Raw genomic sequence first — 225,475 nt, 5'->3', positions numbered from 1 at the left:
CTTTCCCCACCTTCTCTCCCTCTGTCTCCTTCTTTCCCCACCTTCTCTCCCTCTGTCTCCTTCTTTCCCCACCTTCTCTCCCTCTGTCTCCTTCTTTCCCCATCCTTCTCTCCCTCTGTCTCCTTCTTTCCCCATCCTTCTCTCCCTCTCTGTCTCCTTCTTTCCCCATCCTTCTCTCCCTCTCTGTCTCCTTCTTTCCCCACCTTCTCTCCCTCTGTCTCCTTCTTTCCCCACCTTCTCTCCCTCTGTCTCCTTCTTTCCCCATCCTTCTCTCCCTCTCTGTCTCCTTCTTTCCCCACCTTCTCTCCCTCTCTGTCTCCTTCTTTCCCCACCTTCTCTCCCTCTCTGTCTCCTTCTTTCCCCATCCTTCTCTCCCTCTCTGTCTCCTTCTTTCCCCACCTTCTCTCCCTCTCTGTCTCCTTCTTTCCCCACCTTCTCTCCCTCTCTGTCTCCTTCTTTCCCCACCTTCTCTCCCTCTCTGTCTCCTTCTTTCCCCACCCTTCTCTCCCTCTGTCTCCTTCTTTCCCCATCCTTCTCTCCCTCTCTGTCTCCTTCTTTCCCCATCCTTCTCTCCCTCTCTGTCTCCTTCTTTCCCCACCTTCTCTCCCTCTGTCTCCTTCTTTCCCCACCTTCTCTCCCTCTGTCTCCTTCTTTCCCCATCCTTCTCTCCCTCTCTGTCTCCTTCTTTCCCCACCTTCTCTCCCTCTCTGTCTCCTTCTTTCCCCACCTTCTCTCCCTCTCTGTCTCCTTCTTTCCCCATCCTTCTCTCCCTCTCTGTCTCCTTCTTTCCCCATCCTTCTCTCCCTCTCTGTCTCCTTCTTTCCCCACCTCTCCCTCTCTGTCTCCTTCTTTCCCCATCCTTCTCTCCCTCTCTGTCTCCTTCTTTCCCCACCTTCTCTCCCTCTCTGTCTCCTTCTTTCCCCACCTTCTCTCCCTCTCTGTCTCCTTCTTTCCCCATCCTTCTCTCCCTCTGTCTCCTTCTTTCCCCACCTTCTCTCCCTCTCTGTCTCCTTCTTTCCCCATCCTTCTCTCCCTCTCTGTCTCCTTCTTTCCCCATCCTTCTCTCCCTCTCTGTCTCCTTCTTTCCCCATCCTTCTCTCCCTCTCTGTCTCCTTCTTTCCCCACCTCTCCCTCCCTGTGTTAGCTCCAGGGTGTTGCTTTAAGTGGTAGTGAAAGCTGCTTTGCTTTTAAAAACTGTTTGTCTTAATGAGACCGGGGGGGGGCTGCAGAGGGGAGGAGGATCACAGCTGAACCCTATTGCGGTCCTTTCCTGTCTGAGGTGCTTCAGGCTGGGGTCACGCCCAGGGTCACGCTGGCCCGTCACTCTGACTGGGTCCTGGTGCCGGTTCTCATCTGCTGCAGGGTGTGTGTGTGGAGGGGGGAATGTGTGTGTGTGTGTGTGTGTGTGTGTGTGTGTGTGTGTGTGTGTGTGTGTGTGTGTGTGTGTGTGTGTGTGTGTGTGTGTGTGTGTGTGTGTGTTGTCGTCAAAGGGGTGTGTATGTTTGTAGAGATCAGGGCAGGAGGCACATCTGTTTCTGATATCCCAGAAAACCTTGCTCTCGGGGCCTGGAGGTGCTGGTGTGCCTTTGGAGGAGGAGGAGAGAACGAGGGAGGTGGAGGGAGTGAGAGAGAGAGAGAGGTGGAGGGAGAGAGAGAGGGAGCGAGAGGGTGGGAGGTGGAGGGAGCGAGAGAGAGAGAAAGAGCGAGGGAGGTGGAAGGAGAGAGGTGGAGGGAGAGAGAGAGAGGTAGGGAGGTGGAGAGAGAGAGAGAGAGAGAGAGAGAGAGAGAGAGAGAGAGAGAGAGAGAGAGGGAGGACGAAGGAGGCATAGAGGGCAAGTGAATGCTCACACACTGTGCCAGGTAGAAGATGGTGTGATGTGGCATTGGTTTCAGTAGGCTGTGGTGTTCTCTCCTGGTCACCATTCCTCCTTCTTCTCCTCCTCTTCTCTCCTGGTCACCATTCCTCCTTCTTCTCCTCCTCTTCTCTCCTGGTCACCATTCCTCCTTCTTCTCCTCCTCTTCTCTCCTGGTCACCATTCCTCCTTCTTCTCCTCCTCTTCTCTCCTGGTCACCATTCCTCCTTCTTCTCCTCCTCTTCTCTCCTGGTCACCATTCCTCCTTCTTCTTCTCCTCTTCTCTCCTGGTCACCATTCCTCCTTCTTCTCCTCCTCTTCAGCAGCTACTCTTCCTGGGGTCCATTAATTCCTGCCAAGGCAGCAGCTACTCTTCCTGGGGTCCATTAGTTCCTGCCAAGGCAGCAGCCACTCTTCCTGGGGTCCATTAGTTCCTGCCAAGGCAGCAGCTACTCTTCTTGGGTCCATTAGTTCCTGCCAAGACAGCAGCTACTCTTCCTGGGGTCTATTAGTTCCTGCCAAGGCAGCAGCTACTCTTCCTGGGGTCCATTAGTTCCTGCCAAGGCAGCAGATACTCTTCCTGGGGTCCATTAGTTCCTGCCAAGGCAGCAGCTACACTTCCTGAGATCCATTAGTTCCTGCCAAGGCATTAGCTACTCTTCCTGGGGTCCATTAGTTCCTGCCAAGGCAGCAGCTACTCTTCCTGGGGTCCATTAATTCCTGCCAAGGCAGCAGCTACTCTTCCTGGGGTCCATTAGTTCCTGCCAAGACAGCAGCTACTCTTCCTGGGGTCTATTAGTTCCTGCCAAGGCAGCAGCTACTCTTCCTGGTGTCCATTAGTTCCTGCCAAGGCTGCAGCTACTCTTCCTGGGGTCCATTAGTTCCTGCCAAGGCAGCAGCTACTCTTCCTGGGGTCCATTAGTTCCTGCCAAGACAGCAGTTACTCTTCCTGGGGTCCATTAGTTCCTGCCAAGGCAGCACCTACTCTTCCTGGGGTCCATTAGTTCCTGCCAAGACAGCAGTTACTCTTCCTGTGGTCCATTAGTTCCTGCAAAGGCATTAGCTACTCTTCCTGGGGTCCATTAGTTCCTGCCAAGGCAGCAGCTACTCTTCCTGGGGTCCATTAGTTCCTGCCAAGACAGCAGTTACTCTTCCTAGGGTCCATTAGTTCCTGCCAAGGCAGCAGCTACTCTTCCTGGGGTCCATTAGTTCCTGCAAAGGCATTAGCTACTCTTCCTGGGGTCCATTAGTTCCTGCCAAGACAGCAGCTACTCTTCCTGGGGTCCATTAGTTCCTGCCAAGACAGCAGTTACTCTTCCTGGGGTCCATTAGTTCCTGCCAAGGCAGCAGCTACTCTTCCTGGGGTCCATTAGTTCCTGCCAAGGCAGCAGCTACCCTTCCTGGGGTCCATTAGTTCCTGCCAAGGCTGCAGCTACTCTTCCTGGGGTCCATTAGTTCCTGCCAAGGCAGCAGCTACTCTTCCTGGGGTCCATTAGTTCCTGCCAAGGCAGCAGCTACTCTTCCTGGGGTCCATTAATTCCTGCCAAGGCTGCAGCTACTCTTCCTGGGGTCCATTAGTTCCTGCCAAGGCAGCAGCTACTCTTCCTGGGGTCCATTAGTTCCTGCCAAGGCAGCAGCTACTCTTCCTGGGGTCCATTAGTTCCTGCCAAGGCTGCAGCCACTCTTCCTGGGGTCCATTAGTTCCTGCCAAGGCAGCAGCTACTCTTCCTGGGGTCCATTAGTTCCTGCCAAAGCTGCAGCCACTCTTCCTGGGGTCCATTAGTTCCTGCCAAGGCAGCAGCTACTCTTCCTGGGGTCCATTAATTCCTGCCAAGGCTGCAGCCACTCTTCCTGGGGTCCATTAGTTCCTGCCAAGGCAGCAGCCACTCTTCCTGGGGTCCATTAGTTCCTGCCAAGGCTGCAGCTACTCTTCCTGGGGTCCATTAGTTCCTGCCAAGACAGCAGCTACTCTTCCTGGGGTCCATTAGTTCCTGCCAAGGCAGCAGCTACTCTTCCTGGGGTCCAATAGTTCCTGCCAAGACAGCAGCTACTCTTCCTGGGGTCCATTAGTTCCTGCCAAGGCTGCAGCTACTCTTCCTGGGGTCCATTAGTTCCTGCCAAGGCTGCAGCTACTCTTCCTGGGGTCCATTAGTTCCTGCCAAGGCTGCAGCCACTCTTCCTGGGGTCCATTAGTTCCTGCCAAGGCTGCAGCCACTCTTCCTTGGGTCCATTAGTTCCTGCTAAGGCTGCAGCCACTCTTCCTGGGGTCCATTAGTTCCTGCCAAGGCTGCAGCTACTCTTCCTGGGGTCCATTAGTTCCTGCCAAGGCTGCAGCTACTCTTCCTGGGGTCCATTAGTTCCTGCCAAGGCTGCAGCTACTCTTCCTGGGGTCCATTAGTTCCTGCCAAGGCAGCAGCTACTCTTCCTGGGGTCCATTAGTTCCTGCCAAGACAGCAGTTACTCTTCCTGGGGTCCATTAGTTCCTGCCAAGGCTGCAGCCACTCTTCCTGGGGTCCATTAGTTCCTGCCAAGGCTGCAGCTACTCTTCCTGGGGTCCATTAGTTCCTGCCAAGGCTGCAGCCACTCTTCCTGGGGTCCATTAGTTCCTGCCAAGGCTGCAGCTACTCTTCCTGGGGTCCATTAGTTCCTGCCAAGGCTGCAGTTACTCTTCCTGGGGTCCATTAGTTCCTGCCAAGGCTGCAGCCACTCTTCCTGGGGTCCATTAGTTCCTGCCAAGGCTGCAGCTACTCTTCCTGGGGTCCATTAGTTCCTGCCAAGGCTGCAGCCACTCTTCCTGGGGTCCATTAGTTCCTGCCAAGGCTGCAGCTACTCTTCCTGGGGTCCATTAGTTCCTGCCAAGGCTGCAGCTACTCTTCCTTGGGTCCATTAGTTCCTGCCAAGGCTGCAGCCACTCTTCCTGGGGTCCATTAGTTCCTGCCAAGGCTGCAGCTACTCTTCCTGGGGTCCAATAGTTCCTGCCAAGGCTGCAGCTACTCTTCCTGGGGTCCATTAGTTCCTGCCAAGACAGCAGTTACTCTTCCTGGGGTCCATTAGTTCCTGCCAAGGCTGCAGCTACTCTTCTTGGGGTCCATTAGTTCCTGCCAAGGCTGCAGCCACTCTTCCTGGGGTCCATTAGTTCCTGCCAAGACAGCAGCTACGCTTCCTTCTTCTTTCTTTTTTCTTCTCTCCTCTTCTGTCTCCTCTTCTGTCTCCTCTTCTCTTGTCTCCTCTTGTCTCCTCTTCTTTCCTCCTCTTCTCTTCTCTCCTCCTCTCCTCCACCTCCTGCTCTTCCTCCTCCACTTCCTCCTCCAACTCCTCCTCTCCTCCAGTCAGTCAGTAGTGTAGAAAGTGATCTAGCTAGATGAAATGCCATGGCAGTCTTTGAACAGGGCCTGTAAAGCAGACACATATTAACGAGCATGACTAACTAACAAGCTGCAGGACCCACAGATCAGTAACACTCACTACACACACACATGCCTGCAAAGACACACACACATGCTCTTAAACACTCATACATGCACACACACACGTGTGCATACACACAAATGTGCACGTGCACACACTCTTACATGCTCATACACATTCATACACGCACACATGCACACACAAAGGTGCACACACACACTCTGACACTCATACACGTGCAAACAAGGATATATACACTAAATACACACAATCACCTTCCTGTAGAAACAACATTTTATTCTCCAACACAACGTTCCTAAACTGATTCATGCCATCTTTTTACCATAAACACACAAATACATACCTGTTAGTGCAGTACCCCCCACTCCCTCTCAGTCTGTGTCCCACTTTATGATTCCATAGCCAGACGCTCCATACACCTGAGCCAATAAAGCTGCGTGCTCACGCCAGGAAAAGTCATCCCCCCCGTTTCAGTCCCCCAGGCCCTAAAATCTGCCCTGCACTTACGTCCTCTCCTCCCCCCTTCTCCTCTCCCCCTCCTTCTATCCGCCTCCCCAAGGCCCTAAGCTGCCCAGCACTTACCTCCCTTCCTCCTCCCTCACCTCCCCCCTTTCTCCCCCCTCTCCCCCAGTCTACTCCAGAGAGGTTCTTTACAGCCCTGTCACCCCTGCCAGAGCAGTAAAACCACATCTGGAATCACACTCTCCTTTAACCTCGCTCACACACACACACACACACACACACACCCAGACACACCCAGACACACCCAGAGCCATGCCGCACAAAAACACTCCCATAGCGAGCTACAAACACTGAAATAACACAGTTACCCTAAGTGAGATGTTCCTAATGAGCGGCCAGAGTGGGGCTGGAGAGTGAGTGACAGGCAGGCAGATGCACTCACAGGAGTGTTGAAACGGTGGAGCATTGATTAGCCATTTTGGATCCAACTATACTTTTAATGTTATCCACTCATGCAAACTGAAGCCATGTTGGCTCATGGACTCAATATCTCAGTCTATTGGAGGGATGTGACACCATTCTTACATAAGAAACATCATTTAAACCCCACATGCTCCTTTGAGTCCCCTCTTTCAAAGTCACTGAGATCTCTTCTTCTAGCCATGGTAGCCTAAACAAAGGGCAACTGAGCATTTTATACATGACCCTAAGCATGATGGGATGTTAATTGCTTAATTAACTCAGGAACCACACCTGTTTTCAACATACATACCTTATCACTCAAGTGTTTCCTTTATTTTGGTGGTTACCTGTAGTTTCCTTCACAGGATATTATAGAGAGAGAACCCCCCTGTTTTTCAATGAAGTCTGAGAAATGAGAGGAATAACTCCATGAGAGATTGGGTTTCATCTGGAGCCCAAGTTCTCTTAACCAGGACCATGTGCTGCTTCTGGGCTAACTGTGTGTGTGCATGCATGCCTGTGAATGCAGAGTGTTCCTGTCTGTGTGTGATTGTGCCTAGGTACATTTGTTTCTCTCTGTGGGGGGGTCAGAGCTGCATGCGGTAAGTTAATAAGGCTCTGACCCAGTCAGTGGAACTCTCTCTCTGTCTCTTTTTGAAATTTATTTTACCTTTGTTTAACTTGGCAAGTCAGTTAAGAACAAATTCTTATTTTCAATGACGGCCTAGGAACAGTGGGTTAACTGCCTTGTTCAGGGGCAGAACGACAGATCTGTACCTTGTCAGCTCGGGGATTCGAACTTGCAACCTTTTGGTTACTGGTCCAATGCTCTAACCACTCGGCTACCCTCTCTCTGACAGCAGAGGTAATGGGGAGACAAGAGAAGGAACAGGGAGGCAAGGGAGGGAACTGGAAGTGTGGGGGGTATCAGGGAGACGAGGGAGGAAAGGGGGGAGAGAAGGGGGAGAGGGAGAACTAACTATTAACGAGCTCCATCGTTTTTCTAATTAGTGCTTTGGGGAATAGTTTCTTAAGGACTGTCGACCCTCCCTGTAGAGCAGGGAGAGTGTATGTTTGTTAGTGAGTGAGAGAGTGAGAGAATGAGAGAGTGAGAGAGTGAGAGAGCATGCATAATATTTCAGTGCCTGAATGACATATCAATGAACACAGATGTCTATATAGTAAGCAGGCCCAGGTAGGTAGCGTTAGCTGTCAGGTATGCTATGAGGCTTGGATAAAGCACTGGGCCTGGAAATGACACCATGTGAGAAAGGCACCATCACTGTTGCATGTAATTATACCATGTAAAATATGCACTATCTGCACAATAAGGACTGAAATGTGAGACAATGGCATCAGATGGAAAAGCCCCCATGTAGCCTTAGCAGGTCATGCTAACGAATGATCAGTCGAGTAAGCAAAGGTATATAAATGAGTACAAACACCAATCCCTGCATACAGACGTTACTATCAACACTTAAGTAGGGCTTCTTACACACACACACACACACACCACAGAAACAAGTTATTTGTTGCTTGGTCTGCTCCCATGTATCGATTTCCTCTCTTTATCGGATAAGCCACGCCCAGTAGGCGAGCACCAGCAAGGTAATTAGAGGGCACATGGGAGCAGTGATTGGCTCGCTGGCAGGTCAATCGGGGTCTGTAAGGGCTTTTGTATCGGTGTTAAAAACTCCTTAAAAGACCAGTGGCTTTGTTTACTCATTCCATGCAGAGCTTAGTGTCTGCTGGTTTTAGTTTCCTCCTTTCAATGAAGACCTAGACAACCAGGTGAGGAGAGTTCCTTACCAATTATTGACCTTAATTCATCAATCAAATACAAGGGAGGAGCGAAAACCCATAGACACTCAGCCCTGTGACACGTTCTCTACACAGAGTCACGTTAGGAAAGAAAAACATCTCTTTCAGCTTTCTGTTCATCACACACACATATACTGTACATACCAGGGTTTCTGGACATTTGACCAGCATCATTTTAATTTCCATCAATGAATAGGCTAAAAAGCTTTATTTCACAATGAGATTTTTTATTATTTTCCCAATTTTATTTATCGGCTTTTCAATGTTTTTATAGTCCAAAAGCCAGCTATTACCGGCTAACGGAAACCCTGCTACATACATACTGTATACACACACAAAGACACACAAAGTTGTAAATGAAACTCTACACACATACACACTTGTGGCAGTGCCAGTTCATTAAAACGAGGGGGATCAGATCCTCTCTCCTTCCTGTATTCTCAGAGCTCCAGAGAAAAGACTCTCTCCTTCCTGTATTCTCAGAGCTCCAGAGAAAAGACTCTCTCCTTCCTGTAATTCTCAGAGCTCCAGAGAAAAGACTCTCTCCTTCCTGTATTCTCAGAGCTCCAGAGAAAAGACTCTCTCCTTCCTGTATTCTCAGAGCTCCAGAGAAAAGACTCTCTCATTTCTGTATTCTCAGAGCTCCAGAGAAAAGACTCTCTCCTTCCTGTAATTCTCAGAGCTCCAGAGAAAAGACTCTCTCCTTCCTGTATTCTCAGAGCTCCAGAGAAAAGACTCTCTCCTTCCTGTATTCTCAGAGCTCCAGAGAAAAGACTCTCTCCTTCCTGTATTCTCAGAGCTCCAGAGAAAAGACTCTCTCCTTCCTGTATTCTCAGAGCTCCAGAGAAAAGACTCTCTCCTTCCTGTATTCTCAGAGCTCCAGAGAAAAGACTCTCTCCTTCCTGTATTCTCAGAGCTCCAGAGAAAAGACTCTCTCCTTCCTGTATTCTCAGAGCTCCAGAGAAAAGACTCTCTCCTTCCTGTAATTCTCAGAGCTCCGGAGAAAAGACTCTCTCATTTCTGTATTCTCAGAGCTCCAGAGAAAAGACTCTCTCCTTCCTGTATTCTCAGAGCTCCAGAGAAAAGACTCTCTCCTTCCTGTATTCTCAGAGCTCCAGAGGACATTTTCTTTTCTCTTTTCTTTCTTCTTCTGCTGTTTCTTTTCAGCGAGTCCACTGCTGTCGTGGTGGCTTTGATCCCTCCCTCCCTTTCTCTCCCCTCCTCCCTCCCTCTCCCCCTCGTCCCCCTCCCTCCCTTTCTCTCCCCTCCTCCCTCCCTCTCCCCCTCGTCCTCCTCCCTCCCTTTCTCTCCCCTCCTCCCTCCCTCTCCCCCTCGTCCTCCTCCCTCCCTTTCTCTCCCCTCCTCCCTCCCACTCCCCCTCGTCCCCTCCCTCCCTTACTCTCCCCTCCTCCCTCCCTCTCCCCCTCGTCCTCCTCCCTCCCTTTCTCTCCCCTCCTCCCTCCCTCTCCCCTCGTCCCCCTCCCTCCCTTTCTCTCCCCTCCTCCCTCCCACTCCCCCTCGTCCCCCTCCCTCCCTTTCTCTCCCCTCCTCCCTCCCTCTCCCCCTCGTCCTCCTCCCTCCCTTTCTCTCCCCTCCTCCCTCCCAGTCCCCCTCGTCCTCCTCCCTCCCTTACTCTCCCCTCCTCCCTCCCTCTCCCCTCGTCCTCCTCCCTCCCTTTCTCTCCCCTCCTCCCTCCCAGTCCCCCTCGTCCCCCTCCCTCCCTTTCTCTCCCCTCCTCCCTCCCTCTCCCCTCGTCCCCCTCCCTCCCTTTCTCTCCCCTCCTCCCTCCCACTCCCCCTCGTCCCCTCCCTCACTTTCTCTCCCATCCTCCCGACCTCTCCCCCTCGTCCCCCTCCCTCCCTCGTCCTCCTCCCTTCCTCCCTCTCTCTCCCCTCCTCCCTCCCTTCCTCCCTCGCTCTCCCCTCCTCCCTCCCTCCCTCCCTCCCTCCCTCCCTCCCTCCCTCCCTCCCTCCCTCCCTCTCTGGGACTCTAGCCAGCTCACTGGAGCGGTTTCCTGAGTCTGCCCAGATTAATGAATGTGTGTGTGTGTGTGTGTGTGTGTGTGTGTGTGTGTGTGTGTGTGTGTGTGTGTGTGTGTGTGTGTGTGTGTGTGTGTGTGTGTGTGTGTGTGACATATAAAGAGAAAAACGCTACCACAGATTGTGCGTTTTATCTTTGGTCTGCAAACCAAACTTTATTTAGTGGATTTTTTAACCATCGAAGTAAGTGATTCCACAGAACGTTGGCATTTGTGTTTCATATCAGGCATTTTAAAGTCCTAATCACAGGCCGTCTGGCTTCGGATAGGATTGAAATCTAGCGATGGGAGTCTGGAAAACCAGGAATGACCCAACGTTCTCTGGTCTCGCCCCGTGACGCTGTGTGGGAGTCACGTTGGGGAGAGACAGGTGTGTGTATACTTGGCCAGTTCAGGAAAGCGTCACCCTGCTCCGTAGATGCCTTCTGTTTCTAAACAAGTCTATCAGAGCAGAGCAAACACAATGCTAAAAATAACCCTCTTATTGGAGCCATGTGTGGAACTGGGGTGTTTGGAGTGAGGGGGAAGGGTGTGGTGGGGTGCGTTTGGAGGAAGGGAGGGGAAATGAATCAAATCAGAGAGAAAAGTCAGTTGGTATTTTCTCTGAGCTCCGATAATAACGCCATGTGACTCCCTGCGGCACAGAGTTTATTTACTCTCACAACTCTCTGTGTACACACTGTCATACACACACACACACTCAGATGACACACACACAAACACTCACACACATGCACTTCCTCTCACACACTCACTTACATACTGACATAAACACTCACACACATTTGCACTCCGCCACACATGGTTGCGCTCCGATACGCACTCTGTGTCCATCTCTCTCTTCTTTCTTCCTCTGTGTCCATCTCTCTCTTCTTTCTTCCTCTCTGTGTCCATCTCTCTCTTCTTTCTTCCTCTCTGTGTCCATCTCTCTCTTCTTTCTTCCTCTGTGTCCATCTCTCTCTTCTTTCTTCCTCTCTGTGTCCATCTCTCTCTTCTTTCTTCCTCTCTGTGTCCATCTCTCTCTTCTTTCTTCCTCTGTGTCCATCTCTCTCTTCTTTCTTCCTCTCTGTGTCCATCTCTCTCTTCTTTCTTCCTCTCTGTGTCCATCTCTCTCTTCTTTCTTCCTCTGTGTCCATCTCTCTCTTCTTTCTTCCTCTCTGTGTCCATCTCTCTCTTCTTTCTTCCTCTCTGTGTCCATCTCTCTCTTCTTTCTTCCTCTGTGTCCATCTCTCTCTTCTTTCTTCCTCTCTGTGTCCATCTCTCTCTTCTTTCTTCCTCTCTGTGTCCATCTCTCTCTTCTTTCTTCCTCTGTGTCCATCTCTCTCTTCTTTCTTCCTCTCTGTGTCCATCTCTCTCTTCTTTCTTCCTCTGTGTCCATCTCTCTCTTCTTTCTTCCTCTGTGTCCATCTCTCTCTTCTTTCTTCCTCTCTGTGTCCATCTCTCTCTTCTTTCTTCCTCTCTGTGTCCATCTCTCTCTTCTTTCTTCCTCTGTGTCCATCTCTCTCTTCTTTCTTCCTCTGTGTCCATCTCTCTCTTCTTTCTTCCTCTCTGTCCATCTCTCTTCTTTCTTCCTCTGTGTCCATCTCTCTCTTCTTTCTTCCTCTCTGTGTCCATCTCTCTCTTCTTTCTTCCTCTCTGTGTCCATCTCTCTCTTCTTTCTTCCTCTCTGTGTCCATCTCTCTCTTCTTTCTCCCTCTCTTTCACTCTCTCTTCTTTCTTCCTCTCTGTGTCCATCTCTCTCTTCTTTCTTCCTCTCTGTGTCCATCTCTCTCTTCTTTCTTCCTCTCTGTGTCCATCTCTCTCTTCTTTCTTCCTCTCTGTGTCCATCTCTCTCTTCTTTCTTCCTCTGTGTCCATCTCTCTCTTCTTTCTTCCTCTCTGTGTCCATCTCTCTCTTCTTTCTTCCTCTCTGTGTCCATCTCTCTCTTCTTTCTTCCTCTGTGTCCATCTCTCTCTTCTTTCTTCCTCTGTGTCCATCTCTCTCTTCTTTCTTCCTCTCTGTGTCCATCTCTCTCTTCTTTCTTCCTCTGTGTCCATCTCTCTCTTCTTTCTTCCTCTGTGTCCATCTCTCTCTTCTTTCTTCCTCTCTGTGTCCATCTCTCTCTTCTTTCTTCCTCTCTCTGTCCATCTCTCTCTTCTTTCTTCCTCTGTGTCCATCTCTCTCTTCTTTCTTCCTCTCTGTGTCCATCTCTCTCTTCTTTCTTCCTCTGTGTCCATCTCTCTCTTCTTTCTTCCTCTCTGTGTCCATCTCTCTCTTCTTTCTTCCTCTCTGTCCATCTCTCTCTTCTTTCTTCCTCTCTGTGTCCATCTCTCTCTTCTTTCTTCCTCTGTGTCCATCTCTCTCTTCTTTCTTCCTCTGTGTCCATCTCTCTCTTCTTTCTTCCTCTCTGTGTCCATCTCTCTCTTCTTTCTTCCTCTCTGTGTCCATCTCTCTCTTCTTTCTTCCTCTCTGTGTCCATCTCTCTCTTCTTTCTTCCTCTCTGTCCATCTCTCTCTTCTTTCTTCCTCTCTGTGTCCATCTCTCTCTTCTTTCTTCCTCTGTGTCCATCTCTCTCTTCTTTCTTCCTCTGTGTCCATCTCTCTCTTCTTTCTTCCTCTCTGTGTCCATCTCTCTCTTCTTTCTTCCTCTCTGTCCATCTCTCTCTTCTTTCTTCCTCAATTTCACTCTCTCTTCTTTCTTCCTCTCTGTGTCCATCTCTCTCTTCTTTCTTCCTCTGTGTCCATCTCTCTCTTCTTTCTTCCTCTCTGTGTCCATCTCTCTCTTCTTTCTTCCTCTGTGTCCATCTCTCTCTTCTTTCTTCCTCTCTGTGTCCATCTCTCTCTTCTTTCTTCCTCTGTGTCCATCTCTCTCTTCTTTCTTCCTCTCTGTGTCCATCTCTCTCTTCTTTCTTCCTGTGTCCATCTCTCTCTTCTTTCTTCCTCTCTGTGTCCATCTCTCTCTTCTTTCTTCCTCTCTGTGTCCATCTCTCTCTTCTTTCTTCCTCTGTGTCCATCTCTCTCTTCTTTCTTCCTCTCTGTGTCCATCTCTCTCTTCTTTCTCCCTCTCTTTCACTCTCTCTTCTTTCTTCCTCTGTGTCCATCTCTCTCTTCTTTCTTCCTCTGTGTCCATCTCTCTCTTCTTTCTTCCTCTGTGTCCATCTCTCTCTTCTTTCTTCCTCTCTGTCCATCTCTCTCTTCTTTCTTCCTCTGTGTCCATCTCTCTCTTCTTTCTTCCTCTGTGTCCATCTCTCTCTTCTTTCTTCCTCTGTGTCCATCTCTCTCTTCTTTCTTCCTCTGTGTCCATCTCTCTCTTCTTTCTTCCTCTCTGTGTCCATCTCTCTCTTCTTTCTTCCTCTCTGTGTCCATCTCTCTCTTCTTTCTTCCTCTGTGTCCATCTCTCTCTTCTTTCTTCCTCAATTTCACTCTCTCTTCTTTCTTCCTCTCTGTCCATCTCTCTTCTTTCTTCCTCTCTGTGTCCATCTCTCTCTTCTTTCTTCCTCTGTGTCCATCTCTCTCTTCTTTCTTCCTCTGTGTCCATCTCTCTCTTCTTTCTTCCTCTCTGTGTCCATCTCTCTCTTCTTTCTTCCTCTCTGTGTCCATCTCTCTCTTCTTTCTTCCTCTCTGTGTCCATCTCTCTCTTCTTTCTTCCTCTGTGTCCATCTCTCTCTTCTTTCTTCCTCTCTGTGTCCATCTCTCTTCTTTCTTCCTCTCTGTGTCCATCTCTCTCTTCTTTCTTCCTCTGTGTCCATCTCTCTCTTCTTTCTTCCTCTGTGTCCATCTCTCTCTTCTTTCTTCCTCTCTGTGTCCATCTCTCTCTTCTTTCTTCCTCTCTGTGTCCATCTCTCTCTTCTTTCTTCCTCTGTGTCCATCTCTCTCTTCTTTCTTCCTCTCTGTGTCCATCTCTCTCTTCTTTCTTCCTCTGTGTCCATCTCTCTCTTCTTTCTTCCTCTGTGTCCATCTCTCTCTTCTTTCTTCCTCTCTGTGTCCATCTCTCTCTTCTTTCTTCCTCTCTGTGTCCATCTCTCTCTTCTTTCTTCCTCTGTGTCCATCTCTCTCTTCTTTCTTCCTCTGTGTCCATCTCTCTCTTCTTTCTTCCTCTCTGTGTCCATCTCTCTCTTCTTTCTTCCTCTGTGTCCATCTCTCTCTTCTTTCTTCCTCTCTGTGTCCATCTCTCTCTTCTTTCTTCCTCTGTGTCCATCTCTCTCTTCTTTCTTCCTCTCTGTGTCCATCTCTCTCTTCTTTCTTCCTCTCTCTGTCCATCTCTCTCTTCTTTCTTCCTCTGTGTCCATCTCTCTCTTCTTTCTTCCTCTGTGTCCATCTCTCTCTTCTTTCTTCCTCTCTGTGTCCATCTCTCTCTTCTTTCTTCCTCTGTGTCCATCTCTCTCTTCTTTCTTCCTCTCTGTGTCCATCTCTCTCTTCTTTCTTCCTCTCTGTGTCCATCTCTCTCTTCTTTCTTCCTCTGTGTCCATCTCTCTCTTCTTTCTTCCTCTGTGTCCATCTCTCTCTTCTTTCTTCCTCTGTGTCCATCTCTCTCTTCTTTCTTCCTCTGTGTCCATCTCTCTCTTCTTTCTTCCTCTGTGTCCATCTCTCTCTTCTTTCTTCCTCTCTGTGTCCATCTCTCTCTTCTTTCTTCCTCTGTGTCCATCTCTCTCTTCTTTCTTCCTCTCTGTGTCCATCTCTCTCTTCTTTCTTCCTCTGTGTCCATCTCTCTCTTCTTTCTTCCTCTCTGTGTCCATCTCTCTCTTCTTTCTTCCTCTCTCTGTCCATCTCTCTCTTCTTTCTTCCTCTGTGTCCATCTCTCTCTTCTTTCTTCCTCTCTGTGTCCATCTCTCTCTTCTTTCTTCCTCTCTGTGTCCATCTCTCTCTTCTTTCTTCCTCTCTGTGTCCATCTCTCTCTTCTTTCTTCCTCTCTCTTTCACTCTCTCTCTTCTTTCTTCTCTCTGTCTCGCTTTCACCACACACACACACACACACACACTACACACACGCACACACTACACACACACGCACACACTACACACACGTACACGCACACACTACATACACACACACACACACAACACACACACACACACACACACACACACACACACACAGCATGGAAGGGTCTCCAGGGGTGATGGGGGTGCTGGGAGGGATGGGGCTCTTAATGTCCAGGTGTTTTTGATTAGGGCCTGTACCTGGAAGGGAGAGGGCAAGAGAAAGGAGGGAAGGAGAGAAAGAGATAAATGGGGGCGCAAGAAACGTGGAGAGGGAGAGTGTGAAAAGAGGGGGAGGGACAAAGAGAAGACAGTTAAAAAGAAAGAGTCAAACAGAGATTGATCCTCTCCTTTGAAGAATCTGTCAAGTTCCTAATTTACTGAGTTTACAAACAATCACAACTCAGCTTCCAGTCCTTTCAACTAGGCCATGTACCACAGTTCCCAGTCCTACAGTACTAACGTACCACAGTTCCCAGTCCTACAGTACTAACGTACCACAGTTCCCAGTCCTACAGTACTAACGTACCACAGCTCCCAGTCCTACAGTACTAACGTACCACAGCTCCCAGTCCTACAGTACTAACGTACCACAGCTCCCAGTCCTACAGTACTAACATACCACAGCTCCCAGTCCTACAGTACTAACGTACCACAGCTCCCAGTCCTACAGTACTAACGTACCACAGTTCCCAGTCCTACAGTACTAACATACCACAGCTCCCAGTCCTACAGTACTAACATACCACAGCTCCCAGTCCTACAGTACTAACATACCACAGCTCCCAGTCCTACAGTACTAACATACCACAGCTCCTAGTCCTACAGTACTAACGTACCACAGCTACCAGTCCTACAGTACTAACGTACCACAGCTACCAGTCCTACAGTACTAACGTACCACAGCTCCCAGTCCTACAGTACTAACGTACCACAGCTCCCAGTCCTACAGTACTAACGTACCACTGCTCCCAGTCCTACAGTACTAACGTACCACAGCTCCCAGTCCTACAGTACTAACATACCACAGCTCCCAGTCCTACAGTACTAACGTACCACAGCTCCCAGTCCTACAGTACTAACATACCACAGCTACCAGTCCTACAGTACTAACATACCACAGCTCCCAGTCCTACAGTACTAACATACCACAGCTCCCAGTCCTACAGTACTAACATACCACAGCTACCAGTCCTACAGTACTAACATACCACAGCTACCAGTCCTACAGTACTAACGTACCACAGCTACCAGTCCTACAGTACTAACGTACCACAGCTACCAGTCCTACAGTACTAACATACCACAGCTACCAGTCCTACAGTACTAACGTACCACAGCTCCCAGTCCTACAGTACTAACATACCACAGCTCCCAGTCCTACAGTACTAACATACCACAGCTCCCAGTCCTACAGTACTAACATACCACAGCTCCCAGTCCTACAGTACTAACATACCACAGCTCCCAGTCCTACAGTACTAACGTACCACAGCTCCCAGTCCTACAGTACTAACATACCACAGCTACCAGTCCTACAGTACTAACATACCACAGCTACCAGTCCTACAGTACTAACATACCACAGCTCCCAGTCCTACAGTACTAACATACCACAGCTCCCAGTCCTACAGTACTAACATACCACAGCTACCAGTCCTACAGTACTAACATACCACAGCTCCCAGTCCTACAGTACTAACATACCACAGCTCCCAGTCCTACAGTACTAACGTACCACAGCTCCCAGTCCTACAGTACTAACGTACCACAGCTCCCAGTCCTACAGTACTAACGTACCACAGCTCCCAGTCCTACAGTACTAACATACCACAGCTACCAGTCCTACAGTACTAACATACCACAGCTCCCAGTCCTACAGTACTAACATACCACAGCTCCCAGTCCTACAGTACTAACATACCACAGCTCCCAGTCCTACAGTACTAACATACCACAGCTCCCAGTCCTACAGTACTAACATACCACAGCTACCAGTCCTACAGTACTAACATACCACAGCTCCCAGTCCTACAGTACTAACATACCACAGCTACCAGTCCTACAGTACTAACATACCACAGCTACCAGTCCTACAGTACTAACATACCACAGCTCCCAGTCCTACAGTACTAACATACCACAGCTCCCAGTCCTACAGTACTAACATACCACAGCTACAGGTCCTACAGTACTAACATACCACAGCTCCCAGTCCTACAGTACTAACATACCACAGCTACCAGTCCTACAGTACTAACATACCACAGCTCCTAGTCCTACAGTACTAACGTACCACAGCTCCCAGTCCTACAGTACTAACATACCACAGCTCCCAGTCCTACAGTACTAACATACCACAGCTCCCAGTCCTACAGTACTAACATACCACAGCTACCAGTCCTACAGTACTAACATACCACAGCTCCCAGTCCTACAGTACTAACATACCACAGCTCCCAGTCCTACAGTACTAACATACCACAGCTACCAGTCCTACAGTACTAACATACCACAGCTCCCAGTCCTACAGTACTAACATACCACAGCTACCAGTCCTACAGTACTAACATACCACAGCTACCAGTCCTACAGTACTAACATACCACAGCTCCCAGTCCTACAGTACTAACATACCACAGCTCCCAGTCCTACAGTACTAACATACCACAGCTCCCAGTCCTACAGTACTAACATACCACAGCTCCCAGTCCTACAGTACTAACATACCACAGCTCCCAGTCCTACAGTACTAACATACCACAGCTCCTAGTCCTACAGTACTAACATACCACAGCTCCCAGTCCTACAGTACTAACATACCACAGCTACCAGTCCTACAGTACTAACATACCACAGCTCCCAGTCCTACAGTACTAACATACCACAGCTCCCAGTCCTACAGTACTAACATACCACAGCTCCCAGTCCTACAGTACTAACATACCACAGCTACCAGTCCTACAGTACTAACATACCACAGCTACCAGTCCTACAGTACTAACATACCACAGCTCCCAGTCCTACAGTACTAACATACCACAGCTCCCAGTCCTACAGTACTAACATACCACAGCTCCCAGTCCTACAGTACTAACATACCACAGCTCCCAGTCCTACAGTACTAACATACCACAGCTCCCAGTCCTACAGTACTAACATACCACAGCTCCCAGTCCTACAGTACTAACATACCACAGCTCCCAGTCCTACAGTACTAACATACCACAGCTCCTAGTCCTACAGTACTAACATACCACAGCTCCCAGTCCTACAGTACTAACATACCACAGCTACCAGTCCTACAGTACTTACATACCACAGCTACCAGTCCGACAGTACTAACATACCACAGCTCCCAGTCCTACAGTACTAACATACCACAGCTCCCAGTCCTACAGTACTAACATACCACAGCTCCCAGTCCTACAGTACTAACGTACCACAGCTACCAGTCCTACAGTACTAACGTACCACAGCTCCCAGTCCTACAGTACTAACGTACCACAGCTACCAGTCCTACAGTACTAACGTACCACAGCTCCCAGTCCTACAGTACTAACATACCACAGCTCCTAGTCCTACAGTACTAACGTACCACAGCTACCAGTCCTACAGTACTAACATACCACAGCTCCCAGTCCTACAGTACTAACATACCACAGCTCCCAGTCCTACAGTACTAACATACCACAGCTCCTAGTCCTACAGTACTAACATACCACAGCTCCCAGTCCTACAGTACTAACATACCACAGCTACCAGTCCTACAGTACTAACATACCACAGCTCCCAGTCCTACAGTACTAACATACCACAGCTCCTAGTCCTACAGTACTAACATACCACAGCTCCCAGTCCTACAGTACTAACATACCACAGCTCCCAGTCCTACAGTACTAACATACCACAGCTACCAGTCCTACAGTACTAACATACCACAGCTCCCAGTCCTACAGTACTAACATACCACAGCTCCCAGTCCTACAGTACTAACATACCACAGCTCCCAGTCCTACAGTACTAACATACCACAGCTCCCAGTCCTACAGTACTAACATACCACAGCTACCAGTCCTACAGTACTAACATACCACAGCTCCCAGTCCTACAGTACTAACATACCACAGCTCCTAGTCCTACAGTACTAACATACCACAGCTCCCAGTCCTACAGTACTAACATACCACAGCTCCTAGTCCTACAGTACTAACATACCACAGCTCCCAGTCCTACAGTACTAACATACCACAGCTACCAGTCCTACAGTACTTACATACCACAGCTACCAGTCCGACAGTACTAACATACCACAGCTCCCAGTCCTACAGTACTAACATACCACAGCTCCCAGTCCTACAGTACTAACATACCACAGCTCCTAGTCCTACAGTACTAACGTACCACAGCTACCAGTCCTACAGTACTAACGTACCACAGCTCCCAGTCCTACAGTACTAACGTACCACAGCTACCAGTCCTACAGTACTAACATACCACAGCTCCCAGTCCTACAGTACTAACATACCACAGCTACTAGTCCTACAGTACTAACGTACCACAGCTACCAGTCCTACAGTACTAACGTACCACAGCTCCCAGTCCTACAGTACTAACGTACCACAGCTACCAGTCCTACAGTACTAACGTACCACAGCTACCAGTCCTACAGTACTAACATACCACAGCTCCCAGTCCTACAGTACTAACATACCACAGCTCCCAGTCCTACAGTACTAACATACCACAGCTCCCAGTCCTACAGTACTAACATACCACAGCTCCCAGTCCTACAGTACTAACATACCACAGCTACCAGTCCTACAGTACTAACGTACCACAGCTCCCAGTCCTACAGTACTAACGTACCACAGCTCCCAGTCCTACAGTACTAACATACCACAGCTCCCAGTCCTACAGTACTAACATACCACAGCTCCCAGTCCTACAGTACTAACATACCACAGCTCCCAGTCCTACAGTACTAACATACCACAGCTCCCAGTCCTACAGTACTAACGTACCACAGCTCCCAGTCCTACAGTACTAACATACCACAGCTACCAGTCCTACAGTACTAACATACCACAGCTCCCAGTCCTACAGTACTAACATACCACAGCTCCTAGTCCTACAGTACTAACATACCACAGCTACCAGTCCTACAGTACTAACATACCACAGCTACCAGTCCTACAGTACTAACGTACCACAGCTACCAGTCCTACAGTACTAACATACCACAGCTCCCAGTCCTACAGTACTAACATACCACAGCTCCCAGTCCTACAGTACTAACATACCACAGCTCCCAGTCCTACAGTACTAACATACCACAGCTCCCAGTCCTACAGTACTAACATACCACAGCTCCCAGTCCTACAGTACTAACATACCACAGCTCCCAGTCCTACAGTACTAACGTACCACAGCTCCCAGTCCTACAGTACTAACGTACCACAGCTACCAGTCCTACAGTACTAACATACCACAGCTCCCAGTCTCTAACCCTATCCTCTAACCCTAACCCCTAGAATCTAGTACAGTGCATTTTGTGACTTTGTGAAAGATAGTGGTTGTGATTTGACTCTGTGAAGTCTGTCAGTGTAGCTCAAAGACGATCCTATTAATGTATATGTGCTGATTTGACTGGCTATGAAGGCTGTCAGTCTGTGTGAGTGACAGGATGCTGAGTTTGGTGACAGCATGGTTGGGAGGGAGGTTGGGAGCGTGTGGTTGGACAGTGGGCCGGAGGCAGGACATCCTTTGGGAGCGTGTGGTTGGACAGTGGGCCGGAGGCAGGACATCCTTTGGGAGCGTGTGGTTGGACAGTGGGCCGGAGGCAGGACATCCTTTGGGAGCGTGTGGTTGGACAGTGGGCCGGAGGCAGGACATCCTTTGGGAGCGTGTGGTTGGACAGTGGGCCAGAGGCAGTGTCTGCTTATTTGATAAGAACTCGTCTGTCTGGAAGGAAAATAAACACAAGAGCGTGCTGCTTCTGGAGATGTTACTGGAGCACAACACAATATTTACACCACAGTTATACACACACACACACACACACATTTATACACACACATACACAGTTATACACACACATACACAGTTATACACACACATACACATTTATACACACACATACACATTTATACACACACATACACATTTATACACACACATACACAGTTATACACACACATACACAGTTATACACACACATACACATTTATACACACACACATACACATTTATACACACACACATACACAGTTATACACACACATACACAGTTATACACACACATACACATTTATACACACACATACACATTTATACACACACATACACAGTTATACACACACATACACATTTATACACACACACATACACAGTTATACACACACACATACACATTTATACACACACATACACAGTTATACACACACATACACATTTATACACACACATACACATTTATACACACACATACACATTTATACACACACACATACACAGTTATACACACACATACACAGTTATACACACACATACACATTTATACACACACACATACACAGTTATACACACACATACACAGTTATACACACACATACACATTTATACACACACATACACATTTATACACACACATATACACACACACATACACATTTATACACACACACATACACATTTATACACACACACATACACATTTTTACACACACACATAAACATTTATACACACACACATACACATTTATACACACACACATACACATTTATACACACACACATACACATTTATACACACACACATACACATTTATACACACACACATACACATTTATACACACACACATACACATTTATACACACACATACACACACACACACACACAATTTTAATTTCGCTCACACATTTTCCTGAATGTGATTTTGCTATCTTTTTTTTCTCTCTCTCTCTTGCTCTCTCTCTCTATATTTTTTCTCCCTCTCCTTTTCTCCCTTTCTCTCTCTCTTTCACTCTCTCTTTCCCTCTGCCTTTCTCTCTCTCTCTCTTTCTTTCTTTCTCTCTCTTTCTCTCTCTCTCTCTCTCTCTGACACACACATGTTTATTTACTGGTGGATGTGTTGAGGTTGCAGTGGGACTGTGAAAGCTTGTGCCCTGGCCTTGGCCCCACCCCTGGCTGTGATTGACAGATAGGAACAGCTCTGCTCCTTATCATAGTTGTGGAATGGAATGGTCTGTGTGTTGTCAGCCCTCTCTCGCTCTGTGTTCTGGTTCTGCCTCCCAACAGAAAGGGAAGTCATTATGATTGCATGGTAAACAGTGCCAAGGCAAGAGGGCACAGCAACATACAGCACACAGTTAGCTAACAAACACAGAATGTTCAGTGGCACACAGCATTCGACCAACATGCATGCACGCACACACACACACACACACACAACACATATTGGACACACTAAACAAACACGTAATGGATACAGACACTCTTAATTAAACACATAAGCTACACTACAATGTACATTAAAAGAGACACGTAAACAAGCATGTCAAATATACAATAGATCAGTCAGATCTACTCTAATCCACTCTCAGAATGAATGACTAATTCACAGAGGGGTGCTGCCAGTTGACCTCTTGTTGTGTGTGTGTGTGTGTGTGTGTGTGTGTGTGTGTGTGTGTGTGTGTGTGTGTGCTCTGTAAGTCATTTAGTGTGTTTTTTGGAGAGGGTGAGATCATCAGTGCTGACACTGAGCATAAAGAAACATTGAGAGGAATGGGAGCATAGTCCAAGTCTGGAGGTACAGGGAAACAGAGACCTGCGTTTAGGTACACACACACACACGCACACACACACACACACACACACACACACACACAGGGCAGTGTGTGTAGTGGGCTCCAGAGGGCCAGGGGGACTATCGTTTCCCCCGTTAATTATGACCGTCTGGCAGGGCAGAGAGCAGGAAGTGTGAGAGAGGGGAGGAATGGAGGGGGAGAGAGAGGGGAAGGGAGATGGATGAAGGGAGGAAAAGGAGAGGGGGGAGGGAGAGGAGGAATGAGAGAGAGCAAAGGAGGGAGGTAGAGAGATGGATGAGGGGAGGAGAATAACAGGGGGACTGAGAGAGAGAGAAGAGGGAGTAAGAGAGGTCCAAATAGAGACATATGTAGGGAGGGTAACATGATAAAACCAGGTGCTTGATAAAAGGAGAATGTCAAAATTTTTCGTCAGATTTGTTCTACCATTTCAAGGCTTTCTAAACCCTCTACTCCCTCTCATACCTTTAAAGTTCACTCCCAAAACTCTCTGATACACTGTCCACCCACTCACTTATCTCAACTGTTCTATATGTTCTCATAACTCGTACCATCCACCATTTTGCACCACCCTATCCTCACGTCGCCCACTCATAGTAGAAGTTGCCTGCAGGCACAGATCTCGGATCAATTTACCTTTCCCTAATCCCATTTGGTGTAATAACACAAAACTGACCGTAGTTCACTGTCTAAGGCAATCATAGTCCTCTAGCACTTCAGTCTTCCGTCTTAGTGCCATCAGTCTCCCTTCCATATGAAAGAATGTATACATGCTTAACTCAAACTTTTGGGTCAAAACATGTTGATGTATTTGGGGGATTTGTTCAAAAAATACAAGTTACGTGAGTGTGGATCTCAAGTTACAACAGCCCACGGAGTTTAACCCAGGCTATCCTAGGCCATTACAGGCCAATCCAGTCCTGCCCTGGACTGAAATGCTATCTGGGCTGAGCTGAGTGGTTCTGGGATTTGAGCGGCGCCAGGTCCAATTACGAGGGTCTGCAGCATCTGGACCCATAGAGCTGGAGTCACAACTTACACTGTCTACACCCCAGGCCCATACTACTATAGTCTATAGCTGGAGTCACAACTTACACTGTCTACACCCCAGGCCCATACTACTATAGTCTATAGCTGGAGTCACAACTTACACTGTCTACACCCCAGGCCCATACTACTATAGTCTATAGCTGGAGTCACAACTTACACAGTCTACACCCCAGGCCCATACTACTATAGTCTATAGCTGGAGTCACAACTTACACTGTCTACACCCCAGGCCCATACTACTATAGTCTATAGCTGGAGTCACAACATACACTGTCTAAAATGCAGCGGGGATGTGAATGCTCATTTTCTTCTTTATTAAATAAAAGAACACTGAATAAAAAGAAGGACGAAAACAGTCCTGTCAGGCACACAGCTAAACAAGAAACAACTACCCACAAAACCCATAGAAAAACACCCCTACTAAATAGGACCTTCAATTAGAGGCAACGAGGAACAGCTGCCTGTAATTGAAGGTCAAAACATTAAACTAAACATAGAAATAGAATAACTAGAAAATAGAACATAGAAATACAAAACATAGAACACTACCCGAAAACCCCGACAACACAAAACAAACACACCCCTGCCACGTCCTGACCAAACTACAATAACAAATAACCCCTTATACTGGTCAGGACGTGACACCTATAGGCTATTTGTATGAACATTTTAATTAATAAATAACAAAACACAGCGGTTTTCTAGGCCTCTCTTATTTAATTTAGTTAGGCCTAATAAATAGCAAAACATGACTGTCTACGAACACCATGGCCGGCCGGTCATGGCTAGACGGGATCCAGCTTTTGTCAAATTAATGTCAGATTGGACTTTTCGCAGCAGGTTAGGAGAATTAACATAGCAGGTTAGGAGAATTAGGTTACGGTTAGGAAAAGGGTTAGAGTTTGCTAAAATGCTAAATAAATCGACTTCATTTAACAAACTTGCTTTAGAATGTAAACATTTCTCTACGCCCCATGGCAAAATGTGCAGAATTGCAGGAAATTCTATATATATATTTTTAAATACTAAAATAATCTTTGCCGTCACGAGGGGGGCCGCTAAAATGCTTCGCTTGCAAAGTTGATCTTGCCTTGCTTGTGTTTGCAGCGGACCTGAGCCGCTGCTGTTGGGAAGTCAAAACTGTCCAATTCCTTGGAGCAGCTTGATGCACATCAGCCTCGTTACTTTGTCCTCTGTTTTGGAGAAAGAATCCCCTCTCTGCGGGCACGCTGAAAACGGGGATAATCAACTCAATCTTCGCCAATTTTGTCCAGTCAGGGTACATTTAGCTGAAGCCCTTTATGAGGACCTCACGTCTTTTGCTTGAGTAAAAATAGAAACACAAATACCCAACACAAATTTCCAAGCAGTTTCAGTATTTATTAGCCTATGAAGTATATTTGCCTTTGAAGTTGGAACACATCAACTGGTATTTCCATCAATTTGGCCAGCAACAATTTTATTTATTGGCTCTTAATTTTTTTGGGGGCCAAAAGCCAGCATTTACCGGCTAATGGAAAACCTGGTCTAGATGTAACGGTTGTCGTCGGGGATAGAGGACCAAAACGCAGCAGGAATGTGGATGCTCATCTTGATATTTATTTTAAATAAAGCAAACACCAAAAAACAACAAAATGAAGAACGCACGAACAACAAAACCGTCTTGTCAGGCACACTCAGCAAAACAAGAAACAATCTCCCACAAACACTAAACCAAACACATACCCATATATAGGACTCCCAATCAGAGGCAACGAGAAAACACCTGCCTCCAATTGAGAGTCCAACCCCAATAAACCAGACATAGAAATACAAAAGACCAGAGACCACATAGAAATACAAACATAGAACATTACCCCAAAACCCGGAAATAATAAATCAAACGCCCTACTAAATAAACCACCACCCCGAACCACATAAAACAAATACCCTCTGCCACGTCCTGACCAAACTACAATAACAAATAACTCTTATACTGGTCAGGACGTGACACTAAAGCTAGACTCACAACTTATCATTCACCAAATTAGAGCTGGAGTAGGGTTGCAAAACTACCGATAATTTACCAAAGTTACCAGAATGTTCTGAAATGTTGGTAATTAGCAGATGATCGATGGCAATCTATGGTAACTTTGGTAATTTATACTTTAATAACTTTTAGAAAGTGTTTATATATATAGTATACATTTTTTATATCCGTGTCCATATTATCCATTAGTTCCTAGTAGATAGACCTTGTGGTTAAAGAGAAAATAGCCTAATTAATGAAAAAAAGCATCTAATCAACAATGGCATTAGTTTCAATTAACTCTACAACTCTTCCAACTATTGACTTTTCCCCCCACAAATGCCACAATTTTGGGACCAAAACATTTACAACAAACACATATTAAGATAAATAAAATTGTGTAAAAAATATTTAGGATATTTCATGCTGAAAGCCTCGTATTAAACAGCAATGCTATTCACTACGTTGATGGGTTAAATTTAGGATTATGTTTTACAGCTTTGTCATTCCATTTTTGTATTTTTTTTTCATCTGATATTATTATTTTATATATTTTAAATGTGTAGATAGTTACAGACACCTGTAATAATCTGAAGTACCCAAAAAGGCCAATATAATTCTTGAAAGTTACTAAAATGCTGGTAGATCACTGGTAAACTTTGAAAGTTACCAGTAATATCCCCTCCTTTTGGAACCCTAAGCTGGGGTCAAAACATACTCTACACCCGAGGCCCACACTACTACAACTAGTCACAATTTATCATTCAACTCACTAAAGTTAGAAACAACAATTAGGCTACAGTGCACCCCACACTACACTGCCCCACACTACACTGCCCACACTACACTGCCCCACACTACACTGCCCCACACTACACTGCCCCACACTACACTGCCCACACTACACTGCCCCACACTACACTGCCCCACACTACACTGCCCACACTACACTGCCCCACACTACACTGCCCCACACTACACTGCCCACACTACACTGCCCACACTACACTGCCCACACTACACTGCCCACACTACACTGTCCACACTACACTGCCCACACTACACTGTCCACACTACACTGCCCACACTACACTGTCCACACTACACTGTCCACACTACACTGTCCACACTACACCGCCCCAAACTACACTGACCCACACAACACTTCCCCACACTACACCCCACTAAGAATAGTAGTCACTACAACTACAGCCCACTTGAGTTAAAGCTGCTGTCAAAACTTACATTACAGCCCTCTAGGAATAGAGTTCCAACTCATTCTGCACCCAGGAATACAGTTACAACTACACTAGAGTCACAACTCACCCTTCTACACCCCTCTCGGAATACAATTACAACTACACTAGAGTCACAACTCACCCTCCTACACCCCTCTAGGAATACAGTTACAACTACACTAGAGTCACAACTCACCCTTCTACACCCCTCTAGGAATACAGTTACAACTACACTAGATTCACAACTCACCCTTCTACACCCCTCTAGGAATACAGTTACAACTACACTAGAGTCACAACTCACCCTTCTACACCCCTCTAGGAATACAGTTACAACTACACTTGAGTCACAACTCACCCTTCTACACCCCTCTAGGAATACAGTTACAACTACACTTGAGTCACAACTCACCCTTCTACACCCCTCTAGGAATACAGTTACAACTACACTAGAGTCACAACTCACCCTTCTACACCCCTCTAGGAATGGAGTTGTAACACAAACTACAGCCAATAGGAATAGAGTTAATGTCAGTCACAACTTTTTCCACTAGCGTTGGACATCTTACACAGACCACAGCATTATAGTTAGCGGTGGAGGGTCCAACTATATAAATCCCTCCGTGATACAGTTATTCTTAAACAAATGAGTCCTTACAAAATAATGATGATAAGAGAACACATTACACACTCCACCCAAACATCAGAATAGAAAACATTCATACTCCTCACACGGACATTAGAGAAACACACATCTCCCAACAGGCAAACAAGGCCAGATCGTAACAGAGAGACATTGTGGTGTATAACACACTGTAACTGATCTCGAGCCCACCTGATCCTTTGCTCCACCGGCTACAGGCTTGATAACACAGGAATGGGAACCAATAACAGCACATTACACACCATATCCCTGGCTCAGACCCGCACAGACACACAAAATAATAAATACACACTAGTACACACACAGAAACACACACACACATACATGTAAATGGGTGCATATACATACATACACACTCAGGAAATCACACTCAAAGAAACACGCAAATACATGCACACACACACACCCACATACACGTAGTGAGCCCCAGCACAGTGAGAGAGAGAAAGACCTATAAAAGCCCAGGAAATGAACAGTCCCTGAGGCAGAGAGGGGCAGGGTAGTCCTGACATGCCGTGTGTGTGTGTGTGTGTGTGTGTGTGTGTGTGTGTGTGTGTGTGTGTGTGTGTGTGTGTGTGTGTGTGTGTGTGTGTGTGTGTGTGTGTGTGTGTGTGTGTGTGTGTGTGTGTGTGTGCGTTACATTTTTTGCAATTTGCAACTTGGGTATTCTGAGTCCTGAAGGGTAGACATGCTAAATTTCATTTTCAGATAGTTTGTTATCTTTACGTCGTTCCGAACATGTGTCATATGTTCTCAGTTCTAAAGAGTTTGTGTCATCGTGTGCAAGCGTGCATTAGCAAGAGTGTGATTCGTACAGTGAAGAAATGACACAGCTGCTAAGGTCAGTAGGAGACACCGAGTGAGGGGGTCGTTGTCATGGCGCCCACAGGAATAATAGAGTAGGGTGCTCAACAATGTTCCCTCTAAACTGTGTGTGGGCAGCTCGTAGTAGACCTGAGACTACTGTGCAGCTCCCCCCAGGACTGCAGCTCAGAAGAAATATCAGCCCACAGTGAGAAGCCCGAGATTGAACTTCACTCAACTTTCTAGAGCAGTGGTCACCAAACGGTCGATGGACTTGTCGATATCCAAGGCGTTTCTAGTCGATCGCCAAACATTTCTGTAAAAAACCCAACGATAAAGCCTTGCGTTCCTATTTTTTTATTACTCTCGGGCTGCCCTGCCCGCCGGGTAGGAAAACTGTTGCCATTTTGTCTTCCCGGTGGGCCCGGAGAGGAAATCAAGTGCACTATAAGCCTACCACTGGCCAATCAGATGGCTCAGATGACCGAGTCTGCAGTAACGTAGCAGGGATAAAGAAAGCTACGGCAAAATTGATACTGTGAGATTTCAGAACGTTTAAAACCATGACTAGAGAGACAATGTCAGCGAATACAGCAAAGAACTGCTGTTTTTACGAGTGAGTTCATGTTTAAGTTCTTACTCAGCACTGTCAACACTTTGTATTCAACACTTTTATAAACCATAAAATGCACGTTCTTCCTATTTCCACTCAGCGCTACAACAAGCACTGCAGCAGTAATGAATGAGGAGGAAAGTGTATCTATAGGCTTGCATTGATGTTATTATTAGCAGCTTGGGTCTTTTTTAATATCGAGGAATATTTCACTTTCTCTGTTTATAGGAGTAACAACATGAATTTGAGCATGAAGCAGAAATAATGCGGTGTGACTCGAGTTTCACCATCAGCTGGAAGACGGTGTCCCTTTTTGGTCGGTGGAGGAAAGGGAGAACGGAGGGAGACGGACCCTCAGTCTGCTGCTCTCTCCCTCCGCTGAGACGGACCCTCAGTCTGCTGCTCTCTCCCTCCACTGAGACTGACCCTCAGTCTGCTGCTCTCTCCCTCCACTGAGACTGACCCTCAGTCTGCTGCTCTCTCCCTCCGCTGAGACTAACCCTCAGTCTGCTGCTCTCTCCCTCCGCTGAGACGGACCCTCAGTCTGCTGCTCTCTCCCTCCGCTGAGACGGACCCTCAGTCTGCTGCTCTCTCCCTCCGCTGAGACGGACCCTCAGTCTGCTGCTCTCTCCCTCCGCTGAGACGGACCCTCAGTCTGCTGCTCTCTCCCTCCGCTGAGACGGACCCTCAGTCTGCTGCTCTCTCCCTCCGCTGAGACTGACCATCAGATGCAGGCACCATCAGCCCGGTAAAATAAAAAGCAAATGTATGCTCACTCAGCTGTGCCTCACAAGTAATACAGCAATGGCTCTATTACCGGTGTGATCATATAGCCTACCTCAAATGTTTAAATATCATTTTTTTAAATGTCCCGAACAAGAATGCATTGGCAGGTAAATTCAAGCAAAGCCAGTATGCGGTGATAATGTTTTGGGCCTAGAGCCTCACTGATACAAACCTCACTGATACAGTACTGTTTTTAATTGGTTAATGTTGCATAGTCAGAGCGGTAGATCTCGGCTTGCATTTTGACTCAGAAAGTGATCTTGACTCATGAAAGGTTGGTGACCTCTGTTCTAGAGTTTTCCCTGTTAAAACTATCAATGTCTCCCTTTACTGTGGCAATTGTGTCGAATCAATTCAATATTAGCCACTTTCAATGCAACATAACGAAACAAAACTAACTGTGCAAGAGATTTTGTTGTATTTTGTTTAGCTTGAATAAGCTAAATAGCCAATAGGCAGAGGGTAGCATCATGTGTCTAATTCTCTGTAATAATGGTATGGGAATAATAATGTATTTTATTTTGTAAAGTGGTTTCTTACAATACAACAACAATTTTTGTCACCTCCTTGTCTGAAGGACAAGTGGATAAACAGGTTAATGTCAAACCCTGCATGTTTTTTCCAGAAGTCTCATGGAATGTAGGCCTACATTGAACACCACACATTGGCTACTACTGTAGGCTGAATGATAGAGCAGCTATTTCCATGTTTAAATGTTATGGGATGCATTTTCTCCATTGTTTTTGATGGTAAGCCACTCTGGCAGGTCTACATTATGATCAAATAGCCACAGTAGCATACATGGCCACAGTAAAACTGTAACTTAAAGCGGGTACAGCCTCAGTGTTCACAGTAAAACTGTAACTTAAAGCGGGTACAGCCTCTGTGTTCACAGTAAAACTGTAACTTAAAATGGGTACAGCCTCTGTGTTCACAGTAAAACTGTAACTTAAAGCTGGTACAGCCTCTGTGTTCACAGTAAAACTGTAACTTAAAGCTGGTACAGCCTCAGTGTTCACAGTAAAACTGTAACTTAAAGTGGGTACAGCCTCAGTGTTCACAGTAAAACTGTAACTTAAAGCGGGTACAGCCTCTGTGTTCACAGTAAAACTGTAACTTAAAATGGGTACAGCCTCTGTGTTCACAGTAAAACTGTAACTTAAAGCTGGTACAGCCTCTGTGTTCACAGTAAAACTGTAACTTAAAGCTGGTACAGACTCAGTGCTTACAGTAAAACTGTAACTTAAAGCGGGTACAGCCTCAGTGTTCACAGTAAAACTGTAACTTAAAGTGGGTACAGCCTCAGTGTTCACAGTAAAACTGTAACTTAAAGCGGGTACAGCCTCTGTGTTCACAGTAAAACTGTAACTTAAAATGGGTACAGCCTCTGTGTTCACAGTAAAACTGTAACTTAAAGCTGGTACAGCCTCTGTGTTCACAGTAAAACTGTAACTTAAAGCTGGTACAGCCTCAGTGTTCACAGTAAAACTGTAACTTAAAGTGGGTACAGCCTCAGTGTTCACAGTAAAACTGTAACTTAAAGCGGGTACAGCCTCTGTGTTCACAGTAAAACTGTAACTTAAAGCGGGTACAGCCTCTGTGTTCACAGTAAAACTGTAACTTAAAGCTGGTACAGCCTCTGTGTTCACAGTAAAACTGTAACTTAAAGCGGGTACAGCCTCTGTGTTCACAGTAAAACTGTAACTTAAAGCTGGTACAGCCTCTGTGTTCACAGTAAAACTGTAACTTAAAGCTGGTACAGCCTCTGTGTTCACAGTAAAACTGTAACTTAAAGCGGTACAGCCTCAGTGTTCACAGTAAAACTGTAACTTAAAGTGGGTACAACCTCTGTGTTCACAGTAAAACTGTAACTTAAAGTGGGTACAACCTCTGTGTTCACAGTAAACGCACGATGGAAGTTGCACAGAATTTAAACAACGTTCAAGTTTGCGCTCAGCAGACCTGAAATTTTGCTCAGCTCCGACATTTTTGGAGGGAAGATTGGTGCTCACTGAAGACTGAAGAGACTGTGGGCAGGGTTAGCAGCAACTCACACTCAACATCACACTCAACACTGATGCATACAGTACCCAAAACACACCTGCAGACACAGGACTCACATTCAACATCACACTCAACACTGATGCATACAGTACCCAAAACACACCTGCAGACACAGGACTTGACTCACACTCAACATCACACTCAACACTGATGCATACAGTACCCAAAACACACCTGCAGACACAGGACTTGACTCACACTCAACATCACACTCAACACTGATGCATACAGTACCCAAAACACACCTGCAGACACAGGACTTGACTCACACTCAACATCACACTCAACACTGATGCATACAGTACCCAAAACACACCTGCAGACACAGGACTTGACTCACGTTCAACGCTCACACAAACCCATTTTCATTCTGTATTTCATTCATTTATAGTGTTTATTTGATAGGATCAATGCACAATGATTAACATTGATATAATGAGACGTAGTAGTGCTGTAGTTAGCTAATCTTTTTAATTCATAGTTAATGAGTACCTTCCACCTATAGACCTTAGGTTATACACTCTGTATGCATACACACGGAACATTCAAAACACAGACTCATCTCAATACAAACAGTCCACTTTCCCACTATTTTCCCAAACTTCTCCTTCCCTCTCTATCACTCTAATAACAGCATTCATAACAATCTACATGACAATCTGTGTCTTGGTCTTTCATAGGGCGGCTGTGGACGGGGGTGAGGCTAGTAGGATTCATGCTATCCGGGATCCTTGGGACCTGCATACCCCCATTGCAGTTGACATTTAAAATGGTAAGGGTTAAGGTTAGGGTTAGGTAAGGTTTATGGTTAAAGTTAGGGAATGGGTAAGGGTTAAAGTTAGGGTTAGGGTTAGGTAAGGTTAAAGTTAGGGTAGGGTAGGGGTTAAGGTTAAGGTTAGGTTTAGGTAAGGTTAAGGGTAGGGTAGGGGTTAAGGTTAGGGTTAGGTAAGGTTTATGGTTAAAGTTAGGGAATGGGTAAGGGTTAAGGTTAGGGTTAGCTAAGGTTTATGGTTAAAGTTAGGGTAGGGGTTAAGGTTAGGTTTAGGTAAGGTTAAAGTTAGGGTAGGGTAGGGGTTAAGGTTAGGGTTAGGTAAGGTTTATGGTTAAAGTTAGGTTATGGGTAAGGGTTAAGGTTAGGGTTAGGTAAGGTTTATGGTTAAAGTTAGGTTATGGGTAAGGGTTAAGGTTAAGGTTAGGGTTAGGTAAGGTTTATGGTTAAAGTTAGGGAATGGGTAAGGGTTAAGGTTAGGGTTAGGGTTAGGTAAGGTTAAAGTTAGGGTAGGGTAGGGGTTAAGGTTAAGGTTAGGTTTAGGTAAGGTTAAGGGTAGGGTAGGGGTTAAGGTTAGGGTTAGGTAAGGTTTATGGTTAAAGTTAGGGAATGGGTAAGGGTTAAGGTTAGGGTTAGCTAAGGTTTATGGTTAAAGTTAGGTTATGGGTAAGGGTTAAGGTTAAGGTTAGGGTTAGGTAAGGTTTATGGTTAAAGTTAGGGAATGGGTAGGGGTTAAGGTTAGGGTTAGCTAAGGTTTATGGTTAAAGTTAGGTTATGGGTAAGGGTTAAGGTTAGGGTTAGGTAAGGTTTATGGTTAAAGTTAGGGAATGGGTAAGGGTTAAGGTTAGGGTTAGCTAAGGTTTATGGTTAAAGTTAGGTTATGGGTAAGGGTTAAGGTTAAGGTTAGGGTTAGGTAAGGTAAGGTTTATGGTTAAAGTTAGGTTATGGGTAAGGGTTAAGGTTAGGGTTAGGTAAGGTTTATGGTTAAAGTTAGGGTATGGGTAAGGGTTAAGGTTAAGGTTAGGGTTAGGTAAGGTTTATGGTTAAAGTTAGGGAATGGGTAGGGGTTAAGGTTAGGGTTAGCTAAGGTTTATGGTTAAAGTTAGGTTATGGGTAGGGGTTAAGGTTAGGGTTAGGTAAGGTTTATGGTTAAAGTTAGGTTATGGGTAGGGGTTAAGGTTAGGGTTAGGTAAGGTTTATGGTTAAAGTTAGGGAATGGGTAGGGGTTAAGGTTAGGGTTAGGTAAGGTTTATGGTTAAAGTTAGGGTATGGGTAGGGGTTAAGGTTAGGGTTAGGTAAGGTTTATGGTTAAAGTTAGGTTATGGGTAGGGGTTAAGGTTAGGGTTAGGTAAGGTTTATGGTTAAAGTTAGGTTATGGGTAGGGGTTAAGGTTAGGGTTAGGTAAGGTTTATGGTTAAAGTTAGGGAATGGGTAGGGGTTAAGGTTAGGGTTAGGTAAGGTTTATGGTTAAAGTTAGGGAATGGGTAGGGGTTAAGGTTAGGGTTAGGTAAGGTTTATGGTTAAAGTTAGGGAATGGGTAGGGGTTAAGGTTAGGGTTAGGTAAGGTTTATGGTTAAAGTTAGGGAATGGGTAGGGGTTAAGGTTAGGGTTAGGTAAGGTTTATGGTTAAAGTTAGGGTATGGGTAGGGGTTAAGGTTAGGGTTAGGTAAGGTTTATGGTTAAAGTTAGGGTATGGGTAGGGGTTAAGGTTAGGGTTAGGTAAGGTTTATGGTTAAAGTTAGGGTATGGGTAGGGGTTAAGGTTAGGGTTAGGTAAGGTTTATGGTTAAAGTTAGGGTATGGGTAGGGGTTAAGGTTAGGGTTAGGTAAGGTTTATGGTTAAAGTTAGGGTATGGGTAGGGGTTAAGGTTAGGGTTAGGTAAGGTTTATGGTTAAAGTTAGGGTATGGGTAGGGGTTAAGGTTAGGGTTAGGTAAGGTTTATGGTTAAAGTTAGGGTATGGGTAGGGGTTAAGGTGTGGTTTAGGGGTTTAGGGTAGGGACGTCCCAAGGACCCTGAATAGCGACAGCCTAGCTGAAGGGAAGCGTTGCATGCTGGGACCGCAGCCTGCTGAGAGAGGGGCATTCTGGGAGGTGGTCTCCTGCAGGCAGGGCCTCTGGGAGCTGCAGCATGGTTAATGGGCCTTTCATGGCCGGGCTACAAAGCCTTTTGTCCAGGTCTAATTCAGCCTGCCCAGCACAGAGAGAAGAGCACAGGAGAGCAGAGGAGAGGGGGAGGGGGCAGTATGGAGGGGTTGGTTGAGAGTTTGTTTGGGACCCTCTCCCTCTTTCTCTTTCTGTGCTCCTGGTGGTCACTGAGGAGTCCAGAGCAGAAACAGAAGTAGCAGTAACAACAACAAGACTAAAATACTAGCCAAGCACACAGAATTCTGGCCAACCACGCCACAGCATTGGAAAACACCCTCAAATAGTGTTTATGACTCTCAAAAACATGTACAACGGTGGTTTTGTGTGTGTGTGTGTGTGTGTGTGTGTGTGTGTGTGTGTGTGTGTGTGTGTGTGTGTGTGTACAGTACATCCATGCGTGTTGGGGGTGTATCCTTACTTTATGAGTGAGCATGTCTAACTATGGGCACTGTTTAGTGTATTAGTTGAATGAACAGTGAGTGTGATCATTTCGCCTATAATATCATCAGTCCCATGCATACCAATAGCATTTGGATATTAACTAGCAGGGGGTGCATAAAGGATAGGCTGGACCAACCGCACACTGGCACTAACACACACACACACACACACACACACACACACACACACACACACACACACACACACACACACACACACACACACACACCAAACACACACTTCACACACTTCACACACTTTCACCTGAACAAGAGCAACAGGTGTCACAAACCAGCACGGCTTTGTATGCCAATGACACCCCTGCTGTGTTGCAATAACCTCTCAGGTACATGGTGGGAGTTCCTCCATTCAGCCAGGGGATAAGGTTGCCAGATTCCCACCAACCCCCCACCCCCCTCCACCACCACCACCAACTGGCCCGTATCAAACCCCTGTGATCTTAGTCAGAATATTCAGTTACTAATGAACTGGACAGGAATGGCTCCGTTTGGCCCCCTCATTTCAAAGTGTGCTGATTGAAGTGAAGTAGAGAATTCCAGAGGCGAGCTCGCGGGGGTTCTTTGCTGTGATCACTGTGGTATGAGACAGAGTGTGTGAGAGAGTAGTGAGATGCCTCTGACTGCGTCTGCCTCCTGCACACAACACGCCACAGCTGCGCAAGAGAGAGAGAGGCTTGCGGGCTTCAATGGACAGGGGTCGATAAAAACTCTTTGGGAACAACGCATACCAAATCAGGGGAACACACCCGTCTAGGGGAGGGGGGGCGTCTTTTTCTCCCCACACCACATTTCACTTTTGGGAACTTGTTTTTCTTTAGCTCATGTACTTATCTTATTAAACTCCTTTACGCACAGGTACATACATGAGTTGAAACAACACTTTATCATCGCGCACGGCGGTAAGATCTACGGTGCGGTGAAACTAGAGTGTTTTTGGGGGGAAACTAGACGGCTTTACCAAACGTTGGGATTTGGGAGCGAGTCCCTATTGTTCAAATCCCTCCCCCTTCTTGGGAAGAGGGAGGACCCGAAAAGGCGTTGCAAAAGAGAGAATTGTTTGCAAGCTCAGTCATCCAAAAACGGCCTTTCAATGTGAGAACTTGGGGAGCCGAAGAAAATGTCGGTGGCATCGCAGTAAATTACTAAAGCAGTTGCTTTAGAGGGAAAAGAAAAAGTGAAAAGTGTTTTTTCCCGAAAATTTACTGAAGTAAAAAGCGGAGAAGGAGATCAAGTGGTGTCGGGAGGAGTGAATTCCAAATAAAGCACGTTTTGGTAAGTTTTTATCTCTGCTAATGATCCATGTTTTGCACTACTACACGAAGTAATAACACATGCGTTACAAGTTAACAATATACTTGTATTCGTGGAATAACGGCTGCTATCGAGGTATCATATTTTACGCACGTATGTGTGGTAACATAATTGGTGTACGTTTAGTGTTTCCCATGTTCTTATGTGGATGCGGGTACCTTACTAACTTTGTGAGCAACAATTGTTTTGTTTCCACGTCTTTATTTAATTGAATTACCTTTCAGTCCAACTCAATAGAAACAAAGACTGCGCGTAATATTTGGGATATGGAACGAAACGGTCATGAAAAATACGAATTTTGAAATGTTATTTTAGAAAGGTTGTAAAAGACAGTTTTGGGACACATTGAGTGAATGTGGTAGCTTTCGGCTGCGCTATCATTTCTGCCTTCAGTATTCGGGATTTGCGTCCTTTTTTGCAAAAGTCGTTTCTCTAACTTTTCATCTTGGTGTGTGAATACGTTTTTTATTATGTTCGTGATATAAATATATATGATTTGTGATTCAAAGTTCTCATTTTAAGACCAATAGTGTGTCGATTTTTGCAGGCCTTAGCCTGTAGTCGTTCCCATAGAGAGTAACAGAAAACAGACACCGCAAGCACTGCCAAATTCCATCCCCATATTATTGGTTCCATGCCTACATCTTATTTATTAGTCTGATTCACCATAAAATGGCCTGAACAGATTTTGTTTCTCATGACGCAAAGCTTTAACATCACTAATTGCGTGCTTTTAATAACCCACTCCTCTCATCATTAAACCAAACTTCCACTGTGCAAGAATAACCTTATTACAATAAATTGACAGCTGGTCAACTCTTCTGAACCATCAATGTGGTGGAATGCCTAAATGTATTTTAGCTGCAAGCTGTCAAGGGCGTCTCATCCCACTGGGAACAGATGTCAGTTCAAAGTCTATTTTTGATTAACATTTGGTTGAGTTTTCAACAACTGTGAATTCAACGTGAAATCAAAATAAAATATCATCATGACATTGAATTTAGGTTAAAAGTTGGATGAAAAAAATTGGTGTAAACTACTTAAGTAAAAATATTTTAAAGTACTACTTCAGTAGTTTTTTGGGGTATCTGTACTTTACTATTTATATTTTGGACAACTTTTACTTTTACTTCGCTACATTCCTAAGGAAAATAATGTACTTTTTACTCCACACATTTTCCCTGACACCCAAAAGTACTCGTTACATTTTGACTGCTTAGCAGGACAGGAAAATGGTCCAGTTCGCACACTGATCAAGAGAACATCATCAAGTGAACACCTAGTGCCTCTGATCTGGCGGACTCACTAAACACAAATGCATATTTTATAAATGGTGCTGTCTGCTTTGCTTAATATAAGGAATTTGAAATTATTTATACTTTTACTTTTGATACTTAAGTATATTTAGAATCAAATACTTTTAGACTTTTACTCAAGTACTGTTTTACCGGGTGACGTTTACTTGAGTAACTTTCTATTAAGGTTTCTATACATTTACTCAAGAATGACAATTGGGTACTTCTTCCACCACTTGAAAAAAATAGGAACTTCCCTTACATTGATGATTTTTTTGCAAATCCAATACGTTTCTCCGTTGATTCAAAGTCATCACATTAGAATTATTTTGTTGAAATGACATGGAAACAACGTTGATTCAACCAGTTTTTGCCAAGTGGGATATCATCCCTTTACTGAGGAATGATTTAATGAGAAAATGCTTTTTCTAATCCAGTGGCGCTAATGAGCTCTTGGCGAGTCTTCGCATGGGTGTCATTCTCACACTGGGGGGGGGCTCGGGTTTCGTACCTCCAGGTGTCGTTTTGTTATTTGGATTACATTTAGCCTGACTCACTCGCATAGAAAAAACACCACAATTAAACTGACAAGACACCATGTCAGTTTGAGAGAAGAGATTCTTTCAGCTCAATCCATGATGTTAGTCAGATTAAAGGTCGAGAAGAATTATCTCTTCAATTAAACTGAATAAGTGAATTGGTTTACCAAGAGGCTATGTATGTTTGGCGTTGGTTGCTGTGCCTCTGTCTAAATATAAGGAACCTCTTGTTTGGTAGCTATGGTGCGGTAGAGTTTGTTGTTGATCATCGGCGGACGGGTGGATCAAAGCTATTCTCTAATTGATTCCAGTCTGCCTGGGTTTCTTTCCTTTCCCAGTCTTCTGACCTTATTTGGTGGCGCAGTTATGAGCAGCCATTAGCTATGCACTGATGAACGCACACATTTTACCATTCCATTTCCATGCCAGCCCAACATTAACCACTCGTTGGTAACAACAGGGTTAAAGACAAGGGTTGGTCCATATGCCTATTTTGGAAAGATAACATCAGGCCTTGAAGTACTGTGAGTTGTTAAAAACACATGGCAGGTCCTTATTTTTGTTGCCTTAATAGGTGTGTGTTTGACATTGTTTTGGTCCACTCTCAGTAGGTATGTCTTCATCTGTCCATTGGAAACTTGGCTAGGATAATCTATCCCTGCCTGGGTATGTCTTCTTGGATAGTTCTTGGATAGTTCTGGTTCTGGCTATAATAACTTTGGGTAGGATAGCTCTTTTACTGGCTATGTTCTGGCTATGAGTCCATGGTTAGTGGTTACACTGAGTAGGTTCTGGTTGCTGTGTCTTGTTCTGCTTCTGACGCCATGGATATAGATTGGATATAGTCCATGGATATAGATTGGATATAGTCCATGGATATAGATTGGATATAGTCCATGGATATAGATTGGATATAGTCCATGGATATAGCTTGGATATAGTCCATGGATATAGCTTGGATATAGTCCATGGATATAGATTGGATATAGTCCATGGATATAGATTGGATATAGTCCATGGATATAGATTGGATATAGTCCATGGATATAGATTGGATATAGTCCATGGATATAGATTGGATATAGTCCATGGATATAGCTTGGATATAGTCCATGGATATAGATTGGATATAGTCCATGGATATAGATTGGATATAGTCCATGGATATAGATTGGATATAGTCCATGGATATAGATTGGATATAGTCCATGGATATAGATTGGATATAGTCCATGGATATAGATTGGATATAGTCCATGGATAGTTTTTGTTCTGGCTATGACTCTGGGTGGATAGTTATTATTCTGCATGTGGGACTTTTGAAGTTCTGACTGTGGAAAGGTTTATTGTTTTCTTAGAGGGTGTAGCATTTCTGTTAATTGACAAGAGGAGACAACCTCCTGAGGGTAGGCTTTCATCTGTGCTACAGCGGGTACAATCATGCAGTCATAGCAGCCTGCAGGCAGCTATCTGCGGGCCTGTGTGTGTGTGTGTGTGTGTGTGTGTGTGTGTGTGTGTGTGTGTGTGTGTGTGTGTGTGTGTGTGTGTGTGTGTGTGTGTGTGTGCCTGACTCTGTGTGTGTGTGTGTGTGCCTGACTCTGTGTGTGTGTGTGTGTGTGCCTGACTGTGTGTGTGTGTGTGTGTGTGCCTGACTGTGTGTGTGTGTGCCTGACTCTGTGTGTGTGTGTGTGCCTGACTCTGTGTGTGTGTGTGCGGCCTGACTCTGTGTGTGTGTGTGTGTGTGTGCGTGATGGTTCTCCAATCAGGATTATGTCTTTACACAGGAATGTGCAGCTTGTCACTCTCGTGTTGAACATTTCCCTCTCAGGATGACCTGCATGTTCCAGTGAAGTCAGATCACAGTGTATGATAGGATGTGTATTTCTCGTAGCGTGCACTGTGGAGTGTGTGTGTGAAAGAGAGATACTTTAGGCCAGGGATGGGCCACGTTGATGGGGGTAGGGGCCACAAAAAAATCTGAATTCATCATGAGGGGCAGCAGTGGCTTGTGGGTCTGCATACTCACATCCATACCCACAAATGCAGTCAGAGCCGGCCCTAGCTTTTTAGGGGCCCTAAGTGAAATTTTGTTGGGGGGTTCCCCCCAATTGTGAGCAAAACATTTTAGCGGCCCCCTTCTTGACAGCGGAGATAACCAAATTGAAGTTTTAGAGTTCATTTCATGCAATTCTACACGTTGCCATAGGGTGGAAAGACATTTTTGCAGTTTTTAATATGGTGAGACGGACAAACAAAATCAATGGGGGGGCCCCACGGTCGGATATTCAACCATGATTTCTACAAGTTTAGATATCTGTCCGCTAGACTCATTTACCAATCTACATTTCTTTGACTGTCAGTGACTGACATAACAAGATAAAAACGGCTGATGCACAACCACATTTAGACATTTCACCTCGTGTGTTCTACTATTCTATCTCTCAACAGTAAGACTCCTACTGAGTTCCCAAAAATATAGATCTAAAAAAAAAAGATTTGGTGGTAGGATTGATTAGTGGGTCAGCTAGTTGCACATCCCTGCTTTAGGCTGTAGTAGGGTGTGTGTATCTGTCATTACATGGAGTCTATCCATATTAGCTGGTTCTACTAGTGTTGTAGTATAATAGAGTGATTATACACACACACACATAGCCAACAATGAAGGCTTGCTGTGGCTTGGTTGAACATTCTCCCAGAGCTCATACCTATTCCTCTGTAGTTTTCCATACAGGGCGTTCTGGCTGTGTAGTTGACATATTGTGCTTTAGGGTTATAGGGCTTGTAGGGTCAGCTTGCTCTTGTCCTGAAGGTTTCAGGTGTCCAGACTGGAGCGGCAGGTGGCCAGGGTGCAGTACCCTCCCCTGGGGCTCCGAGCCGCCCTGCCTCCGCGGCCAGACCTTGCATACCTCACTAGCCTTCCACAGCCTCTCCCACACAGGACAAAAGGGGAGAGGTGATGGGGAGAGAGGAGAGAGAGAGGGAGGGGTGGGGGAGGGTTGGAGAAAAGGAGGTGGAGGAGAGAGGAATGGACGAGGAAGGGATGGAGAAAATAGTTGTGGAGGAGAGACGGGTGGAAGGGTGAAAGAGAAAGGGAGGGTGGCAGGTAGCCTAGTGGTTAGAGCGTTGGGCCAGTAACCAAAAGGTTGCTGGATCAAATCCCCGAGCTGACAAGGTAAAAATCTGTCGTTCTGCCCCTGAACAAGGCAGTTAACCCACTGTTCCCCGGTAGGCCGTCATTGTAAATAAGAATTAGTTCTTAACTGACTTGCCTAGTTAAATAAAGGTTAAAAAAATAAAAAGGGGAGGACAGATGTAAAGGAGAGCGGTAGCCATGGAGGAGTGAAAAGTCAGCATAGTTTGAGAGGTAGACGGTGTTTTGGCCTTTTAGAGGTGTTGTATGTCTCTTTCTGAGACCTGTCACAGTGATAATACAGTACCACACTGAGACACCCGTATGTTTGAATAAACACATGTGTGATCTCCAGCATCAGTCACCTCTAGTTGAGTTGACGCTGCTGTTTGTGAGAGACTGGCATAGTGTTGTCAGATCATTGATAAACTCCAGAGACTAGTGTGTACTAAGTAGATATTTGTTCACCCTCTCAAAGGCCATTCTCCATGAGCACCACCTAGGACGGCAGCACTCCGACTGAAACCTCTCAGTACAGTAGTACCCTCTCTCTGTTTCTGTCTTGTTTCTCTCCCCCCCCTTTCGCTCTTTCTCTCACTCACTCTCTCTCCTCTCTTTCTCCCCTTGCCCTTTCTCTCTCTCTCTCTCTTTCCCCCTTCGCTCTTTCTCTCACTCACTCTCTCTCCTCACTCTCTCTCTCTTTCCCCCTTCGCTCTTTCTCTCACTCACTCTCTCTCCTCACTCTCTCTCTCTTTCCCCCTTCGCTCTTTCTCTCACTCACTCTCTCTCCTCACTCTCTCTCTCTTTCTCACCTTGCTCTTTCTCTATCTCTCTCTCACTCTCTCTCTCACACACACACACACACACACACACACACACACACACACACACACACACACACACACACACACACACACTGTTGAACAGTTTGTGAGAACAGAACCCCTCGGAGCCATTAACTTATTTTGGTTCCCAATGATTTATTCTCCCTCCATTCTTGCACACCATCTTGTGCCAATGTGTTGTGAATGAGTTATAACTCTCTGGGACAGTTGTTGGAATGTTACTGTTGTTTATGACAGACAGTCTGCTCTAGGGACGGATCAACCAATGTCTTACTCTTCACTTACACTCAAAGTGGTTTTTCATTGGTTATTGTTTGCATATCTGGTTGTTTCTGTGGCTAGGAGTCACTTTTCTCTGTCCAGTAGTCGAAAAGGGAGTAACTGATTATAAAAAAACTAACTGTTATCAGTTACGTTACCAGCAAAAATGTAATCCGATTACAGATACTTTTGAAAAACTAGATGATTACTTCTTGGATTACATAAAAATTTAGAAAGGATGCTTGTGAAAAAATACATTATGACATTTTTCTGTTTTCTCAATGACATTTAATCAGCATTCAAAAAAGGCGCAAGTTTAAGTTTGTTCCACCTGAGCGAGTCTGACCACCAATCAGAGACCACTGTGATGACACACCAAATGATGACCACCAATCAGAGACCACTGTGATGACACACCAAATGATGACCACCAATCAGAGACCACTGTGATGACACACCAAATGATGACCACCAATCAGAGACCACTGTGATGACACACCAAATGATGACCACCAATCAGAGACCACTGTGATGACACACCAAATGATGACCACCAATCAGAGACCACTGTGATGACACACCAAATGATGACCACCAATCAGAGACCACTGTGATGACACACCAAATGATGACCACCAATCAGAGACCACTGTGATGACACACCAAATGATGACCACCAATCAGAGACCACTGTGATGACACACCAAATGATGACCACCAATCAGAGACCACTGTGATGACACACCAAATGATGACCACCAATCAGAGACCACTGTGATGACACACCAAATGATGACCACCAATCAGAGACCACTGTGATGACACACCAAATGATGACCACCAATCAGAGACCACTGTGTTGACACACCAAATGATGACCACCAATCAGAGACCACTATGATGACACACCAAATGTGTTTGATGGATCCTTTTTGTCTTCTAATGCCTCTTAGGGGGAAAGTAATCAGATTACATTCATGAGTTTAGATAATCCAAAAGTTACGTGACTAATTACAATTTTGGACAGGTAAATAGTAACTGTAACAGATTACATTTAGAAACTAACCTACCAAACCTGCAGTAGTATTTCAGGGTCCGGGGTTGTTGAGTTTGTTCTCTGATTCAAAAGACGTGCACTTTTTCAGTTAGTATCAGGAAGAAAGACGATGGTGATTTGATTTCAGTTAGTATCAGGAAGAAAGGCGATGGTGATTTGATTTCAGTTAGTATCAGGAAGAAAGACGATGGTGATTTGATTTCAGTTAGTATCAGGAAGAAAGGCGATGGTGATTTGATTTCAGTTAGTATCAGGAAGAAAGACGATGGTGATTTGATTTCAGTTAGTATCAGGAAGAAAGGCGATGGTGATTTGATTTCAGTTAGTATCAGGAAGAAAGACGATGGTGATTTGATTTCAGTTAGTATCAGGAAGAAAGACGATGGTGATTTGATTTCAGTTAGTATCAGGAAGAAAGGCGATGGTGATTTGATTTCAGTTAGTATCAGGAAGAAAGACGATGGTGATTTGATTTCAGTTAGTATCAGGAAGAAAGGCGATGGTGATTTGATTTCAGTTAGTATCAGGAAGAAAGACGATGGTGATTTGATTTCAGTTAGTATCAGGAAGAAAGACGATGGTGATTTGATTTCAGTTAGTATCAGGAAGAAAGGCGATGGTGATTTGATTTCAGTTAGTATCAGGAAGAAAGGCGATGGTGATTTGATTTCAGTTAGTATCAGGAAGAAAGGCGATGGTGATTTGATTTCAGTTAGTATCAGGAAGAAAGGCGATGGTGATTTGATTTCAGTTAGTATCAGGAAGAAAGGCGATGGTGATTTGATTTCAGTTAGTATCAGGAAGAAAGGCGATGGTGATTTGATTTCAGTTAGTATCAGGAAGAAAGGCGATGGTGATTTGATATGGGTCCTACTACCATCATAGGCAAAGGTGATCAAACTAATGTATTTCTCAGGACTGCATGTCATCATTATTCCCAGACATGTGGAAACCTGTCTCTTAACTGGATGGATGGAGTATGGCGTCTTTCCCTGGCCTGGGATAATACCACGAGTCTATTTCTGTTGCCTCACTCATAAATCAAAAGAACTGGTCTGAGAACAGCAGCACAGTAGTTTGTGATGCTATCTTGTCCTGGTGTGACAGCGAGCTGCACAGGTCTTGCTGTGCAGATTATCCTAGTTTCTGCCTGTGTTCGTTTGTCTATTGCTATTGGCACAGGTCTGTGTATTGTCAGTCTGCACATGTGCAGTCCTGTGTTTTGGCCTGCTTCTCTTTTAGTCCGGAATGACATCAATATCGTTTGAGTGACGGGACACATGGAACTCCTCTGGCCGTGCTATAACGTCTGTCAGAGAGTCTCACTCTCACACACTCTCACACACACACACACTCACACACACACACTCTCTCACACACACACACACACACACACACACACACACACACACACACACACACACACACACACACACACACACACACACACACACACACACACACCTGAACTTTATTACTATGTAATAAGCATTCTATTAGTTCTCTATAGCATTTGACCCCTATCTCTTAGCTATCTCTCTCCTTTCTCTATGCCATAGCCCTATATTTTCTCTATGCCATTGCCCTATATTTTCTCTATGCCATTGCCCTATATTTTCTCTATGCCATTGCCCTATATTTTCTCTATGCCATAGCCCTATATTTTCTCTATGCCATAGCCCTATATTTTCTCTATGCCATAGCCCTATATTTTCTCTATGCCATTGCCCTATATTTTCTCTATGCCATAGCCCTATATTTTCTCTATGCCATAGCCCTATATTTTCTCTATGCCATTGCCCTATATTTTCTCTATGCCATAGCCCTATATTTTCTCTATGCCATTGCCCTATATTTTCTCTATGCCATTGCCCTATATTTTCTCTATGCCATAGCCCTATATTTTCTCTATGCCATTGCCCTATATTTTCTCTATGCCATAGCCCTATATTTTCTCTATGCCATTGCCCTATATTTTCTCTATGCCATAGCCCTATATTTTCTCTATGCCATTGCCCTATATTTTCTCTATGCCATTGCCCTATATTTTCTCTATGCCATTGCCCTATATTTTCTCTATGCCATAGCCCTATATTTTCTCTATGCCATAGCCCTATATTTTCTCTATGCCATAGCCCTATATTTTCTCTATGCCATTGCCCTATATTTTCTCTATGCCATAGCCCTATATTTTCTCTATGCCATTGCCCTATATTTTCTCTATGCCATTGCCCTATATTTTCTCTATGCCATAGCCCTATATTTTCTCTATGCCATTGCCCTATATTTTCTCTATGCCATAGCCCTATATTTTCTCTATGCCATTGCCCTATATTTTCTCTATGCCATAGCCCTATATTTTCTCTATGCCATAGCCCTATATTTTCTCTATGCCATTGCCCTATATTTTCTCTATGCCATTGCCCTATATTTTCTCTATGCCATTGCCCTATATTTTCTCTATGCCATTGCCCTATATTTTCTCTATGCCATTGCCCTATATTTTCTCTATGCCATTGCCCTATATTTTCTCTATGCCATAGCCCTATATTTTCTCTATGCCATAGCCCTATATTTTCTCTATGCCATAGCCCTATATTTTCTCTATGCCATAGCCCTATATTTTCTCTATGCCATTGCCCTATATTTTCTCTATGCCATTGCCCTATATTTTCTCTATGCCATAGCCCTATATTTTCTCTATGCCATTGCCCTATATTTTCTCTATGCCATAGCCCTATATTTTCTCTATGCCATTGCCCTATATTTTCTCTATGCCATTGCCCTCCCTCATTTTCTCTTATTTTTTCCCAAGGCTGTTTCTTATATCTCTGTTCTATCACCTCTGTGCTAGATGCCCCCTTGTTGTCCCCCATGATGAAACCAGGGAAGGGACTGTGGATCTGTCTCCGTCCGTTATTATGTTCGTTCGTTCATTGGTCAAACGCGATATCTCAGACAGCACTTGCCCGTTTTTGACGAACCTTGGTTGAATGATGCAGCTAAATTTGGTATGCATGTTGCAAACACCGTCAAGACTTAACATATGTAAGAACATTCATATCGACCTCACGGTGGCGCTATAACTTGATCTGTTTGACTCAGTGATGAAATTTGGCACACATGCTCAGGGATATGAGTCTAGCTAACCTAGACTATATCTCAAACACCACTGGCCCGATTTTGATGAGACTTGGGTGAATGATGGGTCTTGCCATAGAGATGCGTCATTTACAAAATTACACTGATCGGCCCAAGAGGGGCACTGGATCGTTTGAGGGGGACGCAATGTTTAATTTTGCCTTGTTCTATATGTATCTTTCTCTCTCTCAATTTCTCTCTTTCTCTGTCCTCTCTCCCTGCCTCCTTAGAGAGAGCAGTATAGGAGGAGGCAGGATGGGCTGGGCTGGCTGGGCTGGGCTCTCCTGGTTCCTACTGAATAATAGGGAGACATTTCTCTTGATTTATAATTGGTTCTATTCACTCTGATGTATGAGCTGCCAAACGAGCTAGGGGCCCCTTCCATTCCCCTCCTTCCTCTCTCTGTCCCCTCCCCCTGCCCTCCCTCCCTCCACTGCAGCCTTGGAAGAACTCACAGGGAGTAGGTTGTATGTATGTGCACATGTGTTTTATCACTCTTTTGTTGCTGCCAATTCCCCTGCACAGCAGGGAATGCAAACCTGTAGTGTATTTCAGTTTTATAACATTTTCTAAAGTTTGTCATTTCCACTTTGAACTTTCAGACTTGACTTGCCCTAATGAAAATATATCAACCCCTACAAAAATGTTTATTAATTATAATCCACGTAATAATTCAAATTTCCTGTGGATGCAGGATAATTTTTTTCCCTGTTGTATCAAACTGGCTCAAATTAAGATCCTACATCTGTAAGAATGACAACCTTTCGGAAGTGCCAAGATGGCGGACTGAACGTAGCTAAAGTTGAAGTCGGAAGTTTACATACACTTAGGTTGGAGTCATTAAAACTCATTTTTCAACCACTCCACACATATCTTGTTAACAAACTATAGTTTTGGCAAGTCGGTTAGGACATCTACTTTGTGCATGACACAAGTCATTTTTCCAACAATTGTTTACAGACAGATTATTTCACTTATAATTCACTGTATCACAATTCCAGTGGGTCAGAAGTTTACATACACTAAGTTGACTGTGCCTTTAAACAGCTTGGAAAATTCCAGAAAATGATGTCATGGCTTTAGAAGCTTCTGACAGACTAATTTACATAATTTGAGTCAATTGGAGGTGTACCTGTGGATGTATTTTAAGGCCTACCTTCAAACTCAGTGCCTCTTTGCTTGACATCATGGGAAAATCAAAAGAAATAAGCCAAGACCTCAACAACATTTTTGTAGACCTCCACAAGTCTGGTTCATCATTGGGAGCAATTTCCAAATGCCTGAACGTACCACGTTCATCTGTACAAGCAATAGTACGCAAGTATAAACACCATGGGACCACGTAGCCGTCATACCGCTCAGGAAGGAGACGCGTTCTGTTTCCTAGAGATGAACGTACTTTGCTGCGAAAAGTGCAAATCAATCCCAGAACAACAGCAAAGGACCTTGTGAAGATGCTGGAGGAAACAGGTACAAAAGTATCTATATCCACAGTAAAACGAGTCCTATATCACCAGAACCTGAAAGGCCACTCAGCAAGGAAGAAGCCACTGCTCTAAAACCACCATTAAAAAAGCCAGACTACAGTTTGCAACTGCACATGGGGATAAATATCATACTTTTTGGAGAAATGTCCTCTGGTCTGATGAAACAAAAATAGAACTGTTTGGCCATAATGACCATCGTTATGTTTTGAGGGAAAAGGGGGAGGCTTGCAAGCCGAAGAACACCATCTCAACCGTGAAGCACGGGGGTGGCAGCATCATGTTGTGGGGGTGCTTTGCTGCAGGACTGGTGCCCTTCACGAAATAGATGGCATCATGAAGAGGGAAAATGATGTGGATATATTGAAGCAACATCTCAAGACATCAGTCAGGAAGTTAAAGCTTGGTCGCAAGTGAGTCTTCCAAATGGACAATGACCCCAAGCATACTTCCAAAGTTGTGGCAAAATGGCTTAAGGACTACAAAGTCAAGGTATTGGAGTGGCCATCACTAAGCTCTGACCTCAATCCTATAGAACATTTGTGGGAAGAACTTAAAAAGCATGTGCGAGCAAGGAGGCCTACAAACCTGACTCAGTTACACCAGCTCTGTCAGGATGAATGGGCCAAAATTCACCCAACCTATTGTGGGAAGCTTGTGGAAGGCTACCTGAAACGTTTAACCAAAGTTAAAATAAAGTGTTGATCCTAACTGACCTAAGACAGGGAATTTGTACTAGGATTACATGTCATGAATTGTGAAAAACGGAGTTTAAATGTATTTGGCTAAGGTGTATGTAAACTTCTGACTTCAACTGTATGTAGACCACCTCAAGATAAAAACATAATATTGAATATCGGTAAGTTAGACTAAATATTAGCACTACACGATCCGGTGGGTGATCGCCTTCAATCTGGATAACAACACAAAACAAATCTTCAGATGAGAGACATTTATCGACAAATATTCTGAAACCAAGCAACACCCAAACATGATGGAGAGTAAGACGGGGAAACCTATTTCAAAACAAAAACGTGACTTTTATACAGACACAGATGATTTCATATTTTCACCAGTGGGAAGGGTAAAGGTCGAAACCGATCTGTTAAAAAAATCAATAAATGACAAACTGGGTATCCTTGAACTAGTCAGTAAGGATATAAAGAGTTGAAGGCCTTGAGATGAGTGATGAAAAAGCTGCGACACTGGAGAAAGACACAAACAGGCTAAAAGGGACAGTCGATAAGATGAAATCTGAAGTTAATGAATTTAAAAAGGAGAATACCGTTCTGAGAGAAGCCTTACTTGACATACAGACTAGATCCATGAGAGAGAATCTGGTACTTACAGGTATCCAAGAGAAAGAAGTTCCTGAATCTGTAGTTAGAGTTCCTCCTTACAGCGCTTCAGATCCCACGCCAAGCTATCGACAAAATCCAACTTGAACGTGTACACCGCTTCGGACAGAGAGGGCAGAGGTATGAACGCCCAATCGTTGCCAAATTTGCTTTCTTTAAAGATAAAATAATGGTTAAAAGACTTGCTGGCAAGAAAATTGTCATGAATGTCCAGTTCCCAAAGGAAATTGCAGAATGTTCTGTATCCAATTTTCAAGGAAAATAGATAGAAAGGTAAACGAGTAGCTCTCGTCGTCGATAAACTATATATTGATAACCAGTTGTTCAGAGACACGAAGACTACTCCATGGCTATTTAAAAAATGACTAAGTTCTCATAGAGGAGGCAAGTTATGAAACACACAATTCTAGTCCGGTTATGAATTGTAATAATACAACAAAAATCTATCTTCAAATATAACTAACTGGAACACAAAAGCACTAATTCAACATGGTGAAAATAAAAACTCAGTAAACAGAAGGCACAGTATGTGTGGATGGTGTGGTATGGGTTGAGTGAGAAAGGAAATGGTTGCATATCCCAGAAGTATTGCTGTGAGCAGGGGTTGTGAGAGAGCTTTCAATGTTGTTCAGATGAGGGATATACATATTTATTTATTTATTGTCCTATCATGGTGGAACTACATTTTTTAAATGAATTCTACATCTAATTCTACATGTATTTATTTATGATCCTATGTTGATGGAACGGTTCACAACCCTATACCCTAGACACACACCTGAACGACCCAGATACTAAGGAAAAGTCCCTAGCTGTTATATGGACCTGCTGTAAGCGGTCTGCATGCAGCCAAAATGCGGTCAGAGACCTAGAGCAGCACTGCCCCCTCAAGATTCTGATCCTACTTGGCAGGGTTGGTCCTGCAAAGCCAAGGTCCCCAAAGGGAGAGCATAATATACAAGGAAATTCTCAAAGTTGCTAATGAGAACCTTGAAGACCTTCTACCTAGCCGGTGGGGATTCCGGTGGGGTGCCCCCACCCAGGCAGTGGCAGTGCTGGCAACACTAGCTGCAGTAACCCATGGGGACGGGGTCACACTCGGACATTCAGAGAGGGGCTATATTATTGTGACCCTGGTGGCACAAAATCAAAGGTCTGACTGCATGGAGATACTTGGGTATATGGTCAATATGGGGGACCATGTGTGGGTGTTTCAGTGGGTATATCTGACCTCCATCATCTAGGACGTGACAATGGTTAATAAAATCTCCCCATTTTTGCCCATTTTATTTGCACAGTTTTGCAGGCCTTCTCATACAGCTGCAACTGTATATGCATTTGTAAATCAAGACCTTTCTTGAGTTGGGCTCTGGGATGGTGCAACTGTTGAGAATGTGAGTCTATGGTTGTTGTGGGGGAAAGGGGTTGAGAGTGTATGAGTGTGTATGGGTGTGTGTGTGTGTGTGTGTGTGTGTGTGTGTGTGTGTGTGTGTGTGTGTGTGTGTGTGTGTGTGTGTGTGTGTGTGTGTGTGTGTGTATCCCACAACTGTTGCAAAGGAGTAAAAGATGTTAGGGACAATATAGGATGATTCACAATAATTGTTTGCTAATATAATAATTGCTTGCAATAATGTAATTTTGGTAATGGCGAGACTGGTGAGAGGTAAAATCCTTTGCATAAATTGCCTACATTACTACAAATATTAATAGCTAATTATGGAAAATAAGAAACAGGATTTTTAATATATGCTATATATAATACAAATTGAGGTGAGGGTGATGTAAATGCATTTGGCGGTTGATCTACTTCTGATCTGTAAATGGCACTGTGTGCTCTTTTCCAAGGATGGATCCCAGTCGGGGGTGATCTGCCGGGCATTGGGATGACAACCCAACTCAGGATGAGGAGGGCTTTTAGCGGGTGGAATAGTGGGGACCAATTGGAGGTTTACTTAGTAGCAATGCAAATATCATGGTACAGCTGTATAGACACTCAATCATCATGTTACTTTATAATGGTACGTTTACAAACATAGATTTTGATAAATAGAATTGAAAGTTGTGTCTCATTATGGTAAGTGGTGAAATAAGTATAGCCAGTTACAATTGTAATGGCCTAGCAGATAATAAGAAAAGACGATCAGTATTTACCTGGCTTAAAGAGAAGGAATATCATATCTATTGTTTACAGGAAACTCATTCAACAATTCTAGATAAAGTTTTGTGGAAAAAGGACTGTGGGGGGCGAAATATATTTTTCCCATGGGCAAAGAAATTCAAAAGGGGTGACGATATTAATTAATGATCCAAGGTAGATGGATTATTTGAAATATGTTATTGGACAATAAACAGATATGGCTTATTAACCTATACGGTCCAAATAATGATGATCCAAGCTTCTTTGAAAATAAATATAAGAATTTATCAACTCTACAAGCAACACTAGACTCTATTGTTATGGTGGGAGATTTTAATACGGTCTTAAATACCTCTATGGACTGGAAAGGAAATCACACTACAAACTATCACCCTCGGGCACTTAAGGAAATCATGAATGTCATGGATATATTGGAATTAGTGGATATATGGAGACTTAAATACCCTGACCTAGTGAGATATACATGGCGAAGGATTAAACAAGCTGGTCGTCTTGACTACTTTCTTATGCCATTCTCTCTGGCACCAAAAGTTAAAAACGTGTTGATAGGGGACAGAATGCGGTCGGATCATCACATAATTTACATATATATTACTCTTACAGAATTTCCACGTGGGCGAGGATATTGGAAATTTAATCAAAGCCTACTAGATGATAAATTGTTTATCTAGGACAAAATAATTTCTAACTGACTTTTTCAGACATAACATAGGTACAGCAGATCTCCTTATTGTATGGGACACTTTTAAATGTGCCTTTAGAGGCCGTGCAATTCAGTACTCATCTATAAAACAAAAGCAATTTAGATCAAAAGAGTGCATATTAACAAAGGAAATTAAAGGACTAACAGCACAGTTATATAGCAATAAAACTGTACCATAGAGGCACAGAATAAGTTAGAGGAAAAACAAAAAGAAATGGAGGAACTTATTCAAGAAAGATCCAGTGTAATATATTATAAAAATAAAGCGAACTGGATGGAATATTGGTAAAAATGCACCAAATTCTTTGTCAATCTTCAACATAGAAATGCTACCAAAAGAAATTATTGAAACTTGTTACAAATGATGGAGTCACGCATGATTCACCGAATGATATTTTGAAAGTGGAAGTAAAGTACTTTAAGAATATGTTTTGATTTCAGTCTCCTCCATCTCCACTAACTGAAACTAATTGTATGGATTTTTTCCCTAATAATAATGTAAAATTAACATCTGTACAGAAAGACTCATGTGAAGGCCAAATTACAGAGGAGGAATTTCTTGATGCAATTAAAGCCTTTAAGGCTGGGAAAACTCCAGGGCTGGATGGCATACCAGTGGAAGTATACAAAACATATTTTTGATATACTCAGAGGACCATTATTAGCATGTTTTAACCACTCCTATATAAATGGTATATTCTGATTTGATTATTACTGAAACAGGATCCAAGTGGTGTATATAAAGATCCAGTCCATGAAAAAAATTGGAGGCCTCTTACATTTCAGTGTTGTGATGCAAAAAGTTTAGCTAAATGCTTGGCGCATAGAATTAAAAAGGTTTTGTCAGATATTATTCATCCTAATCAGACGGGTTTTTTACATGGACGATACATTGGAGATGATAGAAGACAAGTACTGGAAACAATAGAATACTATGAAATATCGGGGACACCAGGCCTTGTTTTCATAGCTGATTTTGAAAAGGCTTTTGATAAAGTACGACTGGAGTTTATACACTGCTCAAAAAAATAAAGGGAACACTTAAACAACACAATGTAACTCCAAGTCAATCACACTTCTGTGAAATCAAACTGTCCACTTAGGAAGCAACACTGATTGACAATACATTTCACATGCTGTTGTGCAAATGGAATAGACAACAGGTGGACATTATAGGCAATTAGCAAGACACCCCCAATAAAGGAGTGGTTCTGCAGGTGGTGACCACAGACCACTTCTCAGTTCCTATGCTTCCTGGCTGATGTTTTGGTCACTTTTGAATGCTGGCGGTGCTTTCACTCTAGTGGTAGCATGAGACGGAGTCTACAACCCACACAAGTGGCTCGGGTAGTGCAGCTCATCCAGGATGGCACATCAATGCGAGCTGTGGCAAGAAGGTTTGCTGTGTCTGTCAGCGTAGTGTCCAGAGCATGGAGGCGCTACCAGGAGACACGCCAGTACATCAGGAGACGTGGAGGAGGCCGTAGGAGGTCAACAACCCAGCAGCAGGACCGCTACCTCCGCCTTTGTGCAAGGAGGAGCAGGAGGAGCACTGCCAGAGCCCTGCAAAATGACCTCCAGCAGGCCACAAATGTGCATGTGTCTGCTCAAACGGTCAGAAACAGACTCCATGAGGGTGGTATGAGGGCCCGACATCCACAGGTGGGGGTTGTGCTTACAGCCCAACACCGTGCAGGACGTTTGACATTTGCCAGAGAACACCAAGATTGGCAAATTCGCCACTGGCGCCCTGTGCTCTTCACAGATGAAAGCAGGTTCACACTGAGCACGTGACAGACGTGACAGAGTCTGGAGACGCCGTGGAGAACGTTCTGCTGCCTGCAACATCCTCCAGCATGACCGGTTTGGCGGTGGGTCAGTCATGGTGTGGGGTGGCATTTCTTTGGGGGGCCGCACAGCCCTCCATGTGCTCGCCAGAGGTAGCCTGACTGCCATTAGGTACCGAGATGAGATCCTCAGACCCCTTGTGAGACCATATGCTGGTGCGGTTGGCCCTGGGTTCCTCCTAATGCAAGACAATGCTAGACCTCATGTGGCTGGAGTGTGTCAGCAGTTCCTGCAAGAGGAAGGCATTGATGCTATGGACTGCCCCTCCCGTTCCCCAGACCTGAATCCAATTGAGCACATCTGGGACATCATGTCTCGCTCCATCCACCAACGCCACGTTGCACCACAGACTGTCCAGGAGTTGGCGGATGCTTTAGTCCAGGCCTGGGAGGAGATCCCTCAGGAGACCATCCGCCACCTCATCAGGAGCATGCCCAGGCGTTGTAGGGAGGTCATACAGGCACGTGGAGGCCACACACACTACTGAGCCTCATTTTGACTTGTTTTAAGGACATTACATCAAAGTTGGATCAGCCTGTAGTGTGGTTTTCCACTTTAATTTTGAGTGTGACTCCAAATCCAGACCTCCATGGGTTGCTAAATTGGATTTCCCTTGATTCTTTTTGTGTGATTTTGTTGTCAGCACATTCAACTATGTAAAGAAAAAAGTATTTAATAAGAATATTTCATTCATTCAGATCTAGGATGTGTTATTTTAGTGTTCCCTTTATTTTTTTGAGCAGTGTATATAAATGCCTAGAATATTTGAATTTTGGAGAATCTCTTATAAAATGGGTTAAAGTTATGTATAGTAAGCCTAGGTGTAAAATGGTAAATAATGGCTACATCTCAGAAAGTTTTAAACTGTCAAGGGGAGTAAAACAAGGTTGTCCACTATCGGCATATCTATTTATTATTGCCATTGAAATGTTAGCTGTTAAAATTAGATCCAACAATAATATTAAGGGATTTGAAATCCTTGGCTTAAAAACAAAGGTGTCATTGTACACTGATGATTCATGTTTTCTTTTAATACCACAATTAGAATCCCTCCACAGCCTCATAGAGGATCCAGATAATTTTGCTAACCTCTCTGGATTAAAACCAAATTATGATAAGTGTACTATATTATGTATTGGATCACTAAAAAATACAACTTTTACATTAACGTGTAGTTTACCAATAAAATGGTCTGACGGGGATGTGGATATACTCGGTATACAAATCCCGAAAGAAAGAAATGATCTCACTCCAATAAATGTTTATAGAAAGTTAGCAAAAATAGATCAGATCTTGCTACCATGGAAAGAAAAATACCTGTCTATTTGTGGAAAAATCACCCTGATAAACTGTGATATGACTAAAGAGTTAATCTGTTTGCTTATGGTTTTTCCTACACCTAGTGCACCTGCTTTTTAAATTATATGAACAAAAAATATTAAATTATATTTGGAATGGCAAGCCAGACAAAATTAAAAGGGCCTATTTATATAACGAATATGAATTTGGAGGGCAGAAATGATTAAATATTAAAGCATTAGACCTCTCACTAAAGGCATCAGTCATACAAAAGTTATACTAAAATCCAAACTGGTTCTCTAGTAAATTGGTAGGAATGTCTCATCCTATGTTCAAGAAGGGCCTTTTTCCCTTTATTCAGATTACAACTGCACACTTTCGGTTGTTTGAAAACAAAATAATCTCCAAAATATCATTACTTTTTTAAACAAACCTTAGAAAGTTGGTTGCAATTTCAGTTTAATCAACCTGAAAAGACAGAACAAATAATACATCAAATATTGTGGTTAAACTCAAATATACTAATTTATATATTTTTCAATAAAATGTTTAAGAAATGTCAAATTTTTGTAAATGATATCATAAATAGGACTGGTGGAGTTATGTCACACATGCAGCTAACACAGATATATGGAAATGTCTGCTCTACCCAAAATTACAACCAACTAATTGCAGCATATCCACAAAAATGGAAGAGGCAAGTAGAATGGGGAAAAAGTAAGGAACTTGTCTGTCCACCCTGCATTAAAGACCATAAATAGTTAAAGAAAATTGTGATAAATAAAAACATATACCAATTTCATTTAAGGACCAAAAAATGGACAGCTGTGCCATATAAATTGCAAAATAGTTGGGAAGAGATTTTCAATGTACCCATTCCATGGCACATGGTTTATGAACTGACACGCAAAACTTTGAATTTTTCAGTTTAAATTATTATACAAAATTCTTGCAACTAATAGAATGTTATATATATGGGGGATATAACCTTCCCAGCTCTGCAGATTTTTCTGTGAGGAGGCAGAATCATTAGATCATTTGTTTTGGTACTGTCCATATGTAGCTTGTTTTTGGTCACAGCTTCATGAAGGGCTGAAGAATTACAACATTTACCTGGAGTTAACTCTGCAGATAGCACTTCTGGGTGATCTGAAAGTCATAGTCAATCGATCAATAATATAATAATTATTTAACAAACATTTTTATCTTTAATTTACAATCTGTAGAAGCTATGAGAATCAAAAGGTTCAGTACTTTTGTGAAGCATCACAGCACAGTTGAAAAATATATGGCAAATAGAAATCCAAAATGGATGGTGTTAAGAGATAGATGGGAGGGGTTGAATGGAGCTGAAGGGTTGGACTAATAACAACATAACCAATGTAAAACATACAGGGTCTGTAAAATGTATATAGGTTCAGACATTTTGTGATATAGCACAGTTACAAATAAAAATCAAACTGGATGGGCATGAGAAATAGAGGAAGGACTAAAAACAAACAAAATATAACTATTGTAAAATAGATTGTGTCTGTAAAATGTGTATAAGATGTATAAACTGAAGGTAGAAGCCTAAGTGTTATTGTTTATTAGTTTACTCCAGTTGGGGGAAGGGTGGTAGGGTTTGCGGGGAATAATAGGTATTTTCCCCAAAAAAGTATCTATGTATGAATGTTTATGTAAGCATATGTATATATATGGGTATGTACGTGTATGTATATGGATATATATTTACCCCAAAAATATATGGGGGATTGGAAATGATGCAGACAATTACATTGATGGAAGCTACAATCTTTCCGCAATATTAAGCTGATCCACCCCTTAAAAAATAAATAAATTAAAGATCTTACATCTGTATGTATAATTCATTTGTAATGGGAAAAAATCAATACATTTACATGTCGGGATATTTTTTTAAATAATCTATTGTATCGTTTTGACTATTGCAATATTATGGTGAGCAATATGTTTGAAACAACATCAAATCACAATAAAATCACAGTATCGAATCGCAATACATATAGAATCGCAATACATATCGTATTGGCACCTAAGTATGTTGATAATATGGTATCGTGAGGTCCCTGGCAATTCCCAGCCCTATTATACATGGCTGTACATATGTAGGATCTTTATTTGATCCAATTTCCTACAGCAGGAAAATAATCCTACAGGAACAGGAAATGTGAATTATTACTATTATTGTTATTATTAGTATTAGTGTTACTATTAGTATTATGTGGATTATAATTAATGGACATTTTTTGTAGGGTTTGATACATTTTTCTTTAGGGTGAATCAAGTTGGACATTTTAAAGTGGAAATTGCAAACTTTAGACGCCTTTTTAAACCTTGAATACACTATAAGCTTGCATTTCCTGCTGTGCATGAAAATTCTCAGCAACAAAAGAGTGATCAAATTAAGATCCTACATTTGTATGTTTGTAAGGTGAGTTTTTGGAGGATTGGAGTGGTCTTGTTTTTTTACAGTCTATATGGAAACATTTCTGGAGTTAGCTTCAAGGGTTTGAATTATTTGATGCCTCTGTGAGTATACTTTTTCTATGTGGCGACACCACTCTGGGGGTGTGTGTGTGCACTGTAAAACGTACAATTGTAAGGCCACGAGCTGCCATAGCATTGTGTGCTTGTGAATTGACATGTTTTATTTTCTTACATTTTACATTACATTTACGTCATTTAGCAGACGCTCTTATCCAGAGCGACTTACAAATTGGTGCATTCACCTTATGATATCCAGTGGAACAACCACTTTACAATAGTACATCTATATCTTTTTTGGGGGGGTAGAAGGATTACTTTATCCTATCCTAGGTATTCCTTAAAGACGTGGGGTTTCAGGTGTCTCCGGAAGGTGGTGATTGACTCCGCTGTCCTGGCGTCGTGAGGGAGCTTGTTCCACCATTGGGTCATTGGGGTGCCAGAGCAGCGAACAGTTTTGACTGAGCTGAGCGGGAACTGTGCTTCCTCAGAGGTAGGGGGGCCAGCAGGCCAGAGGTGGATGAACGCAGTGCCCTTGTTTGGGTGTAGGGCCTGATCAGAGCCTGAAGGTACGGAGGTGCCGTTCCCCTCACAGCTCCGTAGGCAAGCACCATGGTTTTACAGTGTAGTGTGTGTGCTTGTGTGACCGATAATGGGCATTAGCTTGGTGTCTTCTCTCACACACATATTAAAGGTTCTTACATTTTTAAATGTTATCTTTGTTTAACTAGTCAAGTTGGTTAAGAACAAATATATATTGACAGTGACGGCCTACACCGGACAAAGCCAAACCCGGACGGCGCTGGGCCAATTGCACCGCCCTATGGGACTCCAAATCACGGCCGGTTGTGATCCAGCCTGGATTCGAACCAGGGTGTCTGTTGTGACGCCTCAAGCACTGAGATGCAGTGCCTTAGACCGCTGCGCCAGTCGGTAGACCCAAATACATCAGAAAATGTAATAGTAAACAAACATTGTATAACCTCAAAACATGGTAAAATGTATAATTTTGATAACATGGAAGGTCGCTCCTTACATCCATAGCTGTGTCTATGATTTGAGAGTGGTTACATTTCTCCTGCTCCTTCCCTCACCTTTTTACCAAAACAGTGGCAGGGTCGTTGTTGTTTGAACTGCAGATTGCCCCTTTAACATATCGGCCTAGTACAGTCTTTATGAAACATCCATCCTCTCATCCCAACCGGTTGCCTGCTTATAAACTGTGTTTGACTGTAGAGGAAGTAATGCCCAGGGGGGTAGTGGGTAGGGTTCAGTCAGGTGGTGCTAGTTCCCATGGCCCGGGAGGACACACAGGAAGACATCCATCCAGTGTCCGTCAGGACCAGGAAGAAATGTGGACGTGACGGTATGTGTTAGTTAGCCATGGCATTGTGAATGCTGCAGTAGGCCCATAATTAGCGTTGGCTGGTTAATTCTGCCTTGTTATATAAAATATGCAAATGCATGGTGCCTAATTGATTAGAGCCCCCTCTGGGCCTGGCTTGATCTCACTCGTTAATCCCCGAGACGGCCTGGTGCTCGTTAGCATGGATGGAATGATGGGGTGGATGGGCTGTGGCGGGGGGTTGCTCACTAATACTTTGTGAAGGGTGTGGGGGGGGTCCCAACCTCGTTAGATGATGCTTTTGATGTGTAATTTTTGGGGCATAGGAGCGGTTGTTGTCTAGAGATGTTGAGAGGGGGATTGTGGGTGCTCAGCTCAGAGAGAGGGGTATGAATGGGGCGTGGCCGGCTGGGTTCCACCTGCTGGAGTGGGATGGTCTGCCAACCTCAGACCTTGCCGGGGACCTTGCCGGGGGGCATGTTCAGGAAGGCAGAACGTTCTGATGGAAATGCCTCGTAAAGTGTAGCTAACATAATCTACATGATGTAGACTTGTGTGTGTCCTATGTACCTAATGCATTTCTATCTGAACGTTTTCTAACATTGGTTATACCACATGGAACAGGACCCAGAACTCTCCAGAATGCTGGGGCCTAGCCATAGCATGGGGACCTGGGAGTAACTGTTTCCTGTTGACTGGAGCGATGGTTGTTTAGGTAAAGTGTATGCTTTTAAAGCTACAGTCTGGGATGAAAATTTAAAACAAAACGGAAGCCCTGCCACTTGTTTTGGTAAACAGCTGAGGGAACGGGCTGAGTAATTCACCTCAAATTCTTTACTACTATAGATCCATTTTCCACTTGAGAGCAGAGCTGTAGCGTTGTTTTTGTCTTGTCTTCTCCACTCAGCCCCAGCCTGACCAGAGGGCCAGCAACCAGATTGACTGAGTGAGGGGAAAATATGTTGGACACATTCAAACAACGCTCTCACACGCGCTTACACACTCACACACCCTCTCATTGACAAGACCCTGTGTCCTCCTGCTCGCCTGCCAGTTGACATCCCCGCTATTCATTTAGACCCCTTCACCCCCCAACCCTCACCCATCTCAGACTGAACCACACCACCACCCCACTCACCTCTCCACACTACTATCAACCCCCCCATCCCCCTCACACACACACTTCTCCTCTCCTCCGTTGAGCGGCCCCCATCATCAGCTCTTCCTGGGGCCCTTCAGAGTAGCATCTCCCCTTTCTCTCTGGGGGTCTGCGGGGTCTTTGTCTGCCCACCGGCCCACTGCTTCACAATGACTCTCCACTCTATTAAGGTGCGTTCTGCCTGTTAGCGTCGCCAGGGGCAACCGGCCTCCCGCATGGCAGCTATGCAACGCGGCATTGTGGGCCGGCGGGCCCGAGCAGAGCAGTTGAACCCAGTACTCCTCACACTTGACACCGCATGTGTTTATCTAAAGGGGGGCCATTGTGATGTTTGGATGGGGGGGTAGTGAAGGACGAAAAATGGTGGGTAGAAAGAGAGAGATGGATGAGGAGGGGGGGTGATAAATATTCAACAGTTCAGCTCCTCAGGAGTTTCCTTCCCAACAACCCTAGCCCCCTCTCTTCACTCCCCCACCCTACTGTGTCCTCTCTCTCCTCTCTCTCCCACCCCTCCTGTGTCCTCTCTCTCCCACCCCTCCTGTGTCCTCTCTCTCCCACCCCTCCTGTGTCCTCTCTCTCCCACCCCTCCTGTGTCCTCTCTCTCCTCTCTCCCACCCCTCCTGTGTCCTCTCTCTCCTCTCTCCCACCCCTCCTGTGTCCTCTCTCTCCTCTCTCCCACCCCTCCTGTGTCCTCCTGTGTCCTCTCTCTCCCACCCCTCCTGTGTCCTCTCTCTCCCACCCCTCCTGTGTCCTCTCTCTCCTCTCTCTCCCACCCCTCCTGTGTCCTCTCTCTCCCACCCCTCCTGTGTCCTCTCTCTCCTCTCTCTCCCACCCCTCCTGTGTCCTCTCTCTCCTCTCTCTCCCACCCCTCCTGTGTCCTCTCTCTCCCACCCCTCCTGTGTCCTCTCTCTCCCACCCCTCCTGTGTCCTCTCTCTCCCACCCCTCCTGTGTCCTCTCTCTCCTCTCTCCCACCCCTCCTGTGTCCTCTCTCTCCTCTCTCCCACCCCTCCTGTGTCCTCTCTCTCCTCTCTCCCACCCCTCTTGTGTCCTCTCTCTCCTCTCTCCCACCCCTCCTGTGTCCTCTCTCTCCCACCCCTCCTGTGTCCTCTCTCTCCCACCCCTCCTGTGTCCTCTCTCTCCCACCCCTCCTGTGTCCTCTCTCTCCCACCCCTCCTGTGTCCTCTCTCTCCCACCCCTCCTGTGTCCTCTCTCTCCTCTCTCTCCCACCCCTCCTGTGTCCTCTCTCTCCTCTCTCTCCCACCCCTCCTGTGTCCTCTCTCTCCCACCCCTCCTGTGTCCTCTCTCTCCCACCCCTCCTGTGTCCTCTCTCTCCTCTCTCTCCCACCCCTCCTGTGTCCTCTCTCTCCCACCCCTCCTGTGTCCTCTCTCTCCTCTCTCTCCCACCCCTCCTGTGTCCTCTCTCTCCCACCCCTCCTGTGTCCTCTCTCTCCCACCCCTCCTGTGTCCTCTCTCTCCTCTCTCTCCCACCCCTCCTGTGTCCTCTCTCTCCCACCCCTCCTGTGTCCTCTCTCTCCTCTCTCTCCCACCCCTCCTGTGTCCTCTCTCTCCCACCCCTCCTGTGTCCTCTCTCTCCCACCCCTCCTGTGTCCTCTCTCTCCCACCCCTCCTGTGTCCTCTCTCTCCCACCCCTCCTGTGTCCTCTCTCTCCCACCCCTCCTGTGTCCTCTCTCTCCCACCCCTCCTGTGTCCTCTCTCTCTCCTCTCTCCCACCCCTCCTGTGTCCTCTCTCTCTCCTCTCTCCCACCCCTCCTGTGTCCTCTCTCTCTCCTCTCTCCCACCCCTCCTGTGTCCTCTCTCTCTCCTCTCTCCCACCCCTCCTGTGTCCTCTCTCTCTCCTCTCTCCCACCCCTCTTGTGTCCTCTCTCTCCTCTCTCCCACCCCTCCTGTGTCCTCTCTCTCCCACCCCTCCTGTGTCCTCTCTCTCCCACCCCTCCTGTGTCCTCTCTCTCCCACCCCTCCTGTGTCCTCTCTCTCCTCTCTCTCCCACCCCTCCTGTGTCCTCTCTCTCCCACCCCTCCTGTGTCCTCTCTCTCCTCTCTCTCCCACCCCTCCTGTGTCCTCTCTCTCCTCTCTCTCCCACCCCTCCTGTGTCCTCTCTCTCCCACCCCTCCTGTGTCCTCCTGTGTCCTCTCTCTCCTCTCTCCCACCCTCCTGTGTCCTCTCTCCCACCCCTCCTGTGTCCTCTCTCCTCTCTCTCCTCTCTCCCACCCCTCCTGTGTCCTCTCTCCCACCCCTCCTGTGTCCTCTCTCCTCTCTCCCACCCCTCCTGTGTCCTCTCTCCCACCCCTCCTGTGTCCTCTCTCTCCTCTCTCTCCTCTCTCCCACCCCTCCTGTGTCCTCTCTCTCCATGCCAGAAAGCAGATGGAATGTGAGAGCTCAGGGAGGAGGCTCCAGCCTAGTTTTATCCAATTAGCAGGCTTGTCATATGAATTTATCCTGGGAGGCAGGGGGACAATAGGGAACCCAGGAACCCTGCCTGCACCAGCACCACAAAGAGACTTTATCAACATACTCCCTAATACCTTCCACCATGTCATACTACTGAACCCCATAGTGATGAACGTATGCCCATAGTACTAATGCAACATCCAAGACTCATACATACTGTTTGCAATCTCCCCATCTCATACAAGAGCAAACAACATACTCAGTCATACACATGCAACCAACACACATACATACCGATACACACATATATATTATAGGCCAGCCCGACCAATACACACATACCCACAAGTCATGCGTATAGACACACACAAACTACTGCAACAGCCGCGGGAAGTAGGAGGGCTGAGGGTGCTGCAGCACCCCCTGATAAATAGTTTTATTATACTTTTTTATAAATAAAACATTAATTCTACAAAATGTGTGATCTAGGCCTTTAGTACTCCTGTATGAGCAGTCTGTATGAGCAGTCTCTGTGTCTCTGTTCTAAATAGAGGAGCTGTCTCCGTGTCTCTGTCCTAAATCAGAGGAGCTGTCTCCGTGTCTCTGTCCTAAATCAGAGGAGCTGTCTCTGTGTCTCTCTGTGTCTCTGTCCTAAATCAGAGGAGCTGTCTCCGTGTCTCTGTCCTATATCAGAGGAGCTGTCTCTGTGTCTCTGTGTCTCTGTTCTAATTCAGAGGAGCTGTCTCTGTGTCTCTCTGTGTCTCTGTTCTAATTCAGAGGAGCTGTCTCTGTGTCTCTCTGTGTCTCTGTCCTAAATCAGAGGAGCTGTCTCTGTGTCTCTCTGTGTCTCTGTCCTAATTCAGAGGAGCTGTCTCTGTGTCTCTCTGTGTCTCTGTCCTAAATCAGAGGAGCTGTCTCCGTGTCTCTGTCCTAAATCAGAGGAGCTGTCTCTGTGTCTCTGTTCTAATTCAGAGGAGCTGTCTCTGTGTCTCTGTGTCTCTGTGTCTCTGTGTCTCTGGTCTAATTCAGAGGAGCTGTCTCTGTGTCTCTGTGTCTCTGTGTCTCTGTGTCTCTGGTCTAATTCAGAGGAGCTGTCTCTGTGTCTCTGTGTCTCTGTGTCTCTGTGTCTCTGTGTCTCTGGTCTAATTCAGAGGAGCTGTCTCTGTGTCTCTGTGTCTCTGTGTCTCTGTGTCTCTGGTCTAATTCAGAGGAGCTGTCTCTGTGTCTCTGTGTCTCTGTGTCTCTGTTCTAATTCAGAGGAGCTGTCTCTGTGTCTCTGTGTCTCTGTGTCTCTGTGTCTCTGTGTCTCTGTGTCTCTGTGTCTCTGTTCTAATTCAGAGGAGCTGTCTCTGTGTCTCTGTGTCTCTGTGTCTCTGTGTCTCTGTGTCTCTGTGTCTCTGTGTCTCTGTTCTAATTCAGAGGAGCTGTCTCTGTGTCTCTGTGTCTCTGTGTCTCTGTGTCTCTGTGTCTCTGTGTCTCTGTGTCTCTGTGTCTCTGTTCTAATTCAGAGGAGCTGTCTCTGTGTCTCTGTGTCTCTGTGTCTCTGTGTCTCTGTGTCTCTGTGTCTCTGTGTCTCTGTTCTAATTCAGAGGAGCTGTCTCTGTGTCTCTGTGTCTCTGTGTCTCTGTGTCTCTGTTCTAAATCAACCGCCATCTGCTCTATGATGTGATGGAGAGAGAGAGAGAGAAAGGGAGAGAGAGAGGGAGAGGGAGGGGAGGAAAGAATAGAAGGATGGATTAGTATCTCTCTCCCCCTTTCTCTCTCTCTCTCCGTCTCTTTCTGTCTCTGCTGGAATGGAGTGATGGAAAAAGTTGTGTTGAGGCCAGCTTGTCATCATGAGGCAGGGCATCTGTTCAGCAAATCCAGTCTGATGAATGGATCTAGAAGAGACAGAGCCAGAGATGAGGCTGCGTTTAGGGAGGCTTGACGTGGGAGAGGTTCTCATGAAATAACAAGAGTGTTTGTAAAGCCATGATAAAGCATGTGAAACACGTGTGTGTGTGTGTGTGTGTGTGTGTGTGTGTGTGTGTGTGTGTGTGTGTGTGTGTGTGTGTGTGTGTGTGTGTAGAAGTTTGTTAGTAACAAGTGTTAGTTTCGTTAGTCTGTTGTGGACATGTTGCTGTGTGTGTGTGTGTCTTTCTACTTCCTATTTTGCCTGTGTGTTGTTGAGGATTCGTATCTCTCCCATTGGGACCACAGGTGGTTGGTTCACTAGATGAGACAGGGGTGTCTCTCTTTCCTTCCCGTGTGTGTGTGTACGCGTGTGTGTGTATACGCGTGTGTGTGTATGCGTGTGCGTGTGTGTATGCGTGTGTGTGTATGCGTGTGCATGTGTGTACGCGTGTGTGTGTGCGTATGCGTGTATGCGTGTGTGTGTGTGTGCGGCAGCTGCACTTCTCTCCTGAAGTCCACAGTCTTAGCCGTGTGGTGGCCCTTCTAGGTTAGTGGTAACAGTGGTTAGTAGTAACAGTGATTAGTGGTAACAGTGGTTAGTTCTAGGTTAGTGATAACAGTGGTTAGTTCTAGGTTAGTGGTAACAGTGGTTAGTTCTAGGTTAGTGATAACAGTGGTTAGTTCTAGGTTAGTAGTAACAGTGGTTAGTTCTAGGTTAGTAGTAACAGTGGTTAGTGGTAACAGTGGTTAGTTCTAGGTTAGTGGTAACAGTGGTTAGTTCTAGGTTAGTGGTAACAGTGGTTAGTTCTAGGTTAGTAGTAACAGTGGTTAGTTCTAGGTTAGTAGTAACAGTGGTTAGTGGTAACAGTGGTTAGTTCTAGGTTAGTGGTAACAGTGGTTAGTTCTAGGTTAGTAGAAACAGTGGTTAGTTCTAGGTTAGTAGTAACAGTGGTTAGTTCTAGGTTAGTAGTAACAGTGGTTAGTAGTAACAGTGGTTAGTAGTAACAGTGATTAGTGGTAACAGTGGTTAGTTCTAGGTTAGTGATAACAGTGGTTAGTTCTAGGTTAGTGGTAACAGTGGTTAGTTCTAGGTTAGTGATAACAGTGGTTAGTTCTAGGTTAGTAGTAACAGTGGTTAGTTCTAGGTTAGTAGTAACAGTGGTTAGTTCTAGGTTAGTGATAACAGTGGTTAGTTCTAGGTTAGTGGTAACAGTGGTTAGTTCTAGGTTAGTGGTAACAGTGGTTAGTTCTAGGTTAGTGGTAACAGTGGTTAGTTCTAGGTTAGTAGTAACAGTGGTTAGTTCTAGGTTAGTAGTAACAGTGGTTAGTTCTAGGTTAGTGGTAACAGTGGTTAGTTCTAGGTTAGTAGTAACAGTGGTTAGTGGTAACAGTGGTTAGTTCTAGGTTAGTGGTAACAGTGGTTAGTTCTAGGTTAGTGATAACAGTGGTTAGTTCTAGGTTAGTGGTAACAGTGGTTAGTTCTAGGTTAGTAGAAACAGTGGTTAGTTCTAGGTTAGTAGTAACAGTGGTTAGTTCTAGGTTAGTAGTAACAGTGGTTAGTAGTAACAGTGGTTAGTAGTAACAGTGGTTAGTGGTAACAGTGGTTAGTTCTAGGTTAGTAGTAACAGTGGTTAGTTCTAGGTTAGTGGTAACAGTGGTTAGTTCTAGGTTAGTGGTAACAGTGGTTTGTTCTAGGTTAGTGGTAAAAGTGGTTTGTTCTAGGTTAGTAGTAACAGTGGTTAGTTCTAGGTTAGTAGTAACAGTGGTTAGTGGTAACAGTGGTTAGTTCTAGGTTAGTGGTAACAGTGGTTAGTTCTAGGTTAGTGATAACAGTGGTTAGTTCTAGGTTAGTGGTAACAGTGGTTAGTTCTAGGTTAGTAGTAACAGTGGTTAGTTCTAGGTTAGTAGTAACAGTGGTTAGTTCTAGGTTAGTGGTAACAGTGGTTAGTTCTAGGTTAGTGGTAACAGTGGTTAGTTCTAGGTTAGTAGTAACAGTGGTTAGTGGTAACAGTGGTTAGTTCTAGGTTAGTGGTAACAGTGGTTAGTTCTAGGTTAGTGATAACAGTGGTTAGTTCTAGGTTAGTGGTAACAGTGGTTAGTTCTAGGTTAGTAGAAACAGTGGTTAGTTCTAGGTTAGTAGTAACAGTGGTTAGTTCTAGGTTAGTAGTAACAGTGGTTAGTAGTAACAGTGGTTAGTGGTAACAGTGGTTAGTTCTAGGTTAGTAGTAACAGTGGTAAGTTCTAGGTTAGTGGTAACAGTGGTTAGTTCTAGGTTAGTGGTAACAGTGGTTAGTTCTAGGTTAGTGGTAACAGTGGTTTGTTCTAGGTTAGTAGTAACAGTGGTTAGTTCTAGGTTAGTGGTAACAGTGGTTAGTTCTAGGTTAGTGGTAACAGTGGTTAGTTCTAGGTTAGTAGTAACAGTGGTTAGTTCTAGGTTAGTGGTAACAGTGGTTAGTTCTAGGTTAGTGGTAACAGTGGTTAGTTCTAGGTTAGTAGTAACAGTGGTTAGTTCTAGGTTAGTGGTAACAGTGGTTAGTTCTAGGTTAGTGGTAACAGTGGTTAGTTCTAGGTTAGTGGTAACAGTGGTTAGTTCTAGGTTAGTGGTAACAGTGGTTAGTTCTAGGTTAGTGGTAACAGTGGTTAGTTCTAGGTTAGTGGTAACAGTATTTGGTTCTAGGTTAGTGGTAACAGTGGTTAGTTCTAGGTTAGTGGTAACAGTGGTTAGTTCTAGGTTAGTAGTAACAGTGGTTAGTAGTAACAGTGGTTAGTAGTAACAGTGATTAGTGGTAACAGTGGTTAGTTCTAGGTTAGTGGTAACAGTGGTTAGTTCTAGGTTAGTGGTAACAGTGGTTAGTTCTAGGTTAGTGGTAACAGTGGTTAGTTCTAGGTTAGTGGTAACAGTGGTTAGTTCTAGGTTAGTAGTAACAGTGGTTAGTTCTAGGTTAGTAGTAACAGTGGTTAGTAGTAACAGTGGTTAGTTCTAGGTTAGTGGTAACAGTGGTTAGTTCTAGGTTAGTAGTAACAGTGGTTAGTTCTAGGTTAGTAGTAACAGTGGTTAGTTCTAGGTTAGTAGTAACAGTGGTTAGTTCTAGGTTAGTAGTAAAGGTGGTTAGTGGTACCTAGAACCACTACTATTTTATCCCACTTTAATATTTTATCCCACTTTACTATTTATTCCACTATACTATTTTATCCCACTATTCTATTTATCCCACTTTACTATTTTATCCCACTTTACTATTTTATCCCACTTTACTATTTATCCCACTTTACTATTTTATCCCACTTTACTATTTTATCCCACTATTCTATTTATCCCACTTTACTATTTATCCCACTTTACTATTTTATCCCACTTTACTATTTCATCCCACTTTACTATTTTATCCCACTTTACTATTTCATCCCACTATTCTATTTATCCCACTTTACTATTTTATCCGACTTTACTATTTTATCCCACTATTCTATTTATCCCACTTTACTATTTTATCCCACTTTACTATTTTATCCAACTTTACTATTTTATCCCACTTTACTATTTTATCCCACTATTCTATTTATCCAACTTTACTATTTTATCCAACTTTACTATTTTATCTCACTATTCTATTTATCCCACTTTACTATTTTATCCCACTTTACTATTTTATCCCACTATTCTATTTATCCCACTTTACTATTTTATCCCACTTTAATATTTTATCCCACTATTCTATTTATCCCACTTTACTATTTTATCCAACTTTACTATTTTATCCCACTTTAATATTTTATCCCACTATTCTATTTATCCCACTTTACTATTTTATCCCACTTTACTATTTTATCCAACTTTACTATTTTATCCCACTTTAATATTTTATCCCACTTTACTATTTTATCCCACTTTACTATTTTATCCCACTATTCTATTTATCCCACTTTACTATTTTATCCCACTTTAATATTTTATCCCACTATTCTATTTATCCCACTTTACTATTTTATCCCACTTTACTATTTTATCCAACTTTACTATTTTATCCCACTTTAATATTTTATCCCACTATTCTATTTATCCCACTTTACTCTTTTATCCAACTTTACTATTTTATCCCACTATTCTATTTTATCCAACTATTCTATTTATCCCACTTTACTATTTTATCCCACTTTACTATTTTATCCCACTTTACTATTTATCCCACTTTACTATTTTATCCCACTATTCTATTTTATCCAACTATTCTATTTATCCCACTTTACTATTTTATCCCACTTTACTATTTTATCCCACTTTACTATTTTATCCCACTTTACTATTTCATCCCACTTTAATATTTTATCAGTTACTGTGCATCAGTCCATCAGTTACTGTGTAACCTAGCTATGTCCATCAGTTACTGTGTAGCCTAACTATGTCCATCAGTTACTGTGTAGCCTAACTATGTCCATCAGTTACTGTGTAACCTAACTATGTCCATCAGTTACTGTGTAACCTAACTATGTCCATCAGTTACTGTGTAACCTAACTATGTCCATCAGTTACTGTGTAACCTAGCTATGTCCATCAGTTACTGTGTAGCCTAGCTATGTCCATCAGTTACTGTGTAGCCTAACTATGTCCATCAGTTACTGTGTAACCTAACTATGTCCATCAGTTACTGTGTAACTTAACTATGTCCATCAGTTACTGTGTAGCCTAGCTATGTCCATCAATTACTGTGTAGCCTAACTATGTCCACCAGTTACTGTGTAACCTAGCTATGTCCATCAGTTACTGTGTAGCCTAGCTATGTCCATCAGTTACTGTGTAACCTAGCTATGTCCATCAGTTACTGTGTAACCTAACTATGTCCATCAGTTACTGTGTAACCTAGCTATGTCCATCAGTTACTGTGTAACCTAACTATGTCCATCAGTTACTGTGTAACCTAGCTATGTCCATCAGTTACTGTGTAACCTAACTATGTCCATCAGTTACTGTGTAGCCTAGCTATGTCCATCAGTTACTGTGTAACCTAGCTATGTCCATCAGTTACTGTGTAACCTAACTATGTCCATCAGTTACTGTGTAACCTAGCTATGTCCATCAGTTACTGTGTAACCTAACTATGTCCATCAGTTACTGTGTAACCTAGCTATGTCCATCAGTTACTGTGTAACCTAACTATGTCCATCAGTTACTGTGTAACCTAGCTATGTCCATCAGTTACTGTGTAGCCTAGCTATGTCCATCAATTACTGTGTAGCCTAACTATGTCCACCAGTTACTGTGTAACCTAACTATGTCCATCAGTTACTGTGTAACCTAGCTATGTCCATCAGTTACTGTGTAGCCTAACTATGTCCATCAGTTACTGTGTAACCTAACTATGTCCATCAGTTACTGTGTAACCTAACTATGTCCATCAGTTACTGTGTAACCTAACTATGTCCATCAGTTACTGTGTAACCTAACTATGTCCACCAGTTACTGTGTAACCTAACTATGTCCATCAGTTACTGTGTAACCTAACTATGTCCATCAGTTACTGTGTAACCTAACTATGTCCATCAGTTACTGTGTAGCCTAGCTATGTCCATCAGTTACTGTGTAACCTAACTATGTCCATCAGTTACTGTGTAACCTAACTATGTCCATCAGTTACTGTGTAACCTAACTATGTCCATCAGTTACTGTGTAACCTAGCTATGTCCATCAGTTACTGTGTAACCTAACTATGTCCACCAGTTACTGTGTAACCTAGCTATGTCCATCAGTTACTGTGTAATCTAGCTATGTCCATCAGTTACTGTGTAACCTAGCTATGTCCATCAGTTACTGTGTAACCTAACTATGTCCACCAGTTACTGTGTAACCTAGCTATGTCCATCAGTTACTGTGTAACCTAGCTATGTCCATGTGGTTATGGTATTAGTCTTAGTTAGCCACATCCAGTTTTAGTTGTCTAGCCCCTGGGTGTGCGTGCATGTGCTTTGTGTGTGTTTGGTAGGAAGCTCTTGATGTGTCCAGACTCAGTGTTAAAGTACATCTTCCAATATGTTCTAGACAGAGCTCATGTGATCCAGCCAGCCCATTTAGATCAAAGAGAGGAGAGAAATAAGTCCAGGGGGGTTCTGGGTGGAGAGAGAAGGGTAAGAGATAGGGAAAGAAGGCCAGGGGGGTTCTGGGTGGAGAGAGAAGGGTAAGAGATAGGGAAAGAAGTCCAGGGGGGTTCTGGGTGGAGAGAGAAGGGTAAGAGATAGGGAAAGAAGTCCAGGGGGGTTCTGGGTGGAGAGAGAAGGGTAAGAGATAGGGAAAGAAGTCCAGGGGGTTCTGGGTGGAGAGAGAAGGGTAAGAGATAGGGAAAGAAGTCCAGGGGGGTTCTGGGTGGAGAGAGAAGGGTAAGAGATAGGGAAAGAAGTCCAGGGGGGTTCTGGGTGGAGAGAGAAGGGTAAGAGATAGAGAAAGAAGTCCAGGGGGGTTCTGGGTGGAGAGAGAAGGGTAAGAGATAGGGAAAGAAGTCCAGGGGGTTCTGGGTGGAGAGAGAAGGGTAAGAGATAGGGAAAGAAGTCCAGGGGGGTTCTGGGTGGAGAGAGAAGGGTAAGAGATAGGGAAAGAAGTCCAGGGGGGTTCTGGGTGGAGAGAGAAGGGTAAGAGATAGGGAAAGAAGTCCAGGGGGGTTCTGGGTGGAGAGAGAAGGGTAAGAGATAGGGAAAGAAGTCCAGGGGGGTTCTGGGTGGAGAGAGAAGGGTAAGAGATAGGGAAAGAAGTCCAGGGGGGTTCTGGGTGGAGAGAGATGGGTAGGAGATAGGGAAAGAAGTCCAGGGGGGTTCTGGGTGGAGAGAGAAGGGTAAGAGATAGGGAAAGAAGGCCAGGGGGGTTCTGGGTGGAGAGAGATGGGTAAGAGATAGGGAAAGAAGGCCAGGGGGGTTCTGGGTGGAGAGAGAAGGGTAAGAGATAGGGAAAGAAGGCCAGGGGGGTTCTGGGTGGAGAGAGATGGGTAAGAGATAGGGAAAGAAGTCCAGGGGGGTTCTGGGTGGAGAGAGAAGGGTAAGAGATAGGGAAAGAAGGCCAGGGGGGTTCTGGGTGGAGAGAGAAGGGTAAGAGATAGGGAAAGAAGGCCAGGGGGTTCTGGGTGGAGAGAGAAGGGTAAGAGATAGGGAAAGAAGTCCAGGGGGGTTCTGGGTGGAGAGAGAAGGGTAAGAGATAGGGAAAGAAGGCCAGGGGGTTCTGGGTGGAGAGAGATGGGTAAGAGATAGGGAAAGAAGTCCAGGGGGGTTCTGGGTGGAGAGAGAAGGGTAAGAGATAGGGAAAGAAGGCCAGGGGGTTCTGGGTGGAGAGAGAAGGGTAAGAGATAGGGAAAGAAGTCCAGGGGGGTTCTGGGTGGAGAGAGAAGGGTAAGAGATAGGGAAAGAAGGCCAGGGGGGTTCTGGGTGGAGAGAGAAGGGTAAGAGATAGGGAAAGAAGTCCAGGGGGGTTCTGGGTGGAGAGAGATGGGTAGGAGATGTATTGACAATCAAAGAGTTGGTTTGTATATGAGAAAGGTTCCAACATTTAGTAATAGTGAACAACTATAGCAGATTTTTTGCTTAGAACCCTGTTTCCAACAACCACTCTCTCCTCTGTCCAGTGCATGTGTGTTTGCTACTCTTGTCTTTTTGGACGTTAGGATCTGTCACTAAAGCCTGAAGCTTCATCTCTCATTCCCCTGCAACGATAGAATCAGGGCTGTCGTGTGTGTGTTTGTGCGTGTCTGTGAGAGAGAGAGAGGGGAGGGGGAGAGAGAGATTTCCAGTCTGGGAGCTGTGTGGACCACCCTTCTCATCCTGACGGGAAGTTGTTAGTTTAACCTGACAGGGAAGAATTTGGGAAACTTGGCAGAGAGCCACGAGGGAGAGAGAAAAGCTCCCCGCTAGGCATTAACTGTTAATAGACTGACCATTACCGGACCCCCTCTCTCTTTTTCTCTTTTTCTCTTTTTCTCTCTCTCTCTCTCTCTCTCTCTCTCTCTCTCTCTCTCTCTCTCTCTCTCTCTCTCTCTCTCTCTCTCTCTCTCTCTCTCTCTCTCTCTCTCTCTCTCTCCCCTGCTCTCTTGCCTTATTTCTCCCTCTCTCATACACACAATCTACACAGGAATATTCATATGAGCTCATGTGCACGCACCCACCCACTGCTGCACTACTAGAATTTCCCCCTGCCCCCCCCCTCTCCTCCTTGTAGTCAGTTGTTCTTTGTACTGAGTGGTGAATACAGGCTCTGTGAATCCCCCTCCTCTCTCCTGACCTCTACCTGTATCTGTTTCACCTGAATGGGGGGAGAGTCGCAGAAGGATGAAGGGAGAGTCTGATGGTGCGGGAGGAAAGGGGGATGAAGATGGGGGCTGACGGAAAGAAAGGTTTTGTTTGTGTCTTGGCTGGAGTTGTGTTTCTGAGGGCGGGCCCCTGCTGTGACTGGGACCCTCACCTGGTCTCTACCTTTCAGTGCGGTGTTTGTATGTGTCTAAGTGTTTGTCCGCTGTGTGTGGAGGTTTGTTTATGACGTTGCCATGGGATTTGTCAGTGGTATGGTAGTTAGAGTGGTTGTTGGTTTAGTGACAGAATGTTTGTGGGAATGGGGGGATTCATATTGTTTGTTATGAGTGTTGTAAATCTGTGTATGACATTTGACCCTCACTCTCTCTCTCTCCATCAGGGGGTAGTGTATGGAAGATGTCTGGAACAGACTGGACTCCGTGGATGAAAAAGCGAAGGGCGAGAGTGCTGTGTGCTCTGGGTGCTATGCTACTGTGCTGCCTACAGGGCGGCGCCACTGTCACTGGTGAGTAGAGCGCTGGTCATGTCACTGGTGAGTAGAGCGCTGGTCATGTCACTGGTGAGTAGAGCGCTGGTCATGTCACTGGTGAGTAGAGCGCTGGTCATGTCACTGGTGAGTAGAGCGCTGGTCATGTCACTGGTGAGTAGAGCGCTGGTCATGTCACTGGTGAGTAGAGCGCTGGTCATGTCACTGGTGAGTAGAGCGCTGGTCATGTCACTGGTGAGTAGAGCGCTGGTCATGTCACTGGTGAGTAGAGCGCTGGTCATGTCACTGGTGAGTAGAGCGCTGGTCATGTCACTGGTGAGTAGAGCGCTGGTCATGTCACTGGTGAGTAGAGCGCTGGTCATGTCACTGGTGAGTAGAGCGCTGGTCATGTCACTGGTGAGTAGAGCGCTGGTCATGTCACTGGTGAGTAGAGCGCTGGTCATGTCACTGGTGAGTAGAGCGCTGGTCATGTCACTGCATCCCAACAGGGAACCAGGGATAGTCATAGAGGTACTAACATGTCTGAGACAACAGGGAACCAGGGATAGTCATAGAGGTACTAACATGTCTGAGACAACAGGGAACCAGGGATAGTCATAGAGATACTAACATGTCTGACAGGGAACCAGGGATAGTCATAGAGGTACTAACATGTCTGAGACAACAGGGAACCAGGGATAGTCATAGAGATACTAACATGTCTGAGACAACAGGGAACCAGGGATAGTCATAGAGATACTAACATGTCTGAGACAACAGGGAACCAGGGATAGTCATAGAGATACTAACATGTCTGAGACAACAGGGAACCAGGGATAGTCATAGAGATACTAACATGTCTGACAGGGAACCAGGGATAGTCATAGAGATACTAACATGTCTGAGACAACAGGGAACCAGGGATAGTCATAGAGGTACTAACATGTCTGACAGGGAACCAGGGATAGTCATAGAGATACTAACATGTCTGACAGTGAACCAGGGATAGTCATAGAGATACTAACATGTCTGAGACAACAGGGAACCAGGGATAGTCATAGAGATACTAACATGTCTGAGACAACAGGGAACCAGGGATAGTCATAGAGATACTAACATGTCTGACAGTGAACCAGGGATAGTCATAGAGATACTAACATGTCTGAGACAACAGGGAACCAGGGATAGTCATAGAGATACTAACATGTCTGAGACAACAGGGAACCAGGGATAGTCATAGAGATACTAACATGTCTGACAGTGAACCAGGGATAGTCATAGAGATACTAACATGTCTGAGACAACAGGGAACCAGGGATAGTCATAGAGATACTAACATGTCTGAGACAACAGGGAACCAGGGATAGTCATAGAGATAGTAACATGTCTGACAGTGAACCAGGCATAGTCATAGAGATACTAACATGTCTGAGACAACAGGGAACCAGGGATAGTCATAGAGATACTAACATGTCTGAGACAACAGGGAACCAGGGATAGTCATAGAGGTACTAACATGTCTGACAGGGAACCAGGGATAGTCATAGAGATACTAACATGTCTGAGACAACAGGGAACCAGGGATAGTCATAGAGATACTAACATGTCTGACAGGGAACCAGGGATAGTCATAGAGGTACTAACATGTCTGACAGGGAACCAGGGATAGTCATAGAGATACTAACATGTCTGAGACAACAGGGAACCAGGGATAGTCATAGAGATACTAACATGTCTGACAGGGAACCAGGGATAGTGATAGAGATACTAACATGTCTGAGACAACAGGGAACCAGGGATAGTCATAGAGATACTAACATGTCTGACAGGGAACCAGGGATAGTCATAGAGATGCTAACATGTCTGACAGGGAACCAGGGATAGTCATAGAGATACTAACATGTCTGACAGGGAACCAGGGATAGTCATAGAGGTACTAACATGTCTGAGACAACAGTGAACCAGGGATAGTCATAGAGATACTAACATGTCTGAGACAACAGGGAACCAGGGATAGTCATAGAGGTACTAACATGTCTGAGACAACAGGGAACCAGGGATAGTCATAGAGATACTAACATGTCTGAGACAACAGGGAACCAGGGATAGTCATAGAGATACTAACATGTCTGACAGGGAACCAGGGATAGTCATAGAGATACTAACATGTCTGAGACAACAGGGAACCAGGGATAGTCATAGAGATACTAACATGTCTGACAGGGAACCAGGGATAGTCATAGAGATACTAACATGTCTGAGACAACAGGGAACCAGGGATAGTCATAGAGATACTAACATGTCTGACAGGGAACCAGGGATAGTCATAGAGATACTAACATGTCTGACAGGGAACCAGGGATAGTCATAGAGGTACTAACATGTCTGACAGGGAACCAGGGATAGTCATAGAGATACTAACATGTCTGAGACAACAGGGAACCAGGGATAGTCATAGAGATACTAACATGTCTGAGACAACAGGGAACCAGGGATAGTCATAGAGGTACTAACATGTCTGAGACAACAGGGAACCAGGGATAGTCATAGAGATACTAACATGTCTGAGACAACAGGGAACCAGGGATAGTCATAGAGATACTAACATGTCTGACAGGGAACCAGGGATAGTCATAGAGATACTAACATGTCTGAGACAACAGGGAACCAGGGATAGTCATAGAGATACTAACATGTCTGAGACAACAGGGAACCAGGGATAGTCATAGAGGTACTAACAATTCTGAGACAACAGGGAACCAGGGATAGTCATAGAGATACTAACATGTCTGACAGGGAACCAGGGATAGTCATAGAGGTACTAACATGTCTGACAGGGAACCAGGGATAGTCATAGAGATACTAACATGTCTGAGACAACAGGGAACCAGGGATAGTCATAGAGATACTAACATGTCTGACAGGGAACCAGGGATAGTCATAGAGGTACTAACATGTCTGAGACAACAGGGAACCAGGGATAGTCATAGAGATACTAACATGTCTGAGACAACAGGGAACCAGGGATAGTCATAGAGATACTAACATGTCTGAGACAACAGGGAACCAGGGATAGTCATAGAGATACTAACATGTCTGAGACAACAGGGAACCAGGGATAGTCATAGAGATACTAACATGTCTGACAGGGAACCAGGGATAGTCATAGAGATACTAACATGTCTGAGACAACAGGGAACCAGGGATAGTCATAGAGGTACTAACATGTCTGACAGGGAACCAGGGATAGTCATAGAGATACTAACATGTCTGACAGTGAACCAGGGATAGTCATAGAGATACTAACATGTCTGAGACAACAGGGAACCAGGGATAGTCATAGAGATACTAACATGTCTGAGACAACAGGGAACCAGGGATAGTCATAGAGATACTAACATGTCTGAGACAACAGGGAACCAGGGATAGTCATAGAGATAGTAACATGTCTGACAGTGAACCAGGGATAGTCATAGAGATACTAACATGTCTGAGACAACAGGGAACCAGGGATAGTCATAGAGATACTAACATGTCTGAGACAACAGGGAACCAGGGATAGTCATAGAGGTACTAACATGTCTGACAGGGAACCAGGGATAGTCATAGAGATACTAACATGTCTGAGACAACAGGGAACCAGGGATAGTCATAGAGATACTAACATGTCTGACAGGGAACCAGGGATAGTCATAGAGGTACTAACATGTCTGACAGGGAACCAGGGATAGTCATAGAGATACTAACATGTCTGAGACAACAGGGAACCAGGGATAGTCATAGAGATACTAACATGTCTGACAGGGAACCAGGGATAGTGATAGAGATACTAACATGTCTGAGACAACAGGGAACCAGGGATAGTCATAGAGATACTAACATGTCTGACAGGGAACCAGGGATAGTCATAGAGATGCTAACATGTCTGACAGGGAACCAGGGATAGTCATAGAGATACTAACATGTCTGACAGGGAACCAGGGATAGTCATAGAGGTACTAACATGTCTGAGACAACAGGGAACCAGGGATAGTCATAGAGATACTAACATGTCTGAGACAACAGGGAACCAGGGATAGTCATAGAGGTACTAACATGTCTGAGACAACAGGGAACCAGGGATAGTCATAGAGATACTAACATGTCTGAGACAACAGGGAACCAGGGATAGTCATAGAGATACTAACATGTCTGACAGGGAACCAGGGATAGTCATAGAGATACTAACATGTCTGAGACAACAGGGAACCAGGGATAGTCATAGAGGTACTAACATGTCTGACAGTGAACCAGGGATAGTCATAGAGATACTAACATGTCTGAGACAACAGGGAACCAGGGATAGTCATAGAGATACTAACATGTCTGACAGGGAACCAGGGATAGTCATAGAGATACTAACATGTCTGAGACAACAGGGAACCAGGGATAGTCATAGAGATACTAACATGTCTGACAGGGAACCAGGGATAGTCATAGAGATACTAACATGTCTGAGACAACAGGGAACCAGGGATAGTCATAGAGATACTAACATGTCTGAGACAACAGGGAACCAGGGATAGTCATAGAGGTACTAACAATTCTGAGACAACAGGGAACCAGGGATAGTCATAGAGATACTAACATGTCTGACAGGGAACCAGGGATAGTCATAGAGGTACTAACATGTCTGACAGGGAACCAGGGATAGTCATAGAGATACTAACATGTCTGAGACAACAGGGAACCAGGGATAGTCATAGAGATACTAACATGTCTGACAGGGAACCAGGGATAGTCATAGAGGTACTAACATGTCTGAGACAACAGGGAACCAGGGATAGTCATAGAGATACTAACATGTCTGAGACAACAGGGAACCAGGGATAGTCATAGAGATACTAACATGTCTGACAGGGAACCAGGGATAGTCATAGAGGTACTAACATGTCTGAGACAACAGGGAACCAGGGATAGTCATAGAGATACTAACATGTCTGAGACAACAGGGAACCAGGGATAGTCATAGAGATACTAACATGTCTGAGACAACAGGGAACCAGGGATAGTCATAGAGATACTAACATGTCTGAGACAACAGGGAACCAGGGATAGTCATAGAGATACTAACATGTCTGACAGGGAACCAGGGATAGTCATAGAGATACTAACATGTCTGAGACAACAGGGAACCAGGGATAGTCATAGAGATACTAACATGTCTGAGACAACAGGGAACCAGGGATAGTCATAGAGATACTAACATGTCTGAGACAACAGGGAACCAGGGATAGTCATAGAGATAGTAACATGTCTGACAGTGAACCAGGGATAGTCATAGAGATACTAACATGTCTGAGACAACAGGGAACCAGGGATAGTCATAGAGATACTAACATGTCTGAGACAACAGGGAACCAGGGATAGTCATAGAGGTACTAACATGTCTGACAGGGAACCAGGGATAGTCATAGAGATACTAACATGTCTGAGACAACAGGGAACCAGGGATAGTCATAGAGATACTAACATGTCTGACAGGGAACCAGGGATAGTCATAGAGGTACTAACATGTCTGACAGGGAACCAGGGATAGTCATAGAGATACTAACATGTCTGAGACAACAGGGAACCAGGGATAGTCATAGAGATACTAACATGTCTGACAGGGAACCAGGGATAGTGATAGAGATACTAACATGTCTGAGACAACAGGGAACCAGGGATAGTCATAGAGATACTAACATGTCTGACAGGGAACCAGGGATAGTCATAGAGATGCTAACATGTCTGACAGGGAACCAGGGATAGTCATAGAGATACTAACATGTCTGACAGGGAACCAGGGATAGTCATAGAGGTACTAACATGTCTGAGACAACAGTGAACCAGGGATAGTCATAGAGATACTAACATGTCTGAGACAACAGGGAACCAGGGATAGTCATAGAGGTACTAACATGTCTGAGACAACAGGGAACCAGGGATAGTCATAGAGATACTAACATGTCTGAGACAACAGGGAACCAGGGATAGTCATAGAGATACTAACATGTCTGACAGGGAACCAGGGATAGTCATAGAGATACTAACATGTCTGAGACAACAGGGAACCAGGGATAGTCATAGAGGTACTAACATGTCTGACAGTGAACCAGGGATAGTCATAGAGATACTAACATGTCTGAGACAACAGGGAACCAGGGATAGTCATAGAGATACTAACATGTCTGGACAGGGAACCAGGGATAGTCATAGAGATACTAACATGTCTGAGACAACAGGGAACCAGGGATAGTCATAGAGATACTAACATGTCTGACAGGGAACCAGGGATAGTCATAGAGATACTAACATGTCTGAGACAACAGGGAACCAGGGATAGTCATAGAGATACTAACATGTCTGAGACAACAGGGAACCAGGGATAGTCATAGAGGTACTAACAATTCTGAGACAACAGGGAACCAGGGATAGTCATAGAGATACTAACATGTCTGACAGGGAACCAGGGATAGTCATAGAGGTACTAACATGTCTGAGACAACAGGGAACCAGGGATAGTCATAGAGATACTAACATGTCTGAGACAACAGGGAACCAGGGATAGTCATAGAGATACTAACATGTCTGAGACAACAGGGAACCAGGGATAGTCATAGAGATACTAACATGTCTGAGACAACAGGGAACCAGGGATAGTCATAGAGATACTAACATGTCTGACAGGGAACCAGGGATAGTCATAGAGATACTAACATGTCTGAGACAACAGGGAACCAGGGATAGTCATAGAGGTACTAACATGTCTGACAGGGAACCAGGGATAGTCATAGAGATACTAACATGTCTGAGAACAGGGAACCAGGGATAGTCATAGAGATACTAACATGTCTGAGACAACAGGGAACCAGGGATAGTCATAGAGATACTAACATGTCTGAGACAACAGGGAACCAGGGATAGTCATAGAGATACTAACATGTCTGAGACAACAGGGAACCAGGGATAGTCATAGAGATAGTAACATGTCTGACAGTGAACCAGGGATAGTCATAGAGATACTAACATGTCTGAGACAACAGGGAACCAGGGATAGTCATAGAGATACTAACATGTCTGAGACAACAGGGAACCAGGGATAGTCATAGAGGTACTAACATGTCTGACAGGGAACCAGGGATAGTCATAGAGATACTAACATGTCTGAGACAACAGGGAACCAGGGATAGTCATAGAGATACTAACATGTCTGACAGGGAACCAGGGATAGTCATAGAGGTACTAACATGTCTGACAGGGAACCAGGGATAGTCATAGAGATACTAACATGTCTGAGACAACAGGGAACCAGGGATAGTCATAGAGATACTAACATGTCTGACAGGGAACCAGGGATAGTGATAGAGATACTAACATGTCTGAGACAACAGGGAACCAGGGATAGTCATAGAGATACTAACATGTCTGACAGGGAACCAGGGATAGTCATAGAGATGCTAACATGTCTGACAGGGAACCAGGGATAGTCATAGAGATACTAACATGTCTGACAGGGAACCAGGGATAGTCATAGAGGTACTAACATGTCTGAGACAACAGTGAACCAGGGATAGTCATAGAGATACTAACATGTCTGAGACAACAGGGAACCAGGGATAGTCATAGAGGTACTAACATGTCTGAGACAACAGGGAACCAGGGATAGTCATAGAGATACTAACATGTCTGAGACAACAGGGAACCAGGGATAGTCATAGAGATACTAACATGTCTGAGACAGGGAACCAGGGATAGTCATAGAGATACTAACATGTCTGAGACAACAGGGAACCAGGGATAGTCATAGAGGTACTAACATGTCTGACAGTGAACCAGGGATAGTCATAGAGATACTAACATGTCTGAGACAACAGGGAACCAGGGATAGTCATAGAGATACTAACATGTCTGACAGGGAACCAGGGATAGTCATAGAGATACTAACATGTCTGAGACAACAGGGAACCAGGGATAGTCATAGAGATACTAACATGTCTGACAGGGAACCAGGGATAGTCATAGAGATACTAACATGTCTGAGACAACAGGGAACCAGGGATAGTCATAGAGATACTAACATGTCTGAGACAACAGGGAACCAGGGATAGTCATAGAGGTACTAACAATTCTGAGACAACAGGGAACCAGGGATAGTCATAGAGATACTAACATGTCTGACAGGGAACCAGGGATAGTCATAGAGGTACTAACATGTCTGACAGGGAACCAGGGATAGTCATAGAGATACTAACATGTCTGAGACAACAGGGAACCAGGGATAGTCATAGAGATACTAACATGTCTGGACAGGGAACCAGGGATAGTCATAGAGGTACTAACATGTCTGAGACAACAGGGAACCAGGGATAGTCATAGAGATACTAACATGTCTGAGACAACAGGGAACCAGGGATAGTCATAGAGATACTAACATGTCTGAGCACAGGGAACCAGGGATAGTCATAGAGGTACTAACATGTCTGAGACAACAGGGAACCAGGGATAGTCATAGAGATACTAACATGTCTGAGACAGCAGGGAACCAGGGATAGTCATAGAGATACTAACATGTCTGAGACAACAGGGAACCAGGGATAGTCATAGAGATACTAACATGTCTGAGACAACAGGGAACCAGGGATAGTCATAGAGATACTAACATGTCTGACAGGGAACCAGGGATAGTCATAGAGATACTAACATGTCTGAGACAACAGGGAACCAGGGATAGTCATAGAGATACTAACATGTCTGAGACAACAGGGAACCAGGGATAGTCATAGAGATACTAACATGTCTGAGACAACAGGGAACCAGGGATAGTCATAGAGATACTAACATGTCTGACAGTGAACCAGGGATAGTCATAGAGATACTAACATGTCTGAGACAACAGGGAACCAGGGATAGTCATAGAGATACTAACATGTCTGAGACAACAGGGAACCAGGGATAGTCATAGAGGTACTAACATGTCTGACAGGGAACCAGGGATAGTCATAGAGATACTAACATGTCTGAGACAACAGGGAACCAGGGATAGTCATAGAGATACTAACATGTCTGAGACAGGGAACCAGGGATAGTCATAGAGGTACTAACATGTCTGAGACAGGGAACCAGGGATAGTCATAGAGATACTAACATGTCTGAGACAACAGGGAACCAGGGATAGTCATAGAGATACTAACATGTCTGACAGGGAACCAGGGATAGTGATAGAGATACTAACATGTCTGAGACAACAGGGAACCAGGGATAGTCATAGAGATACTAACATGTCTGACAGGGAACCAGGGATAGTCATAGAGATGCTAACATGTCTGACAGGGAACCAGGGATAGTCATAGAGATACTAACATGTCTGACAGGGAACCAGGGATAGTCATAGAGGTACTAACATGTCTGAGACAACAGGGAACCAGGGATAGTCATAGAGATACTAACATGTCTGAGACAACAGGGAACCAGGGATAGTCATAGAGGTACTAACATGTCTGAGACAACAGGGAACCAGGGATAGTCATAGAGATACTAACATGTCTGAGACAACAGGGAACCAGGGATAGTCATAGAGATACTAACATGTCTGACAGGGAACCAGGGATAGTCATAGAGATACTAACATGTCTGAGACAACAGGGAACCAGGGATAGTCATAGAGGTACTAACATGTCTGACAGTGAACCAGGGATAGTCATAGAGATACTAACATGTCTGAGACAACAGGGAACCAGGGATAGTCATAGAGATACTAACATGTCTGACAGGGAACCAGGGATAGTCATAGAGATACTAACATGTCTGAGACAACAGGGAACCAGGGATAGTCATAGAGATACTAACATGTCTGACAGGGAACCAGGGATAGTCATAGAGATACTAACATGTCTGAGACAACAGGGAACCAGGGATAGTCATAGAGATACTAACATGTCTGAGACAACAGGGAACCAGGGATAGTCATAGAGGTACTAACAATTCTGAGACAACAGGGAACCAGGGATAGTCATAGAGATACTAACATGTCTGACAGGGAACCAGGGATAGTCATAGAGGTACTAACATGTCTGACAGGGAACCAGGGATAGTCATAGAGATACTAACATGTCTGAGACAACAGGGAACCAGGGATAGTCATAGAGATACTAACATGTCTGAGACAACAGGGAACCAGGGATAGTCATAGAGGTACTAACATGTCTGAGACAACAGGGAACCAGGGATAGTCATAGAGGTACTAACATGTCTGACAGTGAACCAGGGATAGTCATAGAGATACTAACATGTCTGAGACAACAGGGAACCAGGGATAGTCATAGAGATACTAACATGTCTAGACAGGGAACCAGGGATAGTCATAGAGATACTAACATATCTGAGACAACAGGGAACCAGGGATAGTCATAGAGATACTAACATGTCTGACAGGGAACCAGGGATAGTCATAGAGATACTAACATGTCTGAGACAACAGGGAACCAGGGATAGTCATAGAGATACTAACATGTCTGAGACAACAGGGAACCAGGGATAGTCATAGAGGTACTAACAATTCTGAGACAACAGGGAACCAGGGATAGTCATAGAGATACTAACATGTCTGACAGGGAACCAGGGATAGTCATAGAGGTACTAACATGTCTGACAGGGAACCAGGGATAGTCATAGAGATACTAACATGTCTGAGACAACAGGGAACCAGGGATAGTCATAGAGATACTAACATGTCTGACAGGGAACCAGGGATAGTCATAGAGGTACTAACATGTCTGAGACAACAGGGAACCAGGGATAGTCATAGAGATACTAACATGTCTGAGACAACAGGGAACCAGGGATAGTCATAGAGATACTAACATGTCTGAGACAACAGGGAACCAGGGATAGTCATAGAGATACTAACATGTCTGAGACAACAGGGAACCAGGGATAGTCATAGAGATACTAACATGTCTGAGACAGGGAACCAGGGATAGTCATAGAGATACTAACATGTCTGAGACAACAGGGAACCAGGGATAGTCATAGAGATACTAACATGTCTGAGACAACAGGGAACCAGGGATAGTCATAGAGATACTAACATGTCTGAGACAACAGGGAACCAGGGATAGTCATAGAGATAGTAACATGTCTGACAGTGAACCAGGGATAGTCATAGAGATACTAACATGTCTGAGACAACAGGGAACCAGGGATAGTCATAGAGATACTAACATGTCTGAGACAACAGGGAACCAGGGATAGTCATAGAGGTACTAACATGTCTGACAGGGAACCAGGGATAGTCATAGAGATACTAACATGTCTGAGACAACAGGGAACCAGGGATAGTCATAGAGGTACTAACATGTCTGACAGGGAACCAGGGATAGTGATAGAGATACTAACATGTCTGAGACAACAGGGAACCAGGGATAGTCATAGAGATACTAACATGTCTGACAGGGAACCAGGGATAGTCATAGAGATGCTAACATGTCTGAGACAACAGGGAACCAGGGATAGTCATAGAGATACTAACATGTCTGACAGGGAACCAGGGATAGTCATAGAGATACTAACATGTCTGAGACAACAGGGAACCAGGGATAGTCATAGAGGTACTAACATGTCTGACAGGGAACCAGGGATAGTCATAGAGATACTAACATGTCTGAGACAACAGGGAACCAGGGATAGTCATAGAGATACTAACATGTCTGAGACAACAGGGAACCAGGGATAGTCATAGAGATACTAACATGTCTGAGACAACAGGGAACCAGGGATAGTCATAGAGGTACTAACATGTCTGAGACAACAGGGAACCAGGGATAGTCATAGAGATACTAACATGTCTGACAGGGAACCAGGGATAGTCATAGAGATACTAACATGTCTGAGACAACAGGGAACCAGGGATAGTCATAGAGATACTAACATGTCTGAGACAACAGGGAACCAGGGATAGTCATAGAGATACTAACATGTCTGACAGTGAACCAGGGATAGTCATAGAGATACTAACATGTCTGAGACAACAGGGAACCAGGGATAGTCATAGAGGTACTAACATGTCTGACAGGGAACCAGGGATAGTCATAGAGATACTAACATGTCTGAGACAACAGGGAACCAGGGATAGTCATAGAGATACTAACATGTCTGACAGGAAACTAGGGATAGTCATAGAGGTACTAACATGTCTGACAGGCAACCAGGGATAGTCATAGAGATACTAACATGTCTGACAGGGAACCAGGGATAGTCATAGAGATGCTAACATGTCTGACAGGGAACCAGGGATAGTCATAGAGATATTAACATGTCTGACAGGGAACCAGGGATAGTCATAGAGGTACTAACATGTCTGAGACAACAGTGAACCAGGGATAGTCATAGAGATACTAACATGTCTGAGACAACAGGGAACCAGGGATAGTCATAGAGGTACTAACATGTCTGACAGGGAACCAGGGATAGTCATAGAGATACTAACATGTCTGACAGGGAACCAGGGATAGTCATAGAGATACTAACATGTCTGAGACAACAGGGAACCAGGGATAGTCATAGAGATACTAACATGTCTGAGACAACAGGGAACCAGGGATAGTCATAGAGATACTAACATGTCTGAGACAACAGGGAACCAGGGATAGTCATAGAGGTACTAACATGTCTGAGACAACAGGGAACCAGGGATAGTCATAGAGATACTAACATGTCTGAGACAACAGCGAACCAGGGATAGTCATAGAGATACTAACATGTCTGACAGGGAACCAGGGATAGTCATAGAGATACTAACATGTCTGAGACAACAGGGAACCAGGGATAGTCATAGAGATACTAACATGTCTGAGACAACAGGGAACCAGGGATAGTCATAGAGATACTAACATGTCTGAGACAACAGGGAACCAGGGATAGTCATAGAGGTACTAACATGTCTGAGACAACAGGGAACCAGGGATAGTCATAGAGATACTAACATGTCTGACAGTGAACCAGGGATAGTCATAGAGATACTAACATGTCTGAGACAACAGGGAACCAGGGATAGTCATAGAGATACTAACATGTCTGAGACAACAGGGAACCAGGGATAGTCATAGAGATACTAACATGTCTGACAGTGAACCAGGGATAGTCATAGAGATACTAACATGTCTGAGACAACAGGGAACCAGGGATAGTCATAGAGATACTAACATGTCTGACAGGGAACTAGGGATAGTCATAGAGGTACTAACATGTCTGACAGGGAACCAGGGATAGTCATAGAGATACTAACATGTCTGAGACAACAGGGAACCAGGGATAGTCATAGAGATACTAACATGTCTGACAGGGAACCAGGGATAGTCATAGAGATACTAACATGTCTGACAGGGAACCAGGGATAGTCATAGAGATGCTAACATGTCTGACAGGGAACCAGGGATAGTCATAGAGATACTAACATGTCTGACAGGGAACCAGGGATAGTCATAGAGGTACTAACATGTCTGAGACAACAGGGAACCAGGGATAGTCATAGAGATACTAACATGTCTGAGACAACAGCGAACCAGGGATAGTCATAGAGGTACTAACATGTCTGACAGGGAACCAGGGATAGTCATAGAGATACTAACATGTCTGACAGGGAACCAGGGATAGTCATAGAGATACTAACATGTCTGAGACAACAGGGAACCAGGGATAGTCATAGAGATACTAACATGTCTGAGACAACAGGGAACCAGGGATAGTCATTGAGATACTAACATGTCTGAGACAACAGGGAACCAGGGATAGTCATAGAGGTACTAACATGTCTGAGACAACAGGGAACCAGGGATAGTCATAGAGATACTAACATGTCTGAGACAACAGCGAACCAGGGATAGTCATAGAGATACTAACATGTCTGAGACAACAGCGAACCAGGGATAGTCATAGAGATACTAACATGTCTGACAGGGAACCAGGGATAGTCATAGAGATACTAACATGTCTGAGACAACAGGGAACCAGGGATAGTCATAGAGATACTAACATGTCTGAGACAACAGGGAACCAGGGATAGTCATAGAGATACTAACAATTCTGAGACAACAGGGAACCAGGGATAGTCATAGAGATACTAACATGTCTGACAGGGAACCAGGGATAGTCATAGAGGTACTAACATGTCTGAGACAGGGAACCAGGGATAGTCATAGAGATACTAACATGTCTGAGACAACAGGGAACCAGGGATAGTCATAGAGATACTAACATGTCTGAGACAACAGGGAACCAGGGATAGTCATAGAGATACTAACATGTCTGAACAGGGAACCAGGGATAGTCATAGAGATACTAACATGTCTGAGACAACAGGGAACCAGGGATAGTCATAGAGATACTAACATGTCTGAGACAACAGGGAACCAGGGATAGTCATAGAGGTACTAACATGTCTGAGACAACAGGGAACCAGGGATAGTCATAGAGATACTAACATGTCTGACAGTGAACCAGGGATAGTCATAGAGATACTAACATGTCTGAGACAACAGGGAACCAGGGATAGTCATAGAGATACTAACATGTCTGAGACAACAGGGAACCAGGGATAGTCATAGAGATACTAACATGTCTGACAGTGAACCAGGGATAGTCATAGAGATACTAACATGTCTGAGACAACAGGGAACCAGGGATAGTCATAGAGATACTAACATGTCTGACAGGGAACTAGGGATAGTCATAGAGGTACTAACATGTCTGACAGGGAACCAGGGATAGTCATAGAGATACTAACATGTCTGAGACAACAGGGAACCAGGGATAGTCATAGAGATACTAACATGTCTGACAGGGAACCAGGGATAGTCATAGAGATACTAACATGTCTGACAGGGAACCAGGGATAGTCATAGAGATGCTAACATGTCTGACAGGGAACCAGGGATAGTCATAGAGATACTAACATGTCTGACAGGGAACCAGGGATAGTCATAGAGGTACTAACATGTCTGAGACAACAGTGAACCAGGGATAGTCATAGAGATACTAACATGTCTGAGACAACAGCGAACCAGGGATAGTCATAGAGGTACTAACATGTCTGACAGGGAACCAGGGATAGTCATAGAGATACTAACATGTCTGACAGGGAACCAGGGATAGTCATAGAGATACTAACATGTCTGAGACAACAGGGAACCAGGGATAGTCATAGAGATACTAACATGTCTGAGACAACAGGGAACCAGGGATAGTCATAGAGATACTAACATGTCTGAGACAACAGGGAACCAGGGATAGTCATAGAGGTACTAACATGTCTGAGACAACAGGGAACCAGGGATAGTCATAGAGATACTAACATGTCTGAGACAACAGCGAACCAGGGATAGTCATAGAGATACTAACATGTCTGAGACAACAGCGAACCAGGGATAGTCATAGAGATACTAACATGTCTGACAGGGAACCAGGGATAGTCATAGAGATACTAACATGTCTGAGACAACAGGGAACCAGGGATAGTCATAGAGATACTAACATGTCTGAGACAACAGGGAACCAGGGATAGTCATAGAGATACTAACAATTCTGAGACAACAGGGAACCAGGATAGTCATAGAGATACTAACATGTCTGACAGGGAACCAGGGATAGTCATAGAGGTACTAACATGTCTGACAGGGAACCAGGGATAGTCATAGAGATACTAACATGTCTGAGACAACAGGGAACCAGGGATAGTCATAGAGATACTAACATGTCTGAGACAACAGGGAACCAGGGATAGTCATAGAGATACTAACATGTCTGACAGTGAACCAGGGATAGTCATAGAGATACTAACATGTCTGACAGGGAACCAGGGATAGTCATAGAGATACTAACATGTCTGAGACAACAGGGAACCAGGGATAGTCATAGAGGTACTAACATGTCTGAGACAACAGGGAACCAGGGATAGTCATAGAGTTACTAACATGTCTGACAGGGAACCAGGGATAGTCATAGAGGTACTAACATGTCTGACAGGGAACCAGGGATAGTCATAGAGATACTAACATGTCTGACAGGGAACCAGGGATAGTCATAGAGATACTAACATGTCTGAGACAACAGGGAACCAGGGATAGTCATAGAGATACTAACATGTCTGACAGGGAACCAGGGATAGTCATAGAGATACTAACATGTCTGAGACAACAGGGAACCAGGGATAGTCATAGAGATACTAACATGTCTGAGACAACAGGGAACCAGGGATAGTCATAGAGATACTAACATGTCTGACAGGGAACCAGGGATAGTCATAGAGATACTAACATGTCTGAGACAACAGGGAACCAGGGATAGTCATAGAGATACTAACATGTCTGAGACAACAGGGAACCAGGGATAGTCATAGAGGTACTAACATGTCTGACAGGGAACCAGGGATAGTCATAGAGATACTAACATGTCTGACAGGGAACCAGGGATAGTCATAGAGATACTAACATGTCTGACAGTGAACCAGGGATAGTCATAGAGATACTAACATGTCTGACAGTGAACTAGGGATAGTCATAGAGGTACTAACATGTCTGACAGGGAACCAGGGATAGTCATAGAGATACTAACATGTCTGACAGGGAACTAGGGATAGTCATAGAGATACTAACATGTCTGAGACAACAGTGAACCAGGGATAGTCATAGAGATACTAACATGTCTGAGACAACATGGAACCAGGGATAGTCATAGAGGTACTAACATTTCTGGCAGGGAACCAGGGATAGTCATAGAGATACTAACATGTCTGAGACAACAGGGAACCAGGGATAGTCATAGAGATACTAACAATTCTGAGACAACAGGGAACCAGGGATAGTCATAGAGATACTAACATGTCTGACAGGGAACCAGGGATAGTCATAGAGGTACTAACATGTCTGACAGGGAACCAGGGATAGTCATAGAGGTACTAACATGTCTGACAGGGAACCAGGGATAGTCATAGAGATACTAACATGTCTGAGACAACAGGGAACCAGGGATAGTCATAGAGGTACTAACATGTCTGACAGGGAACCAGGGATAGTCATAGAGATACTAACATGTCTGACAGGGAACCAGGGATAGTCATAGAGATACTAACATGTCTGGCAACAGGGAACCAGGGATAGTCATAGAGATACTAACATGTCTGACAGGGAACTAGGGATAGTCATAGAGGTACTAACATGTCTGACAGGGAACCAGGGATAGTCATAGAGATACTAACATGTCTGACAGGGAACCAGGGATAGTCATAGAGATACTAACATGTCTGAGACAACAGGGAACCAGGGATAGTCATAGAGATACTAACATGTCTGAGACAACATGGAACCAGGGATAGTCATAGAGGTACTAACATGTCTGGCAGGGAACCAGGGATAGTCATAGAGATACTAACATGTCTGAGACAACAGGGAACCAGGGATAGTCATAGAGATACTAACATGTCTGAGACAACAGGGAACCAGGGATAGTCATAGAGGTACTAACATGTCTGAGACAACAGGGAACCAGGGATAGTCATAGAGATACTAACATGTCTGACAGGGAACCAGGGATAGTCATAGAGGTACTAACATGTCTGAGACAACAGGGAACCAGGGATAGTCATAGAGATACTAACATGTCTGACAGGGAACCAGGGATAGTCATAGAGGTACTAACATGTCTGACAGGGAACCAGGGATAGTCATAGAGATACTAACATGTCTGAGACAACATTGAACCAGGGATAGTCATAGCGATACTAACATGTCTGAGACAACAGGGAACCAGGGATAGTCATAGAGGTACTAACATGTCTGACAGGGAACCAGGGATAGTCATAGAGATACTAACATGTCTGACAGGGAACCAGGGATAGTCATAGAGATACTAACATGTCTGACAGGGAACCAGGGATAGTCATAGAGATACTAACATGTCTGAGACAACAGGGAACCAGGGATAGTCATAGAGATACTAACATGTCTGAGACCAGGGATAGTCATAGAGATACTAACATGTCTGAGACAACAGGGAACCAGGGATAGTCATAGAGATACTAACATGTCTGAGACAACAGGGAACCAGGGATAGTCATAGAGATACTAACATGTCTGAGACAACAGGGAACCAGGGATAGTCATAGAGGTACTAACATGTCTGAGAACAGGGAACCAGGGATAGTCATAGAGGTACTAACATGTCTGACAGGGAACCAGGGATAGTCATAGAGGTACTAACATGTCTGACAGGGAACCAGGGATAGTCATAGAGATACTAACATGTCTGACACAGGGAACCAGGGATAGTCATAGAGATACTAACATGTCTGAGACAACAGGGAACCAGGGATAGTCATAGAGATGCTAACATGTCTGACAGTGAACCAGGGATAGTCATAGAGATACTAACATGTCTGACAGGGAACCAGGGATAGTCATAGAGGTACTAACATGTCTGACAACAGGGAACCAGGGATAGTCATAGAGGTACTAACATGTCTGAGAACAGGGAACCAGGGATAGTCATAGAGATACTAACATGTCTGAAACAGGGAACCAGGGATAGTCATAGAGGTACTAACATGTCTGAGACACAGGGAACCAGGGATAGTCATAGAGATACTAACATGTCTGAGACAACAGGGAACCAGGGATAGTCATAGAGGTACTAACATGTCTGACAGGGAACCAGGGATAGTCATAGAGATACTAACATGTCTGAGACAACAGGGAACCAGGGATAGTCATAGAGATACTAACATGTCTGAGAAACAGGGAACCAGGGATAGTCATAGAGATACTAACATGTCTGAGACAACAGGGAACCAGGGATAGTCATAGAGGTACTAACATGTCTGAGAAACAGGGAACCAGGGATAGTCATAGAGGTACTAACATGTCTGACAGGGAACCAGGGATAGTCATAGAGATACTAACATGTCTGAGACAACAGGGAACCAGGGATAGTCATAGAGATACTAACATGTCTGAGACAACAGGGAACCAGGGATAGTCATAGAGGTACTAACATGTCTGAGACAACAGGGAACCAGGGATAGTCATAGAGATACTAACATGTCTGAGACACAGGGAACCAGGGATAGTCATAGAGATACTAACATGTCTGACAGGGAACCAGGGATAGTCATAGAGGTACTAACATGTCTGAGAACAGGGAACCAGGGATAGTCATAGAGGTACTAACATGTCTGAGACAACAGGGAACCAGGGATAGTCATAGAGGTACTAACATGTCTGAAAACAGGGAACCAGGGATAGTCATAGAGGTACTAACATGTCTGAGACACAGGGAACCAGGGATAGTCATAGAGGTACTAACATGTCTGACAGGGAACCAGGGATAGTCATAGAGGTACTAACATGTCTGACAGGGAACCAGGGATAGTCATAGAGGTACTAACATGTCTGAGACAACAGGGAACCAGGGATAGTCATAGAGATACTAACATGTCTGAGACAACAGGGAACCAGGGATAGTCATAGAGGTACTAACATGTCTGAGACAACAGGGAACCAGGGATAGTCATAGAGATACTAACATGTCTGAACAGGGAACCAGGGATAGTCATAGAGATACTAACATGTCTGAGACACAGGGAACCAGGGATAGTCATAGAGGTACTAACATGTCTGAGACAACAGGGAACCAGGGATAGTCATAGAGATACTAACATGTCTGAGAAACAGGGAACCAGGGATAGTCATAGAGATACTAACATGTCTGAGACAACAGGGAACCAGGGATAGTCATAGAGGTACTAACATGTCTGAGAACAGGGAACCAGGGATAGTCATAGAGATACTAACATGTCTGAACACAGGGAACCAGGGATAGTCATAGAGATACTAACATGTCTGAGACACAGGGAACCAGGGATAGTCATAGAGGTACTAACATGTCTGAGAAACAGGGAACCAGGGATAGTCATAGAGATACTAACATGTCTGAACACAGGGAACCAGGGATAGTCATAGAGATACTAACATGTCTGACACAGGGAACCAGGGATAGTCATAGAGATACTAACATGTCTGGACAGGGAACCAGGGATAGTCATAGAGATACTAACATGTCTGAGAAACAGGGAACCAGGGATAGTCATAGAGGTACTAACATGTCTGGACAGGGAACCAGGGATAGTCATAGAGGTACTAACATGTCTGACAGGGAACCAGGGATAGTCATAGAGATACTAACATGTCTGAGACAACAGGGAACCAGGGATAGTCATAGAGGTACTAACATGTCTGAGAACAGGGAACCAGGGATAGTCATAGAGATACTAACATGTCTGAGAACAGGGAACCAGGGATAGTCATAGAGATACTAACATGTCTGGAAACAGGGAACCAGGGATAGTCATAGAGATACTAACATGTCTGAGACACAGGGAACCAGGGATAGTCATAGAGATACTAACATGTCTGAGACAACAGGGAACCAGGGATAGTCATAGAGGTACTAACATGTCTGAGACAACAGGGAACCAGGGATAGTCATAGAGGTACTAACATGTCTGAGAACAGGGAACCAGGGATAGTCATAGAGGTACTAACATGTCTGCACAGGGAACCAGGGATAGTCATAGAGGTACTAACATGTCTGAGAACAGGGAACCAGGGATAGTCATAGAGATACTAACATGTCTGAGACAACAGGGAACCAGGGATAGTCATAGAGGTACTAACATGTCTGAGACAACAGGGAACCAGGGATAGTCATAGAGGTACTAACATGTCTGAGACAACAGGGAACCAGGGATAGTCATAGAGGTACTAACATGTCTGAAACAGGGAACCAGGGATAGTCATAGAGGTACTAACATGTCTGAGACACAGGGAACCAGGGATAGTCATAGAGATACTAACATGTCTGAGACACAGGGAACCAGGGATAGTCATAGAGATACTAACATGTCTGAGAACAGGGAACCAGGGATAGTCATAGAGATACTAACATGTCTGAGACACAGGGAACCAGGGATAGTCATAGAGGTACTAACATGTCTGAGACAACAGGGAACCAGGGATAGTCATAGAGATACTAACATGTCTGAGACAACAGGGAACCAGGGATAGTCATAGAGGTACTAACATGTCTGAGACAACAGGGAACCAGGGATAGTCATAGAGGTACTAACATGTCTGAGCAACAGGGAACCAGGGATAGTCATAGAGATACTAACATGTCTGAGACAGGGAACCAGGGATAGTCATAGAGGTACTAACATGTCTGAGAAACAGGGAACCAGGGATAGTCATAGAGATACTAACATGTCTGAGACAACAGGGAACCAGGGATAGTCATAGAGGTACTAACATGTCTGAGAAACAGGGAACCAGGGATAGTCATAGAGGTACTAACATGTCTGAACAGGGAACCAGGGATAGTCATAGAGGTACTAACATGTCTGAACAGGGAACCAGGGATAGTCATAGAGATACTAACATGTCTGAGAAACAGGGAACCAGGGATAGTCATAGAGATACTAACATGTCTGGACAGGGAACCAGGGATAGTCATAGAGGTACTAACATGTCTGAAACAGGGAACCAGGGATAGTCATAGAGATACTAACATGTCTGAACAGGGAACCAGGGATAGTCATAGAGATACTAACATGTCTGAGAAACAGGGAACCAGGGATAGTCATAGAGATACTAACATGTCTGAGACAACAGGGAACCAGGGATAGTCATAGAGATACTAACATGTCTGAGACAACAGGGAACCAGGGATAGTCATAGAGATACTAACATGTCTGAGACAACAGGGAACCAGGGATAGTCATAGAGGTACTAACATGTCTGAGACAGGGAACCAGGGATAGTCATAGAGGTACTAACATGTCTGAGAACAGGGAACCAGGGATAGTCATAGAGATACTAACATGTCTGAGAAACAGGGAACCAGGGATAGTCATAGAGGTACTAACATGTCTGAGACAACAGGGAACCAGGGATAGTCATAGAGGTACTAACATGTCTGAAACAGGGAACCAGGGATAGTCATAGAGGTACTAACATGTCTGAGAACAGGGAACCAGGGATAGTCATAGAGATACTAACATGTCTGAGAACAGGGAACCAGGGATAGTCATAGAGATACTAACATGTCTGAACAGGGAACCAGGGATAGTCATAGAGGTACTAACATGTCTGAGAACAGGGAACCAGGGATAGTCATAGAGATACTAACATGTCTGAGAAACAGGGAACCAGGGATAGTCATAGAGATACTAACATGTCTGAGACACAGGGAACCAGGGATAGTCATAGAGGTACTAACATGTCTGAGACACAGGGAACCAGGGATAGTCATAGAGATACTAACATGTCTGAGAACAGGGAACCAGGGATAGTCATAGAGGTACTAACATGTCTGACACAGGGAACCAGGGATAGTCATAGAGGTACTAACATGTCTGAGACAACAGGGAACCAGGGATAGTCATAGAGATACTAACATGTCTGAACAGGGAACCAGGGATAGTCATAGAGGTACTAACATGTCTGAAACAGGGAACCAGGGATAGTCATAGAGATACTAACATGTCTGAGAAACAGGGAACCAGGGATAGTCATAGAGGTACTAACATGTCTGACAGGGAACCAGGGATAGTCATAGAGGTACTAACATGTCTGAGAACAGGGAACCAGGGATAGTCATAGAGGTACTAACATGTCTGAGACAACAGGGAACCAGGGATAGTCATAGAGGTACTAACATGTCTGAACAGGGAACCAGGGATAGTCATAGAGGTACTAACATGTCTGAAACAGGGAACCAGGGATAGTCATAGAGGTACTAACATGTCTGAGACACAGGGAACCAGGGATAGTCATAGAGGTACTAACATGTCTGAGAACAGGGAACCAGGGATAGTCATAGAGATACTAACATGTCTGAGACACAGGGAACCAGGGATAGTCATAGAGGTACTAACATGTCTGAGAACAGGGAACCAGGGATAGTCATAGAGGTACTAACATGTCTGAGAAACAGGGAACCAGGGATAGTCATAGAGATACTAACATGTCTGAGAACAGGGAACCAGGGATAGTCATAGAGGTACTAACATGTCTGACAGGGAACCAGGGATAGTCATAGAGGTACTAACATGTCTGAGACAACAGGGAACCAGGGATAGTCATAGAGATACTAACATGTCTGGAACAGGGAACCAGGGATAGTCATAGAGGTACTAACATGTCTGACAACAGGGAACCAGGGATAGTCATAGAGATACTAACATGTCTGAGACACAGGGAACCAGGGATAGTCATAGAGGTACTAACATGTCTGACAGGGAACCAGGGATAGTCATAGAGATACTAACATGTCTGAGACAACAGGGAACCAGGGATAGTCATAGAGATACTAACATGTCTGGCAACAGGGAACCAGGGATAGTCATAGAGGTACTAACATGTCTGAGAAACAGGGAACCAGGGATAGTCATAGAGATACTAACATGTCTGAAACAGGGAACCAGGGATAGTCATAGAGGTACTAACATGTCTGAGACAACAGTGAACCAGGGATAGTCATAGAGGTACTAACATGTCTGAGACAACAGGGAACCAGGGATAGTCATAGAGGTACTAACATGTCTGAGACAACAGGGAACCAGGGATAGTCATAGAGGTACTAACATGTCTGAACAGGGAACCAGGGATAGTCATAGAGATACTAACATGTCTGAGACAACAGGGAACCAGGGATAGTCATAGAGGTACTAACATGTCTGAGACAACAGGGAACCAGGGATAGTCATAGAGGTACTAACATGTCTGGACAACAGGGAACCAGGGATAGTCATAGAGGTACTAACATGTCTGAGAACAGGGAACCAGGGATAGTCATAGAGGTACTAACATGTCTGAGACAACAGGGAACCAGGGATAGTCATAGAGGTACTAACATGTCTGAGCAACAGGGAACCAGGGATAGTCATAGAGGTACTAACATGTCTGAGACAACAGGGAACCAGGGATAGTCATAGAGGTACTAACATGTCTGAGACAACAGGGAACCAGGGATAGTCATAGAGATACTAACATGTCTGAGACAACAGGGAACCAGGGATAGTCATAGAGGTACTAACATGTCTGAGACAACAGGGAACCAGGGATAGTCATAGAGATACTAACATGTCTGAGCAACAGGGAACCAGGGATAGTCATAGAGGTACTAACATGTCTGACAGTGAACCAGGGATAGTCATAGAGATACTAACATGTCTGACAGGGAACCAGGGATAGTCATAGAGGTACTAACATGTCTGACAGGGAACCAGGGATAGTCATAGAGATACTAACATGTCTGAGACAACAGGGAACCAGGGATAGTCATAGAGGTACTAACATGTCTGACAGGGAACCAGGGATAGTCATAGAGATACTAACATGTCTGAGACAACAGGGAACCAGGGATAGTCATAGAGATACTAACATGTCTGACAGGGAACCAGGGATAGTCATAGAGGTACTAACATGTCTGACAGGGAACCAGGGATAGTCATAGAGATACTAACATGTCTGAGACAACAGGGAACCAGGGATAGTCATAGAGGTACTAACATGTCTGAGACAACAGCGAACCAGGGATAGTCATAGAGATACTAACATGTCTGACAGGGAACCAGGGATAGTCATAGATATACTGACATGTCTGACAGGGAACCAGGGATAGTCATAGAGATACTGACATGTCTGACAGGGAACCAGGGATAGTCATAGAGATACTAACATGTCTGAGACAACTATGATAGTCATAGAGGTACTAACATGTCTGACAGGGAACCAGGGATAGTCATAGAGATACTAACATGTCTGACAGGGAACCAGGGATAGTCATAGAGATACTAACATGTCTGAGACAACAGGGAACCAGGGATAGTCATAGAGATACTAACATGTCTGAGACAACAGGGAACCAGGGATAGTCATAGAGATACTAACATGTCTGAGACAACAGGGAACCAGGGATAGTCATAGAGGTACTAACATGTCTGAGACAACAGGGAACCAGGGATAGTCATAGAGGTACTAACATGTCTGAGACAACAGGGAACCAGGGATAGTCATAGAGGTACTAACATGTCTGACAGGGAACCAGGGATAGTCATAGAGATACTAACATGTCTGAGACAACAGGGAACCAGGGATAGTCATAGAGGTACTAACATGTCTGACAGGGAACCAGGGATAGTCATAGAGGTACTAACATGTCTGAGACAACAGGGAACCAGGGATAGTCATAGAGATACTAACATGTCTGAGACAACAGGGAACCAGGGATAGTCATAGAGGTACTAACATGTCTGAGACAACAGGGAACCAGGGATAGTCATAGAGATACTAACATGTCTGAGACAACAGGGAACCAGGGATAGTCATAGAGGTACTAACATGTCTGACAGGGAACCAGGGATAGTCATAGAGATACTAACATGTCTGACAGTGAACCAGGGATAGTCATAGAGATACTAACATGTCTGACAGGGAACCAGGGATAGTCATAGAGGTACTAACATGTCTGACAGGGAACCAGGGATAGTCATAGAGGTACTAACATGTCTGAGACAACAGGGAACCAGGGATAGTCATAGAGGTACTAACATGTCTGAGACAACAGGGAACCAGGGATAGTCATAGAGATACTAACATGTCTGAGAACAGGGAACCAGGGATAGTCATAGAGATACTAACATGTCTGAGAACAGGGAACCAGGGATAGTCATAGAGATACTAACATGTCTGACAGGGAACCAGGGATAGTCATAGAGGTACTAACATGTCTGACAGGGAACCAGGGATAGTCATAGAGATACTAACATGTCTGAGCAACAGGGAACCAGGGATAGTCATAGAGGTACTAACATGTCTGGACACAGGGAACCAGGGATAGTCATAGAGATACTAACATGTCTGAGACAACAGGGAACCAGGGATAGTCATAGAGATACTAACATGTCTGACAGGGAACCAGGGATAGTCATAGAGATACTAACATGTCTGAGACACAGGGAACCAGGGATAGTCATAGAGGTACTAACATGTCTGAGAACAGGGAACCAGGGATAGTCATAGAGATACTAACATGTCTGAGACACAGGGAACCAGGGATAGTCATAGAGATACTAACATGTCTGAGACAACAGGGAACCAGGGATAGTCATAGAGATACTAACATGTCTGAGACAACAGGGAACCAGGGATAGTCATAGAGATACTAACATGTCTGGACAGGGAACCAGGGATAGTCATAGAGATACTAACATGTCTGAGAACAGGGAACCAGGGATAGTCATAGAGATACTAACATGTCTGAGACAACAGGGAACCAGGGATAGTCATAGAGATACTAACATGTCTGAGACACAGGGAACCAGGGATAGTCATAGAGATACTAACATGTCTGAGAACAGGGAACCAGGGATAGTCATAGAGATACTAACATGTCTGAGACAACAGGGAACCAGGGATAGTCATAGAGGTACTAACATGTCTGAGACAACAGGGAACCAGGGATAGTCATAGAGGTACTAACATGTCTGACAGGGAACCAGGGATAGTCATAGAGATACTAACATGTCTGAGACAACAGGGAACCAGGGATAGTCATAGAGGTACTAACATGTCTGACAGGGAACCAGGGATAGTCATAGAGATACTAACATGTCTGAGACAACAGGGAACCAGGGATAGTCATAGAGATACTAACATGTCTGAGACAACAGGGAACCAGGGATAGTCATAGAGATACTAACATGTCTGAGACAACAGGGAACCAGGGATAGTCATAGAGGTACTAACATGTCTGAGACAACAGGGAACCAGGGATAGTCATAGAGATACTAACATGTCTGAGACAACAGGGAACCAGGGATAGTCATAGAGGTACTAACATGTCTGACAGGGAACCAGGGATAGTCATAGAGATACTAACATGTCTGAGACAACCGGGAACCAGGGATAGTCATAGAGGTACTAACATGTCTGACAGGGAACCAGGGATAGTCATAGAGATACTAACATGTCTGACAGTGAACCAGGGATAGTCATAGAGATACTAACATGTCTGAGACAACAGGGAACCAGGGATAGTCATAGAGGTACTAACATGTCTGAGACAACAGGGAACCAGGGATAGTCATAGAGGTACTAACATGTCTGAGACAACAGGGAACCAGGGATAGTCATAGAGGTACTAACATGTCTGACAGGGAACCAGGGATAGTCATAGAGATACTAACATGTCTGAGACAACAGGGAACCAGGGATAGTCATAGAGATACTAACATGTCTGAGACAACAGGGAACCAGGGATAGTCATAGAGATACTAACATGTCTGACAGGGAACCAGGGATAGTCATAGAGGTACTAACATGTCTGAGACAACAGGGAACCAGGGATAGTCATAGAGATACTAACATGTCTGAGACAACAGGGAACCAGGGATAGTCATAGAGATACTAACATGTCTGAGACAACAGGGAACCAGGGATAGTCATAGAGATACTAACATGTCTGAGACAACAGGGAACCAGGGATAGTCATAGAGATACTAACATGTCTGACAGGGAACCAGGGATAGTCATAGAGATACTAACATGTCTGAGACAACAGGGAACCAGGGATAGTCATAGAGATACTAACATGTCTGACAGGGAACCAGGGATAGTCATAGAGATACTAACATGTCTGAGACAACAGGGAACCAGGGATAGTCATAGAGATACTAACATGTCTGAGACAACAGGGAACCAGGGATAGTCATAGAGATACTAACATGTCTGAGACAACAGGGATAGTCATAGAGGTACTAACATGTCTGAGACAACAGTGATAGTCATAGAGGTAGTAACATGTCTGAGACAACAGTGATCTATCTCAACTAATGTGTTATTAATGATGGAGGTTTACACCAAGTTGTTTTGCACACATCAGAAGTAAGGATTGAATCCTATGTGGGTGGAAGGAGAATAAGCTATCTATCACAGTTTGTGTCTTAAATATGTGTATGGCAGTGGGACTTATCTCCCTCCATCCCTCCCTCTCTCTCCCCTCTCTCTCCTATCTCTCCCCTCTCTCTCCTATCTCTCCCCTACCTCTCTCCCATCCCTCCCTCTCTCTCCCCTATCTCTCCCCTACCTCTCTCCCATCCCTCCCTCTCTCTCCCCTCTCTCTCCTATCTCTCCCCTCTCTCTCCTATCTCTCCCCTACCTCTCTCCCATCCCTCCCTCTCTCTCCCCTATCTCTCCCCTACCTCTCTCCCATCCCTCCCTCTCTCTCCCCTCTCTCTCCTATCTCTCCCCTCTCTCTCCTATCTCTCCCCTACCTCTCTCACATCCCTCCCTCTCTCTCCCCTATCTCTCCCCTACCTCTCTCCCATCCCTCCCTCTCTCTCCCCTCTCTCTCCTATCTCTCCCCTCTCTCTCCTATCTCTCCCCTACCTCTCTCCCATCCCTCCCTCTCTCTCCCCTATCTCTCCCCTACCTCTCTCCCATCCCTCCCTCTCTCTCCCCTCTCTCTCCTATCTCTCCCCTCTCTCTCCTATCTCTCCCCTCTCTCTCCTATCTCTCCCCTACCTCTCTCCCATCCCTCCCTCTCTCTCCCCTATCTCTCCCCTACCTCTCTCCCATCCCTCCCTCTCTCTCCCCTCTCTCTCCTATCTCTCCCCTCTCTCTCCTATCTCTCCCCTCTCTCTCCTATCTCTCCCCTACCTCTCTCCCATCCCTCCCTCTCTCTCCCCTATCTCTCCCCTACCTCTCTCCCATCCCTCCCTCTCTCTCCCCTCTCTCTCCTATCTCTCCCCTCTCTCTCTCTCCTATCTCTCCCCTCTCTCTCCTATCTCTCCCCTACCTCTCTCCCATCCCTCCCTCTCTCTCCCCTACCTCTCTCCCATCCCTCCCTCTCTCTCCCCTCTCTCTCCTATCTCTCCCCTCTCTCTCTCTCCTATCTCTCCCCTCTCTCTCTCTCCTATCTCTCCCCTCCCTCTCTCCCATCCCTCCCTCTCTCTCCCCTCTCTCTCCTATCTCTCCCCTCCCTCTCTCCCATCCCTCCCTCTCTCTCCCCTTTCTATCTCCTATCTCTCCCCTCTCTATCTCCTATCTCTCCCCTCTCTCTCTCCTATCTCTCCCCTCCCTCTCTCCCATCCCTCCCTCTCTCTCCCATCCCTCCCTCTCTCCCATCCCTCCCTCTCTCTCCCATCCCTCCCTCTCTCCCATCCCTCCCTCTCTCTCCCCTCTCTCTCCTATCTCTCCCCTCTCTATCTCCTATCTCTCCCCTCTCTCTCTCTCTCCTATCTCTCCCCTACCTCTCTCCCATCCCTCCCTCTCTCTCCCATCCCTCCCTCTCTCTCCCCTCTCTTTCCTAACTCTCCCCTACCTCTCTCCCATCCCTCCCTCTCTCTCCCATCCCTACCTCTCTCCCATCCCTCCCTCTCTCCCATCCCTCCCTCTCTCTCCCCTCTCTCTCCTATCTCTCCCCTACCTCTCTCCCATCCCTCCCTCTGTCCCATCCCTCTCTTCTGCCAGATGAAGTGCCCGTGTTCACAGAGGAGCCTCTGTCCGTGGTGCAGAAGTTAGGTGGTAGCGTGACCCTGAGGTGCAGCGCCCGACCCCCCTCGGCCAACATCAGCTGGCGGCTGAACGGGCGTGAGCTGGTTGCCGGGGCTGGCGGGGACCTGGGGGTGGTACTGGAGCCTGGCACGCTGCTCATCCCAGCCCTCACCAACCTCACCCTGGGCAGGTACCAGTGTGTGGCCAGCACCAATGCAGGGGGCCTGGCCAGTGTGCCCGCCAACGTCACCGCTGCCAGTGAGTAGCTGTGTTTGCATTTCTGCTTCATTTCAATTGGGACTGAGTCTGGTAGAGTTCTGTAAATGTGTTTTTTTTTATTTTCATTTTAGGCCTTTTTGAATAACAGCGTCACCTTCAATTATCATACTGAGCATATAATGTATCTTAAAAACAATCAGTCATAATAAAACTGTTTGGGAAAGAACATTGTGTTGCTTAGTGTGTAGATGTAGATTAGTCAGCAAGACCTTTGTAGTGTAGTAAGGAGAAGGGAGTAATAATGATGTGTAGTAGGGTAGTAGTGTAGTATTGTAGTGTCATCTGACTCCATAGTGGGGAGAAGGGAGTAATAATGCTGTGTAGTAGTGTAGTAGTGTAGTAGTGTAGTAGTGCTTGGCCATCTAGTAGTGTAGTGTAGTAGTGTAGTGCTTGGCCATGTAGTAGTGTGTATTGTAGTAGTGTAGTAGTGTAGTGTAGTAGTGTAGTGCTTGGCCATGTAGTAGTGTGTATTGTAGTAGTGTAGTAGTGTAGTGTAGTAGTGTAGTGCTTGGCCATGTAGTAGTGTGTATTGTAGTAGTGTAGTAGTGTAGTGTAGTAGTGTAGTGCTTGGCCATGTAGTAGTGTGTATTGTAGTAGTGTAGTAGTGTAGTGTAGTAGTGTAGTGCTTGGCCATGTAGTAGTGTGTATTGTAGTAGTGTAGTAGTGTAGTAGTGTAGTGCTTGGCCATCTAGTGGGGTGTAGTGTAGTGTAGTGTAGTGTAGTGCTTGGTCATCTAGTGGGGTGTAGAGTAGTGTAGTGTAGTAGTGTAGTGTAGTGCTTGGTCATCTAGTGGGGTGTAGTAGTGTAGTAGTGTAGTGCTTGGTCATCTAGTGGTGTGTAGTGTAGTAGTGTAGTGTAGTAGTGTAGTGCTTGGTCATCTAGTGGTGTGTAGTAGTGTAGTGTGTAGTGTAGTGTAGTGCTTGGCCATCTAGTGGGGTGTAGTGTAGTGTAGTAGTGTAGTGTAGTGCTTGGTCATCTAGTGGTGTGTAGTGTAGTAGTGTAGTGTAGTAGTGTAGTGCTTGGTCATCTAGTGGTGTGTAGTAGTGTAGTAGTGTAGTGTAGTGCTTGGTCATCTAGTGGTGTGTAGTGTAGTAGTGTAGTAGTGTTGTAGTGTAGTGTGTAGTGCTTGGCCATCTAGTGGGGTGTAGTAGTGTAGCAGTGTAGTGCTTGGCAATCTAGTGGTGTGTAGTAGTGTAGTAGTGTAGTGCTTGGTCATCTAGTGGTGTGTAGTAGTGTAGTAGTGTAGTGCTTGGTCATCTAGTGGTGTGTAGTGGTACTATAATGGTAGAGAAGGGGACTGAGAGGGAGGGGGTCTGCCTGGAGCAGTGTAATGTGTAGTAGTAGTGTAGTGTAGTAGTGTAGTGTGTAGTGTCTGTCAGGGGACTGAGAGGGGGTCTGCCTGGAGCAGTGTGTAATGTGTAGTAGTGTAGTGTAGTAGTGTAGTGTCTGTCAGGGGACTAAGAGGGGGAATGCCTGGAGCAGTGTGTAATGTGTAGTAGTGTAGTGTCTGTCAGGGGACTGAGAGGGGGTCTGCCTGGAGCAGTGTGTAGTGTAGTAGTGTAGTGTGTAGTGTAGTGTCTGTCAGGGGACTGAGAGGGGGTCTGCCTGGAGCAGTGTGAAATGTGTAGTGTGTAGTGTAGTGTAGTAGTGTAGTGTCTGTCAGGGGACTGAGAGGGGGTCTGCCTGGAGCAGTGTGTAGTGTAGTAGTGTAGTGTGTAGTGTAGTGTCTGTCAGGGGACTGAGAGGGGGTCTGCCTGGAGCAGTGTGAAATGTGTAGTGTGTAGTGTAGTGTAATAGTGTAGTGTCTGTCAGGGGACTGAGAGGGGGTCTGCCTGGAGCAGTGTGTAATGTGTAGTAGTGTAGTAGTGTAGTGTCTGTCAGGGGACTGAGAGGGGGTCTGCCTGGAGCAGTGTGTAATGTGACCCTGAAGCCAGGTGGCCAGGGGAGGGAAGGAGACCCTGGGGTCGCTGTGAATGGGACCTCCTCCCTGGCTCTCAACTCTTCTCCCCAGCTCCCCAGGACACAACCTCCCCACAAGGGGCCAAGGTTCTGGTCTAGAAGCACGAGTTTGACTGTTTCTATAGTTCTGCTTCGGTACTGCAGTTTAACTGACGCCCGGCCCAGAAAGACAATTTCCATAGACGGCCACATAGAGAAGTCCGATTTTTTTTTTTTTTTAATTCGTAATAAGACACTTTAGTCATCACCTTTGTGCACAAAACATCCATTGAATCATCGAAGATATTAACATGTTATATTCATCCAATGTCTGCCATGTAAACCGGGAGCAACCCGAAAATATAGATGGTCCATGAATCGCCGTATGCGAACGTGAGTAGATTATGTTGAAAACTAAGGTTGGACATCTTGGACAGTGTGTAGGGTTTTTAGAGAGTGTGTAGTGCTTTTAGAGAGAGAGTGTGTAGTGCTTTTAGAGAGAGAGTGTGTAGTGCTTTTAGAGAGAGAGTGTGTAGTGCTTTTAGAGAGAGTGTGTGTAGTGCTTTTAGAGAGTGTGTGTGTGTGTAGTGTTTTTAGAGAGTGTGTGTGTGTAGTGTTTTTAGAGAGTGTATGTGTAGTGTTTTTAGAGTGTGTATTATTTTTAGAGTGTGTGTAGTGTTTTTAGAGAGTGTGTGTGTAGTGCTTTTAGAGAGTGTGTGTAGTGTTTTTAGAGTGTGTGTAGTGTTTTTAGAGTGTGTGTAGTATTTTTAGAGTGTTTTTAGAGTGTGTGTAGTGTTTTTAGAGTGTGTGTAGTGTTTTTAGAGTGTGTGTGTAGTGTTTTTAGAGAGAGTGTGTGTGTGTAGTGTTTTTAGAGAGTGTGTAGTGTTTTTAGAGTGTGTGTGTAGTGTTTTTAGAGAGAGTGTGTGTGTAGTGTTTTTAGAGAGAGTGTGTGTGTAGTGTTTTTAGAATGTGTGTGTAGTGTTTTTAGAGAGTGTGTAGTGTTTTTAGAGAGTGTGTAGTGTTTTTAGAGAGTGTGTAGTGTTGAGTGTGTGTGTGTGTGTAGTGTTTTTAGAGAGTGTGTGTGTAGTGTTTTTAGAGAATGTGTGTGTAGTGTTTTTAGAGTGTGTGTGTAGTGTTTTTAGAGAGTGTGTAGTGTTTTTAGAGAGTGTGTAGTGTTTTTAGAGAGTGTGTAGTGTTGAGTGTGTGTGTGTGTAGTGTTTTTAGAGAATGTGTGTGTAGTGTTTTTAGAGAGTGTGTGTGTAGTGTTTTTAGAGAATGTGTGTGTAGTGTTTTTAGAGAATGTGTGTGTAGTGTTTTTAGAGAATGTGTGTGTAGTGTTTTCAGAGAATGTGTGTGTAGTGTTTTTAGAGAATGTGTGTGTAGTGTTTTTAGAGAATGTGTGTGTAGTGTTTTTAGAGAATGTGTGTGTAGTGTTTTTAGAGAGTGTGTGTGTGTGTGTGTAGTGTTTAGAGTGTGTGTAGTGATTTTAGAGAGTGTGTGTAGTATTTTTAGAGAGTGTGTGTGTGTGTAGTGTTTTTAGAGAGAGGGTAGTGTTTAGAGTTTAGAGTGTGTGTAGTGTTTTTAGAGAGTGTGTGTGTGTGTGTGTGTGTGTGTGTGTAGTGTTTTTAGAGTGTGTGTAGTGATTTTAGAGTGTGTGTGTGTGTGTGTAGTGATTTTAGAGTGTGTGTGTGTGTAGTGTTTAGAGTGTGTGTAGTATTTTTAGTGTGTGTTGTGTTTTTAGAGTGTGTGTTGTATTTTTAGAGAGTGTGTGTGTGTAGTGTTTTTAGAGTGTGTGTAGTGTTTTTAGAGTGTGTGTAGTGTTTTTAGAGAGTGTGTGTGTGTAGTGTTTTTAGAGTGTGTGTAGTGTTTTTAGAGAGTGTGTGTAGTGTTTTTAGAGTGTGTGTAGTGTTTTTAGAGGGTGTGTAGTTTTTTTAGAGTGTGTGTAGTGATTTTAGAGTGTGTGTGTGTGTAGTGTTTTTAGAGTGTGTGTGTGTAGTGTTTTTAGTGTGTGTAGTGATTTTACAGAGTGTGTGTAGTATTTTTAGAGAGTGTGTGTGTGTGTGTGTGTGTGTGTGTGTGTGTGTGTGTGTAGTGTTTTTAGTGTGTGTGTAGTGTTTTTAGTGTGTGTGTAGTGTTTTTAGAGTGTGTGTGTAGTGTTTTTAGAGAGTGTGTAGTGTTTTTAGAGAGTGTGTGTGTAGTGTTTTTAGAGAGTGTGTGTAGTGTTTTTAGAGTGTATGTAGTGTTTTTAGAGTGTGTGTGTGTAGTGTTTTTAGAGTGTGTGTGTGTAGTGTTTTTAGAGTGTGTGTGTGTAGTGTTTTTAGAGTGTGTGTGTGTGTGTGTAGTGTTTTTAGAGTGTGTGTGTAGTGTTTTTAGAGAGAGAGTTATTAGTATTTTTAGAGTGTGTGTGTGTGTGTGTGTGTGTGTGTGTGTGTGTGTGTGTGTGTGTAGTGTGTGTAGTGTTTTTAGAGTGTGTGTGTGTGTGTGTGTAGTGTTTTTAGAGTGTGTGTGTGTGTGTGTAGTGTTTTTAGAGTGTGTGTGTGTAGTGTTTTTAGAGTGTGTGTGTGTAGTATTTTTAGAGTGTGTGTGTAGTGTTTAGAGTGTGTGTAGTGTTTAGAGTGTGTGTAGTGTTTTTAGAGAGTGTATGTAGTATTTTTAGAGAGTGTAGTGTAGCTGTGTTGAGAAACAGGAGGTGTTTTTAGAGAGTGTAGTGTTGCTGTGTTGAGAAACAGGAGGTGTTTTTAGAGAGTGTAGTGTTGCTGTGTTGAGAAACAGGAGGTGTTTTTAGAGAGTGTAGTGTAGCTGTGTTGAGAAACAGGATGTGTTTTTAGAGAGTGTAGTGTAGCTGTGTTGAGAAACAGGATGTGTTTTTAGAGAGTGTAGTGTAGCTGTGTTGAGAAACAGGAGGTGTTTTTAGAGAGTGTAGTGTAGCTGTGTTGAGAAACAGGAGGTGTTTTTAGAGAGTGTAGTGTAGCTGTGTTGAGAAACAGGAGGTGTTTTTAGAGAGTGTAGTGTAGCTGTGTTGAGAAATGAGGTGTTTTTAGAGAGTGTAGTGTAGCTGTGTTGAGAAATGAGGTGTTTTTAGAGAGTGTAGTGTAGCTGTGTTGAGAAACAGGAGGTGTTTTTAGAGCGTGTAGGGTTGCTGTGTTGAGAAATGAGGTGTTTTTAGAGAGTGTAGTGTAGCTGTGTTGAGAAACAGGATGTGTTTTTACAGAGTGTAGTGTAGCTGTGTTGAGAAACTAGGTGTTTTTAGAGAGTGTAGTGTAGCTGTGTTGAGAAACAGGAGGTGTTTTTAGAGAGTGTAGTGTAGCTGTGTTGAGAAATTAGGTGTTTTTAGAGAGTGTAGTGTAGCTGTGTTGAGAAACAGGATGTGTTTTTAGAGAGTGTAGTGTAGCTGTGTTGAGAAACAGGTGTTTTTAGAGAGTGTAGTGTAGCTGTGTTGAGAAACAGGAGGTGTTTTTAGAGAGTGTAGTGTAGCTGTGTTGAGAAATGAGTTTTTTTTAGAGAGTGTAGTGTAGCTGTGTTGAGAAACAGGATGTGTTTTTAGAGAGTGTAGTGTTGCTGTATTGAGAAACGAGGTGTTTTTAGGCCAGTTGAGAAAGAATCCCCTCACAAGATGAGACATGATGTCACAGTCTCCCTCTCTCCACCTCACTCACCCTCCTTACATTCTCTCTCTCTTTCATTCTCTCTCTTCATCCTCTCATTCGCTCACTCACTTCTCACTTTCTCTTGTTCCCTCTATTCTTTTATTTGTTCTCTTTCTTATTACTGCTGTGTTGGATATCAGGCAGTGTATATCAGTGTATATCAGTGTGTTTCTGTGTGTTTCTGTGTGTCTCTTTGTGTCTGTGTGTCTGTGTGTTTCTGTGTCTCTGTGTGTCTCTGTGTGGCTCTGTGTGTCTCTGTGTGTGCATGTGCAACTATGTGTGTGTGTGGGGGGGGGGGGGGGACTGTGTGTAACTTCATGCTTAAACTTCCTCCATGCAGCATTACATGTCATTGATTAATGTGTATAGTGTGAGTCATAAGGATGTATGATCTTGTGGAGCCAGACAGACAGACGCTGTCTTTTGTGTGTGTGTGTGTGTGTGTGTGTGTGTGTGTGTGTGTGTGTGTGTGTGTGTGTGTGTGTGTGTGTGTGTGTGTGTGTTCAAGTGTGTGTGTGTGTAGGAAGGAAAACATTGTCTCATGGCTCCATCCTTGCGGTCCATAGCTCTTTTCCTCCTGGTCTGGTGTGTGTTTGGGCTCTGGCCCTCCTGGCCCCCCCTGGGCCCCCCTGGGCCCCCCTGCTATCTCACTCTGAAGAGTCTTTCTGAGCTCTCTCCCACTGGAACCAAGCTGTTTGGACATTATTTAAAACTCCCTGTTTGAATTCCTTAGCAGACAACCAACCTCCTGGTGGTGTCACTTTATGTAGTGTTGTGGTGGTGTCTCTTTATGTAGTGTTGTGGTGGTGTCTCTATGTAGTGTTGTGGTGGTGTCTCTTTATGTAGTGTTGTGGTGGTGTCTCTTTATGTAGTGTTGTGGTGGTGTCTCTTTATGTAGTGTTGTGGTGGTGTCTCTTTATGTAGTGTTGTGGTGGTGTCTCTTTATGTAGTGTTGTGGTGGTGTCTCTTTATGTAGTGTTGTGCTGGTGTCTCTATGTAGTGTTGTGGTGGTGTCTCTTTATGTAGTGTTGTGGTGGTGTCTCTTTATGTAGTGTTGTGGTGGTGTCTCTTTATGTAGTGTTGTGGTGGTGTCTCTTTATGTAGTGTTGTGGTGGTGGTGTCTCTTTATGTAGTGTTGTGGTGGTGGTGTCTCTTTATGTAGTGTTGTGGTGGTGTCTCTTTATGTAGTGTTGTGGTGGTGTCTCTTTATGTAGTGTTGTGGTGGTGTCTCTTTATGTAGTGTGGTGGTGGTGTCTCTTTATGTAGTGTTGTGGTGGTGGTGTCTCTTTATGTAGTGTTGTGGTGGTGGTGTCTCTTTATGTAGTGTTGTGGTGGTGTCTCTTTATGTAGTGTGGTGGTGGTGTCTCTTTATGTAGTGTTGTGGTGGTGTCTCTTTATGTAGTGTTGTGGTGGTGTCTCTTTATGTAGTGTTGTGGTGGTGGTGTCTCTTTATGTAGTGTTGTGGTGGTGTCTCTTTACGTAGTGTTGTGGTCGTGTCTCTTTACGTAGTGTTGTGGTCGTGTCTCTTTATGTAGTGTTGTGGTGGTGTCTCTTTATGTAGTGTTGTGGTCGTGTCTCTATGTAGTGTTGTGGTGGTGTCTCTTTATGTAGTGTTGTGGTCGTGTCTCTATGTAGTGTTGTGGTGGTGTCTCTTTATGTAGTGTTGTGGTGGTGTCTCTTTATGTAGTGTTGTGGTGGTGTCTCTTTATGTAGTGTGGTGGTGGTGTCTCTTTATATAGTGTTGTGGTGGTGTCTCTTTATGTAGTGTTGTGGTGGTGTCTCTTTATGTAGTGTTGTGGTGGTGTCTCTTTATGTAGTGTTGTGGTGGTGTCTCTATGTAGTGTTGTGGTCGTGTCTCTTTATGTAGTGTTGTGGTGGTGTCTCTTTATGTAGTGTTGTGGTCGTGTCTCTTTATGTAGTGTTGTGGTTGTGTCTCTATGTAGTGTTGTGGTGGTGTCTCTTTATGTAGTGTTGTGGTCGTGTCTCTTTATGTAGTGTTGTGGTCGTGTCTCTTTATGTAGTGTTGTGGTCGTGTCTCTTTATGTAGTGTTGTGGTCGTGTCTCTATGTAGTGTTGTGGTCGTGTCTCTTTATGTAGTGTTGTGGTGGTGTCTCTTTATGTAGTGTTGTGGTCGTGTCTCTTTATGTAGTGTTGTGGTGGTGTCTCTTTATGTAGTGTTGTGGTGGTGTCTCTTTATGTAGTGTTGTGGTCGTGTCTCTTTATGTAGTGTGGTGGTGGTGTCTCTTTATGTAGTGTTGTGGTGGTGTCTCTTTATGTAGTGTTGTGGTGGTGTCGCTTTATGTAGTGTTGTGGTGGTGTCTCTTTATGTAGTGTCTTGGTCGTATCTCTTTATGTAGTGTTGTGGTGGTGTCTCTTTATGTAGTGTTGTGGTGGTGTCTCTACGTAGTGTTGTGGTCGTGTCTCTATGTAGTGTTGTGGTCGTGTCTCTTTATGTAGTGTTGTGGTGGTGTCTCTTTATGTAGTGTTGTGGTCGTGTCTCTTTATGTAGTGTTGTGGTGGTGTCTCTTTATGTAGTGTTGTGGTCGTGTCTCTATGTAGTGTTGTGGTGGTGTCTCTTTATGTAGTGTTGTGGTGGTGTCTCTTTATGTAGTGTTGTGGTGGTGTCTCTTTATGTAGTGTTGTGGTGGTGTCTCTTTATGTAGTGTTGTGGTGGTGTCTCTTTATGTAGTGTTGTGGTGGTGTCTCTTTATGTAGTGTTGTGGTGGTGTCTCTTTATGTAGTGTTGTGGTGGTGTCTCTATGTAGTGTTGTGGTTGTGTCTCTTTATGTAGTGTTGTGGTCGTGTCTCTTTATGTAGTGTTGTGGTGGTGTCTCTTTATGTAGTGTGGTGGTGGTGTCTCTTTATATAGTGTTGTGGTGGTGTCTCTTTATGTAGTGTTGTGGTGGTGTCTCTTTATGTAGTGTTGTGGTGGTGTCTCTTTATGTAGTGTTGTGGTCGTGTCTCTTTATGTAGTGTTGTGGTGGTGTCTCTTTATGTAGTGTTGTGGTGGTGTCTCTTTATGTAGTGTTGTGGTGGTGTCTCTTTATGTAGTGTTGTGGTCGTGTCTCTTTATGTAGTGTTGTGGTGGTGTCTCTTTATGTAGTGTTGTGGTGGTGTCTCTTTATGTAGTGTTGTGGTGGTGTCTCTTTATGTAGTGTTGTGGTGGTGTCTCTTTATGTAGTGTTGTGGTCGTGTCTCTTTATGTAGTGTTGTGGTCGTGTCTCTTTATGTAGTGTTGTGGTCGTGTCTCTTTATGTAGTGTTGTGGTCGTGTCTCTTTATGTAGTGTTGTGGTGGTGTCTCTTTATGTAGTGTTGTGGTGGTGTCTCTATGTAGTGTTGTGGTGGTGTCTCTATGTAGTGTTGTGGTGGTGTCTCTTTATGTAGTGTTGTGGTGGTGTCTCTTTATGTAGTGTTGTGGTGGTGTCTCTTTATGTAGTGTTGTGGTGGTGTCTCTTTATGTAGTGTTGTGGTGGTGTCTCTTTATGTAGTGTTGTGGTGGTGTCTCTTTATGTAGTGTTGTGGTCGTTTCTCTTTATGTAGTGTTGTGGTGGTGTCTCTTTATGTAGTGTTGTGGTGGTGTCTCTTTATGTAGTGTTGTGGTGGTGTCTCTTTATGTAGTGTTGTGCTGGTGTCTCTTTATGTAGTGTTGTGCTGGTGTCTCTTTATGTAGTGTTGTGCTGGTGTCTCTATGTAGTTTTGTGGTGGTGTCTCTTTATGTAGTGTTGTGGTCGTGTCTCTTTATGTAGTGTTGTGGTGGTGTCTCTTTATGTAGTGTTGTGGTCGTGTCTCTTTATGTAGTGTTGTGGTGGTGTCTCTTTACGTAGTGTTGTGGTCGTTTCTCTTTATGTAGTGTTGTGGTGGTGTCTCTTTATGTAGTGTTGTGGTCGTGTCTCTTTATGTAGTGTTGTGGTGGTGTCTCTTTATGTAGTGTTGTGGTGGTGTCTCTATGTAGTGTTGTGGTCGTGTCTCTTTATGTAGTGTTGTGGTGGTGTCTCTTTATGTAGTGTTGTGGTGGTGTCTCTTTATGTAGTGTTGTGGTGGTGGTGTCTCTTTATGTAGTGTTGTGGTGGTGTCTCTTTATGTAGTGTTGTGGTGGTGTCTCTTTATGTAGTGTTGTGGTGGTGTCTCTTTATGTAGTGTTGTGGTCGTGTCTCTTTATGTAGTGTTGTGGTGGTGTCTCTTTATGTAGTGTTGTGGTGGTGTCTCTTTATGTAGTGTTGTGGTGGTGTCTCTTTATGTAGTGTTGTGGTGGTGTCTCTTTATGTAGTGTTGTGGTGGTGTCTCTTTATGTAGTGTTGGTGTCTCTTTATGTAGTGTTGTGGTGGTGTCTCTTTATGTAGTGTTGTGGTGGTGTCTCTTTATGTAGTGTTGTGGTGGTGTCTCTTTATGTAGTGTTGTGGTGGTGTCTCTTTACGTAGTGTTGTGGTCGTTTCTCTTTACGTAGTGTTGTGGTCGTTTCTCTTTATGTAGTGTTGTGGTCGTGTCTCTTTATGTAGTGTTGTGGTCGTGTCTCTTTATGTAGTGTTGTGGTGGTGTCTCTTTATGTAGTGTTGTGGTGGTGTCTCTATGTAGTGTTGTGGTCGTGTCTCTTTATGTAGTGTTGTGGTGGTGTCTCTTTATGTAGTGTTGTGGTGGTGTCTCTTTATGTAGTGTTGTGGTGGTGGTGTCTCTTTATGTAGTGTTGTGGTGTTTTGACCTACTTTTTTTATAACAGTTAAATCAAGGTTAAATACAATCAAATAAAACATCTGTATCTCTACTAGCCACTACTCCCCCTGCACATAGAGATGAAGTATGCGGAGTCTGTCTTAAAGTATTTAAACTGGCATTGCCAAGCGGTCCTGGAGCAGTCCAGCTCCACTTTATAAATACCATTAATCCTGGTAGACCAGCATCCCACTCACACTGGGACAGCAGTACATATGCACACGCATGCGGGAACACACACAAACTTGTGTACATATACAGGAAGAGCACAGACACATGCACACACCCAAACAGTAACCCATACAAACATACATACATGTGAACACACTTAACCTAAACAAATGATGACTGTGCTGAGACTGCACTCACACACATTCTCTCTGACACTGACCACCAAACCACCTTATGGTCACGCACCAACACATATGTAGTTGTTTGACAGTTAATCCTATATAGTTGCTCTACAGTTATTCCTATGTAGTTGCTCTACAGTTATTCCTATAGTTGATCTACAGTTATTCTTATGTAGTTGCTCTACAGTTATTCTGATGTAGTTGCTCTACAGTTATTCTGATGTAGTTGCTCTACAGTTATTCCTATGTAGTTGCTCTACAGTTATTCATATAGTTGCTCTACAGTTATTCCTATAGTTGCTCTACAGTTATTCCTATAGTTGCTCTACAGTTATTCTTATGTAGTTGCTCTACAGTTATTCTGATGTAGTTCCTCTACAGTTATTCCTATGTAGTTGCTCTACAGTTATTCCTATAGTTGCTTTACAGTTATTCCTATAGTTGCTCTACAGTTATTCCTATAGTTGCTCTACAGTTAATCCTATATAGTTGTTCTACAGTTATTCTGATGTAGTTGTTTGACAGTTAATCCTATATAGTTGCTCTACAGTTATTCTGATGTAGTTGTTTGACAGTTAATCCTATATAGTTGCTCTACAGTTATTCTGATGTAGTTGTTTGACAGTTAATCCTATATAGTTGTTCTACAGTTATTCTGATGTAGTTGTTTGACAGTTAATCCTATATAGTTGCTCTACAGTTACTCTGATGTAGTTGTTTGACAGTTAATCCTATATAGTTGTTCTACAGTTATTCTGATGTAGTTGCTCAACAGTTATTCTTGTATAGTTGTTTGACAGTTAATCCTATATAGTTGTTCTACAGTTATTCCTATATAGTTGCTCTACAGTTATTCTGATGTAGTTGCTCTACAGTTATTCCTATGTAGTTGCTCTACAGTTATTCCTATAGTTGATCTACAGTTATTCTTATGTAGTTGCTCTACAGTTATTCCTATGTAGTTGCTCTACAGTTATTCCTATGTAGTTGCTCTACAGTTATTCCTATGTAGTTGCTCTACAGTTATTCCTATGTAGTTGCTCTACAGTTATTCCTATAGTTGCTCTACAGTTATTCCTATAGTTGCTCTACAGTTATTCTTAAGTAGTTGCTCTACAGTTATTCTGATGTAGTTGCTCTACAGTTATTCCTATAGTTGCTCTACAGTTATTCCTATGTAGTTGCTCTACAGTTATTCTGATGTAGTTGCTCTACAGTTATTCTGATGTAGTTGCTCTACAGTTATTCTGATGTAGTTGCTCTACAGTTATTCTTATATAGTTGCTCTACAGTTATTCCTATATAGTTGCTCTACAGTTATTCTTATGTAGTTGCTCTACAGTTATTCCTATATAGTTGCTCTACAGTTATTCCTATATAGTTGCTCTACAGTTATTCCTATATAGTTGCTCTACAGTTATTCCTATATAGTTGCTCTACAGTTATTCTAATGTAGTTGCTCTACAGTTATTCTGATGTAGTTGCTCTACAGTTATTCCTATATAGTTGCTCTACAGTTATTCTTATGTAGTTACTCTACAGTTATTCCTATCGTTGCTCTACAGTTATTCCTATATAGTTGCTCTACAGTTATTCCTATATAGTTGCTCTACAGTTATTCCTATATAGTTGCTCTACAGTTATTCTAATGTAGTTGCTCTACAGTTATTCTGATGTAGTTGTTCTACAGTTAATCCTATATAGTTGCTCTACAGTTATTCTGATGTAGTTGTTCTACAGTTAATCCTATATAGTTGCTCTACAGTTATTCTAATGTAGTTGTTCTACAGTTATTCTGATGTAGTTGTTCTACAGTTAATCCTATATAGTTGCTCTACAGTTATTCTAATGTAGTTGCTCTACAGTTATTCTAATGTAGTTGCTCTACAGTTATTCTGATGTAGTTGCTCTACAGTTATTCCGATGTAGTTGTTCTACAGTTAATCCTATATAGTTGCTCTACAGTTATTCTAATGTAGTTGTTCTACAGTTATTCCTATATAGTTGCTCTACAGTTATTCCTATATAGTTGCTCTACAGTTATTCTGATGTAGTTGCTCTACAGTTATTCTGATGTAGTTGCTCTACAGTTATTCTGATGTAGTTGCTCTACAGTTATTCCTATGTAGTTGCTCTACAGTTCTTCTAATGTAGTTGTTCTACAGTTATTCCTTTATAGTTGCTCTACAGTTATTCTAATGTAGCTGTTCTACAGTTATTCCTATATAGTTGCTCTACAGTTATTCCTATAGTTGCTCTACAGTTATTCTGATGTAGTTGCTCTACAGTTGTTCTGATGTAGTTGCTCTACAGTTATTCCTATGTAGCGGCTCTACAGTTATTCCTATAGTTGCTCTACAGTTATTCCTATAGTTGCTCTACAGTTATTCTTATGTAGTTGCTCTACAGTTATTCCTATGTAGTTGCTCTACAGTTATTCCTATGTAGTTGCTCTACAGTTGTTCTGATGTAGTTGCTCTACAGTTGTTCCTATGTAGCAGCTCTACAGTTATTCCTATAGTTGCTCTACAGTTATTCCTATAGTTGCTCTACAGTTATTCCTATAGTTGCTCTACAGTTATTCTTATGTAGTTGCTCTACTGTTATTCCGATGTAGTTGCTCTACAGTTATTCCTATATAGTTGCTCTACAGTTATTCTAATGTAGCTGTTCTACAGTTATTCCTATATAGTTGCTCTACAGTTATTCCTATAGTTGCTCTACAGTTATTCTGATGTAGTTGCTCTACAGTTGTTCTGATGTAGTTGCTCTACAGTTATTCCTATGTAGCGGCTCTACAGTTATTCCTATAGTTGCTCTACAGTTATTCCTATAGTTGCTCTACAGTTATTCTTATGTAGTTGCTCTACAGTTATTCCTATGTAGTTGCTCTACAGTTGTTCTGATGTAGTTGCTCTACAGTTGTTCCTATGTAGCAGCTCTACAGTTATTCCTATAGTTGCTCTACAGTTATTCCTATAGTTGCTCTACAGTTATTCCTATAGTTGCTCTACAGTTATTCTTATGTAGTTGCTCTACAGTTATTCCTATGTAGTTGCTCTACAGTTATTCCTATGTAGTTGCTCTACAGTTATTCCTATGTAGTTGTTCTACAGTTATTCCGATGTAGTTGCTCTACAGTTATTCCTATGTAGAGGCTCTACAGTTATTCCTATGTAGCGGCTCTACAATTATTCCTATAGTTGCTCTACATTTATTCCTATGTAGCTGCTCTACAGTTATTCCTATGTAGCGGCTCTACAGTTATTCCTATGTAGCGGCTCTACAGTTATTCCTATAGTTGCTCTACATTTATTCCTATGTAGTTGCTCTACAGTTATTCCTATAGTTGCTCTACAGTTATTCTTATGTAGTTGCTCTATAGTTATTCCTATGTAGTTGCTCTACAGTTATTCCTATAGTTGCTCTACAATTATTATTATGTAGTTGCTCTACAGTTATTCCCATGTAGTTGCTCTACAGTTACTCTGATGTAGTTGCTCTACAGTTAATCCTATATAGTTGCTCTACAGTTATTCTTATGTAGTTGCTCTACAGTTATTCCTATAGTTGCTCTACAGTTATTCTTATGTAGTTGCTCTATAGTTATTCCTATGTAGTTGCTCTACAGTTATTCCTATAGTTGCTCTACAGTTATTCTGATGTAGTTGCTCTACAGTTATTCCTATGTAGTTGCTCTACAGTTATTCTTATGTAGTTGCTCTATAGTTATTCCTATGTAGTTGCTCTACAGTTATTCTGATGTAGTTGCTCTACAGTTATTCTTATGTAGTTGCTCTACAGTTATTCTTATGTAGTTACTCTACAGTTATTCGTATGTAGTTGCTCTATAGTTATTCTGATGTAGTTGCTCTACAGTTATTCCTATGTAGTTGCTCGACAGTTAATCCTATATAGTTGTTCTACAGTTATTCTGATGTAGTTGCTCTACAGTTATTCTGATGTAGTTGCTCTACAGTTATTCTGATGTAGTTGCTCTACAGTTATTCTGATGTAGTTGCTCTACAGTTATTCTGATGTAGTTGCTCTACAGTTATTCTGACGTATTTGCTCTACAGTTATTCTTATGTAGTTGTTTGACAGTTAATCCTATATAGTTGTTCTACAGTTATTCTTATGTAGTTGTTTGACAGTTAATCCTATATAGTTGTTCTACAGTTATTCTGATGTAGTTGTTTGACAGTTAATCCTATATAGTTGTTCTACAGTTATTCTGATGTAGTTGTTCTACAGTTAATCCTATATAGTTGTTCTACAGTTATTCTGATGTAGTTGTTTGACAGTTAATCCTATATAGTTGTTCTACAGTTATTCTTATGTAGTTGCTCTACAGTTATTCTTCTGTAGTTGCTCTACAGTTATTCTTATGTAGTTGCTCTACAGTTATTCTTCTGTAGTTGCTCTACAGTTATTCTTATGTAGTTGCTCTACAGTTATTCTGATGTAGTTGCTCTACAGTTATTCTGATGTAGTTGCTCTACAGTTATTCTTATGTAGTTACTCTACAGTTATTCTTATGTAGTTGCTCTACAGTTATTCTTATGTAGTTGCTCTACAGTTACTCTGATGTAGTTGCTCTACAGTTAATCCTATATAGTTGCTCTACAGTTATTCTTATGTAGTTGCTCTACAGTTATTCCTATAGTTGCTCTACAGTTATTCTTATGTAGTTGCTCTATAGTTATTCCTATGTAGTTGCTCTACAGTTATTCCTATAGTTGCTCTACAGTTATTCTGATGTAGTTGCTCTACAGTTATTCCTATGTAGTTGCTCTACAGTTATTCCTATGTAGTTGCTCTATAGTTATTCCTATGTAGTTGCTCTACAGTTATTCTGATGTAGTTGCTCTACAGTTATTCTTATGTAGTTGCTCTACAGTTATTCTTATGTAGTTGCTCTACAGTTATTCTGATGTAGTTGCTCTACAGTTATTCTGATGTAGTTGCTCTACAGTTATTCTGATGTAGTTGCTCTACAGTTATTCTTATGTAGTTGCTCTACAGTTATTCTGATGTAGTTGCTCTACAGTTATTCCTATATAGTTGCTCTACAGTTATTCTAATGTAGCTGTTCTACAGTTATTCATTTATAGTTGCTCTACAGTTATTCCTATAGTTGCTCTACAGTTATTCTGATGTAGTTGCTCTACAGTTGTTCTGATGTAGTTGCTCTACAGTTATTCCTATGTAGCGGCTCTACAGTTATTCCTATAGTTGCTCTACAGTTATTCCTATAGTTGCTCTACAGTTATTCTTATGTAGTTGCTCTACAGTTATTCCTATGTAGTTGCTCTACAGTTGTTCTGATGTAGTTGCTCTACAGTTGTTCCTATGTAGCAGCTCTACAGTTATTCCTATGTAGCAGCTCTACAGTTATTCCTATAGTTGCTCTACAGTTATTCCTATAGTTGCTCTACAGTTATTCTTATGTAGTTGCTCTACAGTTATTCCTATGTAGTTGCTCTACAGTTATTCCTATGTAGTTGCTCTACAGTTATTCCTATGTAGTTGTTCTACAGTTATTCCAATGTAGTTGCTCTACAGTTATTCCTATGTAGAGGCTCTACAGTTATTCCTATGTAGCGGCTCTACAATTATTCCTATAGTTGCTCTACATTTATTCCTATGTAGCTGCTCTACAGTTATTCCTATGTAGCGGCTCTACAGTTATTCCTATGTAGCGGCTCTACAGTTATTCCTATAGTTGCTCTACATTTATTCCTATGTAGTTGCTCTACAGTTATTCCTATAGTTGCTCTACAGTTATTCTTATGTAGTTGCTCTATAGTTATTCCTATGTAGTTGCTCTACAGTTATTCCTATAGTTGCTCTACAATTATTATTATGTAGTTGCTCTACAGTTATTCCCATGTAGTTGCTCTACAGTTACTCTGATGTAGTTGCTCTACAGTTAATCCTATATAGTTGCTCTACAGTTATTCTTATGTAGTTGCTCTACAGTTATTCCTATAGTTGCTCTACAGTTATTCTTATGTAGTTGCTCAATAGTTATTCCTATGTAGTTGCTCTACAGTTATTCCTATAGTTGCTCTACAGTTATTCTGATGTAGTTGCTCTACAGTTATTCCTATGTAGTTGCTCTACAGTTATTCTTATGTAGTTGCTCTATAGTTATTCCTATGTAGTTGCTCTACAGTTATTCTGATGTAGTTGCTCTACAGTTATTCTTATGTAGTTGCTCTACAGTTATTCTTATGTAGTTGCTCTACAGTTATTCTGATGTAGTTGCTCTACAGTTATTCTGATGTAGTTGCTCTACAGTTATTCTTATGTAGTTGCTCTACAGTTATTCTTATGTAGTTACTCTACAGTTATTCTTATGTAGTTGCTCTACAGTTATTCTGATGTAGTTGCTCTACAGTTATTCCTATGTAGTTGCTCGACAGTTAATCCTATATAGTTGTTCTACAGTTATTCTGATGTAGTTGCTCTACAGTTATTCTGATGTAGTTGCTCTACAGTTATTCTGATGTAGTTGCTCTACAGTTATTCTGATGTAGTTGCTCTACAGTTATTCTGATGTAGTTGCTCTACAGTTATTCTGACGTATTTGCTCTACAGTTATTCTTATGTAGTTGTTTGACAGTTAATCCTATATAGTTGTTCTACAGTTATTCTGATGTAGTTGTTTGACAGTTAATCCTATATAGTTGTTCTACAGTTATTCTGATGTAGTTGTTTGACAGTTAATCCTATATAGTTGTTCTACAGTTATTCTGATGTAGTTGTTCTACAGTTAATCCTATATAGTTGTTCTACAGTTATTCTGATGTAGTTGTTTGACAGTTAATCCTATATAGTTGTTCTACAGTTATTCTTATGTAGTTGCTCTACAGTTATTCTTCTGTAGTTGCTCTACAGTTATTCTTATGTAGTTGCTCTACAGTTATTCTTCTGTAGTTGCTCTACAGTTATTCTTATGTAGTTGCTCTACAGTTATTCTGATGTAGTTGCTCTACAGTTATTCTTATGTAGTTGCTCTACAGTTATTCTTATGTAGTTACTCTACAGTTATTCTTATGTAGTTGCTCTACAGTTATTCTTATGTAGTTGCTCTACAGTTACTCTGATGTAGTTGCTCTACAGTTAATCCTATATAGTTGCTCTACAGTTATTCTTATGTAGTTGCTCTACAGTTATTCCTATAGTTGCTCTACAGTTATTCTTATGTAGTTTCTCTATAGTTATTCCTATGTAGTTGCTCTACAGTTATTCCTATAGTTGCTCTACAGTTATTCTGATGTAGTTGCTCTACAGTTATTCCTATGTAGTTGCTCTACAGTTATTCTTATGTAGTTGCTCTATAGTTATTCCTATGTAGTTGCTCTACAGTTATTCTGATGTAGTTGCTCTACAGTTATTCTTATGTAGTTGCTCTACAGTTATTCTTATGTAGTTGCTCTACAGTTATTCTGATGTAGTTGCTCTACAGTTATTCTGATGTAGTTGCTCTACAGTTATTCTTATGTAGTTGCTCTACAGTTATTCTTATGTAGTTACTCTACAGTTATTCTTATGTAGTTGCTCTACAGTTATTCTGATGTAGTTGCTCTACAGTTATTCCTATGTAGTTGCTCGACAGTTAATCCTATATAGTTGTTCTACAGTTATTCTGATGTAGTTGCTCTGCAGTTATTCTGATGTAGTTGCTCTACAGTTATTCTGATGTAGTTGCTCTACAGTTATTCTGATGTAGTTGCTCTACAGTTATTCTGATGTAGTTGCTCTACAGTTATTCTGACGTAGTTGCTCTACAGTTATTCTTATGTAGTTGTTTGACAGTTAATCCTATATAGTTGTTCTACAGTTATTCTGATGTAGTTGTTTGACAGTTAATCCTATATAGTTGTTCTACAGTTATTCTGATGTAGTTGTTTGACAGTTAATCCTATATAGTTGTTCTACAGTTATTCTGATGTAGTTGCTCTACAGTTATTCTTCTGTAGTTGCTCTACAGTTATTCTTATGTAGTTGCTCTACAGTTATTCTTCTGTAGTTGCTCTACAGTTATTCTTATGTAGTTGCTCTACAGTTATTCTTATGTAGTTGCTCTACAGTTATTCTGATGGAGTTGCTCTACAGTTATTCCTATGTAGTTGTTTGACAGTTAATCCTATATAGTTGTTCTACAGTTATTCTGATGTAGTTGCTCTACAGTTATTCTGATGTAGTTGTTCTACAGTTATTCTGATGTAGTTGCTCTACAGTTATTCTGATGTAGTTGCTCTACAGTTATTCTGATGTAGTTGCTCTACAGTTATTCTGATGTAGTTGCTCTACAGTTATTCTGATGTAGTTGCTCTACAGTTATTCTGACGTAGTTGCTCTACAGTTATTCTGATGTGGTTGTTTGACAGTTAATCCTATATAGTTGTTCTACAGTTATTCCGATGTAGTTGTTTGACAGTTAATCCTATATAGTTGTTCTACAGTTATTCCGATGTAGTTGTTTGACAGTTAATCCTAGATAGTTGTTCTACAGTTATTCTGATGTAGTTGTTCTACAGTTAATCCTATATAGTTGTTCTACAGTTATTCTGATGTAGTTGTTTGACAGTTAATCCTATATAGTTGTTCTACAGTTATTCTGATGTAGTTGCTCTACAGTTATTCCTATGTAGTTGCTCTACAGTTATTCTTCTGTAGTTGCTCTACAGTTATTCTTATGTAGTTGCTCTACAGTTATTCTGATGTAGTTGCTCTACAGTTATTCTTATGTAGTTGCTCTACAGTTATTCTTATGTAGTTACTCTACAGTTATTGTTATGTAGTTGCTCTACAGTTATTCGTATGTAGTTGCTCTACAGTTATTCTGATGGAGTTGCTCTACAGTTATTCCTATGTAGTTGTTTGACAGTTAATCCTATATAGTTGTTCTACAGTTATTCTGATGTAGTTGCTCTACAGTTATTCTGATGTAGTTGCTCTACAGTTATTCTGATGTAGTTGCTCTACAGTTATTCTGATGTAGTTGCTCTACAGTTATTCTGATGTAGTTGCTCTACAGTTATTCTGATGTAGTTGCTCTACAGTTATTCTGATGTAGTTGCTCTACAGTTATTCTGACGTAGTTGCTCTACAGTTATTCTGATGTGGTTGTTTGACAGTTAATCCTATATAGTTGTTCTACAGTTATTCCGATGTAGTTGTTTGACAGTTAATCCTATATAGTTGTTCTACAGTTATTCTGATGTAGTTGTTTGACAGTTAATCCTATATAGTTGTTCTACAGTTATTCTGATGTAGTTGTTCTACAGTTAATCCTATATAGTTGTTCTACAGTTATTCTGATGTAGTTGTTTGACAGTTAATCCTATATAGTTGTTCTACAGTTATTCTGATGTAGTTGTTTGACAGTTAATCCTATATAGTTGTTCTACAGTTATTCTGATGTAGTTGTTTGACAGTTAATCCTATATAGTTGTTCTACAGTTATTCTGATGTAGTTGTTTGACAGTTAATCCTATATAGTTGCTCTACAGTTATTCTGATGTAGTTGTTTGACAGTTAATCCTATATAGTTGTTCTACAGTTATTCTGATGTAGTTGCTCTACAGTTATTCCTATGTAGTTGCTCTACAGTTATTCTTCTGTAGTTGCTCTACAGTTATTCTTATGTAGTTGCTCTACAGTTATTCTGATGTAGTTGCTCTACAGTTATTCTTATGTAGTTGCTCTACAGTTATTCTTATGTAGTTACTCTACAGTTATTGTTATGTAGTTGCTCTACAGTTATTCTTATGTAGTTGCTCTACAGTTATTCTGATGGAGTTGCTCTACAGTTATTCCTATGTAGTTGTTTGACAGTTAATCCTATATAGTTGTTCTACAGTTATTCTGATGTAGTTGCTCTACAGTTATTCTGATGTAGTTGCTCTACAGTTATTCTGATGTAGTTGCTCTACAGTTATTCTGATGTAGTTGCTCTACAGTTATTCTGATGTAGTTGCTCTACAGTTATTCTGATGTAGTTGCTCTACAGTTATTCTGATGTAGTTGCTCTACAGTTATTCTGATGTAGTTGCTCTACAGTTATTCTGACGTAGTTGCTCTACAGTTATTCTGATGTAGTTGTTTGACAGTTAATCCTATATAGTTGTTCTACAGTTATTCCGATGTAGTTGTTTGACAGTTAATCCTATATAGTTGTTCTACAGTTATTCTGATGTAGTTGTTTGACAGTTAATCCTATATAGTTGTTCTACAGTTATTCTGATGTAGTTGTTCTACAGTTAATCCTATATAGTTGTTCTACAGTTATTCTGATGTAGTTGTTTGACAGTTAATCCTATATAGTTGTTCTACAGTTATTCTGATGTAGTTGTTTGACAGTTAATCCTATATAGTTGTTCTACAGTTATTCTGATGTAGTTGTTTGACAGTTAATCCTATATAGTTGTTCTACAGTTATTCTGATGTAGTTGTTTGACAGTTAATCCTATATAGTTGCTCTACAGTTATTCTTATGTAGTTGCTCTACAGTTATTCTGTTGTAGTTGCTCTACAGTTATTCTTATGTAGTTGCTCTACAGTTATTCTTATGTAGTTGCTCTACAGTTATTCTGATGTAGTTGCTCTACAGTTATTCTGATGTAGTTGCTCTACAGTTATTCTGATGTAGTTGCTCTACAGTTATTCTGATGTAGTTGCTCTACAGTTATTCTGATGTAGTTGCTCTACAGTTATTCTGACGTAGTTGCTCTACAGTTATTCTGATGTAGTTGTTTGACAGTTAATCCTATATAGTTGTTCTACAGTTATTCCGATGTAGTTGTTTGACAGTTAATCCTATATAGTTGTTCTACAGTTATTCTGATGTAGTTGTTTGACAGTTAATCCTATATAGTTGTTCTACAGTTATTCTGATGTAGTTGTTCTACAGTTAATCCTATATAGTTGTTCTACAGTTATTCTGATGTAGTTGTTTGACAGTTAATCCTATATAGTTGTTCTACAGTTATTCTGATGTAGTTGTTTGACAGTTAATCCTATATAGTTGTTCTACAGTTATTCTGATGTAGTTGTTTGACAGTTAATCCTATATAGTTGTTCTACAGTTATTCTGATGTAGTTGCTCTACAGTTATTCTGATGTAGTTGCTCTACAGTTATTCTGACGTAGTTGCTCTACAGTTATTCTGATGTAGTTGTTTGACAGTTAATCCTATATAGTTGTTCTACAGTTATTCTGATGTAGTTGTTCTACAGTTAATCCTATATAGTTGTTCTACAGTTATTCTGATGTAGTTGTTTGACAGTTAATCCTATATAGTTGTTCTACAGTTATTCTGATGTAGTTGTTTGACAGTTAATCCTATATAGTTGTTCTACAGTTATTCTGATGTAGTTGTTTGACAGTTAATCCTATATAGTTGTTCTACAGTTATTCTGATGTAGTTGTTTGACAGTTAATCCTATATAGTTGTTCTACAGTTATTCTGATGTAGTTGTTCTACAGTTAATCCTATATAGTTGTTCTACAGTTATTCTGATGTAGTTGTTTGACAGTTAATCCTATATAGTTGTTCTACAGTTACTCTGATGTAGTTGTTTGACAGTTAATCCTATATAGTTGTTCTACAGTTATTCTGATGTAGTTGTTTGACAGTTAATCCTATATAGTTGTTCTACAGTTATTCTGATGTAGTTGCTCTACAGTTATTCCTATGCAGTTGTTTGACAGTTATTCCTATATAGTTGTTCTACAGTTATTCTGATGTAGTTGCTCTACAGTTATTCCTATGTAGTTGTTTGACAGTTATTCCTATATAGTTGTTCTACAGTTATTCTGATGTAGTTGTTTGACAGTTAATCCTATATAGTTGTTCTACAGTTATTCTGATGTAGTTGTTTGACAGTTAATCCTATATAGTTGTTCTACAGTTATTCTGATGTAGTTGCTCTACAGTTATTCCTTTATAGTTGTTTCTCTTTCTTTGTATTTTTTCTTTCTGTCACACACCTGAGAGGCACATAGGGGGCTTTTCAGTGGAAGAATGCAAGGGTAGAGGTGAGGGGAGGAGGGGGAGTAGGGAGGTAGAGAGAGGGTAGCTGTAAAAACAGGGCCTGATTGATTTAGCAAATGGAGCATCACACAGTGTCTCTTCGAGACTCCACCCCCTTGTCCAGACACTCACACACACACACTACCCAGCATGACATGTCTTCTGTTTCTCATATCTCTTGGTATAGGGGTTGGTAGCAGGTCGAATGGAGGTGGGGGGGGCACCTGTCAAGGCCAAGCCCTGTAGCTCCCCTCTCCCATTTAAACTTCCCCAGACAGCCCACACTGCCTGCAGGGGAATAGATCAGATATGAAAAACCTCCCACACTGTCAGTCACCCATGGTAAAGGTGGTATGTTCAGCATCTAAAGTGAATATACACTTCAAGGCATCTACTTATAAATGTATATAACGGTATCTGGTTGTCTAGTCAGTTCACTGTGTATGAGTGGCTTGGTTACGTCTGTTTTGCCAAAGAGTCGAGCAGTCCTAGAATAACAACCAGCCATGCACCTCTGAAAATAATGGAGTGCCGCCATCTTTGTGAAACATAATAAATCAACAGAGACTGGTAGACATTTAATTAGGTTAGGGAGTTGTATTTGTGTTTCATTTCACTGCTGGACTCCCTGCCTCCAGCATATACTACAGCTCTGATCATTTGTTATGTTGAATGTTCCCCCTTTCCCCCCTCCATCTTTCGGGTTCTCTCTTTTTCTCTCTCACTTTCTTTTTAAACATTCTTTCTCTACCTTATTTGTCTCTCTCTCGCTCTCTACTCCCCCTCGCTCTCTCTACCCCCCCAAGCCTTAATGTCCTTTACTCTACTCCCCCACTCAGTGTTCTAAAGTCTAGCAATGCTATTTCCTCACAATCCAAGCTGGTTGTTCTTTCCTTGAAACTCTAGAGGCAGGCCACCTCTAACCCCTGGTCCAGCCCCTGCAGCCCCCTCTGAGGGGTCAGGGGTCAGCCCAGTGTCTGTTCTGTGCAGACTGTGTGCGGAACAGAGTGGGAGCACATGGACCTCCAGTAATCCCTCTCCAGTTTCCCACAGTAACCAACCACTAACCAGTCAGGTCCTCAGTCTCTGTCCCACAGTAACCAACCACTAACCAGTCATGCCCTCAGTCTCTGTCCCACAGTAACCAACCACTAACCAGTCAGGCCCTCAGTCTCTGTCCCACAGTAACCAACCACTAACCAGTCAGGTCCTCAGTCTCTGTCCCACAGTAACCAACCACTAACCAGTCAGGTCCTCAGTCTCTGTCCCACAGTAACCAACCACTAACCAGTCAGGTCCTCAGTCTCTGTCCCACAGTAACCAACCACTAACCAGTCATGTCCTCAGTCTCTGTCCCACAGTAACCAACCACTAACCAGTCATGTCCTCAGTCTCTGTCCCACAGTAACCAACCACTAACCAGTCAGGTCCTCAGTCTCTGTCCCACAGTAACCAACCACTAACCAGTCAGGTCCTCAGTCTCTGTCCCACAGTAACCAACCACTAACCAGTCAGGTCCTCAGTCTCTGTCGCACAGTAACCAACCACTAACCAGTCAGGTCCTCAGTCTCTGTCCCACAGTAACCAACCACTAACCAGTCAGGCCCTCAGTCTCTGTCCCACAGTAACCAACCACTAACCAGTCAGGTCCTCAGTCTCTGTCCCACAGTAACCAACCACTAACCAGTCATGTCCTCAGTCTCTGTCGCACAGTAACCAACCACTAACCAGTCAGGTTCTCAGTCTCTGTCCCACAGTAACCAACCACTAACCAGTCAGGTCCTCAGTCTCTGTCCCACAGTAACCAACCACTAACCAGTCAGGTCCTCAGTCTCTGTCCCACAGTAACCAACCACTAACCAGTCAGGTCCTCAGTCTCTGTCCCACAGTAACCAACCACTAACCAGTCAGGCCCTCAGTCTCTGTCCCACAGTAACCAACCACTAACCAGTCAGGTCCTCAGTCTCTGTCCCACAGTAACCAACCACTAACCAGTCAGGCCCTCAGTCTCTGTCCCACAGTAACCAACCACTAACCAGGCAGCCCCTCAGTCTCTGTCCCACAGTAACCAACCACTAACCAGTCATGTCCTCAGTCTCTGTCCCACAGTAACCAACCACTAACCAGTCATGTCCTCAGTCTCTGTCCCACAGTAACCAACCACTAACCAGTCATGTCCTCAGTCTCTGTCCCACAGTAACCAACCACTAACCAGTCAGGTCCTCAGTCTCTGTCCCACAGTAACCAACCACTAACCAGTCAGGCCCTCAGTCTCTGTCCCACAGTAACCAACCACTAACCAGTCAGGTCCTCAGTCTCTGTCCCACAGTAACCAACCACTAACTAGTCAGGCCCTCAGTCTCTGTCCCACAGTAACCAACCACTAACCAGTCAGGCCCTCAGTCTCTGTCCCACAGTAACCAACCACTAACCAGTCAGGTCCTCAGTCTCTGTCCCACAGTAACCAACCACTAACCAGTCAGGTCCTCAGTCTCTGTCCCACAGTAACCAACCACTAACCAGTCAGGCCCTCAGTCTCTGTCCCACAGTAACCAACCACTAACCAGTCAGGTCCTCAGTCTCTGTCCCACAGTAACCAACCACTAACCAGTCAGGCCCTCAGTCTCTGTCCCACAGTAACCAACCACTAACCAGTCAGGTCCTCAGTCTCTGTCCCACAGTAACCAACCACTAACCAGTCAGGTCCTCAGTCTCTGTCCCACAGTAACCAACCACTAACCAGTCAGGTCCTCAGTCTCTGTCCCACAGTAACCAACCACTAACCAGTCATGTCCTCAGTCTCTGTCCCACAGTAACCAACCACTAACCAGTCAGGTCCTCAGTCTCTGTCCCACAGTAACCAACCACTAACCAGTCATGTCCTCAGTCTCTGTCCCACAGTAACCAACCAGTAACCAGTCAGGTCCTCAGTCTCTGTCCCACAGTAACCAACCACTAACCAGTCAGGTCCTCAGTCTCTGTCCCACAGTAACCAACACACTGCTCTATTCATTGAAGGAGAATTAATCAAACGGTCTAGAATGGTAAACGGTCTAGAATGGTAAACGGTCTAGAATGGTAAACGGTCTAGAATGGTAAACGGTCTAGAATGGTAAACGGTCTAGAATGGTAAACGGTCTAGAATGATAAACGGTCTAGAATGGTAAACGGTCTAGAATGGTAAACGGTCTAGAATGGTAAACGGTCTAGAATGGTAAACGGTCTAGAATGGTAAACGGTCTAGAATGGTAAACGGTCTAGAATGGTAAACGGTCAAGAATGGTAAAGCCTCATTTAGCAGCCAGACTGGTCCTTCTGTTTTAGAATATTGCCTTGAATTGGAATGTCAATTTTTACTAGTTCACAACTTTCCATTGTATAGTTGTTGTGTTGTCATACTGTTCCAGATTGATGGACTAGACTATAGAGCCTAGACGGGCTGGTTGGGTTGAGGAAGCACATGCGTCTATAGGAGAGCTTGTGTTTTGCTGTGGTGCTCTGACATGGCTAGAGCTGCTCCATGGGGGGACTGTTTGGGTACATGTTTATATGTATCTGCATGTATTGATGTCTGTCCCGACCTCCTCTCTCTCTCTGTACCTCAGAGCTGCGAGACTTTGAGCAAGACAACCAGCAGGACATTGAGGTGGATGAGGGGAACACGGCTGTGATCCAGTGTCACCTCCCTGAGAGCCAGCCCAAGGCCCAGGTCCGCTACAGTGTCAAACAGGAGTGGCTGGAGACCTCCAAAGGTATGGATCTATCGTTCTGTTACAGGCCTATTATCTCTACCTCTCAATTAGCACTCTATCCCTCTCTCTCTATATATATCCCTCTCTCTATATCTCTCTCTATCCCTGTCTCTCTCTATATATATATATCCCTCTCTCTCTCTCAAAGGTATGGATCTATCGTTCTGTTACAGGCCTATTATCTCTACCTCTCAATTAGCACTCTATCCCTCTCTCTCTCTCTCTCTCTCTCTCTCTCTATATATATATATATATATATATATATATATATATATATATATATATATATATCCCTCTCTCTCTCTCAAAGGTATGGATCTATCGTTCTGTTACAGGCCTATTATCTCTACCTCTCAATTAGCACTCTATCCCTGTCTCTCTATATATATATCCCTCTCTCTCTCAAAGGTATGGATCTATCGTTCTGTTACAGGCCTATTATCTCTACCTCTCAATTAGCACTCTATCCCTGTCTCTCTATATATATCCCTCTCTCTATATCTCTCTCTATCCCTGTCTCTCTCTATATATATATATCCCTCTCTCTCTCTCAAAGGTATGGATCTATCGTTCTGTTACAGGCCTATTATCTCTACCTCTCAATTAGCACTCTATCCCTCTCTCTCTCTATATATATATATATCACTCTCTCTATATCCCTCTCTCTATATCCCTCTCTCTATATATATATATCCCTCTCTCTATATCCCTCTCTCTCTCTATATATATATATATCCTTCTCTCTATATCCCTCTCTCTATATATATATATATCCCTGTCTCTCTATATATATATCCCTCTCTCTATATATATATCCCTCTCTCTATATCCCTCTCTCTCTATATATATATCCCTCTCTCTATATCCCTCTCTCTATATCCCTCTCTCTCTATCCCTCTCTCTCTCTATATATATATCCCTCTCTCTCTATCCCTCTCTATCCCTCTCTCTCTCTATCTATCCCTCTCTCTCTCAAAGGTATGGATCTATCGTTCTGTTACAGGCCTATTATCTCTACCTCTCAATTAGCACTCTATCCCTGTCTCTCTCTATATATATATCCCTCTCTCTCTCAAAGGTATGGATCTATCGTTCTGTTACAGGCCTATTATCTCTACCTCTCAATTAGCACTCTATCCCTGTCTCTCTATATATATATCCCTCTCTCTATATCTCTCTCTATCCCTGTCTCTCTCTCTATATATCCCTCTCTCTCTATCCCTGTCTCTCTCTATATCCCTCTCTCTATATCCCTCTCTCTCTATCCCTCTCTCTATATCCCTCTCTCTCTATATATATATATATATCCCTCTCTCTATATCCCTCTCTCTATATCCCTCTCTCTCTCTATATATATATATCCCTCTCTCTCTATCCCTCTCTCTCTCTATATATATATCCCTCTCTCTATATCCCTCTCTCTCTATCCCTCTCTCTATATCCCTCTCTCTATATCCCTCTCTCTCTATCCCTCTCTCTCTATCCCTCTCTCTCTATATATATATATCCCTCTCTCTATATCCCTCTCTCTCTATCCCTCTCTATCCCTCTCTCTCTATCTATCCCTCTCTCTCTCTCAAAGGTATGGATCTATCGTTCTGTTACAGGCCTAGTATCTCTACCTCTCAATTAGCACTCTATCCCTGTCTCTCTCTCTATATATATATATATATCCCTCTCTCTCTCTCAAAGGTATGGATCTATCGTTCTGTTACAGGCCTATTATCTCTACCTCTCAATTAGCACTCTATCCCTGTCTCTCTATATATATCCCTCTCTCTATATCTCTCTCTATCCCTGTCTCTCTCTATATATATATATCCCTCTCTCTCTATCCCTGTCTCTCTCTATATCCCTCTCTCTATATCCCTCTCTCTCTATCCCTCTCTCTATATCCCTCTCTCTGTATCCCTCTCTCTCTATATATATATATATCCCTCTCTCTCTCTCAAAGGTATGGATCTATCGTTCTGTTACAGGCCTATTATCTCTACCTCTCAATTAGCACTCTATCCCTGTCTCTCTCTATATATATATATATATCCCTCTCTCTCTCAAAGGCATGGATCTATCGTTCTGTTACAGGCCTATTATCTCTACCTCTCAATTAGCACTCTATCCCTGTCTCTCTCTCTATATATATATATATCCCTCTCTCTCTCAAAGGCATGGATCTATCGTTCTGTTACAGGCCTATTATCTCTACCTCTCAATTAGCACTCTATCCCTGTCTCTCTATATATATCCCTCTCTCTATATCTCTCTCTATCCCTGTCTCTCTCTATATATATATATCCCTCTCTCTCTCTCAAAGGTATGGATCTATCGTTCTGTTACAGGCCTATTATCTCTACCTCTCAATTAGCACTCTATCCCTGTCTCTCTCTATATATCCCTCTCTCTATATCTCTCTCTATCCCTGTCTCTCTATATATATATATCACTCTCTCTATATCCCTCTCTCTATATCCCTCTCTCTATATATATATATCCCTCTCTCTATATCCCTCTCTCTCTCTCTATATATATATATCCTTCTCTCTATATCCCTCTCTCTCTATATATATATCCCTGTCTCTCTATATATATATCCCTCTCTCTATATATATATCCCTCTCTCTATATCCCTCTCTCTCTATATATATATCCCTCTCTCTATATCCCTCTCTCTATATCCCTCTCTCTCTATCCCTCTCTCTCTCTATATATATATCCCTCTCTCTATATCCCTCTCTCTCTATCCCTCTCTATCCCTCTCTCTCTCTATCTATCCCTCTCTCTCTCAAAGGTATGGATCTATCGTTCTGTTACAGGCCTATTATCTCTACCTCTCAATTAGCACTCTATCCCTCTCTCTCTCTATATATATATATATATATCACTCTCTCTATATCCCTCTCTCTATATCCCTCTCTCTATATATATATATATCCCTCTCTCTATATCCCTCTCTCTCTCTATATATATATATATCCTTCTCTCTATATCCCTCTCTCTATATATATATATATCCCTGTCTCTCTATATATATATCCCTCTCTCTATATATATATCCCTCTCTCTATATCCCTCTCTCTCTATATATATATCCCTCTCTCTATATCCCTCTCTCTATATCCCTCTCTCTCTATCCCTCTCTCTCTCTATATATATATCCCTCTCTCTCTATCCCTCTCTCTCTCTATCTATCCCTCTCTCTCTCAAAGGTATGGATCTATCGTTCTGTTACAGGCCTATTATCTCTACCTCTCAATTAGCACTCTATCCCTGTCTCTCTCTATATATATATCCCTCTCTCTCTCAAAGGTATGGATCTATCGTTCTGTTACAGGCCTATTATCTCTACCTCTCAATTAGCACTCTATCCCTGTCTCTCTATATATATCCCTCTCTCTATATCTCTCTCTATCCCTGTCTCTCTCTCTATATATATATCCCTCTCTCTCTATCCCTGTCTCTCTCTATATCCCTCTCTCTATATCCCTCTCTCTCTATCCCTCTCTCTATATCCCTCTCTCTCTATATATATATATATATCCCTCTCTCTATATCCCTCTCTCTATATCCCTCTCTCTCTCTCTATATATATATCCCTCTCTCTCTATCCCTCTCTCTCTCTATATATATATCCCTCTCTCTATATCCCTCTCTCTCTATCCCTCTCTCTATATCCCTCTCTCTATATCCCTCTCTCTCTATCCCTCTCTCTCTATCCCTCTCTCTATATATATATATATATCCCTCTCTCTATATCCCTCTCTCTCTATCCCTCTCTATCCCTCTCTCTCTATCTATCCCTCTCTCTCTCTCAAAGGTATGGATCTATCGTTCTGTTACAGGCCTAGTATCTCTACCTCTCAATTAGCACTCTATCCCTGTCTCTCTCTCTATATATATATATATATCCCTCTCTCTCTCTCAAAGGTATGGATCTATCGTTCTGTTACAGGCCTATTATCTCTACCTCTCAATTAGCACTCTATCCCTGTCTCTCTCTCTATATATATATATATATCCCTCTCTCTCTCTCAAAGGTATGGATCTATCGTTCTGTTACAGGCCTATTATCTCTACCTCTCAATTAGCACTCTATCCCTGTCTCTCTATATATATCCCTCTCTCTATATCTCTCTCTATCCCTGTCTCTCTCTATATATATATATCCCTCTCTCTCTATCCCTGTCTCTCTCTATATCCCTCTCTCTATATCCCTCTCTCTCTATCCCTCTCTCTATATCCCTCTCTCTCTCTCTATATATATATATCCCTCTCTCTATATCCCTCTCTCTATATCCCTCTCTCTCTCTATATATATATATCCCTCTCTCTCTATCCCTCTCTCTCTATATATATATATCCCTCTCTCTATATCCCTCTCTCTCTATCCCTCTCTCTATATCCCTCTCTCTCTATCCCTCTCTCTCTATCCCTCTCTCTCTATCCCTCTCTCTCTATATATATATATCCCTCTCTCTATATCCCTCTCTCTCTATCCCTCTCTATCCCTCTCTCTCTCTATCTATCCCTCTCTCTCTCTCAAAGGTATGGATCTATCGTTCTGTTACAGGCCTATTATCTCTACCTCTCAATTAGCACTCTATCCCTGTCTCTCTATATATATATCCCTCTCTCTCTCAAAGGTATGGATCTATCGTTCTGTTACAGGCCTATTATCTCTACCTCTCAATTAGCACTCTATCCCTGTCTCTCTATATATATCCCTCTCTCTATATCTCTCTCTATCCCTGTCTCTCTCTATATATATATATCCCTCTCTCTCTATCCCTGTCTCTCTCTATATCCCTCTCTCTATATCCCTCTCTCTCTATCCCTCTCTCTATATCCCTCTCTCTCTCTATATATACATATATCCCTCTCTCTATATCCCTCTCTCTATATCCCTCTCTCTCTATATATATATATCCCTCTCTCTCTATCCCTCTCTCTCTATATATATATATCCCTCTCTCTATATCCCTCTCTCTATCCCTCTCTCTATATCCCTCTCTCTATATCCCTCTCTCTCTATCCCTCTCTCTCTATCCCTCTCTCTCTATATATATATATCCCTCTCTCTATATCCCTCTCTCTCTATCCCTCTCTATCCCCCTCTCTCTCTATCTATCCCTCTCTCTCTCTCAAAGGTATGGATCTTTCGTTCTGTTACATGCCTATTATCTCTACCTCTCAATTAGCACTCTATCCCTGTCTCTCTCTCTCTATATATATATATATATATATATATATCCCTCTCTCTCTCTCAAAGGTATGGATCTATCGTTCTGTTACAGGCCTATTATCTCTACCTCTCAATTAGCACTCTGTCCCTGTCTCTCTATATATATATCCATCTCTCTCTCTCAAAGGTATGGATCTATCGTTCTGTTACAGGCCTATTATCTCTACCTCTCAATTAGCACTCTATCCCTGTCTCTCTCTATATATATATATATCACTCTCTCTATATCCCTCTCTACCTATCCCTGTCTCTCTCTATATATATATATCACTCTCTCTATATCCCTCTCTCTCTATATATATATCCCTCTCTCTCTCTCTATATATATATCCCTCTCTCTATATCCCTCTCTCTCTCTATATATATATATATCCCTCTCTCTATATCCCTCTCTCTATATCCCTCTCTCTCTATATATATCCCTCTCTCTATATCCCTCTCTCTCTATATATATATCCCTCTCTCTATATCCCTCTCTCTCTATCCCTCTCTCTATATCCCTCTCTCTCTATCCCTCTCTCTATATCCCTCTCTCTATATCCCTCTCTCTCTATCCCTCTCTCTCTCTATATATATATCCCTCTCTCTATATCCCTCTCTCTCTATCCCTCTCTCTCTCTATATATATATCCCTCTCTCTATATCCCTCTCTCTCTATCCCTCTCTATCCCTCTCTCTCTCTCTCTCTCTATCTATCCCTCTCTATCCCTCTCTCTCTCTCTCTCTCTCTCTCTCTCTCTCTAACCCTCTCTATCCCTCTCTCTTTCTCTCTATCCCTCTCTCTCTCTCTCTCTCTCTCTCTCTCTCTCTCTCTAACCCTCTCTATCCCTCTCTCTTTCTCTCTCTATCCTTCTCTCTCTCTCTTTCTCTCTCTCTATCCCTCCCTCTCTATCCCTCTCTCTCTCTCTCTCTCTCTCTCTCTCTCTCTCTCTCTCTCTCTCTCTCTCTCTCTCTCTCTATCCTTCCCTCTCTCTTTCTCTCTATCCTTCTCCCTCTCTCTTTCTCTCTCTCTCTATCCCTCTCTCTCTCTCTCTCTATCCTTCTCTCTCTCTCTTTCTCTCTCCTCTTACTCTCTCTGATATTGTCATTAGTACTTTCTCTCTCTCTAACCGTCTCTGTCATTCTTCATCTTTCGCTCCCCCCTCTTTCTCGCTCTGTCCTTCTCATTAGTAATTTCTCTCTCTCTCCCTCTCTCACTCTTTTACTATCTCTTTCCCTGGATTACTGGAATGCTGTATCTATCCTGCTATCTGGCCCATCATAAAACTGCAGATAAAGCAGCTCTATCTGGGGAATGTTGAAACATGGGAATACTCTTGTTTGTTTTGTAACCATTTATTTTTGAGCTCTTTGAGAAAAAATCCCTACTCCTCTGTGGCTGGTATATAGATGTCTGGGAGCTGTAGGCAGGGCTGGAGGTAGGGCTGTGTGGCTTATCAGAGAGCGGGAAATGACAGCACATTGAGGACAGTTCACTGGCTGGCTCTCAGTAAAACTCCAGGGCCCCTCCATGTGGCAGGTGCTGACAGTGCACTCTGCTGTTGAAAGAGACTGTCGTAGGCCTAATGCTAAAGCTAGCTCAGATTACTCAACTTACTATCTTTCCTAAAAAACTGATCTGGGACTTTAAAACTATTTTATATATATGTCCATGCCCAAGGATAACAACCACAGAATTGTCTCTCGGATCAGTTCTAATGACCAGTACCAATACCCAGCCAGCCCAGCCTCGATGATTAAAGCCACCCCCTGTCTGTCTGTGAACAGGGAACTACCTGATCATGCCATCAGGGAACCTGCAGATAGCCAACGCCACTCTGGACGACGAGGGGCCCTACAAGTGTGCTGCTTACAACCCTGTCACACAGGAAGTCAAGACCTCCACCTCCACTGACCGCCTGCGCATACGCCGTGAGTGAGCACATCATAACCAAACACTGACCAAACACTGACCAAACACTGACCAAACACGACCAAACACTGACTAAACACTGACTAAACACTGACCAAACACGACTAAACACTGACCAAACACTTACCAAACACTGACCAAACACGACTAAACACGACCAAACACTGACCAAACACTGACCAAACACTGACCAAACACTGACCAAACACTGACCAAACACTGACTAAACACTGACCAAACACGACTAAACACTGACCAAACACTTACCAAACACTGACCAAACACGACTAAACACGACCAAACACTGACCAAACACTGACCAAACACTGACCAAACACTGACCAAACACTGACTAAACACTGACTAAACACTGACCAAACACTGACCAAACACTGACCAAACACGACTAAACACTGACCAAACACGACTAAACACGACTAAACACTGACTAAACACTGACCAAACACTGACCAAACACTGACCAAACACTGACCAAACACGACTAAACACTGACCAAACACGACTAAACACTGACCAAACACGACTAAACACGACTAAACACTGACTAAACACTGACCAAACACTGACCAAACACTGACCAAACACTGACCAAACACGACTAAACACTGACCAAACACTGACCAAACACTGACCAAACACTGACCAAACACTGACCAAACACTGACCAAACACTGACCAAACTCGACTAAACACTGACCAAACACTGACCAAACACGACTAAACACTGACCAAACACTGACCAAACACTGACCAAACACGACTAAACACTGACCAAACACTGACCAAACACGACTAAACACTGACCAAACACTGACCAAACACGACTAAACACTGACCATGAACGTGATAGCGTCAAAGATACAGCATACACACTTACCTCTGTAAATGTCTAATTGACAAAGTCATTTCGATCATTTAACTCTTGGCCTACAATTTCCACGCCCTGCTGAAATCTAATTAACATAACAATTTAAAAAATCCCCATCAAAATCTGTCTGTTTAAGAGATATCAGTGTTTTTACCTAGGCTGCGTCTCAATCTGCCGATATGTGGTGAAAGGTGGCAGGGCTAGATCGGTGTTTGTCAGACCATGAGACATCCTGGAAATCGGTCTTCTCACGTCTGTAGCTTCATAATGTTTTGGCCTACAAAGTATTGTGACCACTTTATTAAAAGATGGGACTTTCATGAACATGATGGCGTTTTCAGTTTTGCTCTAGGATGCCCACACGCCTCATATTTGTCTGAAGGTCCCCGGTACCAGTTAAAAAAATTATGGAAGTACACAGTACCAGTCAAAAGTTTGGACACCCCACCTCATTCAAGGGTTTTTCTGTATTTTCACTATTTTCTACATTGTACAATAATAGTGAAGATATCAAAACTATGAAATAACACAAATGGAATCCTGTAGTAACCAAAAAAGTGTTAAACAAATCAAAATATATTTTAGATTCTTCAATGTAGCCACCCTTTGCCTTGATGACAGCTTTGCACACTCTTGCCATTCTCTCAACCAGCTTCATTAGGTAGTCACCTGGAATGCATTTCAATTAACAGGTGTGCCTTGTTAAAAGTTAATTTGTGGAATTTCTTTCCTTTTTAATGCATTGGAGCCAATCAGTTGTGATGTGACAAGGTTTCTAAGTAATGTGATTTGTAACTTTCAAATACCTCTTAATAAGATTATAACAAGGCCAGTGAGATGCTTCACTGAAAAACAACCCATTGCATAAACACAGTTCCTCTCCCTCTCTCCCTCCTTCCATCTCTCTCTAGGTTCGACGTCGGAGGCGGCCCGTATCATCTACCCCCCAGTGTCTCGCACCATCATGGTCACTAAGGGACAGCGTCTGGTCCTGGAGTGTGTGGCCAGCGGCATCCCGACCCCGCAGGTCACATGGGCCAAGGACGGTCAGGACCTGCGTTTCCATAATAACACGCGCTTCCTGCTCAGCAACCTGCTGATCGATGCGGCGGGCGAGGGCGACTCAGGGACGTACATGTGTCACGCTGACAACGGCATCGGATCAGAGAGCGCCGCTACTGTGCTGTACGACGTGCAGGTGTTCGGTGAGTAGTGCCAACCTGTGTGTGTAAATATATATATATATATATATATCCCCAAACCTTGGTCCTCACTTATGGGTTGAGTAGGATAATACTAGGATGGGTTCAGTAGGATGATATGGGTTCAGTAGGATGATACTAGGATGGGTTCAGTAGGATGATACTAGGATGGGTCCAGTAGGATGATATGGGTTCAGTAGGATGATATGGGTTCAGTAGGATGATACTAGGATGGGTTCAGTAGGATGATATGGGTTCAGTAGGATGATATGGGTCCAGTAGGATGATACTAGAATGGGTCCAGTAGGATGATACTAGGATGGGTTCAGTAGAATGATATGGGTTCAGTAGGATGATACTAGGATGGGTTCAGTAGGATGATATGGGTTCAGTAGGATGATATGGGTTCAGTAGGATGATATGGGTCCAGTAGGATGATACTAGGATGGGTCCAGTAGGATGATATGGGTTCAGTAGGATGATATGGGTTCAGTAGGATGATACTAGGATGGGTTCAGTAGGATTATATGGGTTCAGTAGAATGATATGGGTTCAGTAGGATGATACTAGGACGGGTTCAGTAGGATGATATGGGTTCAGTAGAATGATATGGGTTCAGTAGGATTATATGGGTTCAGTAGGATGATATGGGTTCAGTAGAATGATATGGGTTCAGTAGGATGATATGGGTTCAGTAGGATGATACTAGGATGGGTTCAGTAGGATGATACGGGTTCAGTAGGATGATACTAGGATGGGTTCAGTAGGATGATATGGGTTCAGTAGAATGATACTAGGATGGGTTCAGTAGGATGATACTAGAATGGGTTCAGTAGGATGATACGATGGGTTCAGTAGGATGATATGGGTTCAGTAGGATGATACTAGGATGGTTCAGTAGGATGATATGGGTTCAGTAGAATGATATGGGTTCAGTAGGATGATATGGGTTCAGTAGGATGATACTAGGATGGGTTCAGTAGAATGATGTGGGTTCAGTAGGATGATACTAGGATGGGTTCAGTAGAATGATATGGGTTCAGTAGGATGATACTAGGATGGGTTCAGTAGAATGATATGGGTTCAGTAGGATGATACTAGAATGGGTTCAGTAGAATGATGTGGGTTCAGTAGGATGATATGGGTTCAGTAGGATTATACTAGGATGGGTTCAGTAGGATGATATGGGTTCAGTAGGATGATATGGGTTCAGTAGGATGATATGGGTTCAGTAGGATGATACTAGGATGGGTTCAGTAGGATGATATGGGTTCAGTAGGATGATACTAGGATGGGTTCAGTAGGATGATATGGGTTCAGTAGGATGATACTAGGATGAGGTGTTATGTATTTTTCTGTTCCTCTAAAACAGTGGTTTTCTACCCTCTCCTCGGGGACCGACTGACATTTCACCATGTTGGAACTGAACTAGCTCACCTGGTTCACCTAGTCAAGGGCTTGATGATTAGTTGATAAGTTGAATCAGGTGTGCTAACACTCCTGTATGATGGGTACACATATTAAGAGTTCTGAAAGGATTTGAAACTTATGGAGTTGCTCCATTTTAGGGGATTTTCGTGAGGAGAGTTTTGTCTGCGTCATGGACTTGATGACTAGACTGACTCACGTTTGGTGGAGCGAGAGAAGTGTGTGTGTGTGTGTGTGTGTGTGTGTGTGTGTGTGTGTGTGTGTGTGTGTGTGTGTGTGTGTGTGTGTGTGTGTGTGTGTGTGTGTGTGTGTGTGTGTGTGTGTGTGTGTGTGTGTGTGTGTGTGTGTGTGTGTGTGTGTGTGTGTGTGTGTGTGTATGAGCTTGGCAGAGCCCTGTTGGTATATATATAATATATAGAGGGTTATTTTAGAGTGTGTGTGGAGGACTTGATTGAGCAGGACTGGATTATGGATGAGTGTTTTTCCAGTGAGTTGTGGGGCCTCCTCTCAGCAGCCCCTAATTAAAGTGTGTGCTGCTGTAACGTTAATGAGCTCTGGCTCGTCACGACCAGCCAACCATCAACTGACTGGCCTGTCTCTGCACGGCACAGCCACACACACACACACACACACACACACACACACACACACACACACACACACACACACACACACACACACACATACACATGAACACACATGCTGGCAAGCACACCGATACAGACATACTTAATCAAGCTCACTCCCACACAACCAACCATTACTCAAGCTTATATGCTAGACATTACCTTACAGTGTACTCTCTCACTGACACACAGAGACTAACTCTCTCTCCCTCTCCGTTCTCTCTCTGCAGAGCCTGCCCAGGTGACCATGGAGCTCCAGCAGCAGGAGGTGTCGTGGGGGGAGAGTGTGCGCTTCAGCTGCCTGGCCAGGGGTAAACCCACCCCCTCTGTGGTTTGGCTCCACAACGCCCTCCCCCTGGCCTCGTCACCACGCCACCGCCTGTCTGCCCGCGTGCTGCGTGTCATCAACGTGGGCCCGCAGGACGACGGCTTGTACCAGTGCATGGCTGAGAACGGCGTGGGCAGCTCGCAGGCCGCCGCCAGACTGGTCACCTTACCAACCGGTGTTCCGTCACGGTCAGGGAAGCTGCCCTCCATCCTGCGTCCGCTGAGCCCAGACAAGGTGCTGCGGGAGCAGGTCCCAGTGAAGCCTGGGGCCACGGGTAGCGTGCTGACCCTGGACTGCTCTGAGCTGACTGGGCAGATCTCTGTGGCAGAGGCCCCTGTCATCCTCAGCCAGCCCAGGACCGTCAAGGCCGACTTCTATGATCTGACCTGGAAACCTCGCCACGATGGAGGCTCTGCTGTGGTGGAGTACATCGTCAAGTACAGAAAGGTAAAGGCCAGTTAACTCCTGGACACACACGATGTTACACTCATTCAATGTAGATTGGTATTTGTCTACAACTACAGATATGACTCATTCTCACATCATCCTCACACACTGACTGATGCTTCCTCTCTCTCTCTCTCTCTCTCTCTCTCTCTCTCACTCTCTCACTCACACACTCACTCTCTCACTCTCTCACTCACACACTGACTGATGCTTTCTCACTCACACTCACACACACACAGATAGAGGACCCTCCAGGTGAGTGGACCAGCAGCAGTATCTCTGGGTTTCTCCACAAGCTGACCCTGGCCAAGCTCCAGCCAGCCAGTCTGTACGAGGTGGAGATGTCTGCTAAGAACTGTGCTGGCCTGGGACAACCGGCCATGATGACTTTCAGGACAGGCAAAGGTACATCCATTCATCTATCTATTCATTTATTCATACAATCATCACAATGATTATCATATATCCCACTACCGTATTTGTGTCTTTTTGCAAACACTCTTGTTTTTTCCGTGCCAACAGGTCGTAGGGGTCCAGGAGGTCAGAACGAACTCCCTAAAACTCCCCCAATACCATCACCTCGCCTCTCTCGTAAGTCCCCTGCCCCTCACCTACTGTCACTCTAACTAACCAGTGTGGTTGTTACATAGGTGACACACAGTTAGATCTCTAACATTCTGACAGAGCCCTTATCATACTGTTTGACTAGCTGTTAACCCCCCACTTTTCTACTCTGTACTAACACGTGACCTGTCTTGATCTCTCTTTCACTTTTAACACTCAAGGATGAGCTCACAGTAAGTCTTTGTAAGTTTGTTACTGTACCTGCTCGTGTCTTCCTGTTTGGGCTTTTGTGTTTCTGAGAGTGTCTGTCCTTGTGTGCCTTAATATGGAACAATATTAGATTAGATGTCCGTTTAACTTTATCACTTTTCCACAGCTCCCGAGGCCCCTGATAAGCCCACCATCTCCATGGCGACCGAGACATCAGCGTACGTGACATGGATCCCCCGCGGTAACCGTGGTTTCCCCATCCAGTCGTTCAGGGTGGAGTTTAAGAAGCTGAAGGGGAAGGGAGGAGGGGAGTGGGAGGAGGCCGTCACTAACATCCCCCCCCAGCGACTGTCTGTGGAGATCACTGGCCTGGAGAAAGGTGAGCTTCATCATCACCACCATCATCATCGTCGTTCCCATCATAATGTTATTCCTCATTATGACAAATGGCGTCATCATCATTAGCATGACTCTCATTATCATGGACATTACACTATCAGTCATCATCATAATCCTAGCTATTTTAATAATGACTGTAATCAACATGATGGCCAGATGGTAACCATTAGTGTGAATGGAGAAACAGAGAGGCAGTGTAACTGGTGTTTAGTTAGTTTAACCTGCATGGGCTTTCCGTTTCCCTGTAGGCATGTCCTATAAGTTCCGTGTGTTGGCGGTAAATGTGATTGGCGCCAGCCCCCCCAGTGCCCCCTCTAAGGCCTACACGGTGGTGGGTGGCGGCAGGCCCAACGAACGCCCTGTAGACGGACCCTACATCACTTATAATGAAGCTATCAACGAGACCACCATCATCCTCAAATGGACGGTGAGTGGAACTGGTGTGTGTGTGTGTGTGTGTGTGTGTGTGTGTGTGTGTGTGTGTGTGTGTGTGTGTGTGTGTGTGTGTGTGTGTGTGTGTGTGTGTGTGTGTGTGTGTGTGTGTGTGTGTGTGTGTGTGTGTGTGTGTGTGTTATCGTCATATAAGTATGGCCATAACTCTTGTTTCTGTTGTTATGCTAACATTAAACCGTTCATAATCTTTCTCTCCACAGTACACTGCCGTCAACAACACCCCTGTCTACGGTTTCTACATCTTCTACCGGCCGACAGACAGTGACAACGACAGTGACTATAAGAAGGACGTGGTGGAGGGTGATCGCTACTGGCACTCTATCACTGACCTGCAGCCTGAGACGGCCTACGACATCAAGATGCAGAGCTTCAACGAGGGGGGAGAGAGCGAGTTTGGTAACGTGGTTATCTTAGAAACTAAAGGTGAGCAGATCTCTGTCATCTTGGTGACACACGCTTACATTTCTATTAACATTTAGTCATTTAGCAGAGAGACTTACATGTCTATTAACATTTAGTCATTTAGCAGAGGCTTACATGTCTATTAACATTTAGTCATTTAGCAGAGGCTTACATGTCTATTAACATTTAGTCATTTAGCAGAGGCTTACATGTCTATTAACATTTAGTCATTTAGCAGAGGCTTACATGTCTATTAACATTTAGTCATTTAGCAGAGGCTTACATGTCTATTAACATTTAGTCATTTAGCAGAGGCTTACATGTCTATTAACATTTAGTCATTTAGCAGAGGCTTACATTTCTATTAACATTTAGTCATTTAGCAGAGGCTTACATGTCTATTAACATTTAGTCATTTAGCAGAGGCTTACATTTCTATTAACATTTAGTCATTTAGCAGAGAGACTTACATTTCTATTAACATTTAGTCATTTAGCAGAGAGACTTACATTTCTATTAACATTTAGTCATTTAGCAGAGAGACTTACATTTCTATTAACATTTAGTCATTTAGCAGAGAGACTTACATTTCTATTAACATTTAGTCATTTAGCAGAGAGACTTACATTTCTATTAACATTTAGTCATTTAGCAGAGAGACTTACTTTTCTATTAACATTTAGTCATTTAGCAGAGAGACTTACATTTATATTAACATTTAGTCATTTAGCAGAGAGACTTACATTTATATTAACATTTAGTCATTTAGCAGAGAGACTTACATTTCTATTAACATTTAGTCATTTAGCAGAGAGACTTACATTTCTATTAACATTTAGTCATTTAGCAGAGAGACTTACATTTATATTAACATTTAGTCATTTAGCAGAGAGACTTACATTTATATTAACATTTAGTCATTTAGCAGAGAGACTTACATTTATATTAACATTTAGTCATTTAGCAGAGAGACTTACATTTATATTAAGACAGCCAGGTGGGACAACATCACAGGCATGTGTCAAGTTTTATAGATGTCTTATTTTGGGGGGGGGTCGAGGTGTGGACGAGGAACACTATAGCATGCTTGTTAAAAAACACCATACGTGGCTAGGTTGGTCCAGCAGTCCAAGCCTCCAGAACACACATACTGCTGCAGCCAGAGGAGGCTGGTGGGAGGAGCTGTAGGAGGACGGGCTCATTGTAATGGCTGGAATGACATAAATGGAACCGTATCAAACATATGGAAACCACATGTTTGACTCCGTTCCAGCCATTACAATGAGCCCGTCCTCCTGCAGCTCCTTCCACCAGCCTCCTCTAACTTCTCTCTTGCTATCCTATCCAATAAACAACAAAAGTATAATTCTTCATATAATTAATTTGATAGCCTGACTGTAATACATGTTGTTATATCAGGTAAACAAACCCCTCTCTCCCCCCAGCTCGTCTGAACCAGCGGCCCTCTCCATCGGAGGCGTCGTCCCAGAGACCAGAGCACCCCGGGGGGCCTGTGCCCCGCCCCAGCGATCTCCCCTACCTCATAGTGGGTGTGGTCCTGGGGGCCCTCGTCTTCATCATTGTAGCCTTCATCCCCTTCTGCCTGTGGAGATCCTGGGCCAAACAGAGTTAGTAGTGATGATGGTGATGGGAGGGCAGTGGTAGTAGTTGTTGGATTAATTACGACTTTGGGCTGGATTCAATCCGTATTGCGGAAGATCAGCGTCAAAATGTAAAGATCATTTCCGATTGAGCCGACATATGCAGCGTTAACTGTGAATGCGGTCTCCACGACCACTGGAACATCACCTTTAGTTGTCAATTGAGCTATAAAGCGGCTCTTCAGCGCTACAGATTGAATAGAGCCCTCAGTTGTCCATCTGAATTGACCAATCCACAATTTTGAATTGACTAGTAATTCACAATTCCCTCAATTCTTCCCTCATATCCACATTCTTGTCGTGTGTCAGTCTTGTCCATATCTAACAACAGTGATTGTGTTTTCTCCCCTCCAGAGCAAACATCAGACCTGTGTTTCCCAGCCGTGGTGCACCCTGTCTCCTCATGCCAGTATACCATGGTGCCTCTGCAGGGCCTGGCTCTGGTTGGCCACTGCCCGCTGGACCCCCATTTGCCCCCACCACACGCAATCTACCCCCCTAACAGAGAGTGTACGCCCAATGGGAAACACCATTACCCCACACACCGTCTGCCAGGACAACGCCAGGTGAGTTCCATCAACGTTGGGAGGTTATCAAGGTCGTGTCTTGTGGATCTCTGTTGGAGCGTATTAGCACCTTATTCATTTGTTTTTCATGTGTAACAGAAGTCTAACAGATGTCTCTTGTTCCTATTGCAGGAGGATGTGGAGTATGATATGGAGTGTGGCACACTGCTAGGACAGACCATGTCAAACGGACACGTGCCAGTCTACCACTACTCTAACAGGTAGGTACAGCACTGTTCTTACATATCCTCAATTTGTCAGTCATCCAGACAGTTTTTCAGTCCATCTGTTTATTTTAATTGTATTTATTTTACCTTTATTTAACTAGGCAAATCAGTTTAGAACAAATTCTTATTTACAATGACGGCCTACCAAAAGTCAAAAGGCCTCCTGCTGGGTTTACATGTGTATATACACTGCTCAAAAAAATAAAGGGAACACTTAAACAACACAATGTAACTCCAAGTCAATCACACTTCTGTGAAATCAAACTGTCCACTTAGGAAGCAACACTGATTGACAATAAATTTCACATGCTGTTGTGCAAATGGAATAGACAACAGGTGGAAATTATAGGCAATTAGCAAGACACCCCCAATAAAGGAGTGGTTCTGCAGGTGGTGACCACAGACCACTTCTCAGTTCCTATGATTCCTGGCTGATGTTTTGGTCACTTTTGAATGCTGGCGGTGCTTTCACTCTAGTGGTAGCATGAGACGGAGTCTACAACCCACACAAGTGGCTCAGGTAGTGCAGCTCATCCAGGATGGCACATCAATGCGAGCTGTGGCAAGAAGGTTTGCTGTGTCTGTCAGCGTAGTGTCCAGAGCATGGAGGCGCTACCAGGAGACAGGCCAGTACATCAGGAGACGTGGAGGAGGCCGTAGGAGGGCAACAACCCAGCAGCAGGACCGCTACCTCCGCCTTTGTGCAAGGAGGAGCAGGAGGAGCACTGCCAGAGCCCTGCAAAATGACCTCCAGCAGGCCACAAATGTGCATGTGTCTGCTCAAACGGTCAGAAACAGACTCCATGAGGGTGGTATGAGGGCCCGACGTCCACAGGTGGGGTTTGTGCTTACAGCCCAACACCGTGCAGGACATTTGGCATTTGCCAGAGAACACCAAGATTGGCAAATTCGCCACTGGCGCCCTGTTCTCTTCACAGATGAAAGCAGGTTCACACTGAGCACATGTGACAGACGTGACAGAGTCTGGAGACGCCGTGGAGAACGTTCTGCTGCCTGCAACATCCTCCAGCATGACCGGTTTGGCGGTGGGTCAGTCATGGTGTGGGGTGGCATTTCTTTGGAGGGCCGCACAGCCCTCCATGTGCTCGCCAGAGGTAGCCTGACTGCCATTAGGTACCGAGATGAGATCCTCAGACCCCTTGTGAGACCATTTGCTGGTGCGGTTGGCCCTGGGTTCCTCCTAATGCAAGACAATGCTAGACCTCATGTGGCTGGAGTGTGTCAGCAGTTCCTGCAAGAGGAAGGCATTGATGCTATGGACTGGCCCGCTCGTTCACCAGACCTGAATCCAATTGAGCACATCTGGGACATCATGTCTCGCTCCATCCACCAACGCCACGTTGCACCACAGACTGTCCAGGAGTTGGCGGATGCTTTAGTCCAGGTCTGGGAGGAGATCCCTCAGGAGACCATCCGCCACCTCATCAGGAGCATGCCCAGGCGTTGTAGGGAGGTCATACAGGCACGTGGAGGCCACACACACTACTGAGCCTCATTTTGACTTGTTTTAAGGAAATTACATCAAAGTTGGATCAGCCTGTAGTGTGGTTTTCCACTTAAATTTTGAGTGTGACTCCAAATCCAGACCTCCATGGGTTGATAAAGGGATCACTAAAATAACACATCCTACATCTGAATTAATGAAATAATCTTACTAAATACTTTTTTCTTTACATAGTTGAATGTGCTGACAACAAAATCACACAAAAATAATCAATGGAAATCCAATTTATTTTTTTGAGCAGTGTATAATCATTCTCACCCAAACATCTCTCTCCCTCTCAGTGAACCTGGAGACGGAGGGGACTGCTGTCTGCCCGATGACTCCACCCTCCAGCTCCTCAACACCTCTGAACAGCCAATCAGCACTCAGGACCTGACGGGCAATGCCCATTTTTACAATGGGGACATCATACGGGAGAATGACATCAATCTAGGTACGTGTCTGTTCTCACACTACTTTAACGGTAGGAAAACTTATGCATTCACCTCACTTTAGCTATGAATGTGTGTATGCCCACTGCAGATGTCAAATAACCATGTATTTTCTTCACCTCTCTGTCTGTGTAGACCTTCTACCCTGCTCTCCCTCTCCTCTGTTATCACTGGAGGAGAAGTCCACATCAACAGCTACAACGCCAGAATCCCAAGATGCACTTCCACTCCAGAGCGAAACGGAGACGTCAGACTCAACAGATGCTTGAAAAACACTCAGAAAAACATCAAACAAAAAAGTCTTTATTTTTGTATCACAGATATTTATATATTTATGCTTTTGTACATAAACATTGTTTTGTTATGCTGTATATAAGGATATGTTCATATTGAAAAATACATTTTTCTGTGATGTTGTAACCCTGCTCTGTGATGGTATATTCATGTCTGCATACCTTGAGGAAGGAGGGGGAGTATCTGAGATGTGATTCCAATCCTGGTGCTGATTTAAGTCAGGCAGCGCATTCTGTTGAAGGTTTCATCTGACTGGCATGCCACTGTTTCTCTGACTAGGCACCAGCAGCACATCTACCAGTCTGCTGTAAGTCATTCCCTGTAGAACTCCTATGTTCCCCTTGTTTCCAACTCAAACAGACATCTGGTTATTATACGATCCTGATAGTCGCATGTCAGAAAAACAAAAAAAGACCAATGGACAGGGTTCTGCTGGTCAGTAGAGGAACAGAGAGCAAGCTTTTTGAGGGGCACTACCTCAATATGTTCCACTGAAAATGCATTTTATACACCCCCCTCATGTATCAATCGGTTTTGACCCTGTGTTGTAAATACTCCCTGTTCTGTTCAGTGTTGTCATAATGGTACAAGTGTCCGCCGTTTCATATAGAAATAACAGAAATATGAATTTTTCATCAAAAGTATTAAATGTATGCAACTTAAAATCATTCTGCCTTCAGTAGTTTAGAGTACAAAGAGATATATTGTATAGTTATTTATTTTTAGGAGCCTGATTTTTGTTTTTAATCACTGAATGGGAAAGATTCTGGAAGTTTTGTTACCTAGCCACACACAAGCCGATTTAAATTTAGAATTAAATGACAGTCTGTTTCTGCTGGTCACTACTCCAAATGACTGTGCCTTGTGAGGGGGATCTTTGACAGGTGCGTCAGTATTATCCTTCCCTCACACATTGGTGCATCAGTATTAGCCTTCCCTGTGAGGCATCGGAGATCAAAATGAAGGAGTTCCTGAATCTGTAATCCATCTTTGTGAGTAGCTGTTGTCATGGTTACACAGGCTGGAGCACTATTGCATGTAAATAAAGCTTGTAATGAAATCACCTTTGTTTTCGCGTTTAATTTTTAACCCTGTTAAATGTTTGCGTTTGTAGGGAATTGAAATAAAGCAGGTGTAATCGCAAAAATGCTTGCTTTGATTTGTCCCTCACTCAGCTGAAGGCACATACAGTACTGTTCAAGGGAAACCAGTGATATCTGGAGGGCATCCTGTTTCTGAAACAAACCAAGTTTAACAAATAAATAAAGGTTAATAAATCAACTTTATTTATTTACAGATACATACATATTATACTAACAATTGTCATAAGAAAGATATTTACAAAATAGCTCTACACAAATGGGTTCTGTACAGCCACCATGATTTTAAGTTACTAGTTAGAATGTTGTGCAATGTTAATGTCACAGTCAATGAAAGTACAAAACTCTTCATAGCATGTTACAAGCAGATATGTGACGACGTTTAGAAGCTTTATTTCCCCCATCGTAGATGTATAGGAGGGGAATGCTCAGTGAAATGCTATGACTTCAGTAACTCCGGCATCCGATGCCAAGGTATCAATTTGACAGACAGTCAAAGTAGAAAACACTTGAATGTGAGAGTAGGTTGACTAACCATGAATAATAACATGATACCAACCAAGTGAGCTAACATACAGAACCGATCAGCAGCCCTCCTGTCAATTCAATTGGCCATGACATTTCTCCACGTAATTCAATTGAACACATTTCTCACTGAAATGGAATGGAAACAGAACATTCCTGACTAACACGTTGTCCCCTCAAGTCCCCTCACCTACACGGCAGAGCTCCCATCATGCCCCAGGATATGGCTGATGTTGTGGGCGGGGCGGTTGGGCTGTTTGCCCGAGTCTGCAGAGGAAGTGTTGGAGAGAGACAACAGGGGGGACATGGGCATGGCAGAACCATCAGGCTGCATTGCTGTGGCGATCTCTGGGAACAGCGAGGTGAGGCTGAAGTTGGACAGGTGTGGGGTAATGCCAGAGGAGTTGCTGATGGGCATAGGGGGCATGTCTGAGAGTAGGGGGAAGCTGGCCTGGGCGAACCCTACGGGGCGCGGGGGAGACAGGATGGAGCCGAAGCGGTTGTTGAGGGGGGCAGAGCTGCTCTTGTCGGTGCCGGGGCTGGTGAACATCTGGTTGGAGAAGTACTGGAGGGGTATGTCGCTGGGGTGGGCGGCAGAGGGGTAGGAGGGGTAGAAGGAGGGTAAGGTGTTCTGGGGCTCTACGGGTAGCAGGGCCGAGGGGCGGGAGGAGTTGGGCTGGCTGACAGGAGGGATAAAGGTAGAGTTGGTGTTGATAGGAGGAGGGGGATTCATCCCTCCTTCCGGGATGAAGGGGAAGCCAAAGTTCTGGGCCAGGTGTTGGTCAGGCACAAGGTTGTTGTCCCCAGCAACCTGGGCATTGTCTGCCATAAAGCGGACGATACTGCTGCGCCGCGCCTCACCCCCTGACTGTGGTCGACCCAGCAGGTGGACGTCAGGCTCAAAGGGGTTCCCAGGTCTCAGGCTGCCTGACCGTGGTCGCTCCCCAGGCCTCAGCTTCCCGCTCTGGGACTCCTGGGTGATGTGGCGGGAGCGCTGGCTGACTGAGGTGGGGGGTCTGGAGGGGGCAGGGGAGCGGCCTGGCTCGGAGCTGCTGTGGGGGGTAGGAGGGTGGGGGAGGCCTGCACGTACCCCTGGGTGGGCACCCATGTTCCCACTACCCTGAGGGATGTGGCCCTTGTTGCCCTCCCCAAGCCTCATAGCTGAGGCCTTCTGTGTGGGAGGAACACTGGGGCTGGATGCTTTAGCCTGCATGTCCCCTGCAGAGCTGCCAGGCACACAGCCGTACTCCATACTGACCGGAGGACAGCACTGGACTGCCCTCTGGTGGTTGGTCTGCTCCAGGAGACTCTGCATGAAGCTCTGTTGACACCCCTCCTGGTCCAGAGGAAGCCCTGGAGCACCAATATGCACCCCCTGTGCCCCAGGATGGGGTCCACTGTACCCACCACGGGGTCGCCCATCCCCTGGAGGCCCCGGTCCCATTCGGAAACCCCCCTGCTGCCCCTGAGGGCCTCTCTGAGAGGAAGGACCTGATTTAGGCGTCATGTCCCCGCCACGGGACACCTGGACCTCGAAGCCCCCCAGTTGATGCCCGCCTCCAGCACCGCTCAGCGTTTTAAACGGAGGACACTCAGAAATCCTCTGGACGTCTGCAGAACCAGGGTGGTCTGGGGGCAGCCTGCTCTGAGGGTTATGTGCGACGTTGCCCTTCACTCTGGATGTGTCCAGGTAGCCCCGTAGGTCTGGTTGCTCCTGTGTAGTACTGCGGGTGGCCTGGAGATGGAGCCCCATGCGCTGCTGTTGCTCACCAGTGGATGAGCTCTTCCCAATGAGAGCCTCTGCTGAGTAGCTGGAGACACGGTGGCGCTCCTGGCGCGAGGGGGCACAGCCCAGGTCGGAGGGCCGAGAGGCAGGGTTGCTGGGCTGGGAAGTCAGTTGCTGCTCCAGGTTCCTAGAGCTCATCAACCTCTGCATGGTACTGTGGTCCTGACCAGACTGAAGGGAGGGGACAGGAGATAATACATTATTTGATATTATAAACTGGGTGGTTTGAGCCCTGAATGCTGATTGGCTGACAGCTGTGGTATATCAGACCGTATACCATGGGTATGACAAAACATGTATTTTTACTGCTCTAATTACATTGGTAACCAGTTTATAATAGCAATAAGGAACCTTGGGGGTTTGTGGTATATGGCCAATTTACCACAGCTAAGGGCTGTGTCCAGGCACTCCGCAATGCGTCGTGCATAAAAACAGCCCTTAGCCGTGGTATATTGGCCATATACCACACCTCAGGCTTTATTGCTTAATTTAGATAACACATGAAATACAAAAACATGCTTTATCATGCATATGCATACAATTTATCACCCCATTTTACTACTATAGAATAGCAAGAGTACGTACTCAAAGTAAACGTAATCCTATCATTTTATGGCTATCATTCAAGACAGCCTCAGTAGTTCCTGTACCTTGAGGTGTTCCTGCTGGGCCAGGTGGCTGCTGTGGTGAGCTCTGGGTCCTGCTGGTCCTGGCTGGCCCTCACAGCTCTTCTCCTGGTGCCGTGACCCAAAGTGCTGCTGCTGTTGTTGCTGCTGCTGCTGCTGCTGCTGCTGCTGCTGCTGGATCTGTTGCTGCTGGAGGTGCTGGTGTCTGGAGTGGGAGCTCTGCTGTTGAGGGTGTTGTTGATGATGTTGCTGTGACTGGGCTTGTTGTTGGTGTTGCTGTTGGTGCTGCTGTTGATGAGACTGTTGATGTTGTGACTGTTGTTGGTGCTGTTGGTGTGTTTGCTGTTGGTGCTGTTGTTGAGACTGTTGTTGGTGTTGTTGATGATGCTGCTGAACTCCAGTCTTCTCCAGGTGGTGTTGTTTCTGTTGCAGGCCCACAGGAGGGCCACCATGACCCCCTCCAACCAGCACCCGCTTCTTCTGGACGTGCTGCTCCTGCTGCAGCGCCCTCTGGTGGAGGCTGTGGAGCTGTGCGGGGTCAGGCTGGGTCAGGTGGTGCTGGAGCTGGTATAGGTGGTGCCTCTGGTGATCCTGTTGCTGCTGCTTCAGGTAGGGGTTCCCCCCGAGGTGTTGGCCCAGCTGGGGTGCACCATGCTGGGGGTGGCCCTGAGGCAGGTGGAGCACACCTGGTTGGTTGTGTTCCTGTACGGGCAGCTGGGGGGTGCAGTGGCTCTCGGTGGGTCTGAGCACCGTACTCATGAAGGTATTGCCTGAGAACAGGGTGCCAACTCCATCAGGGTTGATCCTGGTCATGATGGATGAGGTAGGGGGTAGTTGGGGTACCATCATCTGACTGTGGTCCAGGGGTTTGACCTCCATGCAGCCCACGTTGGAGGCCGATGGGCAGGCCTTATGTCGCTTGTTACTGCTGGACAGCATCACATCGTCCTGGGCTGGCCGCTTGGACACGTCCTTGATGTGTCGTGGCTCACCCACCCCCACCTGGGGCCTCATCTGGGCACTCTTAAGTGGAGTGTACTCGTTCAGCTGGACTGAGCCCGAGCAGGGAGGAAGGCCAGGGGTGGAGGGCTGGGAGACATGGGCTGAGTTCCCTGCAGGGGATGGGACTGAGCCCTGCTGCCCAGCCAGACTGGGGGAGCCTGGGTAGGCCTGCTGCTGACGGGAGCTGGGCCGGATTAGGTTGTTGACACTGAGGGTGCTGGCAGTACCAGACTGGGCCTGGCTCTGGGTTTGGGACTGGGAGTAGGAGAGGTTCTGTGGATGTCTGGCTCCGCTGGGTCCACTGCCTGCTACCTCTCCAGCCTGGCCCCTGACAGACACCTGTGATGGGGGTTTAGCCGCTGGAGTCTCCATCTGTTTGGTGAGCTTCGTCTGTTGTCCAGCCCCCCTCTCTTTGCTGCTGGAGGCTTGCTGGGACTTGGGGTTGGGTTCCCATGCAGGCGTTGGGGTGTTTGTGGAGCCGGTGGGGTTGTCCACGGTGCAGCCCACCACCCTCCTCCCAGGAATGTCCTGCTCCAACATAGCCAGGATATCAGCCTGCTCTGTGGTAAAAGTAAACGGTCCAAAATGACTCGGCGAGGAACTGACACTGTGGCCAGTAGGAAGCATGGACGCCACAGAGAAGCCCATTCCGCCACCTGCTCCACCAGACATGGGTGAGTCAGTCTGTCTGCTGGGAGCCTGAGGCTGATCCGGGGCCTCGTTGTCTAGTGTGTACACCTGCTGTGGGAGAGTGGAGTCCTTTCTAGAGGACGCTGCATTACTCCTCACACTACCCTTCTCCATCGCTGCGCTGGGGTGGCCTTCTGTCTGAGGCTCCTTCTCCCTGCCTGACACCGCTGTCACCATCAGCTCAGCACGATGGGATGGTTTGGGGGTGGAAGTGGGCATGGTCATTTGCTGGTTCGAGGGTCTATTACAGGTGACCCGCTTCCTGTATTCTGATGGCATGGTCATGGGGACTGTTACAGAGGGTGAAGAGAAAGACAGTGCACCGGAGCAGGGGGTTGGAGTGGAGGGGACCGAGGGAAAAGCCACAGGCTGGGACTGGGTCTGGGTTGTAGGCTGAGGCTCCTGGCTGTTGGCTGGCTTGGTCTGACCCGTTGATGAGGTGAGCTGAGCAGACTGGAGAGACACCATTGGTGTACTTTCTATTAAGCTTACAGTGCTGACTGAGGGACGACATGCTGCTGACGACGTCACACCCGTAGATGTGGATCTAGTCTCTGTGGAAAAGGCACTAGTCAGCATAGATCTGCTCTGTCTAGAACTGCCATTGGTGGCAGCTAATCTAGCTTGCACAGTGTTGACAGTAGTAGTGACAGGCTGTCTGTTCTGTGTGAATATAGGTCTAAGGTGAGTGGAGCTGTCACTAGGGGCGACAGCAGGTTGTTTACTCTGGGAAGAAACAATAGCACTGACTGTAGGCATATCTGCTGCACACGTGATAGTGGTGACTGCAGATAGACTCACAACACTAGTGATAATGAGTTGACTCTGTGTGGAGCTGATACCGACTGTTGATGTACACGGAGTGACACTTGTGGCATTTGCCACAGAGGTTCTACTCTGTGTTGTGAATGCACTGGAGACAGTTGGCCCACTATGTGTAGCAGCATTGACACTACCATCTTTAGGTGTGGACTGTGAAGAGCCAACACTACTCACAGGTCTGCTCTGTGTGGAAGCCTCAATACTACTAACAGTGGGAGTGTTCACTGTGGTGCTGACAGGGCCAGGCTTTGGCTGTATTGTCCCAGCAGCAGAAGATGGGATTCCCTGAGCCACAGTGGCCTCTTGTTCCTGACGGTCCCCTGTTACAGCCACTGGCTTGGCTGCGATGGTGACAGTACGACTAGTCTGTCCCTGTTTAGGCTCCTTCTTCCTAACCAACTTGGTCCTCTTGGTGGTGGCTCTCTTAGCTCTGGGCATTGAAGCTGTGCCAGGCTGCCTCCGCGAGGCCTTCCCTGTACCCACCACCAGACCTGTTCTGGGTGGAATCACACTGGGGATCGAGATCTGACTGACAGGGGAACTGTGTGAAGCTGCTGAAACCGTGACAGAAGGTGGCTGTTGTGGCACTATAGAGTAGGATGGTGGGGCAAGGGTCAGCTGGACGTTACTCTGGGTGGAGATGCATGGCGGCATGCCCTGTGAGATGCTCTGGTTGAGACTGCTGAGGGCTCCCAGGGTGTGCAGAGCCACGTTGGTGGTGGGCTCCTCAACGGTGGTGGGCTGGATCAGCTGGAGACTGTTCTGGCCACCTTGAGAGCCATACTTGTCCGAGGTCTTCATGGGCTGCAGGGAAAACACCTGGCCATTCACAGTGATGGTCTGAGGGGTCGGGGGAACCAGGGGGGCCTGAGTTTGAGGGACAGGACGGGGTAGAATGTGGACCAACTGTTTACCCCCAAATATCTGTTGCCCAGTGGTGGAAGTTGGGCAGCTCGTTGCGACAATCTGATTGGGCATGACAGGTGGTGTAGTGGGCACCATGCCAACCTGAGGGTTCTGAGGAGGAGCAGGTGGAGGCTGATTGGAGGCCTGGATGATGACGATGTGCTGGCAAGGTGTCTGATTGGTTAAGTCCTCCCTGACAACCGACTGGGCTGAGCAGGGATTGGTCTGCTGTAGGATGACAACATTCGGGTTGTTAGTGTTCTGAGGAGCCGTTACCCCAGCAACCGTTGTCCCTGCAGGGTTTACTTGCAATACTTGCATGGTCTGGAGGAGGGGCATCACAGATGCCTGGGGGTGGGGCTGGTTCATCAGGGCAGTCTGTGGATGGGAGGGGACTGTTGCCTGTTGTAGTACAGCAGGTTGAGGTTGTGACATCATAGCTGAGTGGGCTACCACAGCAGGCTGGGGCATTATGGCTGACTGAGGGAGGATGGCACACTGTGGTTTGGGGGCCATGACAGGCTGAGGCTGGTGCTGGGCAAGGATAGCTGGCCGTAGCTGGGTTGTCCTCTGTATGGAGGGCTGGGCTTGGATATGGGCAGTGATGGGTGCCTGGGGCTGTATGGGTACCTGTGGCCTCATTTGAATATGAATGGGCTGAACTGATGGTTTAGTGCCCATGGGGCATACAGACACCTGCTGCCCAGTGGCGCTAGTCTCCTGTGTGGAGAGAGACGGGCAGACAGGTTGCACTGTGTTCCCAGCCAGCTGTAGGGTAGTCCAGGTGGTCTGTGTGCTCCCTGCTGCACTGGCCCTAAGGAGGGTTGAGCTGCTGGGGATAGTCGTATAGCTCAGAGTCCTGCTGGCAGCGTTCTGGGTGCTTATAACCTGGGGAAGGGCTGTAAGGCTGGGGACAGGCTGGAGAGGGAGTTGGGTGGCCAGACTGGCTGCGACGGTGAGACTAGGGGCTGGGGTGGCAGGCTGGGGCTGCTGTGGCAAGGCGGTGGTGACAGTCGGTAGAGGGCAGAGACCCTGTAGGGTAAAGTAGGACACAGAGGGCGGCAGTTTTGGGGCTGAAGGTGCCTCTGCTACACGCTGTTCCACCAGCCTGATGCCAGGTATAGACACTGTAGGGGCAAGGGTTGCCCCAGGGAGGAGCGGAGGGGCAGAGGAAGAGACACTGACGTGCTTAAGAACCCTGTTCACCCTTACCCCTGCTGTAATGTCACAAGATGACTGAACAATCACAGCCTCAGCATGTTGCTTCCCCTGATCGGAGGCTGGACTAGGTTCCTTTCCTGTTGGGCGTATCACATTCCCATTGGAGTAGACAATAATTCTTTTGGGGAGCTGGTGAGTGGGTGTTACTTTGGCAACCTTTGCACAGCGCAACTTGCCCTTCCAGTGGACAGTGGGGTCATCCAGGAAGTTGATTTCGTGGGCTTTTAGCAGCTCAATGTAATGGCCGCTCTCCTTCCGCAGCTCCTCCAGCTGATGCCGCAGCCGCCGGATCTCCTCAGCTGCAGAAATAGGAGACAACAAGGATTAGTTGTCATCAACACAGGACTCTCAAACGTTCAGACACGTACACACAAACACTGTCAAATGCAAGCAAACACATAGGAAAACACTCAAAGGAATTAAATACTTCTGCACTGTCAAAACATACCTGTAAATGTCACAAACTCTCATCTCACCTTGTACTAGGTCTCCTCCCTTGAGAAGCATGGCGTCATTTTGTTTCTGCAGCTCAATTATGTAACGGTAGGCCTGGTCCAGGATCATGTTCTTACTCTAAAGACAGACAGTGAGGATGTCAGCATGGGATTTACATGTATACAAACACAAGTCAAAACAGATGGCAGGATATCAACAGGAGCTTCACAGACAAGACCAACTGAGACCAACTAATAGCTTCAGATCAAAGGATAAATACTACACCTTTAAAAGCAAACCAAGCCTGTAAGTTCTATGGTTTGGTCCAAAAACACACTAAGGTGTGTGTGTGTGTGTGTGTGTGTGTGACTATGGGTTAGGCCTACCTGCTTCAGTGCCTGGGAACAGGGTAGAAGGTCCCCAATACGGTTAATTCCAGCGTTGATCTTCTCTTTTCGCTGTCTCTCAACTAAAGGACAAAAACAATACCTTAACGAGTCATTCCCACAAAATCCTGAGAAACAACAGAAAAACACTAAAACATCTCACCTGCATTGTGAGATTCCTTGTTTTTTTTCTTCCTGCAAGAGAAAATGTATAAAGAGGTTAGCTAATGTTGTGTGTCTGAAAACGATACCCATATCAATGCAGAAGACTGCATGCTTTTCTGTGGTAAAGCGCTGACAATACATACGCCAAGGGATCCTTCCCACAGTAACAATGGTCAGAAGGATCTGCGTTTTGTCCTTACCGTGGTTTATGGCCAGGAGTCTGGTTCTCTGTCATCTCTGGCATCCTGGCCTACTGTACTGCCTGGTCACCACGCTCGCAGGCCAAACATTAAATCCCTTCCCTGGCCGACCTGCAACCCAAACAGTCATAAGAGACCAATGAGTGAGGAGGTATGATGACTAAACAATAGAAAAAACGTTGATTACAAATAAGTAACGGATCATAATTGACAAGACTGTTGAGCAACAACAAAACTTCCAAATTCAAGTAGCCTCATGTTGTGCTGCCTTTACTCATCACAACAATATGGGACAAGATACGCAGACCTTTGCCAAGGTTCATGTAAACAATGAGCTTAGTCCAACGCTGTGTGAATCGGTTATCCCAGTTAACATTAGCTGAAAATAATGAATAAATATTCCGACAAAATGTTTAGAACTCAATATATTGGGGGCAACGGATAGCGTTCTATTTGAAAACAATTAATGTAGTTAACCCACTAACATCCTCATTTTCAACCTATACTTTCCAAGTAACGTTAGCTACGTAGTAGCTAGGGGGCCGAGAACTACGTAGCTATCTCATTAGCACTGCTATACTGGTGTTGGAGTAGTTTCGCAGAAGATAAACCCTATTTTGGTAGTGAATTTATGCGACAATGACGTAAAACACAGGTTCACACTCACAGTACATGATGGTATAACCATATTGTGCTAGCTAAATAAACAGCCACCCAGCCAGCTAGTTGTTAGCTCGCTAGCTAGATCACTATGTAGTAGCTTGGGTACATGTCAAGCTTGCTAGCTAGACTTGCTGAACAAAAATGCAATCAGAAAACCCCCTGGAAAAATTGGGAAAAATAATAAGCTAGCAAATTACCTGTAGTTTCCCCATTATGGGACTTCGTTCCTGACAAAACTTTGGTTCTCTCTGGTAATAAACTCCACTCACAACCTAACAGGAGAAAGGGGCGTAAGTAAACTGAGACGAACGATCGGGAATCAAGAGATTCGAGCTATGATCCAATCAAAATGTGTACTGGGACTTAGTCATGGATTGTGATTTGAATGATTGACGGATCAAGCAGGATTTATCCATACTGTACACAAATTAAACAGTCAGATGACATTGTTTAATATTGTATTTTTTTTTAATACCATATCGTTCGTATATATATATATATATAGATATATTTCACTTCCTACTATAGAGCAAATTGCGCCTCAGGGATAAACATTCTATGCTGAGTCTCCTCTACTTCTCTGCCCGTGCATTGTGAACTATGACGGATATAAAGTCCCTTCGGAAAGTAGTCAGACCCCTTGATTTTTCCACATTTTGTTACGTTACAGCCTTATTCTAAAACTGATTAAATCGCCCCCCCCCCCAAAAAAAAAGAAATTAAAAATCAAGCTACACACAATGACAAAGCGAAAACAGGCTAAGAAATGTTTGCAAATTTATTAAAAATAAACTGAAATACATGTATAAGTATTCAGACCCTTCACTTAGGACTTTGTTGAAGCGATTACAGCATCGCGTATTTTGGGGATAACAATACAAACACCTGTATTTAGGGAGTTTCTCCCATTCTTCTCTGCAGAGCCGCTCAAGCGCTGTCAGGTTGGATGGGGAGCGTTGCTGCACATACATTTTCAGGTCTCTCCAGAGATGTTCGATCGGGTTCAAATCCTGGCCACTCAAGGATATTCTGCAGCTTGTCCCGAAGTCGCTCTTTCTCAGGGTCGTTTTCCTGTTGGAAGGTGAATCTGAGCACTCTGGGGCAGGTTTTCATGAAGGATCTCTGTACATCTTTCCCTCGATCCTGACGATTCTCCCTACCCTGCCGCTGAAAAACATCCCCAACGCATGATGCTGCCATCACCATGCTTCATCGTAGGTATGGTGCCAGGTTTCCTCCAGACGTGATGCTTGGCATTCAGGCCAAAGAGTTCAATCTTGGTTTCATCAGACCAAAGAAGCTTGTTTGTCATGGTCTCAGAGTCCTTCAGGTGCCTTTTGGCAAACTCCAAGCGAGCTGTCATGTGCCTTTTACTGACGAGTAGCTTCCGTCTGGCCACTCTACCATAAAGACCTGATTGGTGGAGCGCTGCATTGATGGTCATCCATCTGGAAGGTTCTCCCATCTCCACAGAGGAGCTCTGTCAGTGACTATTGGGTTCTTGGTCACCTCCCTGACCAAGGCCCTTCTCCCCCAATTGCTCAGGTTGGCCTGGCTGCCAGCTCTTGGAAGAGTCTTGGTGGTTCCAAACTTATTCCATTTAAGAATGATGAGGACACTGTGTTCTTGGGGACCTTCAATGCTGCAAAATGTTGTGCCTTGACACAATCCTGTCTCTGAGCTCTGCAGAAAATTCCTTTGAACTCATGGCTTGGTTTTTGCTCTGACATACACTGTCAGCTGTGGGACCGTATATAGACAGGAGTGTGCCCTTCCAAATCATATCCAATCAATTGAATTTACCACAGGTGGAGAAACATCTCAAGGATGATCAATGGAAACAGGATGCACCTGAGCTCAATTTCGAGTCTCATAGCAAAGGGTCTGAATACTTATGTAAATAAATACGTTTTATCTTTTTTTTTCCTTCCCTAAATTCACAAGGAAATTCTAAAAACCTGTTTTCGCTTCGTCATTATGGAGTATTATGTGTAGATTGCTGAGGATTTTTTTTATTTAATCCATTTTAGAATAAAGCTGTAAAGGTCAAGGGATCTGAATACTTTAAGGTACTACTGTATGATTGTAAACTATGATTGATATACACACATTACCGTTTACGGTCTGATCTACATCATGAAATAGAAATAATGAACCCACAATGCAAATAGCATTTATTTTATTTAGAGGTTAAAAAGTCTTACAATATAGAGCTCCAGAAAAGATCATTTTCAAAAGGAGAAAACAAAACATGCTTTTACTACAGTGGAGAGGGCAGTATTCTCCCAGCATGCAGTGGAGCAGGTTTCTCCTGGGCTTCAGGTTCTGTTGTAAGGGGCCCTACAGACAGTGGAAACTACCAAACCAACATACAACCTTCCCACAATGGTCATGAATGAAGCGCACAAAAAGGTTACAGATACATGTGGAAAGATCTAGTTGGCTGGGTTCCTACTAAAGGGGCCAATAAAGGTTAGCCTCAGTACCAGACAGTACTCCAGCTAACTATAAAGTGCCAATCTAAACAGAAGCATCCACAACAATCTCACTCATGCACTTCACCTAGGCTGAGAGAACTCCATCTTAGCCAGTCAATTGAACTGCTCTAGTCCTTAAACAGAGACCCGCCTCCTGTTCCTGAACTGCCAAGTACTCAAGCAACCCCTGCTTGACGTCTTGTTCATTGTCACATCTTTGTACTTCGACAAAAACATCAACATCGTAATAAACCAGTTATTTCCTGTGATCTCATACACCTTTGCCCATCTCACACCCTGATCTCTCTGAAGGTTTCCTGGACTCTCTCACAGCATCTGTGGCAAGCCCAGGAGAAGTCCTGAGCCAATCAGCATCAATATATATATATAACGAAAAGAGCTGAAAAGAAAAAGATCTAAAAGGGGGGATTAAATAGATGGGTTGAGAAACAAAACCATTCAGAAACAAAGAGTGGAATCCACTCCCTCAAATCTCCCCACAACTTGAAACCGTTCATCCTTCCTCATGCCCGCTCTGTGGGGCGCTCCGTTCCCCCTTTGGACTGGCATCAGAGCTTTGACGTCAATAGGGGGCATTGCATCACAGCGCAAGGCTCACAATTTGCATATTGCTAGAAGAAACAGTAAGTCTCATCCACCAGTAAAAACTCTTCCCATAAGTCCCTGGGCTCAGGTGACAAGGGGATGAGTTCAGTGTTCCAAACGGGTCACCATTACGACGAGAAGCATCACTCCATGGTTGCCAGTTGGACTTCCTTTGTCAACGATAGTCTCTTACTGTAAAAGATTTTCCCTATTCAGTTCTATCGGGGTTTTTAATACAAACCGCATTTAAAACAACTCAAACAGTATGATTTGCAAACACAGAAACCCCCCACCATATCTAAACTGTCTTAAGTCAGCAGCTTTTCTGAGCACTTTTGGATTCTGAATCCTTTATTTTGTTTTCAAATTTCTAAATAAAGAAAAATAGTAAAAATAAAATGCTAAATGTGTTTGTTTTGTTGCAAAATAAAAATGCAGCCATGTTTTGTTTTTTAAACTTTGAATTTGTTTTTTTCTCTTTTTAACGTCCTTTGAAGAAAGTGGTGAATGTGTCAACCCATGGGCATCTGTCACAGTTCTGTTTCTTGGGAGGCGGGGCACGACCATGCTCTTTCCAGAGGCTACTCTGCCTTCTGCAGATCTCCCCCAGGGGGCGCACAAGGGCTGCGCAGGCTCTTCTGAAGCACGTGGGCATCTGCCGGTTCTATCCTCTTGTAGTAGTTCTTTTTCGTCTCAATGATCTCAAAGCCAAACTTCTGGTAGAAGTCGATTGCAGACTCGTTGCTGATCTGCACATGACTGTCAGGAGGAAGGAAGGAAGCGTGTGAATTAGAGGTCAGGGATGAACGGATGTGTGGGTGACATTTTCAACTGAACACTGAGGGTGCATCTCAAAAGGTTGCCTCCTTGATATGCACTGATGTGAAAACATAGGACTGGTGAGAGCTAAGCAAGATGGTGTATGCCCATACCAGGCATTTTTTGTCCAGATCTTTCACATCAATGCACATCGACACAAGGAGAGAAAGCCCTAAAAAAAATATTGAGATTATAAACTTACAGGTAAATGTTGTCAAAAGTGCCATCCTTCTCACAGATGTTTAACACATGGTTCAGCATCTTCGTTCCTGGTTACAATAAAAGACAGAAGACTAGGAGTTTGACAATATGCAATACACACAGGTTATCATGACCTGATACTGTGTAAACAGTGTAAGAGGATACAAGGAAATATGGTGTGACGCTGGCTATTGCTGGTGTATGAAACCAAGAAAAGATTGAGCCGTACCTATGCCTAATCTGCGGTAGGGCGCTAGGCAGCCCAGTGTCATGATGTACAGTCTCTTCTGGTTCTGAGAGTGGTCCACTCTGCAGCACACTGCCCCCACCGCAATGTCATTGAAGTACGCTGCAAACACAGGGGTCAGAGGGCAGGCGTATTACATCAGTGCCATGCTGCAGTTTTTCCTCATACTACACCATTAGTTCATTACCAAAACAAGTGCATCAATATCAGACAACATAAGACTATGTGGTTGAGCAAGCCTGTCTCATCTTACCTAGCTTGGCGAGCTCTCCCACTTCGAGCACGTCCTTGTAGAATTTGTCATTGTAGCTGACGGGGAAGATGACCTGGTTGAGGCGTTTCAACTGTTTAATGTTGTGGGGCGTAACATCCCCCAGCTCGATCCGGCTACTGGAACAAGAGCAGAACGGTCAACCAGCTTGGGACACAGGTGGGGGTGGACTCCAAGCAACAAAGAAAGATAATGTGGCGCTCCTATCCAGAGTGAATCCTACACAGGTGCGTAGTACGTACCCATACACTGGCCTATGTAGACAACTCATTAACTATGTTGATAAACTTTGAGATGTCTAACAGTTTGCTTGAGGACATGGTCCTGTCTGTGCTTTGACCACTTCTAGGGAGCAGACAGGGAAGCCAGTTTTCTGCCACTGTGAGCCATCTGGACCAGCCCAGATGCACTGACAGCTGCCGCCTCCCATCCCAAAAGGCCAACACGCATACGCCACAACGCCAGACACGCAGACAAAATCTGCCCCCTAACGCAAAAACATACATTCAATGGCGGGCTGGATGACATGTTAGTTGCAACTAGAAGCAATCTTTATGCATGTATACACACTTTCCTGTGTGCATTGATCATTTAAGATTAGTCAAGATGCATATGCAAATGTCAATCTCTGCGACCAAGAGTTTCTTTTCGTGTCTTAACTGTTTGCCTCAAATTGACCTCCCCCGTGGAGCGCACAGAGGTATTTATAGGGCGGCTCCTTATGTTAAAACCTCTAGGCAGACAACAGCTGCTGCTCACGTGTTCGCCAGCAGTCAGAATAGAGCGGCAGCAGAGATCAGGCAACATTGCAGATATTCAAACCTAAGACATCTGCTCTGCAAATTAAAAAACCCAAGACACCACGTCATGAGACCCCATTGGACTTTGCAGACAAGATGGTGTCGTGTTAGCAAAACTTGTTAAGTAAATAAGTAAACTTCAACCTGAAAAACTGTGGTTTGATTGTTTCAACATTGAATCTACACATCAGTCTTTTTTGATCCACTGATGCCATTCCTGTTGACACTTTAAAAATGGAGCTAGAAATGCCTGAAGTAGTTGGCTACATACAGTAGTAAACATTTGCTACATTGTGTCATTCCCCCATAAAGATCCTATTAAATTCCTAATTCTAACCATTCCACTTATACTAGCTAGCTGTGTGTTACTTACATGAGTAAGAGATGCAGAATGTACCTAGTGTTTCCCAAGCAGCAGTGAGGGAACTGATATTTTGTAAACTTGACAGATAATTGCACAAGATGAACAAAGCACCTAGTTTTATGGTTGACGCTTATGCCCCAAACAGTACAGTCGAATCATTGAGTTACTGAATCAATTAGCCAAGTTAGTTAGCGAATCAACGCTGCCCTGCTTCACAGAAACCAGTGATACTAGTTAAACATACTTCAAATAAACTGCTGACAAACGTGAACATTATGCTAACGTTAGGTAGTGTGACCACAAATAGAAGGAGCATTGGTGGAGTGACAGTTATCATGTGTTCCATGTTGAAGTTAGCTAGCTAGCGTTAGCTACCTAGCCGCGTGGTTCACTAGTTAAGTAAAGTAGTTAGCTAGTTAGTTGAACAAGGTTGGAGTTGAGAGTGGCTTAAAGTAGCCTAGTAGTAATTATCTATAGCTAGCGTCAAAGTAAGACATCGAATTTCAGGTTAGCTAATTAGCTACACGTCACGAACTAACAGGCAGGTTACGAACTTGTCCGACTTTTGTTCAAACATGGTTAATTTGATGGGTAATGCAGGCACTACTAGCCACACTTAACAGGTTAACGATGCTATTTGCTAACTAGCTAACTAGCCAATGACAAACGGTGGTTAGCGAAACGAAAATCACTGTAGTGCCATCATTGGCAGATTATTTTACCCCTAACCGCGCAAAGGGCTTAGCTAGCAGCAGCATTGCAACCACCTCCCCGCCTGTAGAAAAAAAAATTAAAAAAAAGAGACAAGAAAAAAAACTTTACTCGTGATAAGAACATAGACATGTCTCTAAATTGCTTTACTCACCCTTTCATTATAAACGACTGTTATCCCTTAAATTCAATGTGACTAAAGTTCTGAGAAGTTTACGGTTCGGTTGGGGGAATTTTGACAGAGTTGGGGTTGCCTCCCGTTGTACCCTCCACATGTGTTGCTAGCTGTTAGCTTAGCTACCGCACTCCTCCACGGCCGACTGTCAACTCTGACCCCGCATGCGCAGAACGTTAATGTAGCTACATAATTATTATTAATCCAGGTATTTTTATTAGTCAGGTTGATGAAATGTCACAAATATTACTGTTTTTATTATAAACCAAGTTTTGTGTTTGAAATTTTGAAACATTTCGGGATGTTTGTTGTTGAGGTATGGACTGACCTTTGACATTTTTGTTAGATTTTTAAATGTCATTTTTTCATATGTTTTAAATTATTCCATTTCTGATCATTTGTGGCGCAACTTGATATTTCATTTAAATTCATAGTATTGTTGTAAACTATCGTCATGAAAATCTCCAGTGTCCCACAGTGCAATCCATATTTTTTCCACGCAACAACTAAATTATGGGTCTACCGCCATTTTGGCTCAAATGCAAAGATATGTTCTCAAAAAAGACCACATAATTCTACTGTTTGTTTTTCTGCCCTCCGTCTATTGTGGAGCCTTCCATCTTTTCTTGATCCGAGCCTCATTTCTAATTGCTGAATAAAATGCTATGATGCTGCTCATCAGCTGTTCTGTTCTATTGTTGGTGTTTATTTAAATGTAAAGCTATAGACGAATATCGAGAGAAAGTATTGTCTTTCCCTCTATAGTCTTTGACAACGCAGTGGGATTGAGCCACAGTGGAATGAATCATTTGCAGTGGTTGTGAGTCTCGCCACAGAGTTTCTGCGCTTTGCAAAGCGCTGTGAATGAAGTCAGCTGATCATTTGCTATCGCATGATCGACACTCATATCTTCTCTAGGCAGAGGATCAAGACGGTGGACCGTTTCGTTTCTCAAGGTAGCTATCCCATTGTATTGTCATCATATCAGATTAAATGCAATGTCATTTTTGAAATGCATCAAAATGGCAGAGCAAGTTATTTTGACAGATCACCTACGCTTTAAATCGCCTACAATGTAGCCAACGATGGCTATCGATGAAACTGCATAATTAACCATGTTATTTCACTGAGTCTGATATTGTTTATCATATGAATTGAATAATTGGAAAATACATTTACATGTTTTTCTGGTCGTGGTGTTTCATTCAAATGTAGGCCTATTTGAATGAACAAAATGACAAATAACATGGATCAGCTGCCCTCAATTATTATATTGATTAAACATGTTTGCATTATTGGGTTGATTAATCTAATAAATTGCATCGCTGGCAGGGTAGCTTCTCAAATGTCGGGTGTTATTCCGCAAAAATATGTGAAAGTCGTGACTCAGCAGGTAATGTATTTGTCTTTCATTTGATCTATGGATAATTTTTTTACTAGCTACAATGTAACGCGTTGTTATTTTCTGTGACATGGACAGGGATAGACGAGTCATAGAACTAAAAGAACGGCGATACCTACAGTGCGTTGGTGTTTCATCTTTGGCACAATGCAGATAAGATATTAGGCATATTACAAATGTTATCAAATCCAGATACTCTCTGCATGTGAGATGTGATATTGTAAATCAATCATTTATTATTCCCATGCTGTCTTTATTCCGTTGGTTTGTTCCTCGTGACAGATTGGCATGTGATAATGATTCTGTTTGACTGAGGAAGAGGAGGATGAGCTGGAGATGGTGCAGAGGAGGAAGAATAATTCAATACAAATAGCATCATGGCCACACCATATCCTTACTTGGATGTTGAATTTCTCATCAGAAGTGTCTGCTCATAGGATATGACCTCTTTGGGTGAATCTCAATATTCTAATGTGGGTTCCCATCATCTCCCCTTCATCTAATGCACTTTTCTGAGAAGTGAGGATAGGTTAAAGCAATATTGTGGAATCCCACCGAGGGTTTTTCTTTCACCTGTCTAGTGCTATAGATTAGTGCAGTATCAAAGGAAGGAGATGCAACAAGGAAGGGAAAGGAAGCCTCAGGACTATTGAGAATGAGATCCACCCTTTGTGTATTCTATCTTGACAACAAAGAAATAACAGAATAGTTAAAAAGAACAGCTAGTTAAGAGGATGGTTGTCCCCAAGTGTTGATTCAGGACCAGTTTTAGTTGCAGCTCTTCGGGTCAATATTAGGACTGAGAACTTGATCCAAGACTTGCCCTTTGGGGCATAAGATCTCAGCCTGTGGGGAGTTGTTGGTAAATATGCGAATCCATTGTGACAACAAGGGATGCACTGACTGAGTGGATTAGCACTATTTTGTATCCTTTTAAAACTCAAACAGGAAGTTCAGTATGAGCTGTTGGGTTTGTAGGATTGTGCAACAATTTGGAACCACCACTCGCTCTAGTTGCATTACGAGACTGATTATGCTTAAGGAAACAATTTTATTAGGCTAAAGGTCCATTGTGTTTGATTATCATTTACTCTTACAGAACAGACATTCCTTACTACGGATTGTTTACGTTAACATTGCAGTACTCAGTAATGGGAGTGTATCCTCGATTTTAAAATGATTTCATGTGGCTGAGTCCATAGAACCTGGAAGCATGTCTAGGTTTTACACTGACTACTTCCCCTACCCCTGGTATTAATCTTTTTTCCCCTTAAAGGTTGGGACTTTAGGGAGATGAAGCTGATCCTAGATCTGTTTTAAAGGGAAACTTCTGCCTGCATCGTACAAGAGATTTTTGAGCTTTGTAGGTGGCTGCTATAAGACCAGACAAGTACACTTGTGTCAAGGGATTCAAGTTCACTCATCTAGCTTTTTATAGTCCGGACTATGAGTGTGTGAATCTGTGTGTCTTGCATAACATACGAACAACCAAGACACACGCACACTGAGTGGACTTCCCAATCTTTCCCCACACTAGGATTTTCCACTTCCTCAAATGGCCCCATATAACTTAGCCAGTCATGTGCCAGTCATGTGATGCCTCATGCATATATTCCTAGTCTCTATGCCAAAATCACAATGGAAGTGACTGAATGGTGAATTATCAGTCTTTTCTGTATCTGTGTTTTTTAGCCTGTTTTACAAGACAAGTTGGAACCTGTTGTAATCCAAAGGGAATTGAACATTCAATTTAAGATCAAGAGATGAAGAGAAGATGGCCTTACATCTGAAGAATGCATATAAATGCTTATTAAGTCTCCTGTCCACTGGCGAGGACTGGAGGTCATCCTGAGCTATTGTTGTCTGTATCCTGCAGATACAGACTAGACCTGTTGGGGGGGCTATTTCTACACAGATGACCCGTTTAGCATGGAGGAAAATACCCTATCTGTTGTAAGGACGAAAGGGTGGTAAGGACAAAAGGGCACTGAAGCAGGAACGGTGTGTGTCTATACAGAGAGTGAGTGATGGGGGTTGTTCAATCTCCATAGTATAGATGCAGGAGTATCAGGAAGCATCAGCCCCCTGTGTTAGAGCACCTGCAGTCTTCTGCCTTTATGGATGACATTAAGTCATGACAGATTGTGTGGATGAAAAAAAACAACAAAGGGAAGCATAGGCTATTATGCAGCATACAGACAGTGGGAAAGAGAGACGCATACAGACAGTGGGAAAGAGGGACGCATACAGACAGTGGGAAAGAGGGAAGCATACAGACAGTGGGAAAGAGGGAAGCATACAGACAGTGGGAAAGAGAGACGCATACAGACAGTGGGAAAGAGAGAAGCATACAGACAGTGGGAAAGAGAGACGCATACAGACAGTGGGAAAGAGAGAAGCATACAGACAGTGGGAAAGAGAGACGCATACAGACAGTGGGAAAGAGAGAAACATACAGACAGTGGGAAAGAGAGAAGCATACAGACAGTGGGAAAGAGAGACGCATACAGACAGTGGGAAAGAGAGAAGCATACAGACAGTGGGAAAGAGGGACGCATACAGACAGTGGGAAAGAGGGACGCATACAGACAGTGGGAAAGAGGGACGCATACAGACAGTGGGAAAGAGAGAAGCATACAGACAGTGGGAAAGAGGGACGCATACAGACAGTGGGAAAGAGAGAAGCATACAGACAGTGGGAAAGAGGGACGCATACAGACAGTGGGAAAGAGAGAAGCATACAGACAGTGGGAAAGAGAGAAGCATACAGACAGTGGGAAAGAGGGACGCATACAGACAGTGGGAAAGAGAGAAGCATACAGACAGTGGGAAAGAGGGACGCATACAGACAGTGGGAAAGAGGGACGCATACAGACAGTGGGAAAGAGAGAAGCATACAGACAGTGGGAAAGAGGGACGCATACAGACAGTGGGAAAGAGAGAAGCATACAGACAGTGGGAAAGAGGGACGCATACAGACAGTGGGAAAGAGGGACGCATACAGACAGTGGGAAAGAGGGACGCATACAGACAGTGGGAAAGAGGGACGCATACAGACAGTGGGAAAGAGAGACGCATACAGACAGTGGGAAAGAGAGAAGCATACAGACAGTGGGAAAGAGGGAAGCATACAGACAGTGGGAAAGAGGGACGCATACAGACAGTGGGAAAGAGAGAAGCATACAGACAGTGGGAAAGAGGGACGCATACAGACAGTGGGAAAGAGGGACGCATACAGACAGTGGGAAAGAGGGACGCATACAGACAGTGGGAAAGAGGGACATACAGACAGTGGGAAAGAGAGAAGCATACAGACAGTGGGAAAGAGGGAAGCATACAGACAGTGGGAAAGAGGGACGCATACAGACAGTGGGAAAGAGAAGCATACAGACAGTGGGAAAGAGGGAAGCATACAGACAGTGGGAAAGAGGGACATACAGACAGTGGGAAAGAGGGACGCATACAGACAGTGGGAAAGAGGGACATACAGACAGTGGGAAAGAGAGAAGCATACAGACAGTGGGAAAGAGGGAAGCATACAGACAGTGGGAAAGAGGGACGCATACAGACAGTGGGAAAGAGGGACGCATACAGACAGTGGGAAAGAGGGAAGCATACAGACAGTGGGAAAGAGGGACATACAGACAGTGGGAAAGAGGGACGCATACAGACAGTGGGAAAGAGGGACGCATACAGACAGTGGGAAAGAGGGACGCATACAGACAGTGGGAAAGAGGGACGCATACAGACAGTGGGAAAGAGAGAAGCATACAGACAGTGGGAAAGAGGGACATACAGACAGTGGGAAAGAGAGAAGCATACAGACAGTGGGAAAGAGAGAAGCATACAGACAGTGGGAAAGAGGGACATACAGACAGTGGGAAAGAGGGACGCATACAGACAGTGGGAAAGAGAGAAGCATACAGACAGTGGGAAAGAGGGACATACAGACAGTGGGAAAGAGGGACATACAGACAGTGGGAAAGAGAGAAGCATACAGACAGTGGGAAAGAGGGACATACAGACAGTGGGAAAGAGGGACGCATACAGACAGTGGGAAAGAGGGACGCATACAGACAGTGGGAAAGAGGGACGCATACAGACAGTGGGAAAGAGGGACGCATACAGACAGTGGGAAAGAGAGAAGCATACAGACAGTGGGAAAGAGAGAAGCATACAGACAGTGGGAAAGAGAGAAGCATACAGACAGTGGGAAAGAGGGACGCATACAGACAGTGGGAAAGAGGGACGCATACAGACAGTGGGAAAGAGGGACATACAGACAGTGGGAAAGAGAAGCATACAGACAGTGGGAAAGAGGGACGCATACAGACAGTGGGAAAGAGGGACGCATACAGACAGTGGGAAAGAGGGAAGCATACAGACAGTGGGAAAGAGGGACGCATACAGACAGTGGGAAAGAGGGACGCATACAGACAGTGGGAAAGAGGGAAGCATACAGACAGTGGGAAAGAGGGACGCATACAGACAGTGGGAAAGAGGGACGCATACAGACAGTGGGAAAGAGGGACGCATACAGACAGTGGGAAAGAGGGACGCATACAGACAGTGGGAAAGAGGGACGCATACAGACAGTGGGAAAGAGGGACGCATACAGACAGTGGGAAAGAGGGACGCATACAGACAGTGGGAAAGAGGGACGCATACAGACAGTGGGAAAGAGGGACGCATACAGACAGTGGGAAAGAGAAGCATACAGACAGTGGGAAAGAGGGACGCATACAGACAGTGGGAAAGAGGGACGCATACAGACAGTGGGAAAGAGGGACGCATACAGACAGTGGGAAAGAGGGACGCATACAGACAGTGGGAAAGAGAGAAGCATACAGACAGTGGGAAAGAGGGACGCATACAGACAGTGGGAAAGAGGGAAGCATACAGACAGTGGGAAAGAGGGAAGCATACAGACAGTGGGAAAGAGGGACGCATACAGACAGTGGGAAAGAGGGACATACAGACAGTGGGAAAGAGGGAAGCATACAGACAGTGGGAAAGAGGGAAGCATACAGACAGTGGGAAAGAGGGACGCATACAGACAGTGGGAAAGAGGGACGCATACAGACAGTGGGAAAGAGGGACGCATACAGACAGTGGGAAAGAGGGAAGCATACAGACAGTGGGAAAGAGGGACATACAGACAGTGGGAAAGAGGGACGCATACAGACAGTGGGAAAGAGGGACGCATACAGACAGTGGGAAAGAGGGACGCATACAGACAGTGGGAAAGAGGGACGCATACAGACAGTGGGAAAGAGGGACGCATACAGACAGTGGGAAAGAGAGACGCATACAGACAGTGGGAAAGAGGGACGCATACAGACAGTGGGAAAGAGGGACGCATACAGACAGTGGGAAAGAGGGACGCATACAGACAGTGGGAAAGAGAGAAGCATACAGACAGTGGGAAAGAGAGAAGCATACAGACAGTGGGAAAGAGGGAAGCATACAGACAGTGGAAAGAGGGAAGCATACAGACAGTGGGAAAGAGAGAAGCATACAGACAGTGGGAAAGAGGGACGCATACAGACAGTGGGAAAGAGGGACGCATACAGACAGTGGGAAAGAGGGACGCATACAGACAGTGGGAAAGAGAAGCATACAGACAGTGGGAAAGAGAAGCATACAGACAGTGGGAAAGAGGGACGCATACAGACAGTGGGAAAGAGGGACGCATACAGACAGTGGGAAAGAGGGACGCATACAGACAGTGGGAAAGAGAGAAGCATACAGACAGTGGGAAAGAGAGAAGCATACAGACAGTGGGAAAGAGAAGCATACAGACAGTGGGAAAGAGGGACGCATACAGACAGTGGGAAAGAGGGACGCATACAGACAGTGGGAAAGAGAGAAGCATACAGACAGTGGGTAAGAGAGAAGCATACAGACAGTGGGAAAGAGGGACGCATACAGACAGTGGGAAAGAGGGACGCATACAGACAGTGGGAAAGAGGGACGCATACAGACAGTGGGAAAGAGAGAAGCATACAGACAGTGGGAAAGAGAAACGCATACAGACAGTGGGAAAGAGAAACATACAGACAGTGGGAAAGAGAGAAGCATACAGACAGTGGAAAAGAGGGACGCATACAGACAGTGGGAAAGAGGGACGCATACAGACAGTGGGAAAGAGGGACGCATACAGACAGTGGGAAAGAGAGAAGCATACAGACAGTGGGAAAGAGAAGCATACAGACAGTGGGAAAGAGGGACGCATACAGACAGTGGGAAAGAGGGACATACAGACAGTGGGAAAGAGGGAAGCATACAGACAGTGGGAAAGAGGGAAGCATACAGACAGTGGGAAAGAGGGAAGCATACAGACAGTGGGAAAGAGGGACGCATACAGACAGTGGGAAAGAGGGACGCATACAGACAGTGGGAAAGAGGGACGCATACAGACAGTGGGAAAGAGAAGCATACAGACAGTGGGAAAGAGAAGCATACAGACAGTGGGAAAGAGAAGCATACAGACAGTGGGAAAGAGGGACATACAGACAGTGGGAAAGAGGGACGCATACAGACAGTGGGAAAGAGGGACGCATACAGACAGTGGGAAAGAGAGAAGCATACAGACAGTGGGAAAGAGAGAAGCATACAGACAGTGGGAAAGAGAGAAGCATACAGACAGTGGGAAAGAGGGACGCATACAGACAGTGGGAAAGAGAGAAGCATACAGACAGTGGGAAAGAGAAACGCATACAGACAGTGGGAAAGAGAAACATACAGACAGTGGGAAAGAGAGAAGCATACAGACAGTGGGAAAGAGGGAAGCATACAGACAGTGGGAAAGAGGGAAGCATACAGACAGTGGGAAAGAGGGAAGCATACAGACAGTGGGAAAGAGGGAAGCATACAGACAGTGGGAAAGAGGGACACATACAGACAGTGGGAAAGAGGGACGCATACAGACAGTGGGAAAGAGGGACGCATACAGACAGTGGGAAAGAGGGACGCATACAGACAGTGGGAAAGAGGGACGCATACAGACAGTGGGAAAGAGGGACGCATACAGACAGTGGGAAAGAGGGAAGCATACAGACAGTGGGAAAGAGGGACGCATACAGACAGTGGGAAAGAGGGACGCATACAGACAGTGGGAAAGAGGGACGCATACAGACAGTGGGAAAGAGAGAAGCATACAGACAGTGGGAAAGAGAGAAGCATACAGACAGTGGGAAAGAGGGAAGCATACAGACAGTGGAAAGAGGGAAGCATACAGACAGTGGGAAAGAGAGAAGCATACAGACAGTGGGAAAGAGAGAAGCATACAGACAGTGGGAAAGAGGGAAGCATACAGACAGTGGGAAAGAGGGAAGGATACAGACAGTGGGAAAGAGGGACGCATACAGACAGTGGGAAAGAGGGACGCATACAGACAGTGGGAAAGAGAAGCATACAGACAGTGGGAAAGAGGGACGCATACAGACAGTGGGAAAGAGGGACGCATACAGACAGTGGGAAAGAGGGACGCATACAGACAGTGGGAAAGAGGGACGCATACAGACAGTGGGAAAGAGAGAAGCATACAGACAGTGGGAAAGAGAGAAGCATACAGACAGTGGGAAAGAGAAGCATACAGACAGTGGGAAAGAGGGACGCATACAGACAGTGGGAAAGAGGGACGCATACAGACAGTGGGAAAGAGGGACGCATACAGACAGTGGGAAAGAGAGAAGCATACAGACAGTGGGTAAGAGAGAAGCATACAGACAGTGGGAAAGAGGGACGCATACAGACAGTGGGAAAGAGGGACGCATACAGACAGTGGGAAAGAGAGAAGCATACAGACAGTGGGAAAGAGAAACGCATACAGACAGTGGGAAAGAGAAACATACAGACAGTGGGAAAGAGAGAAGCATACAGACAGTGGAAAAGAGGGACGCATACAGACAGTGGGAAAGAGGGACGCATACAGACAGTGGGAAAGAGAGAAGCATACAGACAGTGGAAAAGAGGGACGCATACAGACAGTGGGAAAGAGAGAAGCATACAGACAGTGGGAAAGAGGGACGCATACAGACAGTGGGAAAGAGGGACGCATACAGACAGTGGGAAAGAGGGACGCATACAGACAGTGGGAAAGAGAAGCATACAGACAGTGGGAAAGAGGGACGCATACAGACAGTGGGAAAGAGAGAAGCATACAGACAGTGGGAAAGAGGGACGCATACAGACAGTGGGAAAGAGGGACGCATACAGACAGTGGGAAAGAGGGACGCATACAGACAGTGGGAAAGAGGGACGCATACAGACAGTGGGAAAGAGGGACGCATACAGACAGTGGGAAAGAGGGACGCATACAGACAGTGGGAAAGAGAGAAGCATACAGACAGTGGGAAAGAGGGACGCATACAGACAGTGGGAAAGAGGGACGCATACAGACAGTGGGAAAGAGGGACGCATACAGACAGTGGGAAAGAGGGACGCATACAGACAGTGGGAAAGAGGGACGCATACAGACAGTGGGAAAGAGGGACGCATACAGACAGTGGGAAAGAGGGACGCATACAGACAGTGGGAAAGAGGGAAGCATACAGACAGTGGGAAAGAGGAAGCATACAGACAGTGGGAAAGAGGGACATACAGACAGTGGGAAAGAGGGACATACAGACAGTGGGAAAGAGAGAAGCATACAGACAGTGGGAAAGAGGGAAGCATACAGACAGTGGGAAAGAGGGACGCATACAGACAGTGGGAAAGAGGGACGCATACAGACAGTGGGAAAGAGGGACGCATACAGACAGTGGGAAAGAGAGAAGCATACAGACAGTGGGAAAGAGGGACGCATACAGACAGTGGGAAAGAGGGACGCATACAGACAGTGGGAAAGAGAGAAGCATACAGACAGTGGGAAAGAGAGAAGCATACAGACAGTGGGAAAGAGAGAAGCATACAGACAGTGGGAAAGAGAGAAGCATACAGACAGTGGGAAAGAGGGACGCATACAGACAGTGGGAAAGAGAGAAGCATACAGACAGTGGGAAAGAGAAACGCATACAGACAGTGGGAAAGAGAAACATACAGACAGTGGGAAAGAGAGAAGCATACAGACAGTGGGAAAGAGGGAAGCATACAGACAGTGGGAAAGAGGGAAGCATACAGACAGTGGGAAAGAGGGACGCATACAGACAGTGGGAAAGAGGGAAGCATACAGACAGTGGGAAAGAGGGAAGCATACAGACAGTGGGAAAGAGGGAAGCATACAGACAGTGGGAAAGAGGGACGCATACAGACAGTGGGAAAGAGGGACGCATACAGACAGTGGGAAAGAGGGACGCATACAGACAGTGGGAAAGAGGGAAGCATACAGACAGTGGGAAAGAGGGACGCATACAGACAGTGGGAAAGAGGGACGCATACAGACAGTGGGAAAGAGGGACGCATACAGACAGTGGGAAAGAGAGAAGCATACAGACAGTGGGAAAGAGGGAAGCATACAGACAGTGGGAAAGAGGGAAGCATACAGACAGTGGGAAAGAGGGAAGCATACAGACAGTGGGAAAGAGAGAAGCATACAGACAGTGGGAAAGAGAGAAGCATACAGACAGTGGGAAAGAGGGAAGCATACAGACAGTGGGAAAGAGGGACGCATACAGACAGTGGGAAAGAGGGAAGCATACAGACAGTGGGAAAGAGGGACGCATACAGACAGTGGGAAAGAGGGACGCATACAGACAGTGGGAAAGAGGGAAGCATACAGACAGTGGGAAAGAGGGAAGCATACAGACAGTGGGAAAGAGGGAAGCATACAGACAGTGGGAAAGAGGAAGCATACAGACAGTGGGAAAGAGGGAGGCATACAGACAGTGGGAAAGAGAGAAGCATACAGACAGTGGGAAAGAGGGACGCATACAGACAGTGGGAAAGAGGGAAGCATACAGACAGTGGGAAAGAGGGAAGCATACAGACAGTGGGAAAGAGGGACGCATACAGACAGTGGGAAAGAGGGACGCATACAGACAGTGGGAAAGAGAGAAGCATACAGACAGTGGGAAAGAGGGACGCATACAGACAGTGGGAAAGAGAAGCATACAGACAGTGGGAAAGAGAAGCATACAGACAGTGGGAAAGAGGGACGCATACAGACAGTGGGAAAGAGGGACGCATACAGACAGTGGGAAAGAGGGACGCATACAGACAGTGGGAAAGAGGGACGCATACAGACAGTGGGAAAGAGGGACGCATACAGACAGTGGGAAAGAGGGACGCATACAGACAGTGGGAAAGAGAGACGCATACAGACAGTGGGAAAGAGGGACGCATACAGACAGTGGGAAAGAGGGACGCATACAGACAGTGGGAAAGAGAAGCATACAGACAGTGGGAAAGAGGGAAGCATACAGACAGTGGGAAAGAGGGAAGCATACAGACAGTGGGAAAGAGGGAAGCATACAGACAGTGGGAAAGAGGGAAGCATACAGACAGTGGGAAAGAGGGAAGCATACAGACAGTGGGAAAGAGGGAAGCATACAGACAGTGGGAAAGAGGGAAGCATACAGACAGTGGGAAAGAGGGAAGCATACAGACAGTGGGAAAGAGGGAAGCATACAGACAGTGGGAAAGAGAAGCATAGCCTTCACATAAGGTGTAAAAGAGAGCGGGAAGTAGAGAAGAGCACAGAAATACAGTGATGCTTGTCTGGGATCTCCCCTCTAATGTTAGTGTACTGCGTCATAACCGGTGAGAATCAACCAGGGATGAAGTACAGAGGGAGGGGAGGTGTGTCCTATTTCTCTCTTCTTTTGATGCTGGTAAGTCGTGCGACTTCATGTTGGGCTGTAGTCTCTGGGATATCATCATGGTTGCAGATCGGGTAAGGGGTGATATTGCCATGGTAACAGACCGACTGGGATCTGTATGTGCAGACCAGTGTTTCCCAAAGTCTGGCGTGGGGACCCCAAGGGGTGTAGATTTAGTTTTTTGCCCTAGCACTACACAGCTGATTCAAAAAATTAAAGCTTGATGATTTGAATCAGTTATGTAGTACTAGGGCAAAAACCAAAACGTGCACCCTTTGGGAGTTTGGTAAACTCTGGTGCAGACTGTTTCTGATAGTGTGCTATATATGCAAGTCTCTCAATTGCAGCAAGCTTAATTTTAAGCCTGTGTGTGGTAGGGTATTTTTCTGTGTGTAATCATATGGTTTAGTTATGGTCCTACTCTAGTAGTGTGTATTCTTACAGGCTTAGGTTTTTGATTTCCAGGCTGGTTTTATTTAGGTGTGGAAGAGCACTGATTGGAATCATCCTCAGGATGTGTTGCACCTGTCACCTCGTTAGTCGAGGTGATTTTTAAGGATGGGTATAATTTGTTTAACGGTCCAACAGGAATCTGTTCCAAAAACTTTGTAGAGTACAAACAACGCATACAAAGGTGCATGATCAATTCACCTAGCTAATTAGCTGCCGAATAGGCATCAACTCACCACGTAGCTTATTCTTAATGTTTGTCCATAAGCTACCAGAGACATTTTTCAGAAGAACCAAGTTGGTGGGGGTTTTAGTTGCTGGTAGTGAGGAGGAAACAAAGCTTCCTGAAGCATTGAGGTTTTCCAGCCAATTGAGCCTCATGGTGGATGTGTCATAATACCCATAAAACCTAGCGGTCAAACACAGAAATGGTTCCAATTGTTTTTTTTCTCTCCATTTTATCCATTGTGGATTTTAAAAACACTTGAAATAAGGGCTGTGTTTTGATAACTGTAAATCTCTCTTGGACCATGTGACATCAGTATATTTGGTTTTATTTACACTCAGATTTGAAAATGTTGTTGGCATAAAAGTAGACATCATGCAAGACTACAAATCCCTACACGTCATCTCTAGTTGACACCTTTGCTGTCAGCTACAAGCTACCTTGCGCCAAAATGAAAGATCTATTGAACAGTTTAATTTACTGTTCCATATTTTATTTAACTAATATTTGTCTTATTTATGCACTTGGTGTTATTGTACAGAATATGATCCTAGTAACCATCATATGTATTGGTATACAGTCAAACAAAGCACTGCAACATCTTGGACATTTTCCTTTCAAGACAGAAAGTTGAATACAAATATTTTTGCAGTTGCTCTGCTGGTTGTCTGTAAGGTTGGTGATTCATTAGGCTGAAATGAAGACGATCCACGGGGAAGTATTGTTTACCTGACTTAAGAGCACAGGTAGTGAAGTAAACATTTCTTTCACCTGGCACATGTGCAAAGCCATGCAAACGCCTGTTAGTATGCGTGCATGTACTTCTGTCTTGTGCACGTGCCATTAGTCATGTGCAGACACACCTTATTTGCCACACACACAGACCTGCGTTTGAAGTCTTTTTAATACTTTCCTGTGGATATTTTCTCAAATTTCAACCAGCTGAAGGACCAACACCATGGACAATCTGCAGAGTAATTTCAAATATAATTTTATTTAACATTTGTGACAGACAAGGGCCGTTTAGGTTCGTTCTATGTAAATGTGCATGGCGAACACAATTGAAGGCACTGTCATTTTTCGGGACTAGATGGATGTATAGGGAGTTGGATGAGAAGCCCAATTGACCTTCTAATGACTGGGTCAATAGTGTCCCAGCCATGACTGTAACCCACTATGGTCTGGACTGGGATGCAGTCAACCATAAAAACACAAATCAATACACATGTATATACAGAGTGTAACCGTTTTAAAAGTAGTGCTAGCACTGTGGCATTCAGTGTTCGAAATAACCAGAAGCATTCTTCAACTGTGCCCCTTTCTTCCCAGATTAAAGTAACTGGGTGAGACTGGTTTTTTTCTCTCTTTCTATCTTCCTTAATCGCTCTCATTCACACACTCACTCCATTATTCTTTCTCTCCCGCAGATCTAGCCTGTCGGGATGGACCTGTCTAAACTGCCTAAGATCCGGGATGAGGAGAAGGAGAGCGAGTTTGGATACGTCCATGGGGTATCCGGCCCAGGTCACTACCACTCACATTTATCTGTCACTAGTACCTCTGTTTAGCCTTCAAAGGTTTTAGCTGATGAAGAGCCCCATCTATATCTGTTGTAGTAGGCTAGGCTGTTTCCACCAATATTGCTTACACTAACCTGGGGTTAAGTTTGGACTGGACATCACATCCGTCTTTCTTGCATGTGTCTGCTGTTTGCCTGCTGTGTGACCTCTGACCTGTGTTGTGCTGTAGTGGTGACTGCCACTGCCATGGCGGGAGCGGCCATGTATGAGCTGGTGAGAGTGGGCCACAGTGAGCTGGTGGGAGAGATCATCAGGCTGGAGGGAGACATGGCCACCATCCAGGTCTACGAGGAGACATGTATCCTAACGGGTTATATTGCATTGTTACTGCACTTGACTGTGGCTGTGTCCCAAAATGGCACCCTATTCCGTACATAGTGCACTACTGTAAAAGTGCTCTGTAAAAGGAGTAGGGTGTCATTTGGGATGAAATGTTTTACTGTACCTGACTGTCTATATACTCCCTTTAGCTAGGTAGGGTGTGTGTGCACACCTACTGTATCTGTACATGATCACCCATGTGTTCATTACTGAAAATATTTCTCTGGTACATACAGGGCCTTGCAAAGGTATTCATCCCCCTTGGTATTTTTCCTATTTTGTTGCATTACAACCTGTATTTTAAATTGATTTTTATTTGGATTTCATGTAATGGACATACACAAAAGAGTCCAAATTGGTGAAGTGAAATGAAAAAAAAATAACTTGTTTCTAACAAATAAAAAACAGAAAAGTGGTGTGTGCATATGTATTCACTCCCTTTGCTATGAAGCCACTAAAAAAGATCTGGTGCAACCAATTACCTTCAGAAGTCACATAATTAGTTAGATTGCACACAGGTGGACTTTAAGTGTCACATGATCTCAGTGTGTATATATATATCTCACACCTGTTCTGAAAGACCCCAGAGTCTGCGGCACCATGAAGACCAAGGAGCTCCACAAACAGGTCAGGGACAAAGTTGGGGAGAAGTACAGATCAGGGTTGGGTTATATAAAAATATCTGAAACTTTGAACATCCCACGGAGCACCATTAAATCCACTTTGCCTTGAAGAATGGGCAAAGATCCCAGTGGCTAGATGTGCCAAGCTTATAGAGACATACCCCAAGAGACTTGCAGCTGTAATTGCTGCAAAAGGTGGCTCTACAAATTATTGACTTTAGGGGAGTGAATAGTTATGCACGCTGAAGTTTTCATATTTTTTGTCTTATTTCTTGTTTGTTTCACAATAAAAAATATTTTGCATTTTCAAAGTGGTAGGCATGTTGTGTAAATCAAATGATATACCCCCCCCAAATCCATTTTAATTCCAGCTTGTAAGGCAACAAAACAGGAAAAATGCCAAGCGTGGTGAATACTTTCGCAAGCCACTGTACACGTGGGCCATGTCCAGATACCCATACTAGTGTACTACATACTTAAACTGCATACTATTTACTCATCGTTGCATACTATTTAGCACATACCGTTTATTTAAAAGTATGCAGTATGCCACGGCTGCAACGCAGTAGTGGCTCCTGATTGGCTGAGTAGGTTGGGGGGGCCGAGTGCAGATGGATTTTTCCAAATTCAACAGACATGCATTGCATTAAGTAGCCTGAAAGTATCTCATTACCAATTTAATTCATTTCTTTAATCTCTGAATATGAATGGAGTTATAAGCCTACTCAGGCTGGTTATAGGCAGACCATCACATCCAACCTATACAGTAGCCCATATAGCCCATCTATCCTATTTAAAAAGGACTGAAGACAGCAACAAAAAAATAAAGCACTGATCATTGAGAACGAGATCAGAATGACTGCTGAGGCTTGATCCATTAACACATGGTGTGTTCCTGAGCGTTGTCACAGCGGGCGTGTCTGTTGGGGACCCAGTGCTGCGGACAGGAAAGCCTCTGTCTGTGGAGCTGGGCCCAGGCATCATGGGCTCCATCTTTGATGGTATCCAGCGCCCCCTAAAGGACATCAACGACCTAACCCAGAGCATCTACATCCCCCGCGGAGTCAATATCGGAGCCCTCAACCGAGACCTGAAATGGGAGTTCTCCCCCGTCAAGAGCTTACGGGTGGGTGTGTCCTGTTACTCTATGTCAATGTTTTAATAGAAGTGTTGCGTGGTTTACTATGTGTGCTACATTATACACAGTTTGAAGTGACCCTAGAGCAGGGTTTCCCAAACTTAGTCCTGGGGTCCACCTGGGTTCACGTTTTGGTTTTTATCCGAGCACTACACAGCTGATTCAAATAACCAACTCATCATCAAGCTTAGATTATTTAAATCCACTGTGTAGTGCTAGGACAAAAACCAAAACGTGCAGCCACGTGGGTCCCCCTGACCCGAGTTTGGGGAAACCCTGCCTTAGAGCACATACTGAACTGAACAACATAAACGTTGAATTGTTCAGCATTAACCCCTCATCACCGCCCTCTCTTTCTTAGGTGGGCAGTCACATCACAGGGGGTGATATCTACGGGATGGTGTTTGAGAACTCCCTTATCAAGCACAAGATCATGCTGCCCCCGAGGAACAGAGGAACCGTCACCTATGTGGCTCCCCCTGGAAACTATGATGTCTCGGTTAGTCCCACCTCCCTAGTCTCAATCCATAGAAATACATGTGTGGAAATTGATGTATTTGGACTGAGGGTTTGGTGTGTGTTTCAGGACGTGGTGTTGGAGCTGGAGTTTGAGGGTATGAAGGAGAAGTTCACCATGGTCCAGGTCTGGCCGGTGCGACAGATTCGCCCGGTTACAGAGAAGTTACCGGCCAATCACCCACTGCTGACCGGACAGAGAGTACTGGACGCCCTCTTCCCGTGAGTCCCCTCTCTCTTACCCCAACTTTACCTCTTTTTTTCTGTCACCTTTCTCCATCACTGCTTCTGGGAAACTCTCACCACTCACCACTCTCCCTCTCCACCTTTTCCTCTTTCTCCATTTCTGCTTCAAGGACAATATCAGAATACCCTTTATTATCTGTCTTTGCTATTCTGCTTCAAGGACAATATCAGAATACCCTTTATTATCTGTCTTTGCTATTCTGCTTCAAGGAAAAACTCAATTACTACTTCTTATCTGTTTCTGCCAATATACTCAACCACTGCTTCCATCTCCCAGTCCCTGGTCTGTTCTGCTTGTGTCTACCTGTCTGTCTCTGTGTCCAGGTGTGTCCAGGGAGGAACCACAGCCATCCCCGGAGCCTTTGGCTGTGGTAAAACGGTCATCTCCCAGTCCCTGTCCAAGTACTCCAACAGTGACGTCATCGTCTACGTAGGCTGCGGGGAGCGCGGGAACGAGATGTCAGAAGTATTGCGAGATTTCCCCGAGGTTGGTGGTGTTATGTTATTGGATTATCATGATCATCACTATTACCCTTAGCCTGTTTCCAATTGGAGGTAAGGATGATTGACAGTGTGTCTGTCCAATAGCTGACCATGGAGGTGGATGGGAAGACTGAGAGCATCATGAAGAGAACAGCGCTGGTGGCCAACACCTCCAACATGCCTGTGGCTGCAAGGGAGGCCTCCATCTACACAGGTAAGAACCCATCACAGGGCCCAGAACACAACACGGCACACCTCCCAGCCAATAGCAGGCCTGAGACCACAACATGGAGCACACCCCCTAACCAATCACCTACTTATCTGCTGTGTGTACCTGTAGGGATCACGCTGTCTGAGTACTTCAGGGACATGGGCTACAACGTGAGCATGATGGCTGACTCCACCTCTCGATGGGCCGAGGCTCTCAGGGAGATCTCTGGTCGACTGGCTGAGATGCCCGCTGGTGAGTGGCTGCTGATAACACCCAAAATACAAAATAGTTACCTTTTTTTTAAGCAATGTAAAGGACAACTTCTAAGGCTAGTGGGGTGAACTAGATCTAAATCAGCTGGTCATAAAGTAAACACATTTTGTGTATGTCCACAGACAGTGGTTATCCTGCCTACTTGGGTGCCCGTCTGGCGTCATTCTACGAGCGTGCTGGCAGGGTGAAGTGTCTGGGCAACCCAGAGAGAGAGGGCAGTGTCAGCATCGTGGGGGCGTGAGTACAGTTAACCTGCCAACACAATCTAGCCACGCTGGAATAGACAGAAGTGGAGTGCTTCTTCTAATGCTATAACAACATGTTACTGTTATTCTGTCCCCCTTTCCTCAGTGTGTCTCCCCCTGGTGGTGACTTCTCTGATCCTGTGACATCGGCTACCCTGGGTATCGTGCAGGTATGAATACAGCCTGTTTCTATCTGGCTCTGATAGACCACACTCATACATATGGAGAAAAGCAATAAAGATCAGCTTTAGGGATTATCAATAATCAATCCTTATCTTCATCCTCTTTTTCTCTACCTCTACCTGCCTCCTTCATCGTTTCTCCCGCTCTCTCTCTCTCTCTCCACCCCCTCACTCTTTCCCTCCCCCTCTCTTTCCCTCTCCCCCCCCTCTCTCTCAGGTGTTCTGGGGTCTGGATAAGAAGCTGGCCCAGAGGAAGCACTTCCCGTCAGTCAACTGGCTGATCAGCTACAGTAAGTACACGCGGGCGCTGGACGAGTACTACGACAAGCACTTCCCTGAGTTCGTCCCGCTGCGCACCAAGGCTAAGGAGATTCTGCAAGAGGAGGAGGACCTGGCTGAGATCGTACAGCTGGTCGGCAAGGTGAGGGGGAACGAAGGGGAGGGTGAAGAAAGAGAAGGCAGAGATAACCAATGGCCGCCAGTCCACCCATTATGCCATCATTGTTCTATTCATTCTTATTTCTATGGGGATAACATTGTGCTCTCTTTAGTTGTAAAGTCTTTTATCTCTGAGTAGATGAAAGAAACATGGCGAATGCTTAAGAATTTCCAGTTGCCCAGCGTTTTGAGATCTGTGTAATTTGAAGGGAGGATGGAACTTAATATTGTCCTTGTTGTCTTGGTGACAGGCCTCGCTGGCCGAAACTGATAAGATCACCCTGGAGGTGGCCAAGCTCCTCAAGGATGACTTCCTGCAACAGAACGGTTACACCCCCTATGACAGGTAACACACAGTGTCACTGTCTGACCTACTCAAATATTTCCAGCAAATACCGAAAGACTACAACTGTAACTCTCTGCCCTCTAAACTCCCTGCAGGTTCTGTCCCTTCTATAAGACTGTTGGCATCCTGTCCAACATAATAGCCTTCTATGACATGGCGCGGCACGCAGTGGAGACCACGGCTCAGAGCGACAACAAGATCACCTGGTCCATGATCAGAGAACACCTGGGAGAGGTCCTCTACAGACTCAGCTCCATGAAGTTCAAGGTACAGCAGCAGTCTGACTGTTTCTCCATCTTTGTGTGTGTTCTTTGTCTTTCTTTCTACTTGTTTTATCTTCTCTCCTTGTACATGTCTGTTTTTCCCTGGATCTGTCTGTGTCATTCTATGTAGTCTCCATCTGAGTGTTTCTTTTGCTGTTTGTCTGTATTATGGTCTCTTTGTGGTGTTGTCTTTGTTTCTCAGCCTCTGTTACTTTGTATGTCTAGTCTGTTATAGGACCCAGCCTCTGTTACTCTGTATGTCTGGCCTGTTATAGGACCCAGCCTCTGTTACTCTGTATGTCTGGCCTGTTATAGGACCCAGCCTCTGTTACTCTGTATGTCTGGCCTGTTATAGGACCCAGCCTCTGTTACTCTGTATGTCTAGTCTGTTATAGGACCCAGCCTCTGTTACTCTGTATGTCTAGTCTGTTATAGGACCCAGCCTCTGTTACTCTGTATGTCTAGTCTGTTATAGGACCCAGCCTCTGTGTTACTCTGTATGTCTGGCCTGTTATAGGACCCAGCCTCTGTTACTCTGTATGTCTGGCCTGTTATAGGACCCAGCCTCTGTTACTCTGTATGTCTGGCCTGTTATAGGACCCAGCCTCTGTTACTCTGTATGTCTGGCCTGTTATAGGACCCAGCCTCTGTTACTCTGTATGTCTGGCCTGTTATAGGACCCAGCCTCTGTTACTCTGTATGTCTGGCCTGTTATAGGACCCAGCCTCTGTTACTCTGTATGTCTGGCCTGTTATAGGACCCAGCCTCTGTTACTCTGTATGTCTGGCCTGTTATAGGACCCAGCCTCTGTTACTCTGTATGTCTAGTCTGTTATAGGACCCAGCCTCTGTTACTCTGTATGTCTGGCCTGTTATAGGACCCAGCCTCTGTTACTCTGTATGTCTGGCCTGTTATAGGACCCAGCCTCTGTTACTCTGTATGTCTGGCCTGTTATAGGACCCAGCCTCTGTTACTCTGTATGTCTGGCCTGTTATAGGACCCAGCCTCTGTTACTCTGTATGTCTGGCCTGTTATAGGACCCAGCCTCTGTTACTCTGTATGTCTAGTCTGTTATAGGACCCAGCCTCTGTTACTCTGTATGTCTGGCCTGTTATAGGACCCAGCCTCTGTTACTCTGTATGTCTAGTCTGTTATAGGACCCAGCCTCTGTTACTCTGTATGTCTGGCCTGTTATAGGACCCAGCCTCTGTTACTCTGTATGTCTGGCCTGTTATAGGACCCAGCTTCTGTTACTCTGTATGTCTGGCCTGTTATAGGACCCAGCCTCTGTTACTCTGTATGTCTGGCCTGTTATAGGACCCAGCCTCTGTTACTCTGTATGTCTGGCCTGTTATAGGACCCAGCCTCTGTTACTCTGTATGTCTGGCCTGTTATAGGACCCAGCCTCTGTTACTCTGTATGTCTGGCCTGTTATAGGACCCAGCCTCTGTTACTCTGTATGTCTGGCCTGTTATAGGACCCAGCCTCTGTTACTCTATACACAACCGGTCAAAAGTTTAGAACACCTACTCTTTCAAGGGTTTTCTTTATTTTTACTATTTTCTAATAATAGTGAAGACGTCAAAACGATGAAATAACACATATGGAATCATATAAACTCAGGGAAAAAAAGAAAGGTCCTCTCACTGTCAACTGTGTTTATTTTCAGCAAACTTAACATGTGTAAACATAACAAGATTCAACAACTGAGACATAAACTGAACAATTTCCACAGACATGTGACTAACAGAAATTGAATAATGTGTCCCTGAATAAAGGGGGGGGGGGGTCAAAATCAAAAGTAACAGTCAGTATCTGGTGTGGCCACCAGCTGCATTAAGTACTGCAATGCATCTCCTCCTCATGGATTGCACCAGATTTGCCAGTTCTTGCTGTGAAATGTTACCCCACTCTTCCACCAAGGCACCTGCAAGTTCCCGGACATTTCTGGGGGGAATGGCCCTATCCCTCACCCTCCGATCCAACAGGTCCCAGACGTGCTCAATGGGATTGAGATCCGGGCTCTTCGCTGGCCATGGCAGAACACTGTCCTGCAGGAAATCACGCACAGAACGAGCAGTATGGATGGTGGCATTGTCATGCTGTAGGGTCATGTCAGGATGAGCCTGCAGGAAGGGTACCACATGAGGGAGGAGGATGTCTTCCCTGTAACGCATAGCGTTGAGATTTCCTGCAATGACAACAAGCTCAGTCCGATGATGCTGTGACACACCGCCCCAGACCATGACGGACCCTCCATCTCCAAATCAATCCCGCTCCAGAGTACAGGCCTCGGTGTAACGCTCATTCCTTCAATGATAAATGCGAATCCGACCATCACCACTGGTGAGACAAAACCGCGACTCGTCAGTGAAGAGCACTTTTTGCCAGTCCTGTCTGGTCCAGCGACGGTGGGTTTGTGCCCATAGGCAACGTAGTTGCCGGTGATGTCTGGTGAGGACCTGCCTTACAACAGGCCTACAAGCCCTCAGTCCAGCCTCTCACAGCCTATTGCGAACAGTCTGAGCACTGATGGAGGGATTGTGCGTTCCTGGTGTAACTCGGGCAGTTGTTGTTGCCATCCTGTACCTGTCCCGCAGGTATGATGTTCGGATGTACTGATCCTGTGCATGTGTTGTTACACGTAGTCTGCCACTGCGAGGACAATCAGCTGTCCATCCTGTCTCCCTGTAGCGCTGTCTTATGCGTCTCACAGTACGTACATTGCAATTTACTGCCCTGGCCACGTCTGCAGTCCTCATTCCTCCATGCAGCAATCCTAAGGCACGTTCACGCAGATGAGCAGGGACCCTGGGCATCTTTTTTTGGGTATTTTTCAGAGTCAGTAGAAAGGCCTCTTTAGTGTCCTAAGTTTTCATAACTGTGACCTTAATTGCCTATCGTCTGTAAGCTGTTAGTGTCTTAACGACCGTACCACAGGTGCATGTTCATTAATTGTTTATGGTTCATTGAACAAGCATGGGAAACAGTGTTTAAATCCTTTACAATGAAGATCTGTGAAGTTATTTGGATTTTTACGAATTATCTTTGAAAGACAGGGTCCTGAAAAAGGGACGTTTCTTTTTTTGCTGAGTTAGGTAAGCAAGAAAGTGTTAAACAAATCAAAATATATTTTATATTTGAGATTCTTCAAATAGCCACCCTTTGCCTTGATGACAGCTTTGCACACTCTTGGCATTCTCTCAACCAGCTTCATGAGGTAGTCACCTGGAATGCATTTCAATTAACAGGTGTGCCTTGTTAAAAGTTAATTTGTGGAATTTATTTCCTTAATGCGTTTGATCCAATCAGTTGTGTTGTGACAAGGTAGGGAGGGTATACAGAAGAATCTATCCTACCCTGCCTTTCTAAAGTCGAGAGCCAAGTTAACAAACAGATCACCGACCATTTCAAATCCCACTGTGCTTGTTCTTAACTGGCCTACCTGGTTAAATAAAGATGAAATAAAATAAAAATGGCCCTATTTGGTAAAAGACCACCTCCATATTATGGCAAGAACAGCTCAAATAAGCAAAGACAAATGACAGTCCATCATTACTTTAAGACATGAAGGCCAGTCAATACGGAACATTTGAAGAACTATGAAAGTTTCTTCAAGTGCAGTCACAAAAACCATCAAGCACTATGATGAAACTGGCTCTCATGAGAACCGTCACAGGAAAGGAAGACCCAGAGTTACCTCTGCTGCAGAGGATAAGTTCATTAGTTACCAGCCTCAGAAATTGCATCCCAAATAAATGCTTCACAGTTCAAGTAATAGACACATCTCAACATCAACTGTTCAAAGACTGGGTGAATCAGGCCTTTGTGGTCAAATTTCTGTAAAGAAACCCTACTAAAGGACACCAATAAGAAGAAGAGACTTGCTTGGGTCAAGAAACATGAGCAATGGACATTAGACCAGTGGAAATTTGTCCTTTTGGTCTGGAGTCCAAATTGGACATTTTTGGTTCCAACCGCCATGTCTTTGTGAGACGTGGTGTGGGTGAACGGATGATCTCCACATGTATATTTCCCACCGTAAAGCATGGAGGAGGAGGTGTTATGGTGTGGGGGTGCTTTGTTGGTGACACTGTCAGTGATTTATTTAGAATTCAAGGCACACTTAACCAGCATGGCTACCACAGCATTCTGCAGCGATACACCATCCCATCTGGTTTGCACTTAGTGGAACTATAATTTGTTTTTCCAACAAGACAATGACCCAACACACCTCCAGGCTGTGTAAGGGCTATTTTACCAAGAAGGATAGTGATGGAGTGCTGCATCAGATGACCTGGCCTCGACAACAAACCCGACCTCAACCAAATTGAGATGGCTTGGGATTAGTCGGACCACAGAGTGAAGGAAAAGCAGCCAACTAGTGCTCAGCATATGTGGAAAATCCTTCAAGACTGTTAGAAAAGCAATCCAGTTGAAGCTGGTTGAGAGAATGCCAAGAGTGTGCAAAGCTGTCATCAAGGCAAAGGGTGGCTATTTGAAGAATCTCAAATATAAAATATATTTTGATTTGTTTAACACTTTTTTTGGTTACTACATGATTCCATATGTTATTTCATAGTTTTGATGTCTTCATTATTATTCTACAATGTAGAAAATAGTAAAAATAAAGAAAAACCATTGAATGAGTAGGTGTTCTAAAACTTTTTAGCCTCTGTGTTACTGTTCCTGGTCTGTTATAGAACCCAGCCTCTGTGTTACTCTGTTCCTGGTCTGTTATAGAACCCTGCCTCTGTGTTACTCTGTTCCTGGTCTGTTATAGAACCCAGCCTCTGTGTTACTCTGTTCCGGGTCTGTTATAGAACCCTGCCTCTGTATTACTCTGTTCCTGGTCTGTTATAGAACCCAGCCTCTGTGTTACTCTGTTCCTGGTCTGTTATAGAACCCAGCCTCTGTGTTACTCTGTTCCTGGTCTGTTATAGAACCCTGTTTCTGGTCTGTTATAGAACCCTGCCTCTGTGTTACTCTGTTCCTGGTCTGTTATAGAACCCAGCCTCTGTATTACTCTGTTCCTGGTCTGTTATAGAACCCAGCCTCTGTGTTACTCTGTTCCTGGTCTGTTATAGAACCCAGCCTCTGTGTTACTCTGTTCCTGGTCTGTTATAGAACCCAGCCTCTGTGTTACTATGTTCCTGGTCTGTTATAGAACCCTGTTTCTGGTCTGTTATAGAACCTTGCCTCTGTGTTACTCTGTTCCTGGTCTGTTATAGAACCCAGCCTCTGTGTTACTCTGTTCCTGGTCTGTTATAGAACCCTGTTTCTGGTCTGTTATAGAACCTTGCCTCTGTGTTACTCTGTTCCTGGTCTGTTATAGAACCCAGCCTCTGTATTACTCTGTTCCTGGTCTGTTATAGAACCCAGCCTCTGTGTTACTCTGTTCCGGGTCTGTTATAGAACCCAGCCTCTGTGTTACTCTGTTCCTGGTCTGTTATAGAACCCAGCCTCTGTGTTACTCTGTTCCTGGTCTGTTATAGAACCCAGCCTCTGTGTTACTCTGTTCCTGGTCTGTTATAGAACCCAGCCTCTGTGTTACTCTGTTTCTGGTCTGTTATAGGACCCAGTGAAGGAGGGAGAGACCAAGATCAAGGCTGACTACGCCCAGCTGCTGGAGGACATGCAGAACTCCTTCCGCAGCCTGGAGGACTGAGCCCCCCCCCCGACCCCTCATCCCAGGGGCAGTGCATGTCTGTCACTCCCCCCCTTCTCTCTGCAGATACCTCCACTGCAGCCTCACATTCCATTTCCTTGTGTTTACACCCAACGTGTGTCTGTGTATGGGCAAAAACAGAAGGGAATGTACTGTGTTCTTGTATTATGTTGCCTCCGTGTCTTTGCCCCAGCATGGTCAAAGATCTGCCCCATTACCTTCATGTGTGTATGTTTACATGTCTTTGTGTGTGTGTGAGACATTTCATCTCACTCTTAACCCCTGCACTGCCCATCCCTCCCCGTTTGTTTTGCACATGGTCTCTGGCCCTAGCTGTGCACCTGACGATGTCAGTTGATGTAATTATAGTTCAACACCCCCTCTATCTGTACAGAAGATTAACATGAAATACTTAAGCAGAGTGACTATTTATTGCAGGTGTGTGATGTGGACATCGCCTGGGCTGTTATTTTTGTTGTTTTTATGATAGTGATTTACGTGGTGTAGTCTTGTACGTGTGTAAGAGGTGGGCTCTCTTGTCCTCTCCTTTCCACTGCTCATCCAGGCTGTATCACAACCGGCCGTGATTGGGAGTTGCATAGGGCGGCGCACAATTGGCAGCAGCGTCGTCCGGGTTTGGCCGGTGTAGGCCGTCATTGTAAATAAGAATTTGTTCTTAACTGACTTGCCTAGTTAAATAAAAAATAGGACAGGTGTTTGAGTCCCAAAGAATAAAATGTGTAAAACGAAATAAAGCAACAAAACAAAATGGTGAATGTCGTGACTGTGTGATTCAATAGATGTCAGTCTTCTCTGCATGTTCTGTACGTGTAATCAAGAGATTGCTACTAGTGTATAAGTTGATCGTTTGTGTGTGTACCGTACCAACAATAGTAGTAGTGAACACAGAGGTCACAGATGCAGTCATGTATGTTAGTGTAAGAGTGACAGTAAATTATGTGTCTGGTGCTGCTGGTTAAACTAGTATTGCTACATGCATTCCCCTCGACTACTTTTAGTGACTGAAATAATTTTGTACTGTACATACAGTTGAAGTCGGAAGTTTACATAGACCTTAGACAAATACATTTAAACTCAGTTTTTCACAATTCATGGAATTTAGTCCTAGTAAAAATTCCCTGTTAGGATCACCACTTTATTTTAAGAATGTGAAATGTCAGGATAACAGTAGAGAGAATGATTTATTTCAGCTTTTATTAATTTATTTTTATTTATTTCTTTCATCACATTCCCAAATAATCCATTAGTATTTGGTAGCTTTGCCTTTAAATTGTTTAACTTGGGTCAAACATTTCGGGTAGCCTTCCACAAGCTTCCCACAATAAATTGGGTGAATTTTGGCCAATTCCTTGAGGGCTCATCATGCAGGTGGTTGAAGGCTCAGCCTTCGATTGGGCAGATACAATAAATCATTCTCAAATAAAAACATATAAAAGCTTGATATATTGCCTGCCAATGAACATTATTTGAAATGGGAATAGATAGAACTGTGACTCGGTAAAGCACCTCCAGAACAAGATCTGTGAGGGTGGAACAGAACAGAGAATGATGGCTATTTTTAGACCCATTAGACAGCATCAGTACGCAAATGGTAATGGACAAAGCACAAGGATGGTGACATCTCCTTCATGGAATGTTCCCTTATGGGCTGGGTCAGGTGATACCTGTTGCCAGGTATATGAATTTGTAGTACATTGGCTATATGACGCCACTGCCATTTATTTTAGTAAACCTAGATGTACACATTACTGAAGGAAATGACTGATTTAGTTTTGCGTTAATGAGATCTGAGAACGGTCAAACGGAGCCGGTGGCGACATGTTTACAGGTATCCGCGAATAAACAAACCTTAATTCATCCCAGACTCACATACAACTCGGTGCAGAAGATACATCTCTTGTGTCGTTTCCAGGTAGGTTATGAATGTTCGCCGTCTTTTAACTGCCTATTAGTATCCCCGAAGAGATCCGACATGGTGGATGATGAAGACGCAGAGTAAATCCATTTGAATTCAATCACTTTTTGACAATACCCTTTTAGATTTGAACGAAACTTTACCTATTTGCCCATTGTATAATTGCTCAGAATGGGACTTGTTGGACCTGAATGCGAAAACATTCAAGAGATTAAGGTGTAATAAATTACTGCGGTCAAGTGAGCGAGCATACACCCGCAAAACGCATTCAAACCATCCGTTCTTCAGTTTCAGCCTGAATTTGTGTACGGGAATACAAAACACTACTGCATCGCGTATTTTCTTTTGGGGAAACTTAAGTCGGATGCACTCTCATGCACAGATGAAGACGATAGCTGCGAAGCATTGAAAGCAAAACGTTTGAAGCACACTTATTCAGAATTCCTTTACCAAATCGTTTATTTCATTTTCGCCCCTTATCAAACATTACAGTACTTTGATAACACGGGTAGAGTGAGGCTGCAGTTACCCTAAAGGCGTCAGCATGCTTCAGTTCGGCTGGCTAGGCGAACCGAACGAGTGTGCAAGAACCTTGCTTAGCAAACGAAAAAAGCTGCAATAGCACTGTTTGTCCATTGTCGAGGTGGTGCTGTTCAGGGAATGTTAAAGTATTAAAAAAAGATGTGTTTACAGACATAACATAAAAATACAGTGCACACACAGCAAGATCTAAGTGAGCTTGATATGTCATTTTTTTAGTAGGTCATTTATCCATTGTGTTGACCATTGGGCTATACAATGCCCATATTATGTCAATTTAAAATATGGATTAGTAAAATTGAATGGAAGCCAGAAGCCATGGTTTACGGGCAACATTCGCACTGAGCTAAAGGGAGCGGGACTCTAACCCGGAAGCGTATAAGAAATCCCGCCATGCCCTCCGACGAACCATCAAGCAGGAAAAGCGTCAATACAGGACCAAGATCAAATCGTACTACACCGGCTCCAAAGCTCGTTTGATGTGGCAGGGCTTGTAACCTATTACAGACTACAAAGGGAAGCACAGCCGAGAGCTGCCCAGTGACATGAGTCTACCAAACGAGCTAAGTAACTTCAATGCTCGCTTCGAGGCAAGTAACACTGAAACATGCATGAGAGCATCAGCTGTTCCGGATGACCGTGTGATCACACTCTCCGCAGCCGATGTGAGTAAGACCTTTAAACAGGTCAACATTCACAAGGCCGCAGGGCCAGACGAATTACCAGGACGTGTACTCCAAGCATGCGCTAACCAACTGGCAAGTGTCTTCACTGACATTTTCAACCTATCTTTGTCTGAGTCTGTAATACCAACATGTTTCAAGCAGACCACCATAGTCCCTGTGCCCAAGAACACTAAGGTAACCTGCCTAAATGACTACCGACCCGTAGCACTCACGTCTGTAGGCATGAAGTGCTTTGAAAGGCTGGTCATGGCTCACATCACCATTATCCCAGAAACCCTAGACCCACTCCAATTTGCATACCGCCCCAACAGATCCACAGATGATGCAATCTCTTGCACTTCACACTGCCCTTTCACACCTGGACAAAGGAACATCTATGTGAGAATGCTATTCATTGGCTACAGTGAACTTTGAGCTAACATACTTCAATTCAATAGTAGATCACTAATCCATTGTCATTAACATTGCAAAGTATAACAAGTAATTCATTGTGTTCAAATTGAATTATATGGGTTAGAAGATGGACCTGCATAAGATGTCATTTCCATCCTCATACTTCTTAGCATGGTCTGCAAAGTGTAACCTTCTTCAGTAGAGACCAGCCATAAACACACCCCTTTACAGCAGCAAGATTTCCAGTCCAGTAGTCATTCTATAGGGACTGCTGGAGTTGACCTTCTAAAGCTACCAGGTAACATTATAACACATCTCTTCTATCCAGTCAGCAGAACAGTGGGTCTGATGGACCAGGTTTCCCGGTCAGGGGTTGGCAGTGATGTCACATACGAGACCGCCTCCATGGGGGAGTACAGGTGGAGCTCTGAGGAACATGAGGTAAGATACAGAGCCCTTCGGTTTACCTGTCCGTGACTATCATGCACTTACCCCTACATTGTATAACATGTCATAAAGTCTGCTTACTCGCCCACCCATACAAACATAAACACTGCATGATGATGATGTATCTTTAGTTAGGAATTATTGATGCTATGGTTTTTAGACCAATGATGTAATATATACTAACTTCAAACTGCACTGTAGCACTTTTGTACTTTGTATAGTTTTATTTAAAGATTGAGGATGATTTTCTCCTGATGGTGTTTGTCTGTTTTTATGTGGTGAAGCCAAAGACATTTCCACAGTGTGTGGACAATAACGGTTCCTGCCCTCTAGTGGAGAAGATGTTCCATTACATTCTTCCCATTCTGCCGTCTATTATGATGACGTCACTTCATCACATTTTGCTTTTGTCGTGATGTGCTAGTGACAGTATACAAAGCTCATGAGCCGATACTGTTTTTCAGCTACATTAGTGTTCAGTTCCTGGTCTTCTCTGTATTTACTGAATAGCGAGAGCGTATTGACCAACTGTCACTTTAATATATACTGCTCAAAAAAATAAAGGGAACACTTAAACAACACATCCTAGATCTGAATGAAAGCAATAATCTTATTAAATACTTTTTTCTTTACATAGTTGAATGTGCTGACAACAAAATCACACAAAAATAATCAATGTAAATCCAATTTATCAACCCATGGAGGTCCATAGCATCAATGCCTTCCTCTTGCAAGTACTGCTGACACACTCCAGCCACATGAGGTCTAGCATTGTCTTGCATTAGGAGGAACCCAGGGCCAACCGCACCAGCATATGGTCTCACAAGGGGTCTGAGGATCTCATCTCGGTACCTAATGGCAGTCAGGCTACCTCTGGCGAGCACATGGAGGGCTGTGCGGCCCCCCAAAGAAATGCCACCCCACACCATGACTGACCCACCGCCAAACCGGTCATGCTGGAGGATGTTGCAGGCAGCAGAACGTTCTCCACGGCGTCTCCAGACTCTGTCACGTCTGTCACATGTGCTCAGTGTGAACCTGCTTTCATCTGTGAAGTGCACAGGGCGCCAGTGGCGAATTTGCCAATCTTGGTGTTCTCTGGCAAATGCCAAACGTCCTGCACGGTGTTGGGCTGTAAGCACAACCCCCACCTGTGGACGTCGGGCCCTCATACCACCTTCATGGAGTCTGTTTCTGACCATTTGAGCAGACACATGCACATTTGTGGCCTGCTGGAGGTCATTTTGTAGGGCTCTGGCAGTGCTTCTCCTGCTCCTCCTTGCACAAAGGCGGAGGTAGCGGTCCTGCTGCTGGGTTGTTGCCCTCCTACGGCCTCCTCCACGTCTCCTGATGTACTGGCCTGTCTCCTGGTAGCGCCTCCATGCTCTGGACACTACGCTGACAGACACAGCAAACCTTCTTGCCACAGCTCGCATTGATGTGCCATCCTGGATGAGCTGCACTACCTATGCCACTTGTGTGGGTTGTAGACTCCGTCTCATGCTACCACTAGAGTGAAAGCACCGCCAGCATTCAAAAGTGACCAAAACATCAGCCAGGAAGCATAGGAACTGAGAAGTGGTCTGTGTTCCCCACCTGCAGAACCACTCCTTTATTGGGGGTGTCTTGCTAATTGCCTATAATTTCCACCTGTTGTCTATTCCATTTGCACAACAGCATGTGAAATTTATTGTCAATCAGTGTTGCTTCCTAAGTGGACAGTTTGATTTCACAGAACTGTGATTGACTTGGAGTTACATTGTGTTGTTTAAGTGTTCCCTTTATTTTTTTGAGCAGTTTATACATATGTATAAACACACTGAGTGTACAAAACATTTGGAACTCTTTCCATGACATAGACTGACCAGGTGAAAGCTATGATCACTTATTGATGTAATGTTTTAAAATCCGTTTCAATCAGTGTAGATGAAGGGGAGGAGATAGGTTAAATAAGGATTTTCAATACTTGAGACATGGATTGTGTATGTGTGCCATTTAGATGGTGAATGGGCAAGACAAAATATTTAAGTGTCTTTGATCGGGGCATTGTAGTAGGTGCCAGGCACACCGGTTTGAGTGTGTCAAGAACTGCAACGCTGCTGGGTTTTTCCACGCTCAACAGTTTCCCAAGTGTATCAAGAATGGTTTACCACCCAAAGGACATCCAGCCAACTTGACACAACTGTGGGAAGCATTGGAGTCAACATGGGCCAGTATCCCTTTGGAACACTTTTGACACCTTGTAGTCCATGCCCTGACAAATTGAGTCTGTTCTGAGAGCAAAGAGGGGTGCAACTCAATATTAGGAAGGTGTTTCTAATGTTTTGTCCACTCAATCTGCCTTCAGAAAGTATTCAAACCCCTTGACTTTTCCACATTGTTATTTTACAGCCTGAATTTAAAATGGATTAAATTGAGATTTTGTGTCATTGGCCAGCACAATACCCCATAATGTCAAAGTGGTATTTTTTTATTTTATTTTTACAAATGAATAAAAAACAAAAATCGGAAATGTCTTGGGTCAATAAGTATTCCACCCCTTTTATGGCAAGCCTAAATAAGTTCAGGAGTACTAATATGCTTAACAAGTCATATAATAAGTTGCATAGACTGTGTTTAAAATTATTTCTGAATGACTACCTTGTCTCTAGCCCAGACATACAATTATCTGTAATGTCCCTCAGTCGAGAAGTGAATTTCAAACACAGATTCAACCACAGCATTCCAGGTGAAGCTGGTTGAGAGAATGCCAAGAGTGTGCAAAGCTGTCATCAAGGCAAAGGGTGGCTACATTGAAGAATCTAAAATATATTTTGATTTAACACTTTTTTTGCTTACTACAAGATTTCATATGTGTTATTTCATAGTTTTGATGTCTTCACTTTTATTCTACAATGTAGAAAATAGTAAAAATAAAGATAAACCCTTGAATGAGTAGGTGTGTCCTAACTTTTGACTGGTACTGTAGCTTGACACAACGTACCCCGAACTGGATGAAATATGACCACTACCTTTTTAAAACCATGTCTATCTTTATTTCCCAAACACAGTTCAACAGTGACAATCACTTTTTTTTAACACAGGCTTAACACCTAACAAACACTTTGACTGGTACTGTATGGAAAAAAAACTGAATGCAGCAGAGTTTAAGCCAGCATGACCTCTGTACTATAATAATTACTATTCAAATGAGCTTTGTGATTATAATGTTACCTCTGTGGCCCGTCAATCAGATGTCCGACCCTCAGGGCCAGTGTCTGGCCGCCCCCCAAGCCCTGCCGGCCCCCACCTACAAACAGAGGGTTGAGGAGTTCAAGAAGCTGTTCAGAGAACTGCCTGAGTCGGAGAGACTCATCATGGGTGAGTTACGTGTCTGTGTGTGAGAGAGAGAGAAATGGAGAAAGAGAGATGGGGAGAGAGAGGCCCCATCCAGAAATTGACCCTAATAATATTTATAATAATAATAATTTATTATTATTATTATAATTATTATCTCTCAAAAACAAAACATTGGCACCTCTCTCACCTGCATATACCAGCACACCTGTGCTGTACTTACCTGTGTCAAGGTGCGTTCCGTGTCTTTCCCCAGACTATACCTGTGCCCTCCAGAGAGACATCCTACTGCAGGGACGCCTCTACCTGTCAGAGAACTGGCTCTGTTTCTATAGCAACGTGTTTCGGGGGACAAAGGTGAGCTCACACATGGGGAAGAGATGGAAAATAGGAGTTTTCTGTCTTGGGGATGAATTATTCAGATCGTGATATGCTGTAAATGTGTGTATGTATTGCATTATTCTGGTCGTGTTAAATGTGGTCAGTGTTCTCTGGTTTTAGAGGGTGATATACTGTATTTAGAGTGTTGGGCCAATGCGGCTTCTCTCTGAACGTTCATAGAGTGCCACTTTCTCCTCAATAGCCGTTGCTAAGTGATAATTAAAGCTTCCACGTTGTGCTGTTTACTGCTGATAGTTTTCAGTGAAAGCAGATGTGCAATTTGTTGACTTGGATACACATTATCCCCAATGCTAATCAATAAAAATGTCTGTTCTGTTTTGCTTGATTACAGCGGGTCATTTCATAGGGAACTGTCAGAGGCGCTCTCGTATTGTTACATCACAAACATGTAGAGAATAAAGGTGCCAACATGGCAGCTGTTCAAAAAGGGCAGAACTCTCTTTATATATGGCTCTGGTTGTAGATAGCCTTGACTCTGGAAGTCATCACTATGCTCTCTGGTTATAGATAGCCTTGACTCTGGAGGTCATCACTGTGCTATATTGTCGTAGATAGCCTTGACTCTGGAGGTCATCACTGTGCTATATTGTCGTAGATAGCCTTGCCTCTGGAGGTCATCACTGTGCTATATTGTCGTAGATAGCCTTGTCTCTGGAGGTCATCACTGTGCTATATTGTCGTAGATATCCTTGACTCTGGAGGTCATCACTGTGCTATATTGTCGTAGATAGCCTTGACTCTGGAGGTCATCACTGTGCTATATTGTCGTAGATAGCCTTGACTCTGGAGGTCATCACTGTGCTATATTGTCGTAGATAGCCTTGACTCTGGAGGTCATCACTGTGCTATATTGTCGTAGATAGCCTTGACTCTGGAGGTCATCACTGTGCTATATTGTCGTAGATAGCCTTGACTCTGGAGGTCATCACTGTGCTATATTGTCGTAGATAGCCTTGACTCTGGAGGTCATCACTGTGCTATATTGTCGTAGATAGCCTTGACTCTGGAGGTCATCACTGTGCTATATTGTCGTAGATAGCCTTGACTCTGGAGGTCATCACTGTGCTATATTGTCGTAGATAGCCTTGACTCTGAGGGACATCAAGGCCATGTACAGAGAGAAGACAGCACGGATGATCCCCAATGCCATTCAGATCTGCACAGACTCAGAGAAGGTACAGTATAGTCACTCAAACACCACCTGGGTTCTGATATCCCTGGACAGTTGCACCAACGCCCTGGACCAGAGCTAAGAGACCCTGTGCTTTTCATTGTTTAACCCCTCAGGGGTAGGTCTACAGCTGCAGCACTGACAAAATAACATGTTACTCATCCCTTCTGTCTGTCCTAAATGCAAACCAATGGATGGTTATCACTGCAATAATATTAACAAGCTTCTGTCGCTCTCTTCCCTACAGTTGTTCTTCACTTCCTTCTCAGCCAGAGAGAAGAGTTACCAGGGAGTGTTCCGGATGTGGCAGAACACTCTGATGGACAAGGTGAGGCACAGTTCAGCGACTTCATAACCTCACCTCACTCACTGGGGTTGCATCCCAAATGCCACCCTATTCCCCATAAAGTGCGCAACTTGTTTATATTTACATTTTTTTATTGAACCTTTATTTCAGTTAAGAACAAATTCTTATTTAGAATGTTGGCCTACCAAAAGACAAAAGACCTCCTGCGGGGATGGGGGCTGGGATTAAAGAAGGGCATTTCTATGACAAGGATATTTATATGAACAGTAGGAGTTACGCTAAGCACAGATCTAGGATCGTCTTCCCCTCACTCAATCTTACTCTTGCTAATAAGGAAATAATAGGACAATAGTATGGTAATAAGCTAAACTGGGGAGATTCTCAATTGGTTTGCTCTACTCCTCCGTCCTCCCCTCCTTTTGAAAAAGGTCAAAGGTAACCAAGGAGAGGAAATGTGGAAACAAATGCACTTGTATGAAATGACTATCCTTCACTTGCGCATCATCATGCAAATGATGTTTACAGAGGTGGAGTACCTAATGAAATGTGTAGGTTAGTAAAAAGACTTGTGACTTTTTATATATATCATTTTTTTTTTTCTCCCCAATTTCGTGGTATCCAATTGGTAGTTACAGTCTTGTCTCATCGCTGCAACTCCCGTACGGACTCGGGAGAGGTGAAGGTCGAGAGCCGTGCATCCTCCGAAACACGACCCAACCAAGCCGCACTGCTTCTTGACACAATGCCCACTTAACCCGGAAGCCAGCCGCACCAATGTGTCAGAGGAAACACCCGTACACCTGGCGACCGTGTCAGCATGCACTGTGCCCGGCCCGCCATAGGAGTCGCTAGTGCGCGATGAGACAAGGATATCCCTGCCGGCCAAACCCTCCCCTAACCTGGACGACGCTGGGCCAATTGTGTGCCTCCCGGTCACGGCCGGCTGAGACAGAGCCTGGGCTCGAACCCAGAATCTCTAGTGGCACAGCTAGCACTGCGCCACTCGGGAGGCCTAGTTGGGACATTTTATAGATAAAAAGATAGCATAAAAAGTAGCATATTGTTTTTAAATATGTGCATGCTTTTCTCCTCCGAGTAAACAGCTGATATAAAGGGGTTGTGGCGGATCTCTAAACTCTTCCGCAAAGGACTCCGGTAGAATACTCCTGTGCTTCCTCAGCGGGAGGAAGCCATCGAGGTGGCGAGGACACGCCTCCATTCGCCTACTAACTAATTGACACTCTCCTCGACCACTTATTGGTTTCCAGGTCATGAAGGAGAGAGGACGGAGGAGTCAAAGAAAGGACGGTATTTTGCCCAAATGAGAATATCTCATCGAATGGCTCTGGGAGAATCTTTATTGTATACTCCTCGCGTCCCCTCTCCTCACCCCCTTCTCAAAACCCATTGGATGGAAAAGCCAGAGGTCCCAAACCCACTGACTTTCTCCTCCAATGGGTGTTGAGAAGGAGGCGTGGAGAGAGGACCTGAGGAGTATGTAATTGAGATTCTCCCACTGATCCAGTTGCATGGACGCCAACTACTAGATAACCAGGTAGTATCCATGGTGATCATAGCTCTAGTCTGTCATTTCATGCTACCTGTCCAGATTCTTATGTAGTATGCAAGGCTTCTGTGACTTTACCCTGGCTGACTGTTCTTATCTGATCAGTCCTGGGTGAACACCATGCCCCCCAGACTGGCCCCATGTCCCTAAACGAGGTTACCATGGCATTCAGTTCTTATGTTGTATACAAGGGGAAGTGGCAGGCTGAATATTCATAATGTTTTGTTTCTTATAACGTACTAGCTCTTTTGATAGCAAAGTTGAGATAAAAGTAAAACATATTAGGACCTAGAATAAATGCAATTTATAGGGGCAACTAGTGCAATATGGAAAACTGTGGACCAAGGGAATGAAGCTGTCAACAACAACCCGACAATAACACCGGTGTGGCTCGGGAGTTAGCGAATGAAGGTAAGGTTCAATGACCCCTCAAAGGTGTGGCTAGCAAGGTTAATTTGCATAAGACACACGCCCTGCCCCCGAGAAAGCGCTGTCGTTTCGTTACCTCGCCATTCTTCAGGGCAACAGATCTGATTTCCGTTGCCACTGAACGTTCACGAGCTTGGCATCTAATAGAGCTTTTATCGAAGCTATCTATCTTTCTATAAATGGGCGGAGCGCTCTTGTTCCTATTGTTGGGCAAAGCGCCTAACTTCCTGATTGCTTTGTGACGGCGCACAGGTTATAGTTCAGTCCAGCTGCCAGGCAGGTATACGTAACAACTGTTGGGAAAGAGCGAAATAGCTACAAAGTAAGTAAAACAACTTTAAAATTGACTTTTTTACTTGATTGGCAGCAAGTGGCAGATGTTGATCTAAATTATGATTAGCTGTGCACAGTTTGGATTAGGCTAAAGAAACCGTGGTTCCATATGGCCGCTTTCTTGACTTGATTCTGTTGCATGGGAAATAATATTAAATTGTTTTCTTTTGACTCGTAAGTGATCAACGATTGTTCAATCTCTCAAATGATTTTTTATGTAATCTACATTTCCTTATTACTCACCCCTTTCCCCCATTCACGTATTTTTTAAATAACTTGTTGGGTCTTTTTGGGGGGGGGGGCGCATCATGGTGTCCATAAACATTATGCTTTGTAGCTATTAGTCAATAGCTACAGTGTACAATTTCACTATGAGCATGGTACCAGCAATATTTTTGTCAGTTCTTTATAAAATTGTATTTTAAAAAAAATGGTCTAGTCATAATTGAATTCCAATCAAAGGTGGAGCTAAATGTAATCCACACTGCATGTATTGTTTTTAATCCCGTGACATCAGTGTGGTAGAGTAAGGAGCAGGTTAGGGCTGTTTTGTTTCATTGAAACTAGGACACTGGAGGTGGTGTGAGATTCATGCACAGGTGGAAGATAGTTATCATGTTACAGGAAACCAGATAGAGGAATTCATCCTATAATTTTTTATTTTGATTGAGCTTTCGCACGTTATAACCTACAAAAAGCTGATTGGTGGTGACACTACCAGGAAAGCAGTTGCTTTTCCATGATAACAGAAATCTATTCAAGTGCCACTGTTTGCTGTGTACCAAGCTCCTCTCCCTCTCTCCTAGCCACTAAGTAGTTTGGCGCTGTGGCAGATGGTCAAGCAGCACTATGGCAATGACCTGGGCCTGAGGATTGTAGAGATAGAAAGTCTACAGACATCAGCAGAATCAACCACGCAGAAACACACCAGGTGAGGATGACTACTCACACACACACCTGGATCTCTCTCTCTCTCTCTCTCTCGCTCTCTCGCTCTCTCTCTCTGCACAAAGAACAACAACATGCACTCACCTACATCTGTCTAACTGACACATTTCTTCAACCTGTTTACCCACCTGGTCCATGGCAGCATGACTGTGAGGCCTGGTGGAGAGGACTCTGGGAGGCCGTCTACTCTGCGCCTCCAGCCGGGGGATCAGAGCTCCTTTGAGCCCACTGCGCCCCAGGGAGAGGACCTACCCTCACCCCTCGGACAGAGCTCCATCCACTCAGGAAACACGGTACGACACCTCTTTGAAGTCACATAGATCACATCATTACTCTTTTTGTTGACAAACCCCTGCTCCACAAACTTCAGACTTATCTAACATCACTGTTAAGATTTAAAATGACAAGTTATCAAACCCGTTCACAGGGTTGGTTAACTCTGGAGACTCCTTTGGTGTCTAGAGAATTAGCTAAATCAGCCTATAATTTCCTTGCACCTTACGTGCCGAATGATCTACAATACAGTTTAAAATGGGAGGAATTGGTGCCTCTAGGGCGTTTCAGAAGGTTGTTAGGGGAACTTTTTACTGAAGATTGTGTTTTGCTTGTTGTGTATAATAACCTGTATATAAATGTGTAGTTTAATGTGATTATTGTATTTTCATGTGTATTGTGGTGCTATACAGGCCTCATCTGGAAAATAGACCTCTGTCTCAGCATTGACTCCCTGTCAAAATAAAGGTTAAATACAAGTTCTCACACAAGGCTTGGATGATATCAAGTAATCGCCTTAGAGTCATGTTGTCTCCACATATTCTCTTCATTGTCTAATGAGTATTGCAAGTGAATGACCAGTCAGATTGATGGCATTTATAGCAAGGCTTCCATAGTCAGGGAAGAGTGACATTGCCATTGTGTGTCCTACAGGATGATGCTTGCAGCACCTCGTCTCGGTGTACTCCTGACCCATCCCTGGACCGCTCTGCCCCGGAGCGGGTCTCCAAGCGCTCTGAGCTCTCTCTGGACCTCAACTCTAACTTGGACCGCTTCTCTGAACAGAGCGGCTCGGAGAGTGCAGAGGAGGGTGAGAATTAACCCCCACTGTGTGTTTATTGGTTCTACCCAACAGGCATGTACATGGTAGTACTATTGACCCTCAAATGTGTTTGTTAAATGCATGCTACTTTAAAGTGATTGTTTTTGTTTTATGCTAGTGACCTGTTAAATGTGTTTGTAGAGGCAGTCCTCTGAGATCATGCTAACCCCCCCCCCCCCCCCCATCTTTCTCCCTGCCTCTCCTGTAGAGGAGAGGGTGAGTGTCTCCCAGCAGCATGGCAGGCTCTATGTGAATACGGTTTTCAACATCAGTGCAGAAAAGATGTTTGAACTGCTCTTTACCGAATCCCACTTCATACGAAGATTCATGAATGCCAGGAAGATCACCAGTGAGTCATCTCCCCATCCACCCTGTTATAAGCCACAGTCCTCTCCTCTGACTAAGACGGACTAGACCTCACAAGCTATTTTTAAGTGTGACTGTCCGAGCGTTGTTCTAATGTGGGACCAAATAAAGTAGTAGATAGGTTAACACAAAACACGTGTGATTGTTGTCAGATGCCGTCCTCACACGGTGGCAGAGTGACGCGTCCGGCTCTATGAAGAGGAGTCTCAACTACACCATCACCATCACCAACCCTCTGGTGGGCAAGTTCTCCACCGCCACGGAGAACCAGGTGAGCCCAGGTCTGCACGGCGTGTGGCGGGTTTTTAGTAGTGTGTGCTGGTGTGTGGAATGTCTTTTCTCCAGAGTGTGTGTAACTCCTCTGTTGCCCCGTCAGATTCTGTACAAGGAGTTCAGGGAAGGTCAGTACTACCTCGTCGACTCGGAGGTCTACACACATGACGTCCCGTACCACGACTACTTCTACACTCAGAACCGCTACTGTATCATCCGCCATTCCAAACGCAAATGTCGACTCAGGTGAGCAGCAGAGACATCACAGCCTTTCGACATTGTTATCTGCTCAGTTTACTTTAGGGTAAAGACTTTCAGGGTATTGGGGTTGAGCTTCTCGCTGCGCTCACGGTCTCTTTGTTCAGTGCAATGTGCCTCTTACATGGTTTTTGTGTGTCAAAGACTAATCAATATCCCCTAGGAAAGGTCAATTCACTTCCAACTATTGCGGTCCGATGTATTGTTGGTTCCCTTCTCCCTGATAGCTTTTAGTCAGAGTGAAAATCAGCACTGCTGTCTGTACAGCCCTCCAGGACATTTTTCAGCTTTATTGGAGTCATTCCTCTAGTGGCATAAAGCCTCCTTTCTCATATCCTAGGTCTGTGACTTCATAGCACTTATTTGCTGTGTCCAGTGGTTGACAGACTTCTTTTAATAAATACTAAATGTTTGGTACTTCAGAGTTTATGGTTACTAATTACACATTACAGAATGTGAATATAGATCATTTGATTACTATTCAATTACAACTGTAGAGTTGATGTGCTGGTGTTGTGTGTTCAGGGTGTATACTGATGTGAAGTATAAGAAGCAGCCGTGGGGGTTGGTCAAGTCCTTCATTACCAAGAACTCCTGGAGTGGCCTGGAGGACTACTTCAGACACCTGGGTGGGCAGTAGGCTGCTGCAGCCCTGGAGATCTCTTCACCCTTCTCTATATCTCTCTTTCCACTCCATCTTTAAGAATATCTGTATGTCTTGTCCCCTCTTTCTCTGTAGTTCTTCAAGTCTCTCCTTCTTGTTTGGCTGATCTCTCTGAGTGTATCTTCCTCTGAGAGCTGGTCTTCCTGCCTCACCACTTCTCAATCTCCAATTAGTCTCTCTGCCTGTGAGTGTTGGGTTAGCCATAATAGGCCCATGCTCTCTTTGTATGTTGGTGCTTCACTGGTTTCTGTCCAGCTCCCTCTCTCCTATTCTGTATAACGACCAATCTCCCTACCCTTCCTCTGCTCTTCTCTTACTCACCCTCTCCAGTCTCGTTAGTTTAGATCTGAATCAAAGCCCTGCACTCACACTGACAGTCCAACTCTCCTCATGAGATGTCGATTAGCACCCAACCTCCCTACAGACTACACGGCAGTCCTCTCTACATCACCCCTACCACCTCTAGTCATCTATTGACCCCTGTCTTCCAAGACATTTGACCCAACTTTTCCTTTGTCATCACAGAATCTGAGCTGATGGAAGAGGAGGCGGAGCTGAACCAGGGATGCGGAGACTCCGGTAAGATGACTGGCGGGTTGCGTCATTGGCGGAGAAGGACGTTCAGTCGGACACTACAGGAGCACCTGAAGCCCAGCAAGCAATACGAGCCCGACTTAGACCCCCACAGAGAGGGCAAGACGGGTACATACATGTTCTGTTTATTTAACAACCATCTTCTGACACATGGATAACATTACACATACTATATGAGTGCATTGCACAAACACTCAATCAGTCAAATGACCTACAATAGACACACAGTCATATGTCTTCCGTTCAAGCTGTTCCACTCTCTCCCGGTTGTGTGTCAGATCCCATAGATATGAAGGGTCCACCTCGATGGAACATCTCTACCATCATAGCTGGGATGAGTGTCATGTAAGTCGACACCACCAGTCAACACTCAAACGGTGTAGCTGTAAATCATCATGAACCTTTTCTATTGTCTCTGTGTGTGTACTTTCTTCAAATCAAATGTTATTTGTCACCTGTGCCAAATGCAACAGGTGTAGACCTTAGTGAAATGCATACTGACAAGCCTTAACCAACAATGCAGTTTAAAAAGAAAATACCTAAAAAGAATAAGAAATAAAAGTAACAAATAATTAGAGAGCAGCAGTAAAATAACAATAGCGGCGCTATATACAGGGGGTACCGGTACAGAGTCAATGTGCGGGGGCACCGGTTAGTCGAGGTAATATGTAGGGATGTGTGATATATCGGAATCATCCGATATGAGCTAAAATGCCAACATCGGTATTGGCCGATGTCTAGTTTAACGCCCCGATGTGCAAAACCGATGACTAAACTGACGTGCATACCCAAATAACGTAGGTACGTGACGTAATGACGCCACGTACAATTTTGCGCTATACGTGCAACACAACATTCCTAACCTAGCCCACAATGTCTGCTGTGTGGATCGAGCCGTTATTTCAAAGAGTAACAACATTTCAGCGAGACAACTCGAAGGCGAAATCCATTAAAGCCAAGATAATGGAATTCATCACCCTTGACTATCAAGCGTTCTCTGTCATGGGTGATGTTGGCTTTAGCCGACTGGTCGAGTGCCGGTACACACTACCAAGTGCGCTATTTTTCAGATGTTTCCCTACCGGAGTTACACAGTAATAACGTCACTGCTATTAGCTTCATGACATACATACTATGGAACACCGTTTGGGTTTTTGCGTGTCAAAGCTGTACAAAAAAGTATGCTAACACCAGCCACGAACGATATCTTTACAATACCGTGTTGGTAATAAAGCATAGTTTGTTCGACCGCAACTTCTGGGGTAGCTAGCTTTAGCTTGGTACCTAGCTAGCACCAATACAACCAGCCTGAAAACAATGACCAGTAGAACCTGCAGTCATTTTCATTATTCTTAGCAATGATTTAGGAATCCTTGTGAGTAAGTATTAGCTAGGTTGCCACTTGTTGTTCGCCTATTGAAATTGAACTTCAGTTCATGAAAATAAAATCGCTAGTCAGCAACTTAACCCTGTTGCCCAAAGCTAACGTTATAAGCAGCCAGCTAGCTTCATCTGGCTAGTGAGGCTCTACCGCACCGGGTTATGTGTTGTGAAGCTAGCCACAGTAAGGATTAGGCACAATAGTGGAATTTGCGGTTTGCCTTCAAAATAAGTGTCATTGACAGTAATCCAAATGAATACATAGTAGAATGATGCTAGCTAACTATATAGCTACTGAAACAGATGTCGTGTTATTTGACACGACGCAAAGACCCAAACGGCGTTCCATAGAAATCCTGGTTGAGAATGAAACGACTGAACAACGAAACAGCAAGTAAGTGAAAGAAATAGGTTTTGATTATGTTTTACTGGTAATGGGGACATGCGTAAATGCCAACAAAGTAACTTTTTGGTCAGTGTGGTGTGTGTAACCTGTTATTTATCTAGGCAAGTCAGTAAAGAACTAATTCTTATTTACAATGATGGCCCGGACGACACTGGGCCAATTGTGCGCCGCACTATGGGACTTCCAATCACGGCTGGATGTGATACAGCCTGGATTTGAACAGGGACTGTGGTGACGCCTCTTGCATCTGTGTGTGTGTTAACTATTTAATTGTAGTAGAATGCTTAAAAGGCTGCTAAAATTGTAAATATCGGTATCATTTTTCCCCGGCAAGGAACATATTGGATATCGGTATCGGCCAAAAATGTAATATCGGTGCATCACTAGTAATATGTACATGTAGGTAGAGTTATGCATAGTAAAGTGACTATGCATAGATAATAACAGAGTAGCAGCAGTGTAAAAGAGGGGGGGCAATGCAAATAGTCTGGGTAGCCATTTGATTAGATATTCAGGAGTCTTATGGCTTGGAGGTAGAAGCTGTTTAGAAGCCTCTTGGACCTAGACTTGGCGCTCCGGTACCGCTTGCTATGAGTACATTCTGCTTCATGAGCTCAAACAGTACTTAGGTGCAGTATATTAGCTAGGTGTGTGTTGAACTTAGCCAGGTAATCAGAAACCTCACTGCCTCTTTCTCTGGCTGTGTGTTCCCAGTCTGCTGATTCTAACAGTACTGAACCTGGGGCTGTTCTTTAAGCTGTGGGCCATGGAGGATGTGGCCAACCGCATGTACCTGAGCACCAAGCACCACCTCCGGGAGAGGACCGAGAGCAGGTAGGCTGCTGCACACCGGGCGACGGCCTGCACTTTTCACATTACATTTGATGTTTTAGTCATTTGGCAGACACTCTTATCCAGAGCGACTTAGTGTATTCATCTTATAATTTGTAAGTCGCTCTGGATAAGAGCGTCTGCTAAATGACGTAAATGTAATCTTAAGATGGCTAGGTGAGACAACCACATATCACAGTCATAGTCAGTACATTTTTCCTCAATAAAGAAGCTATCAGCAAAGTCAGTGCTAGTAGGAAACGCCAGACAATCTATAACCTAAACTTTACCAAACACCTAACCCTAACAATTATAATCAATTAGAAAATAAATACAGTATATTGGTTTGCAGGTTAGCCACGTCCCCTTAGCATGCATCCAAGTCAGGAAAAACTTTCTTTCATCATTTCTTGGAGTAATCAATGATCTGACAGCATCGGGTTGTTGTTGAATTCTCTCTCTCTCTCGTCATGCTGACTATGTCTGTCTCCTCAGTTTTGCTGCTGACTTCTTTCCCGAACCGGCCCCAACATACAGGACCAGAGAGGAGACTTTGCTGCTGAAAGCAGTGCTGCAGGACTCCATTAACCTATTGGAGCAGGTCAGTCAAACGACCAGCTATGTTTGTGTTACAGGCTCCCGAATTCCTCCTGCAGGTGTTTCTGTGTCTGTACAGACAATGACAGTTTTTTCCCCCCCTCTTTTCCCCATAGCTCCGCAGTTCTCTGTCGCTGCTTCAGCAGAAATTTGTAACCAACAGAACAGCAATTCTGCAGTGACACCGTCACACCTGGCGACCTCACTACGCCCTCTGAAGCCTGGGGTTGTAAAGGCTACAGGGACACGCCTCTGAGGACTCTCTCGTAACCAGGGGTGTTGCTAAAGGGACGACTCATGCACAGACTTGTTACTGAGAGCAACAATTGTTCAAGTCCCAGGGCCTTTAATAGTGTGGTACCAGGTAGATGGATTTTTTAATTTTTATTTTATTTAACTAGGCAAGTCAGTCAAGAACAAATTCTTATTAAAGTTCAACTGTCGGCACTGCGCTGTGGAGGAAGAAAAAGGTTCCCAACCATCACTGGGAGACGACTGGTGGACTGGGGTTTATGTAGGGTGCTGTTTTCAGTTTGGTAGTTCTTTATTCTTCCTTAATGTTGGTGCTGGGTTTACTGTGATTAAGTAAGAAGTTCTACTGCATGCCTCACTGCGTACCCCTTCGATTGACAAGCCAATCACAGCAGATGTGAGCCGATGGTGTGATCAGCAGATGAGAGCCAATGTTTTGATAGAAATGAATGTAAGTAAGGGCCAATGTAAGGAATCCATGAAATATTTTTACTTTTTGCACAGTGCCTTGTGTACTTTTTATGGTTTTTAGATTAATTTTGAATCTTTTTTTCAATTAGAAGGCTTTCAGAAAGTAATTTAATAGTTTATTTTTAATGCCCATGGGTTTCTGCTCTTGTGAAAATGTGAATAAGTATGGAGTTGAGAAGAGAAAAAAAATGCTAGCCTTGGATGTTTTGGGGTTTTTCAGCTGGTTTGTAGATGTACAGCAGACCTCAATATCAGGGTTGTGTTCAGAAGGGTGCAATGTTCTGAACGCTGCAGATATAAATGCCTTTTATAGACCTGTCATGTAACCTTATTCTACATGAGTTTGTTCTACATAATATTTTTTTATCTGAACGTTCTGTAACATTGCACCCCACTGAACGTGACCCAGGTGAACTTTCTCAGGAGCATTTGGTTAGAACCAAAACATCCCGATTGAATAATACTGATTACATTTTGTTAATCCTGATAGCTTTCCCATGTAGGCTAGGCTAGAGGGTTAGTGGCTGTTGTGGAATTAATATTCCATCCACATGCCACACCCATTCAAGAAGCCACAGCACTAAAACGCTGCACTGCTTTTGTGTAGTTCACTATAAGAATGTGACCACCACAAGTTTGGTCTGGACTCTGAGTTGAATCCACACTAGTGCCTTGTTAACTTTGTTTGAATTGTTATTATTGTAAATTACAATTTACAATGACAAATGTTCATTTTGTGCAGCATATACCACTCATTTCTGTGTGTGGCGGTATAGCTTCAGACTATGTAACGCCCATCCTTATTTTTTAAATAAAAGCACAGGAATCTTCTTACCGTTGTTACATGGAATCAATGTGAACCATTGGATGTGAATAGTTTATACACACACACACACTGTATAATTTTTTGGCTATTTTGTACATTTGTTAGACAAAGATGTAATGTATTGTTGCTTTGAATAAAGAAACACTTTCCTGCCGTGTTAGTCTTCTCAATGTATTGTAAGATAAGGGACATGTTATGATCACGGCCAGGCTAAAAGCACTCTACAGTCAGCATAACCCATCTTTCTACTTTTAACCTACTGCTCTAATCACATTTGTGAATGTGTGCGAGTGAGTTTGAGGTTACTTCACTCTATCAGTACAAATGCCTGGTTGTAGTAAAACTATTAGACTTGTAACCAAGATGCAGTATATTTAGTTACAGTAGTTGAGGAAAGTCCTTGTGTAAAACCATTAAAAATGTATTGGCATCATTGCTGTGGCTGTTTAAATATACTCTGTCAGAAGAGACAACAGAGATTAAACAAACCGGGGAAGTAAATACTTTTGATCTGATCCAATTGGCTTCTTTCCAGATCATAGGAAATCCACCATAGCTCAACACCTCCAATGTCACAGAAAGGAGCCTTAGCTCTCCAGTTGATAGACTATACTTTGCCAACAACTGATCTTTGACCTTTTCTGAAACAACTTGGCTTTGGGAACCAAAATAGCCTTCCCCATAACATTTGACACTTTAGTCATTTAGCAGACGCTCTTATCCAGCGCTACATGAGTGCATACATTTTCGTTAGAAAATATGTCTATGGGTTGAACAGTTAAAATAAGCTTAATGTTTGCGTATTTAATTGAACATGCTATTGTTGACTGACAGTACCCTTGTCTTGATTCAGATTGGTAAAAAATCATTTGAGGGAAATAAAGGGTTACCTCCTCTATTGACGTCAGAAGTATGAAGGAGAAACGGACTCCGCCACTCCACAGCACAGGCAGTCATGTTGCCTCCTACTGACAAGACAACCCCAGCGACAGAGGAGGAGTAGGCTATGTGTGGACCTCTGTCCGCTCTTCATACATACATACATACCAGCGGAAAATACTATGTGTTGAAAAGTTGAATGGGGTGACTATAGGGTTCCAGCGCTTTCCATAGTAGCCTCTACAGCAGTGAAGCGCGCGGTCTGGGATAGGAATGACTTCAACATCGGAAGGGAGACGAAATAGCCTACATACCTTGTTGGATTAACAACATATTAGAATAAACCTCCATCAGGACAGTCGGGCAGGTAGGCTACGTGATTTGCATAGCTACATTCAGTTTGCATTTTTAGGCAGGTGCGGTTGTGAGCAACGTTGTCTTGAGGCCAGTCTCATTTCCTAGCCAGTTCAGTAGGCAGTTCCTAATGTACAATAGCCTACATTTTTTACGGAAGTAGGTACCTGTAGGTTTTTACGGAAGTAGGTACCTGTAGGCTTTTCATAAAACTACATGAATACCAGTTGTTATTTTCTATTACACGTGACATGTCTGTTCTATTCACGACGGGGTTAAGTAGAGTCAAATGATAGCCCGCTATCCTTTACGCAACGATGGGCTGGCTACTTGGTATCAACTTTCAAGACGGTGACATTGTATCCAGAGGTTTAAGCAGGTTGTCTAATTGTCTGTTACTCAGGGCAGGTTCCAGGCATAAGCGGTCCCAAAACATTTTTTAGGTACTCCGTTTGTCTCAACATACTAATGCGTATAGTATAGTACACCAGGTGCCATTTCGAAATGCAGCAGTAGTTTTTGTCTTATGTCAGGCACTGACAGTCACTCAATTAGCCATGTCAGCAAATCATTTTTACATTGATAGTTAGTCTAGCCAGCTATTCAAACTTGTAGTAATCATAACGGAATACCAACCGGGCACTTGCCCAGAGGCTACAACAATCTATATTAGATTGGTAGTAGCAAAAACATCAAGGCTAAATGCATTCACTATTCTCTGTATAGGCTAACCCAGAATTAAACCCGTGGGCTTCATTTTCTAGGAAATTGGTAACCTTTTGAGGAGGGAAAGGCCTTTACTGCATGGCAATTCCATTGGCCTGCGAATGCCACAACATATGTGGTTGATAGGCTGTTCAGCAGTCCCCTTCACAGACTAGCTGGAAGACAGCCCAATTTGTCGCCACGCGGTCGAGCCCAAATTGGTAGTAATGTCCTCTGCGCAAGGGCGCATTGGAGACCCACGAGAAACGAGCCTCTCCGCTCAAATCAGTTGGTTCGGATTTCCAATTACAGCCAATACCATATAGAGCTAACAATGAATCTCCCTTCTCATCCTCCTCCTAGCCTCCATCATTTGCAAGACATCTCCCACTGCAGAAGGGGTGGTTTGCACTGAGCAAAATAAATAGTCTAATTTATCTGGTCCCTCGGGAGGCATCGACCTTGCTTCCTGTGACTGAGGAGGTTATTGTTATAAAGGACCGTTAACCACGACTCCCTGCCACACATTTACCTCCATCTATGTGCATCCCCATAAGATTAGGACACACGCACACACCAACCCACACTCGCTCACCCTTCATCTCTGCAGGAGACTGAAAACCTTCCAGGCTGACTGGCTGTCTGTCATGAAGAAGCGAGCCAGTAAGGCGTTGGAGCTGGATGAGCCTCTGTGCTGCTGTGAGTATGTGGACCGTCAGGGGGGGGCGGAGCCATGTGGCAGCCTGCTGCTGTGACTGTGAGGACCTGGACGATGCCTGTGACAGGTGAGGGAGTGGCTTACCCATCTACGGCCAGTTACCTTCACACTCTTAGCTAAATATTCTTCATCCAGTTTGGCATCACAGGGCTGACCCAGCTGGGTACAGTGACCCTTGGGGTGGCCCTCACTCTGGCCTCACTCATCCACACCAAGAGAGAGCCCGGCTACGTACGGCCTCACACGGCCGACGTCCACAGCACAGTGACCTATCACAGCTCACCTCTGGACAGAGACCCCGCCAACACCGGCCTCAACGGGGTCGGGCAGGAAGTGGTGCTAGCCAATCGGGGGAGTGGGTCGGAGCAGCAGGGCCAAGGGGTGGAGCAGAGGGAGAGTGGGCGGAGCAGGAAGTGGTGCTCTACGTGCAGGGTGGTGCGGCCCCCCCAGGGCGGGACACTGCAGGATCTGTGGTGTCTGTGTCCTGAGGCTGGACCACCACTGTGTCTGGTGGGTCCTCTTAAAACACCTCTGTCTGTCTGAAAAGGAGGCCCTTCTCTGTAATTTAGTACACATGCCATGTCTAAGCAGTGTCATGCCAGGCCTAAGAAGCAATGTTTAAGCAATTATCAGTGACATTATCTTGCCTCTGTGTCATCAGCCATAGGCTTGTGTTTCTGAGTCACACTGATCTGTAACGCACACAATCGTGCAAAAAATATATATAATTCAATTACTCGTACAGATGTGTGTGTGTGTGTGTGTGTGTTTGGAGTAATCATGGGTTCTAAGTAACTCTTACATTGTAGTCGTTAAGCAGCAGATGCTCTCATCCAAATTACAAATCAGAGCTGTGTGTTTGTGTGTTTGGTTTAACCGCATGGTCTCAGTACTGTGTATTGTCTGTCTTTCTGTGTGTCGTGTCTGTCATGTCGCCACTGTGGCAGGATAAATAGTTGTGTGGGCCAGGCCAATCACCGCAGCTTCCTGTCGACACTCCTCCTCTTCCTTTTGACCTCTCTGTATGGGATCAGTCTGGTGCTGCGCAGCGTGTGTCCCCAACAGAACCTGCTCAGCGCCCTGCTCTACTGCCCAGGCGTCTACAATCAGTACAGGTAACAGGGATGCACAGGACACACCTACCCCATTTGTAGACACTAACTACCATAGCGCCTATTGACGACAGTATCTTCTAACTCATCGCTTGCGGTACTGTTTTGGAAACATAAGGAACGTATCTTTCATATCAGGGATAAAAAAGGTAAATGACTTCACACCTTTTGTAGGGTTTGGGTTAGTGTTCCCACACGGCCATATCTCCATGTTACAGGAAGACATAGCTGATTAGCACAGGTGGCAGCTATCTAGTGTGCTCCAAACACCTGTGTGTAAGCTAACTGGGGAGGAAGTGTAGTTCCTCAGCTGGAGGCACACAGTGTATAGATCTGTTTAAAACTGCTACAGTAATTGTATATTTTTTATTTGAAAGATTCTTTCCCGCTGACATGAAAGATAAGGGGCATATCAGCATATGTTTCAAAAACCGTTTAGAAAGCAGTGATTATTGATGTTTTCTAAACGTTATAACACAGCGTCGTAATTGTAGTTTACACGGAGCCAAATGTAACGGCTGAAAACCCAACATACAGTGAAGATGGGTTTTTGAGCGCTAACACACACCATGCACACAATCGCGTCCAGAATCACCAACAAACTAACATGGTCCTAGCCCACCAAGACAGTCGTGAAGAGGGCACAACAAAACCTATTCCACCTCAGGAGACTGAAAAGATTTGGCATGGGTCCTCAGATTCTCAAAAGGTTCTACAGCTGCACCATCAAGAGTATCCTGACTGGTTGCATCACTGCCTGGTATGGCAACTGCTTGGCCTCTGACCGCAAGGCACTACAGAGGGTAGTGCGACAGCCCAGTACATCACTGGGGCCAAGCTTCCTGCCATCCAGGACCTCTATACCAGGCGGTGTCAGAGGAAGGCCCTAAAAATTGTCAGACTCCAGCGCTGGAGCGCCAAGTCTAGGTCCAAGAGGCTTCTAAACAGCTTCTAACCCCAAGCCATAAGACTCCTGAACATCTAGTCAAATGGCTCCCCAGACTATTTGCATTGCCCCCCCCCCACCCCCTCTTTTACGTTGCTGCTACTTTCTGTTTATTATCTATGCATAGTCACTTTAATAACTCTACCTGCATGTACATATTACCTCGACCGGTACCACCTGTATATAGCCTCGCTATTGTTATTTTACTGCTGGTCTTTAATTATTTGTGACTTTTATTTCTTTTTTTTTTGTTGGTATTTTTCTTAAAACTGCATTGTTGGTTAAGGGCTTGTAAGTAAGCATTTCACTGTAAGGTCTACACCTGTTGTATTTGGCGTATGTGATGAATACAATTTGATTTGATTTGCAGTATATGATGCACACACACATGATTAGCTCACTCACACACACTTAGGCATTAGAGGCTAAAATGAGCCTGTGAAATGAGGCGGTGTTGGTCAATAGTGTCCTAAAATACCCACTGGCACACAGCCAAATGGCTTCCTGGTCATTCTATAAGGGAACACAGAATTTTGAATTGCATCAATTCAGTATTTTCTCTATCTGGGACATTTAAGCTGTGAGGTTTTGAAATAGCCAGGTATTTATAGGGGTAATGTAGGTTAATAAACATTTCTATAAGAGATTTCATCATCGTATCTCACCCAACCAGGCCTACTTCTTTATCAAGCACTGACCCAGATTTACAGAGCAGTTACTGAATGTGGCTCTGCCGGGTTTATTGTGTAAGAGTGAATGTGTCTGGTTGCTGATGATGTGCGTTTTGATGTGATGTGTGTGTAGAATCGTTCCATGTCATTTCAACAAGCCATGACACCCACCATCTCAGATTCTTCTGAAATCATTTCTGTAGTTAGAAACAGATAAGATCAGCATTCCTGAAACATATTTTTGTTGGAAATATAATTAGATCTCTGAGAAATTAAGCTAATTGATTGCACCCAAATTGTCCATTTTAATTTATATGGTTCATATAATATTACATGAAAATATTACCTAACATCTGATTTGGACCCTATTTTTTTTAAACAATGAGTAAGACATGAGGAATCCAAAGACATTGTCAAAAGCAACCCACACCAATTCCACTCTAACAAGGAAAAACTGTTAAAAAAAAATCAGTTCTCTATATGTACTACATTTATTTAATATCATATGAATCATATACATTAAAATGGCCAATCTGGTTGCAATCAATTAGCTTAATTTCTCAAGATCAAATTATATTTCAACAAAATAATATTCTAGGAATGGTAATCTTATCTATTTCTAACAACCAAAACAATTTCAGAACAAATTTCAGATGGTGGGAGTTGAAATCCTTTCTTGTGCTTTTTGAGGTGGAACGACCCTGTAGTGTAACTGTATAGTATTGTCCACTATTCAGCGCTGTAACAAATGGTCTCTTTCTCAGCTTTGTGTGTGTGTGTGTGTGTGTGTGTGTGTGTGTGTGTGTGTGTGTGTGTGTATAGCCCCTTCCCTTTCACATTGGTGTTAGCCGATCTGTATAAATAACATTGATGTTATCAATAGGGTGTAAGCTCCCCTTAGCCCTTTGTTAACACATATCTGATTCCCAAAAATAAGGGCTGTGGGCTAGTGGCTAGGGATTTTCAGGAATATATGAGTAATATTAGTGTCTAAAGTGTGTGTGTGTGTGTGTTCCAGCTCGGCACTGTGTTTCACCTGTGCGTGGTACAGCAGCATAGTGACGGGTGGCCTGCTACACCTGCTGGTCCTGCAGCTCATCAACGTCAGCTACAACGTGACGGAGCGAGAGGTGCGCACCGCCCTCCGAGACAAGACCGCCCGCAGCCACTACTGGGGCCTCGTCGTTGACACGGGAGTCTACTCACATGGTTTCCGTGGCAACTGGGCAGAGTTCCTGACAATGGGAGAAGGCCTGCACACACCCTCACCCAGTCTCACTGACTTGGTGTAGCTGAGCTGCTCATCATCGTCATTACACCTTTAGAAGTGACTAATCAATTGGACGATCCAGGTAGAAGTTGCCCACAGAAACAGATCTAGGATCATTTTACCCTCATACCACAGGAGGCTGCTGAGGGGAGGACGGCTTATAATAATGGCTGTAACGGCTCAAATGGAATGGCATCAAACACGTGGAAACCATGTGTTTGATGTATTTGATACCATTCCACTAATGCTGCTCCATCCATTACCACGAGCCCGTTCTCCCCAATTAAGGTGCCACCAACCTCCTGTGCCTCAAAGAATCCTGACTTGAACCATAAGGGGGAAGAACACAAAACAGACCTTGGATCAGTGTCTAGGGGTAACTTCACCCTCAGTGGTTATGGGCTAGAGTTGAAGGATGCATCTGCTGTACTGTCTTTCACCAACAGATGGCAGCATATCTCCACACCTCAGACTTCTGACTGCCATCACCTTCTCTCCCCAGTTGTCCCAAATATTTATATATACACTAGATGACTGACAGGAGGCACTGTATTGAAGCACCTCCATCTTGGCACTGCCCCACCATTGTAAAAAATATTTTGCAAACTATAGAAATGCATTTACCAAATGTCTACATTAGTTTCTGCAACGTTTATTCTGTTACAGACACCTTAGTGCATCGTTTCCCAAGCTCGGTCATCAGGAACCCAACGTGTGCATGTTTTGGTGTTTGCCCTAGCGCTACACAGCTGATTCAATTGATCAAAGCTTGATGATTAGTTGGGTATTTGAATCAGCTGTGTAATGCTACGGCAAAAACCAAAATGTGCAGCCCTTAGGATCCCGAGGACCATGTTTGGGAAACCCTGCTAATAAATTACACTGAACAAAAACATAAACGCAACATGTAATGTGTTGGTCCCATGTTTCATGAGCTGAAATGTAAGAATCCCAGACATTTTCCAAACGTACAAAAAGCATATTTCTCTCAAATTTTGTGCATTTTGTGTTTACATCCCTATTAGTGAGCATTTCTCCTTTGACAATATAATCCATCCACCTGACAGGTGTGGTATATCAAGACACTGATTAAACAGCATGATCATTACACAGGTGCACCTTGTGCTGGGGACAATAAAAGGCCACTTTAAAATGTGCAGTTTTGTCACACAACACAATGCCACAGATGTTTTGATGTGTGCAATTGTTATGCTGACTGCAGGAATGTCCACCAGAGATGTTGCAAGAGAACTGAATGTTAATTTCTCTACCATGAGCTGCCTCTGTCGTTTTGTTTTTAAAGAACTAATATTACTGTGAACAAGTACAAAACAAATCCTAAATACTCATAATTTTGTTCCTGAAACATTTAAATGAAATGCAGTAGAATTCCATAAATTCCTATGGAGGACTACAGCTACTGGTGAGTGCCAATATGGCTGACCGGTGACTTCAAAGTCTCTCATTGGCGAATACATAGCAACAGCAATCCAGGGTTTATACTGTATAAATCATTGGTATCACCACAGTCCGTGTCATGGTGAAATGTACACTCCTGTAGATCTGAAATAGTTCAATGGTGAAACTTGCTAGCCAAACGAAAAAACAAGGTGAATCAATTCAGGATTCTTGAAAGTCAGGAAAATCCTTGTCCTGCAAAGAACCATTATTTTTAAAGTTGTAAAAATAGATTTAGCAGCTGTAGGTATTTATAATTACATGTGGAGTGGAGCTTGATCATTGATGACATCACGTGCACTGTGTAGGACCTTAAATTATTCTGCAATCATAATCTATTCGAAAAACACAATTTCCATTATTTGTCACAATAAAGAAAGTTTGACAAAATAAAAATCTACCCCTGTCGAACGAATAAAAGTGTTGTCAATGTTTAGAACATTTTTCCTATACTGTATCTGCCGTTTTCATTAGGCTACACACGTTTTTTGGCGTCATTGTTTATTTCCCCAAATAAACCTGTAAATGGGAACCCTGCCTACAGTGATCGGTTCTGTTGTGAAGTAGCGCCCAAGTCAATACCCTGTCCCTAAGCTAAACCATTTCCTACAACTACAATAACACAACCACGTATGGTACCGTGACTGACAGCCCAATCTCATCTCTACCTTTCCTTTTTTTTTTAAATCTCTGCTTGATCTTGTCTCCCATTATTGGGATGCAATTACTCCATGCAACTTTCATCCCTCCATCAATCGTTCTAACATTAATTCTCTCGCCTTTCTAATTTTCCTCCCACAATTTTTTTCCAGGGTCCTTCCTTTTATTTCCATGACTGATCAAAACTCGTTTTCTCATTGCTCTCTCTTGTCCCTCTGAAGCAGATGAGCAATTTGATGAGGAATTTGTTTGGAACATCGAATCGCAACACATATCGTATCTGTACCTAAGTATCGTGATAATATAATATCGTGATGTCCCTGGCAATTCCCAGCCCTACTTAGTAGAGAAAACTACTCAAAGATAGGACCCATATGACCACTGCTAAGTTTTTCTTCTTTCTATCGCGCATTGGCAGTGCATTATTACATTCATAAACCATGTCCTGGGCCTTTCTAAAACTACTTGCGGTCCGCTAACCATTGTTTACAACTTGTTCAGTTAGCAAGCTAATAGACAGAAATAGTAATGCCGTCTTTTTGTAGGCAGTAATTCCACCATGGTTCGTAATCGCACTCCACACTGCCCTTTCTCACCTGGACAAAAGGAACACCTATGTGAGAATGCTGTTCATTGACTACAGCTCAGCGTTCAACACCATAGTGCCCACGAAGCTCATCACTAAGCTAAGGACTCTGGGACTAAACACCTCCCACTGCAACTTGATCCTGGACTTCCTGATGAGCCGCCCTCAGCTGGTAAGAGTAGGCAACAACACGTCTGCCATGCTGATCCTTAACACTGGGGCCCCTCAGGGGTGTGTACTTAGTCCCCTCCTGTATTCCCTGTTCACCCAACGACTGCATGGCCAAACACAACTCCAACACCATCATTAAGTTTTCTGACGACACAACAGTGGCAGGCCTGATCACCAACAACGATGAGATGGCCTATAGGGAGGAGGTCAGAGACCTGGCAGTGCGGTGCCAGGACAACAACCTCTCCCTCAATGTGAGCAAGACAAAGGAGCTGATCGTGGACTACAGGAAAAGGTGGGCCAAACAGTCCTCCATTAACATCGACGGGGCTGTAGTGGAGCAGGCCGAGAATTTCAAGTTCCTTGGTGTCCACATCACCAACGAACTATCATGGTCCAAACATACCAAGACAGTCGTGAAGAGGGCACAACAAAACCTTTTCCCCCTCTTGAGACTGAAAAGATTTGTCATGGGTCCCCAAATCCTCAAAAGGTTCTACAGCTGCACCATCGAGAGCATCCTGACCGGTTGCATCACCGCCTGGTATGATAACTGCTCGGCATCTGACTGTAAGGCGCTACAGAGGGTAGTGCGAACGGCCCAGTACATCACTGGGGCCAAGCTTCCTGCCATCCAGGACCTATAAAATAGGCAGTGTCAGAGGTAAGCAAAGAAATTTGTCAGAGACTCCAGTCACCCAAGTTATAGACTGTTTTCTCTGCTACTGCACGGCAAGCGGTACCGGAGCGCCAAGTTTAGGACCAAAAGGCTCCTCAACAGCTTCTACCCCCAAACCATTAGACTGCTGAACAATTCATAAAAATCGCCAGCGGACAATTTACATTAACTGTGTTAACCTCAGACATTATTTCAACGTTTATTCCAAAACCCTATTCCTTCCCCATAGGGATGGCTGAAGAAACCTGAGATAACTAATTTCCCGGTTTTAGGACTACAAGCTGCTGAGCTCTATAACCTGGTAACTTTACCAGAGTATCCAAAAATATGGGTGCACAGAATTAAATGAAAAGGGATAGCTTCTTCAGGAGATCAATGATCATATGAATAACTGATCTCTTGCATGCTGTTACTCACAAACATTATGTTCTTAAAGAGACAGCTCACACCTGACCGTGTTCAATTTTCAATGTAATGCATCTCAATAAGAAAATTGTTGTAAAAACGGCCAGCTCATCTCTTTTCCAAGACTCCAACTTTCTTTTAGTTTTCCTATTGGAATAAGGTCACGCCAATCATCATAATTATATTAGCCAATCAGCAGCCTTTTTCCCAGGGACTTACCGTAATACCAGTCTGTAGTTTTCATTCTGATGACCAAAATGTTTTTCTCTCCTGCTAGTTCTACCTTAGAAGAAAGGGCTTTTCTTTCTGATGTTTATTGTACGTGCAGGTAAATGTAAGTGGCAAAAAATCCTGATGTCTTGTTGTTTGGAGCTAAATAGTGTCTGTTGTAAATACAGTTGAAGTCAGAAGTTTACATACACTTAGAATCATTAAAACTTGTTTTTCAACCACTCCACAAATTTCTTGTTAACAAACTATAGTTTTGGCAAGTCGGTTAGGACATCTACTTTGTGCATGACACAAGTCATTTTTCCAACAATTGTTTACAGACAGATTATTTCAGTTATAATTCACTGTATCACAATTCCAGTGGGTCAGAAGTTTACATACACTAAGTTGACTGTGCCTTTAAACAGCTTGGAAAATTCCAGAAAATGATGTCATGGCTTTAGAAGCTTCTGATAGGCTAACTGACATAATTTGAGTCAGTTGGAGGTGTACCTGTGGATGTATTTCTAATTTCCAAACAATAGTATGCAAGTATAAACACCATGGGACCACGCAGCCATCATACCGCTCAGGAAGGAGACGCGTTCTGTCTCCTAGTCTTTAGACTATTGTCTGTACATATTGGTCCTAGCATTGTTGCTTCTGTCTGTAATAGTATGGGTTTAGTATGGGTTTATTCGCAACACTCCTACACAGCGTAGGAGAATAAACCCATACTAACCCATACTATTACAGACAGAAGCAACAATGCTAGGACCAATATGTACAGACAATAGTCTACTGCACATACTTTGGTGCGAAAAGTGCAAATCAATCCCAGAACAACAGCAAAGGACCTTGTGAAGATGCTGGAGGAAACAGGTACAAAAGTATCTATATCCACAGTAAAACGAGTCCTATATCGACATAACCTGAAAGGCCGCTCAGCAAGGAAGAAGCCACCGTTCCAAAACCGCCATAAAAAAGCCAGACTACGGTTTGCAACTGCACATGGGGACAAAGATCGTACTTTTTGGAGAAATGTCCTCTGGTCTGATGAAACAAAAATAGAACTGTTTGGCCATAAAGACCATCGTTAATTTTGGAGGAAAAAGGGGGAGGCTTGTAAGCCAAAGAACACCATCCCAATTGTGAAGCACGGGGGTTTCAGCATCATGTTGTGGGGGTGCTTTGCTGCAGGAGGGACTGGTGCACTTCACAAAATAGATGGCATCATGAGGTAGGAAAATTATGTGGATATATTAAAGCAACATCTCAAGACATCAGTCAGGAAGTTAAAGCTTGGTCGCAAATGGGTCTTCCAAATGGACAATGACCCCAAGCATACTTCCAAAGTTGTGGCAAAATGGCTTAAGGACAACAAAGTCAAGGTATTGGAGTGGCCATCACAAAGCCCTGACCTCAATCCTATAGAAAATTTGTGGGCAGAACTGAAAAAGCGTGTGCGAGCAAGGATGCCTACAAACCTGACTCAGTTACACCAGCTCTGTCAGGAGGAATGGGCCAAAATTCACCCAACTTATTGTGGGAAGCTTGTGGAAGGCTACCCGAAACGTTTGACCCAAGTTAAACAATTGAAAGGCAATGCTACCAAATACTAATTGAGTAAACTTCTGACCCACTGGGAATGCGATGAAAGAAATAAAAGCTAATAAATCATTCTCTTAACTATTATTCTGACATTTCACATTCTTAAAATGAAGTAGTGATCCTAACTGACCTAAAACAGGGAATTTCTTACTAGGATTAAATGTCAGGAATTGTGAAAAACTGAGTTTAAATGTATTTGGCTAAGGTGTATGTAAACTTCCGACTTTGCATGTACCATTTGTGTTAAACTTGCTAGCTAGCTCGTGTACTCCTGCAAGTGTTGTCAGCATTAGCATCATCATACGAAATGTATTACTATTTAGCGATTAGCATTTGTCTGTGGCGCTAATGTATTTTCGGTTGTAGAACGCTCATGCTTATTGTTTTATGTGTAGATATTTCGACATTGCTCTATTGTCCTTTGTGCATCTTGCATGTGTTTGGGTCCACACAGCCTGTTTAGTTGCTGACGTGGAAATATGCATTTTTTTCCCCATACTGTGCGATAGCCTAAGTTCTTTTTTCTTTACAGGACCACAATTAGGATCAGAGAGAGTGGTGTTGTATGTGTGTGCGGAGCTTAATTAAACCCTTGAACTGGAACTGCTGCTTCCTCGTGTTCCGAAGGACACCTTGTCGCCACCGGCCTAAAATCCAGCACCTCTAAGTTTATCCCTTTTTATTGGTCCTTTGAATTCATAAACAACCCATATTTTTCAATAGTGCACAATGTAAAAACATAATTCCACAAATGACAGGTAATGTATCAACATTTTTGCTTTTTATAATAAACAATGTCTTTAAAGGGTCATTCATTTCTAGGGCACAGCATGTGCTTCATAACTGGCTAGAATTCATAGAGGCTTTATCTC

The 225,475-nt window shown here is 44.3% G+C and overlaps 7 protein-coding genes across 10 annotated transcripts; 5 read left to right on the top strand and 2 right to left on the bottom strand.

The window, feature by feature from the left end:
- The first annotated feature begins 36,191 nt into the window (after positions 1 to 36,191).
- boc (BOC cell adhesion associated, oncogene regulated) lies at positions 36,192 to 150,153 on the top strand. Its single transcript, XM_045702660.1, has 17 exons — positions 36,192 to 36,725; positions 73,854 to 73,979; positions 103,541 to 103,822; positions 130,141 to 130,287; positions 137,294 to 137,437; positions 139,239 to 139,532; positions 141,814 to 142,358; positions 142,598 to 142,763; positions 142,881 to 142,949; positions 143,299 to 143,511; positions 143,780 to 143,958; positions 144,185 to 144,407; positions 145,832 to 146,014; positions 146,402 to 146,613; positions 146,746 to 146,834; positions 148,647 to 148,798; positions 148,932 to 150,153. The coding sequence occupies exons 2-17, from the start codon at positions 73,871 to 73,873 to the stop codon at positions 149,063 to 149,065; spliced, it is 3,141 nt and encodes a 1,046-aa protein (XP_045558616.1). The 5' UTR covers positions 36,192 to 36,725; positions 73,854 to 73,870; the 3' UTR covers positions 149,066 to 150,153.
- Positions 150,154 to 150,353: 200 nt separating this feature from the next.
- Positions 150,354 to 159,920, bottom strand: usf3 (upstream transcription factor family member 3). Its single transcript, XM_014159351.2, has 7 exons — positions 159,815 to 159,920; positions 158,955 to 159,065; positions 158,753 to 158,784; positions 158,590 to 158,672; positions 158,245 to 158,341; positions 153,152 to 158,067; positions 150,354 to 152,672 (listed from the first exon to the last, which is right to left on the bottom strand). Exons 2-7 carry the CDS (start codon positions 158,996 to 158,998, stop codon positions 150,906 to 150,908), a joined length of 6,939 nt encoding a protein of 2,312 aa, XP_014014826.2. The 5' UTR covers positions 158,999 to 159,065; positions 159,815 to 159,920; the 3' UTR covers positions 150,354 to 150,905.
- A 1,859-nt stretch (positions 159,921 to 161,779) lies between these two features.
- On the bottom strand, positions 161,780 to 166,451 carry naa50 (N-alpha-acetyltransferase 50, NatE catalytic subunit). 2 transcript variants are annotated; one of them, XM_014159355.2, is made up of 5 exons: positions 166,268 to 166,451; positions 164,221 to 164,357; positions 163,950 to 164,069; positions 163,722 to 163,788; positions 161,780 to 163,459 (listed from the first exon to the last, which is right to left on the bottom strand). In XM_014159355.2, exons 1-5 carry the CDS (start codon positions 166,273 to 166,275, stop codon positions 163,282 to 163,284), a joined length of 510 nt encoding a protein of 169 aa, XP_014014830.2. In that variant the 5' UTR covers positions 166,276 to 166,451; the 3' UTR covers positions 161,780 to 163,281. The 2 variants fall into 2 exon arrangements, with proteins under 2 accessions (XP_014014830.2, XP_014014831.2); XM_014159356.2 differs by having other exon boundaries at positions 164,221 to 164,354; positions 166,268 to 166,442.
- A 510-nt stretch (positions 166,452 to 166,961) lies between these two features.
- On the top strand, positions 166,962 to 193,121 carry atp6v1ab (ATPase H+ transporting V1 subunit Ab). 2 transcript variants are annotated; one of them, XM_014159354.2, is made up of 15 exons: positions 166,962 to 167,244; positions 180,554 to 180,650; positions 180,876 to 181,004; positions 182,562 to 182,776; positions 183,150 to 183,287; positions 183,375 to 183,526; positions 183,875 to 184,037; positions 184,139 to 184,247; positions 184,374 to 184,496; positions 184,640 to 184,754; positions 184,869 to 184,932; positions 185,162 to 185,365; positions 185,634 to 185,728; positions 185,824 to 185,995; positions 191,567 to 193,121. In XM_014159354.2, the coding sequence occupies exons 2-15, from the start codon at positions 180,569 to 180,571 to the stop codon at positions 191,657 to 191,659; spliced, it is 1,854 nt and encodes a 617-aa protein (XP_014014829.1). In that variant the 5' UTR covers positions 166,962 to 167,244; positions 180,554 to 180,568; the 3' UTR covers positions 191,660 to 193,121. The 2 variants fall into 2 exon arrangements, with proteins under 2 accessions (XP_014014829.1, XP_045558613.1); XM_045702657.1 differs by lacking the exon at positions 166,962 to 167,244 and adding an exon at positions 169,690 to 169,710.
- Positions 193,122 to 193,199: 78 nt separating this feature from the next.
- LOC123723992 (protein Aster-A) lies at positions 193,200 to 199,937 on the top strand. The gene is made up of 4 exons (XM_045702659.1): positions 193,200 to 193,592; positions 195,543 to 195,655; positions 198,895 to 199,021; positions 199,254 to 199,937. Exons 2-4 carry the CDS (start codon positions 195,563 to 195,565, stop codon positions 199,424 to 199,426), a joined length of 393 nt encoding a protein of 130 aa, XP_045558615.1. The 5' UTR covers positions 193,200 to 193,592; positions 195,543 to 195,562; the 3' UTR covers positions 199,427 to 199,937.
- A 438-nt stretch (positions 199,938 to 200,375) lies between these two features.
- LOC106579449 (protein Aster-C) lies at positions 200,376 to 212,321 on the top strand. 2 transcript variants are annotated; one of them, XM_014159359.2, is made up of 14 exons: positions 200,376 to 200,574; positions 200,818 to 200,898; positions 204,013 to 204,137; positions 204,297 to 204,447; positions 205,082 to 205,238; positions 205,459 to 205,599; positions 205,769 to 205,887; positions 205,993 to 206,135; positions 206,673 to 206,776; positions 207,337 to 207,513; positions 207,684 to 207,750; positions 209,906 to 210,025; positions 210,518 to 210,623; positions 210,736 to 212,321. In XM_014159359.2, the coding sequence occupies exons 1-14, from the start codon at positions 200,509 to 200,511 to the stop codon at positions 210,799 to 210,801; spliced, it is 1,623 nt and encodes a 540-aa protein (XP_014014834.2). In that variant the 5' UTR covers positions 200,376 to 200,508; the 3' UTR covers positions 210,802 to 212,321. The 2 variants fall into 2 exon arrangements, with proteins under 2 accessions (XP_014014834.2, XP_045558614.1); XM_045702658.1 differs by lacking the exons at positions 200,376 to 200,574; positions 200,818 to 200,898 and adding an exon at positions 202,897 to 203,195.
- A 2,397-nt stretch (positions 212,322 to 214,718) lies between these two features.
- On the top strand, positions 214,719 to 219,774 carry zdhhc23b (zDHHC palmitoyltransferase 23b). The gene is given in 6 exon segments (XM_045701939.1): positions 214,719 to 214,822; positions 214,824 to 214,891; positions 214,947 to 215,265; positions 215,267 to 215,334; positions 215,772 to 215,939; positions 218,572 to 219,774. Coding segments are annotated over 6 exon segments (966 nt in total). The 5' UTR covers positions 214,719 to 214,753; the 3' UTR covers positions 218,846 to 219,774.
- The last annotated feature ends 5,701 nt before the right edge of the window (positions 219,775 to 225,475 follow it).

The sequence above is a fragment of the Salmo salar genome, chromosome ssa19 (genome assembly GCF_905237065.1).
Source record: "Salmo salar chromosome ssa19, Ssal_v3.1, whole genome shotgun sequence".
NCBI lineage: Eukaryota > Metazoa > Chordata > Actinopteri > Salmoniformes > Salmonidae > Salmo > Salmo salar.
The sequence above is the reverse complement of the archived record's forward strand: the minus strand, read 5'-3'. Positions and strand labels throughout refer to the sequence as shown.

What these genes read in the sequence shown, in the direction of transcription:
- atp6v1ab (XM_014159354.2), top strand. Translation starts at nt 180,569, where the DNA reads ATGGACCTGTCTAAACTGCCTAAGATCCGGGATGAGGAGAAGGAGAGC. An exon ending in GGAGGCCTCCATCTACACAG is followed by an intron (nt 184,248 to 184,373) that starts GTAAGAACCCAT and finishes GTGTACCTGTAG; the next exon opens with GGATCACGCTGTCTGAGTAC. An exon ending in ACTGGCTGAGATGCCCGCTG is followed by an intron (nt 184,497 to 184,639) that starts GTGAGTGGCTGC and finishes GTATGTCCACAG; the next exon opens with ACAGTGGTTATCCTGCCTAC.
- LOC106579449 (XM_014159359.2), top strand. Translation starts at nt 200,509, where the DNA reads ATGTACAGAGAGAAGACAGCACGGATGATCCCCAATGCCATTCAGATC. An exon ending in GGACTACTTCAGACACCTGG is followed by an intron (nt 206,777 to 207,336) that starts GTGGGCAGTAGG and finishes TTGTCATCACAG; the next exon opens with AATCTGAGCTGATGGAAGAG. An exon ending in CCATTAACCTATTGGAGCAG is followed by an intron (nt 210,624 to 210,735) that starts GTCAGTCAAACG and finishes TTTTCCCCATAG; the next exon opens with CTCCGCAGTTCTCTGTCGCT.
- usf3 (XM_014159351.2), bottom strand. Translation starts at nt 158,998, where the DNA reads ATGCCAGAGATGACAGAGAACCAGACTCCTGGCCATAAACCACG. An exon ending in GGGAGGAGACCTAGTACAAG is followed by an intron (nt 158,068 to 158,244) that starts GTGAGATGAGAG and finishes CTATTTCTGCAG; the next exon opens with CTGAGGAGATCCGGCGGCTG. An exon ending in CCCAGCAGGAACACCTCAAG is followed by an intron (nt 152,673 to 153,151) that starts GTACAGGAACTA and finishes CCCTCCCTTCAG; the next exon opens with TCTGGTCAGGACCACAGTAC.
- LOC123723992 (XM_045702659.1), top strand. Translation starts at nt 195,563, where the DNA reads ATGGACCAGGTTTCCCGGTCAGGGGTTGGCAGTGATGTCACATACGAG. An exon ending in GGAGCTCTGAGGAACATGAG is followed by an intron (nt 195,656 to 198,894) that starts GTAAGATACAGA and finishes CCCGTCAATCAG; the next exon opens with ATGTCCGACCCTCAGGGCCA. An exon ending in GTCGGAGAGACTCATCATGG is followed by an intron (nt 199,022 to 199,253) that starts GTGAGTTACGTG and finishes GTCTTTCCCCAG; the next exon opens with ACTATACCTGTGCCCTCCAG.
- boc (XM_045702660.1), top strand. Translation starts at nt 73,871, where the DNA reads ATGTCTGGAACAGACTGGACTCCGTGGATGAAAAAGCGAAGGGCGAGA. An exon ending in GTACGACGTGCAGGTGTTCG is followed by an intron (nt 139,533 to 141,813) that starts GTGAGTAGTGCC and finishes CTCTCTCTGCAG; the next exon opens with AGCCTGCCCAGGTGACCATG. An exon ending in GAGATCCTGGGCCAAACAGA is followed by an intron (nt 146,015 to 146,401) that starts GTTAGTAGTGAT and finishes TCTCCCCTCCAG; the next exon opens with AGCAAACATCAGACCTGTGT.
- naa50 (XM_014159355.2), bottom strand. An exon ending in GGGAGAGCTCGCCAAGCTAG is followed by an intron (nt 164,070 to 164,220) that starts GTAAGATGAGAC and finishes CTGTGTTTGCAG; the next exon opens with CGTACTTCAATGACATTGCG. An exon ending in ACTTTTGACAACATTTACCT is followed by an intron (nt 163,460 to 163,721) that starts GTAAGTTTATAA and finishes TCCTCCTGACAG; the next exon opens with TCATGTGCAGATCAGCAACG.